This window comes from Telopea speciosissima, chromosome 6, assembly GCF_018873765.1.
Source record: "Telopea speciosissima isolate NSW1024214 ecotype Mountain lineage chromosome 6, Tspe_v1, whole genome shotgun sequence".
NCBI classification, from domain to species: Eukaryota; Viridiplantae; Streptophyta; class Magnoliopsida; order Proteales; family Proteaceae; genus Telopea; species Telopea speciosissima.
In genome coordinates, this window is record NC_057921.1 from 39,754,616 (window position 1) to 40,042,973 (window position 288,358).

Here is a 288,358-nt window from a genome sequence, read left to right on the forward strand (position 1 = left end):
CCATCTAAAGAGATGGGATCACACACCTCTAGGGTAGATGCAAAATGAAAAGAGAAAAAAGTGATAAAAACGGTTAAAACCAATAGAAAAAGGGGTCTTACCTAGTAGGAAGAGACTTAAACTCAAGAGGGGTGGAGGCTTCCCTTCGTGACTCGAAAGAAGAGTGTTCAGAGGTCATTACGTCGTTTGTAGAGATTAAGTAGAACGTTCCTTAGACAACACTTCGTCTTAGTAGTTAAAACTCTCTCAAAAGTGGTCCTATAGTGAAAACCAATTACTTGAACTCTAAGAACTTAGTTGAAGGCCAAATACTGAATTGGGGGGGACCTTTCTCAATGTGAGAGGATGTATTTATGGTTCTAGAGGGGTGTGTGCTCTCCCAATTTTGTGCATGAAATGATGTTTTGATCCGGATCATTGGTGAGGTATCAAGAGAGGTGTCTTACATCGACAACTGATGTTTGGTCAAAGTTATGGCCGATGGGATGCGGGCAAGTGGTTTGTTGCCAAAGTTGAAGTTTTTTGGGGTCTAAGGAAGACAAAACTTGGATCCAAGTTGCCAAACTGAGCTTGGTTGTGAATGAAAGTGAAATCAGAGCTAAATATGACAAGCTTGGGGTATGTTGAATGTTGGTAAGAAAGTTCTGAATGTCGAGTGTGGATAGACATTCAAAGGGCTCTGCTCGACATTCACTAGAGTAACGTCAATGTCGGTGGAGGGTAGGTTTAATGTCGACTCAGGTTTTTGAGTGTCAGTATCATATTTGAGTGTCGATAGTGGGATTTTGGCTTTTTGGGTTGATTCTATGCTGAATCAAGCTGGCTCCAAGGAGGATTGGGTCTAGTCTAGCCCTTACAGGGGTAGTTTAGAGAATCAAGGGGCTCACATTTTAGCTCTAGTGAAGGTTTACGGGGTTTTCATTCTTGTGGTATTTTAGGTGAACAATCTATGAATGAAATCAGAAAGTGCACACTTGTACTATATCTACAGATACATCGACTCTACACCTTGAAGGGAGCTCATCATTATCATGAGAAGCCTTTGGGGGGGAGAATGATAAAATGAGGTGTTTATAGATGCCCCTCTTTGACTAAGACTGTGGAGCAGTTGAAAGTCAAAAAGGTTATTCTTGAACACGTCACATCATCAAAGATTGAGAAAAATCTTACATGTGCTTTGCTCATGGCTACTAAAGCATGACGGGTGATGGAAACATACCTGCATGACTGCTCCATTTGGTGAATTAATGAGAGTGCAAGGGTGGTTGTTGTGTGGGTTGTGCTGGTTGGATGACGAACTTGATGATAGTTTGGACTCTTTCCTTAGGAGTATCATCATAATTGTCGTTGCATGGGTAGTTGATGTAGTATTATGTATAGTATCTATCATTGCATGGGTGTATTGGGATTTGGTAAATAATTGAGTAAGGCCTCTGCCATTGTCGGAGAATGTTGGGAAATTATTGTATATAACTTTTAACGTTGTCGAGGCATGCTAGGAAATAATTGTGTATAGCCTCTGCCGTTGTATGGGCACAATTGGTATTGGTCATCGGTGTACGGGCGTGATTTGGGATAGATTGCTTGTCAAAATTGATAATCGTTGTTGTTTGGACGTGATTGGTGTGACTGAATAAGCTCCGATTCACTGCTCGTGTGGGGCCATGGACCACTTAGAAAGTGCATATTGGCTTGCGAAAGGAACCAAATCATCATGTTGGGGGACCCACCGGCTCAGTATTAAATTTTGGTGCCAAATGAGTGGATCGACATTGAACATTGTCACTGTCGATAGTGGAAGCCTGAGTCGACATTGACTTTGGAAATCAACAACCTGTCGATGTCGACCTAGGGTCTGGTCGATGTTGATTCTGCACATTCCCGTCCTTATGAAATACTAATAGTCACTTTTCAATTTTCATTTCATTTCTTTCCCATTTCGAGTTCTTAGGGTTCCTAAGGAGATTTTGTACTATTTTAGGCCATGTGTGACTATTTGTGGTCCAAATCTTTTACTGTTGAGCTTATTTGATCATCTTCATCTTTTCTCATTTTTATCCATGTGTATTTTTTAGAAGACCCAGGGGGGTTTAGGTGTTTCACTCTTTTTCCTTTGTCTCCTTATTTTCTCATTTTCCATCATGATGTCTAGTCGAGATAAAGGCAAGAGGGTGATGTTCAAGTAGGACAACCCTTCTCCCAAGAGGCCACGAAGTTTGATTGTCAACCACGAGATGAGCGACCCTACTACCCGCCCTGCCCATCCGATAGACATAGATCTTGATGAGGGTCTCTTGAGTGACTATGAGGAATCGACCATGGCTCTCCTTGGTATGAGGGGCACCTTCTTTGAGATTCTCTCACACATTTCTACAGCAATGCATGGAATCTGCTCAAGGTAGATCAGTTTTCACTCTTTTACATATTTTGTTGCTTTTATGTCTTGGAATGTTTGATGTTGAACATCTTCAATTAGTATTATGTTTGATGCAATTGCCATGCTCCCTTCCCCAATGTAGTATGATGTTCTCGTGTTGCTGCTTGTTATTGGATGATGGCGTCCTTGTGGTTCTCTTGTTTCATATTCTACTAGGTATGAATGGGTTGTGATGGTCTCTGTATATTAATTGCATAGGATATTACAATCCCTTTCTATAACGTCCATGCCTTCCTTGAGATAGCATATAGTTGTCTGTGTTTTACCTACTTCTTTTGTATTCTGATGTCCATTAGTATTGTATGTATCCCTTTATCTTGCCATGTACTCCATGTATGCATGCATGTTTCGATGTTTGTTGATGATGATCTTGTATATTGCCTTTTGGATATAATTTAACTCATTGGGGTTAGTCATGTTATGTTGTATTTTCCTTGGAATCAATTTTGAATTTCCCTTCACTTGTATGCTTTGCTTCGGAGAACTCAAATTGGAACCCTGTTTGCTTTTCATGTTCCTGCATATCTGTGATATTTATATGTGTTAGAATATGTAATCCAGAATACCATGGGGGTATTCTGGTCTTTTTAGGATAATTTTATTCTTCTTATATTATTAAGTTTATGTCGGTTATGTGGGTTTTAGTCCCACATCGCCTAGTTTAGTTACTTTGTAATTTTTCCTCTATTTATAATATAGGGGCTTACCTATCAATTAAATAACTTAAGCATTACAATCAATTCTCCTTCTATCTTCTCTTCTCTCTCAAGTTACTGGTTACAGGTCCTAGGTTTTCTACATGGTATCAGAGTTGTTGTAATCAGTGACTGATTTTCTCTAAGATTTAAAATTTTGATAGTCGTTTCAAGGTTCTCCGATTTATGGAGAAACCCTAGTTCATAGAAAGAAAATAAGAACTAGGGTTTCCTGCTCATTTCATCCTTGTTTATTCGTTTATTTGGAAATCGTATGGTTATACATTGAAAGCTTGCGTTTCTAGTTTTGAAAAATTTCTGCAGTGTTAAGGGTTCTTGGCGTGCCACTGCTGCGATTATTTATCTTCGAAAGCTGAAATCGATGGTGCCTGCATCCCTTCGATTTCTATTTTTTTCTTCCATCGTTGTTTGTTAACCTTTCATGGTTCGAAGAATTGTTCAATGGAGTCGATGGCTGCTACTGATATGGATTTCTAGTTGAAAAATCCTGCTGCTGATTTCTGGTTATTGTAGAAATCGATTGCTATTGTTTATCTTTTCATTTTGAGATCGAAGGTTATTGCATCGATTCTGCCCAGTTTTTTGAATCAGTTCTATCTAGCATGATTGTAGATCAGAGATTTTGCACACTGGTTCTTTTTTTTTTTTTTAAGATCGATCAAGTCTCTTCTTGGTGGTATTGATTCTTGTTGTGGGAAATTTTATTTGGATCGATTCATCGACTGTCGCTGCTGCTGTCTACCTCGATTGCTATCGAAGGTTTACTTGTGGAATCAAATTCCGGTTTCTGTCGAGTTCTTACTTTGCTTGCTTGCGCCTATTTGAATCGATCACTGGTTCTCATTTTTCTCTTGTGGCTGGTTCTTGGAATTGGTTGAAGAGAGGTTGACGATGCATTTTTAGTTCTGCCTCCTCCTTTCCCTGGTTGATTCATAAATCAAATTTAAATCTAAGCTTTCTGCCAGATCTGTTTCAAACTTTTAGCCAATCCTTCTTGGAATATATTGGCTGTTTAGGTCTGATATTACTGGGAACATAAGGGTCTTGGATTATGTTTTATCGATTGAAATCTCAAGGTAAATTAGTAGTCAATCGAGTGAGTTCCTCCCTTAAAAATCAAATCTGGTTTTTTGTCTCTGGTTTGTGCTAGAGGTAGGAGACGATACTTTCTTTCCTCTTTTTCTCACGTTTCCTTTTTCTTTATTTTATTTACACATTTTCCATAAATGCCTCTCCTTTTATCCCTAATTCCAACATACCTTTTAGTTATTTCCCTTCCAAGTTTACCCTTTGGCTTGGATGGTGTTTAACAGTAGATTACAACCAAATTCCAGCTTTGCCTTTACCTTTTGAATTTATTTACTCCTTGCCCTACAACCTTCTTTGTTTCTTCAAAGGAATCCTATACTGTTCACCATATTTACCAGAATGCCATCCCCTTTTCAACTTTGTGTTATTTGCACTTCTGCCATTTTCCTATTTGACTACCCAATTGACCCTTGAAAATTTTGATTTATTACCAATTTGCCCTTTAGCTTGGATTGTATTTAAAAGTGGATTTCCACTAAATTACAGTCATGCCATCATTTTTTTCCAACACCGTTCCCTCAATAATTCTAATTCCCTTCATATCACACACCTTTGGTATTTACCCATAACACCATTGGAAACTTTTGGTAAATTACAATTTTACCATTCCTTCATTTTTAATTACCCTTAGCACCTCTTGGAGAATTCTGGAATATTATGTTTTTGCCCTGTCTCTTACATCATCTCTGTTATGTTCACGTGTACTACGCTTGAGGGGGGGATTATGTACAATACACCTGTAGACATTGCAGAACACAGAACTTGCAGGAACATTGGTGCAAAACATAGAAGATCAGTTTTCTCCACCACTGCCATTGGGTATCCTTCGTTATTGGGTTGAGTTTGCCCTAAGGGGGAGATTGAAGTATTGAAGAGTATTGAAGATATTTGGTTGTTGCCTATTTGAAGACTTTCAGTTGGGTTGATACTGTTTTTTTCCGTTGCTTGATTCAATTTGTTTTCACTACTTGCTACTCTAGTTATTTCACTTCAAGATTCTATGTCACTATAAAAATCTGAGATTCATCACTGGATAGCTATTGAAGATTGTTGAAAGCTGCCTTTTTTGAAGACATTCCAGTCCCGGTTTGCTGATCATGTCTGTCCAGGTTTTGAAGATTTATTTTTTTAAGTTCTTGAAGGTTTATTTGGGGGCTGCATTCATATGTCAAGCTGGATTCTGCTGCAACTTAGTTTTTTTCATTTTGTTCAAGTTGGGCATTAGTACCTTGTATGCGCCAACTTGAGGGCGAGTGTTGGAATATGTAATCCAAAATACCATGGGGGTATTCTGGTCTTTTTGGGATAATTTTATTCTTCTTATATTATTAAGTTTATATCGGCTATGTGGGTTTTAGTCCCACATCGCCTAGTTTAGTCACTTTATAATTTCCTCTCTATTATAATAAAGGGGCTTACCTATCAATTAAATAACTTAAGCATTACAATCAATTCTTCTTCTATCTTCTCTTCTCTCTCAAGTTACTAGTTACAGGTCCTAGGTTTTCAACAATATGACTGTGATCATGTTTAATCAATGTGTACCTTCAATTTTTTTATGATACTTGCTTCATCGAGAGTTGCTTGTAGGCTATATAAATTCATATATCTTGCTTGTTTACTTGGTCCATCATGCAGGAGCCTGTAACCTACCATAAGTATGGGTCACGTAATACTGTCCTCAGTTGGTACGGGACACTTTGCAGCGTGAGGAGGCGAGAGGCTACTGCGGGGTTCGAGGGCTTGGCTCTTCTACAGACCTAGTCCTTTGACACTTCATTGGTCCAGGCTTTAGTAAAGATGTGGTGGCTTACTGTAGACACCTCATTTTGTCTTTCCCCCCAGAGGTTTCCCAAGATGATGATGAGTACCCTCCAAGGCGTAGCGCTTTTATATCTGTGCGAGTATGTAGTTGGCTGATTACACATGCCCTAAGGAAAGGAAGGTCCCGATGTTCGAGGTCAGGGAGATGCTGAACCGGCTCTCCGCACAGGAGGTATGACTTTTACTTACATTGCTTCTATTTCTTCTTGATCTTCATACTAACCCAACATGGTTTTAACTTTGCCAGGTGAGGTGGCAGCCCTTTGCCACTCTCGAGTTGGGTGTCCAGGCTAGGCTAGAGGCTGCTAGGAGACGTGCCTCGAGGCATGGTCTTTGTCTATGTCTTTCTTTATCGTTCACGTTGCTACTCAAGCTCACCGCTTCTCTTTGTCTTTGTCTCTTTCTCTTTCTCTTTCTCTTTCTCTGTCATTCATGCAACTGCTTCTCTTTGTCTCTGTCGTTCAAGTCATTGCTCACGTCGCCGTTGCTGCTCATTGCTCCTTTTTATGAGCATTAAGGTCTACAACATCACACCAGGTAATAATGGAAACCCTCCAATTTATTTTTCTATTGTATTTGCCTCCATTCTTCTCTATCATCTAACCCTAGGAGTGTTTTGGGATTTTGGCACTTGAGACCCCAAAGTCTCAAAATACTCATCATGCAGATCTACGCGATTTGAAGCTTGTTTTTCATACTGTATTTGCCCACATTCGTCTCTATCATCTAACCTTAGGAGTATTTTGGGGGGTTTTTGTATTTGAGACCCCAAAGTCTCAAAATGCACATTTGCGGTAATCTCATTGACCGTGAAGATTGTATTTCTCTTGTAGCCATTTCTGTAAGTCATACTAGCTCCTGTTTTTTAAGTCACAGAATTATTTTTTTTCATGTTTTACTATACAAGTTTTGTTGGTTCAGAAGTATTCCAAATTAACTCAAACACAAAAAAAATACTTCAGCATCATAAATAAACAATTTTGATAACTTTTGGTCCATTAGGCCAAAATAAACAATTCTCTAGTGACTCGGTTTAATTCAGACCGAGTTTGGTCATGTTTTTTCTTCAAACCGAGTCTACGTGACTCTTACCAAATTTTCAATTGTTTTCCCTTGACTCGGGTAACTCGCCCTATGCAGAATATTGCTATTTTGGATTTTGGAACCCAAAATAATTTCCTTTGTATTTTATCAATAGGCCGCGTGATGGTTTCCACTTCCCAACATTTCCCTTCGTAAAGGGACTCCCATCTGTTGTGATACGAACGCTAAACACCGAACGTAGATCAAAATCAGTTGGGTTGAAAATGCCGGCAAACGATTGAAACCAAAATGGGGCATTAAGCCATTGACCCTTTTTTCGCTGTTCTTTCTTTCCCATCTGTGGTGTATCAATCAAAACTCCTGCAAATGAATCTGTCTTCAGAAATATAAAGCATGAAACCCACGACGGAGCAGATCACGGGAGTAAACTAGATCAAAGAGGACCAAGGCAGCTTTGCTTCTTCCTCATTTGTATTGAAGGAGGAAAGAAGCAATGGCCCGGATTTTCGAGTACTTCGTTGTTTGCGGGATTGGTCCAGAGATCCGAACCCTCGATGGGAACAGAGGATTCCATGGGACAGGTGTCATGTACTTGCCTTCTCTCCTCGACCAATATCCTCCCTCTAATCACTCCCTTTACCCTCCTCCGCCGCCTCAGCTCCCCACAGTAAGTTGAAATAAGCTAGTATCCTTTCGCTTCGCATTTGATTCGTGAATTAGTAATTTATGGTCTCTTGGATTTGTAGTATTTGCTTCTCTGGTTGATGTTTGCAATGGAGCTTTGTCATTTAAGCTTTTACTTAAATGCAACTTCTGCTGGTCCACTATCTTGAATTATATAAGAGTACTGGAATTTAGAATCCAGTACATGATTTACAAAACTGTATTCGGTCGATTTATCTGTAAAAATTGTGTTCAAGTAGAACGATAAAATTAAAAGAGGCTTAAGGATGACTTGGGTATAGGGAGCTTATAAATATTAGCACCACTATTAGCCCATGCATCAGCCATGATGTTTTCTATGTAAAAACGGATTGAATAAGATCATGGATAGGATACTTTTAAATTGCAAATGCTGATGTGAATTGGTGGCAACCCCTGCAATTGCAAAACTAATCAAACTAAATAATCATTTTCCACCTCCAGAGGGCTGGGAAAGAGATTCTAGGCATTACTAAGCATCGAAGTAAGGTTGCATGCCATTAATTTAGTTGGTATCTTAGGCCCACTGGACCAGTGGCATAGGATTTCAAAGGGAATAACTGCTTCGAGGTTGAGCCTTACGGCTCTCTCTGCTTTATGCCAGGACAGAATTGGTCTGGATTTCCGCAATCCCCCCACCCTAAAAACAAAGAGAAGAAATAAGGGAAGATGTATCCCAACTTCTGACAAAGTCCTCTTGTGTACTCATGAAGGAAAAAAATAAAACTTAATGCATAAGAACACCATTGTGCTGATTGATTCATTATGTTGATGGATTTTAACTTCCATGAAGAAATTCTACTAGCATACTCTACAGACTGCCTAATGGAGCCATAAGCGACTTATTTGGTAAAGAAACATGGGGTGGACTTGCATTGGATGGTATTCATCTAATCTGGGTTAATAGGGCCTTTGAGCTTGATGTTTGCTATGTGGAGATATAGTTGGTTTTTGGAGTATGTTGATTGTGGAAACCCAGTGAGCATCCAAGGTAAACCAGTGGAGACCTTGACACCACCAGGTTTAGCCACGAAAGTGGAGAAAAGAGAACTATTGTGATGAGAGTTTTTGAATTTTATTAACCAGAAGATTCTAATTGATCTGTCACTGAGTGGTGCTCAACATACATGTATAATTTTCTGGTGCATATATCAATGAGTAGCTTTGGGAATACTTTGAAGGCCAAATCCTGGCAAATTGTTGTCCTGCCTAGACCAACTTCTGATCTCCTTCCTTTGCTGCTCACTCTGCAAGGTCAAAGAAGTATGAGGATCTCTATGACCATCTGAACACAAAGGAAGGAGAAAAAGCTACCTATAGGATAGCTAAAATAAGGGAAAGGAAGAGTTGAGATTTCAACCATGTTTGATGTATAAAAAATGACGATGGTAGAGTGCTTGTAAGGGATGAAGACATTATGAAGAGATCGGAAGAGTATTTTTATGGCCTACTAAATGGAGCCATTTCAAGTAAGAGTGGCCCAGAACACTGCATTACTGACCAGGACACCACACACCATAGATAAAACATAAAGGTTAGGGTGTCTGAAGTTAAAGAAGCCCTAAGAAAGATGAAAGTAGGCAAGGCACTAGGCCTAGGTGGGGTTCCAATAGAAGCATGGTAGAGCTTAGGAGTATGTGGTTTATCTTGGTTAACCAAACTGTTTAACAAGATTATGAGCACAAGGAAAACGACAGATGAATTAAGGAGAAGTATTAGCCCTTCTATTTATAATAAAATCAATAAGAACAGAATTACAATTAAGCCCCCTCATAACCAACTCTAATGAATGAGTCAGCTATAGGGGGGAAATCCCAAAATACCCTTGCGGGTTACATAACTCAACACTCCCCCTCAAGTTGGTGTATAGATATCACACATGCCCAACTTGAACAAATTAGGATGAAACAATTTCCCACCCAATCCTTTAGTGAAGACATCAGCAAGCCGACCACCCGACTTCACAAAAGGCATACAAATCTGTCCACTTTCTAACTTGCCCTTGATGAAATGTCTGTCAATCTCCACGTGCTTGGTATGGTCATGTTGCACAGGATTGTAGGCAATGCTAATTGCTGCTTTGTTATCACAGTACAACATCATTGGACAATGAACAGGGACACTAAGGTCTTGAAATAAGCTTGGAAGCCATAGTAACTCAAAGATTCCCTGTGCCATAGCGCAGAACTCTGCTTCAGTACTAGATCTTGCCACAACAGTCTGCTTCTTACTACACCACGTGACAAGGTTACCTCCTACAAACATACAATAACCTAAACTAGATTTTCGATCAGGAGAAACATCCCAGTCAACATCATTGTAGGCCTCAATACGAAGATGATCATGCGAAGACAAAAGAATCCCTTTTCCTAGAGCTGACTTCAAGTAATGGAGAATGCGAAGAACAACAACCATATGAGTGGAGTAGGGATCATGCATGAATTGACTGACCAGACTTATTGCAAATACAAAGTCTGGTCTAGTATGGGAGAGGTAGATCAACTTTCCCACCAATCTCTGATAACATCCCTTATCAATAGGTTCACCATCTTTTTCCTTTAGACGAGTAGTAGCTTCCAAAGGAGTATCACAAGGATGACACCCTAACAAACCAGTCTCAGAGAGAAGATCCAGGACGTACTTCCTCTGGGAAAGAAAGATGCCTCTGGAAGAACAGGTAACTTCAATCCCAACAAAGTACCTTAGCTTTTTTAGATCCTTTATTTCAAATTCTCGTCGTAAGAAAACTTTCAGTTGAGAGATCTCATCAACATAATTGCTGGTCACAACTATGTCATCAACATAAACTATGAGAACAATAACTTTATCTCCACAACATTTGATGAACAAAGTGTGGTCAACATTACTCTGTTTGTATAGAAATCATGGCTTTATGAAACCTGCCAAACCAAGCCCGAGGAGACTGCTTCAGCCCATATAATGCTCGCTTCAGTTTGCAGACTTTGCCATGAGTCTTGTCACATGAAAAACCTGGAGAAATCTCTATATAAACTTCCTCTTCAAGCTCTCTATGAAGAAAGGTGTTCTTGATGTCCAAGTGTTGCAAATCCCAACCCAAATTGACAACATATGACAATAGAACTCGAACAGTGTTCAACGTTGCAATTGGGGCAAATGTCTCCTGGTAGTCGATCCCATAGGTTTGAGTAAACCCCTTAGCTACAAGTCTTGCCTTGTATCTATCTACTGACCCATCCATCTTTTGCTTGACTACAAACACCCATTTACAGCCAATTGGCCTCTTGCCTGGAGGAAGAACCACTATCTCCCATGTCTTATTTTTTGCTAAGGCTTTCATGTCTTCCATCATAGCTGCTTTCCACTTTGTATCTGCAAAAGCCTCTGCCACTTCTGTGGAATAGAAACAGAGGAAAGAGAAGATACAAAAGCACAATAGGAAGGAGAAAGGGAATTATGGAAAACAACACTGGATATGGGATGTTGGGTACATGTCCTAGTGTCTTTATGAACAACAATAGGTAACTCTAGAGAAGGATCCTTACCAGATGGAGTAGTAGGCTCTGGATCGAAGGATGGCAACTGGAGGAGTAGAGGTGCTGCAGTAGTGGTAGTCTCAACTTGCTCTTTTTGCTTAGGAGTTCGAGTATAGACTTTATCAAGAGGAATTTGACTCATAGGCCTTCGAACAGATTGCTCCCCCTGAATAGGAACCGGATTAGAAGATGGGTCAAGCTCTACTGGAACATCTTTCCCTTCAGAAGGAAAATCATGCATAGGTAGTGTCTTAGGAACATGTATTATAGCAAACACATCTTCAACACCCATAAAATCAATCTCCCCCTGAAGAGGTGGCTGGGAATAATAGGCCAGGGATTCATGGAAGACAATGTCCATAGTGGCCAAGGTGCGCCGGGTCGGAGGATGATAGCACTTGTATCCTTTTTGAGTGGCTGAGTAATCCCAAAAAATATATTGAACACCACAAGGGTCAAGCTTGCCATGAGGGTGATGGTTACGAGCATAGCAAACTCAACCAAAGATCCTCGGGGGAACAACAAAGGAGAAGGACCTGTGGAGAATGTCTGTAGGTGCACGATCATCAAGAACACGAGTAGGCATGCAGTTTATCAAATAGGCAAAAATGGATGCTTTAAAGGGGAATAACTAAAACAAGTTTGTTTGGCTAAAACACAAGCCTCACATAAAAACTCATCCTTATTACAATTTTTCACTAAGTGAGGAAATAAGGAAGCTAAAGTCCGAAGAGGAGATTGTCCTAGATGGCAGTGCCATTGATAGAGGTCAGTAGAAGAAGTTGAGTGTAACTGATGAGCTGGAGAAGAAACTGGTGTGAGAGAAGTCGAACCCGTGTCAAGCAAGTAGAGAGCACCATGTACCTTACGACTCCTAATCGTTGTCCCTGTCACCAGATCCTGTATGACACAGTGAGAGGGAAAAATGTTATTTTGCAATTCAAATCCTTAGTGAGACTACTAATTGAAAGAAGATTAGTAGTAAAAGAAGGAACAAGCAAGACAGAGGATAATGTAAGGCTAGGAGAGCAACGAATAGAACCCTTTCTAGAGATAGAAGAAAGGAAACCATTAGCTGCTCGAACAATGTCTTTACCGGCAGAGAGAGAATACTGATGAAAGAGTTGGGAGGAACCAGTCATGTGGTCAGTGGCACTGGAGTCTACAATCTAGGGACTGGAGACTGCCGATGCATAGTGACTGCCGACTGGAATACCTGAAGCAAATTGAGAACCAAAAGAGGCAGCATCTGTAGATGGCGTGGCAGGTGCAGCTGAAGAGCCTTTAACATTCGATGGAAAGCTTGAAGTTCATCCAAGTGAAGTCAATGTCTGTAGAAGGAGTTGCAGCGGCTTCAGTGTGATTAGCCTTAGGCTTGGACTTTTCACGACCATGTTTGGCTTCAAAATCAGCAGGTTTACCATGAAGTTTCCAGCAGGTGGCTTTGGTGTGATATGGCTTATGGCAGTGCTCACATTTAATAACCTCCTTAGAGGTATCGCCAGTGCGAGAAGACCCATTAGATATGGGAGTAGAACCTGAACCAGTTTGTAAGGCAGATCGATCAATAGTAGGAGCCTAGGAGGATGAAGCATGGCAGCCCATCTATTTTCTTCAGTATGAACCAAGGCATAAGACTGCTCCAATGTGGGAAAAGGTGATCTGCTAAGGACTTGAACATGTATCTGATAGTATTCGACATTTAAACCAGCCAAGAAATCATAAACTCTGATCTTGTCCACATGCTTGTGATAGGCAGCAATGTCTGTTGCATGGGTTGGTAGTCAATATAGTGATCCAGGTGTTGCCATAAGCTACGAAGGGCAGCATAATACTGGGAGATGGAAAGTTCTTTTTGGGTGGTTTCATGAACTTTCTTACAGAATTAATACACCTGAGCATCATTTCCCACCTGACTGTAGGTCTCCTTTGCAGCAATGCATATCTGAGTAGCAGTATCCAACAAGTATCCACTAGCGAGATCTGGTTGTATAGAATTAAGTAAAAAAAGGCATGACTAGAGAGTCATTGGAGATCCATTGGTCCTGAAGAGGACCTGCTGTAGATGGTTTCTCAGTAGTCCCAATGATGTGTCCCGTAAGCCCTCGAAGCAGTAGTCAAATATGTAAACCTGGACCACATCAGGTAGTTAGTACCATCAAGTTTGATCGAAGCAGCAAAGGGAAGGTACTCATTCTGCGGCTGCCCATCAGTCCCAGAGGTAGCAGTAGAAGTGTCAGACATTAGGACACAATTAAATCACCAGATCGAATCAGCAAGAAGACCCCAAAAAAAAAAAACCAAAATTTTGGGAAAATCAATCCTGAGATGGGGAATTTCAATATCTCCAAAAATACTTGGCAGAAATGGCTGAAATTTGGGTCGAGTGTTCTTTTGATGTAGGCCAAACTTTCCTCCAAAAATCAGCAATATCCTAATAAAATTGACCCCAAATCAGCAAAGTCGATTTTATCAGGGTTTTGAAGAAAACCCTGAAAGATTGAAATAGCAGGGTTCAAAAAACTTCAATTGTTGTTGATGATGATGATAACTGTTGCTCAAGAGGTGCAGGTCTGGATCTTCAATAAGTTAAAGACTCGATTCTCAACAAAGGAGCAGAAGATCTTCGAAGGTGAAGATTCCACAATTGCAGAAGGGAGCAGCAACCATCGATCCAAAAAGTAGATTATTTCATTCCTTGACCGAGGTGGTATATGGGGCGCAGCAGCTAGATCAATAGATCACCTCATTAGTGCTGCCCTTTGAGATAGGAGAGAACCAAGAAGAGAAGAGAAGTGACGGTGGGAAAAAAAATTCTGTAACCTAGATCAGATCTAGCTCTGTTACCATGTTAACAAAATGTTAATGACTGTAATGCTTGGATGATCAATGTGATCACCAAGCCCTTCTATTTATAATAAAATCAATAAGAACAGAGTTACAATTAAGTCCCCCTTGTAACCGACTCTAATGAATGAGTCGGCTATAGGGGGAAAAATCCCAAAATACCCTTGTGGGTTACATGATGATCAATGCGATCACCAAGCCCTTCTAATTATAATAAATCAATAAGAACAGAATTACAATTAAGTCCCCTCGTAACCGACTCTAATGAATGAGTCGGCTATAGGGGGAAAAATCCCAAAATACCCTTGCGGTTTACATAACTCAATACATATATATATATACATACACACACATGAATAAAGGTGATATCCAAAGCTGCAGTAACTATAGAAGCATTAAGCTTATGAGCCACACTATGAAACTTTGGAAGAAGGTTATTGAGCTCGTTTGAGAAGAGAGACCCATATCTTGGTGAACCAATTTGGCTTCATGCCACGTAGATCCACGACTGAAGCTATCTACTTATTGAGGAGGCTCATGAAAAGATATAGAGATAGCAAGAAGGACCTCCATATGGTCTTTATTGGTCTGGATCAAGCCTATGACCGAGTCCCTAGAGACTTGGTCTGCCAGGTTCTAGTAAAGAGAGGGGTATCGAGTAAATATGTGGATATAATAAAGGATATGTATGCAAACGTTGTGACTAGTGTGAGATTTGTGGGAGGTCAGGGCAAAGAAGTCCCAATTACGATTGGGCTTCATCAGGGATCAGCCTTAAGCCCTTATCTTTTTGCGCTTATCATAGACGACCCAACCAAGAGCATTCAAGATGAGGTCCCGTGGTGTATGCTCTTCGCCGCTAATATCGTTTTGGTGGATGAGACAAAAGCAGAGATTAACGCTAAGTTAGAGCTATGGAGATCAACCCTGGAAACAAGAGGTTTTAAGATTAGTAGAACGAAGACGGAGTATTTGATGTGTAATTTTAGTCACATTATAATGAATACTGACATGGTGTGAATCGAAGAAAGAGAGATACCACGAAGTGACTATTTTAGATATTTGGGGTCAATCATAAATAAGGAAGGTGACTTAGAAGATGATGTCTCACAGAGAATTAAAATAGTATGGGTGAAGTGGAGAGGTGCGTCCGGAGTGCTATGTGATCGACGTATTCCTTTAAAGCTTAAAGGGAAAGTTCTATAGGACCGTTGTTCACCCGGCTATGATGTATGGGGCAGAATTTTGGGCAGTTAAGTGTCATATTGAGAAACTTTGTGTGGTAGAGATGAGGATGTTAAGATGGATGTGTGGAAAAACAAGGATGGATAAAGTAAGGAATGATCGTATCAGAGCTGACTTGGGAGTTGCTCTGATCGATGACAAGCTCCGAGAGAGTCGTCTGGGGTGGTTTAGTCATGTTCAATGGAGGCCCAGGGACTCCCCAGTAAGGAGGAGTGATATGATTCCGATTGATGGAGCTAAAAGAGCGAGGGACAGGCCTAAAATGACCATAGGAGAAGTTGTGAGAAAGAACATGCATAGTCTAGGTCTCGTGCCGTGTATGACCTCAGATAGAGCCTATTGGAGGGCAAGGATCCATGTAGCAGACCCTATTTAGCTGAAATTATCCTGACTTGCTGGGCTGTGCCTCTTTCCTCTTTCACTTTTCTTGTATTTTCCTTTGTTCATTTTCATTTTTCACTTCTCATCTCATTTTCCCATTCTTCTCTTTCACTTCACAGTTTTTACCTACTTTGTTTGATTGGATCCATGTAGCCGACCCCATTAAGTTGGGATAAGGCTGAGTTTGTTGTTGTTGTTGTAGGCTTGGGTTAACATCTTGCTTGGGAAAAAGGATGCTTCGGTAATGTTAGTTTCTTGCTTATGTTTGCTAGTGCCCTTGAAAGGCATTCAAAGGTATCTAACTGGTTAGGCTTGGTCACTGGATCCCCATATATTCACTTGGTTGTTGCTTTCCTTTGAGATGCTTGGCTTTGATGGTGACAAAAGTACTTCTGCTTATCAGTCTTCTTGTGTGGTAGGCTAATTTTCCAAAGCGTTGGGATTGGTTGAGTTTTTTTGTTTGGCTGTAACTTGATTTGAGTCTAGCCATGTTGTTTACGTGGTGTAGTTTGTTGCGGAGCAGTGATATGTATTCAGTTGCATATGCATATTCTGAAGTTTTATAGACTAACTTGCAAATTTATGATTTCTGCTACAAAAAGAAAAATATAATGATTTACATCCTCTTTATCTTGGGTGGTGAATGATTTCACGTAGTATGCTGCTCAAAATAACGTTCTTCATCCTCATGGAAGCATAGTTGTCAAGGTGTGCCTAGGCCTCCAGGTGCCTTTTTTTGGATGGGCGCCTTAGTTTTGACCCCCGTCCAACAACTTGGGTCGCCTAGTGCTTTGACAACTATGCATGGAGAGGAGGGGATCTTTATGAAATTGGAACAACTAAGAGATCTTTTGTACATTTTCTCCTTCAGAAAATTTTATCCATTTCCACTTATTCCAATTTTGCTTTCCTATAATTTCTCCCCCATTCCTTTATGTGTTTATTAGGGGGTTAGTTAGAATCAGTGTTTTTGTTTAATTCTTTTTCTTTTTGGGGGGGGGGGGGTTCTTTATTCCTTGCTTTTCTCTCTCCCTCCCTACCTCTCCTTGGGGTGTGTGTGCAAGTATTGCTAATAGCTGCATGTTTAGGTGAAATGTTTCTGGAAATTAGTTCTGTTGCATTTATATTTGCATTTACTAACTTTTGTGGCTAGGTACTAATAGCTATTAATATTGTGCCTGCCCAAAATTTGCAGTGTGTTCTGCCCGCTGGTGTCGAGTTCTACTCATCAGGCTTTGATCCCAATGATGTCTCAACATTTCCACGGAGCTATCCAATAGTATTAACTGGTATTTCTTAGCACTGTTAATATATATATATCAATTTTATTTAGCTGAATTGTGTATGCCAAGTAAGTTTGCTAACTTCAGCTTTCTGCTTTGTTGTATGAGTAGAAAAACCCTTCCATGGTTTCTGGTCAAATAAAAGTAAAAAATCGATCCCAACCTATGATATCTGGAATCTGGATACTTGAATGTGCTTAGTTTACCTGTGTCTACAGGATTTGATAGCCATACTGACATCGGATACTGCATACTGCATGGATGCTTTTAGTGTATGAAATTCTCATTCCCAACCGTTACATGTATTATTTCCTTAATTCCTAGCAATTTCCTTGATTGTTTTTTCAACAAATTATAAAATGGCATATTCATTACGGGAATGGATTTGCTTGAAGGCTTTTTTCCTCAACAACCAACAATTTTGGTGAACTGGAAGAGAGAAAAATGATGTACTATTGAACAACAACAACAACAACAACTACTACTACAACAGCAACAACAGCAACAGCAACAACAACAACCAGGATAGTGCTCCAAATAGAATCCCCAAGAATGAATGGAACTTGTGCAAGTAGGAAAATGCCCTAGAAGAAGTGCTGTCTACACACCCCAGCTTTTGTGAGCTGTTCTGCTAAGAAATTGGCTGTCCTTGTCCTCTAACTAGAAGACATATCAGCAGCCAATGGAAGGAACCTGGCCCTTCAGATAAACTATGAGTGTCTCCAAGGACCACCGGAGGGAGAGGGAAGTCAATAACCAAGGTTGGAACCCCTTGGCCTCTTCCAATACTGGATTTGTCCAATTTTGGTACCTTGATATTTAAATCTTTGGTGCTGGCTTTCAATTGAGTAGTGATGGATTCAAGGTTCAGAATTTCGGATGAAATTCGAACTTTTTCTGTTGGCTATTTCGGTAGTCAAATGACACCATATTTTGGCCCGAAACTTCAGGGAAACCCTAATTAAGCATATCTACACATATTTGAACCTTTAGAATGTAAAACAACACTCCCAAAATGGTAGTTTGGCCTTGGACCCTAAGTTGCTGGTGCATAGTTGTCAAGGTGTCACTTAGGCGTCGCTTAGGTGCCTCGGCATTTAGGCAGATTTTGTGGTGTCTGGGCAGTTGTCGCCTAAGTGGTATTGAACGCCTTGGCCCTTATTTGTGTCAAATATCATTTAAATAAGATATTATCATAGTTGTCAAGGCGCCTAGGCGAACCGAGGTGATGGGGGGGGGTGTTTAAAAAACAAGGCGACACCAACAAGAAAATAAGGCGTCGTCTAGACGACCAAGGCGACACCAGAAAACAAGACGAGAGAAAGGCGCTTGGATGCCTAGCCGTCACCTTGACAATTATAGATATTATTCATAAATAAGAAAATAATCCCTCTATTTGAATCCAATAAAAGTAGTTAAAAAATAAAATTCCTAAAGGATAAAAGGTCAACCCCCCAGTTCAAGAACAAAAACTAGATTTTCGGCGGTAGGTGAAATTTGCAACTTTCTAATGCTGGGATTTTTCTCAAATCTAAAAATTCCATAAATTTCAAGATCGTAACATTGCTAAAAACCCAAAGTGTGATAAATATTCATTTGTTTTGATATCTAACAAAAATATTTTCATTCAGAGAGATTTTGACAACATTCGTGTACACCAAATAAGGTTTGACTGGAACATAACTCCTTTAATATAAATTAGATTTAAGTTATCTTGGATTTGTTGGAAAGCTGGTTTTGTGGTCTACCTGATACAAAAAGTCTCATGTAAAAATAAAATCATTTGACCAGTCAAACTTCTTAGAGAACAAGAACATTTCTCTAAATCAAGAGTAGTTTAATTACTTATAATAACTTAATATTTTCTAAAAACAATATAAACCAAATGTGAGACTAGGTATACCATGACAATGACCAATTCCAAGAACAGTAGAGACCAACTTTATGTTTTGATTGTTTCAAACTTCTAAATTCTAATAGCTTGCTTCTTCAGTTATGCTGTCTTCTAGTTCTATGTTGATTTTTGATGACTTGATGTGGCTTAGTATTGATTTTTGATGACTTGGTGTCACTTAATGTGAATTTTTGATGACTTGATGTGGCTTAATGTTGACTTTTGATGGCTTGATGTGGTTTAATGTTGATTTTTGATTATAAGGTATACATTGTAACATACTTGTTAGAAGTATCTTGTGGAGGGTAAAATGGGAATGTCCCATTCTCGAGAATAGTGTCAGCCATATGGCGCTGGGCTTGTCTCCTCTCTTTTTGGTTTCCTGTTTTACCCCTGTAAAGGTCTCTTTATATTAATGATAGTATCTGGCCTCTCACATTATTGAGAGTCCAGCTTTCCCATTTTCCTTTCTTCTTCTCTTCTCTTTCTTTCTTTCTCTCTTTCCCTTCCCCTATTTCTCTGTTATTTACATGGTATCAGAGAATTTCTGATCCATAAGGGCCTGCTTCCACTTCCTCTCTCAGTCCCTTTCTTATTTCTGTAACCGAAAGAAGAAGGTGGGCTCGATTCCATAAGGTTTTGAAGACACTTTAGGAGTCTGCTCTACTGTAGGGGTAGACCGGTAGTCTACCCCATTTCTGATGTCTTGAAGGTGTTTGAAGGATTGTGGCAATGGTTTAGAAGCTTCGATTCATCTCTGAATCAGGTTTGGTTTTCTTTGCAATGCTTTTAAGTTGAATGCAAAGCATTTCTGGACTGTTTTTGATATTTTTCCATTGCTGTAATCCATTTTTGGCATGGATATCGATTCTTGAATCGATTGTTTGGACTGTTTGTTGGTTGTTCTTTTCCTGTTGAGCTACTGTTATGATATCGGACTGCTTTTAGTGAGCTGCTGAGGTACTCTATTGCTCTGTGGGGGCTTTTATGTATGGATTACTGAGTTACTGTTTAGCTACTGTTTGAAGCCTATTATGGAGATATTGGTTTGCTGTTTGCTTGCTACTGTTTGAAGCTGATTGTGGTTTGGGCTGCTCTTATTTGCTGTCTACACTTGATCTGTGTTGGTTGGATGCTATTATTCTTGGTTGGTATTCCTCTTTGGTGGTCATTATGGGAGAGACATCGAAGGATATCAAGGTTGTGCCCGAGGTTGTATCCTCATCTCCAAATTTTCTGACCTCTAAGAAGCTAGAAGGGAGTCAGAATTTTCAGCAATGGCACAAGATTATGACCTTGGTTCTCAGAGGAAGGGGTGAGAAACATCACTTGACTGGCAAGAAACCTGCTACCATGAATGATGATGCTTGGGAGGTTGCCGATGCTCGTATCTTTGGTCAGATGTTAAACTCCATGGATAGTAATATTGTAGACCTTGTGACCCATATTGACAGTGTTAAGGATCTATGGGATTATCTTGTTGTTTTATACTCTAGACACAACAACCTCTCCCGGATTTATGAACTCTCCTAAGAATTTTATCGGGTTGATAGGAAGGGTCAACTCTTGACCCAACACTTAACTGATTTCGAGAGAATGTATGAGGAGTTGAATGCTCTGCTGTCCATTACCTCTGATGTTACCCAGCTGCAGCAACAACGGGAGCAACTAGCGGTTATGAGCTTCTTGGGCAGTTTGGGTCCTGACTTTGACTCCGTACGGTCTCAGATTCTTGGAGGTGTTACAGTTCCTTCTCTTGCAGACACTTTTTCTCGAGTTCTTCGTGTGTCTAGTGACAGTACTCGAGTCTCTTCTGGTGATAGTACTGCTCTTGTGAGTAGTGCTCGCAGTGGGGGTCGTCAGCCTACCAAGTTCCCCCCAGCTGCACCTTCTGCTAGTACTCTTGACTTATCTTAGAGATCTGAGAGATCTGGTCCTCCAGGGACTTGCCTCCATTGTGACAAATCTGGTCATATTCAACGTTATTGTTGCAAGCTACATGGCAAACCTCCATAGTCCAAAGTAGCTAATGCTGCCAGTGTTGACCCTGTAGCCCCACTTGTACCTTTTGAGGAACGCGGTGTGACTTTGACTATGACAGAGGAGGAATATGCTCTCAACAACCAGGGCAAGGCTGCTCAGGACATTTCTTCCACTGCTACTTTTGTCCAGAAAGGTACTGCCACTGTGTGTCTCTCCACTTCCAGGCCATGGATTATTGATTCAGGGGCCTCAGACCATATGTCTGACACCTCAGGTATCTTTTCCTCTGTACAACCTTCTCATTCGAGTGTCACTTTAGCTGATGGTTCCTGTGTTACAGTCAGAGGTACTGGTACTGTTCGGCCGACTTCTTCCTTGTCCCTATCTTCTATCTTGTATTTACCTAAATTTCCTTTTAATTTCCTGTCTGTTAGCCAATTTACCAATGCGGACAACTGTTCCATAACGTTTTTTCCTAATTCTTGTGTCTTTCAGGATTTGTGGATGAAGAGGACGATTGGTAGAGGCAGGGACTCGGGGGGGGGTTCTATCTTCTTGAGGACACATCTTCCATTGCTTGTTCGGGTACCGCTACCCCTCATCAGCTTCATTGTCGCCTTGGTCATCCGTCTTTACAGAGTTTGCAAAAACTGTTTCCTAGCTTGCGTTCCCTTTCAGTTTTAGATTGTGAATCGTGTTAGTTTAAGAAACTCCACCGTGTGAGTTATCCCCCTTGTGTCAACAAAAAGGTTTTACATTCCGTCTCTTTGGTTCACTCAGATGTATGGGATCCTTGTCATGTGTCTTCCAAGTTGGGTTTTACATATTCTGTTACTTTTGTTGATGACTATTCTCGTGTGACTTGGTTCTACTTAATGAAAAGTCGTTCTGAATTGTTCTCTATCGTTTCTTCATTTATTATTGAAACCAGGAATCAATTTGGCTCTTATATTAAGGTGTTGTGTAGTGATAATGCACAGGAGTATTTTTTCTGCCCCTTTTACTGACTTTATGACCATTCGTGGGATCATTCATCAATCTTCCTGTTATGACACCCCCAACAAAATGGTGTGGTTGAAAGGAAGAACCGTCACTTGATGGAAGTGACTCGGTCCCTTGTCTTTGATATGAAGGTCAACAAGACTTTTTGGGCTGATGCAGTGTTAATTGCTTATTATTATAGTTGTCACGGCGTCTAGGCTACCCAAGGCGCTGGAGAGGATCCAATCAAAGTGACACCAAGTAGCCGATCAAGGTGTCCAAGGCACTCGCCTAGGCGGCCAAGGCGCCTGGACGCCTAGGCGACGCCTTGACAACTATGCTTGTTATCTTATCAATCGGATGCCCTCCTCTATCCTAGGTGGGGGCATTCCTCATGTTTTGCTCTTTCCATCTGAATCTTTATTCCCCTTGCCCCCCCTGTGTCTTTGGGTGTGTCTGCTTTATTCATGACCATACTCCCGGGTTGTCGAAGTTAGACCCCAAAATTCTTAAATGCATTTTTGTGGGCTATTCTCGTGTTCAGAAGGGGTATCGTTGTTATTCTCCTGTTCTTCGTAAGTATTTTATTACTGTTGATGTTTCGTTCTTTGAGACTCTATTTTATGTGCATGAGCCTGTTGAAGATCCTTCCTTGAATGAGGATATTCCTCTTTGTGTTATTTTGCCTCCTGTGCAGTCTCGTGTTCGGCCTCCAATCATTCATGTTTGTCACAATGAATCTTGTCCACAGGAAGAAGTTGCCGATCCCTTTGATGCTCCGCCTGCTGCCACGTCTTTGTCGTTTGTGGATCCTACCCCTGATCCTCCTTTTTCTGATTTGGATCAGCCCATTGCTCATCAGAAAGGTATTTGTCAGTGTGTTACACACCCAATTTCTTTTCATGTTTCTTATTTCGGTTTATCTTATTGCTTTCAAACTTGTCTTTCCACTGTTGCATCTCATCCTATTCCTAAGAGCATTGCAGAGGCATTATCTGTTCCTGGCTAGAGGACAGCTATGGAGGAAGAGTTACAGGCTTTGGCACATAACCACACTTGGGACCTTATTCCCCTGCCCCCTGGGAAGTTTGCCATTGGTTGTCGATGGGTTTATGTGGTCAAGGTTAATGCTGATGGGTCTCTTGCTTGCTTGAAAGCTCGGTTAGTGGCCAAGGGCTATGCACGAGTGTATGATGTCGATTACTTGGATACCTTTTCTCCAGTTGCCAAACTCTCTTCTGTTCGTGTTTTGGTCTCTCTTGCCGCCTCTTACCGGTGGCCCTTACATCAACTTGATGTAAAAAATGCTTTCCTCTCCATGGCGATCTTCATGAGGAGGTGTATATGGAGCAACCTCTAGGGTTTATTGCTCAGGGGGAGTGTGGGTTAGTTTGTAGATTGAAGAAATCGTTGTATGGGCTGAAACAGTCCCCACAGACTTGGTTTGGCCGATTTACAGAAGTGGTTCTTGAGTTTGGTTTGTCACGATGCAATAGTGACTACTCTCTCTTTTATCGTTGAATCAGTGCTGGAAGAATATTTCTAATTGTATATATTGATGACACTGTGATTACTGGTGATGACTCTACAGGAATCGATAGTTTGAAAGCTCATCTTCAACGAAGATTTCAAACTAAAGATTTGGGAAAGTTGAATTATTTCTTAGGGGTTGAAATGGCTCAATCCAGGAAGGGCATTTCTCTCTCACAACGAAAGTATACTCTTGACTTGCTTATGGAGCTGGGATGCTAGGGTGCAAACCCATTGATAGCCCAATGGATCCCAATATCAAGCTTGTTGCAGATGAGGGAGATGCCCTTGATGATCCAGAAAGATACAAAAGGTTGGTTGGAAAGCTGAATTACTTGACATTCACTCGACTTGATATTTCATTTTCGGTGAGTGTTGTAAGTCAATTCATGTCAACTCCTAGGACACCTCATTGGGATGCTGTCATTTAGATTTTGAGGTATATCAAGAAGACTCCTGGACGAGAATTAGTATACTCTGATCATGGCCATATACGAGTTGAGGGATTTTGTGATGCAGATTGGGCTGGATCATTGAAGGATTGGAGGTCAACTACAAGCTTTTGTATACTTGTTGGAGGGAACCTTGTTTCATGGAAGAGTAAGAAACAGAGTGTAGTGGGTAGATCAAGTGCAGATCCGAGTACCAAGCCATGGCCCATGCTACTTGTGAGCTGGTTTGGTTGAAGATGTTGTTGACTGAGCTTGGGTTTGAGAGCTCTACACCAATGAAATTGTGGTGTGACAACTAGGCAACAATATATATTGCCTCAAACTTCATATTCCATGAAAGAACTAAACATATTGAGGTGGATTGTCACTTTGTAAGAGAAAAACTCCAACAGGGCGTAATCTCTACAAAGTATTTCAAGACTGGAGAACAACTTGCTGATACGCTTACTAAGTCTCTAGTAAGTGGGAGGGTTAACAATATTTGTAACAAGCTGGGCATGATTGATAAATATGCTCCAGTTTGAGGGGGAGTGTTAGAAGTATCTTGTGGAGGGTAAAATGGGAATGTCCCATTCTTGAGAATAGCGTCAGGCATATGGCGTTGGGCTTGTCTCCTATCTTTTTAGTTTCCTGTTTTACCCCTTTAAAGGTCTCTTTATATTAATGATAATATCTGGCCTCTCACATTATTGAGAGTCCAGCTTTCCCATTGTCCTTTCTTCTTCTCTTCTCTTTCTTTCTTTCTTTCCCTTCCACTATTTCTCTGTTATTTACAATACTAAATAATGGTAGCAAATAGTGGAAATAAAATATAACACTTGGGTGCCTTGTCGCCTAAGTGCTTAGGCACCCCTCCACCACCTTGGGTCCCCTTGACAACTATGTCCTAGTTTACATCGTACCCTGCTGTATACCTTCTCTAGTATAGCCTGTTCTACTTATAATGTAAACTAAAACACACAAAATTCAACTAAAACGACTAAATATGTATTAGGAATGAAAAAAACATAATATTGGAAAGTATTTCTTAATTGCCAATAATATTTCAGGGTGCATTTGACATACTTACATGATACGCGTTACATATTACATAAACACTTTCTTAAGTACAAGTTCTCGGTTTCAAGGCCTGTTTTGACATTGGTTGAAACCGAGTTATACCAGGTTTAGACCGAAACTTGGTATTTTTGTAGGCCATTCTTGAAACCTAGGTTTCGAGGCCTAAAAAACAGTTTGTTGTTGACCTGAATTTTTTTGTACTGCCTATTTTTAACATTTTACACCTACTTCTTGAATTAGTTTCACACACAAAAAAAAAAAAAACCCATCCAAAATGGTACTTTTGGTTTAGACCCAAGTTTGCTAGTGTATGGGCTGTATGCTAAATGCTGCTGTATACTAGCCATATTATAAACATTGTGTCTACATATAATTTAGCTATTGAAATGTAAATATGCAATTAAAACAATCAAAATATACATTAGGTTGGAGAAATACAAGCATACAACACTCACCATTCAATTTCACGTGGAGTTTCTTGGTGGGTCCATTCCATGAGCTGTGTATGATTGAATAAATTGTAGCCACTCCTCGGAATGCAACACATATGTATCCCATGACATGTTTTGGGCCCTTAAGTTCTGTTAATCCATTATTGCCCACCTATGAGCCCCATCATCAACATATTGGAGGTATCCCAACCTAGGGAATGGCTCATTGAGATTGAAACTGGGTGGAGCCAGCACAAAGGTTGGGCTGGATAACAGAAGATGTTGTCGGCAAAAGATGACCCAACACCTGATCCACCCCCAAACTCATTGTTGGGGAATGAACTAGAAGATCTACTATAGCCACCACCATAGCCACCATACGCTTCAAATGCCAAACCGGTGCTCTTGAAGGATGGTCCACCTCCATATCCACCATACCCAGCAGTTGAACCGATGCTCTCAAAGCCCCTATCACCATGATGTGCTGGATTGGAGAGGGTCCAAAATCAAGGCGACACCAACTAGGCGACCAAGGCACCTGGACGCGTAGGCTTCGCCTGACAACTATGTTTGGGGAAAAAAGGTTACCTTCAAGCTATAATGACGCAAATACACATTGTGGAATTGTTGAATGTGTATAAAAATGCAAAAGAGTGGTGATCAATGAAGTGATTTGAGCAAAAGATCGAAATCCACCTCCCCTGTGTCGAAACTGTTTAAATCTCCCCCTCGGTCGAAACTTGTAAAAATATGATAGGTATCGATGGAAACATGGAATTTTAAGTGGCTGGTTGGATCAAGTTTCGGTCAAAACTGGCCGAACCATGTCAAAACTACCATAACATGGGAAACCTGGTACAAATTAGTATCGACTCATGGTTTCATCTTAGTGAGATTAAGAAACATGGTTTACATGGTACACGATTATATGCTACATATTGGACCCCTCTGGCCATTCTAGTATCACGTAGAGTTCCGGGGAGGAGCAATACCACTAGCAGATTGTTGGTGCCAATGTAACCGTTCGACTGTGACACAAATGATGACCATGTCATACTATACTGGAAGAAATACTAGAAATCCTCCACATCATTCCTATAAGTGGTATCGCTGACAGATTGGAGGTAACCTAATATAGGGACTAAATCACCGTACCGTGAAGATTCATCCATGTAGGGACACACTGTAACTGGATTGTGGAGCCGGCATGTATGGTTGAGTCAAAACTGTCGAAACTCATGAAATGGGTTGAAATGTCGGCCCATTTCGATCGTGATGTGGAATTTATAACATGCTTGTACCAAAATTTCACAATGAGGACGAAATGCCAAATATTTGGTCAAAATCTGGTATGCCTATTGAGTCGACTCCTATTTCGTTTCGAGCATTCTTGAAGCCGAAATATTTCATTAAATTTCAGTCATTACGACCGAAATCTCAAACTATGGATGGAATTCCATCTCTCAATCCTCCCTAAGTTCACTCGATAATTTTCCCATCGAGGTCTCTAAATAATTGGATTGCAGTACTCCGCAATTTATGGATGGTACTCCTTGAGTTCTTGTTTGATTTCTTTCATCGTTTCCTCTTTCTTTACATATTTCCTATCCTTACTACTACTACACATAATATTTTGACCGTTCTTGTGAACTTGGCCAGCTTAGATGTCAGTTTTCGCAGTCCAAAGTGTTGTGCATCTTACTCTGAATATTGTACATCTCCAAATTGATCTCTAGAAGTTTTTCCTTTCGATAGATAGAGGTGTTTAACAAAGAGTTATCTTATGATGATGGGAATTTGTTAGGACTTTACGCTCACAAAAAGTAATGACACAATTAATAAGTATTATTTAGTATTGGAAACAGACTCTCTTGCAAAACAGGAGGTAAGACTGCATACATTTGCCCCTTCCAGACCTTGCAGTAGCAGGAGCCTCGTGCACTGGGTAGCTCTTTATTGTGGTGGTCTAAGCTTTCTGTTAATCTCTATTTGTTTCTAATTGCTTCCATGTCTGTACTTTACTTCTTTGGTGATTTTGTTTTCACTGCTTAATTGATGTCCGCTCAAGATTTTTCATGATTTTGGTTATAGGGAGACTGTTCTCTGTGCCGCAGCGCAGCCTGTGCCCAGGCACATGGGCAGCCTGTGCAGGGGGGCAGGGTGGTCATTCCGCCCACCCCCATGTGCTTGGGCGCAGGCTGCGCTCAGGCACAGAGGACAGCGCCCCTTGTTTATAATACTAGAGTCCTGACCTGGACCTCTTGTGCATCAATTTTTGACTGGAAAATTTTCTGCAGAGGGAGATGGGTCTAAAATTTATGTTAGCTGCATTGCTTTTCGAGACCCAGTCAGTGAGGATATTGCTGAAGCTTATCGTATAAACGCGAATTCATTTTCAGACAAATGTATTTGTCTTGTTTCACGCTCACCCAGCTTCCATGTCCTCCGGGATGCACTGGAGGAAATATTTTGTCTTTGCTTTTCTCCTACTGGAAGTAGGTATGTCTTTCTATTTATATTGTTTTGTTGGCAGTATTTATTTCTGTCAATTCATACATCGTTAAACAAACTTCCCTCAGATGTTGGTTTTGTATGTTTTTATGATGTGTTGTCTTACAAGGGCATGAAGAAACTAAATGTATGATGCCAATTGGATATTCTAGATTTAGATGAAGGTGGTTTCGTTTCATCTCTTTCTTTTACATATTAGTTTTCATGATGCAGACAGCTTTAAACAAATTTAGTCTTGCGAGAAAAAATTCAACAGGTAACGTTGCTAATATACTATTTTGTTAAGTCCGTGAAGATACTCAGGTTTGTAAACCCATCATTTCTACATATTTAATGCTGGTTTGCATAAGCTGATAAGCAAAATTGTGGCTTCCATGGAATTAGAATGAAGACAACTGCAGACTAAACCATAGAAAGTGAAATGAGAGCATTAACAGCCCAACACTTATATTAGCATCGGAAGAGCTGATGCAGTCAAGAGTGCCCAATTGGGCCATGGATGGGTTATATTGGTCTTGAGTCACTTTTTTTTTTTCTTCTAGCGTTGAGAGTGACAAGAAGTCCAATTGCGAGTCTATTTAGAAATTTCAAAAGGTCTTTTTGTATGCATACATCCCCCATTAATTAGACACTATTTGAGTAAAGAATTTTGAGTTTTCTTAAAAACTCTGGAGCTATTGAGCTGTGCATACGGGGCTGGTATTCAAGATCTGATCTATCTCCTTCTTCTGCTCAATTACTTCTCAGGTGTGATTGGTCCTCTTTCTTCTTCTAATTCTCTAACTCTGATATTTTCCTCTAATTTTTCTACTTCTCATTTCTTCCAATATTCTTCTTGTTGAGTTATGTAACCTGAAAGGGTGTTTTGGGCCTTTTCCCCCATAGCTAGTAGACTCGGCTATGTGGGGGGTTTATTTGTAGTTCTGTCCACTCTTTGAAAGTTATAAATAAAGTGCTTGATGATCACATTGATCATTAAAGCATTCCATTCTAAATTGTTGAGACTACCACCACTATTGTACCTCTTCTCCAATCGTCAGATCTTGATCCAGAACCTGCAACTCCATCTGGTAAGGATCCTTCTCTTGAATTACCTATTGTTGTTCGTAAAGGCATTAGGTCCTGTACCCAACATCCCATCTCTAATGTTGTTTCCTATGATTCTTTGTCTTCTTCCTATCATGCCTTTGTGTCTTCTCTTTCCTCTGTTTCTATTCCACAAAAGTGGCAGGAGGCAATTGTAGATCCAAAGTGGAAAGCAACCATAAATCCATGATGGAAGAGATGAAAGCCTTGTCCAAAAATGAGACGTGGGAGTTAGTGGTTCTTCCTCTGGGCAAGAAACCAGTCGGCTGTAAATGGGATTTGTTGTTAAGCAGAAGATGGATGGGTCAATAGATATATACAAGGCAAGACTTGTGGCCAAGGGGTTTACTCAAACTTGTGGGATCGACTACCAGGAGACTTTTGCCCCAGTTGCAAAGTTGAATATTGTTCAGGTTTTATTGTCATATGCATAGTTGGCCGCCTAGGCGATGCCTAGGCGTCCAGGCACCTTGGTTGCCTAAGCGGGCGCCTTGGTCGCCTTGTTTGCCTAGTTGGTGTCGCCTTGAACTTTAGCCCTCTCCACCGCCTTGGGTCGCCTAACCGCCGTGACAACTATGGTCATATGCTGTCAATCTGGGCTGGGATTTGCAACATTTGGATGTAAAAAATGCCTTTCTTCATAGAGAGCTGGAAGAGGAAGTTTATATGGAGATTCCTCCAGGTTTTTCTTGTGACAAGACTCATGGGAAAGTTTGCAGACTGAAGTGGGCATTATATGGGCTGAAACAGTCCCCTCAGGCTTGGTTTGGCAAGTTCTATAAAGCCATGATCTCTGTAGAGTACAAACAGAGTAATGCTGATCACACCTTGTTCATCAAGCGTCGTGGAGATCAGATTACCCTTCTTATAGTCTATGTTGATGACATAGGTGTGACCGGTAATGATGCTGATGAAGTTTCTCACCTGAAGATTTTCTTGGGACGAAGATTTGAAATAAAAGATCCAGGACAGCTTAGCTACATCCTTCGGATTGAAGTTTCCCATTCTTGAAAGGCATTTTTCTCTCTCAAAGGAAGTATGTTTTGGACCTTCTCTTAGAGATTGGTTTGTTAGGGTGTCATCCTTGTGATACTCCTTTGGAAGCTACTACTCGTTTGAAAGACAAAGATGATGATCCTGTTGATAAGGGACGTTATCAACGGTTGGTGGGAAAATTGATTTCTCTCTCCCACACTAGACCGGGCATTGCATTTGCAGTAAGTTTGGTCAGTTAGTTCATGCATGATACCTACTCCGCTCATATGACTGCTGTTCTTCATATTCTACATTACTTGAAGTCAGCTATCGGAAAAGGGATTCTCTTGTCTCCGCATGATCATCTTCGTATTGAGGCCTACATTGATGCTGACTGGGGTGGTATTCCTGATCGAAAATCTACTTTAGGTTATTGTGCGTTTGTAGGAGGTAATCTTGTCACATGGCGTCGTAAGAAACGATATGTGTTGGCAAGATCCAATGCTGAAGTAGAGTTTCGTACTATGGCCCAAGAAATTGTGAGTTATTGTGGCTTCAAAGTTTACTCCACCATCTTAGTAGTTCTTAATGTAGTCCTAGGTAGGAGTAGTCCCACTAGGAGCCAGGGTAATAGGATCACCAAACAAGGCTCGCCGATTGGGACAGCTTAGGCTAATTAGGGAAAAATTAGGGTGCGATTAGGTTTAGGTTAGGGTTGTTTTATATGGTAATGATAGGCAGGTGTAGGGAAGTCTAATGGTATAGGTTTTATGATGTTTGAGTGAATGGAAGTAGGTTAGATGAGTTGGAGAGCAAGATAAGGTTATTGGAGACAATTCCTAATGGAGGTAGGAGTAGGAGATTCTAGGGTTTAGGGTGGTGGGGGTTTGATGAAACTTGGATCAAGTGTCAATAATGATGTAAGGGATGTATGCTGAAAGTTTGGTTTGAAACTAATGGACAGATTTGAAGTTATGGAGGAATCCTAGTTAGGGTAGGAGTGAGAAGAAGAAGGTTTAAACAAACTTCAGATTCAAACTTACTGGATTTGAAGATATCTTCAATGGCAGCAGCTTTGAAGATGAACGATGGGGTCTCCCAATCTACAAGATGCAAGGAGATATGTAGCAGCCCTCCTGATCTTCACGATGTAAGGAGTCGATTGGCGATCCACCAATCCCTTCACCTTGATATTACTCACAAGGCACACTCACGATGGAGCAAAGGCAGCAAGCATAAATCTGAGTTTTTATTAATCAAAATTCGTGTTCAATACTTGGCCTCCTTAGAACCTTATATAAAAGACTCAAAATTAGACTTAGACACTAAAAAGGAATGGCCTAACCCAATCCTTAACCTATTAGCTAACTTAAACTGACTAGGAAACTGAAATAGACTCAAAATAGAGTCATAATGACTTAAAAACAACTTAAACTACTTAAAATAAAAGAAGATTCCCTACTAGCCAATAGGATATAAGAACCTCTTAGCCAATAGGATCACTGCACTTAAATTGAACCAATTGAACCAATTGGATGCAACCAATTTAAACCGGTTCAATTAAAAGCACAAAATAAAAACTAAGTATAGAACTAAAATAAACTAAACTAAGGCTCCTATTAAAACCCTAGGCTTAGGGTGGCTTCTTCAATTCGAGGAGGCTAAGATCTGCATCAACTCTCCCCGACTTAGAAACATTCATCTCTGATGAATGGGTGAAATCCATGCAACACTTTGGCAACTTGGGGCTGAGCTTGTGGACATCATGAGTGGGAGTCCAAGTACTATGCTTGTGTGAAGAAACTCGTCCACGAACCTTGTGATGAGGAGGGGGAAGCAACATGTGGGCAGTAGCTTCAACACTTCCCTAGCAGAATTCTATTGAGGTTAGAACAGTGGGAATATGGTCTTCAAGTCGTGGAGCCTTCTCTTCGAAGAACCAAGGGGGCATCACAAAATCAATGTGTTCAACCTCCATAGGGTCTTCAATACTGATAACCTTCTCATTCAGCCCCACCTCTTCAAGAACAGCAACTTGCTTGTCATTGTCTCCCTGTGAAATCACTTCTTCATTTCCTGTTGTATCAGCACAAGGACTTAGGCTCTCTTGAATGAAACCCTGTTGGAGCAACTCTCCGACTTGCTTCTTGAGCTCATCATGCTCTGTAGAACTCATTCTGTAGGCTTGTAGATTTGGTAAAATAGAACCAGGCACCAAATCAATTACATGCTGAATATTTCTCAGTGGGGGTAACTCATTTGGCAGCTCCTTTGACATTGCAACAAAAAAATCATGCAATAACTCCTTGATGGGCTGTGCTAACTTGACCTCAGGCTGGGCAGCAACTTATTATGTAACCACGTCTAGGATCGGACCTAAATCATGGCTGGTCTGCTCAAGTTCCTTCTGTGGTACAGCTAAGACTTTACTCTCACAATCTGTCCCCTTCTGGTTGGTGCGCATAAGTTGTCGTTTGCGCAGCTCGGAGGGTAGATTAAGAGGATTTAGAATGATCTGTTGTCCCTTGTGTTGAAACACACATTGATTTTTTCTTCCATAAATAGTAACATCGTTGTCATATAACCAGGGTCTTCCCAATAACACATCAGTCATTTGCATTGGGATGATGTCGCACCAAACCTCTTCAGCATAGTGTTGGAGTTGTAAAGGAACATAACACCTTTCATTTACCTCTAATTTGTTGCCATTCAGCAGAGCAACCTTGTAAGGTAGAGGATGTTTTTCACGCTTCAGATTGGCCTTCTGCACATATCTTTCAGCAACCACATTAACACAACTGCCACTATCAACAATAATTTGAGCAGTGCGTTCTCTAGCCTTCATATGAGTATAGAATATGCATCTACGTCGCCAATCTTCACCTTTAGTTTCAACCATCAATATACGTGCTACAACATGTACTCCTCGGGTATCTTCATAATCTTCACCCAAGTCTTCATAGTAATCAGCCCCATCATCACTATCATCTAAAGGTAGGGCAAATAAACCTTGTTCATTTGGTGGAGGTGGCAGAACTGGAATGCCATATACATCCATGGCTTTGATACCAATTTAATATAGTCTTAGGTAGGAGTAGTCCCACTAGGAGCCAGGGTAATAGGATCACCAAACAAGGCTGGCCGATTGGGACAGCTTAGGCTAATTAGGGCAAAATTAGGGTGCGGTTAGGTTTAGGTTAGGGTTGTCTTATATGGTAATGATAGGCAAGTGTAGGGAAGTCTAATGGTATAGGTTTTATGATGTTTGAGTGAATGGAAGTAGGTTAGATGAGTTGGACAGCAAGATAAGGTTATTGGAGACAATTCCTAATGGAGGTAGGAGTAGGGGATTCTAGGGTTTAGGGTGGTGGGGGATTGATGAAACTTGGATCGAGTGTCAATAATGATGTAAGGGATGCATGCTGAAAGTTTGGTTTGAAACTAATGGACAGATTTGAAGTTATGGAGGAATCCTAGTTAGGGTAGGAGTGAGAAGAAGGTTTAAACAAACTTCAGATTCAAACTTACTGGATTTGAAGAGATCTTCAATGGCAGTAGCTTTGAAGATGAACAATGGGGTCTCCCGATCTACAAGATGCAAGGAGATATGTAGCAGCACTCCTGATCTTCACGATGCAAGGAGTCGATTGGCGATCTACCAATCCCTTCACCTTGATATTACTCACAAGGCAACCTTGATATTACTCACAAGGCACACTCACGATGGAGCAAAGGCAGCAACAGAGGCAGCAAGCATAAATCTGAGTTTTTATTAATCAAAATTCGTGTTCAATACTTGGCCTCCTTAGAACCTTATATAAAAGACTCAAAATTAGACTTAGACACTAAAAAGGAATGGCCAAACTCAATCCTTAACCTATTAGCTAACTTAAACTGACTAAGAAACTGAATAGACTCAAAATAGAGTCCTACTGACTTAAAAACAACTTAAACTACTTAAAATAAAAGAAGATTCCCTACTAGCCAATAGGATATAAGAACCTCTTAGCCAATAGGATCACTTCACTTAAATTGAACCAATTGAACCAATTGGATGCAACCAATTTAAACCGGTTCAATTAAAAACACAAAATAAAAACTAAGTATAGAACTAAAATAAACTAAACTAAGGCTCCTATTAAAACCCTAGGCTTAGGGTGGCTTCTTCAATTCGAGGAGGCTAGGATCTGCATCAGTTCTATTCATCGTCCAATAAAGTTGTACTATGAGAACAAAGCAGCAATTAGCATCGCCCACAATCCAGTGTAGCATGACCGTACCAAGCACGTGGAGATTAAAGACACTTCATCAAGGAGAAGTTAGAAAGTGGACAGATTTGTATGCCATTTGTGAAGTCAGGTGATCAGCTTGCTGATGTCTTCATTAAAGTGCCGAGTGGAAAGATGTTTCATCCTAATTTGGTCAAGTTGGGCATGTGTGATATCTGTGCACCAACTTGAGGGGAGTGTTGAGTTATGTAACCCAAAAAGGTATTTTGGGCTTTTTCCCCCATAGCTAGTAGAGTCGGCTATGTGGGGGGTTTATTTGTAATTCTGTCCACTCTTTGAAAGTTATGAATAAAGGGTTTGATGATCACATCGATCATTAAAGCATTCCGTTCTAAATTGTTCTGTTAATACTTCTCTTCTATATTGGATATTGATTTCAGGATCCTAACTGTTTATTGCTGGATATTATATTTGAACTGCAAATCTGAAGTTCTGCAAATTATTAGATTGATCGCAGATCTGTAGCTTGAATTTTAGGCTATCTGGGTTTCATCTAGTTTTAGTTCTCTGATTTTCAAGAATTTTACATTGAACGATAGGTCTGGTTAAGCTCTACACTTGACCATAATTACATCCGATCTAATAGTTGGATATGAGATATTGAATTTCTCTTATTTTTAGTCAATTCTTTCCATAACCTGATTCTATCGACTTCTATAATGTTCCTGGTTGTAGTTCTTCTTCTAGATTCCTTTCTAGAATCTTACACTGCATTATGAACCCAATGGAACGCGATGACAGGTTTTCACTACCGTATGGAGAAGACTCTTGACTTTTATGTGTATAACAATAAGAAACACACGTAAAAAGAATAAGATAGAAGAGCCAAACTTCTCCCCTACCCCCACCCCAACCTTCAATAGATTTGTTATTCATCAAAAAGGAAAAATTTTCTGACTAAAGGACTGCTTAAATGCCCAGAATTAACCAACTGGACCAAGAAAAGAATTTTGTAGGTGTTAATATTATGTGAGTTATGAACTGGGTGTAAACATGAGCCACAATGTGGGTAAAAATTAGCCTGTTATTGAGTGCTTTTGGCCCACCTCGACTGTCCATGGACATTGTACGGTATAAATGAACTTCTTGTTATATGGGTTTTATGTGGAACCTATCTTCTTTCACCTTGGATCTTGGGGGAATATTGGATAAGATTTTTTTTTCTTTTGTGTTATTTTTTGGAATTAGGACATTATTTTTTCCTGGACAATAAGAAAGAGATATATTTGGATGAGTTATTCTCAATTTCTCTTCCTGTCTATCTTTGTGCGCATGTGTGCATGGCGTGGTGTTTGTGGAGGGGGGCAGCTGTAGGAAAATGTTAAGTGGGTGGTCAACCATCCAAGCTAGAGATTGGAAGGCTAATTATGTGTGCCTAAGATTGGATAAAGTTTCTTTGAATAAATGCATTTATAAAAGTCAAAACCATGTATGAGATAGCTATAGGATGATCAATCTTTTAGATGGACTCTACTCTATATAAGACTATTGGAATGTATTATTTTATCTTGATCATAATTTTATCATCATAGTATTGAACATTCCTTTATTAACTCCAAGTAAAACAGTTGCAAAATTGTGGAGATTGCAAGGGTCTATGGTCATAGGGTTCAAGTCATCACTTGGAGGTTAACTGATGACTTTGGGAATTGTGACTTGTGTGATTGTGTCTAGAGACAGCCCACCTTTATTTATAATAATTAGATATGAGTACAAAGACAATAAGGTCCTACGACAACACAAAATAAACCCTTGAACCCATATTACAACACTCCCGCTCAAGTTGGTGCATGGATGTTAGTTATCACACATGCCCAACTTGCACACAAGAGGACAAAGCAATTTACTACTTAATCCCTTGGTAAAAACATCAGGCAAGCTGGTCTCCGGACTTGACAATTGGAGTGCAAATCAGCCCTTGTTCCAGTTTCTCTTTGATAAAATGCGGGTCAATCTCTACATGCTTGGTGCGATCATGCTGGATCAGATTGTGGGCAATACTGATAGCATATTTGTTGTCAGAATAAAGCATCATAGGTAAAGATGTAGGAATAGCCAAGTCTTTCAATAGTCCTTGGAGCCGCATTAATTCACAAATGCCATGGGACATGGCGCGGAACTCAGCTTCAGCACTTGACCTTGTAACAACAGTTTGTTTCTTGCTCCACCAAGTAACTAGGTTACCTCCAACAAAAGTGCAATAATCGGATGTAGACCGTCGATCATCAGGAGAGCTCGCCTAGTCAGAGTTAGTAAAGGCTTCCACTCGCATGTGATCATGAGGGGAGAAAAGAATTCCCTTTCCTGGGGCAGACTTTAAGTATCGTAGTATACGTATATCAACTTCTCAATGTGTGGTGTAAGGGTCATGCATGTATTGGCTAACCATGCTGACAGCAAAGACGATGTTTGGCCAGGTATGAGAGAGATAGATCCGCTTTCCAACTAACAGCTGATACTGCCCTTCATCCACAGGGTCACCAATCTTGCTAGAGAGCCAAGCATTTGATTCAAGAGGAGTGTCTAAAGGTTTACACCCTAACATGCCAATTTCAGATAACAAAAGAGAGAAACACCCCTTTAGTAGAACGGGCAACCTCAATACCAAGAAAGTATCTCAATTGGCCAAGGTCCTTGATCTCAAATTCCTTCGCAAGATATGGTTTGAGACGAGAAATTTCCTCAGTGTCGCTGCCATTGACAACAATGTCGTCCACATAAGCTATAAGAAGGGCAATCTTGGATCTAGATCTCTTGATAAAGAGGGTGTGATCAACATTGCTTTGGGTGTAGCCAAAAGAGATCATTGCACCGTGAAATCTTCTAGACCAAGCTTGTGGGGACTGTTTTACTCCATACAAGGCACGTTTAAGCTTGGATACTTTCCCATGGGTCTTTGGAGTAGCAAAACCAGGAGGGATATCTAAATAGACCTCTTCTTCCAGTTCCCTATGGAGAAATGCATTTTTCACGTCTAACTGCTACAACTCCTAGCCAAGGTTAACTGCATAAGACAAGATCACACAAATACTGTTCATCTTCGCAACTGGAGCAAACGTCTCTTGGTAGTCAAGACCATAAGTCGGCGTGAATCCCCTAGCGACCAACCGGGCCTTGTATCGATCCACAGTGCCATCCATATTTTGTTTGGCCTCAAATACCCATTTGCAACTTACTGTCTTCTTATGAGGAGGGAGGAATACTAAGTCCCAAGTGCCATTTTTTTCTAGGGCCTGCATCTCTTCAATCATGGCTGCCTTCCATTATGGGTCTTGGAGAGCTTCTTGCCAGTTTTTAGGGAGAGAAATTGAGAAACAGAAGACAAAGAAGAAACAAAAGCATGGTATGAGGGGGAAAGAGACTCATATGAAACAACTTGAGAAACAGGGTGTTGCGTATAAACTCGAACCCCTTTATGGACAGAATTGGGAAGATCTAAAGAAGGGTCAGAAACAATGGGAGACTGTGGAGAGAGATTACCAGTCGGTGGTGGATCCAATATAGGAGGATCTGGTTGACTTGGAGCAGCTATGGTGGTGTCTATTTGCTTCCCACAAGCTTGACGAGTATATGTACGGATAATGAGAGAAATAACAACAATGGGTTGAGTTTCCCCCTAGATAGGAGACTCCCCTTGGATAGGAGTATTATCTTCACCAACAAGAGGAGGCATATTCGACATATCTTCACCAAACCATGGAGACTCACCCCATTAACGAGATGCCGGAGAAAAATAGGGTGCAGTTTCATTAAAAATAACGTCCATAGTCACATACATGCGGCGGGTTGATGGATAGTAACATCGGTAGCCCTTCTGGGTAGGAGAATAACCAACAAACACACTTTAAGCCACGTGGTTCCAACTTACTTGGATACTGATGGTTCCGGGTATAACAAACACATCCAAATACCTTTGGTGGAATAATGAAGTAAGTTGAATTGGTGAGCAAAAATCAAAAACCCGTGTAGGTATTTAGTTGATCAGATAGGTAGCAATTAGAACAACCTCACTCCAATATTGTGGTGGAACATGCATCTCAAACATAATTGCATATGCCACCTCCAATAAATGATGGTTCTTGCGTTCAACCACCCCATTCTGAGCCGGTGTGTCAACACAATTGATCTAATGGAGAATACCTTGAGATGCAAGATATGCCTGGAATGTACCATTCATATACTCCTTACCATCATCACTGTGGAGAACTTTAATGGTGGCATTAAACTGGGTGCGAACAAGGTTGTGAAATGGTTGAAAGCTGGCAAAAACCTCACTCTTGTGGTGCATCAAATAAAGCCAAGTGCAACAAGTATGACAATAAATAAAAGAAACATACCATTTATACCCACAAATAGAAATACTATGGGCAGGGCCCCACACATCCGAATGGATTAGCATAAATGGAGAAACATCTTTAATATTTAAACTGGAATAAGAAGAACGAGTTTGCTTGGCTAAAATGCAAGCATCACAAAAAGCATCCTTTGGGCTACAATTTGAAAATAAATTGGGACAACTTTTAATCAAGTCTCCACATGACAGTGACCTAAACGTCTATGCCAAAGAAGTAAATCAGGAGAAACTAACAGAGCGGAAGTAGAAATGGTCTGATGAGCACGACTAGGAGATGAAGAAGATTCGTCGAGCAAATAGAGACCACCATGAGCCCTACTAGAGCCAATCGTTTCCCCCGTTACTAGATCCTGAAAAAGATAGTGAGACGGAAAACGTCAGTTTACAATTAAGGTCGGAAGTGAAACGACTAATAGAAATAAGATTTGTAGTAAAGTTAGGAACATGTAAAATTGAATTTAAAGTCAGAGTGGGAGTACATGCGATGGACCCCGTCCTAGATACAGAGGAAAGAGAGCCATCAACAATGCGAACCTTGTCTTTTCCAGAACAAGGAGAATATTTAATGAAAAGACTAGTTGTACTTGTCATGTGGTCAGAGGCACCAGAGTCAATAATCAAGGGACAGGAAGCAGTTGATGCATAATGACCAGAAAAATAAATACCTAGGGAAGCAAAGTTCGAGGATACCAACATGGAAGAGGAAGCAGAAGCAGGGCTAGCAAAACCGGATGAGTCCAAATTGGTTACTGATTGACGAAGGGGCTTGGTAAGCTCATCCTGAGAGGAGGAAGGGGAAGCATCAAGTAAAGAATCAACTGCAGACGCCTCTGTATGATTTATTGAAGGTTTCTCACGACCACGACCTTTGTTAGAAGAGGTAGTGGGATGGCCATGTAGCTTCCAACAAAACTCCTTGGTGTGTCTTTCTTTCCCACAATATTCACACTTGATAGAGTCATAGTCAGAATGTTCGCTAGGACAAGAAGGTCTACTTTTGGGCTGTATGGAAGGATTAGAAAGGAGGGCCGATCGGTCCTGGGAAGAGGAAGGCAACATTGTAGCTTGACGGCTGTCCTCTAGTTGAATCAATGAGTACGCCTGTTCCAAAGTGGAGAAAGAATCCCTGCTAAGAACTTGAGCACGGATCTGGTCATACTCCACATTAAGTCCAGCAAGAAAGTCATACACCCTGAACTTATCTTTATGTTTCTTGAACTTGATAACATCGGCAGGAGTAGAGGCCTGGAACATATCATAGAAATCCAAATCCTGCCACAAATTGCGTAACTCAGAGTAATATTGTGATAGGCTGAGTTCCTTCTGCTTGGTTTCACGAAGTTTCTTGTGTAGTTCATAGACCTGTGCATTGTTCCCAACCTGCGAATAAGTTTCCTGAGCAGCCTTTCGAATTTTTGCAGCAGTGTCCAACAAGAGATATCCCCTAGCAAGTTGGGGTTGCATACTACTAAGAAGGTATGACATAACCAAGTAGTTAGCAGAACTCCACTTCTCCTGTTCTGCACCTTCAGTGGTAGGTTTTTCTTTTGTACTAGTGAGATATCCCAAATACCCACGGGATTCGATGGAGAGATAGCAGGATCGAGACCACATCAAGTAAATTGCTCCCATCCAAACAAACGGAGCATACATGGAATGTGGGGAAGCCGTTGTGGGAAACACGAACTTGCCCTTCAGTCCCAGATGTAGCGGAAGTCAGAAGAAAGATCTGAATTGTTTGGCATTGTATTCCACGGAAGAACAAAGCCATGAAGCTGAAGAAGAGATGCTAGAACATCAACCAATCACCAACAAAAAAATCCTCAAAGGGAACCTTTCAAATCATGAAAGAAGGTTGGAAAACCAAAAGGAGGGAACAAACAAGCCCTCAGTGGTGGAGAAAAGCACTACCAAGGGTGGCGGAAGGGTGGGAGGTAGTAACCCTGCCTTGGTGGCGCTAGAAAGGGGAGAGAGAGGTGCCGAGAGAAACTGAGAGGGAGGGAGGCGGTGGTGGTTAGATGTTAGCGCCGGCGGCTAGGTGGTAGAGGCGTTGGGAAAAAATCGAGAAGGAGAAAGAGGAGAGGAGAAGAGAGATTCGATTAGGGTTGGGGATCCCTAGGTTGATTCTGCTCTGATTCCATGATGACTTTGGGAACTATGACTTGTCTATGAGACACAACCCACCTTTATTCATAAAAATTAGATATAAGTACAAAGACAATAAAGCCCATAGGGCAACACAAAATAAACCCTAAGACCCTTGAACCCATATTACAACATTAACATCATAAAAATATTCAAAATTACAAGTATACCTAACCCTCCCCTCCCCCCAAAAAATAGGGTTTTTGGCTGATGAATTAATTTCTTTAGTGGATTGAGTGGAACAAGACCCTTTTTTTTAGGGGGGGGGGTTTATTTGGGCCAAGGGGTTTAGGTATATATCAACTTCAACAAAGACCATAGCGCAAGCATAGTTGTAACTTAAAAAAAAGAGTGTCCTAGTGCACGAGGCTCCCACTACTGCAGGATTTAGGAGGGGCAAATGTATGCAGCCTTACCCTCTGCTTCACAGGAGAGGCTGTTTCCAAGTTTTGAACCCGTAATCAACAGGTTGCAACAACACAACTTAACTGTTGTGCCAAGGCTGGCCCACTCATAGTTGTAAGTTGTAACTTATTAGTTATAACACTATATTAATATAGATAGAAGTCTAAATTAATACATGTATATAAAGGGTGTACCCAGTGCACGAGGCTCCCGCCACTGTGGGGTCTAGGGAGGGTCATAATGTACACAGCCTTAACCCCGTTTCATGGAGAGGCTTTTTCTTGACTTGAACCTGCGACCACTAAGTTGCAATGGAGCAACCTTACCAGTGTGCTAAGGCCCGCTTTGCCGCCCTCTTAAATTAATACATGTATATAATATTGTGGAGAATTGAGGATAATGGCTTGTGACTAATTGATCACAGCCGCTCTTTATTTATAATAGACAAGTGAACATTCTAGAATAGGTACAAGGACAATAATACCCCTAGGACAGAAATACCCTTGAACCCATTTTACAATACTCCCCCTCAAGTTGGTGCATAAATGTCAAACATGCCCAACTTACAAAAAATGGATACAAACTTTTTAGTATTGATACTCTCAGTAAGAATATCGGCTAACTGATCTCCGGACTGAACAACTGGAATGCATATTACTCCTTGCTCCAGCTTCTCCTTGATGAAATGACGATCAATCTCAATATGCTTGGTACGATGGTGTTGCACTGGGTTGTGAACAAAACTTATTGCAGATTTGCCATCACAGTATAGGCGCATGGGTAGCTCAACAGGAACACATAAATCACGACGAAGTGCTTGCAACCATAGGAGCTCACAAATACCATGGGCCATAGCCCAAAATTCAGCCTCAACATTGATTGAGCAACTACAGATTGCTTCTTGCTCCGCCAAGTCACTAAATTCCCACCAACAAGTGCAGTATCCCGAGGTAGGCCTCTGGTCATCTAGACATCCTGCCCAATCTGCATTAGCGTAAGCCTCAACTCGTAAGTGATCATGGGAAGGAAAGAGAACACCTTTCCCGGGAGCAGACTTCAAATATATCAAGATCCTGTATGCTCCCTCTAGGTGAGTGGAGTGAGGATCGTGCATATACTGGCTCACAACACTAACAATAAATGCTATATCAGGCCGTGTGTGCGACAAGTATATCTAGCGACCAACCAATCACTGATAGCTGCCCTTATCCACATGATCTCCATCTTTAACCTTTAGATGGGTATTTGGTTCCAAGGTGGTATCTGAAGGCTTACACCCCAACATTCCTGTTTCAGACAACAGATCAAGAATATACTTCTATTGTGAAAGGAAGATACCTTGAGCAAAATATGCGACCTCTATCTCGAGCAAATATCTAAGTTTTCCGAGATCCTTGAGCTCAAACTCTGTTCCCAAATAGGTCTTCAACTTACTTATCTCATCAACAGCACTTCCAATAATGATAATGTCATCTACATAAACAATCAACACTGTGATATGCTGATTTCTCTTCTTGATAAACAAAGTATGGTCAGCATAGTTATCAAGGCGGGAATGCAACCATGGCATTTTAGAGGGTAAAAAGACAAGGCGACACTGCCATGGCGGCAAAGCGCCCGCCATGGCGTCCAAGGTGACCAAGGAGTCTGGAGACGACATGGCGACGCCTTGATAACTATGATGGTCAGCATCACTTTGTTTGTAACCAATCGACACCATCGCTCTATGGAAACATCCAAACCAAGTTCTTGGTGACTGTTTTAGACCATATAGAGCTTTCTTGAGACAACATACTTTGCCTTGGGTTTTTTTAGCAGCAAAACTGGGAGGAATGCCCATGTATACCTCCTCTTCAAGCTCCCCGTGAAGAAAAGCATTCTTCACATCTAGTTGTTGAAGATCCTAGCCTTGGTTAGCTGCACACGAGATGATAACTTTGATAGTATTCATCTTTGCGACTGGAGCAAATATTTCTTGATAGTCGATCCCAGGTGTTTGAGTGAATCCTCTAGCAACCAGTCTAGCCTCATATCTTTCCAATGTCCCATCTGCCTTGTGTTTGATAGTGAAGACCCATTTACAACCAACCAATTTCTTTCCTGGAGGAAGACTCACCACATCCCACGTATCATTTTTTCTTAGCGACCTCATTTCTTCATTCATTGCATCTTTCCACCTTGAATTGACCATTGCTTCCTGGCAAGTGTTAGGGATGCAAAGTGGAAACAAAAGACAAAGATGAGACAAAGGCATGGAAAGATGGGGAAAAGTGAGTCATAAGAAACGACATTTGAAATGGGATACCGAGTACAAGTTCTGCAGGGTTTACAAATAGCAATGGCTAAATCTAGACTAGGATCCAAAGGAGACTTACCAGGAGAAGTGGGGGAAGGACTTGGATCAGAGAGCAACGACTGGTTAGGTGCAGTGGTGTTGGTGTTCTCAACTTGCTTATATTTTTGCCACATTCCTCTGGTAAAAACCTTCAAGGTATCTGCTCTCCTAGTCTCCCCCTGGACCATAGAGTGCTCCTGTTCTTGCCTCGTTATTCCATCCTCGAGTTCAATAAAACAGATAAAACGCCTGAGGGAGGATGGCCCAAACGACGATGCCACTGATGTAATTCAGCCAATGTAGAAGCAGACGAATTAGACTGGGAAATCATTGCTGATGGAGAACTGTCAAGCAAGTAAAGACCACCAGCCAACTTACCACAACCAATTGTATTTCCTATCACCGGGTCTTGAAAAAGACAATGATTAGGGACAAAGGTTACTTTGCGATTGAGGTCCCTTGTAAGACTACTGATAGAAAGTAAGTTAGTAGAAAACTTGGGAAGATGCAAAACAGAAGATATGGATGGTGATGGAGTGTATTTAATGGTACTATTCCCAAAAACAGAGGAAAGAGAACCATCAACCACACAAACTTTGGTGTTACCTGACAAAGGAGTGTATTGTTCAAATTGAAGGGGAGAACCAATCATGTGATCAGTAGCTCTTGAGTCAATTATCCAAGAATCGGATGTGATAGAGGAGCTATGGCCACAGAACACAATACCTGAAGGGGTAGAAGAGGTAGACGGTTCAGAATTCCTTGGCAGGAGGTGGCCGAAGCTGCAGATGGAGCCGGTGAAGATGAGTCCAACCGAGTTACCAGGTTACGTAGAGTATGGAGAACTTCCTGAGAAATAGATTGGTCAGCAGCAGCATTGTCTTCATATGAAGTATGATGAGCTCTGGTAGAAGGACAACTCTGTCTGCGACCTCGAGTATCTGCAGGTCACCCATGCAATTTCCAACACTTCTCACGGGTATACCGTTCCTTGCCACGATAGTCACACTTCACAGGAGCACGATCAGAAGTAGGACAATCACCAATACCACGAGAGAGTCCACCATGGGATGAATTTTGAGAACTGGTGGAAAGGGCTGATTGTTCCTAAGAAACTGGGTGAACCATGGCATTACGTCAATTATCTTCTGATTGTACCATGGCATAAGCCTAGTCAAGTGTTGGGAATGGTTCCTGATTCAAGACATGAACCCAAATCTGATCAAACTCAATATTAAGGCATGCGAGAAAATCGAAGACACGAAGACCATCTTCCCTTTTCTTAAAAGCAGTGGCATCAGTCTCACAGGTAGCGGAAAAAGACCCATAAAATCTAACTGTTGCCACATGCTACATAAAGTGAAATAATACTGAGAAAGAGATAACTCCCCTTGTTTTGTAGTATGGATCTTCTGGAGAAGTTCATAACATTGGGCAGCATTACCAACCTCAGAATATGTATCTTTGTAGTCTTCCAAATTTTGGCAGCGGTGTCAAGAAGCAAATAGCCCCCTGGCTATAGTAGGATCCATGGAGTTGATGAGGTAGGACATCACCAGAAAATTTGAAGTCATCCATTTCTCTTGAGCAGAACCAGCAGCAGTAGGCATAACAGCCACTCTAGTAAGAAATCCGGAAAGCCCACGAGCACCAACGGCATGGTAGCAAGATCGCGCCCACATCAAATTATTGCTCCCATTTAATTTAATGGAGCTAGCAGGGAATGTAAAAGGATCTGTTTGATTGACTCCTTGTACAGTAGATGCAGAGGAGATCTTGGAATCACCCATGGTTGCTGGTCAGAGACAAATCACAAACACATCAACACTTTGTGGATTTGAAGGAGAACATCACCTTCTGAAAAATCAAAGGATAATCAAACCATGGAAAAGGCAAAGAATCCCTTGGTGGGAGACAAAACTCACCACCAAGGGTGAAACTGAGAGAGAGGTGAGAGTGGTGGAGCTGCTAGAAGGCGGAGGCGGAGGTGGTAAAAGGTGGAAGTGGTGGAGGCGGTGGTTAGAACCGAGAAGAGAAGAGAGAGATGGCGGTGCCAGTGATTGATGCTTGTGGCACAAAAACCAAGAAGGAGAAAGAGAAAGAGAGACGATGGAGGGAGAGAGAGAGACTAGGGTTTCGTGATGAGAACCATTAGGGTTCGGATCCTGAAGTGAATTCCCGCTCTGATACCATGTGGAGAATTGAGAATAATGGCTTGAGACTAATTGATCACAACCCCGCTTTATTTATAATAGATTACAAGGACAATAATACCCCTAGGACAGAAATACCCTTGAACCCATTTTAATACAAATATATATAATAGGGAAAATCTCCTTAAATTAGCAAGGCTATTTGTCTGACACAAGGATATACATGAACTCCCATGGTCCCGTTTCACTGCCTTTCATCCATGCTTTATAACTGGATGAATTCCTTTTCACAATGATGTGAGATAAGCCTTCCTTGGTAGAAATATCTTATCCAAAGTAAATTGAGAGGAGCTCTTCCCTAGAAGAGTCAGTAGGCCTAGAAAAAACTTGATTGTCATCCCTGCAGCTGTCCTCACAATCCCCTGATCAGCGGCCATCACAGTTCAGCTTCACAATGCCTTCCAGGTTGGGAAGGCACCAGGGCATTGTTTGAGAACTCGTTTCGTTTCGGTATTTCGGGCTGACCGAAATATTCGAAATTTCGGATATTTCGGTAGAAATATTGTATTTTTTCTGGTATGTTTCGATAGGTCATTTCGGTGGGTTTTAGGCCAAGTTAAGGTCTGAAACTTCATGGAAACCCTATTTTAGGCTATATAAGCACATTTAAATGTTCAGATTGCAAAAATAGTCACCCAAAATGGTGTTTTGGATGTGCACCATTGATTGGCAACGTACGGTCGAACCCTAATGTATAACTTAGTTAATTACACATTTACACATACACATTGTACATTAAACAAGTAAATTGACTTGGAACCATAGTTGTCACGGCGTCACGGCGATCCAAGTCGGTGGAGGGGTGTCACGTCGATATATCGACATGTCGCCCGCCATGGCGTTGCCATGGCGAGCATGTCGACCATGTTTTATTTTTTATTTTCTCTATTTTTAATGTGTTAATAGATGTATACTCAAGCCATGTTTTATTTTTTCTCTACTGTTTCTCAAGTTTTAAGAAGACAATTCAGAAATCGAAGAAGAAATCGAAGAGGGAAAGAAGAAATCGAAAGAAATCGAAGAGGGAAAGAAGACAGGAAGAAGAAATCGAAAGAAATTGAAGAGGGAAAGAAGAAATCGAAGAGGGAAGAAGAAATCGAAGACAGGAAGAAGAAATCGAAGAGGGAAAGAGAGTCAGGAAGAAGAAATCAAAGAGGGTCGCCATGGCGTAGGTCGCCATGCAGCCCTCTCCAGCGCCAGGACGCCATGACAACTATGCTTGGAACTAAGTTGGAAACATAATGACTCATAAGTTAAGTCATAAATCATAATATTAAGTACATAAGACATCAAGTCAATAACAAGTTAACAAATAACAACTTAAGAGTTAAGATTTAAGAAGATGATATCAATTATCAAACATTCCAAATCACAATATGTCAATATCCCCAATTGTCCCGTACAAGGCTACAAGTCAAGTAGTCAACTAGTCATCATTCATCTCAAATGTTTACAAATTTGCTAATAATAACTACTCCGCCGTCCAGGATCAACCCCACTCATGGTCCGCTGGAGCCGACGTGTATTGCTCTCCGACTGTAGGACGAATGCATGCTACCTCATAGTCTGGGAGAAGAAGCGAGTGTAGTCATCCACAGTGGCCATGTAAACTGCATCATCAACATGCTGAAGGTAACCTATCCTAGGATATAGGTCACCAAATTGTGAAGAAGTGCTACCCACTGATCCACTATGATATGAGTCATATGACGGCTCTGGGAGCATGTACGGGTTGTAAGGCTACGGCTGGTGGGTTGGGTAGCCAGTGTAGGAAAAGAAGTCATCCACAAAAGACGATCCATTCTATCCTTGTGAGTGGGAGTCATACTCAAAACTGGGAATGGATGGAGAAGATATAGGCTGCTGCCCCCAAGGGTACTGCCCAGAATGCCCTTTGCCATATGGATGTGAATGAGATGAACCATGCTCTGATTGTGCTGGAGATGGACTGCTTGTCTACATGAAAAGATGGGGCACGGAAATGCCCACTCGATCTCTGTCTCTATCGCCAATACTCACCCACCAAGAGCCAGATAGGGCATCAATGTCCATAAGCTCAGCCTGCCTACTAGTACCACTACCACGACCACCAGGACGGGACTGGCCACGCTGCTTTCTCGAGCAGGTCGAGGTGGACGATGTGGGTCGTGTGGCTGGTGTGGGGCTGGTGGGGGCACGGATTGCCTCTTGCTGCTCTTGTACCACAAACGGGACTCGAGTTCCCTCATATGCTTGACCACCATCACCATCATCATCACGTCCATCATTACCTTCATCATCACCTCCATCAGCACCATCTCTACCAGGACCACCACCGCCATCTCCACCACCACCATCTCCACCAGATGACATAGACCAATCTTCATCCTCCTCATCAACACCATCAGTAGGCTAGAACGGTATGGGTGACGCGTCCCGTGCGTGTACCTTACCCTCTGCAGCCATGAAGTCATCCACATTAGCTTCTATGTGTTCAGCTATCATGGGGTTAGGTCTACCTCCAGGCTGATCTAACACTGGCTCACCTCTATCCCTCACCCAATCAACAATAGGATCTTCATCATCTGACTCCACCTGGAAAATGTCGGCGAGATCGATATTTTCCCTGATACCCTCTTGTCCCATACGTATGTGTTGCATCTTCAACCTCAAATTATAATGCACATACACTAAGTCAGAGAGACGTTCAGAACCCAATCTATTTTTCCTCTTGGAGTGGATGAGAGAAAATGTACTCCAATTCCGTTCACAGCCAGATGCTGAACATATCTGGGAGAGAACCTTGATTGCTATTTTTCTTAAATTGTCTGCCTAACCCCCATACAACACCCACCATTCGGCGGCATTACAACAAAAGAGACATGTCACCTTCATTTCAAAAGAACAAGATATTGAATTGAGTAATGACTAATGAGTACCGGCATCACCGCGTGTCCGGCCTTACTCTGCAGCATCGGTTCCAAAACTTTCCAATGCATCCCTAAAAGTCTTTAACTATAATCATTTGGAAAATATTTAAAATTAGTAATGACTCATTACTATTTAGTATTGAATTGAGTAATTCCAAATGAATTATAACTTATCAGACTCACCTCATTGTTGCATATCGCCTGTAATTTACTATTCGGCTCCTACTTGGCAACTACTTCGTTGACTGCGTCAATAAGACTACTATTCAACCCAAGCCTATGACTGTATTGGTACTTGGGGTTCAAATAATATGCTGAAATTGACATTACATATTGACTAGTTAGTAATATATCCTTCAAATTAACTTTAAAAGATGTAATTGCATAAAAAACAAAGAGTGTACACTCACCAGCCTTATGCAATGGATGCATAAGTTGATTTTCCCAACGCTCCTTGATAATTTTGAGAAAGTGTTTCCTACCTCGTGGATTTGCATTGTAAACACCTTCATTCATCAAGTCTATGGCAACATATAGATGTGGCATGGTTGGTCCCTTGAGAGCAGAATCAACTATATGCAAAACCTTGACCACTAGGTCCAGAAGTTGTACCACTTTATGCAACTTAGACCAAAAGTCATCTGATGAAATGGTAGCTTGTGCTTCCCTACCACCATGGGTATTGGACCCATTCCAGTTGAACCAGTCTTCAGAAGCAAACATTGATCTCAGTCCAGACTTCTTGGTCTCTATACTCTTGAGTGCAATGTAGTTGGTGGCGAATCTAGTTATGCCTGGCCTCACTAAGTCACCCCCACACTTCTCCCTCAAGATGTTTAGTGCAAACCCATGGTTGTAGACAAAGTTGGTCATTTGCCTTGCCTTTTCCACAACATGTTGTACCAATTTGATCTTTCCCATGTCCTTCAACATGAGGTCTATACAATGGGCAGCACATGGAGTCCAAAACAACCGGTACTTATTGTTTTGCATCAACCTCTCACCGGCACTCTTGTAGTTGCTTCCGTTGTCTGTTACAATTTGGACAACGTTCCTCACTCCTACAGCTTCTACCACTTCCTTCAGCAATTTGTAGATATACTTTGCATCCTTTTTCTCCTTGGATGCATCAACAGACTTCAGAAAGACTGTTCTCCCATCACAATACACCATAAAGTTGATGATGGACTTTCTTGTAGGACCAGTCCAACCATCACACATTATGGTCACCCCATAGTTCTCCCACAACCCCCTCATTTCATTGATGTAGTCTTCAAGCTCTCTCTTTTGCTGGGGCAAATACACCTTCATAATCTCATATGGGGTGGGCCCCTTATACCCTGGGCTAGCCTCAGCAATGGAATCTATCATAGTCTGATAAAAGGGGCCTTGTGCTGTGTTTGCTGGGATGGTATGGTTTAACATCCACTTAGCTATAGATTCTTTCACCATCCCCTTCAGATTTTTCCATGCTCCCTTGATTTTTGGTTGTTTGTTGCCTTTCTTTCTATAAACACCAGGTGCTTGGTGAAGTACTGGGTCATCTCGTGGTAGTGGAGGCGGAGGGGGAGCTGCCCTCGTACTCTGTGATCTCCTAAAGGGATTAGGCAACCCACCTCCTCCACTACCACTAGCACCAGCTCTAGAGGTACCAGCTCCTCCACTACCACCAACTCTCTGTCTCTCCTGATCCTCATGATAATTGGCTCTGCTCATCATCTGTGCTCGTCTCCAATCCCTAGCCTCTCGCTCAGTCTCTATATCATCAGAAACATAGACATCATCACTGTCATCATCATCATCATCACGATGGCCTGATTGGCCTCCCGCTGTACACCTCACTGCTTCCTCAAGATCTACTCTTGCCTTCTCCCTTTGAGCCTTCCTCTTACTCCCTCCCTTCATGTAATCAATGACAGCCCTAGATACCTCCACAGGGACCATATGACATGCGACCACTTCAGGAGAATTCCCAGCTAGATGTTGTTTGAGTCTAGTGGCACCACCTCCCAAAAATTGCATGTGACAATAGTTGCATTGGGGTTTTCTTTTATCCCCATCAATTGGAGTGTCATGCAACCATGCAATGTCACCCCTAGTTCGCCTGGGTGTGCTCCCCTCCCCCTGGGTCTTGGCCGGCTGCCTCTGCCCCTCTTGCCTCTGGCTCTATCGTTTACCACGGTCCGCCATAATCGGACTAGTTTACTGTTGCATGAAGAAAAGACAATTCATTAATCACTGAAGCACATCAATTCTTTTAGTTTAAATGTTTAAGAATTAAGATTTAAGAGCACTAACACAAGTATATAAGTATATAACTATTTAGTATTTTTTCCCTAACTCTCATATTTTTCTCATATTTAAAAACAATTTTTAAAAATATTTTTCAAATAAATATTGGCCTACCACAACAAAACCGAAATTTTATGCAAATGGGCAGCAATAAAACAACATGTAGAATTTACTTATAGCTATTTTGTATTTTTCCCCTAACCCTCATATTTTTCTCATATTTAAAAATAATTTTTAAAAATATTTTTCAAATAATTATTGGCCTAGCACAACAAAATCGAAAAGATATGTAAATGAGCAGCAATTAAGAAGTATGTACAATTTACTTTTATATTTGTCAGTAACTTTAAAACAAAAACCTCATAATTTTTCCTATTTTTTGCTATTTTTTTCAATTTTTTAAATAATTTTTATAATTTTTGAAAATTAAAATAATTATTATTGGCAGAAAAATATTTTTGACACCGTGAGGCCGTAGATCAGCCAATGGTGTCTAACATATATTTAATTCATCACCATACAATATACATAACCCCTATTATTTTTTGATTTTTGTTGTAAATAAATCCAATTTTTGAAGCAGAAAAATAAAAAAAGAATACATATACCAAAAAAAAATTTCGACACCGTGAAGTCATAGATCGGCTTCTGGTGTCTAACATATATTTATTTCATCACAAACAAACATGTTGATCATGCATTTCCCTAAAAAAAAATCAATTTTGAGAATATGGTTTTACCTGGAATAGTGGATAGGCTTCACAGATGTGCTAAGAAGTTTGTATCTTGTGTTCTCCAAGCTGTTCCGGCGTAGATGCGGCGAGGATTCCAGTGGGAAGTGGAAGAATGGAGAAGAAATGAGCAAAAGTGCCAAAAACCAAGCAAAAACAAGGAAACCAGAGCTGTTTCTCAGTCTCGGTCGAAATTTCGACCGAGACTGACGAAATATGCTCCTTTATTAAAAGCAGTTTGGACGAGAAATTCGAAATCTTGCGAGATTTTGAACATATCTCGAGATCTCAAAATTTTGAGAATTTCGCTCGAGTTTTTGTATTTTTTTGATTCGAGGTGGTATTTTGTTTTGAGAAGGTCGAAATATCCGAAATTTCTGAAATCTCGATCGAGATTTCGCGAGATTTTGAACAATGCACCAGGGTAGTTACAAATCCTCACAATTTGTGGAGAATAACAAATCATGGGCTCCAAAAAGCTGAAAAGATACAGTTCTGGAACCTCCTTAAATTTTGTCTGCTGATGCCTAATGAGCTGCACTAACTGTGACTTGTGTATAGCTTCCTAACCTGAAGAAAACGTGTCCTGAAATAGCCTAAAATATATGTTTACCTCTGCAAATAAGTAGCCTGTCTTCTTATTTTATTGCTTGGCATTAAATTGCTTTTCTCTTGCTCCCCCTTCTCTCTGATGAGTAATTTCTTCTATGCGAGTTGCTGCACTGTGCAACAATTTCAGCAAGCCATTATGGGATGTTATAGCATATATGGTATCAAGTGTACCTTTGCCTACACCTGGGAAAGATCGAGTACTTTTTGCTATTGAGAACTGTCTGCTTTCTGTTGAGGCTCCACCGAAGGATGGACTCCCTCATGCTGATGTATGCAAATCTCTTCTCTTCAATTGACCTTAAGCTTCTAGTTTTTGCTGATCATTCCATCATGTTATTTATATGAACAAAATTGAAGTTCAACCATGCCATTTGATAAACACTGTTTGTTTAACTGTACAGATATCCTTTCAGCCACTTGTTCAATGCTTGGATGTTGACAACTTAATTAGGCTTTTCACTGCTGTGTTGCTTGAAAGGAGAATTTTGCTCCGGTCAAACAAGTACCTCTCTGACTCTTCTAATAGTTGCTTGTGCTCTCTATGGTTCTTTGAATATAATTGTTTTTTGTTGCATTTTGCTGTATAATGTGTGCAAAATCTTTCCTCATGGACCTCATTCACCATCTTAAGGTATGGACATTATAAGTAGTTCAACTGAGGACATCTATGATGTACAGCAAACCAGCCATAGTCTCACTAAACCAATGGTTCCTGGAGAAGTTTACCTTTCAGAGCCTTTTACTGGCATATGGGAACAAACTTCAATAGATACCCAAGAAAAATGTGGTGACAATGTATATCATTTAAAAGGAAAGTTGGTCTGGAGAATCCAACTTCAATTCTGTAACTATGTACTTACATGCATGGAATCAATTCTTTTCTTAGTTTTTTGGCATTTTACAATTAACTGCTACTTTAAACAACTTCTTAAGATACAAATCCCCATACAAATCTATTGTTCAAAACCTGTTTAACTGAAAGAGCCAATATTTTATATAAAAAAGAACGAAAACTGAAAGGGAAAATAAAAAAATATACTTCTGCAGCTTTGAATCTTGTTGTGTCTCAACTCTCAACCCAAAATAATTTTCTAAATACATCTCACACCCAATAACACTTGTATAGGTTCCTAAATTGATTTCTAGTCTTTTAAGACTCATAGGCTCCAAAATATGGGAAGCCTGGAAAAAATAATTATATAGCCAACTTTTCGATAAAGCTTTCCACAAACTATTCTCATGCTTTAGATCTATGACAAATTTAACATTTACGGAAGAACGCACCATCCTAAATTTATCATTGATAATGACGACAAGTGACAACTATATCAATGCTCATGGTGGACATACCTGATGGTGGTGATAGCAGTCCAATACTTATTAAGCAATGTCACATAAACTCAAAGATAGAGCATTTTTATTATCTTACAGACTTGACTGCATCATCTATGTAGGCTATTTTGCAATCTTCAGCGTCATTAATGTTGGTGTTTCAGATAGGATAACCAACAAGAAAAATAAACAAGGTAGACAACAAAGAGCAGTAGTGTGGCAGTCCTCCTACTATAATATATAATATAGGCAGTCCTCTCCTATAATATATATTAGAGAGTAGCCATCGGCAGTCCTCTCCTATAGTATATATTATGGTAATCATATTACAAGCACAAGGAAGTATGCCCTTTTGCAACTTGTGGTAGAATAAAGAGAAACCAATAAACATAAAACTACCACAGGGAAGGACAAGAATATCCTTGTCCCCTGTGGTAGCACATAATACATCTCAACACTCCCTGTCAAGCCGGAGCTTATATATCACATATGCCCAACTTGGAATATCCTTCGAGAAAAGTAGGCCGAAACAGTGCCTTGGTGTAGAAATGCCCCAACTGGTTACCAGTTTAACAAACGGTGTAGCAATCAACCGCTTCATAATAACATTTCTAACAAAGTGACAACCAACTTTAATGTGTTTGGTCCGTTCATGGAACACCGGATTGCTTGCAATATAGATGGCTGCCTGGTTATCACAAAACATATCAATTGGCTTGGTAGTAGAAAACCCAAACTCCTGTAGAAGAGACTTCACCGACAACAATTCAGTAGCAGTGTGAGCCATAGCTCTGTATTCAGATTCAGCACTCGACCTACCAACCGTTGTCTATTTCTTACTCTGCCAAGTAATGAGATTTCCCCTGACAAAGGTACATCACCCACTAATAGAGCTATCACCTGAGCACCAGCCCAGTCAGCATCAGAATACCCAATAAGATCAACATTTTTATTAGGTCTGTATATCCCAAAGCACATTTGAGATAACATAAAATCCAACATGCTGCCTCCCGATGAGCCTGTTTGGGTGTCTTTATAAATTTGCTGATAATTCCCACAATAAAAGAAATATCTGGTCTAGTTACAGGAAGGTAAATAAGTTCCTCACAAGCTGTCTGTACTGATGTTTATCTACAAAGTCCTCACCATCATTAGTCCCAAATTTCTGATGTCGATCGATCGGTGTATTAGTAGGGTTAGAACCTAACATCCCAGTCAGACAAAAATCGAGCACATACTTTCTCTGAGGAAGGCTAATGCCTTTGCTTTATGCAGTTTGAACACCTTACCAGAACTCTCCCCCTGAGCAACATACCCAGGAGGTTGCGCCATATAAATTTCCTCTAGAAATCACCATAAAGGAAAGAATTTTTAATATCAAGCTGATACAATGGCCAATTAAGATTTAACGACAATAGATTTAAGTATCCAAACAGAGTTCAACCGAGTAACGGGGGAAAATGTCTCAAAATAGTCGACACCATATGTCTCTGTACCTTTTTGCAACTAACCGAGCCTTTAGCCGCTTGGCAGAGCCATCAGGATTATAATTGATAGTATACACCCAATGACACTGCATGACCTCCTCATCTAGAGGGAGGTCAACCAAAGTCCATGTGTTACGAGAAAGTAAAGCCTCCATCTCCACATCCATAGCAGGTTTCCACCCAGTATGAGAAAGTGCCTCAAGATGGGTTTAATGAACAGCATGAGTGGACAAGGATAAAGCAAAACTATGAAGAGAGGATGGAAGATGAGACACATAAAAGTCATCAATAGGATAGGCAACTACATGACACTGTGTATAAGAACGTTTGCCTTTGCGTAATGCAGTGGGAAGATCATCGGGTGAAGAGGAGGAACCAAGAACTTCATCCACAGGAGCTGACTGAGAAGAGGGCAAAGAAGAAGTAGAAACAGGAACAAGAGCAGATGGCTTAGGGCATAGTTGGTAGACTTGCAGTGGCACTAGTTGAGTGTGGGATGAAATATCCAAGAGAGGAACCATTGCAAGTATTGGTGGAGACTTAAAAATGTCAGTTGCTAGCTTGCGAATGTTGCCGATTAATGGGATCAAAACAGCAATAACCCTTCTGAGTATGTGAATACCCAAGAAAAACACATTGAATTGCACGGGGAGATATTTTGTCAAAACCCGGTCATAAAACATGAACAAAGGAAGTGCAGCCAAAAACATGAGGTGCTAAGGAAATAATTTGGATTGAGGAAAAGCAGATTTATTCTGAGGAACATAAGAAGGCATGCAATTAATCAAATAACAAGCGGTTAACATCATCCCCCCCCCCCCCCCCCCCCCCCCAAAAAAAAAAAAAAAAAAAAAAAAAACACTTTTGGGAACATTTATATGAAACAACAATGGACGAGCAATTTCTAAGGGGTATCAGAGCAATTAGTTTGATGTAAAATACCATGCTCAAAGCAAAAAGAAGATATGACAGTTTGTGCATTCCAATGCATTGTCAGAACGAAAATTTTTTAATAGATGCATCAAACTGAGTTTTTATTTCATTATAAAAAGCTTTAAATATAGATAAAAACTCAGAACGATTCTTCAACAAAATATAACCAAGTTAGGCAAGATTGATCGTTCACAAATGCAACAAAATACATAAACCCAGACCGACTCTGAACACAACACGGATCCCACACATCTGAATGGATTAAAGAAAACAAAGAAGAACTCGTAGAAACATCCCACGTGGGAAAGGAAGCGGGGTGATGTTTGCCAAATTTGTAAGCTTTACACTCTATTCTTGATGTAGACTTGCACTTAGGAATCATCTTCTAGTGCTTGGAGAGTGACGAATGACCTAATAGACGATGCCAATCAAACAAAGAAACAGAACCAGATGAAGCAGATGCATCAGTAGAAAAAGAATAGCTAGGAAGATAATATAGACCACCTTTCTCATGCCCTCCACTAATCGTCCTCCCGGTATGAAGATCCTGGAAGACACAATAAAGATAGAAAGAAACAGAGCAATTTAATGGCTTTAGTAATTTGATTACAGAAAACGAATTCAAAGGTAACTGTGGAACATGAAGAACCGAAGATAGTGATAAAGAAGAGGTGGGAGAAACAACACCATGACCGGAAACCTGAGTAGACGCACCATTAGCAAGAATAACCCAAGAGGGATGGCTAGTTTTATAAAGAGAAGAAAAGATATCAGACTTATCGGTCAAGTGATTGGATGCTCCAGAGTCAATCATCGAAGTGGTAGGAGAGGAGGAAGCAAGAAGCGCAGTAGTACGTGTGTAGGCAAGAATGGTAGAAGATGAAGGAGTGGTGGCCTCAAGTTGCTGAAGACATTTGAGAAGTTGGTTATAATCATTTTGAGATGTAGAGCTTGATGGACCAGCTCCAGGAGTAGAGGTAGTATTGATTTCATTAGATAAAACCACATCAGAAGACCCGTCTGTCACAACGACATTAGCTAACCACTGGGCCCACTCAAATACGATATTTCACTCAGCACTAGTCAATAGTATGATTGGGCTTTTACTACAATGAGAGCATTGACGGAAAGGATGAGTCAACTGCTGTCCTCCTCGACCACCAACACCATGTCCTCTCCCTCCTAAACCACGACCTCGACTAAGAAAGCCTGAACCTCAGCCATGACCACCACTATTAGAAACAAATGCAGAACTATCATAGGTTGAAGAGGCAGAATCAGACTTAGCAAGGGGAGGAGAGACAATACGCTGAATCCGACAAAGTGCTTCATTTACTGACGGTACCCTTTCTCCAGTGAGGAGCTGACTTCTCTGTTTTCAGACTGAAAATTTCGGATCCAAATCAGGGAGGAATTTAACAACTTGGAACTCTTCACGCTGGGACTTGAGCATTGCAATATCAGTAGATAAAGGTTGATAGACATTCAATTCTTCCCTCAGGCCTTTAAGAGTATTGTAGTATTTACTTAAAGACTTCCCACTCTGTTTGAAAGAGAATCTTTTCATATAAATCATAAATTCGAGACAAATTTCTATCATGGGAGATTGGGAGTTACTCTCTGAGGTCATCCCAGACACCTTTGACAGTGGTGTGGAACATCACATTAGCAGGCCACAGACAGGTCCATGCTGTTCCACAACCAGACAAAATTTGTATTGGTCTCACACATCATTATGTTTAGCATCTCAAGGAAAGGTGGGGAGGAAGTCAGATAGTATAATTTTCCCGTTTATAAGAACCATTGTCAGCAAACCAGTTATAAGGAAAGAAAAATAGATGCAAAACCTTCAAAATTTCAGAAAGGAGAAATTTGAGCCAAAATGACAATCTTTTCATTCAAAAAAAAATCCAGAATAGTTCATAACAAGGAGTGTGCATATTAGTCCAAATCAGAGGGGAAAAGGAAGAAGAAATAGCCAGGAAGATGATTTTAGTTGGTTTATGGGGCATACAAGTTGATCCATCAAACCGGCCATCAATGATCAAAGTGGTGGATATGTTAGAAGGAAACCTTGGATCTTTGCAAATTCCTCCTAAGCCTTTATTATCTTCTCCTCCAAGATAATTGGGTTGTTTTTTTTTACTAGATTAATATTTTAAATACGTTGCTTTTCCATATATTTATTGTAGATGACATTCTTAGTATCCAAAAAGAAAACTTGTATTTCTCATGGGGGATTTAGATGGGAACGTCCCCTACATTTACTGATTAGAAATCAACTGGGGTACAGAACACAGAGAAGGACTTCTGAGACAAAAGAAATACCACAATTAACAAGGACTAAGGCCACAAGACACAACCTACTGCAAGGGGAGAACCAACAACAATACCACACCAGATTTTCAGTTGATGTCAACAGTAAAAATATTTAGACCACAATACCAGTACCGTAGCCACAATAGGTCACACTAGCAGTACCTCTGTCACAATAGATCACACTATCAGTACAACAACAACAACAACAATTACTAAACCTTATCCCAACTAAATGGGGTCGACTACATTAATCCGTTCCACGACAAAGTATAAATAATAAAAGCAGAAAGAAAGGAACACAACAACCTAAACAACTCAGCAATAACGACAACAGAAACAACAACATACTCTTATCCCAACTAAATGGGGTCGGCCACGTGGATCCTTGCTCTCCAATCAGCTTTATTCCACGTCATACAAGATATGAGTCCTAATCTATGCACGTCTTTTCCCACCACTTCTCCTATGGTTAATCTAGGCCTGTCCTGGCTCTTTTAGTCCCTTCAATCTAAATCAAATCATTCTTTCGTACTGGTGCATCACAAGGCCTCTGTTGGACATGGCCATGCTACCTTAGACGACTCTCTCGTAGCTTATCATGATTCGTGGATACTCCCAACTCTGCTCTAATATGGTCTTTCCTTTCTCTATTCTTCCTAGTTTTGCCACACATCCATCTCAACATCCTCATCTCCGCTACACTTGGTTTTTCTAGCTGCCCAACATCTGCACCATACATCATAGTCAGATGAATGACAGTCCTATAAAATCTTCTCTTAAGATTTAAAGGAATATGCCAATCACATAGCACTCCGGATGCATCTCTTCATCCATCCTATTTTAATCCTCTTGGAAACATCATCCTCTACATCACCTTCTTTATTTACGATTTAGACCAAGTATTGAAAATAGAAACATTGTGGGATCTCCTTCTCAACAATATTCACCACCTCATTAACCGTCCTAGTGTGGCTAAAGTTACACACCACATACTCCGTCTTTGTTCTACTTATCTTAAGACCCTTTGATTCCAATGTTGATCTCCATAACTTCAATTTGATGTTAATCCCCCTCCTTTGTCTCATGTACCAGAACAATATCATCAGCAAAAAGTATACACCAAGGGATTTCATCTTGTATGCCTTTGGTTAAATCATCCATGATAAGCGCAAACAAATGAGGGCTTAAGGCTGATCCTTGGTGTAACCCAATTGTAATTAGGAATTCAATACCTTGACCCCCCACAATTCTTACGCTAGTCACTACACCATCATACATATCTTTAAAATATGTCCACATATATACATGACACCCCTCTCTTCTCCAGTATTTGCCAGATTAACTCTCTAGGGACTCACTTTGTTGTAGGCTTTTTTTTTAGGTCAATAAAGACCATATGGAGATCCTTCCTTCCCTCTCTATATCTTTCCATGAGTCTCCTAAGTAGGAAAATAGCTTCCATCGTGGATCTTCTTGGCATAAAACCAAATTGGTTCTCCGATATGGTAGTTTCCTTTCTTAGGTGGGTTTCAATAATCCTCTCCAATAACTTCATCGTATGACAACAGATCGCAATTGTAGTATTGTAGCAATAATATTTGTAACAAAACCAAAGAGAAAGCAAAACAGAATCTATGAAGAGAAGAGAGAGGAACGAAGAGATAGAGAGCGAACGATGGAAGAGAGGATGTGCTAAACCATGATAGATTTTTTTTTGGTGAATAAAAAATTCATTACTAAAGGAAAAAGAGGGGGGGGATATACAAGGGGGAAAAGGGGGGGAGGAGAGCAAGACAAGCCTCAAGCCCTAGGAAGAAGGGCTAGAAGGCCTAAAAAGAGAAACATCTGATCCCTAGCAGACAACAATGAGCCTGTTCCTTAGGGAATCAAAAAGGGGACAATGAGGAGCGAATGAAGCTTAGAGGAAACATAAAAAAGATGGCTTTCCAAATCAAGTCAAAAGAGCAAGTGTTGGAGGTCCATCTTCAAAGATTCCTCTCCATCCAAGTGTGAGATTAAACAGCCCTGAACACAAGCTTACCAATTGTATCATAGATAGAGCTACCAGAAAAGGTCATGTCAACCAAAGCCATTCCCGGGCGAAGGGAAGAGGCCTCCTACGACTGAGCCAGAGGGAGCTCAAGGCTTTTTCCTAGATAGTGGAAGTAAAAGGACAGGAGAAGAAAAGGTGGTCGTTATCCTCAAAGCCATTCCAACAAAAAATGTAGGAGGAGGAAATAGGGATGTTGTGGTGAAGGAGGAAAGCTTGGGTGGGGAGGCAAAGGCTAAGTCTTCTCCAGATTGTGAAGCTGTGGCGGGGGATGTGGCCTTTAAACCAAAACTAATTTGTGCCAAAGGATAGTTGGGGCTGGGGATCTGACAAAATTTCAGGCAGATCTGAAGCTAAAATGTCCATTAGGGGAGGGGAGCCAAAAAACCTTATCTGCACGAGAGGGGAGAGGAGGGGGAATGTGGGGGGGGGGGGATGGAGAGGACCAGACCTGGGAAAGACGGGGGGGAGAGAGAAGGGGGGGGGGACCAAGAACGATTAGAGATGATAGAGGAGAGAGGAGCTGATTTGGGGATCCCTGAAGAGTAAACCAACCGAGCCCCAATTAAGTTGTAAAGGACTCCAAGGGGGTGCCAGGGATCAAGCTAGAGGGAGATGGAGGACCCGCCGGCAATCACAGAGGAAGTTGCACTGAGGGCGGGGGGCAAAGGAGAAGGATTTAGACTTGTCTATTGTGGTGTTGCTCTATTCTATTTATTGGAGACTAGACAGGCTCTTATTGGGAATTCTACTAAGAGTCAAAGTACAATTGCAATAGGAGTAGGAAATAAAATATGACACAAACTAGACTTAACCTAAAACCATCTCCATCCAAAAGAAAACATCTCAATTTCGTGTAAAATCCCTCTCATTTTAACCCTTCAAATTTCCCTGAGGGAAGTTCAACTCTTAGATCTTTATGCTTTAGAACCTACTTGCAAAAGAGGTCATTCTCTAGCATCTGTTCGGTTGACCATTGATGAACCTGCTTTGACAAGCTTTTATGAGTGATGCATTGATTCCAAATAGACGAGGCACTCTAAACTGAAAACTAGGTGATTGACAGATTCGCAATGGACTCTGCAAGTAAATAGTGGTTAGGAATTGTTGTTGTGTGTTGACATATAATGTTGTAGGATTGTAGCCCTTTACAGCTCGAGCTCTTTGGGAAAAGCGGTTATAACATGTATCAGAACCAGCAGGCCGGGTGTTCGATCCTTGGTAAGTGTGAGGGGTTTGTGTTATGTGTTGTTGTGCCCCTTCGTGCCATGTGATGGTGTCACGTGCATAGCCATGTCTATGTATGAGCCTGCATGTGCGCGGGGGGGGGGGGGGAGGTGGTGTTGTGTGTTGATAATATACATTGTTGTAGCCCTTACTTAACAGCTTGACCTTTTGGGATAAGGGGTTGTAACAGGAATTATGTCAGAACATCCCAGCAAGGGTATTGGATCAACAAAAAATCATGTATTTGCCTTTGTGGAATAATCGTTGCCCTGCATATCAATTAAATTCAACTCTCCCCTGCATTTAGTTCCTTTATTTTGCTGGTAATCTTGATGACCATGCTCATATCTGCAAGAATTTTTTCAAACATGGTTTCACTTATGAGCTGGTTTGGAAGTAGTTCTTTATGATTATGAATGCTCTCTGACTTATCTAGTTGATGCTTTTTGCCTCTTAATATTCTACTACTATTTATAATACACAGTTTCCTTCTTATAGGTGTGAAACTTGTTTCAGTAGTTCATTACCTGGAAATTTTCAAAACTTGAATTATCATTTCCATGTTATGTGCCATCTTGACTATTCCTTTGAGAACCGTTTACCTTTAATTTTGAACAGGTATTCACTTTTAACGCTTGTATCAGAGGCAATTTGCCATTTAATATATCCCTTCAGATGGCAGGTAAGCTTTGAAGCTACAGCCCCTACAACTATTTAATTAGAAAAGAATTTCTTGTCTCTTAAATACATGCTGTATATGTTCATATTCCTATGGCAACATAATGTCTGAAATATGTTTTAGCTGCCACTTAGATTGGTTAGTATTTTAATTGATTCTGTGAATGGTTAATGCTTATGCAGTAATGAGTAGTGACACCTTCATTTAAATTTTTAGATAAGCTCGTCTAATCTTTGGATTTTTTTTTTCGTGCTGAAGCATGTCTACATTCCATTACTATTTTTCAGTGGAGTGGACTACATTGACGCTCCTACACCTTACATGATGGGTCTTCATTCAGGTGTTGACACAACTGGTCTGACTATGGATGGTGTAAGTTTCTTACCTCTAACTCTCTAAGATATCATGGATATCTCATATCCTTTTACTTGTAATGCATGATACTGTCTTTTTATTTGGGTTCAATGATGATAAATATATAGTTAATTAATGAAGATATTTAGAATTCATTCATGAAAGTACGGTATCCATTACTAGACAATGGAAAACATCAAGTAAACCAAATCAGCACAAAACGCCCGTCCATCCTATTTAGAAGCGACCTCTCTAATGAACTAGGTCAGCCTAAGGCTGAGCAATGTTCATGGAGCTGCCACCACGTCATTTCTTAACTGCACTTGTAAATTCAATGCCAGATAATTACAACTGGATCTGCATCCTCTGTCTGCCACTGCTCCCTTGATCTCCATCAGAGTCACATGATTTACCTTTATGGCCTTTCACCCTCTACTTTGACCTCTTGTGATATCTAGATTCCCTCTCCTGGGGGTGGGGCCAGTACCCCTCAGCTTCCACACCTTAGTCTTTCACATGTATATTTACAAGAAGTAAGTTTGTTATTTAATGGCTAATAATTGGTTCAGTCACCATTTGAATTATCTTTGTGTGTCTAGGGTAGGAGTATGCTCTGAGAGAGGACTTCAGAGAACGATGGGCCAAATGGTGATAAAGCAACATACTTGTCAAAGCAACTAGGTGACCCAAGGCATTTATGGGGCGCTTAAGATAACCGCGAGTTGCTCCCATTGGTTCTACATCTAAGACGCATCAAAACTAATAGGAAGTAGTGAATTCAACTCTTCATACACATGAAAAATCAAGAATGGCGGAATGATGCCTTCCTCCTCTCCACCAACTCCTCCACCTGGTTCTCCTATCGGCTCTGCCATCCCTCTCTCCCCTCTCTCTTCCGGCCAACCCAAATGGAACACTCTCTTCAATTCCTCCCACCAACCCTCCCTCTCATCCGCTGGTCTCCCCCTCCATTTTGTTGCTCCTTTTGTTGTTGGGACTACTAAGGTAGCCGTCTGCTCCTCTGGTACTCTCGATGTCGAAGCTCAGCTCTGGGAATCCTAACTTGTTGGCCACTTTTTGGGCTCCAGACCTCCTTTTCACATTGTCAAAGCGTCCCTTTCTAAACAATGGAGAATCAATGGCACTCTCGACACTCACCTCCTTGATAATGGCTTCTTCATCTTCAAGTTCTCGGATGATCTCGATAAGAACTGAGTGCTCGAGGGTGGCCCTTATTAAGTTGGGAAGAAACCCATTTTTCTCAGACAGTGGCACCGTCATCTGCAGCTTCGCAGGGTCGATCTCTCGACAATCCCCCTCTAGGTCTCTCTTCCAGGACTCCCTCTCCACTACTGGTGCGCTGATGGTCTCAGCACTGTGGGCTCTGTGTTGGGAAAGCCATTGTTCTCAGATGTGCGCACAATGCGGAAGTTACGTCTGGCTTTTGCTCGTATCTGCGTGGAAGTGCCTGCCGATGAACCTCTGCCTTCCTTCATCACTGTGAATGAAGGGGAAGATTTTTCTTTTGAACAGGAAATCCCACTACGAGTGGAAGCCTCCTCAATGGTTGATTTGCAAGAAATTTGGACACGATTCTGCCCTCTGCTCTCCTCCGGTGTCTATTCCTCTACCTGAGAACCACATCTCGACCTCTGAAGCTCCATCTAGGTTTGTTTCCCAATACAGAGGCAGAGCCAGGTCCAGAGTTCGCTGCCGGCCTCTTAGCCGTGCTCCGGCTGTTCCCCAAGACAGTATCTTGGGTAACCCTGCTTTATCCATTGGGCAAAATCCGTTTGCTGCTTTATCTGACGATGGACTTTTGGAGTCTGATCTTGGTACTTGCATCGAGAAGTCCCTTGACTCTACTGCTCCCCGTAGCAGATCGCGTATGGCATCGCTGATGGCTGAAGACCTGCCTGACACCATTGGTGACCAAGCCTTTGTCGCTCAGACGTTGTTGACGACTCCCACCTCCCTGCCTCTTGCTCTCCCGTTGGAACCTGCGTCAGTTTCATCGACTGTTCTCGCTGTTCCTTCTTCTACGAAAGACCTTGAGATTCCCTCTCTCACTGCTTCTCCCGATATTTACCCCCTGGCTGTTCCTTCTGTGGGGCCCTCTGCTACTTTGCTTTCTCCCTTATCTCTATCCCCTGTGACCCAAATCCCTAAAAAGCCCTCCACGAAAAAAACAAAAAACCATAAGAAAAAAAAATCCAAGAAGTCGTCATCTCCTGTGGTCACTGTTTTTGACCCATTAAGCCTTTCTTCTGAACCACCTGGGTCGGGTATTTTGGCTGGGGAAACTGGGGTATCCAAAAAGACTCCTTCATCCCCTTTACCCGATCCTTCCCCCCTATCCAACATCCCCTGTATCTAGGGGTGTAAATGAATAGCCGAAATCCGTTTCCATATCCGTGTCCGTATCCGTTTAGCACTATCCGAATCCGTCCGAAGCTAAACGGATGCGGATATGAATAGGCTATAGCTATCCGAAAAGCTATATTTACATGTAAACAGATAAAATATCCGATCCGTATCCGTGTTCGTATCCGTTTAGCACTATCTGAATCCATCCGAGATCTAATCGGATGCGGATGTGGATATAGCACTATCCGAGCCGAATCCGATCCGTTTACAGCCCTACCTGTATCTCCCCTGCTGCTGGTTACAATCGACGCCACCGGAGCTCCTCCTCGTCTCGAAGCGTTATGTCCCGGATTCTGGGAAGCCAGTTGCAACCTCCTTCCTTGCCCAAATGAATCACGGAGTAGTGTGGAACACTCGGGGTCTCAATTCCCTGAGCAAACAAGCTGCTGTTAGAGCCCGTATCCTGCTTCACCATTCCACCTTCTGTTGCTTGCTGGAAACCCATGTTAAAGAGTCCAATGCTGCAAAAATTTTGAGCTCGATTGCTCCGGGTTGGTCTTTTTTATCCAATTATATCCACCACCCTGATGGTCGCATCTGGATTTTATGGGATTCTTCTAAAATTAAGGTTTCCTTGATCTCCTCTTTGGCCTAGTATTTCCATTTAAGTTTCTCAGACTGCCTCAACCATTTCACTTTCTTTTTCACTGCTGTATATGCTTCTAATCATTGTTCGAGAACTCGTTTCGTTTCGGTATTTCGGGCTGACCGAAATATCCGAAATATTCGAAATTTCGGTCGAAATATTGTATTTTTCTGTTATGTTTCAGTAGGTCATTTCGGTGGGTTTTAGGCCAAGTTAAGGCCTGAAACTTCATGGAAACCCTATTTTAGGCTATATAAACACATTTAAATGTTCAAATTGCAAAAATAGTCACCCAAAATGGTGTTTTCGACACCGTGAAATTGTAGATCAGCTTCCGGTGTCTAACATATATTTATTTCATCACAAACAAATATATTGATCATGCATTTCCCTAACAAAAACCAATTTTGAGAATATGGTTTTACCTGGAATAGTGGAAAGGCTTCACAGATGTGCTAAGAAGTTTGAATCTTGTGTTCTCCAAGTGGTTCCGGTGTAGATGCGGCAAGGATTCAAATGGGAAGTGGAAGAATGGAGAAGAAATGAGCAAAAACCAAAAAACCAGAGCTATTTTGAAGTCTCGTTTCGACCGAGACTGACGAAATGTGGTCTTTTATATAAAGGGGTTTGACGAAAAATTCGAAATCTCGCAAGATATCACGAAATTTTGAGAATTTCGCTCGAGATATTGTATTTTTTCGATTCGAAGTAGCATTTCGTTTCGAGCAGCTCGAAATATCCGAAATTTCCGAAATCTCGATCGAGATTTTGCGAGATTTTGAACTATGCTTCTAATTGCCCTTTACAGAGGTTATCTTTATGGGACGATCTCCGCAGTATTGCTAGTCTTATTGGTTCTTCCCCTTGGGGATTGGTGGAGATTTTCAAAGTGATCAGATTCGGGAATGAAAAACAGGGAGGTGATTCTTTGGATCTCGATTCTATGGCTGCTTTCAATGACTGCATTGATGGCTTGGGCATGGATGATCTTTGATGGACTGGTCCTACATTCTCTTGGAGCAATAAAAGGTCTGGGAGCTACCGTATTGATTGCAAGCTTGATCGAGTTATTGTCAATGACAATTGGCTTGCCTCCTTTCGCTCTTCCTTTGCTACCTTCGATTCCCCCGGAATTTCTTACCATAGTCCTGTCTCCCTATCTATTCAGCCTTACAACTCCTTTGGTCCTAAACCTTTCAAGTACTTCGACATGTGGTCCTCTCACCCCACTTTTCTTGCAACAGTCAAGGATGCCTGGGACAAGCCTGTCCAAGCATTTTCTTCCCCACTTATTGCTTTTGCTAGGAAGCTCAAGAATGTGAAAGCTGATCTCAAAGGACTGGAACACCAACACTTTTGGCAATATATCCCAGCAGGTCCAGGATTGCAAGGATAAGCTCTGTACCATTCAGCTGCAAATTCAATCGGATATCCTGAATTGTCTACTTGCTGCCGATGAAAAGGTTGCCTCCCAAGAACTATCTGTTCTTCTCTCTCAAGAGGAAAGTTTCTTAAGGCAGAAGTCTAGGATTAAATGGCTGGAGCTAGGGGACTCTAACTCAGCCTACTTCCACAGATCTTTGAAGTCTAGAACAAACTTCAATTCCATTTTACAGCTGGCTGCCCCTGATGGTTCTCCTGTTACTACTGTGAAAGACATCAAAGACATGGCTGCCTCCTACTGTAAGGATCTTTTTAATGGCCCCCGGGGTGATGCTGATCCTATCCCCAATAACTTACTCAATAAATTTGGTCCTACTGAGCTAATTCAGTCCCTTGGTGCCATCCCTTTGGAGGAGAAAATCACTACTACTATTCACTCTTTCAAGCTGAACAGGGCTCTTGGGCCGGATGAATTCAGCATGGGATTCTTCTTAGCCTCTTGGAATATCATTAAGGATGATCTCATCAAAGCCATTAGAAGTTTCTTCTTCAATCCAAGCCAAATCAGAGGGGTGAACCACACTTTTCTCTGTCTCATCCCAAAGGAGGGAGCTTCAGCTATGTCGGATTTTAGGCCCATTGCTCTATGCAATCTGATTTACAAGTTCATTGCCAAAATCTTGGCTTTCAGGCTCAAGACTGTGGTGGATCTCCTTGTTAGTGAAAATCAGTCTGCCTTCATCCCCGGTAGGAACATCTCGGATAATATCCTTCTTTGCCATGAGATTGTTAGAGGCTTTGAAAGAAAGAACCATTCCCCAGCTGCTCTTATGAAGATTGACATCCATAAAGATTTCTACTCCGAGATTTTCAGTGCTTGTCAATGGCAGCCCGGCTGGTTGTTTTGCTTCTGCTGTGGCTGTTCGTCAAGGGTGCCCTCTCTCCCCTTATATCTTCACCCTGGCTATGGAAATCTTATCCCGGGAGATCCAATTATGTACTGACCAGCAGCTCATTACCCCCATTCCTAAGTGTAAAGCCCTCAAGCTGTCTCACCTAACGTTTGCGGATGACCTCATGATTTTCTCAAAGGCTTCCATCCGCTCCTTTGAGTCCATTATGCAATGCTTGCAGCACTTGCATGACCTTTCGGGCCTCCAGATCAACCCTTCTAAGTCCCTTGTCGTCTTGGCCGGGGTCTCTGAGCTGGACAAAGTCTCTTTGAAGGCTATTTGTGGCTCTCCTCTTGGCCAGCTTCCAGTCAGATATTTAGGCCTCCCTTTAATTCCAGCCAGATTATCGGCCCATCATTGTACTCCCATGTTGGATCTTATCAGGAAATGTCTTCAACTGTGGAAAGGCAAGCTTCTCTCTTATGCGGGTCACCTGGTTCTCATCAAGTCGGTGCTACAAGCTTCCTATATCTATTGGTCTGGAATATATGGGCTACCTTCCTCCATCATCAAATCCCTGGAATCTCTTATGTCTTCTTTCCTCTGGAAAGGCTCTGATTCCTCAAGATTTCTCCATCCAACTAGTTGGGCCTCAATTTGTCTTCCTCTTGCGGAGCAGCGGAAGGTGGTTTGGGTATTAGAAGGATCAAGGAGGTTAATTCAGCTGGCATCATTAAGTTGATTTGGAAGATTGCTTCTAGAAAGAAAAGTATTTTGGTGGACTGGATTTATTTGGGGCTGCTCCGATCGGATTCCATTTGGACTGTCTCTATCTCCTCGGATGCTTCTTGGGTTTGGCGCAATATTCTGGCTTCCCGCCCCCTTGTCCTCGGATCCATTCACTCTCACATTGGTGACGGAAACTCCACTTCCTTGTGGCTGGATCATTGGCATCCCTTGGGAATTCTCCTCCAACAAGTCACCTCAAGAACTATCTATGGCTCTGGGTTACCTAGAAATGCTTTGGTGGCTGATATCATTGATGCTAATGGCTGGGCCCCCCCTCCTTCCTCTAATCCTGAGCTTACCACTATCTGGAACCTTTTGCCCACTATTCAAAGAAGACCCTTGCTTAGGGGTGACCGTGTTATGTAGTTGCCAAATACTTCGGGTTCCTTCAGCTCCAAAGCTGCTTGGGATCTTTTTCGGATGCGTCATCCTCTTGCCCCCTGGAGGAAGCTTGTCTGGTTCAAGCATGATATTCCCCGGCACTGCTTCACGGTTTGGCAAGTCTTCTCTAACCGCCTTCCAACGCAGTCCTTCCTTCAGCATCGGCACATCTCTGTCCCCCCTTCGTGTGGTCTTTTTTGGAATGGGGTTGAGGATTCCAATCATCTCTTTTTTGATTGCCCCTCCTCTCAATCCATCTGGAAAGGTATTCTTGCTAAATGCTGGCCAAGGAATCGCCAGATTCTTCCTTTTGATAGAGAATGGCTTTGGGTTGATATGACTTTTGGAGGTTCCTCTCTTTGTGATGTGGTTGGTAGGATGGCTTTTTGCGTTGCGATCAATCATATTTGGATGGAGCGTAATTTACGGAAATGGACTACCAAATCCAGATCTCTTATCCAGATTTGGAACTCCATCTCCTTTGAAATTAAAACCAAACTCAGTTCGGTTGCTCCCTCCTCTTGTAAGGACACCCCAAGGAACAGGCTCATTGTTGTCTCCTGGGGTTTTTCCTTTATCTCCCTCCTAGCTGTGGGCTCTTCTGTTTGAGTCTTTTAGCTTTTGCTCCTTGTTTTGTTTCTTTTTTCCCTCCTATTTGAGGGCTGTAGTTCTTCTTTCCTTTGGTAATGAATTTATTATTCACCCACAAAAAAGGGGCGCTTAGGCAAAAAGGCGCCCGCCTAGGCACCCTAGGCCATGGAAAAAGAACTCGGTTTAAACCGATCGAAACCACCGAGATTTCTCGGTTTCGCAAGAAACCGAGACGAGTTAAGCAGGGAGTTTTAAAAGTTCATGGTTTCGGTGGGTTTCGACCATGTTTCAACCTGAATACCTATATAAGTGTCACTTATCCTCTTTGAAACTTGAGGAAACCTGGCTGGAGACCAGGCCAGACACTTATTCATGCCTAACATCATTTAAGTAAATGATCATTTACTTAAGATATGATTCATAAATAAGCAAATACCCCCTATTTGAATCCAATAAAATAGTTAAAAAATCAAATTCCAAAAGGATAAAAAGTCAACCCCCCAGTTCAAGAACAAAAATTGGATTTTCGATTGTAGGTGTAATTTTCAACTTTTAAATGCTAGGGTTTTCTCAAATCTAGAAATTCCATAAATCTTAATATGGTAATGCATTGCTAAAAACCAAAAGTGCGGTACAATATTCATTTGTTTTGATGTCTAAAAATTATTTTCAATCAGAGTCGTTTTGACAGCATTTGCGCACACCAAATTAACTTGGGTAAATTACATGTCACCCCTTGGTTTTCAAATGAAACTTAGATCACCCCTTGGTTTAGACCCCAATATGACAAATTAGTCCCTACCGTTAGTTTTATGCTGTTAAGTGATGATGTTAGTTAGTTAAATAAATTTAAATCCCTAAACTACCCTTAACCAATGTTGAAGATGAAGGAAGGGTAGTATTGTAAATTTAATTCTGATGTTTTAGTACAAGGGTAAAATAGTCCTTTCACACCAATAACTAACAGCAGACTAACACCATTACTGTAGAGGGGGTGATTTGAGTTTTTTCAAAAACCAGGGGGTGACGTGTAATTTACCCAATTAACTTTGACCGGAACATAACTCCTTCAATATAAATTAGATTTAAGCAATCTTGGATTTGTTGGAAAGCTATCGAACCAAAGCTTTCTATTCAAAGTAAATGAAATACAAATACACAAACATTTACTTAAATGATATTAGGCATAAATAAGTGTGTCTTCACAACTGTGATTTTCAATACACCGTGCGTACACTAGTAAACTTGGGTCAAAAACCACAAGTACCATTTTGAGTGTTTTTTTTTGGTGAAAATAGTTCATGCATTGTGTTTAAAATGTCCAAAATAGGCTATATACCAAAAATCAGACCTAAAAAACCATTTTTGGGCGTCGAAACCATTGTCTCGAGTTGGTTGGGAAAAAGTACCAGGTTTCGACCATATCTTGGTTTCAGCCTGGTCAATACCAGGTCGAAACCCGAGATCTTGAAACTTGCCCTAGGTTTGCTGTCACACCCCGGCCCGGTTATTAAGGGCCAAGTGTGGCGGGATGTCTCTGACATCCAACCAATCCCCAAGGATCACAAGTGCAGTACCCTATTCACAATCATTGCTCACAGATACAGTAATCAAAGGCAGCGGAAACAATTTAATTAATAGAGATAACATCATTAGTACGAGAAGTCTAAATGATATTTCATTTATCTAAATGATAAGGCTTGTGATACAACTATACAGTTCTCAAAGGTAGCACAGAGTGAAAGTATACAAGAAACTATTCTATAACTATATAAAGCATTTATAAAGCATAAAAGAGTGGGGAGGTAGCCTGGAGTATCAGGCCAAGATCAGGAGGTTGCCCAATCATCACATGCGCACGAAGTATCGTGCACTTCAAACTCCAGCGCCGCAAATCCAACATTGGAAGTAATTAAATCACCTGAAAAATAAGGATATCCACAGGGGTGAGCTCTCAACTGAGCCCAGTAAGGAAATTCATGCAAAACACAACACAATAATTCATGATGAATGTGCTAATCTAGCATGCTCCTAACATGGATACTAAGTCTCATGGGGTATAAGTACTACTACTAGTGGTAGATGCTAACCTCGGTCCCGGAACTAATCCTTCGGTCACTCGAGCAAAACCATTCTACCACGGTGAGGACCCGCCAGTTCCGGAACTAACACATCGGACCCCGACAGACCCCCAAATGACCAACCTTGCCTGTTTATTCCCACAGCGGAATTAGGGACCAGCTAACATGGGACGTAAGATGGCATCCCGGAACTAACACATCGTTCTCCGCCACGGGTTGTCCAACACCTTCTCCTCCTGTTGGTAAGGGGCGCAGATCTGGGTAATGAATATCAACCTAGCCATGATCTAAACATGATGAGGCAAGCATGATCTGAGTTATAAATTACCGAATTCCATCATCATAAATTCACATCATATAAATAATCAATGCAAATGCAATGCAGTATGTCTTTGTGCAACCTATTTTACATGCAGTCTAATGCCTTAAATAAAGGCTAGAAAACTACATGCTCCAGGTATAGAGGTAATGATGCATGAGCATGGCATTCAGCATAAAGTTGAAATTAATGTGATAAACACGCAGGAAATTAAGGTCGAATCCCCTTACCTGTAGTTGTAGTTAGCCTAGGTGAATAAACTCCAATAGGCAGGCAAGAACAGACCAAGACAGTCCTAAATATGAGACAAGAATATTATAGATTAGTTATAGAAGGAATTCTAGGTCAGTTACCCACCAACAATCCAACAAACCGACTAGTAGGAAACAGTAGAAACAGCCCTAAACAACATACCAAACACCATGCAATAGGTTCTGGGATGGTCCAAGGTCAAGTCCCAAGGGGTCTAGGTCATAAGGGCACAAAATGCGGGAGCCGGATGCAGACTTCCAGTGAGCCGGTCGACCGCCCCTAGGCCTGCAACAGCATCTGGGTCAGTGTCCGAATTTGGGGATTTTGCTTGAAATGGCCAGATCTTGACAAGCATGGGTCAAATTTGGTGTTTCAATACCATTTCAAGGTGGGTTAGTCTATTTTGGGTTCCAATTTCATATTTGGCTTCCTAATTTAGGGATTTCATAATTTAAACCTAAATTAGTTGACTTAGAATTTATGGTTTGCCATTAGAAACAGCAACTGGGCTGATTAGAGGTACAGCCATGAAGATTCAGGCATAGCTGAACCTAAACAGCACTAAACAGTAAGAAATTAGGTGGAACTTCCACTGTTTAAGCTTGGATTAAAAGCTTTATTGGCAGAAATCTATTTAGGCATAGTCTAGGCTGAAATTAGATCAAATTTAGAGGAGGAGGAGATGGAAACAGCAGGGATTCTCAGAGCTTACCTGAAATCAGCAGCAAGAAGGGACGATGGCAGCCTTGCCTTTATGCTCCAAGGTCTCTAATGGAGTTCTCTAAGCTTCCAACTCAAGTCTAGGATGAATTTCCAAGGTATGCTTCTCATTTCCCTTCTTCTTCTTCTCTTTTTCTTCTTTCCTTCTTATTCTCCAAGGGTGGAACGATCTTGGTTCCTCTTCTCTTTGTTGGTGAATAATGAATAGTGTAAAGAGGGTTATATATATAGAAACTTAAGCACTAAGGGGCAGAATGGTCATTTGGTTATAAATTATTTCTAAAATTGATTCTTTTGTATTTATTACCTTATTCCAGCTACAGAATGATGCCATGCGACATCAGGGATGATCTGGATACGGGTAACTGTCTGGAATTACATTCCCTACTGGGGAACTGGGTCCCACAGAGGCAATTTTACTAAAATACCCTTCTAACTCTATTTGGTTGTACAAAACGTTATATAAATATATTTTAAATTATACTTACATTGAGTTTAATTAAGGGGGAGGTCCTGCAGCCTGTCCAGCCAGCAGACCCGACACAGGTAGCTCTGGTGCGGGGTCCCATAAGGTAAAAATTACTATTCTGCTCCTAATACACTAATTAATTAAAAATACAACATACATACATATAAAATGGGATTCTTACCTGGGATTCGGCCTAAGACAGAGAGAGGCTTCGCAGGCCATCAATCCAGCATGCCAAGCTTATGTGTTGTCTTCCGCTAGACACCTCAGACTCATTTAAGGCCACGGTAGTTGGCTGATAGGAATGCCTTTACAGACGAGTCATGAGATAGGTCTGAATTTCTTAATCAAGATGGCACACAACTTAGAGGCTAGTATGGGCAAAGTTGAACCAGAACTTGAAATCACACAGATTCCAAAAGTTCAAATTTATTTGGAAATTTGACCGGGTTTCACACATGCATTAATCATATATGTAATATAGCAATGATAATCTTATATAATTATGTTTATATGCAATATAAATGCCATATCAATGCAATATGATATAATTATGTTAGTAATACCCTAATTTGAGAAAACCAACATATAATAAATAAAGTGTAGAATATAATATAAGCATATTCATCAAAAAACAAAGCAATAAATATAAATCAACATAAACTCATGAAGTGTCAACAAGTCGTGCCATCTCCTTGAACCCAAGAAAGAGTCTGGACGCCTTGGCGGTGCCTAGGTGATGCCTTGACAACTATGATAAGCAAAAGGTGGACCTCTATTCTCATAGTGTCACATTTTAGCACTAGGGTACAAACACGCAAGCTGCTGCTCTGGATTGGCCCAGTACTTCTCTTACATAAGCCATAAGGTGGGCCTGCAGCAAGTCCCATGACATGGCAAGAAATACTGCTACCCAATCTTGAAACCATCTTCTAAGGCCTGTTCTTTGGCCAAAATTAGAAAGGTGTCTTATGTACAAAGGGTCTAGACCGACCACTGGAAGTGTCTTTCTGTTGCTGGCATATTGATTGGTCCACTAGGGTATCACAAATGGATAGGGAGTAAAGAGTTGTGTGGAGTAGTCCATTTGCCACAGCTGAGAGCACCTCTAGAAACTTCATTACAGGATTCCGTGCTTCACATGCCAATGCAATTCTCAATTCATTGGATATGACCGTAGATGCTGATATATCCAGTTGTCCATCCAATATTTATCTCCCGCGGAATGAGCAGTTCTCCTGTGAAGCAAGATACATCTCAAGATATGAGAAAATCTCCAAGTACCCCTTTATTTTGTTTTTGATTGGCAACACTAAAAAAGTTTCATTGATTGAAGAAAAGCATAAGGATTTACAAGATATACATTCGATTGTACCAGTTGCAACACTGCCAACACATACACAAAGCAAGCAAAGAAGGTAGAAAGATGTATCTCAACAGAAAAATGTCAAAGATCCAGGATATAGCTTCACTCCGAGCCAAGATGTAGATTGTAGAGGTGTCAGACTATAAATTCTTTTTTTCTACATACCTACTCTACTGGCCTCTGGACAAATTCAAGTGATAGTATTTCTTGTCTTCAAATACCCTCCTTTATTAGATGAAACCAAAGCAATGATAGTCTCTGAATCTCCTCCAACAATGATATTGTGAAAAGCCCTCTCTCGGAGCATACTTCATCCGTAGACAGTGAACAAAGTTCCGCTCTAATGCAATTTCCCTCATCAATTGGAATGGAGTAAGGCCGCCCAAAACAGTGCCTGCACTTGATCTAATGAGACAATCCATATTGGAGGAACCCGGATTTCCTTTAGTGGTTCCATCAAATTTAGTTTCATTATGCCCTTTGGAGGTGAAGGCCAGACTACCTCTCATCTTCCCTTGGGAATATTAGACCTGATCTTGTCCTCCCAAGTCCAAACTTGTAAAGAAATAGGTAGAATGCAAATCTTTAAAGAGTGGGTCTGCCATTTCCCAATGAGCTACCCTCACCTTTATCTTCTCAATCACCACTAACTCTGAACAGAAGACATCCCTAAACAGCCAGGATGGGACCAAGAATGTTTCTCCCCGCAAAATTTTTCACTTAGGAGTTAGGATGCAATATTTAGTTTGGTTTATTTTATTTCATGGGTAGATTACGTAGCAGTATCTTAGATAGTTTCCTTTCTTTAGCTATGGTCTATTTTAGTAGTTTCCATTTTGGGTTGTTTCTATTTTAGTTAGGTTTCTATTCCTATGCAAGGCTATTCTCTATTTATTCATTGTAATCGTAGGAGAGCTACAGATTTGAAGATTTGATTACTGAAAGTTGTTTGTGAAGCTCTATGAGAGTGTGTGTGTGAACGTGAGTTCCCTCTTCCCTTTCCCCTCCTTTCTTCTAATTCTTCTACTGTTCTCTCTGTGAAGCCCACCATAGCAAACCACCCCCCCTGGTTCTGCATTATCTGGTATCAGAGCCCAAAGGATCCATTCCCTTCCTGTCCATCTCTCTTATCCCATTCTCCTTCTTCCTTGTATTTCTTATCTTCCCAGTTGTCCTACCGTCACACCAGTACCTTCATCCCCTTTTCATCTTCTGCAGCACCCCTACCCTTCTTTCTCTCCTTCAACTCCACTGAAACCCCTACTGCAACAACCCCTTTCTTCCTCACTGTAACAGCGACCCCAAAAAAAAAAATGTACCAAAAAACCCCATCCATTCATCCTTCTCCTGCAGAAATCCATTCTCCCCAACTCCATCGTTTCGATTCCACCCCCATAGGGTTCCGCCAGAAACCAGAAACAGGAAAGGAAAAAAAAAAATCCAGAAGAGAAGAAGTGAAACAGAAAATCGAAGCAGAAGAAGAAAGAAATTTACATACCTGGTTCAGAAGTTTGCTTCCTCATTGCAGTTGAACTCAGAGCAGACGAAGTAGAATCCCCCACCCGCCGGAGTAGTTGGCTTCATCGAATTTGCAGCCTCCTCCCCTGATTCTTCTCTCGGTCAAAGGTTGAAGACGCAGTGTCTTCTTCTCCTCTCGCAAATCGATAAGTTTCCTCATTTACTTTATTTCCTAATATATCCCCCACCCACAATTCTTTCTTTACCTTTTTTGTTTCCCTAAACTGCCCCTCTTTTTCCACTTACCCCTTCTATCCATATTCTAATTTGTTTCCATATTTAACCCTCTCCTATACGTTATACTTGTGCTTATCATTGAAATTTCCATTTTTACACTTCTGCCATCCACTTATAAACTTCCATGTATTTACTGTTTTGCCATTCAACCTTTGTCTTTTGAGTGTTCTCTTGCTTTAGCAGAACCATGGTAACCAACAGTGAACTTCACCAACAGTTAAATTCTTATAAGGCTGAAACAGATGCCAAATTGGACACTCTTACCACCACTGTTAATTCCATTCAAACAATGATGGAATCTATGCAAGCTTCGATTGATCGATTGGTGGCTTTTGAGAAAGGAAAGAGTCCCATGCTATCTGTGGATTCTTTGAATTACACCCCACCACCACCACTACCACCATATGGGGCTGGACAATATGAAGGAGTGGACAAAGCAGCAAAATTGGAAGTCCTTGATTTTTATGGGGACCACGACCTGGAGCAATATCTTGATTGGGTCCATAGCTTGGAAATTTTCTTTAGATGGTACAATTTGCCAGAGGCTAGGAAACTGATATTTGCAGAGGGTAAGTTGAAAGGCACGGCCTGGGTTTGGTGGATCAAACACCAACAATAAAACCGTACTAGAGGTCTTGGCCAAGTTACTACATGGGCTGAGATGTGCACTACAATGGACCAAAGATTCCAACCGGCTGATTACAAGCAACGCCTACACCTCAAATTTGTGTAGTTGAGGAGTACGTGGCCAAGTTCTATTACTTAGCCATCGATCTGAGTTTGAGTGGGACGAGGAAGTCTTTGTGGCGCAGTTCCGCAATGGCTTGCATCCACAAATTAGTGCCGCAGTTGCCGCCGGTAGACTACCTACTATGGAGGAAGCAGTTCAGGTGGTCTATCAAGTTGAGGAAAATTTGAGGAAACCTTATACTCGAAGAAATTTTACTGACAAATTCTAGAGGTGGTAGTTTTCGCCCATATCGGTCTTCTTTTCAGGAGAAGTCAGCTTTGGTTAGCAAACCATAGGCTAGTGTTTCTTCTGTGGCACCTACATGACCGGTTCGTCCTTACTCCCCACCTCGGCGAGGTTCAGTTACCTTATTCTCCACCTCGGCGTGGATATGACAGAAATTCGGTGATGCCGAAAGTAGCTATTCAGTGCTTCACGTGCAAGAGGTATGGCCATATGATTGTTCAGTGCCCCAACCGTTTGGTAGCCCACATTGATAAGGACAATTTTATACCATTTGATCCAAAGGAGCAACGCCCACAGGGACAGTCAATCTGGTGGCTGAACATGAGTGTGAGCCTAGTGAGATTGATGATGATAGTGATGGCGAGCGTCAGTATTGCTATGTTATTCGCTCCCTCTTAGCTACACAGAAAGTTTCCAATGAGGAAGATAAAGATTGGTGTTGTAACAGTATTTTTCAGACCAGGGTGCGATGCAATGACAAATTATGTGATATGGTGATTGATTCAGGCAGTTGCACCAACGTTGTCGCTGAAGATGTTGTTCGTAAGTTGGGTTTAAAGACGGAACCTCATCTGAACCCCTACAAGGTTGCTTGGGTGAACAACACAAACCTCAAGGTTAATAGAAGGTGTTTACTCAGTTATTCCGTTGGTAGACTGATTGATCAAGTGCAATGTGATGTCCTCCCTTTGAAAGTCTACCACATTCTTTTGGGACGCCCATGGTTGTATGACAAGAAAGCCAAGCACTGCGGTTATGAGAATACATATTTCTTTCAGCATGGTGAAGATGGGCTTCTTTTCGTGGCAGCTGCTGAATGGAAGGATACCTACAGATGACTCTTTGATGGCAATAGGTATTCCACTTGCCTCGAAATGTTGTTGCTGTGGTAGGCCTCAGAGGGAGACCACGGACCACTGTCTTATTTCCGGAGGCACGACGACTAGAGTGTGGGACCAATTCTCCAGTTTGTTTGACATCACCCTTCTTCCCACTCAGGATGCGAGGAGCAGGGTCTTACTCTGGCAGAGTTTAGCAGGTGGACATGGTCTTAGTGTTGTTATTACTGGGATTCTGCCATCCCTGATCATTTGGGAGCTATGGAGGGAGAGAAACTTCAGAAGACATGATGACAGGAGGCGGACAACCAACTCCATTATTGCTTGCATCAAAGCCTGGGTGAGGGAGTTGCCCTACCCGACCAAGGTAGGCACCCACGGATCTGCTAGGGAAACCTTGATCTTACAGTGTCTGGGTCTTGCAGCTCCCATCGTAAAGTGCAAACGGCCCATCCCCGTATACTGGTGCCCCCCCTTCTACTTGGTAAAGTTGAACGTTGACGGAGCTTGTTCTGGTAACCCTGGCCTGGGTAGAGGAGGTGGGATTATTAGAGACCGGAATGGGAAAGTGCTGGCAGCCTTCTCTAATTTTTATGGGCCGAGTACCAGCTCACTGGCGGAACTCAAGGCGCTGAGGGATGGCCTAAGGTTGTGTAAGGATTTGGGGTTCACGGATGTTGTGATTAACAGTGACTCAGAGGCAACGGTTAGAGCAGTCAATCAGAGGAGGGGTAGCTTATGGGAAGGGTGGTATCACTACAAGGAGATTCATGAATTATTAGCTTGTACTCGGGCCAACATCACTTTTGCCTACCGGGAGAGCAACAGAGCGGCTGATTGGTTGGCCAAGCACTCTTGTCTTGCGATGACTTCGATTGTTTATCAACCGGAGAGCTTGCCGGGTGGTCCCTTTCAGGCCATTCTCTGTGAGGACAAAGCTGGCCGTCCTGTCCTACGAAGCTAATGGCTTGGTTGTTTTTACTCTTGTATGGGGTGGCTGTTCATTGAGAGGTGTGATTTTGTCTTGGGAAGGGGTTAGGCGGAATGTCCCCCCCTGTATTCTTTATTATTTGCTCATTGATTTTAATAAAGGTTTAGGGGCCAACCCGGGTCCCAGTTAATATTCGGGTTTAAAAAAAAAAAAAAAAAAAAAAAAAAAAAAAAAGAAAGATCTTCTATCTATCAAACTCAAGAAGACAGCCAGTACATTTCTCCTACGACGAGCATTCTTGGACCCTATCCGACCTCGTTGGAGTCGAGTTCTTTTCAGAGGAGGAGAGCTGATGCAGTTGCCTTAGCCTGGCTGGACCAACATGACCCACTTTGGAAGCCCAAATCAAGGACTGGTCCTAAACCGGTTTTCTAGTCTGGCAAGGGCTGGTAGTTCACTTAGGAGTTAGGATGTAATATTTTATTTTATTATGGGTAGATTACGTAGGAGTATCTTAGATAGTTTCCTTTCTTTAGCTATGGTCTATTTTAGTAGTTTCCATTTTGGGTTGTTTCTATTTTAGTTAGGTTTCTATTCCTATGCTAAGCTATTCTCTATTTATTCATTGTAATCGTAGGAGGGCAACAGATTTGAAGATTTGATTAATGAAAGTTGTATGTGAAGCTCTGTGAGAGTGTGTGTGTATGAACGTGAGTTCCCTCTTTCCTTTCCCCTCATTTCTTCTAATTCTTCTACTACTCTCTCTGTGAAGCCCACCGTAGCAGACCACCCCCCCTGGTTCTGCATTATGTGTCAATGAGACACAGGCCAGCTTTATTTATAATGAAGAGAGGAATATTCTAGAATGAGTACAAGACCAAAATACCCCTATTGACAATTCTACCCTTGTACCCATATTACAACATGGACTTCCTTGAAGAAGAAACATCATTGCATGGAGGTGGGGATGCTTCTGGATTACCATCTTTTATTTTTGGATGAATAAGAAATTCGATATCAAGAAGAGAGAAAAAAACAACTTACAAGGCCCTGACTTTACAAAGAGGGGGAGTCAAGGGGCCAATACAATAGTAGGGGAAAGCCCCCATGCATAAAAAATCAATCTATTTCTAGGAGTGTTGGTACAACGGGAGGGGGATGAAGAAATCTTGGATCTGACATAAAATGGGATGGTGTCCCAAATCTGCTACAAGGATCTTGAAGACTTGACTTGGAAGTCCATCTTCTGAGGTTACGTTCCAGCCAAATGTGGTAGATAGCAGCTACAAGTGCAAGCTTTCCCACGATGTTGCAACTATTCTTCCCAGTGTAGGTCATGTCTAACCAAACCCATTTTCTGTCAAATGGAGGAATCTGTCTCCTATGAGGCCATCATTTGGACAGCAGGCCTTTCCAGATAGAGGCGGAGAATAGGCAATCGAAGAAGAGATGATCGGAGTCCTCTAATGCATTCCAACAGAGGCAACAAGCAGGAGAAACATGGATTTGGCACTGATGAACAAAAGCTTGGGTAGGAAGACATCGGGTGAACACCCTTCAAACTGTGAAGCTGTGATGGTATTACCGTCTTTTTCTTGTCAAATGTCAGAAAACTGGGGATGTGGAACTTGAAAGGGAATCCTCCCCTTGTTTTTTCCCCCTTTTGATATCCAATGACAAAAGGGAGAAATTTTTTTATCAAAAAAGGGAGAAAGAATTACAACCTCTTAGAAAAGGGTTGAACCAACAAGCAGGAAAGCGAAAGTACACAACAACAATCCTCCCACAGTTAAGGGTGTCAAACGATATGGTATCCGGTATTTGGTACAGTACACTGTACATTTACCTCATACCGCTACCGAACCGAATACTGATCAGTATTAGTATTTCATACCGATACCCATATGGTATCTATTCGGTACAGGTATTCAGTACGGTATGGTTCATTTTTACTTTTTTGCCAATACCGATACCCTACCAAATACCGACTCAGTACAGGTAACTCAGTACAGGTATCTCATACCGAATTTGTTCGGTATGGTTTTGGTGTCGGTATACGGTATGCGGTATGAGTTGACACCCTTACCCACAGTTAAAGAAGCTTTACTCAATTCCTTCCCCCATCACCTGTCAACTGATGCAAGAGGTTATGAAGCAGCCAGGTCTTAGTCTTACTTTTCTTAATTATCCAATAGGTATCAAGTATTCACTAGCATAGTTTCAGTGGGCCTGCTTTAGGTAATAGGCGAATAGATAATAGAGGGTCTGTGTTTGATTGTAATGCTGTCCAATATTGTAATTGTTGTGATTTTTTTTTCATTCTAAGCTCTATGAGAGCATTGTAAGGGGCTTGTAGCTCATGGGAGCAGACAAGCCCAACCCTAGCTTGGACAAGTCCAGCTACATTTTCTTTGTTCTTCAATATAATCACCAATTCCTCTGTTAATCTATGTTGATTACTTGTATCCCCTACAAGTACAATTGTTGCTTTCGTTTGCTGCTGACTGTGTTTTTTTGGGTACTTTGGGTAAGAAATCATCATGATTGCAATATCTGTGTTATTCCTAGTGTCATATTGATTTCCCTTATGCCCCTTGGCAGTTTTGTTTTGATTCGTTAGCCCTCTTCACATGCGAATGGGGATAGTGCAAGCCATTGAGCAAATCGAGTTGCAAGTTCATTTTAGGAAGGAAGATCCTTGAGCGATGATTCTTAAGGATGAAGGGCTATTTCAATTAGTTGGTGTTAGTGCAACTTCAATTGCGAGTTATCATCACCAAGCATCTTAGAGTTGCTATTGGTTGGATCATCATCTTTTCTGTTGCTTCATGGTTTTTTAGGCATCATAACTGTATTACTGTTTTTGTGAATGAAACATTGATGCAAATTGCAGTGTAAAAATAAAAAAAGGTACATGCGCACATATTCTTACGTGGTTATGCTACCTATTCTTGTGTTCACCTAATAATGGTATTTCTTGTTTCTTTTTTTTTTATTTTAAAGAAAAATCAACCATATTTTTGTAATGGTTGTATTTCTTTTAGCACGTACTTGATTTTATGAATTTCTGATGCTTGGTTATTTGATACTTTCTTGACTTATTAGGCAGTGTTTCTAATCTTTTATTGGCATTTACTTTTGTGAAACAAATGTCACCATACGGGAGTCTTTAATTATTAGATGACCTGTTCCCCCCCCCCCCCCTTTTGGTTCTAGCTTTTTTATTCTTATGCTTCTAATTCCTTCTCTCTGCTGTAGGTGGTTGTTGTGGACCTTGAGTATAATCGTATTACTACATCAGAAGAAATACCTCCTATGCCAGAGCCAGAACTAGGCTCTTTGCGTGGTGAGATTATGAAGTTAATGTATCCCAAAGTGGTTGGAATAGACCAGATGAAGGGTAGTTTTGGTAGTTCACCTGAACAGTATCCTAGAGGTGACAGTAAGCCCTGGGGAGAGCAGCACGACCTTCAACTTAGGTGATGCTTGGATTCCTGGAACTAGTTGATTTGATTGTAGTAGATGCTTATGGAGATTTAGTGACTGCTGTTATATTGAGCTTCTAGAAATATTTATGATCCATTTTTACAGAAAAGTGCTTGGCTATGAGCATGGTTCAAGTGATTGGAATCAGCACTGGAATCGGTCGCCACCTATTCCGATCCGAATCAGCTAGAATTGATCAGAATTGGCCAAGGATTGGCTATAAAACCCTAGAATCTCCAATCTGAATCTGCCAGAATCGGGATTGATCTCGGCCGATTCTGCTGATCCAATCCCGATTCCTCAGACCCTGGCTATAAGAGAATAATATTAGTCAATAATGTTCTATGTCGAACTGACAGAACAATAGTTGGTTAAATATTCTTCAGGAATTATATTGCACATGATCTTTTATTAGAAAATATGGGCGTGATATTGAATGAGTACATTGCACTGTGATGCAGTTCAAAAGAACAAGAAGGCCAGCAGTAAACCAAGCCATCAAATTGGACCAAGAATGGACTAGTATGTTTAATATTGATGTACAATGAGTTATATGGGCCGTGGGCCTAGTATTTTTGGGTTTTCTAATGTAATGAGTCAATTCTATAAGCCGAAATTTAAGGGGTTTGAGTCCTATATGAGATTAAGTAGTTAGTTTCTATTTTGTAATGCTCTAGAGTAACTTCTATTTTGAAGAGAGACTTAAATTGTAAGGCATTCCTCCTACCATACACGGGGTTTATTGTTATGTAAGTTATAAATAAAAGTGGGGCCATAAACCTCCTCTACAAATTGAGTTATTGAGAAATTGGGTTTTCCCCTCTTTGGATCAGTGGTGAAGCTGTCCTTGGACTGTGGTGATGCAGCTCCGGCCCTATTGCACTGAAGCAATAAGTTGGGATTGGAGGTGAAGTCATTCCCACAGGCCTTGGTGGTGATTCCAAGGTCATACCCCCCTATCCTTTCTCCCACAGGCCTTGTTAATTTATTATTTAGGGTTGGGTAGGGAAAGGTCTTCTTGTATCACAATTTTAAAAGCAGATCCACCCCATGATGTCCTGTGACTGAGAATAAATATTTTTCTGTCTATAATAAGAAGACAGGGATATTTATTTTCTAAGGGTAATACTTTGTTTTGGTTTTCCAATTCTCACAGGGATCCTCTTTGAATATGTTTTCAGTAAGCAGTTTAGAAATATGAGATCATTCTTTGAGGGAAATCAATTATGTATCATGTGAGAATTCTACACAAAAGATATTCCAACATATGATTTGCCTCAACAATCCGGTCAAACCCACAAGATAGAGCAAGCTATTATTTTATATAACCAGTTCACCATTAAAGTGTATGATAGTGAAGGATGGGAGAGGCAGAATAATGGAGAAGGTGAGGATGACTAGTCTGTTCCTAACAAGCTACAAAACTCAGCCCAAATCTCACCTGATAAATAGTACTACCCTGGTGTCCTTGACATTGTACTATTCGATTATATTCATCCAATGTGGGTCCAGCTGTCGTATCAAATGTTGCCATTATATAATCTGTCAGGGTAGCTTTACTTTTAAAAGAATTACATCGTTTATAGAATCCTTCATAAACCACCTGTGTCCTTTTCTTCACTATGGATTTACTGTGCAGGTTAATATTCCTGAAATTCTTTGCATCAGTTTTGAGTGGCTATCGTAATTTCATTGTAAGGAACTTCGTCTCTTATGTCTACTACTGTATGATTTTGGCTGCAATTGCTTGAACTCTAAATCTATTTTGAGTTTTGTTTGTGGAATCATTCTTCAGGAAAATGGTGCCAATCATGTCTTCAACACACAAGCATTTCTGAAGAAACGCTCTCGATCAACAAACCAACCACCAGAGTCCATGGTGATTTTACTTTATCCTACTCACTGCTTTCTGACATCTGCTGAATTATTTTATTCTGGTGCTAAAATTCTGGAAACTTTGGTAAATTTCCAAATTTTCATGGACATAATAAAAATCAACAAGAATTTAGATATTCACAAATTTGGGAACAAATTGGTATTGTGTTATTGGAGTTTCCTAAATATTGAAAATTTTTACACCATCTTGCATTCACTCTTCAAAAGAATCAAATTTCATTGATATTTTCCACCAAATTTCACAAATCGATCATGAAAAGCTCAACACTTCATATAGTAGATTTTTATTGATGGGAATCTACTTTCCTGATTAATGTAAGACTAGATTAGGGTTAACCTAGCCCCAAATAACCCACAATAATTCACAGCAGTCAACTAACAATCGATATTAACAGCAGGGTATAATTGAAACCCAAAAATCAGACTTAGGGTCTAAACTGGAACTCAAATTTACAGCCAAGAATAGGGGCTGTAATAGATATCAAATGCAGGTCTTGGGAAGCTTAGTCAAGCCTCCAAATATGGGCTGAAGAATGGACAGAGACACAAGTAGCAGCAGGCCTCAAAAGTAGAAAGTATAGGATGAGGTGTAGAAACCAACCAGCCCACAGAATGGGATCAAACTTGGATCAAGAAGAGCTTGCAGTGAGGGGATTCTTTGCTGAAAATCTCAGTCAATTCCAGTTGTTGGATTGAGAGATATGGAGGTAGCACCAAATTAGAAGGTTAGGCTCTGCAGGCCAAACCAGCCAGCAGACTGGGCTGGAATTGGGATCGAGTGGAGGCCCTGGCATATGTGTGATGTGCTCCAAAACTCAGCAGATTCTGATGGAGGGTTGAAGAGTTGTTCAAGCTTGGAGTTTCCTGGAGGCTGGAGAAACAAAGCAGGAACAGCAGATCCGTAGAGTCCTTCAGTCTCCTTTGATTGTTTTGCAACAACAGCAACCTCTGGAGGAATTGGTGAATGATTAGAGTCTTCAAGGAGTCTTCACAGCACTTGTAACAGTCTCGGAAAGCAGCAGGTTAAGGGGATTGAGTGAGATTGGGTTGAAGATAAGAGAAGGAGGAAGAGAGGGATAGTGGAATTCGGCTCTCTCAGCCAGGCTCTTAACAACCCTTCATTGTCACTCAGTTTGACAAAGAGAATCTTTCTTTGCTCAAAGCAATATTCATTCAACTTGATAAAATCGTGGGGAGCCTCTATGGGCTGTTACATATAAATAGAGTCAAAGGGGTGAGTCAAAATTAGAAAGAACTAAAATAGAAGTCTCTCATATGGCTGAGACTTGCTTTACAAGTATTAAACTGAATTAGAAACTAACTTTTTAAGACATAAAAATGGAAACTAATATTTAGAAACTAGGACTACATGAAAATAGAAACTAAATATTAAATCTTCAAATCTTCTAGAAGTGTGCAGCCGATTCTCTTTCTTGTCAGCTCTTGGAGTCTCATGTGGTCCCCACTCTTATAAGTGACTATCGGCCAGCAGCAACTCTTGAAGATGTCAACATAATATGTCCTAAATATCCCCACGATTCTGGGTTTGAAAGACCCAGCAACTCCCAGCCCTATTGGGATGGCCCGACTCAAGGTTGGTTGGCCCTATGGACCAATGGGTTGGTTCTCCAATTGACTAAGTGAACCAGCTCTCTTCTTGTGTTTGGTTCTAACAAATTGTTTACCAAACATCTTGTCTTCTGCATCATTGATGGCCTGAATTATCCAATAATGAAGTCATAGTCATATTTTGTGGCATTGCCTCTTGGAATAAATATTCCAGGGGACAGTACCATGGCCACCCTATCCATGATAGGGATGTCAACTACCAAGTTCTGAACTCCATGCGATATTGATGCAGAGATGCAACCTGGAAATAAGAATTAGTTTTTAATGTGTAGGTTCTATTCTTTTATTCTTACATGCAAGGGAAAAAAGGAAAAACACCAATCTAGAATTCTGAAGTCTTTTAAGTCCTAATTGTCTAATAATACTTATCTTTAACATTTGTTGAAGTTTAATTGAAGATTAAACTTTCTCCATCAATGTTCTCTTAGATTTTATAGATTGTCAATTAATTCAAACTATTTCAACAAACTCCTATGCAACTTAGAGAAAAATATTCATAGACTTCAAATTTGAACCTTTTTGTGGTCTCTGATTTTTTCTTTTCCTCTTTTGACTAGTAACTAGAAATAGTATTTTTATTGACCGGGGCTGTGGCTTAATCGATGGTACAAACTTGGGTTTGTCAGCATGAAGCTGCTGGTTCGAGTTCGAGGGCGGCCACTTGATGTGAAAAATGCTGGAGTTAAGGACCAATTCCATTCCATCCCTCCTAGGACCCTGTTATTCATTAATAGTATTTTCTTAATGATGATGGAAACTGCACATCATGCAATTTCATTCTCATGTACAAAATATGAATTGGTTTATGAAAGAAAACCAACTTGGAACCACCTTTCCTCAGTCGACATTGTATCGAAACTGGGACTTGAAACCAGTACCTGCAATTGTGAAGAAAGAGAGAGAGAACAATGGGAGAGAGGATGTGATGAACCATGATAGATTCAACTTGTGTGTTTATCGTGGCTATCATCCTTTATTTATAATAGCAAACCAAATAGACTCCTAGTAGGAGTATACACTTGACAAGACTAAAACTACCCAAGACTAATTACAAAGGAATAAGGAAACTAAAAGAGACATAAACATACCTAAACTGTACAACTCAACATAACTCTCGATAGGGACACTCCGCCTATTGTGAGTAACCTTTTAACACTCCCCTCAAGTTGGAGTATATATATCAAAGGCTCCAGCTTGAAATAACAATAATAGATATTAAAAGCAGCATCAGTCTTGAACGTAAATAGCAGCCGTAGACGCCAATGAGCACAGAGAACTTCATTCTAGTAGCAATATCAACTTAAGCACACCGATCATCATCAGCAGTAGTAGAGAATAAATCTCATGCCGAATAAAAAATCCAGCCGGCAACAAACAAAATAAGCGGTAGAGAACACCAACCACAATCCAAAAATAGCACAACAACAACATTATAAGCCCTTCTCAAGGAAGGCAGTAGTAAGTAGTATTCTTCACAAAGAAGACAGATAAAAGTTCAAATATCAATGCACTTATGAGCCCCAAATAGAGCTCATAGATAAAATTGCAACATAGGTTGCTGTGAACCACTGGTAAAAGTGCAGTATAGGTTACTGCAAACCAAGTAGCAGTATAAGGTTGCTGTGAACCAGACAACATAAGGTTGTTGTGAACCAGAAGTAACAGCATAAGGTTTCAGTGAACCAGAAGTAGCAGCATAAGGTTGCTGTGAACTTGACAACATAAGGGTGCTTGCTAGGGACCACTAATAAATTGCATTGTTGCTAAATACCACAAATAACTATCTTCATATATTTAATTGTTGCTAAGGACACTAGCAAATGACCCGAACAAAATAATAATAATCTTTAGTTGATGACTTGAGCAGATAATAACAATAATCTTCAATCTCCCCCTCACGTGTAGCATTACATGTGAACAATTAATGCAGAGGATGCAATAAAGAATAATCCACCATCATATGACATCAATAACCAGCATCATGAAGGATGAGCATCACATAAATCCCATAAGCAAGAGCAGCCGCTAATAAGTTCCCGAATAGATCATATTTAAACAAATCGTAGCAAATAATAGTTGAGTTTTATGTTATAGATGTAAGTGATAGAAAGAGAGGAAGTTGAAGGAGAAAGAGGGAAAAAGGAGAAGAACAAGAAGACAAGAGAGAAGGAGGGAGAAGAGTTCGGTTGTAATGCTTGTGTGTGAGATGATTCTCTCCACACCTATATTACTCAACTAAAACCCTAAACATATTACATCCAACCCCTCTAGGGAGGTAAAAGGTAAAAAGGTAAAAAAGGAAAAATTACAATATAAGGGAACTAGATAAAGTCTAGTTCCTAAAGTACCCCTAGAACATAAATTCTAATAACTCTAACACTCCTCCTCAAGTTGGAGAATAAATGTCATGCATTCTCAGCTTGCATAGGAGAGTATCAAACTGAAGAGAGGCAAGTGCCTTGCTGAAAATGTCTGCCAGTTGATCACCAGTCTTCACAAAAGGAGTGCAAATACAGCCAGAGTCTATCTTCTCCTTGATGAAGTGTTGGTCTACTTCAATGTGTTTTGTCCTGTCATGTTGCACTGGATTGTGAGCAATACTGATAGCTGCCTTGTTATCATAGTAGAGCCTCATAGGACCTTTAGTGCCAAACCCCAATTCTTGAATTAATCGTTTCAACCAAATGAGTTCACATACTCCATGAGCCATAGCTCTAAATTTTGCCTCTGCACTAGATCTAGCCACAACAGGTTGTTTTTTGCTCCTCCATGTGACTAAATTTCCTCCCACAAATGTACAATAACCAGAGGTAGATCTCCTGTCTGTGATGGATCCAGCCCAGTCAGCATCAGTGAACCTTCCACTCTCAAGTGATTGTGCTTGGCATACAACAGTCCTTTCCCAGGAGAAGACTTCAAATATCTGAGGATGCGATATAGCATCCAAGTGACCACTCTTGTGGGCATGCAGAAATTGGCTTACCACTCCCACTATATAAGAGATATCTGGACAAGTCATAGAGAGGTAGATAAGCTTCCCCACTAGTCTCTCGTACTTTCCCGCATCAACGAGAGAAGGACCACAATCTTCTTCTAGTTTGTGATTCTGCTCAATAGGAGAATTTACTGGTTTACATCCTAACATCCCTGTCTCTATCAACAAATCAAGAACAAACTTCTGTTGACATATGTTGATTCCTCTCTTGGTCCTGGATACTTCAATTCCTTAGAAGTACCTCAAGGGACCCAGATCTTTGATTTCAAACTGTTGAGCCAAGTAGTTTTTCAGTTTATCTATCTCAGTTGCATCATCTCCAGTGACCACAATATCATCAACATAGACAATGAGGGCTGTGATAGTACCCCGCTTGATAAAGAGGGTGCGGTTAGCTTGGCTCTGGGAATATCCATTCTTCAGAATAGCTTGCCGGAAGCGCTCAAACCATGCCTTTGGTCACTGTTTGAGGCCATATAATGCCTTCTTGAGGAGGCACACTTTCCCTTCAGCTGAAGGCAATTTGAAGCCTGGAGGGGTTTGCATGTACATTTCCTCTTCCAAGTCGCCATAAAGAAAGGCATTCTTCACATCCAACTGATATAAAGGCCAATCCTTATTGGCAGCCAATGATAAAAGAACTCTTATAGAGTTATGCTTAGCCACAAGAGTGAATGTCTCCTGATAGTCAATTCCATAGACTTGACTGTACCCCTTGGCCACAAACCTTGCTTTGTATATCTTTACAGTACCATCAGATTTATACTTGATTGTATAGACCCATCACCCAACTGGGACACGTCCCCTTGGAAGATCCACCAATTACCAAGTACCATTCTTCTCAAGTGCCATCATCTCCTCAGACATAGCTTGTCTCTACTTTGGGTCAGACATAGCATTGATAACATTCTTAGGAATAGAAGCAGTAGAGAGAGCAGCAATAAAGGCAAGACCTGTAGGAGAAAGAGCATCATAGGAAACAAATTGGGTTATAGGATTAGTACAAGCTCTTTTCCCTTTTCTAACAGCAATAGGAAGGTCTAAGTCAGATGGAGTAGAAGGAATGTCACCTGATGGGGAATGAATCTCAGGATGTGGATTTGGATCCAAAGAGGACTCTTGGTCGGTCTTCTTTCCTTCATTATGCAAGCCTTAACCTCTCTTGTATTTAATATGGTAATCCTTCTCCTTACCAGAACTATTGTCAGCAACCAAATCTGTATTCACATCCACATCCACAGCCCTGTGCTTTCCAATATCAAGCATAAAGGGAGAGATAGGTAGAGGATAATGAAGGAAATCAGCTGCCTGTTCACTTCCACAATTCTCCCCCTAAAGAGGATGCTGAGATGGTGCAAAGAAAGGAACAGACTCAAGGAAAGTGACATCTTTGGAGGTGAGGCACCTGCGAGAAGATGGGTGATTGCACTTGTAACCTTTGGTAGTAGAAGAGTACCCAAGAAAGAGACACTTAAGAGCTTTGGGATCAAGTTTAGTACGATGTGATTTGTTATCATGTACATAACAAACACAGTCAAAGGCTTTAGGAGGAAGAGAGAAAGCAGAAACTTGTGGAGATAGGATTTCTGAGGGAGATTAGAAATCAAGAAGTTTGGTAGGCATGCGATTAATGAGAAAGGAAGCCGTGAGAAAAGCGGCAGACCAGAAGGTCTTGGGAACATGCATGCCAAACAAGAGACTACGGGTGACCTCCAATAAATGGCGATTTTCCTCTCAGCAACCCCATTTTGTTGGGGTGTGTCAACACACGTGAGCTGATGGATAATGCCATTATTAGTAAAGAGGGCTTGGAGGCCACCAAACATGTATTCTCCTCCTTTATCAGACCGAACAATTTTGATTCGAGTATCAAACTGAGTAAGAATCATCTGATAAAAATTCTGAAATGCATCGTACATCACTTTTATGTTTCATAAGAACAGTCCAAGTAATAAGAGAAAAATCATCAACAAATGACACAAAGTAACGATAGCCAAATAGAGAGGTAGTAGGGGAAGGTCCCCAAACATCAGTATGCACAATATGGAAAGGAGCAGCAGTTCTATTTCCATGATATGGATAAGAAGAACGACAATGTTTGGCAAACATACATGGTTCACATTGAAAAACATGAGAAGAAGCAGTAGAAGAAAATAAGTGAGGCAACTGTTTCCTCATTACAACAAAAGATGGATGGCCAAGACGATGATGCCATAGCATAACAGACTCCACAGAACTACTATCATTACGTCCACACACATAAGACTGAGCTGTGGGCAAAAAAGGATAAAAAAGGTAAAGGCCTTGCTCCTCACGTCCACTACCAATAATCCTCTTCGCCACCAAATCCTGAAAAAGACAGTGAGAAGGAAAAAATGTGACACAACAGTTCAGAGATTTAGTCAAGTGACTCACAGATAAAAGATTAAGTGTAAGGTTAGGGACATGAAGAACGGAAGTAAGGGAAATAGATGATGTAACAAGGATACTGCCCTTACCAGATATGGAGGAAAGGGAGCCGTCAGCTACCCTAACCTTATCCTTACCAGAGCAAATGGTATAGGAATCATAATAATGGGACGTACCAGTCATGTGGTCAGTGGCACCAGAATTAATGACCCAAGACTGGGCTGCAGTAGAAGCTGAGGTGGAGATCTACAAGGCTGAGGATGAAGAAGAGCTGGCCACTGTAGGTGCAGCAAATGTGCTTAGTTGTGACATGACCTTGCGAAACACTGCATCTGCCAAAGTGGAGTCATCTTGTATAGCATCTGTCTCAGTCATCACAGAGTGTGCTCTAGCTCCCCCTCTATGGCCACCATGACCTCGTGTGCCAGGAGGACGACCATGGAGAGGCCAGCATCTTTCCTTGGTGTGCCCAGTCCTCACATAATGGTCACATTTAAACCTGTCTCTACCAACTCCATTGGCACCAACTGTCTCCACTGCTCTATCTGCCTCACGGTTAGGCCCTTGGCCTCTACCACCTCCACGGGTGTCTCGAAAAGAATTTGAATTGAGAGCTGACCTCTCAAGAGATGATACTGGTGTTGGCTCCATAGCAACACACCGAGTCTCCTCACTCTATAAGTGACTACAAACCTCACTAAGGGATGGAAAGTGGGACCGGCCTAAAATCTGGAGCCTAATTGGCTCATAGTCAGGTTCAGACCACCAAGTAAAGTGAAGACACGCTCCTTTTCAAGAGTCCGATACACCTTTGCTTCATCCTCTAGGTTGGTCAATTGAAGTTCCCTGTAGTGGCCATACTCCTCCAAAAGTCTAAGAAAAGCATTTTAGTACTCAGAAATAGTCCTGTCACCCTGCCTCATTGAGTTAATTTTTTGGTGAAGTTGATAGACTTTGGCAGAGTCACCCACTCTATCAAAGGTCTGGGAGACACTATCCCAGATAGTCTTGGCAGTGTCTTTCCTTATAAACCTTCTCCCAATCTCTGGCTTCATGGAGAAGATTAACCATGTCATAACTGTAGAATTTTCAGTCTCCCATTTTTCATAGGTAGGTGAACCAGGCTCTGGGGCTTTAATAGCACCTGTAATGTACCCACGTTTCCCTTTGCTCCTAAGGGAAAGCTTCACAGAGTGTGTTCAGTCCAAGTAATTAGTGCCATCAAGCTTCACAAAAGAAATTTGTAGATGTGTGCTCTCATAAACCAACTGAGGAGCTGCTAGAGTGGGCTGTGAATCAGCCGAACCAAGCCCGGAGACATCAGACTCACCCATAGTGTAAGGAAAATGGCACTTGACCATACAACTCAGGTATCAAAATAAGATGGGGAGTACACAATCAATCCAAATATGCAGTCCCACACAAAGAAAATATCCAGCAGGGAAGAAAAAACACCACAAACTAAGGTAAAATCCACCTTAGTTCTCTCCAAGAAACAATATCAACTCAAGCAAACTCAAAATATACTGCCAAGACTGTCCATAGTATGGTTTTAATCAAAAAGCCATATATTGCAGACCAAATGTAAGAGAAAAAGTGAAACAGGAATCAGCTTTACCCTGTTAGGTTTCACGAAACTGAGCTAAACTCAAGGAACTTCTTCAAGCAGCTAAAAAGGAACAGCAGGGGCATAACCAGCACCCTTGGGCGATTTTAATGGTCCATCCATAAGACCAAACACATGCCGAAGGAGAGAGAACTTAGACCTGCAACTGTTGACTGGCGGAAAAGCTAGGAGCAGCTTCAAGTCTTCAAAACAGCTTCATATCTTCAAGAGAGCTTCAATAGAGCTCAAAGGCTGACTTCAAACATCTAAATAGGTTATAAAGAACCTATTCCATACTCCTTCAACACCTAAATAGTTGTTTCACATAGAGGTCTCTTCTTTGGAATCTTAGGGCATAATGGATCCCAAAGTGAGAGAAAAAACAGAGCAGGAAAAGGGAAATACGACTCTCAAACCTGTATGCTCTGATACCAAGTTGATTTTTATGTTATAGATGTAAGTGATAGAAAGAGAGGAAGTTGAAGGAGAAGAACAGGAAGACAAGAGAGAAGGAGGGAGAAGAGTTCGGTTGTAATGCTTGTGTGTGAGATGATTCTCTCAGCACTTACATTACTCAACTAACAACTCTAAACATATTACATCCAACCCCTCTAGGGAGGTAAAAGGTAAAAAAGTAAAAAAAGAAAAATTACAATATAAGGGAACTAGATAAAGTCCAGTTCCTAAAGTACCCCTAGAACATAAATTCTAGTAACTCTAACAATAATCTCCATTAATAGCAATAGCAATTATCACACCATGGAAGTACCAATCTAACTAAAAATGCAACCCCAAACTGATGTGATCTAGGGGTCCCCAAGACATTAAAGTGGGTACTATGGGCCCATAAATTACAATAGATACTCAATCCTAATGAGGGAATGATAATTTGGTAATTAACCATAATGTTCAAGGGGCTCTTGGGTTGATAAAAGAGAAGGAATGGCAGAACTGCAAATATCTCAAAGTTAGAAAGGGAATGACATGGGTGTAATTTAGTTGAAATCATAGTTGTCACGGCGTCACGGCGATCCAAGTTGGTGGAGGGGTGTCACATTGATATATCGACATCGACCATGTTTTATTTTTTATTTTCTCTATTTTGAATGTTTTAATAGATGTATACTCAAGCCATGTTTTACTTTTTCTCTATTGTTTCTCAAGTTTTAAGGATGGCAATCTTGTAATTAAGCAGAATCTAAGAAAGGGCATAAAAGGGTTTTGATTTAATGACTAAGGGTAAACTTGGAGGGATGTGTAAAGTATGGGCAAAGGGGAATAAAAGAAGAGAATGGTACTTTAGGAAAAAGGCAAAAATAAGGGTTTGTAATAACCCACGATCGGATTATGGATTTATGGTTGTCTTCAACCTTACGACTTCAGCCTGGGACAGAAAACAGCGCAGTACGAAGGAGATAACTCCTTCAACTCTTCTCGGTCCAGTCTAAACCTTCAGGCAAAGCATCACCACATCATGTTCTATCAATTCCAGCAAGAACTCATCACCGAAATCAACTAAACAAGGAGTATTTAATTCTTGGAATCAGTTCTGGCGACTTCTTAGTTGCAAAATAGAGACAGAGAGACAGGAAGAAGAAATTGAAGAGGGAAAGAGAGACAGGAAGAAGAAATCGAAGAGGGAAAGAAGAAATAAAGAAGAAATCGAAGAGGGAAAGAGAGACAGGAAGAAGAAATCAAAGAGGGACGCCATGGCGTAGGTCGCCATGCATGCTTCTCCAGCACCAGGACGCCATGGCGCCACGCCATGACAACTATGGTTGAAATCCAATTATAAGCCCAAGACAAAGCCAAAGGGTAAACTTGGAATGGGAAGTAAAATAAAGACAAAGGAGGGTAATAGAAGATGGGAGGGGCATAAATGGAAACTCAAATAATAAAATAAAGGACAAGGAAAGAAGTACTTAATAAAAAGGTAACGTGACTGTCTTCTTCTCCTTGACAGTCATGCAACCAGCAAGCCCATCAATTACTTCAACCTTGCAACCTATAAACCAAACCAGGGAAAGGGGTCAAGACCACGGAAAGAAGAGGCGATAACCATGGAACCAAACCATGGAACCAGCAGAAACCTAACAAGAGGTCGAGGGGATAACCAGGCAACCAACAAAAAGAGAGAAAAGGCAGAAATCCGGTGAAAGCGAATCAGTGGAGACAGTTGCAACTTGCAAAGCCCTGACCTCACGGCCAGCCCTTACTGCTCCTCTATGAAGGATTCCATAGATTCAGCTGGAATAACCCTGTCTGCAGAGCTGTAGATATATATAATGATGGACATCATTGCTGTTCTGACGATAAAAGACCCAGCACATCAGAAAGGCTCTTGTTAACGCTAAAGAACCCTCAAATACATATTTTAAACAGAGATGCCTGCACAGGTTTTCCCGATGCTTGAATTGAGATTTTGAAGATGGTTTGCCATCAAATACACCATTGTTAGGGCTCTCGAGTGCTCAACAACTGGAACGACGCTGCTGCTTGGTGCAAGTTTTGCAGTGGAGCAGGATGCCACTCGAAGATCTGTACAGATTCAAACAACCGAAGAAGATTTGTTTCAAGCATCCTGTCTCTCTGTTAGCCTCATCTGAGACCTCCCTCCTCCCAGCAGCAAACCGATGGCATTCTGCAGTAGCAGTGAAGGGCATCATTAATAAACTTTGATCCCAGCTTAAGGGAGAGTATTAAGATATTGAGTAAATTACTCTAATCTCCCCTGACCTTTCTGACAATTCAGCGAACCTCCCCTGTGTTTCTGACAATTACTCAAACCTCCCCTACTTTTCAAACTTGGTTTCACTTAGCCCCAGTCTGTTAACGGTTTTAGTAAAAAACTTGCTGTGACCAAAATGCCCTTATGTATAAAGGACCAACATCAACGCACCCTTTCCCTTTTCTTCTTCTTCTTCCACCTGCAAACCCACCTGCCCCCACCCCTCTGCAACCCCCCTAAATGCCAAGAAAATCTAATTCTCAGAAAAACCCCACCTTCGATAAGCCTCCAATTTCTCCAAAGTCCCAACTAAACTCTTCCAGAAATGTTAAACCATGAAATTCCACCAGGTTGGAGCTACCAGAAATGTTAAACATTAAATGCGTGGATAATTCAAATGGTTGTTAGATGATTCAACATATAATTCCAACAACTCGGGATGATACTAAAATAGAAGAAGATTGTAACAATAAAAAAGGTTTCACAGGGGGTATTATGAGCTTTTCTAACTCCATAAAAGTGAAAGGGTGGACTGGAAAAACTGAATCAGTTTAGAGAAACCTAATCAATTACATAATACAATAAAAAGTAAATCAGACATTTGAATCTTCCAAATCAATTGAGATGCAGACCCTTTTATCTCTTTAATTTTATTCTTAAGGTGGGGTACTAAACTTTGAGACTTTGCAATCTGCCAATTCTAGAAATAACTATAACTTTGAGAGGCTGAATTCACAAATTTACTTCAAAATAAGGATACAATGAGCGAACATCATTTAATGTTTTAACATTTCTGGAAGAGTTTGAGAGCTACCAATTGCAGCAGTAGAAGGGATCAATCATGGAATACAACTCGTGTTTGCTTTGTGAAACAACATTTAATGTTTCTTTGTGAGCTTGAAGATTATAATGGGATTTGCAGGTTAAGGTTGAGTTGAGAGGTTTTGGGTGGTAGAAGGTGATGATGGGATTGGGATTTGACTTAGCTATTCATTAATGGCAATAGGGTAACTTCCTACAGGGAAAAATAGGTATAATTGTCAGGTTTACTTCGTTTTCCAAATTTAGCCGTTAACTAACCTTAAATACTAACGGACTGGGGCTACTTGAAACCAAGTTTGAAAAGTAGGGGAGGTTTGAGTAATTGTCAGAAATGCAGGGGAGGTTTGTTTAATTGTCAGAAAGGTCAGAGGAGGTCAGAGGTACTCTAAGATATTTACCGCGGTACATTATGGTTAGTGGCTGTCATGATAAGGGGGGTTGTGTTCTTCCTTAAGCACGAAAACCAGCAAAACTCTTTCGAGAAACAAAGATGCCAACAACCGAGAACCATGAAAACCAGAGCCATCGCTAGTAGCAGAGCATCAAGTTACGAAATAAAACAGCAAAGAAGCCGTAGCAACAGACGCCTTCGATCAGCAATAGTTTACGAAACAAAACACCAGTAGCGGCATTGATACAGCAGCAATCGAAACAAAAAATTCACAGGAAATATCTCCAATCGAAGCAACCATGTGAAGCAAATAAATCTTCAATCAGCAATAAAACACCATCAATAGTTTATCAGTTCTTTGATCGGCAGTAGTAGCGGTACGATTCATCATACACATATATCAATCTTCATTGAAACCCTGGTTCTTCTTCTCCTATCACCTAGGGCTTCCCAAATAGGAATGGACAGCCTTGGTGGCTGTACACCACAAGCTAGAAAACCTATACGAATCTCAAAACAATTTTTAAGGAGAAGGCAAGTACTGTTTACAGCTTTGATACCATGTAATGAAACCAGGACCTGAAACCAGTACCTACGCTTGTGAAGATAGAGGAGAGAAGAGAGAGGGAGAGAACAACGGGAGAGAGGATGTGCTGAACCACAATAGATTCAGCTTGTGTGACTATCGTGTCTATCATTCTTTACTTATAATAGCAAACCAGATAGACTCCTTGTAGGAGTATACACTGGACAAGACTAAGACTGCCTAAGAGTAATTACAAAGGAAACTAAAAGAGACATAAACATACCTAAACTCTACAATTCAACATAACTCACAATAGGGACACGTCCTCTATCATGAGTAACCTTTAACAGACATATTTGAAACAAGAAGTGCAATCTAAATGTGGGATGCAATGGCTGTGCAAATTCATTATGTCTTGGCTTTTGCCAGCAAAGTTCGTTCATCTGTTTCCTTCCAAATTCCTGTAAATATAAAATGGCGTTGTGTTTGAAAAGCATGTTCTTTTTCCTCTTGAAATCCTTGGGGTACTGAAGTAAGAATGCCAATAAATTGTCTGTAGGCATATGCAAGATACTTGATATAAGGTTAGACAATTTCCCAAAATACGTATTGTTACCCCCTGTATGAGGAAAAGACTATTGGATCCTCATGCACTTTTTTCACTGAGGGCATGTCTGTTAATACTAGTCTCCTCTTTAAGTTACCTGTAGTCTAGACTTTCTCAAGCACCAGAAAATTTATTAAGTCTGCCACTCCAGGGGGTTAATTGTTCCTTAGATCTTCTGAACTGAGCTGAATTTAAGGGTTTCTCTTTTGAAATGCTTCTTTCCCATTTTTCCATTGTTTTTAGCATAAAACATAACTGCAGTTGTTTTTTTTTTCGTACTTCTGATCTAGAGATCTCTTTGCCTTCTGTATTTTATGGTACTGGGACATTAACCGCAACCATACTTGGACTGAGAATACTTCTTATTTCATCTTCCAACAGATCACACAGTTCTTAGACTCTCATGGCTTCCTGGATTATTTGGAGAGAGGTATTGGTTCAGATGAAAGCAATAACAATCTTTTAGACAAGTTACAAGATGCATGTGGGAGAGGTCAAAATCCTATGTCGATTCTTCCATTTCCTTTGGCAGAACCTGAGATCGTAACCATATCAGATCCTGGTGTTGGAATAGCAGGTGTTATTACTGTATTTGTTTATTAGAACTGTTTGGTTCACATTCTTTATGTGTATTATGTCAATGCTCAAATTCTCATCTCCATCAGGTTCAGGTGCCAAGTACTGTTATGACAGATTTCCTTCAAACATTAGAACAGAAGAGCAAGAGGAAAAGAGGAAATCAATTCTTGCAGCAGCAAGTGGAGCTTTGGAATATGCTGGAAGATATAATCCTAGGTATGAATGAAAAAACATGTTGCTTGCACAATACATATGTTTTTCAATTAGAAATTATTGTGGTGTTTTATATCTGAAGACTGAAAATTATATCAACTGATTCTTCCCTTCTACTCTCTGTATACAAAGCTGTGCAAATGTTAATACACTTTCTTTCTGTCCCCTAAAATTTTGTTAACTCTCTCTAATTTTTCTAGCTCACCTTCTGTGGATCCTGGTAAAGACCCAAAGGCGGGAAGTCTTAGTCCAAGGTCGAGAGCGGTAAGTACAGCTTACTAGCATCATGGTGACTCGATAATCCCGTATATATATGATACTTTGAGTAGTCCTAAGCAAGTTGTTATAATTTACAGGCTGAACGAGAGAGGATGGTTCTGGACATTAAAGTGAAGTTGCAGGTGCGGCTCTTTTCACTGTAGTAATTGTTGAGTGTAAGAGGTTTTTTAGGCAAATGGGCATCTTCACCCTGCCCTCTCCTCCCTTCCCTATAAATTTGTTAGAAAGATGAATCAAAATGCAACCAGATATACAAAGACCAAAGCTCTACAAAAGGGGAATCAGAAGGAAGGAGGAAAAGAAATGAAGAAAACATAAGTAATCTCCCTGGGTTCAGAAATAAGTGGACTTGAAAACCCCAAGATCGCACCAAATGTGTATTAAATGGAGAATCACGGCAAGCTGCAACTTGATCGCCAAATCGATTCTGGACCTTGTTAGAAATTCTGTTTGATTGTTCGAGATCTATTCTGACACCTCATATTCCTCTCCATCCAATGTTATATATGGCATCACAGAACACCAGCTTACCCACTGAATCTGTAACGACATTCCCTTTAAAAGTGCATCTAGTCCAATTCCATTCTCCTTTGAATGATCTGATTCTTCTGCTTCTAGGACAGCATATCCTCACCGAACCTTCCCAAACAGATAAGGAAATGGACAAGAGAGGAATAAGTTGTCCACATCTCTGCTATTCCAACATAAGCAGCAACTGGAAGAGGTAATGATGCGCTTATCATCAAGAATGACTGTGTAGGCAATGTTTTGGTTAAGGCTTTCCAAGAATGAAACTATGTCAGAGTGTATTCCATTTAAAAACCAAACAATTCCATGCCACTGAACCTTGGGAGACCTGTGACAAACCAAATCCCAAGCTGTGGCTGAGGAGAAAGACCCTAAAGATGTAGCAGCCCAAACTACCTTGTCTCCACTGACCACTGCCCCTTGGTTTTCTACTATTGTCCTCCAAATCAGTCTGTGGCACTGTGCTCAATTAAACTACGAGAAATTGGTGGTCCTGGATGCCACACAACTCCATGAATAATATCTGCAACTTTTGTCATTCTATTCATACCAGTGTCGTGGTTGTTTCTGTGTGCAATTCTTTTGATCAAATTACAGAAGGTTCCAATTGTCAAGCCTCAACAACATAATTGCCCCATCATCTATCAAAATTCAAACATTTGACCGTGGGTTCAACTATTTGTTTCTACATTCCTCCAAACCTCTGAACAATCAGATATGTTACAATCCCAAGACTAGTGATCAGACCTAGGAAAGATGATGAAGAAATAAGACAGAAAAAGAGAAAGAAGAGAAGAAGTCACAGACCAAGAGAGGCGGCCCACGACCTGGAAAACTGAATAACCAGATCATGGGCAGAAACTATTATTATATAACCAATAAGTTACAAAGAATTGACAAAAGTACACCTGCATAGAAAATAATAAAACTAAACCCAAAAGACCGTACTACCCCTAGTTTCTCAACACCCCCTCAAGCTGGAGCCTATATCCATCACCCATGCTCAGCTTGTTACAACTCAACCAGAAACTAGGAGTAAACAAGGACTTCGTAAACATATCAGCCAGCTGATCTGAGTAGGAAACAAATGGAGTTTCGATCAGCTTCTTCATCACAGCATCTCGAACAAAATGACAATCAACCCCAATGTGTTTTATCCTCTCATGGAAAACTGGGTTACTAGCAATATAGGTAGCAGTTTGATTATCACAAAACATCTTCATAGGAGTAGGAACAGGAAAACCCGTTTCTAAGAGAGGACCGAAGCCACATCAACTCAGCAGCAACATAGTTATCAAGGCGGCAAGGCGACCACGGCGTGTGAGGGCCTTCCTAAGCGCCTTGGCGATAGGGCGACCGCAAGGCGGCGCCTTGGCGAACAAAGCGTTCTAGTGTTCTGTTTTATTATATAACCATTTTATTTGGCACAAATAGCATATTAAAAATTATATAATTCTACTTCTTTGCCAAATAAATACTAAAGAGTCAAACCAATGCAAGATATTCATCAAAAAATAAATTAACAAACTAAGTTCATCATATTATCATAGCAATAATGCAATATAGCATATGAAAATAATGAAATATAAATATCAAAGAATCAAACAACATTATAAATTATTAAATATAAAGAATAAAGGGTTGGTAAATTAGTACACTTACCTCTGTGATGCCATATTGAGTGCCTAGGCAGCAGGCCCTAAGGTCATCCACTATATTTCTACTTATGTGACCCTGTCAATCAATACTCAATAAAACAAAACATAACATAACCTAAAATAGTAAAATGCCAAAATTAAGTAATCATTAAAGCTTAAACATTCAAATACTTAGAGTGAAGAAAAGTCTAAAAAATAAAACCATCCAAAATCCAAAACAAATTGTTCAGTAAGTACCTCACAACTTCAAATTTCAATCCCAATTAAGCATATTTAAATCTTCTTGCTCCTGTTGTTTGTCCGCATCATTACTTTCTATACCAAAATCATCCTCAACATCTTCATCATCACGCATATCTTGTTCATCCAACTCCAACCCGAACTCCAGTTCTTCATTTGAAGACTCCTCAACCCTCCCCCTAGCACGCCGTGAATAAGAAGAGGGAAGGGGTGGAACTGAAGCGGTTGATGGTCCAAACCTCCTTGCTCTATTGGCGCCATAAAACGATGAAGATCATCCCCAAGGATGAACTAATTCATCATCTGAAGCCCCAGTCATCCACTCACTACTCCAATCTAGCTCATCAAGCTCCAGTGGATCATAATTTCTGCTTTGTTCCTTTCTTTCTTGGAACCTTACTTGAAGACGGCGATTATACTGGATGTAGACAAGATCATTTAAACGTTGATGCTCTAACCGATTCCTCTTCTTGGTGTGAATCTGAAAAACAAATAAACAATATGAAAATATTACTTTTTATTCTTTAAGTCATTCTTTCATAAAACATTAAAACCACACAAAAAACAAAAAATAAAAATAATATTAACTTAGTACTGAAATACTGAAGTACTTACAAACTCAAATATGCTCCAATTGCGCTCACAACCAGAAGATGAACAACAAAAACCAAGTAAGCGCCTTGCAAGCTTTGTAAGCTCAGGTGTAGAGCTTCCATGTTTTTCCCACCAAACGACTATAAATATATATAATATATATAAGAAAAAATATAGCTTAAATTAAAATCAACATACAATACAAAATACAAACAAGTAAAACAACTAAACAATATAAATTAAAAGAAAAAATACTTACGAGGACTCAACTTGTCCCTTTGTCTAATTGCCATATCCTTTGCAAAAGATCCTCTAGTTCCAGTATAAGCAACAGATTGTTCACTGATCTTGTCTTGCAAGGTTGTATCAGGCACCATCCTTACAAGAACATCATAAAAGGCATCATTTGCTTTATGCATTAAGGAGTTGGCTAAAGATTCATCTGATTCCATCTCAATTGCTTTAAAGTACTTGCTTGGATTAAGGAGAAATGCAGCCAAATATATTGGTCGCTCCATTTGACTTGTCCAACGCCTATCAATAATCTTTACAATCTTCTTCCATTTCCTTTCTATGCCCTTAAAATTTGATATTATGTGCTTCTCTGCCTCTTCCATTGCAACATATACTTCAGGCAATGCAGGCCTCTCATCTCCATCTACTATCCTCAATACTTGAAGAAGAGGCATTGATGCTCTCAAGCAATCCTGCACACCATTCCAGAAAGGTGTGGAAATAACTATTTCAACAATTTGCTTCCCCGCCTCTGTATGTGACAACTTAGATTGCTCCCAATGGTCAGAAAGAAATAATCTCCTCAAAGCATCCTTATGCTTCAATAAGCTCTGAAGTGTTAAAAATGAAGATGCAAATCTGGTTACTCCAGCCCTTACCAAGTCTGCTCCTTTTGTTTGTACCCTCATAGCTTCAAGAAGGCGAGCATGCCTATAGATAAAGGTAGTAATTTTTCTTCCCTTCAGTATCACAGACTTGTATATTTTTATATTGCCTATCTCCTCCATCATAAGGTCTAGGCAATGAGCTGCACATGGAGTCTAATACAACTTCTTTCTTTTCTCTATTAGTAACCTTCCAGTAGCAACATAATTGGAAGCATTATCAGTGACCACATGAACCACATTCTCCTCTCCAATCTCCTCAATCCTACTATCAAGGAGCTCAAATAACATTTTTGCATCTTGTATTTGACTTGATGCATCCACAGACCCCAAAAAAAAAAAAGTCCCTTCCGTACAATTGATAAGAAAATTAATTAAGTTCTTCCTTTCCTGTCGGTCCACCCATCAGACATGAGAGTGCACCCTTTCCTCCACGAGATTTTATGTTTATTTTTTATTTCATCAACTTTCTCCTTCTCAGACTTCAATAGAGGAACCTTATAATCGTGAAATGAAGGGGGCTTGAAACCTGGCCCATATTGTCCAATTGCCTCAACCAACTCCTCGAAGCTCCTTAGCTTCAATGCATTGAATGGAATGCCACTTTCAGAAGCCCACCTTGCAAAGTAAGAACGGAGTTTATCTCTTTCCTCCTCTGATCTCATACGGTTCTCCATTGTAGTCTGTTGGGGACCTTTACCGTGCCTCTCTGCAACAACCTCTTCAGGAGTCCGCCTCTTTACATGAGCATCCATGGGACCCCTTGTTGTTTGACTATCGTTTGAATGACAACTTTATTTTTTTTTGAAGCTGTTCCAGAGCTTGGAATAAGGCTCGAGTCCCCACCCCCTAAATCGGACTCTATATGCCTTTCTTCGGATCCTTCAACATGAAAATCTCCACCGCCAACATCCAAATCATCCAAATTTTCCATCCTCCTCTTCTTGTTTTTCAAGATCGCTTCTCTCATCTCTTTAGCAATTTTGGCAGTTGTCTTTGAGCACTTGGCTACATCTCCATAGCCACCAATCAAGTGTTGCTTCAATCTTTTTATTCCTCCCTTGGTATCCACCCCACAGAGGATACACTTGACACAATTTTTGTCTTCTAAATTAGGCCAGTATCCATACTTCCACCCCGGATCATTAGACTTGGCCTTTCTTTTCAGATCCTTGCTTGGATCAATCCCTGACCCCGCTGTACTTATATTTTTAGCCCCACTACTACCATCAACATTGGCCATTGTACTCCACTACTCCCTTTGTTTGATGTCTAGTTGTCTACAATGACAAAAAATAGAAAAAAATAAAAAATATAGAGAATTGAAGTGTATAAAAGCTTAAAAAGTAAAGAAAAAAACAACTATGTTATAGAAAGTGTAATCACTAATCAAACTATCACAGATTCACAATAGAATAAAATATTGAAGTGTTTGCTAGTCCAACCGAAGGCATATAGGAAGCAGGAATTTAGTAACACAGTAATACATTTCTGAAATTTGAAACTCTAAGCAAGTAAGCAGTGAAGCATAAAAAATGAAAAGATAATCAGGAAAAAATGAAATTTGGAACTTGGAAGGAAAAATACTGATTACAGATTTATAATTAGACTAATGAGGAAGAGAATAAGTGAAGCACTGAGACTGGAAAAAAAAAGAAAAAGACATTTACTGGCTGGAAATGCTGCTGGAATGGAAGACAATAGTGCTGGACGATGTATGAGGCTGCTGCTGCCAAAAGGAAGAAACACAGTCACAGAGAAGGTTAGAACTTAGAAGAACAGAGTTTAGAGTCTTCAGACTTTAGATTTTAGAAGAAGAAAAGAAAAAAACAAAATGGCACCTCTTACCGTGGAGGCGTGGAATTGGAGATGTCGACTCGCCGGTGGGGGTGGAGATTGAAGATGTCGCCGTTGGGGGCTGCCGGACTGGGGATGGAAGCTGGAGAAGAGGGACATGGAAGTGAATCAAGTGATGGAACAGCAGCAGCAATGCAGCATAAGAAAAAAAAAAAAAAAAAAAAAAACAAAAAATAGAAGAGAAGAAAAAGAAAAGCTGAATGACTCACGGACTTACCTTTAATGGAGTTGTTGTCGGACGCCGGTGGAAGATGGATATGTCACCGGTGGAGGTTGAGGCTTAGAAAGGGTTTAGGTTTTAGAAGGAAAAAAGAAGACAAGAAGAAGAAGAACAGTAGGGCCGCAGGGGTTAGAACTTAGAAAGGGTTTAGGTTTTAGAAGGAAAAAAGAAAAAAAGAAAAAAAAAAGAACAATACTTACCGCTGGAGATCCTCGCCGAGTCGCCGGACGCTGGTGGACGATGGGCAGTTGGGCACTAAGGAGTGAGGTTTGAGTGTTCGACGGAGTCGAAGTCGAAGAGAGTCGAAGTCGAAGAGATGAAGACTCGAAGTCGCCACTGCTTCTCTATTTTTCTTTCGCAGTCCTCAACTCTTCTTCTTTTTCGTGTTTTTCAACTTTTGGGGTCAATTGGTCAAATGGGTTTGGGGTTAAGTTGATTGGTGTTGAAATGTTGAATCGATTTAGGTGTTTTTGTTTTTTTTTTTTCTTTTTGTAACATATGATTCCATGCTTCTCAGAGCATGGAACCAAAAGCATCACACCAATCAGATTATATCAATTAGAATATCTTAAATTACATTAAAAAATTAAAAAACAAAAATCTTTTTTAAAAAAAATACATATGGCGACCGCCCAGAAGCATAGGCATCCTAAAGCGACCAAGGCGACGCCTTGCAGACCATGGCGCTCCATTTTTTGACAGACGAAATGGCGTCCTATCGCCATGGGCTTGGAAAACCGCCTGGTCGCCAAGGCGACGCCTTGATAACTATGAGCAGCAATATGGGCCATAGCTCTATACTCTGCTTCAGCAGTAGACCTTGCAATGGTAATCTGCTTCTTGCTCCGCTAGGTAATGAGATTATCACCAACAAAGGTACTGTTGTAATATGGGGTTCAATGGAATAATTGTCCATAGGGTTTTATCTTGTGTTGCCCTAGGGGTTTTAATGTCATTGTACTCCATATCTCATTATTATAAATAAAGAGTGGTCTATGTCTCTTTGACACAAGATACAACTTTCCGGCCATCATGGTATCAGAGCTCTAGGAGAAGAAATCGACCTAGGGATTCTCGCCGCCATGATCTTTTCTCTCTCTCTTTCTTCTTTCTCGATGTGAGCATTGCCACCACCTGTGCCTCTCTCTCTTTCTCTCGGGTTTCTTTCTAGCGCCACCGAGAGAGAGAGAGAGAGAGAGAGAGTTTCCGCCTCCTCTCTGTTCCGCCAACCTCAGTGGTGTTTTTCCACTGCCGCCGAGGGCCCTTTTTTTGCCCCGTTTATTTGATCTGCCTTTTCTCATGCATTAGAAAGGGCAAAAATTCTTTTTCGTGAAATTTATTTTTAGATCCTTGAAGTTCTGATTTTTCTCTGGATCTGTCAGTTGTTATTCCTCTTTTTGGGATGATGTTGGATTCTTCCTCAGCCACCTCTAGAAACGAAGGGCAAGTTCGCACTCCTGATGGCTTCCTCATATTCCCTGTTTGCGCCGTTCGCTTGGATGGTAGCAACTTACTTATGTGGTCAAGGTCTTGTTATCTCAACATTGATTCTCGTGGATATTTAGGTTATCTCACTGGTGCAAAAGAGAAACCCACCACTCCAGGTCCTGAACAAGATAAATGGAGTTCTTCTAACTCCCTAGTGATGTCTTATCTTCTCTCAAGCATGACACCTCAACTTGCTCGTGGCTATCTTCTGTTAGATACAGCTGCAAAAATTTCGAAGGTTGCTCAAGAGACTTATTCCCAGGTTGGGAACGATGCCCATGTCTTTGAATTTCATAAGTGGCTTAATGAGACAAAGCAAAAGGAACTCAGCTTGTCCTAGTACTACTCCGAGTTATGTAGCCTGTGGCAGGAATTGGATTTTTATGATACTTTCCAGGCCTCTACCCCTGAAGATGCAATCAAGTTCCAGAAACGTGAAGATAAATTCAGGGTGTATGATTTTCTTGCTGGTCTCAATGTGGAGTATGATCAACTTCGTGCATAGGTTCTTAGTAGAGATCCATCTCCCACTTTGGAGCAGGCTTATTCCTTGATCCAACTTGAGGATATTCTCCGTACTGCCATGCTGCCTCCTTCCCAGGATTGATCTGCACTTATATCTGCCCCTCCTGGGCAATCCAAAGGTGGTTCTTCTTGCCCCAATGATCATTCTGATCGTGAACCTCTTAAATGTGAATAATATGGGAAAGAGAGATACCAAGGAATTTTGTTGGAAGCTTCATGGGCACCCTTCTGCTTCTTCCACTAAGGGTTGTGGTCGTGGTCGTGGGAAACCTTCTGCAAATCATACTAAGATCACCACAGTTGATCATCCACCTGGTGCTGCACCTTCCACTTCTCAGGATGAACTTACCAAGCTTCTCCGTCATTTGGTAACCAAGCTGGACTCTACCAGCCCTGCTAGTTTTGCTTCCGCTTCCTCTTCCACCTTAGTTCCTTCGGATTCTGCCAATCCAGATATTTCTTTTGATGGTATTTGTGCATCCACTATTTTCCAATCATGGATTCTCGACTCTGGTGCTTCAGATTATATGACTGGTAAGGTCAATTTTTTCTCCAAATATTCCCCTTGTTCTGATAAGGATAAGGTCTGCATTGTTGATGGTTCTCTTTCATCAATTTCTTGGAAGGTATCCATCACATGCTCTCCTACTCTAACCCTAAATTCCGTTTTGCATGTTCTAAATTTTACTACTAATCTCCTTTCCATTAGTCGTCTCACTTTCGACCTAAATTGTAAAGTGATTTTTATCCTTTCTTATTGTCTTTTTCAGGATCTGGTAACGGAGGAAATGATTGGCTTTGGTAAAGCGTACAGCAGTCTCTATTTGCTTGATGTTGTTTTTTTTTTGGGTGAATAAAAATTTCAATATTAAAAGCAACCCTCAAAAAGGAGGGAAGAAACACGAGACAAGGACCAGCAGAAAAGGCTCAAATAGCGGAGCCCGCTGGCATAAGGGTGATAGAAGAAAGGCCCCAGGATACAACAATGAGTCTGTTCCTTGGGGTGTCAATACAAGTAGAGGGAGCAGCTAAACTATTTTTAGTTTTGATTTCAAAAGAGATGGAATCCCAAATTTGGTTGGTAGATCTCGATTTGGAGGTCCATTTCCTAAGATTTCTCTCCATCCAAATGTGGTTGATAGCCGCCGAGAAAGCCAATCTCCCAATCATATCACAGATAGTAGAGCCACCAAAAGTCATATCAACCCAAATCCACTCACGATCAAAAGGAAGAATCCTCCTGTTTGACGGCCAGCATTTGGAAAGGATGCCCTTCCAGATAGAGCGAGTAAAGGGGCAGCCAAATAAGAGGTCATTTGTATCTTCAGTCCCATTCCAACAAAGGCCACAGTTGGGGGAGACCATAATGTGCCGGTGTCTAAGGAAAGCTTGCTTTGGGAGGCAGTTGGATAAGACTCTCCAGACCGTGAAGCTGTGTCTTGGAATGTGGTGCTTGTACCAGACAAGTTTCCTCCAAGGGACAAGCGGAAGGCTAGTTCTGACAAGGTCCCAAGCTGATTTAGTGCTGAACTTTCCCGAAGTGCTAGGCATCCAAGAGACACAGTCTTCCCTGTTGAAAGGTCTTCTGGAAATTGTAGGAAGGAGAGCCCAAATAGAAGTAAGAGTAGGGGAAGTGGAGTCAGGGGGGTCCCATCCATCTTCATTTAGAATATCAGCCACCAAAGCATTTCTAGGAAGTCTCGAGTCATAAATCATTCTAGGGGTAACCTGGTGAAGCAGAATGCCCATAGGATGCCAGTGGTCCAGCCAGAGCAAGGTGGTATTCCCATTACCAATGTGAGAACATATAGATCCAAGAGTCAGAACTCTATTCTCAAGAATCTTGCGCCAGGTCCAAGAAGCATCTGAATGTATTTGGACCGACCAAATAGAGTCTGAGCAGAGAAGACCTGAATATATCCAATCCACCCAAAAACTTTTGGCCCTAGAAACAATCTTCCAAAGAAGTTTGATAATGCCAGCAGAATTCACATCTTTGATCCTTCTAATTCCCAAACCTCCTTCCTCTAAAGGATGACAAATCAAGTTCCAGCTGATAGGCCGGAGGAATCTAGTGGCATCAGTGCCTTTCCAAAGGAAAGAAGCCATGAGGGTATCCAAAGACTGAATGGTGGACTGAGGCAAGCCATAGATACCCGACCAGTAGATGTAGGAGGCTAGGAGAACAGACTGGACAAGAACCAATCGGCCTGCATAGGAGAGAAGCTTGCCCTTCCAGAGTTGTAGACGCTTCCTGATAAGATCCAGCATAGGAGTGCAGTGATGGGGCGAAAGTCTTGCTGGAATCATAGGCAGGCCCAAGTACTTCACTGGGAGTTGACCAATACTGAAGCCACAAATATCCTTCAAAGCAGCCTTGAAATCATCTGGGACACTAGCTACGAAGAGAAGGGACTTATGGGGGTTGATGTGGAGCCCTGATAAAGCTTTAAAGTGCTGCAAACAGTTCATGATGGACTTAAAAGAGGTGATGGAGGCCTTGGAGAATATCATGAGATCATCAGCAAATGCCAAATGTGAGAGTTTGAGGGTTTTGCATTTGGGAATGGGAGAGATGAGATTCTGGTCAGTGCAAAGCTGAATTTCCCTGGATAGAAATTCTAGGGCTAAGGTGAAGAAGTAGGGAGAAAGAGGACAGCCTTGTCGAATCCCTACAGTGGAGCCAAAATAGCCTGCTGGACTACCATTAATAAGAACTGAGAACTTTGGAGTGGAGATGCAGCAGTGGATCCAATGAATGAAGACTGCTGGAAATCTCATTTTGTTCATGACATTTGCTATAAAATCCCATCTCAGAGAGTCAAAGGCTTTGTGAATATCAATCTTCATAAGAGCAGCCGGGGAATGGTTTTTCCTGTTAAATCCTCTGACAATCTCATTGCAAAGAAGGATGTTATCACAAATACTTCTACCCGGGATGAAGGCTGACTGGTTCTCACTGACTAGCAGATCCACCACTTTCTTGAGCCTGGAAGCAAGGATCTTAGCTATAAATTTGTAGATCAGGTTGCAGAGGGCTATGGGCCTGAAATCAATCATCACTAAGGCTCCTTCCTTCTTAGGAATGAGGCAAAGAAAAGTGTGATTCACCTCGTTGATCTGGCTGGGGTTGAGGAAAAAACTAGTGATTGCTTTGATAAGATCATCCTTGAAGATATCCCAAGCAGCTAAGAAAAACCCCATGCTGAATCCATCTGGCCAGGGAGCTCGATTCAGCTTGGTGGAATGAATTGCAGCAATAATTTCCTCCTCATTTGGAATGGCATTAAAAGACTGAATGAGTTCATTTGGGATGAACTTGTTGAGCACATTATCAGGGACATGTTCAGTCTCATCCATAGTTGTCACGGCGTCACGGCGATCCAAGTTGGTGGAGGGGTGTCACGTCGATATATCGACATGTCGCCCGCCATGGCGTTGCCATGGCGAGCATGTCAACCATGTTTTATTTTTTATTTTCTCTATTTTTAATGTGTTAATAGATGTATACTCAAGCCATGTTTTATTTTTTCTCTATTGTTTCTCAAGTTTTAAGAAGAAAATTCAGAAATCGAAGAAGAAATCGAAGAGGGAAAGAGGAAATCGAAAGAAATCGAAGAGGGAAAGAAGACAGGAAGAAGAAATCGAAGAGGGAAAGAAGACAGGAAGAAGAAATCGAAGAAGAAATCGAAAGAAATTGAAGAGGGAAAGAAGAAATCGAAGAGGGAAGAAGAAATCGAAGACAGGAAGAAGAAATCGAAGAGGGAAAGAGAGTCAGGAAGAAGAAATCAAAGAGGGTCGCCATGGCGTAGGTCGCCATGCAGCCCTCTCTAGCGCCAGGACGCCATGGCGACGCCATGACAACTATGGTCTCATCCAAAGGACCCGAGAAGAGATTCTTGAAGTAATTCACAGCCATATCTTTGACACCATTCACAGTGGTAACTGGAGATCCATTAGGAGCAGCTAGCTGAATTATGGAGTTATGATTGGTTCTTGATTTCAGAGAACGATGAAAATAAGCTGAATTGGAATCCCCAAGTTCAAGCCACCTAATCCTGGATTTTTGCTTCAGGAAGCTTTCTTCTTGATTGAGGAGCAGAGATAATTCAAGGGTAGTAGCTTTCTCATCTGTAGCCAATTGATCATTGAAGTTGTCCATCTAAATTTGAATCTGAATATTTGCAAGCTTATCCTGGCAGTCCTTGACATTTTGGGAGACATTTCCAAAGGTGCTGAGGTTCCAGGATTTGAGAGTATTTTTTACATTCCTGAGCTTCCTAGCCAAGGCTAAAGAGGGGAGGAGAAAGCTTGCACAGGCTTGTCCCAAGCATCCTTGACTGTGGACAGGAAAGAGGGGTGTTTGGACCACATATCAAAGTATTTAAAAGGTTTTGGGCCAAAGGAGTTATAGGGCTGGATGGATAAAGCTATGGGGCTGTGATCAGATATACCAGGGGGGTCAAAATTTGCAGAGGAGGAAGGAAAGGAAGCCAGCAATGATTCATTTACTAAAATCCGATCCAACTTGCAGGCTATTCTTGCAGGACCAGCCCTTTTATTGCTCCAGGAGAAGGGGGGACCTGTCCATCTGAGATCATCCAAGCTCAAGTCCTCGATACAATCATTGAAAGCAGCCATTGATTCAAGATCCAAGTGGTCACCTCCCTGTTTTTCATAGCCATATCTGATGACATTAAAGTCACCACCAATACCCCAAGGGAGAGAATCTATGGAACCCGCAAGGTTACGGAGGTCTGTCTAAAGATCTTGTCTTAGCATAGGGCAGTTGAAGGCATAGGTAATAGTGAAGAAAAAGGAGAATTGGTTTAAGCTATCAGAGAAGCTTAGATGGAGGAATTGGGCTGAAGAGGAGATCGGAGAAATTTTGATTTTAGAGGGATCCCAGATGATCCAAATACGGCCATCAGGATGGTTGATGTTGTTACCCCGTCTCTCTGCCATGCTCTTCCTAATGTTGTTGATCCTGCTATTCCTTCTAACTTACTACTTTGGCACATAGTTATCAAGGCGTCGCCATGGCGTCTAGACTCCTTGGTCACCTTGGACGCCTTGGGCGCAATGGCGAGCGCTTTGCCGCCATGGCGGTGTCGCCTTGTTTTTTAACCCTCTAAAACGCCATGGTCACCTTCCCGCCTTGATAACTATGCTTTGGCATAGATGTTTAGGACACCCTCCTATGGTCACCTTAGTTAAAGCTTTTCCTAATTTATTTTCTAAATGTACTCCTAAGGATTTTTTTGTGATGCTTGCATTTTAGCCAAGCAAACACGTTCTTATTCTAGTTCAAATTCTCAAAGTGATTCTCCTGTTATGTTAATTCATTATGATGTGTGGGGCCCTTCCCGATGTTCTTCAATTTCTGGTTTTAAGTAGTTTGTCTCTTTTATTGATTGTCATACTCAGTACACTTGGATTTATTTATTACACCATGAAAGTGATTTTTTCCATTGTTTTCAGTCATTTCATAATTTTGTGCATACTTAGTTTAATGCCCAAATTAAAATTCTCCGTAGTGACAATGGTAAAGAGTACACCGATGGGGCATTTCATGCTTATCCTGCATCTCATGATGTCCTCCATCAGACCAGCTGTGTTGACACACCGACGTAGAATGGAGTGGCTGAATGTAAGAACAAGCATTTACTCAAAGTGGCTCATGCACTTATGTTTGAAATGAATGTTCCTCCTCATTTTTGGAGTGAGGCTGTTTTAACCGCTGCATACTTGATCAACCGCATGCCTACCCGTTTGCTCAACTTTAACTCGCTCGTGAAGGTTCTCCAAGGAAACAATTCCTTCACCGTTCCACCGAAGGTATTTGGTTGTGTATGTTATGCTCGAAATCACCAACATCCTGGTAACTTGGTACCTCGAGGATTGAAGTGCATTTTTGTTGGTTATTCTCATACCCAGAAAAGGGTTTCGATGCTACCATCCTCCCACTCGTTGGATGTTGGTTACTATGGATGTGGTGTTTAATGAAGCTGTCCCATATTTTCCTCCGGCCTCTCGTCATGGGGGTGATTTCGTTGGTGCCAAGATGCTTGATATGCTTGATATGCCTATTCCTATACCACATCCTAGTGATGACCCTGCCCTTCAGTCCAGGGGGAGGCAACATCACCAGTTGTTATTCTTTCACCACCTAAACCTCCTATTGTTCATACATATAATCGTCAAGGTCAAAGAGACACCACTGTAGCTGCTCTAGAGCCACCGGCTCCTCCTATATTGGATCTAGGTATTTCTTCTTCACCTTTACCTATTGTGTCTGACCTTCCTTTGGGTTTACCTATTGCTCATCGTAAAGGGGTTAGAACTTGTACACAACATCCTATCTCCTAGGTTGTTTCGTATGAGTCTCTTTGTCCTTCATACCGTGCCTTTGTTTCCTCTTTGTCCTTTGTTTCTCTTCCCAAAATTTGGTAGGAAGCTCTTCGCGATCCAAAGTGGAAGGCAGCCATGTTGGAAGAAATGCATGCTCTGGAGAAAAATGGCACTTGGGATCTGGTCCTCCTTCCCGAGAAGAAAACAGTTAGCTGCAAGTGGGTGTTTGCTGTTAAACAGAATTCAGATGGAACTATTGATAGGTTCAAGGCCCAGCTGGGTTCTAGAGGGTTCACACAAACCTATGGTTTTGACTACCAAGAAACATTTACCCCTGTTGCAAAAATGAACACAATACGTGTTATCTTGTCTTGTGTAGTTAACCTTGGTTGGGAGTTGTAGCAAACAACAACCATAACCTTATCCGGAACTAAATGGGGTCGGCTACATGGATCCGAAGAGGCCATGACAGAAAAGGAAATAAGAGAAGTAGAAAAAAAGTAAAAAGTAAACAAGAGCAAAAGGAAGTAAAAAAATTTTTAAATTACTAAAGGAAAAAGTCTAAGCAGTAGTCAAAGCAGCATCCCCTTACAAGGGGTCGGCTACACGGGTCCTTGTCCTTCAAACAACTCTATCTGTAGTCATACTAGGATCGAGCCCTACCATATGCATATCCTTTCTTACCACTTCTCCAATAGTCATTTTAGGTCTGCCCCTACCTCTTTTGGCTCCTACAAGCTGAATCTGGTCACTCTTCGTTACTGGTGCATCCTTGGGTCTCTGTTGGACATGACCAAACCACCTCAAGCGGCTCTCACGGAGCTTTTCCTGGATTGGTGCAACTCCCAATTCGGTTCTAATACAAACATTCCTTACTCTATCTCTCTTGGTCTTGCCGCACATCATCCTCAACATCCTCATCCCCGCTACTTTCATCTTATCTATATTACTCTTCTTAACTGCCCAACATTTTGCCCCATATGTCATTGCTGGTCTTATTACTGTCATGTAGAATTTCCCCTTAAGCTTAAGGGGAGTTGTAACAATTAGATGTAAAAAATGCTTTTTTACATGGGGAATCAGAGGAAGAAGTTTATCTTGATATTCCTCCAAGTTTTGCCACTCAGGAACCTTGGCTGGGAGTTGTAACAATGAGATGTAAAAAATGCTTTTTTACATGGGAATTAGAGGAAGACGTTTATCTTGATATTCCTCCAAGTTTTGCCATTCAGGAGACCCATGGGAAGGTATGCAAGCTGAAGCATGCCTTATACAGTTTAAAACAGTCCCCATGGGCTTGGTTCTGCAGATTTCATTGTTCAATGGTCTCATTTAGCTACACTCAAAGCAATGCTGACCATACTCTTTTTATCAAGAGAACTGGAACCAAGATTGCTATTCTTATCGTCTATGTAGACTATATTGTGGTTATGGACAGCGACAAGGAGCAGATCTCTCACCTAAAGGATTATCTTGGGAAGGAATTTGAAATCAAGGACCTTGGCCTATTATAATACTTTCTTGGAATTGAGGTTGCCCGCTCTACCAAGGGTGTATTTCTTTCTTAGAGAAAATACACCTTGGATTTATTATCTGAGACAGGCATGTTGGGCTGCAAACCATAAGATACCCCTCTTGAGGCCAATGTTCATCTTTCCAACAAAGTTGGTGATCCTGCTGATAAAGAGTAGTACCCAAGGTTAGTGGGCAAGCTAATCTATCTTTCTCATACACGACCGGATATAGCTTTTGCAGTTAGCTTGGTCAGCCAGTATATGCATGACCCTTATTCTTCCCATTGGGATGATATTATCCAGATTTTGCGATACTTGAAAGCTGCCCTAGGCAAAGGTGTTTTATTTTCTCCTCATGATCATATGCGAGTCGAAGCCTTTATAGATTCTGACTGGGCCAGTTCTCTTGACGATCAATGATCTACTTCTGGTTACTGTACGTTTGTTGGAGGTAAGCTGGTCACCTGGCGAAGCAAGAAGCAATCGGTTGTTGTCCGATCAAGTGCTGAAGCTGAGTTTCGTGCCATGTCCCATGGCATCTGTGATTAATGTGGCTAAAAGGGTTGTTGAGGGACTTAGGTCTACCTACATCTTTACCTATGATGCTTTACTGTGACAACAAGTCTGTGATCAGTATTACCCACAATCCAGTGCAGTACAACAGAACCAAGCATGTGAAAATTGATCAACATTTCATTAAATAAAAGCTCGAATAGGCTCTAATTTGTACTCCTTTTGTCAAGTCTAGAGATCAGTTGGCTGATTTTTCACCAAGAGTCTTAGTAGTTAATATTTTGGTCCTCTTGTATGCAAGTTGGGCATGTGTGATATTCATGCGCCAACTTGAGGGGGAGTGTTGTAATATGGGGTTCAAGGGTATAATTGTCCATACGGTTTTATCTTGTGTTGCCCTAGGGGCTTTAATGTCATACAAGACACAATTTTCCAGCCATCAGGTACAATAACCAGTAGTGGAACGCCTGTCACTAGCTGAACCAGCCCAATCCACATCAGAAAAACCAACCACATCTATATGTCTGTTAGGCCGATAAATGAGACCTTTAGTAGGAGCACCTTTGAGATACCTCAACACTCGAACAACAGCTTCCCAATGAGATTTCCAAGGAGAATGCATAAACTGACTGAGCACACCCACTGCAAAGGAAATATCAGGCCTGGTAACCGTCAGAGAAATAAGCTTCCCAATCAGGCTTCTATACTGGTGCACATCCTTGAGAGCTTCTCCATCATAAACAAAGTCATCAATAGTATAAGAAAGAATGTCATGATGTTCTCTTCTACAGTTATCTTCTAGCAAGTAAACAGTTTTGTTTCAACTTTCAATTCTTTACTTTAGGTATCTCTTGATTATATAATAAATGCTGAGATTTATGAATTTCTAATTAGTGTGTTCAATTGTTCTGCTATTAGGAAGAATTCCAATGTTTCACCTCCTTAAAGTATGCGAGAAAAAAAAATAGTCTGATTCTGGCCAAGCTGTCTAAGATGATTATATTCATTTCATGTTGCCAATTTCCTGCTTTGTGGTTGATCAAGTTATATTGCTGAGTTCTTACTATGATTTTGGTTTCTAATAGCTGTTCTGTTCAATTTTCTTTGTTAAACAGGGGTTGTGGTTGCGCCTTTTGAAATTGGGTGCAACAGATGATCCTCTTTCATCTTTCGAATATGGGACAATCCTTGGTATGCTTCTATGAGATGCCATCTCCTTGATTTGTTGATGTTAATTTTTTGCATTTCATCGCACTGAAATGCAAATTATACAGATCATTATTCTCTTTTATCATTCAGGAAAGAAGGTGCAACTTTTTGTTGTATCAGTTAATTTTCAAATTATCATTCAAAAAAGAGGATGCAACTATTTATCTGTTGGAGCTGCGTAAATCGTTTTGGTGTATTAGTGAACTTTTATTGGTTTGCAGCTTTAATTGAGTCTGATGCAGAGGGCATTGGAGGTAGTGGGTTTGTTGAATGTATAAGAGAACACATTCATTCGGTAAGTAACTCCAGATAGAATATTTTGTTTGAATGTTTTCTATGCATGAAAATCTTTTACTTATAGCTCGTACGTTCTCAGGGATGGCTTGGTCAGTTAACGGAGGAGCAGTTTGTTGCCGTGAAAGAACTGGTATGTTGTGATGTTGTCAAAAGAGGCTCTAATTTACAATAGGAGCGTGCATAACTGAATAAGTATCTTCTGGTTGTAAAGGAATTATTTTTTTTGGTTTGATTAAAATCAGAGCTACTAGAGGGTGGGCCTTGGTGCAACGGTAAGGTTGCTCCATTGTGACCAAGTGGTAACAGGTTCAAGTCTGGAAACAGCCTCTTTGCGAAAACAAGGGTGAGGTTGCGTACATTATGACCCTCCCCAGACCCTGCAGTGCCAGGAGCCTCGTGCACTGGGTACACCCTTTTTGTTTTTAAATCAGAGCTACTCCCTTCAATGAAAATTGTTTGTCACAGTTTCCTGGGGGAATAAATTAAGCTCTCATAAATCGATTAAATTTTCTTTAGCATGAGAAGTTGAACTAATTAAGTGATAGTTGGGTCGAAGGATTCCTTAAATATGAGTTTCTTTATATGAGACACCATCTTTGTACAATTTTACTTGACTTTTCTTCATTTGTTGTCAAAAGAGACTCTAATTTACAATAGGAACATGCATAACTGGATAAGTATCTTTCGGAAGTGAATGAGTTTTTTTTTTTTTTTTGGTTTGATTAAAATCAGAGCTACTCCCATCAATGAAAATTGTTTGTCACAGTTTCCTGTGGGAATAAATTAAGTTCTCACATATCGATTAAATTTTCTTTAGCATGAGAAGTTGAACTAATTAAATGATAGTTGGGTCGAAGGATCCCTAAATATGAGTTTCTTTTTCCACCAAAAAAAAATATGAGTTTCTGTATATGAGACACCATCTTTGTACAATTTTACTTGGCTTTTCTTCATTTTTATTGTCCTACGTGTCCTCGCTTAGTTTCATTGGTGTATCTTTGAAGTCTTACCATATCCATTAATGTTAACCTGTCTTATTGGACCTTATTGTGAAACTTCAGCTAAAAACAGCAATTAGTCGTGCCACCTCTCGGAATGACATGGCAACTGTGAGAGATGCTCTTGAAGTATCTGCTGAAATGTTCAAGAAGGACTCTAATAATGTTCCAGACTATGTTCAACGTCATCTCCTTTCTCTTTCAATTTGGGAGGAATTACGGTGTGTATCATATAGGAATTTTTATCACTCGTACTGTGTCATTAATTCTTTTTCTTTCTTCTTTTTGTGATAATTCAAAAAGAAAGTTTCATTTAAGATATGAAAAACGATAGTACACGATAAGAAAGGTGAACCAGGAAGTTCATCCGAGAAAGAATAGTAGATGGCTGGCTATAGGATGTCCAGACAAGGATATAAGGGAGGATGTAAAACTTCATAATCCCTAAGCTGATTCTCCCAAGTCTGGTTGAGTGTTACATCTCTGAACGTTTACTGCAAAAACTGTAGTTTGATTTTTCGTTTTTCTGTTCTTTGATGAACAATTTTTTCCCATTCATTGTTGATGTTCTTAACAGCTTCTGGGAAGGATACTTTGAGTATTTAATGGACCAGTCTTCAAGCAAGTATGTGCGCTACTTACCTGGAGGCTTTGTTATATGCATCAGCTTTATTCTTGTTCCATTATAGTCTTATTGCTCTAACTACGTTGCTTTTCCTTCGTCTGATTTTCCAATGTTCTGTGGATAAACTTTTCACTTGGTCAACTGAATTTCCTTTTGGCATGATAAATCCCTGTGGAACCTTTATAAAAGGATTTCCTTCATGTGCATAACTCTTGTGGATTCAAGCAGGGTAGATGCTCTGCTTTAGCACCAAGGGCCTAGATTTTTCTGATCCAACTTAATATTTGAAATAGGGAGATGGTTCCCTCTGATGCCCATGTGCAGTTTCAGGCGTTGGAGGGGGGGATCATTACAGGAAACCCTTAAATAGGGGGTGTTTTGGGGATTTCAAAGCGGGGCCACTACAGTAAAATGGGTGGGGGCGTGCAAAAGGAATTGGGACACTTGCATCTTGGGGATCTTTTCCCTTTTGAAATATCTCAATATATATGATCATATGTTTTACATATGTTTCTGTTTTCCTCCTTTTTTTTACCCCCTATTTATAACAAATGATAATATGACCAGAAGACCATCCTTACATAAGATGTCTTATTGCTTAAATAGCGAAAACTACAAAGTCCATGGAATGTCTATTATTAAGACCAAAATATCAGTCCGAGACGTAGCAAGGCAATGTAAAGAGATCACAGAAAGCAATTCCTACACCCTAACCAACCATGCTTCTTCTCCTGATCACTAATCACCCTAGGAGTGCTAGATTTAATATCAATTATCCTCCAATTCACTCTTTGTGCATGAACTAATTGTAAAATGGAATACTTTGAATTGATAGATATACGGGGGAAGAGATGTTCTGAATCAATTTTCATATTTCAAAAAAATCATCAGAAAAAAGGAATGGAGTGATAAGGTGACAGTGGCTGGCTGTCAAGTGTGCCCATTAAATAGCGCCCTCTTAGTAAGCAGCTTGCAGTGCTTCCCACTATGATTGATTGATGTCTTTCCTTCTTCAAACAAATTTGACTTTTGAACTTAGACCCTTCTGTCTCCAATGTGCCATCTGATGTAGCACACTTTTTGGGCTTATCAAATCAACTTACAATAAAAATAACACACAGCCGAACTGACTGACCACACAACATAGTAGGCTTTGAAACTAAAACAATTCTTAGGAAATTCTTCTAAACTACTCTTCAATGCCCCTGCCAGGCCTTAAGGGAGATAATCTTTGTTCAGAAGTTTGAACTCTAGCTTAGGAGCTCCTCCACCACTCCTTCCTGTCATCTGTAGAACTACATGTTCATATGTTTTGGGAATTGGTTTGTCATAGTTTTAATTAGCTCTGTAGAAATCTTCATCCAAGTTCATAATGATAATGTTTGCATATGATTATTTGTTACCTCAGAGAAGCCAATTACGTGACACTGGTGACAGCACAACTAATTATTGTGGCATCACACACGGTATGTTCTTTTATCATATTTACCAATCTATGTCTGCCATGGAAGTAGTGAATCTCACCAAGTTCACCATGCTGTGGTGAATGTAAAGAACAGCTAAAAGTCACTAGGGGAAGCGGCTCAAATCTGTCTGAAAGTCTCATTGGTTACAAAAAGGCCATTTTTCTATGAATGTAGTGGTATTTTTATAATTTGTTGTCTTACGCTCACTATTTAGCCACTTCCCCTACTTATCTTTGGCTAAATCTTGCCCACTGAGACGGGTGCAGTGTGGTCACTCACAAAGGTACGCCCACATCTGTCCCTATGGCAGGTCCTATACTTAATAAATAGGTGTCCCCTAGGTGTTCAGGTGCCTTGGGCGCCTTGGTTGCCTTGTGATTTTGCCTTGCTTCCAATCCCTCGCCAATGCCTTGGGTTGCCTAGACACCATGACATTATGCTTTTGTTACATTTGGGTTAAAAAAATATCTTGCCCCACAGAAAAACTGAAGCCCACTTTTTAAGATATTTTGGCTATCAGACTGTTGAAAAGACAAGGGGGAAAGAGTCAAAGACATAGTGGGGCCCCATGATTGAGGTGGGGCTGAAATTTGACCCATTGCCAATGTAGAGGGTTTTCCATTTGTCCAACAGTTATAGTAGCCAAGCCAACATAACAAGTTCTTCAAATCAAGCTGCCCACCTGCAGAGCTTATCATAATTGTCATGCAAACAACTTTTTTCCAAATTTGTATATACAGTGATTTCTGATACAAAATCCCCCACCCCCTTTTTTCCATGTCAGGCTGGGTTAGGACTTCCTGATAATGATGCTTGGTACATAATTGAGACAATTGCTGAGAAAAACAATATTGGCTACAAGCAGTTTGTAAGTTGTCATTTTGTTTCTTCCCCTTTTCCTTTTTCTTCTCCTTACTCTTATTCTTTTGTTATGGTTTCTTTGACTATGGCTTGATGAGGATTTCCCTATATAGTTATAGCAAGTGAACTATATTCATCCCAGCTAACACTTCATTGACAAGTGGAATTGCCTACGTTAAGCAAAACCTTGGAGAGTTTTTTAGAGAAATTTCTGACTTTTGAGATCAAGCTTTAGGGTTGTAACAGCCCCCTTTTTTTTTTACCCTGGATATGCAACAAGAAAGATTTTATTGAATTGCAAAAATTGCGTACACAAGATTACAAGGCCACAACAAACAATAAAGATGAATGCAAGGTTTTAGGACTCTGTTTCACCAGGCCTTGAAACCGAGTTCTGCCAAGATGGTGTATTTTTTCTCGTCTCTACTCGGTGGTGGGTTTTAGTGGCCATGTGGCCAAGATAAGTCCTGAAACTTGACTTCCACCCTATTTTAGGCCTTCTAAACACAATGGAAATATTAGTTTTTACAAATTCAAACCCAAAATGATACTTTGACTTCGGACCCTATGTTGGTGTCTACAGCGTACGTGAAGTCTACCCTAGGCTATTCCACACAATAGTTAGAACACATATAATTAAAGTAGATGTGTAAACAACTTAAATAAGCATGAGGAATTAAAAAACATCAAACCATTAGGCATCATATTCTATTTCATAATCATACATGGTGATGGTTCAACAGTTTGTTAATAATGGTTAGAAACTTGGAAAGAGACAGATTAAACAAATACAAGTGTAAGTGTGTAACAAGAACTACCATATGAGAGTAGCCTAGTACTGAAATGAGAGTCGGGCCGGACCATCAAAATTACCATGTTGTTGTTGTTGTCGAATCAAGCTCTACTCTGATTGAATCACAAGGGTGGCCATGACATATTATGCTGGAAGTAACACTCGAAGTTGTCCACAACAGCCCTATAAACCAAATCATCATTGGAGGAACCCTAACCTAGGGTATATATCGCTGAAACGTAAGGAACTTGATCGAAAGCCACCGCTACTAGATGGTACCCGTGGAATCCAAATCGGCACCGACATTTATGGCGGGGGGCCGGGACCCCAAAGATGCTTTCCACAAAACCTGACCCTCATACTCATAGGCAGAGGGTAATGATGATGAAGAGCTGGCCTTCCCAAAAGCCCAAAACTGACCATACCCAGTATAGTGACTATACTCAGAATAGATGCTCCTCGTGCCATATATGGATGATGGTGCATGCCACAGCTCCCAATGATGAATACCACTCTCCATACTCATGCCTCCAATATTGTCATCCATGCTATCTTGTTGCTCCCCAGCTAATGGTGTGAATCGGCAACATGAGCCTCTCCTGTAGGCAAGTCCACCATGGTCCTCATCCTGTGTGGCATGAGTGTACTGAGTCACTCCTATGAAGCGCACTGGCTCTGGCTCCTGGTAGTGATACCTCTCGTGCATACCCCCATCATCCCCATCACCATCATCACTATCATCACCATCACCACCATCATCATCACCACTACCGGTGCCTGAACCTGGCAACTCAAGGTTCTCCTCATCAACCCCACTAGCCTGAGACTCGAAAGGTCGGGGTGTCTGTCAATGCACACGGCCCTCATGAGACAACATATACTCATCCATGTCAGTACCCATCTGAGTAGTTATCTCCGGGTTGGGCCTACCCCCAGCCTGATCCATAATTGGCTCACCTCAATCCCTTACCTACTGGTATAGGTGATCCTTATCATAGTTGTCAAGGCGGCAAGGCGGTGGAGGGGTGTCTAAGCCATAGTTATCATGGCATCCAAACTCCTTGGTCGCCTTGGACACCTTGAGTGCCATGGCGTTGTCGCCTTGATTTTTGGCTCTCTAAAACGCCATGGTCGCCTTCCCGCCTTGAAAACTATGGCCTAAGTGTTTAGGCAACAAGGCGCCCGCCTAGGCGACCAAGGTGCCCCCAAGTGTTATTTTTTACCTCCCCCCTTTTCTAACATTTTTTACTATGCTACAATATTTTAGTATACTACAATATATACCTTATGTCATAAAAAATCAACATTAAGCCACCTCAAGTCATCAAACATTAAGTCACATCAAGCCATCAAAAATCAATATTAAGCCACATCAAGTCCTCAAAAATCCACATAGAACTAGAAGATAGCAGAACTGAAGAAGGAAGTTATTGGAAGCTTGAAACAATCAAACATACATTTGGTTTATACTGTTCTTAGAATATATGATCTTATCTATAAGTAATTAAATTGCTCTCGATTTAGAGAAATGTTCTTGTTCTCTAAGAAGTTTGACTAGTCAAATGATTTTATTTTTACATGAGACTTTTAGTATTAGGTAGAGCACAAACCTAGCTTTCCAACAAATCTAAAATTGCTTAAATCTGATTTATATTGAAGAAGTTATGTTCCGGTCAAACCTTATTTGGTACGCGCAAATGCAGTCAAAATCGCTCTGAATGAAAATATTTTTAGATATCAAAACAAATTAAATATTTGATCGCACTTTTGGTTTTTAGCAATGGTTTACCATATTAAGATTTATAGAATTTTTAAATATGAGAAAAAACCCCTACATTAGAAAGTTGAAAATTTCACCTACTGTCGAAAATCCAAATTTTGTTCTTGAACTGGGGGGGGTTGACTTTTTGTCCTTTTGGAATTTTATTTTTTTAACTATTTTATTAGATTCAAATAGGGGGTATTTGCTTATTTATGAATAATATATTAAGTAAATGAAATACCAAACATAAAAACATTTACTTAAATGATATTTGGCATAAATAAGTGTCAGAACCGGGTCCAATACCAATAAAACCATTGCAAGGTGCCTTGCAATAAGGCGCCTGTCGCCTAGACCCCTACAAAACCACCTTGGTGCCGCCTTGACAACTATGATTCTCATCATTTGAGTCGATCTGGAAAACATCGGCAGGCTCGATTGGCATGTTATCACCCTCTATGGCTTGGTGTAAGTGATACATCTTCAATCTCATGTTGTAATGCACAAACACCAACTGCTCCAATTGTTTGTGACCGTGTCGGTTCCGCCTCCTACTATAGATGAATGACAATGTACTCCAGTTGCGCTTGCATCCAGAGGCGGAACAAGTTTGAGATAGCACCTTAATTGCTACCGTTCTTAAGTACGGTGCATCTTTTCCATAGAGGACCCACCATTCGCCTGCATTAGAAGTTTAAAATATTAGGATTATTTATAGGTACATGATTTAAATGGAGACAAGATGACATAATGACAAATAATGCAGAGACATATCAGGGTCTACGGTTTGTCTACTATTCACTGTGGCTTCACGACTGATACTACTAACTGCATCCCTAAAGACCTTTATCTATGTTCATTTCAAGCATGCCTTGGATTAGTACACCATATAGTAAATTACTATTAATAAGTACCAAGTACCAACTCTCGCCTCATTGTTGCATTTTGACTGCTCCTTAGCTTTAGGGACCAACTCTTCCACCACTAACTCCACTGCTCTATTAGTGTATCATCCAACCCAAGGTTATGAATATGTAAAATTGTTAATCAAATGTAAATTAAATATCTTGTACTAAACATATAAAAGTATAAAACTCAGTAGCTTTATGTAGTGGATGGGACAAGTGCTTTTCCCATTGGTCTTCAATGATTTTGATATACCCCTTCCCACCTTTAGGGAATGCTGCTCTCACTCTTTCTTTCATTAGTTGCATGGTAGCATACACATGTGGCAAGGTCGGATTCTTCTCTATGTCTACGATATTCAGAACCCTTACCACTAGATCCAATATAAGAATGACTCTCTTCAAATCATGCCAGAATTGGTCACTAGAGATGGTAGTATGTGCTGCCCTACCCCTTGGTGAACTTGACTCTCTCCAACCAAACCACTTCTCACTAGCAAACATAAATCTCAGGCCAACCATCTTATCCTGAAAGCTCTGCAATGCAATGTAATTGGTGGCAAATTGAGTAATGTTAGGCCTCACCAAATTCCCTCCGCATTTATCCCTTAATAATTGTAAAGATTATCCATGGTTATATGCAAATGTGGTCACTTGTCTTGCTCACTTGACCACACCCACTACCAAAGATTTCTTTCCCTTATCTTTAAGCATGAGGTCAACGCAATGGGCTTCACATGGAGTCCAGAAAAGATGCACCTTCTTTCTTTTTCTATTCATCAATTTCTCTCCTGTCCTCTTAAAATTACTCCCGTTGTCCATCACTAGTTGGACAATGTTTTGTGGCTCTACTTCTTCCACAGGACCACTACTTCTTTCAACAACTAGTATATGTACATTGCATCATTTTTCTCCTTTGATGCATCCACTGACTTTAAGAAGACGGTCTTGCCATCACAATAGACCATGAAGTTGATGATGGACTGTCTAGTGTGTCCAGTCCAACCACCACACATAATAGTAACTCCATAATTAGCAAACCTTATTTGGTGTGCGCGAATGCTGTCAAAGTCGCTCTGAATGAAAATAATTTTTTACACATCAGAACAAATGAATATTTTAGTGCACTTTTGGTTTCTAGCAATGTTTAACCATATTAAGATTTATGGAATTTTTATATTTGAGAAAAAACCTCAATCTTTAAAAGTTGAATGCACCTACTACCGAAAATCTAGTTTTTGTTCTTGAACTGGGAGGTTTGACTTTTTATCTTTTGGAATTTGATTTTTTAACTATTTTTATTGGATTCAAATAAGGGGGTATTAGCTATTTATGAATAATATCTTAAGTAAATATAAAAACATTTACTTAAATGATACAACAACAACAACCATAACCTTATCCCAAATAAATGGGGTCGGCTACATGGATCCAAAGAGGCTATGACAGTAAAAGAAAAAAGAGAAGTAAAAAGAAGTACAAGAAGTAAAAGAGAGAAGAATAGAGAATAAGTAAAGGAAAAAAAAAAAGGGTCAAAACAGCATCCCAGGAACATTCCCCTACGAGGGGTCGGCTACACGGGTCCTAGTCCTCCAAACAACTATATCTGCAGTCATACTAGGATTGAGCCCTACCGCACGCATATCTTTTCTTACCACTTCTCCAATAGTCATCTTAAGCCTGCCCCTACCTCTTTTAGCTCCGTCAAACTGAATCTGGTCACTCTTCCTTATCGGTGCATCCATAGGTCTCCTTTAGACATGACCATACCAACTCAAGGGGCTCACGAAGCTTGTCCTGGGTTGTTGCAATTCCCAATTTGTTTCTAATACAATCATTCCTTACTCTATCTCTCCTGGTCTTGCCACACATCCTCCTCAACATCCTCATCTCCGCTACACTCATCTTAACAATATTACTCTTCCTAACTGCCCAACATTCCACTCCATAAGGCATGGCTGGTCTAATAATTATCCTATAGAATTTTCCTTTAAGCTTAATAGGCATGCGTTTGTCACATAACACTCTCAATGCACCTCTCCACTTCATCCATCCTACTTTAATTCTGTGGGAAACATCATCCTCTATATCATCCTCTTTGTTAATGGTTGACCCTAAGTATCTAAAGCATTCACTTTGTGGTAGCTCTCGCTGCTCAAGTTTCACCACTTCATCACGTCTCCTGGTTTGACTAAAGTTACACATCAAACTGTCTTTGTTCTGCTTAACTTAAAGCCTCGTGATTCCAAACTTGATCTCCATAACTCCAACTTTGCATTAATCCCTTCCCTGTCTCATCTATCAAAACAATGTCATCAGCAAAAAGCATACACCAAGGGACCTCATCTTGAATGTGCCTGGTTAAATCATCCATTATGAGTGCAAACAAATAGGGGCTTAGAGCTGATCCTTGATGTAACCCAATTGTTATAGGGAATTCACTACTTTCGCCCTCTGCAGTTTTGACACTCGTCACCATGCCCTTAGAAATGTCCTTTATTATATCCACATAGTTACTTGAGCTCCTTCTCTTCTCTAGGACATGCCAAATGAGCTCTCTAGGGACTCTATCATAGGCCTTTTCTATGTCAATAAAGATCATATGGAGGTTTCTTAGCTCTAAATATTTCCATAAGTCTCCTTAAAAGGTAAATAGCTTCTGTCGTGGATCTCCCTGGCATAAAACCAAATTGGTTCTCCGATATAACAGTTTCTCTTCTTAAGTGAACTTCAATGATTTTTTCCCAAAGTTTTATGGTATGACCCATTAGTTTATGCCCCTCTAGTTATTGCAGTTCTGGATATCACTTTTATTCTTATAAATTGAGACTACAATGCTTCTCCTCCACTCATCTGGTATTTTCTTTGTACTCAAAATCTTGTTAAACAGCTTGATTAGCCAAGATATCCCCCGTGCTCCTAAGCTCTTCCACACTTCAATTATGATCTCAACCGGTCCCTGTGATTTCCCAACCTTCATCTTTCGCAGGGCCTCTTTAACTTCGGCCTCACCAACTCGTTGTAGATGTCCATGACGTGTGTTGGCTTCAAGACTATTCCTCTCCACTTCTAAATCCATCCTATCGGTCAAGATAGCTCCATTAAGTAGGTTGTAAAAATATTCACCCTATCTCTCCATAATGTCCTCATCTCGTATTAATACTCGACCTTCCTCACTCTTAATGCATCTAACATGATCCAAATCTCTACTCTTCCTTTATTCTTATAAATTGGGACTACAATGCTTCTCCTCCACTCATCTGGTATTTTCTTTGTACTCAAAATCTTGTTAAACAGCTTGGTTAGCCAAGATATCCCCCATGCTCCTAAGCTCTTCCACACTACAATTGGGATCTCATCCGGTCCCAGTGATTTCCCAACCTTCATCTTTCGTAGGGCCTCTTTAACTTCAGCCTCACCAACTTGTTGTAGATGTCCATGACGTGTGTTGGCTTCAAGACTATTCCTCTCCACTTCTAAATCCATCCTATCGGTCAAGATAGCTCCATTAAGTAGGTTGTAAAAATATTCATCCCATCTCTCCATAATGTCCTCATCTCGTATTAATACTCGACCTTCCTCACTCTTAATGCATCTAACACGATCCAAATCTCTGCTTTTACTTAAATGATGTTAGGCATAAATAAGTGTCTGTCCTGGTTTCTGGCATAAATAAATGTCTGTCCTAGTTTCCCACCAAGTCAAACTTCTATTTGGACTTTGATTCTGATAGTGCCATTGTGTTTAAGTAGCCCAAAATAGGCTGTATACCAAGTTTCATGATCAAACTAGGTAAAACACCCACTGCAACCATCAAATGAGTTTAAAAAAAATGCATCAACTTGCCAAGATCTCAGCCCAACTCGGTTTTTTGGCTGGGCGAAACCAGTACCGAAACCGAGTTCTCGAACCATGCTCTAAGATCCAAGGGCAAGTTCCTATTGCCACCACCACCTTGGACATGCAAATGGTGGCTGTTTAGACTTGGTCAAACAAAGTGGTTGACCCTTGATTACACCTCACGCTTATGCCATGTGGCTACGAATTATGCCACAACCTCATCCTCTCCATGCACCATGTGGCAGCCCTTAAATAGGACATATGATCCAATCATGCTAAGCCATCTATAATCCCTCATTAATCCTCCTAATAAATAGGATTAACTTAATTAATCATATTAATCAAATAATAATCAATATTTAATCACTAAGATTAATGTCTCGTATTGCTAAGTAATTCTGGTTATGTTTCCACTATATCATTTTATTTTGAATTTGTGCTTCCTAGTGCTAAGGCCTTTGTTGGAAAAACCAAGTGTATTTATCTTGTTTATTTTATTTAGTGTAAAAAAGCAATTTTCTGTTAGTTGTTGACATTGCACAGTTCAATATTGCTTCATATTAACAATAGTCACTCAGAAAATTGGAAGCCAGTTTAATTTAAATTGGTGCCACTACCCATGTAAATAATAATTCCTTAGCTGCTTGTTAATCGAACCTTTTTTTTTCTTCTTTTAAAGGATTTATGACAGTTACTTGTTATAGCATTCCCCTTTTTGCTCATTACCTTATGCAGCCAATGAAAATACTGATGATCTGTGATGCTATTATACCTTGATTTGTTTCAGATAAAACTTAGGGGGTTATTGTCACATATCCAACAACTACGCATTGGTTATTGGGGAATCTCTTCTGTGAAGGTTCAGTCTGTGTCATCATATGGCTTGCAATCCCCACACTCTCAAGATGCAGTGGGTGAGAGTCAGCAGCCAGCTGAGGCTTCGGGTGTTGGAAGGAGCTGGGTTCAGAGCATGTTTAGCAGGGATACAACAGCAAGAACTAACTCCTTTAGTCGTGTTCGTAGATGGACCTCTGATAATGGAACTTTAGGTATATCCTTTTTTTTCTTTATGAATATGATATATATATATATATATATATATATATATATATATATATATATATTCAATCAAAGAGTAAACTGCCAAAATGAAGCTAAATACAAGATAGTATATGACACCAACATGAGCAAAACAATAAAAATATTGAACATAATAGACCATAAACTGCATAGAAGTTAACAACTTACTTCCTTCCTGCTCTCCCTTCACCCTTCAAAGTGAAGTGATAGGTCCTACAACAGAGTTAGCTGACACAAGGTTCAAGATTTCAACCAAAACCGAAATTTTGGTCGAAATGTATACAATTTTGGCTGAAAGTTTTGGTGAAGGATTTCGAGGCACAAATAGCCAAATTAGGTCCCGAAACTTCTAGGAAACCCTATTTTCCGTGCTCTGAACATAGTGGAACCCTTAGATTATAAGAATCATACCCAAAATGGTAGTTTGATTTCAGATCCTAGTTTGGTAGTGATAGTACAAGGTTTTGGTGAAATTTCGAGAAACCTACCGAAATATTTTGGTTTTGCAAAGGGTCGAAATGAAACCCAATGCGATACTGAGAAATTCACAAGTTTCGACCAGAATTTTGAGTTTCCGGCAAAATTTCGGTCCAAAGTTTCATTTCGCCAAAACTTTTTGGCCGAAACATTACTTAAGTTTGAATACCACATTTCGAAAGAAATGGGTTGAAATTTTGACCCCTTTCATTCATTTCACCTGGTTCCAACTTAGAAGCTTGGAAAACCCAATTTTGGCGCTTTCTTGGCCAAATCAATGCTATACAAGGTTGGAACAAGTACTTGGGCAGTAAAGGAATGCAGTGGATGCGATGATTTTCTGTGGTGTTAGAAGATTTAGGCAAGATTCAAAGTTGGAGGTATATCACTTTTCCCAAAAATTAATTTTTGAATAAGTGCATGGCCAGCTTTTGTGACACAGTCGGAGGATAACTTGGTTCGGCAGCAGCAGTAACAATCTGGTCGTTTTGATCCTCTCCAGAACTCAATGTGGTACCAGGAGTGTAGGACTGTAGGTTGGTTATTCCATTTCCACACAAATTTTAGTACTAAAACACATGTAATTCAGTTAAAACAACTTAAATAAGCATTAAGAATGACATAAAATTATAAACCATTTCATATCATACATGGTTCATTACAAAGAGTCAAAGATATGGGAGTCAAGAATATAAGCAAGTCACCCTATGCCCATCCTAGAATCCTAGTACCACATCGAGTTCTGGGCAGGATCAAAACCACTAGAATGTTGTTGCTGCTGCGGAATCAAGTTATCCACTTATCCTCAAACTGTATCACAAATGCTTGCCATGTCATAATATGGCAGAAGAACGCTTGAAGTCCTCCACAACAGCCCTATAAATGGAATCGTCAACATACTGGAGGTCCCTAACCTAGGGTATAGATCTCTGAACCGTGAGGAACTCAATCGAGAGCCACTGCTACTAGATGGTACCTGTGGAACCGGTACCGGCTTGTTGGAACTCGATCGAGAGCCACTGCTACTAGATGGTGCCTGTGGAACTGGTACCGGCTTGTTGGAGGGCCAGGAACGAGAAGATGCTGTCCACAAATGATGACATAGTGTGTGACTGACCCTCATACTCAGAGGCTAATGATGATGAAGAGCTAATTTGCTCACAGCCACCATACCTAGCATAGTCAGAATCAGTGCTCCTTGTGGCATATGATGGTGCACGCCATTGCCCCCATGCATACTACTCTCCTCCAGACTCAGCCCTCTGAGAGTGTCAGTCAAGCTCGTAACATCAATGTCCATGACCTCCATGCTATCATTCTCCTCAGGTGGTGGTATGAATCAGCGATGCAGGCCTCTTAAGTAGCCTACATGTGTGGGGGCACGTGCACACCATGGTTAGCATCCTTTTAGGCATGATTGAAGTGACTCTCTCCTATGAATAAGGTTTGAAATCTTGGTTTCAAGGCCAGGTTTGACCCTGACTGAAACCGAGATTTCACAGGTTTCAACCAAAACTAGGTTGAAGGCTGGTATTTTTTTCTGCCAAACCCAACCAAGGTTTTAAGGCCCAGAATTTTAATTTTAACCTTTTGTTGTGCTAACTATTTCTAACATTCTACACCTATTCCATGAATTAGTTTTACCAAAAAAAAAACACACAAAATGGTATTTGTGGTTTCGACCCAAGTTTGCTAGGTTACATTGAATGTTGTTGTACACTAGCCCTATTATAAGCATTGAGTCTACATATAATTTAGCTATTGGAAATGCAAATTAGCTATTTAAACAATCAAAACATGGGATTGTTCATCAGTTTTGCCCTTGACTTCTTAAGGTTTTCCCATTGTCAGTGACAACCTTTACCACATTCTCTACCCCCACCTCCTTCAGTAGCTTGTATTATAAACTTTGCATCCTTCTTCTCCTTTGATGCATCCACAAACTTCAAAAAGATGGTCCTACTATCACAATAGACCATAAAGTTGATGATGGACTATCTAGTGAATCCAATCCTTTTTTTTTTTTTTTTTGCTAAAGGTCAGCAATGTATGTATTGATATGAATAAAAATGTGATGTTACATAAAGGACTGGAAAAGTACCAAAAAACCTTCTCCGAAGATCGACCATTCACCTTCGGCAATGCCATCAGCAATTGGTCTAACCCAGGAGAACAAAAACAAAAACATTGAAAGGGAGAGACCCCCAATGCTCAAAAGAGCGAATTAAGTAAATCTGTAATAAGGCCGGCCTAGCGCATCCCATGAGACAGCTTGAGAAATGAAGATAGGAGTAGCTTGCCAAATGTTTGAAATTTTTCCTTTGGCTGCATGATTTGCTAAAGCATCCGCTACCACATTAGCTTCCCTGTAGCAATGTGTGATTCTCCACTGAATAGAATCAAGGAAAGGAGAAATTGACCATCAACATTGCATTAAACACCAATGGATCTTGTGGGAGAGAATAGCAGTAACTATAGCTGCAGAGTCGCTTTCAATCCAGAGCTTGGAGATGCATAACTCCCGAGATTTCTTTATTCCCACCATGAAAGCTGCCATCTCTGGCATGAAATTAGTTCCAACCCCTTGAAAGGAAGCGAAACATCTAATTGGAGTGCCAAAGTGGTTCCTAAAAATCCCACCAGCTCCTACAGATCCTGGATTTCCCAATAAGGAACCGTCGATGTTTAATTTCCACCAACCTGGAGGAGGATGTTTCCACTTGACCTCAATAATATTTTTTGCTGGCGATTTGGTGATAGCAACTCGCAACTTTCTAGCATGGATCAGATCATGGACTGAGTTGACCTTCACCCCTTCAATACTGGCACAATCCGAGACCTCTCTGAAGCACAAATTAACCACTTGGGAATGGGTTCTTTGCAGATTGTCATAACGCCGCCTGTTACGCTCCAACCATATCTGATGACAGATAATAATGATGAGAGGCCCCCAAACTTTGGGCAAGGGAATGACCTTTAATTTTCTTCTCCACCAAGAAAAGAAAAGTTTAATAGAAGGAAATCTGCACCAGCTCTCATTGAAGTAATAAAGAACGTCCCTCCAAATATTGCTCGAAAAAGCACAGTCCATAAAAATATGATTTCTAGATTCACAATCATTACCACAAAGCTCACACCTGGACACCAGTGCTACTGCCCTGTGACGCACTTTGTCATCACACATCATAGTCACTCCATAGTACTCCCACATCAGCTCCAACCCCTCAATATACTCTTGCAACTCTTTCTTGTGGTGGGGCAAGTAAACATTGTACATCTTATATGCCATGGGCCCCTTCACTCATGAGCAAACCCTACATATCTCATCTAACATGTGCTGATAGTATGGCCCTGTAGTGGCATGGGCTGGAATGCTGAGATAGAAATCCCACTTGAAGAAAGCAATCCCTACTTTCTCCTTCAGATTAATACATAACTATTTCAGCTTCTTTTGTTTCCGGTCCTGTTTTGTAAAGAAGGCAGAATCGGACTCAAGGATCTCAATGGCAAGTTTAAGGATCTCAACGGCTGGGTCATGAACTGGGGGTGGGAATGGGGCTGGGGCCCTCACATTCTGGCTCCTCCTAAATGGGAGCTATGGCTCTTTCCGTCTCAGCCTCCTCCTCCCCCCTCTAGCTCTATTGGAGCCTGTCTAGATGAACCAACTCCCATGGCCATTTGTAACAATCTCTTCTGCTCCGTCACAAAGGTAGCTTTGCTGACTACGTTTTCCGTCCTCAGTTGTGCAGACTCTACTGCTGTTTCTGCATCAGCCCAATTTAGCGCCTCACTATCATAATAATCCTCCTTTAACTCAGACATCCTCTCTAAACATGCATCGTTAAAGTCTTACCTGTCTACCCTCTTGTTATGCCTTTTTGGTTTCCCGCCCCTCAAATGCTTTGCCATGGCCATCTTTATCTCACTTGGAACACTAGGGCAGTCCGTGACATTTTTGTCACCACCAGAAAGACGCCACTTCAGTCGAGTGGCCCCACCTCCCCCAAAATATTTTGTTATAATAATTGCATTGGGACTTCTTGTCACCCGAATGTGGTATCCCATGCTTCCATGCAATATCCCCGCCTTTCCCAGCCATTATGTACTGGTTGGTATACTATTGCAACAAAAACACAGATAATTAACATGTTGACATCAAATAACAATGCTTATTCTAAATTTTCCCTTCAGTCTTAGATATATATATATTTTTTTGCCTATTAATATTTTTTTAAATATTTTTTTAATAATAATGAAAGAACATCACATTGTTAATCAGTTTCAGCTAAAAACAAATTTCCAATACTTTAATTATTTTTCTTGATTTTTCAAACTAAAACAAAATATTTTTCTTATTTATTTTCAATTTTGTTTAATTTCATCAATTAATTATGAAAAATACAAAATTAAAAAAAAAAAAAAAAAAAATTCCAACTTTGTCAGGCCGTAGATCAGCCAATAATGTCTAACATATATTAATTTGAAGTCCATCCATCACATATTACCCCTATTTTTCTCAAAAAATTGTTGTGGGAAAACCATTTTTTAAAACAGAAAATTTAATAAATAATTCAAAAACCTAAAAAATCTATCATGTCTATTAATATATTCTTTAAAAAAATCGTTTTTGGGGAAAAAAGGCATTTCTTCAAGCGCCAATCAACAAATCCACGCATATGAGAATAAAAGAAAGAGGTGATAAATGAAGTATTTTGGGCAATACATCAAAGTTTTTGGCCAAAAACTCATCTTTGTCAAAACCAGTGAAACCTATTGAAAATTACTGTTGAAACAGACAGGTATTGTTCGAAAAATGGCTTTTTAATATATGTGGTTCAACCAGTTTCTGTCGAAACCAATCGAAACCCATCGAACTTGGTACGATCCCATTTCGAGCCCAGGTTTTGTCTCAGGTTGTAGTTTTGACCAAGATTTAGAACCATGCATATGCACCTATTGCTTCAACCATGCATGACCTAATCGGTTCCACCTCTTGGAGTGAATGAGAATTTACTCCAGCTGTGCTCGCATCTGAAGGCGGAACATGTCTGGGAGAGCACCTTTATTGCTATTTTTCTCAATTTAGGTGCATCACTCCCATAGAGCACCCACCATTCATTTGTGTTGGTTGAACCGTGGGTTAGAGAGAGGGGATAAAATAATGGAATGGCTTGTATTAATGATAGAAAGGCCCCTGTATTTATAATAGAGGGGAAGTTACAAATAATAGAAGTTAGGCGATGTGGGACTAAAACCCACATAGCCGACATAAGCTAATAACACTTAATGACATAAAAATACCCCCAAAAGGACCAGAATACCCCCACGGTATTCTGGAATTCATTATTCTAACACTCCCCCTCAAGCTGGATTATACAAATATTAAAGAAGGAAGATCCAGCTGGGACTAAAGAAAAAACTCTCTCCATAACAATGCTAACACTCCCCCTCAAGTTGGCGCTTACAAGGTACTAATGCCCAACTTGAATAAAATGGGAAAAATAAGTTGTAGCAGAATCCAACTCCAAAATGAATGCAGCTCCTAAATAGACCTTCAAAATTTTGGAAAAATAGACCTTCAAACTTGGACAGACTTGATCAGCAAAAAGGCATCTCTCACCAATCTTTGTCCAATACTGAGTCTTTGAAGTATAATCTTGAAGATAAGTAACTAGGGTAGCCGTCAGATGAATCAAGCAGCGGTAAAAAACAAGCAGCGGAAAAATCAACCCAATTTGTAGAACTTCATATAGGCAAGTAATAACCAAACATCTTCAAAACTTTTAACGCCAGCCTCCCCCTTACGGCAAACTTAACCCAATAACCATGTAGATACCCTTTGGCAATGGTGAAACCTCTGACCTTCTATGTTTTGCACCAAGTGTCCCTGCATGTTCTGCTCTCCGCAATGGCTACAGGTATACTGTATATAATCCCCCCCTCACGTGTAGTGCACGTGGACATAAGAGAGATGATTGTAGATTTAGGGCAAAACATAACATTCCAGAGTTTGTCAATGGCTGCCAAGTGTAATGGAAAAAGAAGAAAAGGCAAACAAGAGAATACCATGATCTTCCAAAGTGTTTATGGGGTATGTCAAGGTATGTTTCGGGAGGTGGTGTATGAAAAATAGCAGTGGGATAATGAAGGAGGAGTAAATTATGCAACATAAAGTTCCAACCATCTTCCATCGATCAAACAAACACTTGATGGAAACCCCTGCAGGGGAGAAACTCCTAACTCCAATGCTCAAATCTGAGAAGTATACAGATCTGATTTGAAGTAAGGAAATGCTCCATCTTTCAAGGCTTGATCAATCTTCAAACAGGGAGGAGCAATTGTGCGAAAAACTCCAAGGTAGAAACTCCCACATGCTAAACAGTACTAACGAAGATTTCCGAACAGCAGTTGAATGAATTAGCTTCAACAAACACTGGATCAGATCTGAATCAGTAACAATGCTAGGATTCAAACTCCAAAGTATGCTGGATTTGAACCAGAAAAGCTCCACATAACTGAATAGGTTCGTAGGAGCAGCCAATAACCGTAGAACACACTGTTGTAGTCCCAAAGAAGCTGATCTCCAGGGTAGGAGATTCGAGTCTTCCATAACGAAAGAAATTCGATCTCCAATAAGAGGAAACTCAGTCATATTCATAAGGCAGCAGTAACACATCAACCAGTCATGCTTAATGAAGCCAATTAATAACACCAGCCAGATAGGTAGTGAAGTTCAAAATAACCAGCAAAGACAAGATAAATAACCAGACAAATCCATAGGCAGTTGAAGCAGCCCGCCATAGAGGAATAAGTAAGTGAAATAGGGTATAAATTGAAGAAACCAAGCCAACAGAATGAACTTTAATTTTTAGTAAAAAAAACCTGATGAATGATGCTGAATAATGGGCTGAATACTCCTCTGATGTTATAAAACTCTCCTAAAAAAATCAGCAATAGTGGACTGCCCTAACCCTTAGATCGATTATAGCCAGGGTTTTGTAAAAAACCCTGAAAGTGAATATCGATTGTAGGAAAGGGGGCTTCAACAAAAGTGAGGATGACTTGTCAAAGGTGCAGGCTTATTGTAATACAGGTTGACCTCAACTGCTGGAATGGATCTCTAGTTCGAATAACCAATCTCCTTGGTAATGGAGACTTAATCTTCATGTGGGAGAAACACCAAAAATCGCAGAAAAAGAGGGCAGCAGCTATCTTGTGCAGTAGACCTTCTTCAAGCCATAAATAGTTGAAGTAGAATGTCTTTCTTGATGGTAGAAACACCAACAAAAACTCCAATAGCAGCAAACAACCCTAACCCTAAAATCGATATGGATCAGGGTTTTAAGAAAAACCCTGAAAAGGAGGATTGATTGGGGTTAGGGGTCTTCAAACACTTGGAAAGAGGCATATACTGAGGTCAAGTGGTCTCTGTAGGTGGAGTAATCATCCCTCAAAAAGGCAGCAAGAACTCAAACCTGTAGCCCTAATGTCGATTTGAGTTAGGGTTTTAATAGGGAACCATAAAAGGCAGGATGAGAAGATTTTGCTGTAGGGATAGATCCAGCCATCAGATTGTGTTCAAACTGAGGTCGATTAGGTCTTGGATTAGTTGGGAATTATCCTTGAAAAATTGGCTACATCTGACAAGGGAAACCCCAAAATCAATTGGAGTCAGGGTTTTGAAAAACCCTGACCAGGTGAAATCGATTTGGGGATTTAGGCTGGAAAAAACAACAATTGATGGAGATAAAGATAAAGGGAAGTTAGGTTTAGGAATAGGGTAGAATAGGGCTGGAAAAAGGCTGCATAGGGTGTTCCTAAATTAGAGGATCAGGTTTATAGAGATCTGATCTCAAAGAAGGGGAACTCCAAATCGTAGATGAGGCTTCCAGCAGGGTTTTTTAATAAAAAACGATAGAAGAGAAAGGGGGGCAGCACTAAATCATCGATATTATGTTTACCTCATTAGTGCTACCCCTATTTTTGGGCTGAAAGGGAGAAGAACAGGAGCAGGAGAAAACCGAGAAAAGGGAGAAGAGGAGGAGAGATCGATTGGAGGAAAAGAGGGGAGAAAATAGGGTTTTTCTCTCTAACCTAGATCAGACCAGCTCTAATACCATGTTGGTTGAACCATGGGTTAGAGAGAGGGGATAAAATAATGGAATGGCTTGTATTAATGATAGAAAGGCCCCTCTATTTATAATAGAGGGGAAGTTACAAATAATAGAAGCTAGGCGATGTGAAACTAAAACCCTCATAGCCGACATAAGCTAATAACACTTAATAACATAAAAATACCCCCAAAGGGACCAGAATACCATGGTACCCCCACGGTATTCTAGAGTACATTATTCTAACAATTTGCATTAGAGTATAAACATTATTCATGTTAAGTGATTGTATTTGGTAGATATGTATATGGATTGAATCGAGACAATGACAAATAATACAGTGGACTTATCAGGAGCTGTGGTTTCTTGACTAGACTTTGCGGCTGCACGACCGAAAGTCCCAAGAACATCCCTGAAGGTCTTTATCTATATTCATTTCAAACTTTGGTGATGTTCACATTAATACAAAATCAAGTAATTACATTCCTTATGAATGCTTAACAAACTATCAAATCTTACCTTATTATTGCACCTCAACTATATAGTTGGATTTGGCTCCAACTTGATCACCACATCTTCCATTGCATCTATCAGTGATTGATCCATCGTTTTGGTACTTGGGATTGAGATAATTTGTTGGGAATGATATAAAGAACTTGTCAATGCTTATGAAGATGTAAATGAAAAGTAAATTAACTTAAGTACCTTAAAATAAAAATATAAAACTCATCAGCCCTATGGACCGGATGCATCAAGTTCTTCTCCCATCGATCCTCAATAATCTTCAGATAGCCCTCCCACCATGTGGTAGTGCTGCTCTCACGCGTTCCTTCATTATCTCTATGGCTGCTTACAGGTGTGGCAAGGTAGGCTTCTTTTCAGAGTCGACCATCCTCAATACCTTAACCACTGGGTCTAGTATAAGAACAATTTTCAATTGGTCCTACTAGAACTGGTCACTAGATATGGTCTCTTGTGCTGCCCTACCCTATGGTGAACCCGACTCCCTCCAACTATGGCAACTAAACCATTCCTCTGAAGCCAACATGGACCTCAGACCAACCACCTTAAACGCAGTGAACTGCACATGGTTTCCAAAAGGCTGGTACCTACTGTTGTGCATCAATCTCTCGATAGCCTTATTAAAGTTGCTCCTGTTGTCCGTTACCACTTGGACAATGTACTATACCCCACCTCTTGTACAACATCTTTTAACAACTTATAAATATACTTTGCATCCTTCATCCCCTTGGATGCATCCACAGACTTTAGGAATTACAATCACAATAGACCATGAAGTTGATGGACTGTCTAGTGGGTTTAGTCCACAACCATCACACATCAGTCACTCTAGAGCTCTCCTATGTCCCCTTCAATCTGTTTTCGATGGCCCCAAAATCTGGCAGGGTCTCTCAGATGGCTGATGTAAGAGGTGGATGTAGATAGCTCTGGAATCTTTTTACTGAGGAACTGCCTTGCTTTTTTCCAATTTCAAAATATCAATTGATGGCATTCATTACAAGTGGAGAATGCTAAACCCTTTTGGTCCTGACTTTGATGCTGGGTGACTGCACAGAATATGAATGATCTATCTAGGGAACATTTTTCCCTATTTTTTGTTTTAGTTTATCACATTGATGCTTCATTTATGTTGGCAGAGAATGTGAAAAGTACTGGCTCTCCCCGCAAATCAGATTTTCCTGCTGCTGGGCCAAAGAAAGCTCAATCCGTTGTGCGGACACTTAGGGGTCACAGTGGTGCCGTCACTGCTTTACACTGTGTAACAAGAAGGGAAGTGTGGGATCTGGTTGGTGACCGTGAAGATGCAGGCTTCTTCATAAGTGGAAGTACAGATTGCACGGTAATGTCATTTTCCATTACCGTACTTATTTCTGTTTATTTGTCTAGTGGTTGTTGGTGTTATTAGCTGGGGAAGTATTGTGACAAGCAACTATAGCTTTGGACAAGAACTTTATTGCCTTTATTTTGTTTCCCGTTACTGAGTGTATGCTTTTGTTTTACTAGTACCTTATTCAAGTCTTTTGAGGGGCTGCTTTTGATGTGAAATGTATCCTCTCTTGCTATCACTATCAAACAGCTTAACTTTCATTATCTTAGACAAAAAGGTTGGTTATTAAACAATCTACTTTCGCTTATTAAAAACTTTCAAGTAACTTATGACTGTTGCCTTTACTAAGGTGGCACTTGGCATTTGGGCAAGTTCTATTGTCTTCAGATGCTTAGAATAATAAAGATTGGGATGTACAAGAAAACCTGAATATTTAATGGTTATAGCAAAATTTTTCTTTTGAAATGACTTTACAGAGACTTTGGAGTTGCTTCCCATAAAAAATGAGTAAAGATGCTCCTTTCCTGCGAGGTGACTAGCCTAAAAATATTATCCTTCCCCTTTATTACTTTTTGCTTAAGAGTATAATTTAACCAGTTCAAATGAAATTCATTCACAATAAAGTATTATTTATTCAATTGGTCATGATGCCCCAAGAATCCAAGATCCATGAATTACTGGTAGATGTCTCTTAAATATCATTTAAGTTATTGAATATTACAGATTCTTCTTAAAGATATTTGAACCATTTTGTAGACAATCTTCAGGTCAGCCCAGAGGGAGGATTATGCCAGCCGTATTTTCAGGCTGGGCTGGCATTAGTCGCCCATGCAACCCCTAGTTTTTGTCCCTTTTGCTCTGTGAAGAAAAACTTGATTTTACATTGAAGATGCAGCCAATCATTTTTTTTTTTCCAAATGGTTAACTGGTACAGCAAGCTAAAACTCTAGTAGTGCATACACGGTCCAAGTCACTAATATAACAAGCTTCAGCCCCTCAAAGCAAGAAGAGAATATAGGAAAGACGAATAATGGGAGAAGATAGAAAGGGATGTGATTATTGCTACAATGCCACACCAGTTGAAGAACATTAAAGAAGATGAGACATGTAAGAAGCTCTTGTGGGGTTTTTCCCTTCTATTGCTGCTAAATATCCAGAAAAAAAAAAAACTGGTCTAATTGGGGCTCAAGTTATGGTTTTATAAAGAGAAAATCACCCCAATAAAAAATTTTACTTTTGAACTCCATTTGGCGAATGCTAACCTGTGGCTCTCTGTTTTAAACAAAGCTCCTGCATCAATTACTATTGGAGACTTGCCTAATGTGTGATTGAGTAATCAAGTAATTGTTTTCCATGGAAACCTAACTTTTATGTTGTTTCATCTACTGTATTACTATGCTTGTGCTAAATATCATTTATTCATTTAGGTTTTTATGTTCATGACTCTGAGTCTTTCATAAATGAGTACTGTATGACTTGAAAACAGCGTTAATATGTTCATTTACTAAATTTCCAAATTAGTGGCATTACTCTTCCTTTATAATTTTACAGGTTAAGATATGGGATCCTAGCATGCGTGGATCTGAGCTTAGGGCAACTTTGAAAGGGCATTCAAGGTGTGCAAACCCTGGATTAATTTTCTTTTCTTCAGTGCTTTTTCTTAGAACTTGGTCACTATTTGTTTTAGAGGCTGGAATTGATCATTAAATGTGACTTGGGGATACCCACCTGGTTCTTTCTTTTCTGAATGACTGAAATTGGTTTTTATCATTTGAGTCTCCCCGGGGGGGAGGGGGGGGGGGGGAGAGAACGCTTCCTTTCTGAAGTGCTTCAGTAATACAGTTTTATTGATGATTCCAGCTTCTCGCGATTTTACCTTCTGAAATTTTTTTTCATTGTTCTTAGTATTAATGCTTTTTCTTTCCTCCAGGTCAGTCCGTGCAATTAGTTCTGACCGAGGAAAGGTGGTATCTGGATCCGATGATCAGTCTGTTATTGTTTGGGATAAACAAACGGCTCAACTTCTAGAAGAGCTGAAAGGACATGATGGACAGGTTTGATTAGTCAGACCCTTTTCGTTTGGGATATACAAACAGTTTAACTTCTTAGTTCTTTTTTTTGGATAGGTTATCTTAAATTTATGCAGTGTTGAGAAAGTGAAAATGTGAAATGAAACCTGACAGTAATCAAAGGGAAATTCAATCTTGAATCATAATACTTTCAGAGAAGTGAAATTAATCCTAATATTTTCGGAGAAGTGGTGAAATTTAATTTGGGAATGTTATAGAGACTTATGTTTGGTGGTTATGATCATTTATTGCTGGATCTTGATGCTGAGTGTATTGTAGAAGTACATTAAGTTATTAATTCTGGATCTCTTGTATACTCGATAAAATTAGGGATTTTTAACAAAAGTGGATTTAAGGTTCAATGTGGTAGGATTAGTCAATGGCTTGATTTATAGGTCAGGTTTACTGATTCAGTTAAGACTGTTGGCTAGGTCACGCTTAAGGTATGAGAAACTGCTGTAAAAGAATTGGGTTATAGAAACTGATGTAACAAAGAATTGGACATACTGTGGGCCAAGAGGGAATATTTATTGGTGGGTTTTAGAGCGACCAATTGGTTAAAGATAGGTTACTGCTGGATAATGCAGGTGTTAGATATGGGCCAGAATACCGTGGGGGGTATTCTGGGCTTTTTCCCTCTTTATTTATTTGTTTATTTGTATGTGGTTTAGTCCCACATTGCTCATGTACGTATGTTTATTCTTTTATTAGTCTTATAAATAAAGAGGTGCTTGGGGTCACTAAGATCATCCAAGCCTTACCCTAATTTAAGTCTCTCTACATGGTATCAGAGTTGACTTCGAATTAGGGACCCCCCCCCCCCCCCCCTCAATTTCTTTTCCCTTTTTTCTCTTCCATCGTTTTTTCTCTTTGTTTCTCCTTTTTTTCTCCTTGGTTCTCCCTCTTCCATAAGGGCAGCACTACAAGGAGCTTCTTCAGCACCCTTTCCAGCATCTGTCCAGCCTTTTCTCATTGATTGAAGACCCCCACTCCCCACTCGTTAGGGTTTTTTTCAAAACCCTGATAATTGTCGACTTTGGGTGTGGGGCTGCTTGTTGCTGCCGTTTGGTTCTGATTTTTTGCAGGGTGTTTCTTCTATCATAGAGGATCCCTTGACCTCAGTTACAGCCACTTCTCTGCAGATTTTTGACACCTTATTCCCTTCATCGATTTCAGCATTACAGGGTTTTTTTTTCAAAACCCTAACAATATCGATATAGGGTTTCTATCATATAGGGTTTTGGACCTGAATTTCTGCAGAATATTTTCTCCATTATAAAGTGTTATTCAACTTCAGTTACAGCCAATCATCTACAAGTTCTATCCCTCACTTGTCCCTTTATCGATTTCCACAATTCAGGGTTTTTTCAAAACCCTGACACTATCGATATAGGGGTCTTCTTGTGCTGCTGGTTCTGATTTTTTTGAGAGGTGATTCAGCCTTTACTTTGAAGTTATTATTGGACTTCTTTGCTGTCAGTATGGGTGATTCGACCAATTCTTCAGCTACTTCAGATCAAGCACTTAATGATGGTCACAGCAAGACAGAGTACCACAGCTTCCCCCACCAAATCCTATTAAACTGGATGGCTCGAATTATCTTCTCTGGTCCAGATCTGCCTCTTTTGCCATTGTAGGCCGTGGTCTCACCAATCATATTAATGGCACTTGTGTTATGCCTACTGAACAAGGGCCTGCTCAGGAAAAGTGGCTTGCCAATAGTGGTGTTATGATGTCTTATCTGATAAGCTCTATGACTTCAGATTTACAGCATAACTTTCTTTTTCTGGACACTGCCTCTCAGATTTGGGCTGCATGCAAGGAAACATATGGGCAGCTTGGCAATGATGCCCAAGTATATGAAATCCGGAAGAAGGTCCTTCACACCACTCAGGAAGAACTTTCAGTGTCCAAATACTATGCTACTCTTCGCAGTCTATGGCAACAGTTGGACCATTTCTCAGACTTTCACCCTACTACAGTGGCTGATATTGCTTCCTATAAGAAGCACGTGGATAAGATCAGAGTATATGATTTTTTGGCTGGTTTGAATGTGGAGTATGATCAGATCCGTGTTCAGGTGTTGGGCCATAAGCTTTTTCCCACACTTGAACAATCATATGCATTGGTGTCTTCTGAGGAGAACCGTAGGGCTGCTATGTTGCACCCTCCTATTACAGACAAATCAGTTCTCAAGGCTGCTGCCCCTGCCCCTCCTGCTCCCAGTGGCACTGCTTCTCTTGGTGATTCTGCTACAGGGAATGTTGTTTGTGACCACTGTCACAAACCCTATCACACCAAAGAGAAATGCTGGAAACTTCATGGGAAACCAGCTGATTTTGAAGCTAAACAGGCTGCCAAGACAAAGAATAAGATAAAGACCAAGGCCCATCAGACTGAGACTGTTACTGCAGCCCCTGCTACTAAACCTGGTCCATCCCAGGATGATCTATAGGCACTCCTACGTATGCTAAGGTCTTCCGTTGCTGCGGCCTCTACTACATCAGCTCCTGCCAATTCATCTACTCCTTTAGGTTCACACTTTGCCCGGTCAGGTATTCCATTTAGAGGTCATTGTGCCTCTGTAGCTTCTCATCCTTGGATCATAGATTCTGGAGCTACAAATCATATGACTGGTTCTTCTAGTTTGTTTCATAGATACTCTCCCACCTCTGGGAAAGACAAGGTCAAAGTGGCTGATGGTTCTCTTTCCTCCATATCTGGAAAGGGAATCATCAACTGCACTTCCTCTCTTCTCTTTTCTTCTGTTTTGCACATTCCTAATTTTACTACTAATCTTCTTTCCATTAGTAGTATTACTCGTGATCTTAACTGCAAAGTCACTTTTTTTCCTTCTCATTGTGTGTTTCAGGATCTGGTGTCTGGGAAGACGATTGGATTGGGTAAAGTGCACGGTGGGCTGTATCTGCTTGATGACAGTCGCTTCTCTCCACCACCATTACATTCTCTGCCCACCAGAACTCCATGGTCTCTTCTGAACTCTACCAGTGGCACTCTAGGTTAGGTCACCCCCCTTTAGGAATCTTAGTTCATTTATTTCCTAGTCTGGTCACCCTTCGTACTAAGGATGACTTTTTTTGTGAGGTTTGTGTTCTGGCCAAACAGACACGTTCCAATTATCCCATTTCTAATAAAAGGAGTTTTTTTTTGTTTTAATTTGGTGCATTCTGATGTTTGGGGCCCTAGTCGTAAACCTTCTATTTCTGGCCATCGTTGGTTTATCTCTTTCATTGATTGTCATTCTAGGAATACATGGGTGTATCTTTTGCACACAAAAAATCAAGTTTTTTCATGTTTTCAGCATTTTCATAAAATGATTCAAACTCAGTTCCAGGCTACTCTTAAAGTATTGAGAAGTGATAATGGAACGGAGTATACAGAATCACAATTTCAAAAATATTTGGCTGACCATGGCATCGTTCATCAAACTAGTTGTGTTGATACCCCTGCCCAGAATGGTATGGCAGAACGAAAGAATCGCCACTTGTTAGAGATGGCCAGGGCTTTGATGTTTGCGAGGAATGTCCCATCTCAATATTGGGGGGATGCGGTCCTCATTGCAGCCTATCTCATCAATAGGCTGCCTTCTAGGGTTCTTAACTCTTGTAGCCCCTCTGATGTTTTAATGGGAAATTCCTCCTTTATTGTGCCCCCCAAGGTGTTTGGTTGTGTGTGTTATGTTAGGGATACTCGATCTCCTGGAAAACTTGAACCTCGGGGGCTTCGTTGTATTTTCTTGGGTTATTCTCCAACCCAGAAAGGTTACAAGTGTTACCATCCCCCTTCCCGCCATACCATGGTTAGTATGGATGTTATTTTCCATGAGTCCCTTTCTTACTATTCTTCGCCACCTCTTCAAGGGGAGAGTTCTAGTAAAGATGTGCTTTTTGAGATTCCTCTACCAGAGATTCTGTAGAGATTTAAAATTAGGGAAAGGCTTGGATAATTTATTCACCCCAAGCACATCTTTATTTATAAGAGTAATAAAAGAATAAAATTATGTACATGAGCAATGTGGGACTAAACCACTTAATAAAATAACAAAGAAAAGAGGTCCAGAATACCCCCACGGTATTCTGGCCATATATCTAACACTCCCCCTCAGGTTGGAGCATATATATCATGCATGCCCAACTTGACTAAGATAGGATGAAACAGCTTGCTACTCAGTCCCTTAGTGAACACATCAGCCAGTTGATCAGTAGACTTCACAAAAGGAACACAAATGAGGCCGGCCTCAAGTTTCTCCTTGATGAAATGTCGGTCAACCTCCACGTGTTTAGTACGATCATGCTGGACAGGGTTATGAGCAATGCTAATGGCTGCTTTATTGTCACAATAAAGCATCATGGGAAGATGGACAGCAACACCGATATCCTGTAATAATCCTTTAAGCCACAGAAGTTCACAAATTCCTTGGGCCATCGCACGAAACTCGGCTTCAGCACTGGACCTGGCCACAACATTCTGCTTCTTGCTACGCCAGGTGACAAGGTTCCCACCAACAAAGGAACAGTAACCAGAGATAGATTTCCTGTCAGGAGAACCAGCCCAATCGGCATCAGTATAGGCTTCAATCTTAAGGTGACCCGTGGGAGATAGAAGGATTCCCTTTCCTGGAGCAGACTTCAAATACCTCAAAATACGACGGACTGCATCCATATGAGAGGAATAGGGATCATGCATGAACTGGCTCACCAAACTCACAGCAACTGCAATGTCAGGTCGTGTGTGAGAAAGGTAGATTAGCTTGCCCACTAACCGCTGATAAACACCCTTGTCAACAGGCTCACCCTCTTTCTCCCTAAGTTTTGTAGTAGCTTCCATAGGAGTATCTGAAGGATGACAGCCTAGCAGCCCTGTTTCAGTCAATAGATCAAGAACATATTTCCTTTGAGAAAGAAAGATGCCCTTTGAAGAGCGAGCAACTTCTATCCCTAGAAAATATTTCAGAGGACCAAGATCTTTGACCTCAAACTCACGGCCAAGGAGGAGCTTCAAATCCCTGATAGCATCACCATCATTACCAGTGACCACAATATCATCCACATAGACTATGAGAAGAGTTACCTTGTCACCAACTCGTCTGATAAACAAAGTGTGATCAGCATTACTCTGCCTATAACCTGCTGAAATCATAGCCTTGTGAAATCTGCCAAACCATGCCCTAGGTGACTGTTTCAGCCCATAAAGTGCACGCTTCAGTCTACAGACCTTGCCCTTGGTCCTGTCATCAGAGAAGCCTGGTGGAATGTCCATATATACCTCCTCCTCAAGCTCCCCATGGAGGAAGGCATTCTTTACATCTAACTGTTGAAGATCCCACCCAAGATTTACAGCACAGGGGATAATAGCACCCGGACAGTGTTGAGCTTCGCCACTGGTGCAAAGGTCTCCTGATAGTCAACTCCATAAGTTTGAGTGAACCCCTTTGCAACCAGACGTGCCTTATATCGATCCACAGAACCATCAGCCTTCTGTTTGACCACGAAGACCCATCTACATCCAACTGGTTTCTTTCCCGGAGGAAGAGTCACAAGCTCCCATGTATTATTTTTATGTAGTGCTCTCATTTCTTCCAACATTGCTGCCTTCCACTTTCCATCTGTAGATGCTTCCTGCCAAGTTTTAGGAATCGAAACAGAAGAAAGAGAAGATACAAAAGCACGAAAAGATGGAGAAAGAGAACTATAAGAAACAACACGAGATATGGGATGTAAAGTACAAGTCCTAGTACCTTTGCGGTGAGCAATAGGTAGGTCGGAAGAAGAGGGATTACCAGGAGATGGAGGATCTGGATCTGGAGCCGGCAATTGGATGGGTATTGGTGCTAAAGTGGATTGCAACTGCCCTCTGTTGGTTCTGCCCCTTGTGTAGGTGAGTATGTTGGAATTGTCAATTCTCTTCTGAAATTCACCAATAGTTCTCTGGACTGGAGTCAGCTCCCCCTGAATAGGAACATTAACAACACTATTTTCTATGGTCTCCCCCTGTAAAGGATTCCCATTAGGTGAGGGAGGAACAGCCGGAGGAGGTTGGACATCATCCAAAGGAGGTTGGGCATCAGTCAAAGGAGCCTGGGCAGTAGCCGTGGGTGCCATCAAAGGAGGCTGGACAGCAACCAGAGGAACCTCTAGTGGAGGAATCTCAAAGGGCACATCTTCACTAGAACTCTCCCCTTGAAGAGGTGGTGAAGAATAATAAGAAAGGGTCTCATGGAAAACAACATCCATACTCACCAAGGTACGACGGGAAGGAGGATGGTAACACTTATAACCTTTCTGGGTTGGAGAATAACCCAAGAAAATACAACGGAGCCCACGAGGCTCAAGCTTGCCTGGAGATCTGGTATCCCTAGCATAACACACACACCCAAATACTTTGGGAGGGACAATAAAGGAGGAATGGCCCAGTAAAATATCAGAGGGGGTACGGGAATTAAGAACCCGAGAAGGGAGCCTATTAATGAGATAGGCGGCAGTGAGAACCGCATCCCCCCAATATTGAGAAGGAACATTCCTCGCAAACATCAAAGCCCGGGCCATTTCCAACAAATGGCGATTTTTTCTCTCTGCCACACCATTCTGGGCAGGGGTATCAACACAACTAGTTTGGTGAATAATGCCATGATCAGCCAAATATTTTTGAAATTGGGATTCAGTAAATTCGGTTCCATTATCACTTCTCAATATTTGGAGAGTAGCCTGGAACTGAGTTTGAATCATCTTATGAAAATGCTGAAAACATGAGAAAACCTGATTTTTAGTGTGCAAAAGATATACCCAAGTGTTCCGAGAATGACAATCAATAAAAGAGACAAACCAGCGATGACCAGAAATAGAGGGCTTGCGACTAGGGCCCCAAACATCAGAATGTACCAAATTAAAACAAGAAGAACTCCTTTTATTTGAAATAGGATATGTTGAACGTGTCTGTTTGGCCAGAACACAAGCCTCACAAAAAAAGTCATCCTTAGTATGTAGGGTGACCAAACTAGGAAATAAATGAGCTAAAATTCCTAAAGGGGGGTGACCTAACCGAGAGTGCCACTGGTAAAGTTCAGAAGAGACCAAGGAGGTCTGATGCAGCGGAGAAGGCAATGGTGGTGGAGAGAAGCGACCGTCATCAAGAAGGTACAAGCCACCATGCACTCTACCCAATCCAATCGTCTTCCCAGAGTCCAGATCCTGAAACACACAATGAGATGGAAAAAAAATGACTTTGCAGTTAAGATCACGAGTAATACTACTAATGGAAAGAAGGTTAGTAGTAAAATTAGGAATATGTAAAACAGAAGATAAGGGAAGAGAGGAAGTGCAGTTGATGAGTCCTTTTCCAGATATTGAAGAAAGGGACCCATCAGCCACTTTGACCTTATCTTTCCCAGAAGTGGGAGAATATCTGTGAAACAGACTAGAGGAACCGGTCATATGATCTGTGGCCCCAGAATCTATGATCCAAGGATGGGAAGCCACAGAAGCACAATGACCTACAAATGGAATACCTGACCGGGCAAAGTGTGAACCTGAAGGAGCTGAGGAATTGGCAGTAGCTGATGTAGTAGAGGCAGCCGCAGCGGAAGTCCTGAGCATACGTAGGAGGGCCTGTAGATCATCCTGGGATAGACCAGTGTCAGTAGTAGGGGCTGTAGTAACAGTCTCAGTCTGATGGGCCTTGGTCTTTGTCTTTATCTTTGTCTTGGCAGCCCGTTTAGCTTCAAAATCAGCCGGTTTTCCATGAAGTTTCCAGCACTTCTCTTTGGTGTGATAGGGTTTGTGACAGTGCTCACAAACAACAGTCCCCGTAGTAGAATCACCAAGAGAAGCAGTGCCACTAGGTGCGAAGGGTCGGGGCAGCAGCCTTGAGAGCTGATCTATCAGTAATAGGCGGGTGCAACATGGCAGCCCTACGGTGCTCCTCAGATGAAACCAATGCATAAGATTGTTCGAGTGTGGGAAAAGGCTTATGGCCCAACACTTGAACACGAATTGGATCATACTGCACATTCAAGCCAGCCAAAAAATCATAGACCCTGATCTTGTCCACATGCTTCTTATAGGAAGCAATATCAGCAACTGTAGACGGGTGGAAGTCAGAAAAGTGGTCTAATTGCTGCCACAGACTGCGTAGAGTAGCATAGTACTTCGAAACTGAAAGTTCACCTTGAGTGGTATGGAGGACCTTCTGCCTAAGTTCATATACCTGGGCATCATTGCCAAGCTGCCCGTAGGTTTCCTTGAAGCAGCCCAAATCGTGCGTGTGTGTCTAGAAGAAGAAAGTTATTTGCAAATCTGTAGTCATTGAACCAATTAAGTAGGACATGAGAACACCATTATTAGCAAGCCACCTGTCCCGAGCGGGGCCTGGGCGAAGGGTTGAACATTAGTGCCATTAATATGGCTGGTGAGACCACGGCCAGCAATGGCAAAAGAGGCGACTGGACCATAAAAGGTAATTCGAGCCATCAAGTTTAATAGGATTTGGTGTGAAGTCGTGGTAGTCGGTCTTGTGGTGACCATCGGTAGGTGGCTGATCCGAAGTAGTCGAAGAATCGTGAGAGTCACCCATACTGCCAGTAAAGAAGTCCAATAATGTCTTCAAGTGAAGGCTGAACTAACCCCAAAAAATCAGAGACAGCAGCAGTGAAGAACCCTATATCGAAATTGACGGGTTTTGGAAAAAACCCTGAATTGTGGAGATCGATAAAGGGACAAGAGAGGGATAAAACTGCAGGTAAATAGCAAGAATCAAGTCGATTGACCTCGTATAATGGAGAAAATAACTGCAGAAATATAGGTCCAATAGGCAGCAGAGCCCCAAGATCGATGGATGTCGGGTTTTGGAACAAACACCTATGATGATATATCGATCTTAGAGAGGTCTTCAAAACTGAACTGTGAAGGCCCAAATTGCATGAGTGTGTCCTTGAAAGTGTAGAACCAGCCCTGAAGTAGAGCCAAAGTGTAGCAGCAACAAGCAGCCCCACACCCAAAGTCGACAATTGTCGTGGTTTTGGAAAACCCGAAGATGGAGATTGATTGGGAGTGGAGGTCTTCAATGAAGGAGAATATATATGCTGAATAGATGTTGAAAGGGTGTCAAGAAGCTCCAATAAGGGAAGAACAGCTGCAATAATGGTAGGGGCTGATCTTCTAAAAAACTTGAAGACTTCAAAACCGCAGGTAGAGTCCAGCAGCTATCGAACAGGGATTGATCATGGAAAAAACATAAAAGAGGTTGGGAGGGGCAGCACCTAAGTCATACGACCACCTCTTGTAGTGCTGCCCTTAGGAAAAAAAGGAGAACAAAGGAGAAACAAGGAGGGAGAAGGAGGAAAAACGATGGAGGAGAGAGAAGGGGAAAAAAAAAATTCGATGGGGTTGGTCCCTAATTCGAAATCAGCTCTGATACCATGTAGAGAGATTTAAAATTAGGGAAAGGCTTGGATAATTTATTCACCCCAAGCACATCTTTATTTATAAGAGTAATAAAAGAATAAAATTATGTACATGAGCAATGTGGGACTAAACCACTTAATAAAATAACAAAGAAAAGAGGTCCAGAATACCCCCACGGTATTCTGGCCATATATCTAACAGATTCCTCTACCAGAGGTTCCTCAGGCTGCTGTCCAGCCTACTTTACCACCACCCACGGCTGCTGCCCAGCCTACTTTGGATGTCCAACTTCCTCTGGTTGTTCCTCCCTCACCTGATGGGAATCCTTTACAAGGGGAGACCATAGAAAATAATGTTGTTAATGTTCTTATCCAGGGGGAGCTGACTCCAGTCCAGAGGAGGACTATTGGTGAATTTCATAAGAGAATCGACAACTCCAACATCATCACCTATACAAGGGGCAGATCCAACAGAGGGCAGTTGCAAACCACTGTAGCACCAGTACCCATCCAATTGCCGGCTCCAGACCCGGATCCTTCATCTCCTGGTAATCCCTCTCCTGCCGACCTACCTATTGCTCATCGCAAAGGTACTAGGACTTGCACTTTGCATCCCATATCTCGCTTTGTTTCGTATAGTTCTCTTTCTCCTTCTTTCCGTGCTTTTGTATCCTCTCTTTCTTTTGTCTCTATTCCTAAAAATTGGCAGGAAGCATATACAGATGGAAAGTGTGGAAGGCTGCAATGTTGGAAGAAATGAAAGCACTACACAAAAATAACACGTGGGATCTTGTAGCTCTTCCTCCAGGGAAAAAACTAGTGGGATATAAATGGGTCTTCATGGTAAAACAGAAGGTTGATGGTTCAGTGGATCAGCATAAGGCACGTCTGGTTGCAAAGGGGTTCACTCAGATTTATGGAGTTAACTACCAGGAGACCTTTGCACCAGTGGCAAAGCTCAACACTATCAGGGTGTTATTATCTTGTGCTGTAAATCTTGGGTGGGATCTTCAGCAGTTAGATGTAAAGAATGCCCTCCTCCATAGGGAGCTTGAGGAGGAGGTATATATGGACATTCCACCAGGCTTCTCTAATGATGGGACTAAGGGCAGGGTCTGTAAGCTGAAACGTGCTTTCTATGGGCTGAAGCAGTCACCTAGAGCCTGGTTTGGCAAATTTCATAGGGCTATGATTTCAGCAGGTTATAAGCAGAGCAATGCTGATCACACTTTGTTCATCAGACGAGTTGGTGACAAGGTTACTCTTCTCATAGTCTATGTAGATGATATCCTGGTGATTGGTAATGATGGTGCTGCTATCAGGGATTTAAAGCTTCTCCTTGGCCGTGAGTTTGAGGTCAAAGATCTAGGCCCTCTCAAATATTTTCTAGGGATAGAAGTTACTCGTTCTTTAAAGGGCATCTTTCTTTCTCAAAGAAAATATGTCCTTGATCTATTGACTGAAACAGGGCGGCTTGGTTGTCATCCTTCAGACACTCGTATGGATGCTACTACAAAACTTAAGGAGAAAGAGGGTGAACCTGTTGACAAGGGTGGTTATCAGCGGTTAGTGGGCAAACTAATCTATCTTTCACACCAGACCTGACATAGCAGTTGCTGTAAGTATGGTAAGCCAGTTCATGCATGATCCCTATTCCTCTCATATGGATGCAGTCCGTCATATTTTGAGGTATTTGAAGTCTGCTCCAGGAAAGGGAATTCTCTTAGCTCCCAATGGTCACCTCAAGGTTGAGGCTTATACTGATGCCGATTGGGCTGGTTCTACTGACAGGAAATCTATCTCTGGCTATTGTTCCTTTGTGGGTGGGAACCTTGTCACATGGAGTAGCAAAAAGCAAAATGTAGTGGCAAGGTCTAGTGCTGAAGCCGAGTTTCGTGCGATGGCCCAAGGCATTTGTGAACTTCTATGGCTTCAAGGATTATTGCAGGATATTGGTGTTGTTGTCCATCTTCCCATGATGCTTTATTGTGACAATAAAGCTGCCATCAGCATTGCTCATAATCCTGTCCAGCATGATCGCACTAAGCATGTAGAGGTTGACCGACATTTCATCAAAGAAAAACTTGAAGCCGGTCTCATTTGTGTTCCCTTTGTGAAGACTATTGATCAACTTGCTGATGTTCACTGAAGGACTGAGTAGCAAGCTGTTTCATCCTATCTTAGGCAAGTTGGGCATGCATGATATATATGCTCTAACTTGAGGGGGAGTGTTAGATATGGGCCAGAATACCATGGGGGGTATTCTGGACTTTTTTCCTCTTTATTTATTTGTTTGTTTGTATGTGGTTTAGTCCCACATTGCTCATGTACATATGTTTATTCTTTTATTAGTCTTATAAATAAAGAGGTGCTTGGGGTCACTAAGATCATCCAAACCTTACCCTAATTTAAGTCTCTCTACAGCAGGGTTCTTGAACGTTTTATTGATGATTATCCTTGTTTGGCTGTTGGAGGAAGCGATACTTTTTTTTATCATTATTATTATTCTGGCATAAGATTGTTGGAGATAATTATGGTCTGCAAATAAAAACTAAGCCGCTATCCCAATCCAAAAGAAAAATATATTGATAATAACGGAATGGAAACCAGAAGATACCGAGCAATAAAAAAAATCTATAATTGATGATTGTAGCTTCAGTTATTCCCTGTTATCATTCTTTGTAGGTCAACTGTGTGCGGATGCTATCAGGTGAGCGTGTCCTTACTTCTTCCCATGATGGCACTATAAAGATGTGGGATGTGAGGACAGATACTTGCGTAGCAACTGTTGGTCGTTGCTCAAGTGCAATTCTATGCATGGAATATGATGATTCAACGGGAATCTTAGCTGCTGCCGGCAGAGATGCGTATGTAAATTGAAATTCCTTGTTATGGTTATGTAAAACATGATCTCTAGCTGAATTCTTTCCATTTTCAGTGGCTTGAAACTGTGACCTACACTTTCTTTTTTTCCAGGGTTGCAAATATTTGGGACATCCGTGCTGGCAGGCAGATGCACAAGCTTTTAGGGCACACAAGATGGATTCGGTGAGATAAAGGGGCATAGTATCTTTTTCTCCTGTTCCTGTAATATTTTTTTTTCTGTGATGGCCATAGGCTAGCATCTCTTTCTGTGTTCATTGCAGGTCAATTAGGATGGTTGGAGATACTGTAGTTACTGGTAGTGATGATTGGACTGCTAGAATCTGGTCTGTTTCTCGAGGAACATGTGATGCTGTCCTAGCATGCCATGCTGGTCCAATTTTATGTGTTGAATACTCTACTCCAGACAAAGGAATAATCACTGGTTAGGCACCATACCTCCTTATATATGTAATTCTGTTTCATTATAAGCATATATGATTCTTTGCTATTGTCACTGCTTGTGCACTTACTAAAATAGAGATCTCACTAGACGTAATTATGTAGGTAATTTGTCATCATTGTCACCAAAAATTTGGATTCAAATTTCAGTGAAATGGGATTCCTACATAGTCTTGTGAAACTCAAGAACTCTTCCCATGCTCGTTTCACGCTGAAATCTGACCTGTGAGATGGGTGTGGGAGTCCCAATCTCATGGGACCACTCTCGTACATTCACGTTTACCATGTGGCATGGGAGCATCAATTGGTGATGATGATGAAACATTACTGGCCCTTCTTATGTTTGGTGTTTCTCATTTAAATAAATTTTGGCATTGCTTATAATACTAGAAAATGTGTCTACAAGAAGAGAAGTAGCTCACTGTGTTTTGAACTCTAATGTGTCTCCTCAGGTTCATCTGATGGCTTGCTCCGCTTTTGGGAAAATGAGGAGGGTAAGGAAAACAATACTTTTGGCAACTCAATTTAATTTCACCTGGCTCGTTTCTTGTCATTTGGAGATTTATTGAGGCAGTCATTTGGAGAATGGTAATGCTGTTATCCAAGTTACCAAACTAATCTTAGGTGGAGATACTAGATGCTATTCCTCAATACTTCCAATTGCAACATGCGCTTGTGAATGAGGATGGAAGATGCAAACTGGAGACAGAAACTATGGTCGGATAATGGTTACATCAATCAGTTTCTTTATCAAAACTAAAATCATTATTTTGAGCATGCCGGCATTGAATGGCAATAAAGTACATAAAAGAGTGGGTATGAAATGTGGGAAGGATTTTTGTTGTGGGGAGGTTGATTGGGAGTGTGTTTGGGGGGTTTGAGGAAGAAACTAGGCCATAAAAATTCTGAACCTAGAGCACATTTTTGTGTTAAACTTTTATGGATATTTTTATGGAGGCAAAGACTTGGTTAAACTTTTATGGATATTTTTTCTCTGATGTTGGCTGACTTTCTTGATATTTCATGCAGGAGGAATAAGGTGTGTGAAGAATGTAACGATTCACTCTGCTTCCATTTTATCTGTCAATGCTGGAGAACATTGGTTGGGGATTGGTGCAGCTGATAATTCCATGTCTCTTTTTCAACGGCCCCAAGAAAGGATGGGTGGCTTCTCTTCTAACACAGGATCAAAAATGGCTGGATGGCAACTCTATCGAACACCTCAGAGAAATGTTGCTGTGGTATCTATCTCTCATTCTGCAACCCCCCCTCCCCACACCCAACCCTGCCCTTTTGAATCGTTGACAACTTATTGTTGCCTGACCCTAGTGCACCATCATTTTATAGTCGTTTCTGACTTGTGTGTCTTTTGGACAAAGATTTTTCCTCTTTTGTCACTTCATGGTGGTGTCTTCAGAGGTATACAGGGCACAAGCTGGACAAATTGAAGTATATTAGTTCGTTGCCACTGTAGTGTTTTTTCTGTCTTTTTTTTCCTTCCCCATGTTAGGATCGTGTACCAATTCTAGGACGCCCCTAAATATATGAACTGATGAACTGAAAAGTTGTAACATTCCTCTTATTCCCCTTGTCTTATTTCTAATAGTTATTTAAGGCAGGGGTAAAAAAAGGTACAATTTGAAAGTGACTTATATGACCTGTAATCATCTTGTATGAAATGACAGAATTTACCCCCATTTAAAAAAAAAATAAGATTACATTTGGTTACAAGTAGATTTTCCTATAAATGAAATTGAGTTGCGTTCAGTGCCTATTGGCACAACGATCTTAGCATTTGATCGTTGCATTATGCTTTGATTTGATTTCTTGGACTTCCATTGGGTTTAATATTGAGTGTGTATGTTTCTGGCATTAGGTACGCTGTGTGGCTTCGGACCTTGAAAGGAAGAGGATATGCAGCGGTGGTCGTAATGGACTCCTTCGGCTGTGGGAGGCCACCATCAATATCTAGTGTTGTAACAAAGGGTTTTGTAATGTTGCTATTTACAATTTCTATTGGTAGTTTAGTTGATCTCCTTACCACAAGATAAGCATGTCCAGGTACTGTTCCCTGCAATCAAGCTGATTTACCGCATGAAGCCATTTGGTGAAGAGTTGTCCATTGTATTGTTTGTTCGAGTAGAATCATACGTACTGTAATGTTGTTACTTTTGAGTTGATTTAATAGTTCAAGTTTCATAGTTCTCTTTCACATTTGATAGCACAATTTTCACCTTTGAGAGGCAAAAAAAAGTCATTACCTTAGCCATCCAAAGGTTTTTGACATCGATAACATACAGAAAATTTGAGTATTTTTTGCAGATTCCATCCAACACGTTAGCATTGAAGTAGCTAAGTTACAGTTGGAATTTAGATTTAAAATCTGAAGTAACTGATGAAACAAAACTACAGGGGCTTTGTCTGTTATGTGCTGGGCTAATTCTTATCACTCCTCTATACTTTCAGCTGTAATCAGTTTGAATCAAACCAGGTTATTTCTGTGACCTAGGGAATTAAACAATAAAAAGAATATGTTGAATGTTCACGGATTACCCATGAAACGGACCTAGATCCAGACATGGATACAATGTGTCCAGGTTCATTATGCACATGTTGCACATGTGATTTGGCCTTAATTGGTGGGATTTTCATATCCTCCCTTAGTTTGTGAGTGTAAAGATCACGTTGCCCTACTCTTGTAGATGTCAATAGATAATGTTTCAATAGTTTAATAGGACAATGTACATTCATCTCCTATGTGATATGTAAAGGATATGGTCAGTGAGAAATGCACTGAGATAATGGGCATAAAACCTACGAGGCCATAATTAACTCCGAGAGAAAGGGTATGTAGTTGACTCGAGTGTGTATTAGTTGATAGGAATGGATATGACACTCAGTTGACCGAAAATCACTGGAAGTCTACGTGATAAACATAATAGTCCACTAATTAATGGGTATGTGATGAATTCCGATAGACTAAGTCATGTGCATATTGTTGATTTGTTCCAATGCATACCTCAAAGCTTGGAGGAAATCTTAAGATGCGAGTGACTTGATATCGGATGTGCCCTTTCTTTTCAATGGTTTTAGATCGTACTAATTTATTGTTTTGTGCATCACGTAGATTTGCTAAATGTTTTCCCAAATCAACAATGCTAACATTATCAAAAATCATATTTTAACTAATTAAAACTATGTTGACCAGAGGAACATTAAGTTGTTTCTGATCACATAATGTTTGATGTTTGTACTTGAGCAAGATGAACCTAAATTCTCTAAAGACAAGCTAGAACCCTAAACTTATAAAGGTCTATGAGTTGTTTGATAGAATAACTCTAAGGCCAAGCTTCTCACTTTGAGTTATGTTGATTGGACAATTGTTGATTTTGTCAAGGATCTTGCCTTGACAAAGGATACGAGGGAGGAACTAATAGAGTTGTATGGTAGGCAGAATAGACATGCCCACTATCAGCTAGTCACGCTTTTCCACAACACAAAATTGATTTCGGGGACTCTAGTGATTGATCATGTCATAAAGAAGACGAATTTATTTTAAGAACTGAAGACCCTAGGGACAACCTTCAAGTTGAATTATAAGACTGATGTGAGAGAGAATCTTTGACATAGGCAAGTCAATCTCTCTCTCTCTCTCTCTCTCCTATTTTGTAGACAAATAACTTACCAAATGGTGAAGCGCTAGATTTTTATATAGTAAATTCCACCAAGATAAAGGAGTTTTTATAATTTTGTATGTATATAACATGTTAATTATGGGGACAAGATTAGACATAGTAACACAGACAGAAAATCTATTTATCAAAGACATGGGAGAGGTTGTTGTTATTCTTGGAATCAAAATCATTAGAAAATAAAAGGAGATAATACTGTCTCAGGCCCACGATGTAGAGAATCTACTTTAAAAATATGGTTATGATGATCGAATGTCTATTAAAACACATTTTTGAAATGGTGTCATTTACAAAAAAAAAATTGGGTGAACCAATATCTCAAAAGAGATATTCCCAAATTATTGGAACATTTTCATATTTAATGAATAGTACCAGACTAGATATAGCCTTAGATGTTGGCAAGTTAAGTCAACATACCCGTAACCCAAGTAAGGAACATTGGTGTGCTATTGAAAGATTAACATATCAGAAGGATACAATGAATTATGGTCTTCACTATAGTGGAACTCTAGTTGTTTTAGAAGGTTATTATAATGCTAATTGGATCTCAGATACGAATAAGTCATTAGCAATTAGTCGACATATGTTTACACTAGGGGGTGGAGCAATTTCATGGAAATTAGTAAAACAATCTCATGGGACAAGATCCACCATGGTAATAACATTTATTGCTTTGGAAAAGATAGTGGTTGAAGTTGAATAGCTCAAGAACCTGATGGCAGATATTACATTGTGGCAAAAACTGGTTCTGTCTAAATCACTTCACTATGATAACCAGATGGCAATAAGCCAAAAGTAGGGTATACAATGGGAAAAGAAGACATCCGTTTAAGACATAATCTTACCAAGTAGTATATAAATGAAGGAACGATAGTTATCTATTTTGTGAAGTCAAAAAGCAACCTTGCTAATATGTTCACAAAACTCGTGCCTACAATGATGTCTAATGGATCATTTAAAGGAATGAGCTTAAAGCTTGTTTCATAGATCATGTGATGGATACCCAACCTATGTGAAGAGATTTAATCCTGAATTAGGTTCAAAGGGTAAAAATGAAGCCGCCGGATGATCAGCTTAGCAGCTCGCTTATTCTAGTTAGATGAGAAAGTAGTACCATCACAATGTAAGAGGGTAAGTCATAGATTCTTAGTCAAGCTTAATCTCATGAAATATGGGGGTGTGTTAACTGTGATGCGCATTATAGGTTGACTTAAGTGGATGTAGGAGGTGAGGCCGCCTATCGATGAAAATTTAAAGGGGATTTCTCTAAACATCCATGAGAGCAATATAGGGGACAAAGCCGGTTAAAAATATCCAAATTTTTCATGAAAGGGATGTCATGATAAGTCGACTGGTAGGATATAGATAGTGAGCTTGTCGGCTATACAAATGAGGAAAGATTCAATAAGTTTGACTTCACCCGTACTCTGTAGCAAAGTTCACTAGGCCTAGTGTAGGTTCAAGTCCACAAGACACCTGCAACAATGTGTCCTATCATGTTTCATGTACCTAGTACATCTGTTCTTAGTTATCTCGATGTCTTAAATCTTGTGGGTAGGGATTATTGGTGTTTTTAAAGTTTCAAAACATATCTTTCCTTTTGAGTTAATTTCTTGTGTCTTTAGTTCAAGTATGTGTTTTTGAATAGTCCGACATTAGAAACTTGAAAAAACTTAATGGGGTTATATAAGTAGGAATTGATCTTAAATGGACATAGGGTTCTAGTGGGAAGGCTTTCTCCTCTCATGTGTTGGGTTAGGACCCGAGGCGCTTTTTCAATCATGCACGTGCACGCCAAGCTGATCCGGACTGGACCGCGACCAAGGTCAGGTTTGGGTATGTGTACGGGTATGGGTGTGAGTTATGCTTCATTTTTTGGATAAAAGTTTTGGCTCTAATCCGTAGTCATATTTGAATTTGAATTTGGCTCCAAAACCAAATTCTTTGATTTAAGGGACGTAAATATACGTATATAATTCATGCCTATTTAAATATATACTTATACCCATACAAACAAGGACATACATATATGTACAGTCAGCACCCACTGGGAAGGAGGGACAAACCTATATGCATATAGGTGTTTGTAGACGTACAAACACACCTATATGGGTATAGTATTTGTCTATAAATACCCAGTACCTATAAAGGAACAATGTTAAGAAAATTCTCAGCACTAAGAGTAATTCCAGAGAGAGAAATTCTGTTGTTGCCCTACTTTATGTGAGGCTGTTGATATGTGTTTAAGAAATTGTTCTATATCATGTATGTTCTTCAAAGAGTCCTGGTTGGTTCTTGTCGAACATTACTCTGGTTTCTGTTACTGCTCTATTGTTTGTTCGAATACTGAGTATAGCTTTTCAGAATCTCTATTGTAAGCACATTTATGAAGTGCATCCTCTGTGATTTGGGTTGATTTTATCTTGGAGGTATAAGCATAGATCAACTCTGCACAAATAGGGGCGCTTAAACCTTAAGGAAAATATCCAATACAATTTCACACATTGTATATGAATTGTCAACTTCAACAAGGAACACTTGCATCATTGGATTTACTACTTCAACAGTTGTTGGTTTGCGTAAGGAACTATTCGAAGGAATTTTTTACTACCATTTCAGTTTTGTATTGCTTTTATTTAACATTGTCCCCTATTACATTCTATTGTTATTATTTCATTTTTTTTTTTTTTTGGTAAGGAACGACTATTCATTAAAGCGTGTGAAACGCATGAACTCAGAATTACAAGACTCCTGAATCCACGGAGTGGATAAGGGCCAGGCTATCTTACACGCATCGGACAGGCCCTTCCGAGCCAGAGAATCAGCAAGGCTATTACCTTCTCTGGAAATATGGGTGAATGAACACTCCAAAAACATAGACGACATGTGGATGATATCATTTAAGATTGGGAGGACTGAGAGAGGACTTCTCTGTTGTATAAAATCTGTAATGTAAGACACAAGGTCTTTATTGTCCGATTCAATCACAATTCTGTCAATGCATGAAACATTCCATTCCGAATTGCCATGCCTTCACCAAGAAGAACATTATCGAAAGTAGCAGGCTTTGAGATTGCTGCATTGGGCTTCCCTTGGTGGTTTCTAATAATGATTCCCAAGCCTCCAGTAGCCTTGTCCTTGTACATTGATGCATCACCATTCAACTTGAAATAGTTAATTGGTGGTGGAATCCTAAGAAAATTCCCTTTAACGGCAACCACCAATTAGAAGATCCCCATATCTATTCAGATTTCTCACAAATAGTATGGTTTCCTAAAATCAAATGGGGAGTGAGGGCAAGACAGCTGATACAACCTTTTGCAAAGTGTAATATATTAAGAACCGAAGAAAAGAAATTATGTGCAATGTTCATTAATCCTGGCCTGTTTGTTCCTCCCCTTCCATCATTTATGTCTCCTTGGACCATCGTTGTTGTCTTAGTAATCCTTGGAGGACTATGGTCTTTAACAGCCATCTCCGGGATGCTTTCAGAGCGAAGCAGCAGGATGATCACCAATTACCGTCGGGTCCTCAAGGGTTGCCAATTCTAGGCAATCTTCTCATGTTGGGTGTTCTTCCTCATCATACTCCACCAGTTGGCCAAGATTTATGGATCCATCATGTACATCTGGCTTGGCCTTGTGCCGACCGTGGTGGTTTCATCTCCTCAGGCAATCAAGTTGTTCCTCAACACTCATGATCTTGTCTTTGCCAGTTGACCATACAGCATGGCCGCTCAATACATCTCATACGGGAACAAGGGCATTGCCTTTTCTCGATACGGTCCATATTGACGCAATGCCCGCAAATCGTGCACCATAGAGCTACTTAGCGCTACCAAAGTTGATTCATTCAAGCATATGAGGAGAGAAGAAGTCGGTCTCTTTGTTCAGTCCCTCAAAAATGAATCTGGGACAATAATTGATGTGAGTACCAAGGTGGGTTCCCTGATAGAGGACGTGGTTTACCGGATGTTGATAGGCAGCAAAGACGACAGATTCCACCTCAAACCAGTTGTACATGAAACATTTAAGCTTTTTGGAGCTTTCAACTTGGCCGATCACATTCCCTGCCTTGGTCCATTGGACCTCCAAGCAAGTCTCTAATCTCCATAAAACTAATTTGTTTTTTTATAATTTTTATTAAAACTAGTAAAATTGCACATGCAAATGCAAGTGTTTGTTTTTTTTTCATGTATGAATCACCGAAATGAACACCCAACATTTTAGATGTTTTATTTAAACAATAAAATTGTTTATATAAACAAACATTACCGTAATCCATTTTTTCTTATATTTCTTTAAAACTTCTTTTCATTTTATACATTGTATAAGGAACAATGGATAATATTGTAAATTTTTTTTTGAATAAGATAAGATGGGATTATTTTATACATTAGAAAGTGGGGTTTTATAGATTGTTCAACGAAAAATGGGATTATTTTACTCTCTCTTTGTGATTTCTAATTTCTAAATAATAATTCATAATAATTATCTCTTAGTGAATTTATCTGAAAAAACGTAAGAAAACTGAGTAGGGAAACGATTGGTCTATTAATTTTTATAAAAGAATAATTAATGTAACATTGAGGGGGATTTATTAATGGAGGAAGAATTTAATTTAGCTGAAAATTATAATAATTAATAATTAATAATTAATGAAGGATTTTTTTTGGGCTTATTGATATTGTTGAAGGGTATTTTTGGTATGAAAAGATTGGCCATGACTTTTGAGTTTCTATATTTATAATAGGGTTTTTGTCAAATGCCCCCCTGAAAATGCCCATTTGTCCTAATGCCTTTTTACAATTTTTCTAATTGCAAATGTCCCCTTAATTTCAAAATATTGTAGCATTTTAGTCTAGTCCGTTAATTTAAGACTTAGACGTTAGTTTTAGGAAATCTAATGACCCAAATGCCCCTCTGATAAAAACCCATCAAAATTAAAAACTAAAATGACCAATTGTTTAGGGTTTGAAACTGAAATTTTTTTCCCCAAATCGATTAGGGTTTGAACCCATCTGGAAAGCAAGAGATGCGGCCTCCAATTTCTAGGAGTGATAGTTCAATAGAAGAGACTGCTCACCTGATGAGGTCAGCGACAAAAGACATTTGTTTGCAGTACTCCTTCGCTCCATCTCTAAGTCCAGATGCCCATCGAGTATGGTTCTCACCTCCCCTCGGCTTTATTTATCAAATTGAATCTTGATGCTGCGCTTCATCTGGAGGTCTTGGTGTTGTTATGAAGGCATCAGTTGGGAATCACTCACAAGCTTTCTCAGAACCAACCCCATTTTCAGACATTCTAAGGGGCGAAGTTATTTCTGTGCGTTCAGGACTTACCCATTGGAATCGAATAATTCTGCAATTATCAGTTTTATTAATCTTCCTGCTAGAACCCTTCCAATTCACATCTCTTCTATTGACCAGGATATTCAGCATTTAGCCTCAACCTTCACAGAATGTTCTTTTACCTCCTCCCTCAGAGCGGTGTTGCCACTGGCAGCGATGCGGCCTCCAACGTCTCTGCTCGGTTGGGTAGTTGCGGTGCAAAGGCTGTGGGTGTCAACACTACTGTGGACTTTATTCATTATTCATTTTATGACCCAAAAGCATAGAGAAACAAACACAGAAAAAGAAATCATTGAATCATTGTTTGAGAGTGGGGTTTTATCTAACTGATTTTTACCGCCATCTTCTTCCATATCAAATGTTCCACTATTTATTGTTCAATAATAATCTGATTTTTTGGTTGTTCAAATCCTATGGGCAAACTTTTATTGAATTCCTTACTGGATTTCTGGTTGAATCAAAGTAAGAAGATGGGGTTAGGAGCTGCTGGAAATTTCTCCTTTAATCTGATCTCTTGTTTTCAGATGGTTCAAACCCTGAAAAAATTTTCAGTTTCAAACCCTAAATAATTGGGGAAGATGAGGGTAATTTGGTCATTTTAATTTTTAATTTTGATGGGTTTTTATCAGAGGGGCATTTAAGTCATTAAAATCCCTAAAACTAATGTCTAACGTCTTAAATGAACGTACTGGATCAAAATGCTATAATGTTTTGAAATTAAGGAGACATTTGCAATTAAAAAAGTTGTAAGAGGGCATTTGAACAAATGAAAATTTTCAAGGAGGCTTTTGACAAAAACCCTTTATAATATAGTATGATAGTACGTATGATTAAAGCTTGTAATTTTAGAGCCCATCATCAGCAAGGAAAGGCCTTAGCTCTCATGAGTTTGACACATCAGATCGTTTTTTGAAATTTAAATCATGAAGAGCTATAAAGATATATACAACATGGTCACAAAGTTTAGGCCCCACAAAACACTTCCACATGGTAAAAGAAATGGTAAATCTAACAAATTGGTGTAGGAAACCTTCCCTATAAAAGTTATCTTTTTTTTTTTGTTTTTGGTGATATTATTGAGGATATAGCATATCAACCTTCTCTAGTGCAGCCTGATCAACCTAATCTCATTACTCTTTTGGGTAGAACCTAATTCCATTGCTTGTAGTCGTAACTGTTAAGGTTGTAATATTCCATAGTATATTTGATATGCCCAATTGGAGTATATAAAGAGATTACTCAGAGTGAGAGAGCTCATTGGATTTACAAGGAAATATTACATGAGATATTGGATTACCATATTCTATGGATTCTGAATATTTTTTGCAATATTTGGTAGAGATCCATGTCACATGTGACAATATTCAATTGCACATGTGAAAATTGTGAGAGGGGAGAATATACAATCAATAAGAACTAACCTTTTGTCACACTAAATTTTCATTGTTTCAGGGATTAGTTCGTCGCATGAAGATAGTAAGTAAAGTTTTTGATGAATTCTTAGACAAGATCATTGATGAACACATACAAGATACTAAAGATCACCAACACAACCACAAGGAAGACTTCATTGATGTAATGTTATCATTAATGATGGAATCGAAAAACATTGCAGATGAACGTACAAGGCTATATGATCGATCGAACCAATATTAAAGCAATCATTTTAGACATACTTATGGCTGCAATGGACACATCACCTATCATAGTTGAATGGGCCCTTTCTGAACTATTAAGGCATCCAAAGGTGTTGGAAAAGTTCCTAGAAGAATTGAGGGATAAAGTAGGCATGGATCGGGTAGTTGAAGAAGAGGATTTAGTGCAGCTGAATTACTAGGACATGGTAGTGAAGGAAGTCATGAGGCTTCACCCTGTTGCTCCATTGCTTGTGCATCATGAGTCCATGGAAGATATAACAATCAATAGATACCATATACTCAAGAAATCTCGTGTCATTATAAATTCATGGGCAATTCAACGAGACTCGATTGTGTGGTTAGATAATGCTGAAGAATTCTTGCCTGAATGATTCATTGGCAATAATATTGACATTCGTGGACGTGATTTCCAATTTATCCCATTTGGATCAGGTCGTAGAGGGTGTCCGGGCATTCATTTGGGTCTTGTTGTAATTAAATTGGTACTTGCACAAATGGCACATTGCTTTGATTGGGAGCTACCTAGTGGCATGTCACCTGGTGACTAGGACATGACTGAGAAGTTTGGCCTGTCAATTGCAAGAGCCAATCATTTACTTGCCATTTTGACTTATCGACTTTGAGTGGCACCGATTAATTGTAAGGAGACTCTTATGTTTCGATCCCTATTCAAGCCATATTCCATTGTCAATCCAGTTTCTTCCCTCCCAAGTGATTCCCTTATTAGTTGTTAGTGAGGAAATTGATCCCGAGTGCAGATCCCATGGATGGTGTGAGATAGATTTGTTCATTAATTTATGAGGGGATGCCGATGGAATGTAGGTTTGGTGTTCTCTTTATTTCTTGATGCTATTGCCAAATCAAATTGTAAAAATCTTGCTAGTGATGATCAATATATTAATATTTGTTATTATCCTCTCTCTAAATTAAGAAATCTGTCTTATCATTTGGAGGTAATATCGGTAATCTAACTTACATTGTGTATTAGTTTTAGCTACTATAATAATGTATGCCTTTTGGTTATAGCATAACAAAAGTGTATTCCAAGGAATTTCAGCGTTCGCCGCCCAACCTGGCTTCTGTGCATCCAGGCAGCCGGGCTGCATGTGCAGTGCCAAACTCAAGGCAGTGCGCTTTGACCGTCTTACCCCTGCCCAAGCGCCTTGCCTGAGTAGGGGTAAGGCAATCAAAGCGTGCCGACTTGAGCCTGGCGCTGCACATGCAGCCCCGCTGCCCGGATGCACAAGATCTTTTTCGTCACCTTACACCACTGTTACATTTGATTACAAATGGTTTTTGGGTTTATCTCTTTTCTCTGCTCCCCCTATCATTGATTCTAAAACTTTGTTATCTATGTTCCCCGCATTCACCCACCAGAATGCCTCCCTGGTTCGGGATGAAGCCAAACCTCGTTGAATATCAAAGGCCTTCTGGGGATCGGATCATCCTATTCTAATATGTGATGGTTATTTTGGCCCAGTTTCCTCTCGCAATGGTGGGCATTTGTTGTTCTTTTTAACTCCAGAATTGCATCTTATTATTTATTTTGGCGTATGATTAATTGTTTAATGTAATTAAGCATATTTTTAGGATTTTTAATTATTTTATATTTTTATTTGGTTGATGGGTCAACCTAAGCCATGAATAATTTATATAAGCCCATAGTAAAGTAGGTTTAGGATTTTTATGGTTGCTTTTAATCTCAACCATAGAAATTTAATTAGATGGGTTGTTGAGATTGATTAGGGTTTTATTATTATTATTATGTTTTAATTTTCCTTTAACTATGCAAGGGCTATTCCCATTTTAAGGAGTTGAATATTGAATTGAATTTTAGAGTTTTTCTTTTTGAAGTCTTGAAGAACTTTTTTTTCCTTTCAAGCCTTGAAGAGTTTGAAGACAAGCCTAGAAGAGCTTGTATCGTGCCAGTTGAGCACTCCCCGCCCTCTATCGTTCTTTGGAGTGTACGGTAGTTGGATTTACATTTTCGAGTCCGCATTATCTAGTATATGAGCCAATTGGAGATCTGTCATGGCACCTATACTTAGAGTCAGAACTTGTCACAACACCACTGACAGCTTCTATCACATAAACAAGAAAGACACTAATAAGAAAGAAGAAAACCCGCAGTCATGGAAAATAAAGGCTTGCTTAGAAGTGACGCATAGAGAATTTTGGCACTGCAGAGAAGATGGGTTGGTAAGGAGGAGGAAGAACCACGAGATAGAGAGAGGGTAAAAAGAAGGACGATCAGAGGGCGCAGCAATTGGCCGGCAGCCTTGTGCCAACATGGCAATTCGGAGACAATGGATACATGCTAGTCGAGGTTGTTGCGGCCGTCAATCCGTTTGTCTAATGGGTTTTTTCATTTGAAAAGCAGTGCAGGCTTTTTTGACCGTTGGAATTTTGTTTAACACCGTCGAACCGTCCAATTATGTATTTTAAAGAAAAAATTATAAGATTAGACATAATTGGGTTTATTCTTATAAAACTATCCACTCATTGTTTTAGTTAACAAAAATACATAGTTTTGAGTGAGTTTACAAAACTAACCAAAACTGTGATTTTCCTTCAATCATATATTATTTTTATCATTTTACCTTTAATTCCTTCAACCATCCCCACCAACATTGCCGCCACTACCACCATTACCACCTCTCCCTCTCTGATTCCCTCTCTCCAAACCCCGCACACCTCACCACCCCACCTCCTCCGCCTGACCTCCACGACTACAAACCCTCTCTGCAACCCGAGACCTCACCTAAGCCCTTTCTCCTCCTGACCGTCTAGCTCACTAAAAACTATCGCCACTGCACCCCTTGCGAATCATCCTACGAGCATCACCCCTGCTAGTGGTCACTTCTCTTGCAACCACTGGAAAACACCTTGAAAACATCAAAATCCGTTTCCCATTTTTACTGGTGGAGTGGTAAAATCTGAAATTTTTTCCAATTTTTCTTCGTTGCTCTTTTCTTCTCTATCCACCACCGTCTCAGAGAGAGAGAGAGAGAGAGAGAGAGATGATAATCGCATATAGGACGTATTTCTAGTGGATGCTCGAGGCTTGGAGGTAACCAATTTCTTGGGTACATCATCTCTGCACGGCTGCACCTTCCCCCAAACCCTCCCTTTTTTTTCTCTCATTGTTGAAGAAGATTATATAAAATCAAATGTTTTCTTTTTTATAGTTTTCCTTTGCCGCCCTTTTGTTGGGTTGCTGCGAATGTGAGAGAGAGGTGCTTAATACAAAGTTTCTGCTTCAAGACGAACACATGTGGGATAATGGACACGCCTCTCCGCAATTCGCATCGAGCGTTAGATTGAACAAAAAATACCTCCCAATGCCTTTTAAATAGAAATTGTATGATGGATGCTAGAGTACTAGACACAGGTTGTCTCTATATACCCAGAATTTAGAATCGGATTCAACAGGAAATCTCTAGGGAAAAAATAAAAACAAAAGTAGAAAGAGAATTGGGTTTGGAAAAGCTGTTAAGAAAATTTGGGAACGATTTGCATCCTGAAACACCGCCCAACACTCCCTTGCGCATACGATTTGCAGCGGCTGGTAATGATTTGTAAGATGGATTTTGAGTAATCTGGAAAAGGAAAAATCGTTAGGAGGACCCACAAGGCGATTGCAAGATTGGGGGCTGAAGGGTTTCAGGCGGGATTTCAAGGAAGGATAGGGCTACGGTAACTGGGAGGGTCAGTTGGGTGGGGTTGCAGGGGTAGGAAAATTGGAGCAGAAAGGGTACCAAGGTTGGGGTTTCTCACAGGGGTGGGGTTTGGGTGGTTGCAAGGGAGGTCGACATGGTGATTGGAAAGGTACGGTAAATGAAGTCAGAGGTAAAATGGTCAAACAATATGGATTGTTGAAGGATAATTATTGTTTGGGTATATTTCATGGACAGTTCCTGTAAGTATTCAATATATCACGGATATATCATATTTTGAAAAAAATATCATAGACAATTTTATTTTATGAGTATATTTCAACTTAGTCCACTCTGTTAGACTTGTGCAATTAAATTGTTGTTAGTTTATTTTTATAATAATCAATTTATCCCTTAAAAGTGGATGAATTTATCATAATACCCTTAAGGGTAAAACCCAAATGCAAACACCATTCTCTCGTCATCGTTTTCGCTGGACTGAAGGAGGAAGAAGCGAGAACAGAGAACTCAATAGACACCATTATTCACCGATTTCCATGAACTGAAGGCGGAAGAAGGAAGAACATCCACACCGATATGTTTTCCTCTATCAATCTGCCACCACCTCCCCTATTATCACCACCACCATGCCCTCCATCAGCTTCCCTATTCTACCGAGTATCGCCGTCAAGAAGCGTGAGTGACCCATTGGAGCGAGTGGAGAGACTTGCCTCAGAGAACGCTGTTGTGATCTTCAGCATCAGTAGTTGGTGTATGTGTCATGCCATCAAGAGGCTCTTCTGTGGGATGGGTGTGAACCCTGCTGTGCACGAGCTTGACGTGGACCCATAGGGAAGGAGATGGAGAAAGCTCTCATGAGGCTGCTCGGTACTTCTTCTGCTGTACTCGTCGTCTTTATTGGTGGGAGACTCGTTGGGTCCATGGACAGAGTTATAGTTTCTCACATTAATGGAACTTTGGTCCCGCTCCTCAAGGAGGCTGGAGCTCTCTGGCTCTGAAGTCTGAACTCTGAAGGCTTCATTTCCACCCAAAAGGCAACATAGAAGAAGATTTGATGATGATAGGACCTGAAAAAGGAGGGGATCGAGTGGGTTTGTTTGATTCCCATCCATTTTGGCATTTGGATAAATTAGTGATGAGTACTACTGCTTTTCTCTTTTCTTTTCTTTTCTATTCTTAGGAATTTTTCCTAATTCTCTTCCTATGGGTAATGGGATCTTTTTTTCTTGAGTATCTTCTTGTAATGGATGTTGCAGATTGCAGAGAGAACTGTAATTGATCCCTCCTCTGTATAGAAAGACTATATTCTCTGAGTCTTCCTTCGCTCTCTGTGTCTCTCTCACTTTTTCCAAAATCCACGATGTTGTCTCTCATAATTTCTATGTATTTTAATCTCAACAAGCAGACTAATTTAAACATTAATCCGCAGAGAATGGGGAGAGAACCCATCCACCGACACTCTGATCTCTGTGCCTTAATGGCTACTAACCTTCTTTCTCTGTCTCTGCTTCCTCTCTTTTCCCCTAATCCATGGTTCCTTCCTTCTACAGTAAGATTCTTGGTGCCAAGATATCTGAAGTAAAACTTTAAAGACAATTGTACTGGCTCTCCTTCTTAATTACCTCCAGCCAGGGGCTATTATAGACTAAGTTCAGAATGATGCTGACCAGATCCAGGATCCAAACAAATGTTGCCTGAGAATTTTAAGGAACACCAGGTAGCACTGCTGGTTAAAGTGCAGTCATGCTGGTGTGGCAAGCATTCCAAGACCAAGTCAAGCTTTTTCTCTTTCCTTCTTCTATATTGCATCTGCTCCTTCAACTGATAATCTTATTAGTTTGTACACAAGGCAATTTTTTTATTTTGGTTTACACCTTTTTAACAAAACCCCTTTTTAGTTTTCTGGTTGGGTTCACAAATCCAGAGTTGGTACTGATTGAAGTATTTTTACTAATGTCTACATGATGATGCAATGCCTTAGAACCATCTGGAGGCGGTAACCTGGTTCTGCTCCAGATGTAAGAACTTCTTCATCAGAAGTCCGATTGAAGTGAGCTTTCAGGGCATGAATCCTAACACAATACCCTTTTGAATCTCTTTTTTCTTTCACTTCCATCATCGGAGAAGATAACGGGTAAAATGGGGATTTTTAAAAAATACTAAGAGGGTAAAATGGATATTTTAACTTTGGATGGTAACTCTGTTTAAAGTTAAGGGGCAGATTGATATTTTGACCAAGTATGGTATGTCTGTGATATATTGAATACTTAGAGAGGGTGTCCGTGAAATTTACCCTTATTGTTTTGATTGTTTTGGTTAGTTTTGTAAATCAAAACCCAAGATTGTGTGTTTTTGTTAACTGAAACAAATAGTGATTAGTTTTGTAAATGAAAACTCAAAAGTGTTAGAATCTTGTAATTTTTCCTATTTTAATCCAAATGCATAGGTTGCATCTTACAAATGGGATGGGGTAGGACAGTCATTTGTCATTCAGGGGCGGACAATCATTTCATCGAATCGTTATCCTTTCTTATTACAGCACGGTGTTGTACTGCATCGTGCAACGCTGCAGAGATCATGTGGCACAACAATCCCCACATGATACACATGGCTTCTACAGCCACCACACGATGCATTATAGCACCCTGCTATAACATGTCATATTTGTCCGCACGCAAGGAAAAAAACAACGTGAGATGACATGAATACGGGATGAGACGGGCAGAGACTGACTTTCTATCGTCGTGGAGTCCACATGATTATGATTATTTGAAAATTAACAAAATTTCCTTTTAACGGCAACCACAAATTAGAAGATCCCCATTTCTATTCGGATTTCTGACTTGAGACTTTGGAGAGCTTTATCCCAATTCCCCACCCTCTGAGCAAGCAAGTGGCAGGAGCTAAATAGTATGGTTTCCTAAAATCAAATGGGGAGTGGGGACAGGAAAAGTCTGCCAACAGCTCATACAACCTTTTTCTCTATTTTATCTTCAGCGCCACTAGTTGCAAAGTGTAATATATTAAGAACCGAAGAGAAATTATGTGCAATGTTCATTAATCTTGCCCTGTTAGTTCCTCCCCTTCCATCTTAATGTCACCTTGGACCATCGCTGTTCTCTTAGTAGTCGTTGGAGGGCTCTGGTCTTTAACAGCCCATCTCCGGGATGCTTTCAGAGCGACGCAGCAGGATGATCACCGATTACCACCGGGTCCTCGAGGGTTGCCAATTTTAGGCAATCTTCTCATGTTGGGTGTTCTTCTCCATCATACTCTCCATCAGTTGGCCAAGATTTATGGATCCATCATGTACATCCGGCTTGGCCTAGTGCCAACCGTGGTGGTTTCATCTCCTCAGGCAGCCGAGTTGTTCCTCAACACTCATGATCTTATCTTTGCCAGTCGACCTTACAGCATGGCTGCTCAATATATTTCATATGGGAACAAGGGCATTGCATTTTCTCGATACGGTCCATATTGGCGCAATGTCCGCAAATTGTGCACCATAGAGCTACTTAGCGCTGTCAAAGTTGATTCATTCAAGCATATGAGGAAAGAAGAAGTCGGTCTCTTTGTTCAGTCCCTCAAAAATGAGTCGGGGACAATAATTGATGTGAGTACCAAGGTGGGTTCCCTGATAGAGGACATGACTTACCGGATGTTGATAGGGAGCAAAGACAACAGATTCCACCTCAAACCAGTTGTACATGAAACATTTAAGCTTGTTGGAGCTTTCAACCTGGCCGATTACATTCCCTGCCTTGGTCCATTGGACCTCTAGGCAAGTCTCTAACCTCCATAAAACTAATTTTTATTAAAATTAAAGCTTGTAATTTTAGAGCCCATCATCAGCAAGGAAAGGCCTTAGCTCTCATGAGTTTGACACATCAGATCGGTTTTTGAAATTTAAATCATGAGGAGCCGAGCTATAAAGATATATACAACATGGTCACAAAGCTTAGGCCCCACGAGACACTTCCACATGGTAAAAGAAATGGTAAATCTAACAAATTGGTGTAGGAAACCTTCCCCAAAAAAGTTAATCTATTTTTTGTTTTTTGGTGATATTGTTGAGGATATAGCATATCAACCTTCTCTAGTGCAGCCTGATCAACCCAATCTCATTACACTTTTGGGTAGAACCTAATTCCATTACTTGTCAGAACTGTTAAGGTTGTAATATTATACAGTATATTTGATTTCTCTAATTGGAGTATATAAAGAGATTACATAGAGTGAGAGAGCTCACTGGGTTTATAAGGAAAGATTAAATGAGATATTGGGTTACCATATTCTATGGATTCTCAATATTTCTTGCAATAATTGGTAGAGATCCATATTACATGTGACAATATTCAATTACACATGTGAAAAATGTGAGAGGGGAGAATATACACTCAATAAGAACTAACCTTTTGTCACACAAAATTTTCACTGTTTCAGGGATTAGCTCGTCGCATGAAGGCAGTAAGTAAAGTTTTTGATGAGTTATTGGAGAAGATCATTGATCAACACATACAAGATGCTAAAGATCGCCAACACAACCACAAGGAAAACTTCATTGATGTAATGCTATCATTAATGATGGAATCGAAAAACACTGCAGATGAACAAGGCTATATGATCGATCGAACCAATATTAAAGCAATCATTTTAGATATTCTTGCGGCTGCAATGGACACATCGACTGTCATAGTTGAATGGGGCCTTTCCGAACTGTTGAGGCATCCAAAGGTATTGGAAAGGCTCCAAGAAGAATTGAGGGATAAAGTAGGCATGGATCGGCTAGTTGAAGAAGACGATTTAGTAAAGCTGAATTACTTCGACATGGTAGCTAAGGAAGTCATGAGGCTTCACCCTGTTGCTCCATTGCTTGTGCCTCATGAGTCCATGGAAGATATAACAATCAACGGATACCATATACCTAAGAAATCTCGTGTCATTATAAATTCATGGGCAATTCAACGAGACCCAATTGTGTGGTTAGATAATGCTGAAGAATTCTTGCCTGAAAGATTCATTGGCAATAATATTGACATTCGTGGACGTGACTTCCAGTTTATCCCATTTGGATCAGGTCGTAGAGGGTGTCCGGGCATTCATTTGGGCCTTGTTTAGTTAAATTGGTACTTGCACAAATGGTACATTGCTTTGATTGGGAGCTACCTAGTGGCATGTCACCTAGTGACTTGGACATGACTGAGAAGTTTGGCCTATCAGTTTCAAGAGCCAATCATTTACTTGGCATTCCGACTTATCGACTTTGAGTGGCATCGATTAATTGTCAGGAGACTCTTATGTTTCGACACCTACTCAAGCCATATTCCATTGTTAAGCAAGTTTCTTCCCTCCAAAGTGATTTCCTCCCAAGTGAGGAAATCGATCCGAGTCTAGATCCCATGGATGGTGTGAGATCGATGGGTTTGTTCATTAATTTATGAGGGGATGCCGATGGAATGTAGGTTTGGTGTTCTCTTTATTTCCTGATGCTATTGCCAAATCAAATTGTAACAGTCCTACTAGTGATGATCAATATATTAATATTTGTTATTCTCTTCTCTCTAAATTTTGAAATCTGTCAAATCATTTGGAGGTAATAGCGGTAATCTGACTTACATTGTGTATTAGTTGTAGCTACTATAATTATGTATGCCCTTTGGTTACAGTGTAATAGATGTGTATTCCAAGAAATTTAGGCGTTCGCCTGACGTCACTGTTACATTTTATTACAAATGGTTTTTGGGTTTATCTCTTCTCTCTACTTCTCCTATCATTGATTCTGAAACTTTGGTATCTATGTTCTCCGCACGGGCCCGTCAGAATGTCTCCCTTGTTCGAAACGAAGCCAAACCTTGCTAAATATCAAACTTTGCCTTCTAGAGATCATCCTATTCTCATATGTGATGGTTTTTTGGCCCAGTTTCCTTTCACAATGGTGGGCATTTGTTATTCATTTTAATTCTAGAATTGCATCTTATTATTTATTTTGGCGTATGATTAATTGTTTAATGTAATTAAGCATAGTTTTAGGATTGATAATTATTTTATAGGGTTTTTGTCAAATGCCCCTGAAAATGCCCGTTTGTCCAAAATGCCCCCTTGAAACTTTTCTAATCCTAAACTCTCCCCTATTTTCAATAAATCGTAGCATTTTGGTCCTGTCCGTTAATTTGGGACGTTAAACGTTAGTTTTAGGATATGTAATGACCAAAATACCCTTGTGACAAAAACCAACAAAAATTAAAATATAAAGTGATCAAATTGCCCTCATCTTCCCCAAATGGTTTAGGGTTTGAAATTGAAAATCAAACCCTAAACCATTTGAGGAAGATGAACCTTAAAATCAAACCTCCAAAATTGAAGTTGCAGCCGAAGAAACGATAGGTCTCTACTGCCCTTCACTGATTAATCAATAGTTCTCTGATCGATTAGCCATCATTCGGCAGATTACATCTTCTAATTTTTCTGGTTTTGGAGGATGCTTACCACGTGGGGTTCTTAAAGGTACAACTCAAATAAAATCCTAAAATCAAAACAGGGGTAGGCATTTTTCCCTCAAAACTGCAAAGTATAGAAAAGGGTAGAGATTTGAGAGAAGGGAATGGGTTTCAATTGGGGCTTATAGGAGAAGATATCAACGGGGAAGAGAGGGTTCGGTCATGGTAAAATTCTGGGTTTCGGTTGGGAGAAAATTAGAGAGGAGGTTTGAGATTTGAGAGATGGGAATGGGTTTTCAATTGGGCTTTTAGGAGAAATAATAAAAGGGGAAGAGAGGGTTTGGTCATGGCAAAATTCTGGGTTTCGGTTGGGAGAAAATTAGAGAGGAAGTTAGAGATTTGAGAGATGGGAATAGGTTTTCAATTGGGCTTTTAGGACAAGATAATCAAGGGGAAGAGATGGTTTGGTCATGGCAAAAAGAAGATAGAAGAAAGAACGGAGAAGTGGTTTAGATGGTTTCGGATGGGTAGAAGAAGAAGAATTGGTTGGGGCTTACCGGAGAAGAGGGTTCTTCGAGGAATGTTGTCTTCAACTCCTCCAACTGCATTTTCTTCCTTCACATCCACATTCAGGGCTGTATCAGATTCGGTTGAGGGAGATTGAGACTCGATTGGTGGGATCTCTGAGACTGAAGGAAAAACAAATACAACAACAAGAAGAAGATGTCACATTGCCCAACAAAGGCCCACGGGCCTAACTTGCAAGCCCATGGACTTAGACATTGGGCTACAGACCTAGTCCATGGCCTAGAACTCTCTACCTAGAAGAGACCAGAATGCTCTATACCTCTAAAGCAAAGATGGTCAAGGAAGTTTTAGAGAAGCTTAGAAAGCTTGTAAATATCTACAGGGAAGGAGGACAATTACTAGAGTTCTCCAAAGAGCTAAGAATCCTCCACAAAGGAGGTGGGAAAATTCTAGTTCCTTAGGCTGTGAAAGTTCTCCACCATTGGATGGAGAACACTTGTACAAATCCTAACCATACATTGTAAGTTGAGGTGCCTATAAATGTAGGTGGCCTGCTTTATTCACAAGACGACTAATCCAATACAACCAACCACCCATCTCAGCAAGCCAAGCTATCAAGTCTTGTCTAAAGCTTTCAGAAAGCATTCAAGTGCATTCTTTCAAAGTCTCTCTAGTGTTCTCTAGAAGTTCTCTTCCCAAGTCCCTTGCTAGAGTTGGTGAAAGGCCTGACTTAGTGCTAGAGTGAGAGGTGCTAAGTCTTTGACGGCACCCCTTTAGTAAGATCTAGGGCCGTGACAAGTGTGGTATCGCAGCTTGATTTGCATAGGAAGATACTTGTAGATTCGACATCATGGCTAACGAATCGGAAGTGCTAGACATGATGGTGAGTGAGCAAGCCCGTGGAGGGAGGCCATTCCCATCAAGGAGAGGCGAAGAGGCAAGGACAAGTCTCAGGACGTTAGTGGAGCTATGGAGCCACGCCTAGCTCGGTGGAGCTAGCAACGGCCGAGGTGAAGGAGCGCCTCGATGTTGTGGAGCAAAGTGGGGAGGAGCTCAAGGCCACATGATGGAGCTTAAGGAGGAGCTAGTGGGCCAAATGGGGAGCTCAAGGAGTCCCTACAAACCACTCTCAACACCATAATGCACGCCCAACAGAAGAGTTTGCCACTTCAAGGCTCAAGTATGGGAAGCATTGGCCAAGATGGACGCCGCATCGATGAGGTACAAGCGGATTGGGCAATGTGTGTAGGAGGGCGGGCCGGGGAGCCACTACCTCGCGTGAGGTACCTAGGGTGGAGGTACCAAAGCCAAGCCATTCGATGGGAAGAGAGATGCGCGGAAGTCGACAACTTTGTGTGGCACATGGAGAGGTACTTTGAGGCAATGGCACTCGAGGATGAACCTACTAAGGTACGAATGGTTACACTCTACCTCACCGACACAACAACTCTATGGTGGCGGAAGACATGCGTATATTGAAAAAGGTATGTGCACCATAGACACTGGATGAGTTTAAGAAGGAGTTAAAGAAGAAATTTATCCAACAATGCTACCTTCTTGGCAAGAAGGAACATCAAAAGGCTCAAGCATACGGGTCTATTCGGGACTATGTCAAAGAGTTCACCACTCTTGCGCTCGATGTCCCGAGTATGACCGACGAGGAGTTATTGTTCAACTTCATGGATGGTCTCCAAAACTGGGCTACACAAGAGCTGCAACGCCGTGGTGTGCAAGACCTTGCTTCAGCCATAGCAGCAGCGAGAATCATTGATGGAGTTCCAAAGAGAAGACAGGCCAAGAAAGAGCAATGGGGAGAATGGTGGGGAGACCAAGGTTCGATGCTCATCACCCCAAGGAAGGTAGTAGCAAACCCTCTTTAGGCAAGGGGGTAAGCCTCGTCTTGACAAGAAGGATAAGTTCAAGCCCAAGGACAAGTGCTTCTTGTGTGATGGGCCACATTGGGCTAGGGACTGCCCAAAGAGGAAGGCCTTAGTTCTACCCAGGAGAAGAGTCAAGAAGAAGAGCCGATTCGTATGGGTTCCCTAATGCAGCTTGGTGCTATCAAGGCCAAGACGGAGGTCAAGGTCACTACTCCACGAAGGGGTTGATGTACGTGGAGCGCAGATGAACGGGAAGCCTACACGTGTCATGGTCGACACAGTGCTACCCACAACTTTGTCTCAACGGAGGAGGCAAAGAGGCTTGGACTAAAGGTCTCCAAGGAGGGAGGATGGCTTAAGGCGGTTAACTCCCAAGCTCGTCCCATACAAGGCATAGCTCGAGGGGTCGAGATGCGGATGGGGACGTGGAGCGGCACCTTGGATCGCTTCGGTGGTGCCCATGGACGACTATCTAGTGGTGCTTGGCATGGATTTTCTTAGAAGGGTTAAGGCTATACCCATGCCATTCATCAACACGGTGTGCATCATGGAGGAAGGTGCTCCATGCATGGTCCCCACGGTGTCGGGACTAAGGAGGGTGCCAAGCTCTTGACCGCGATTCGACTCGAGAAAGAGGGAAAGAAGCTCCAAGACTCCACTCTCGACGTATCGGTTGGAGCTAAGGAAGGCGGCCTTGTAAATGCGAAGCAAGGCCTACTAAGAAGACTCTGATGGATGTAAGGACATCAGGCCATCGAGATCCACAAACAATCACCACCTAAGGGGAAGGTGGATGTGGCCCGGTCTTGCAAAGATAAGACCAAGAAGAAGAGAAAGAGGAGGGCTAGCAAAAGAAGGCGACCGACAAGCTTCAAAGACGGGGAGTTAGTGCTCGACAAGTCCCTAAAGGAGGTGTCTAAGGAGAAGGCTCGCCAACACACTGCCCATACGAGGAGAGACATGGAAGACTCAAGTTGTGGCACAATGGACGTTGTTACTTCACACGGGAGGAGGCTATACAGCGCTCATGCAGGCCATATAGTAAGTTCTCCAAGAAGGTTGCGACGAGGGCGTCGCCAACTTGGGCGGGGAGAGTGTCACGGCCCGCCCAACAAAGGCCCACGGGCCTAACTTGCAAGCCCATGGACTTAGACATTGGGCTAAGACCTAGTCCATGGCCTAGAACTCTCTACACTAGAAGAGAATCTAGATATGTTCTAGAACCTCTAGAAACAAAGATGGTCAAGGAAGTTTCTAGAGAAGCTTCTAGAAAAGCTTTGTAAATATCTAAGGAAGGAGGACAATTCTAGAGTTCTCCAAAGAGCTAGAATCCTCCACAAAGGAGGTGGGAAAATTCTAGTTCCTTAGCTAGAAAGTTCTCCACCATTGGATGGAGAACACTTGTACAAATCCTAACCATACATTGTAAGTTGAGGTGCCTATAAATAGAGGTGGCCTCATTTGGCTAAGAGACAACCAATCAACCAACCAACCACCCAATCTAGCAAGCAAGCTATCAAGTCTTGTACTAAAAGCTTTCAAGCAATTCAAGTGCATTCTTTCAAAGTCTCTCTAGTGTTCTCTAAGTTCTCTTCCCAAGTCCCTTGCTAGAGTTGGTGAAAGGCTGACTTAGTGCTAGAGTGAGTGCTAATTTGTGGCTGCTGCTTAGTAAGATCTAGGGCGTGACAAGCGGAAGCGAGCTTTAACTTTCTCGAGAGCGATTGATGGGTTTTTGAGCTTCGAGAGATATATTTGCAGAGATTTCTGAAATTAGGATGGTTACATCATCTCTACAAACGATCTCAGCAATAAATTCCCTCATCCCTTGTCTTGATTAATGGGTGATTTTAGGGTTCATCTTCCCCAAATGGTTTAGGGTTTGATTTTCAGTTTCAAACCCTAAATCATCTGGGGAAGACGAGGGCAATTTGGTCATTTTATAGTTCAATATTTGTTGATTTTTGTTAAAGGGCATTTTGGTCATTACATACCCTAAAACTAACGTTTAACGTCCCAAATTAACAAACAGGACTAAAATGCTACAATTTATTAAAAATAAGGAGAGTTTAGGACTAGAAAAGTTTAAGGGGGCATTTGGACAAATAGGCATTTTCAGGGGGGCATTTGATAAAAACCTTATTTTATATTATTATTTGATTGATGGGTCAACAAAGACACTCACTCATAATATAACTCTCGCAAACTCCTCAAAGGAATCATGCATAGAAAGTAATACCCAAACTTAAGAACACACTCAAAGCTCTATGAAAATCCCATTCTTGCTTCTTTGTTCTATTTCTCAACTTTTCTCCCTTCCTCCATATTTATAGGCAATTCCAAAGGTTTTTCACCACGTTTGCACCGTGCACTACAGCACCAAGGATCATAATTAATTATTATTTTTTCTTCATGACTTGTAGATACCGTCGTCATGTATGCTGGTGACCTGTTCCTGATGATGGTCAAACCCACCTACAAAATTATTGACCATGATACAAGTTTACCTGTAGAGGAAACTATTCGGGGTTATGGGTGACGCACCATGGCAATGGAGAAGTAAGTTTTAGCCCTTAATGTATTTATTTATCCTTCCCTTCGATGTCCTCGAAGTACGGGTCAAGGTTTGGACCACCTGGGCTATTTTAATTGTGCAGGGAATATTTTGTTTGTGGGTCTCACTTGCCCTGGGAAGCGTGTGAAGGATTTATGACTCCATATTATGTGGACCCCACCCCTTTAGTAAGCTTCTTTCCTATTTAGAACTAGTGGATCGATCCATTTAGCTCTCATAACCCATATGGTTTAATGACCCATTTAATTTGGACCGACCCATTTAACCTGCTTGATCTATTTGATTAGTTGAACCTAAAAATGGGTTTTTATTCTATTAGTACCAAACCAAATGAACCCTAAAGCATCACTTGCCTTAAATAGAATTAAGGGCTTTTATTTCTCATTACTTCTCCACCAAGCTTAAAACGTAGAAGAGAGAAAGAGGAAGGAGAGAAAGGAGAAGAGGTTTGGAGGAGCTTGAAAGAGGGCTTGAGGATCTTGCTTCTTGGAGCCTCAACGTGGAGTATCACTTCCTTGAGGTAGGTAAGCCATTATGGCCCTCTCCCTTATTTTATTTTGGGTTTTGGGGTTGGGAGATGGGAGAGAATCGATCTAAGGTTTACTTTGGAACCCAAAAATCGATGGGAATTCATGGCCTTGATTTTTGTGGAGCTATTTAACTCCATTGGCTAACCTCAAAGCTCCCAATTCCATCCCCATCGATAGACATAGGGTTTCTATCCTATTATGCTCTAAATGAAGTTCTCTTGCTTTCCCCCTCTTGAATCCTTGGAATACATAGACCTAATGAGGTCTTAGGATCTTAATGGACCAAGTAGGAAGCTCCCTTGGTGTTCTCTTTCCTCCAATCTACTTGGAAATGGAAGCCTTGGTGAAGAATCCTTTAATTTTGGGGTTTGGAGACACGTGGTTTTACCTACGGTTTCGAGACCTACGTGAAACCACCCATGCAACTACCCTAAGACCATCATCTTAAGAAGCTCTCTGTTGAAGTCGGTTTTACCTGTGGTTTCATATCTGAGGTAAAATCGCACGTAAAACTGCACCCAGCAGAACCTTTCCTAAGCCCCTGCTAAGGTTGGTTTTACATGTGATTTTAGGTTTGGGCATGAAACCACCCATAAAACCACCATACCTTTAAAATCTACACCTTAGGTAATTTGTGGGGGGACCTTTTGGGAACCCTCCCCTTTGACATAATTAATCATATTCTCACTCTTTCATTAGGGTAAATCTCCCATTCTTGCAACGTGCTACTTAACCCCGGCGGCAACTCATAACTATGGAACATAACACATAAAGTGAGTGGGTTTGGTCTTGTTTGGGCTTGCTATCATTAAATATACATGTATCATGCTAGTAGAATAATTATTAAGCATGCTTGTGCATTTTGCATATTTATAATGATGATGATATGATGATATTGTGGTTGCTTTCTTTTTTCTTATTGGGTTATGGTGTCGGTGAATGCCGGTGCTGGAACCCCAGACTATATATAATATTTTGATTAAATGCCATATTGAACTGTATGTGCCGTACCGTGCTGGTAACCGGGCACTAAACCTGATGAAAAGTTGATGCGCTCGGATTACCTCTCGGGACGATAGGAATTGCATGTAGTATATCTGTGTCTAGGACTTGCACCCTTATGCTACGACCCTTACCAATAGGGGTTTAGGTGTTGGGTAATCAGTACACCGGATTCTGTGGAGGTGGGAGAGGCCAGTCATGGTAGTATTGGTTATCGGGGTCTGCCCCTGGGTGGTTTTGATGGCTTCGAACGGCATAGGCCCCCTGGTGACAATTGAGGTTCATTGTGGCGATAAGTTAAGTGACCCACAGTGTTTCCCGAGTAGTCACAGTAGCATATACATTTGACTTAGTTTTTATGTTAGGTGGAAAATTTATTTAACATATGCATGCATCATTGGATTATATGAATTGTGTGTTTGTGCATCCTCATCCCCTCACTGGCTCAGTGGAGCTAACCCCCTCGTGTACACACTATTTAGATCGTGGTGCAGGTACGGAGGAGCCAGAAATTGTGTTTGAGGAACATGGCGATAGGTATCCTTGTGACGATTATGCCTACGGGCCGTGAGAATACTTGGGACTTGTTCCCCTTTTGTTATTTTAGGGCTTAAAGTCTATGTATAAACATTTACTGTTATACCATTGTTAATAGTTATTATATGGTCTTGAAAAATGTATTAATTACAGTATTTATCATTTAGCCTTTGAACATCTTGTAACTATTTGATTTTATACGCTTCCACAAAACTATTGATCTTTTGAAATGTAATATTTCTCTTTTCGCACTCTGATATTATATTGTTTTAATATTGATTATGACTGTGCATTGGGACACTGTGTCAGTGATCCTGGCAACTTAGTAGGATGACACGCGTCGTCATAGTCACCCCCTATAATGTATTATATCCCTTGTCTAGGATGGGGGCGTGACAGAATGGTATCAGAGAAATGATGCTTTGCATCGATCACAGTCTCGCGGACTCTTGATTTACTCTCCACAATTAGGTTCTAAATTAAAAACCTTCAAGAGCATAAATGATGGTGTGCAGACATAGGAGAAGACTGATTGTGGTGAAACAAAGACTTAGAAGACAATAGGTAACATGGAACTTAGGATTTGAATCATAGGCTGTTAAGTTACAACTGTATAATTGCTTGGTTGAGTCTTAAGTAGGTCATAAATGGACAATTATATGTTATAATTCATAAACAATAATGAATCAATTATAACCAAGGACAATTATCAACAATGATTTAAACAAGAGAGAATTAAGCAAATACATAGAGATATATATAAGATTAATTACAAATATCCAGTTGTTCTAAATCTTCCTGGAAGACAACCATATCCTTCTTATTTCAACATTCATGATTTCATCCATTCTTAAAAAAAACATATGATTCAATCCTGCTCAATCAAAAGATACCAATCTAAACATCATAATTGTTCCAGATTCTTTGTTTGGGCATAACTATGCCTTTTCCAATTCAGAATGTAAGATCCCATTTGTTCTAAATCAAAACATTTGATTCTGTTTATCTCAGATTAAATATACAAGTCCACCATTTCCAAAAGAGAAAAGAAAAAATAATAATAATAATAATAAAAAAATGAAAGAGAATAGGAAAAAACTAAAGGAAAAGTAAAAGAGCTCTACAAATATCTATCCTGAGACAAGAAGCTAGAAGAACTGATCCGAGATAACTTCAATTTGTTGAGAGAAAGCTGGGCTAGTCGTTTGCACCACCGCCACCACCGCGATCAAGAAAGGTGTTGATGTCATCTACCTCTCTCTCGATACCCTCTAGGCGCTGAGTTTGGTCAGAGAGTTGCTTCGTGACCTCATCGAAGCCATCCACCACTCGCAGGTTTAGCCGGCTGATAGCCGTCAGAATATCAATACCTCCCTCTTAATGAAGGTATATAGGTTCTTTTTCGGTGAGCAATAGGTCTTTGCTTCCCCAATAGACACATTAAGAATCTCCGCTAACTGTGCTGCTGTGAAGGGTATAGGAACCCCCTTGACATATGAGACAACCCGATAATTTTGTGTGTCCGGGTTTTCGGTATCCAGATTTGTATAGAAATGGCGAATGAGTTTCAGGTAGTATGGTTCAGGAAGGTTGAGAATGTTGGTCCACCCCAATGCCTCGAATCTCTGCCCCACCATGTAAGCCTTGAGATCATCCAATACTACATCCCGCCCTTCCACTATATTTCTGAAGCGGAAGTAGTCTTGGTAAAGCTCTTGGTCCTCTATCTTTTGAAATCATAGTGGATCTAGGACAGTTGATGCAACTTGTTCAACACATGCATGTCGTGTTCTTGGAGCCATTGATTGTCTTAACCTACAGCCAAAAAGCCAAGATTTATAACAAATTAGTACCTTGAATGCAAAGGCCTAAGTAGATGATCAATGTGAATCTATGAAGTTTAAAACCTAACCTTTGATTCTTTTCATAAGGCAATTAAGTTATAGTAGGATTCTTAGGTTAAAAAATTCTGATTTTTATCAAATTGTGATCTAAGAAGTTGGGGAAAAAGGAAAGACATGGCCATTATGTGAAGGACAAGATATGTCATACAAAACAGTGGGTTCAAGCAAGAAATGGGTTTATTCAATCATAGAGCATGCCTTGAACTTCAAAGAAATTTTTCAAATTTTGCGATTGAAAGTTTGAATCTTAAGAAACAAGTATATATGGTTTGTGACAACTCAAAATAGTGTAGACTAAGCCTACATAGAAAAATAGAATCAAATATGGCAAAAGAGAAGAGAAAAATTTGATTAGGTTTTGGTTTTTCCAAAATCCAACCCAAATCCTTGGATTAGATGCCATAGTTGTGTGCAAGCCCTTGTATAGGTTGCTTATGGTGAGAAAATGATTAAGATTAGGTTACAAACAACCTATTAGGCAAAAAGGAAGCAAAAACCCCAAGTTTTCAAAACTTGAATCGTGTTTTAGGGTTTCTCCAAGAGAAAGAAATCGATGGGAGAGAGAGAGAGATCTTACCTGAATGCGATTGGATGTTGTTGAGGAGTAATTTGGAGCACTAAAATCCACCAAGAAGTGAGGAGAGAGAAAGTACGATCGCAGTTGGGGTTTCTCCAAAACTTTAGAGTTATGTTTTGAAAGGAGGAAAATGAGCCTTTAAATAGCAGGCTTTAAATTTACAGAAAAGGCCCGACGGCTTTACACACGGTTTTAGCCCGGGTACAAACCACTTCTAAATCCGTGATTAACCGAGATTGTTTATTATGGTTTCAGTCTCAGGCGGATTTACCTGTGGTTTCATATTTAAGTAAAACCAGGCATAAAACCGCCTAAGCCAGAAAGGGTTTTCTTGCCCTGTCTTGATGAACCAACCTATGTTAGGCTTTTATTTCCTTCGTCTATTATTTCCCTCGGCCCCCTTGTGACCTATTTTACCCCGATAATTTAAGCTTTATGCTTGACAAATAAAAGTATAGAAGTGAAATGTCTACAAGATGTGGAAATTGTATTGTAACAAGAGCATATAAGGGAAATGAGACATGATAACCATAGGAAGATGTTTAGAGTGAAGAGAAATGAATAAGATCAATGCACATGTAAAATCCATGTGAGATCCCTAATGCATGGATGTGAATAATGAGATCAATGTGAACAACATGTACTTTTGGCTACTTTACATTCCAAGTAATGGCAATGAAGCAAGTTACTGGATGAAAATACCTCAACAAGAGACAAGAACTATTTATATGAGAAAAAGAGGAAAAGAGGAAAAGAGGAAAGATTCTAAGGATTTTATCAATAATCATACATACAAGGAAATATGCTTGAAGATAAGACAATGTGATAATTTTCTATGAGATTTTATGGCATGCAAAAGAATTAAACTTAAACTTGAAGAGTTTTCCCATAATATTGTGAATTGATGACTTTACTACAATCAAAACCTGGACATAATCCAAGAAAAATTCAACTAGACATGACAAACATAGCAACAATCTCTAAAATACTTGTAAAGACTTGGAAATTTATAAAAGATGCAATAATCAGACAAGGATCCAACAACTTATGGCCATCGATCAACTAGGGTTTGATTTACACCCAAAAACCCTAGTTCCGGCCAATCGATTTTGGCATGGACTTGGTGTACATGGCTATGAGATTACAAGCAAAATCAAGACATGATCACAACTTAAGATGATTCATCCCAAATCTAAGAAAAGAGAAAGTAGAAATGGGAAGAAAGCCATACCTTGAACATGTGAGAGTTGAACCTTGAGGCTTAAGATTACAAAAAAATCACCCAAGGGAAGCTTGAAAGGAAGTCCCTGTAGAGCTTTTTCTCCCTGCGGTTATGTCCCTTTCTTTGGAGCCAAAAGTGAATTTTAAAACTCGTGGCTCTGTTTTGTTAAAATTCTACGAACAGACGAACAAACGGATCCACTTGTCGTGAATCCGCTCTGCACAAAACATGAAATTATCATTTTAAAACTGTGCGGATCAATGAACGGATCCACACTCATGCGTCCGTTCATAGATCCGTTCGACTTAAACCCTCTCGGCCATTGAGACTGCTGAGATCGGACGAACGAACGGATTCACATTCCACATTCGTCCGTTAGTCCGTTCTCCCTATTTTCGCGGAGGAGCCACGAACGGACCTAGAGTGCTGACACCGCTTGTGAGTCCGCCCAATTTCTTTTAAGATTTTGAGCCTGTTTTGGAGACCTTTTGACCGCACTTATATGTAATGATTATATGCCTATACCCTAGATACAAAGCTCATTTGGTCGCCAAAGGTTACACACAATAGGAGGACCTAGATTATACCGATACATTTACCCCGATTGCTAAATTGGTCATTGTTCGCAGCCTTCTTGTTGTTGTTACGGTTCGTGGTTGGCATCTTCATTAGTTGGATATCTACAATGCTTTCCTTCATGGCGACCTCCATGAAGAAGTCTACATGCGTCTTCCCCCTGGATATGCCAAGCAGGGTGAGACTCGGTTTTGCAGGCTACAAAAATCTTTGTATGGTCTTAAACAAGCTTCCTGAAATTGGTTTGCGACCTTGACTCGTGCTCTCCTTGATGCAGGCTACAGACTGTCTAAGGTTGATTACTCTTTATTTGTTTGGTCCTCCGGATCTTCCTACACCGACGTTCTTGTCTATGTTGACGATATCATTGTCGCTGGGTCCGACACTCAGGCTATTCAGGATCTCATCACCTTCTTACATGATCGATTTTGCTTGAAAGACCTTGGCCGCCTCAAATATTTTCTTGGCATCGAGGTTATGCATAGTCCTACATGAATTTTTCTTAGCCAGCGAAAATACACATTGGACATCTTATCTGACTCGCATTTGCTTGGTGCAAAGCCTGTCAGTTTTCCCATGGAACTAAACATTCGGTTGGCTGCTGACTCGGGTGATGTTTTGGTCTACCCTTCTCCTTATCGACGTCTTATCGGCTGCCTCATTAATTTGACTATCACCTGCCTAGATATTTCTTATGCGGTTAACACCCTCAGTTAGTTCATGCATGCCCCACGCCAGCCTCACCTAGATTCCTTGCTTCACATACTTGGTATCTCAAGTCTTCTCCTGACACTGGTATTTTACTGCCCACTTCGAGTCCTCTTGAGCTGGTTGCTTATTGTGACTGTGATTGGGCGGCATGCCCTACAACTCATCGCTCTGTGACGGGTTATATCACTTTTTTGGGGAACAACCTCCTCTCTTGGAAGTCCAAAAAGCAATCCACAGTTTCGTGTTCCTCTGCCAAGGCCGAACATCGCTCCATGGCTGCCGCGACTTGTGAGTTGGTTTGGTTACGTGCTCTGTTACTTGATCTTGGTGTTTGTCACAGCTCTCCCATGTGTCTCTTTTGTGACAGTCAGGCGGCCCTACACATTGTTGCCAATCCAGTCTTTCAGGAGCGCACCAAGCATATTGATATCGACTGTCATGTCATTCGCGAACGGATCTAGTCTGGTTGCATCACCATAGGTCATGTCCCATCTCGCATGCAACTCGCTGACGTTCTTACAAAACCTCTTAGCTGTGACACTTTCCATTTTCTTGTTTCCAAGTTGGGCATTCATGACATTCACGCTCCAAGTTGAGGGGGAGTATTACGGGTTCAATGGGAGGATCCCAATTAGTACACGACTCCCATATATTGCATGATATTTCTTTCTCTTTTATCTTTTTAGTTTCCCAATTCATGTAAATCGCTTCTTTCCTTTTCCTTGTAAATCTCTTCTTCTTGTGATCCCTGTTAGAATTTAGGGTTTAAGCACAAGGTTGCTTAAAGCAATACACCCTGCATATTAAGTTTGGAATAAACAGGTTGCTGCCTTCAGCTAATATTTATAGGAAAGACTAGGGTTTTAGGTTAGATGGGTTCTATTCAGTATTCAAGTAGACTTATATTAGAACATATATTAGGGTTATAGAATATATCCAATAATCTCTTCTTATGTTCTACATATAGTCAGCACCAAGAATAGATAAACATTGTTCAAACGAAATATTGAATCAAATAAACAGAATGTTTAAAACTTTAACGGATCATAAAGTATACTTCAAGAAATAAAACCTTTGAGTTTTAAATCGAATCTAAATCCAAACAAAAAGAAGTTTCACATGCAAATGAAAAATTAAAAAGAAAAAGATCCTTGCAATCCTTAATGACTTTACTCATCAAGTAAGTCATCATCATCGAGATCCAGATTTAAACGTTCTCCTCCATCTTTGCCATCCTTTGTAATTTATCAAATATAAAATTCATAATAAAAATGAATTCAATCATTTGCAAAAAGATATAAGAGTATCTAGTTCAACAAGAAGAACTTAGTACAATTCATATAATGGTTGAAAATGAATCAAAATTCAACAATAAGTATTATCGTCAAGTTTTTATACAAGAACAAGACCCTATATTGTCTTTTTCATAAGGACCATATATTTTCTTTTAGAATATTATAATCATCATAGTAATCACAAATGTTGTGTCATCAAGTTTGGAATGACACATCATACTATAAAGGATTGAAAGACAAGCACAATATCACGAAACATATCAAAATAATTTTCATATTTTTTTGTGGAATAACAAATTAAGGAAACGTCATACAGAAATTTATTATATCATCAAATTTGAAATGGTTTCACAAACCTCCATACTTAGTAATCTTACCAAATTATCTGAAATATGCAAATTGTCACAAATGCTTATTATGGCTAGATGAGATTCGAATAATTCAAAATAACATAGGATTAGATTAAGACCTGCCTAAAAGGTCTTTAATCCCATTTCCACCGTAGTTTTGAATGTTCGATCTTTGTTCAATCCCTTTGTAAGAGCATCTGTCATATTATCCTCCAATCGCACATCGATCAAAGTGATGATTCCGTGTTTTGTCAGATAATTCAGCATGGCCTGTTTCAACCTGATATACCTTCTCTTTCCATTAAAGAGTGAGTTATTAATTATCATTTTCGTAGCTTGATTATCACAGAATATAGATAGAGAGTTTAACTTCAAACTTCTCAATGGAATATCCATAATTAGATCTTTGATCCATTCTGCTTCATCTCTTGCAGAAGCTAGAGCAACAAGTTTCGATTTTATAGATGACAGAGCAATACAAGTCCGTCTCTTGGATTTCTATGCAACAACTGCTCCACCCAGTGTAAATGCATAGCCACTAGTGGATTTACTGTCTCCCAAATCTGAGCACCAAGATGCATCAGAATATCCTTCCAAAATTGGAGGATGTCCAGTACAGTGTAAGGCATACCTTAGAGTACCCTTAAGGTATCTCATGAGCCTCGTCAGAGCATCCCAATGCTCTTTGCCAGAATTATTAGTGAATCGACTCAGCATGCCTACCGTAAAGGCTATGTCTGGTCCAGTACAACTCATTACATACAAGAGACTACCAATTAGTTTAGAATAATCCAATTGATTCACAGTTTCACCTGTATTAGGTTTCAGCTGTTGTTTATAGTCATAAGGTGTCTCAATCGGTTTGCAATTACTGTATCCCCATTTAGAAAGTAGTTTCTCAATGTAATGAATTTGGCTAAGAGTGATCCCTTGCTTGTCAAAAAATTTACTTTCATACTAAGAATGGTGTCTACTGCACTAAGATCTTAGTGTCGAATTCTTTAGACAAAGTTGCTTTAATGTCACTCACTAAAGAATGATCAGAACCAAGAATCAACATGTTGTCTACATACAAGCAAATAATCTTAACCTTATTTGACACAAATCGAAAGTAAAGGCATTTATCCAAGTTACTGGTATGAAAACCAAAGCTCTTTACTATTCTCTCAAACTTTTTATGCCACAATTTAGGTGTTTATTTAAGACCATATAGAGATTTGTTCAACTTACAAACTCTCTTTTTAAAACTTTCTATAACAAACCTTTCAGGTTGGGATTTTTTCCATTAGGTCTCCATTAAGGAAGGCCATTTTCACATCCATTTGATATAATGCACAACATAGTGCTCAATAGATGCCAAAGGAAGAAGAATCCTTATCGTAGCCAAGTGACAGACCGGTGAATAGACATCAAAATAATCTATCCCATTAACTTGAGTATAGCCTTTAGCTACTAAGCATGCTATAGATCTGTCAAGATTAAGTTTCTTCTTCAAAATCCATTTATAGCCTATCATTTTAGCCTCTTTGGAAAAATCAATAAGCTGCTAGGTCTTATTATGCATTAAAGAGCTCATTTCTTCATCAATGACTTCTTTCCATAATAGTGAGTCCCTAGATCTCATCGCTTCCTTAAAGTTGGATGGATCAGCCTCTAAATGGTAAGTCACAAAATCCTCACCAAAATTCTTGGGTACTCGATCCCTAGTAAAAACATGTCTAGACTTTGATTCAGGGAGCATTATGGGATGAGTATCAGAAACAATTGGTTTAGATTCTAAAGGTGATTCTGTAACAATTCCTGTTAGACCTGGTAAGGTCATGCCTTTATCTTTGAGAAATTTATCCTCAAAAAACACAGCATCTCTATATTCTATCACCATATTGGTTGAGAGATCCAAAAATTAGTCTGCAACGCTGTCTTCTGCACATCCTAGATACACATAAGTGTTGGTTCTAGTTCCTACCTTAGGTCTCCAAGGGTCTTGTATCCTTATATAAACTATACAACCCCAAGTTTTAAGAGTGTCAAATCTACAAGGATGGTTATGCCAAATTTCATAAGGAGTAGAAGTCAACTTAGAATGTAATAACCTATTCAGAATGTGATTGGCAGTCAGATGTTATAACCCATCTAACCTATTCAACTTAGAATGTGGTGACCTATCTAACCATGTTAGCAGCTGACTGCTTTTCCCCAATAACAAGCAAGCATGTCATCTGTCAATAACATGGAGTTTAATCTGTTAACATCCTATTCTTACATTCAACTATGTCGTTGATTAAAGCGAGTAAGGAGTAGTAGTTTCAAGTATTATGTCATGAGAGACACAAAATTCCTTGAACTCTGACAATTTATATTCTCCTCCTTTATCACTTCTAAGTCTTTTAATCTTTAAGTTCAACTGATTTTCTACTCGATTCTTGAAATTTTTAAATTTTCAAAAAGCTTCATCTTTCGATTTTAACAGATAAATATGACAATACCTAGATAAATTTTCTATAAAAGTGATGAAATACTTCTAACTACCTCTGGTAGTGAAACTTTTAAAATCACAAAGGTGAGAATGTATTAAATCAAGAAGTTGTGTGTTCCTAAAAATCGAATGGAAAGGTTTTCTAGTAATTTTGGTTTGATCATACAATTCACATCTGTTAAATTTAATCGAAGTATCTAATGGTAAATTATGAGTTTTAGCTAGTTTGAACAATTTCCTATAATTCACATGTCCTAATCTGCAATGTAATGTTTTAGGATCAAACAAATTTAAACTAACTTGATCAATTGCCTCATTTGTTAAACTTAATATATACATGCCATTGATTAAATAAACACGACCAAAATAATGAGACTTAACAGATAAAGTTACTCTACCACCATGAAAAGAAACACACATACTAGCATCACATAATAGGTTAAGTGAAATTAAATTCTTTTCAAAATCAGAAACTACTTTAACACCTTTCGAAATTAAAGTCTTACCTGAAGACAATATTAGATTTACAGTTCCTTTCTGAGTCACCTCCACTGATGCTCCATTGACAACTGTAACCGTCTCTGCTACTTTGGCTTTCTCAATCAGCAAGTTTCGGTTGTTGCACACATGATAGGTTCCTCCAGAATCCAACTACCAATCTGAAGAAGATTTGGCCTCACCCTTTCCAACCATGGCAACAAAATTGGTAGGCTAAGTCATATCTACCATCATGTGGACTTCCTTCTTTGATGTGTCAGAATCCCTCTCTTTAGGGTGTCTACTCTCAGATGCATTGTGACCCCACCTACCACAGTTGTGGCACTTACCTTTCATTTTGAAAGTAGTTTTTTTGGCCTCCAACTGTTTTGGTTCATTTTTACATGACTTGAATTTCTTAGAAATTTTCTTGAGATGTGTAACCGTGTTAGGAGCTGACTGTTGTTGTTTAACCAACTCCAAGTTATTCTTAGTCCTGTTCTCATTTTTTATTTGAATGAATCACTTGAGATCATCCAACCCCTCTTGTACTTTCTTTCTATACATCTCAGTTTTAAAAGAATACCAAGTCGAAAGTAATTTAAAAATAATAGCACCAACTAGGAATGTATCTCAAACATGTATTTTTTCTAGGTTTAATTGAGACCATAAATTCTCAAGATCAGTTATTTGAAGGAGGATTGCCTTGTCTTTCTGAAATTTAAAGTCCATAAATTTATCCACCAGGTGAGTTTTGAATAGTTCCTCCTCCTTTTTAAATTGAGCGTCTAAATTATCCCAGATATCTTTTGCAGTTTCAAATTTACTGTAGGTCTCTGCAAGTCTATCTGACAAGAAATTCAACAAATAATCTTTGTAAAAGTCTTCATCACTAACCCATTGAGATTCATCAATATCAATACAATCGTTGAAAGTGTTCGTTACGATATAGAAAACATTCAGATATTTTAAACCAAACTGAGTCTCCCATCTCCATGCACTGAACCCAGATCCATTAAAAATTTCTAATTTGATCATCTTAAACGAAACAACATGTTTCTCCATCTCAACGATTGTTATATATTTTTATATTTAAAAAAAATTTAAAACAAAACAATCGCACTTGATGAGAGAAGAGACAAAGAATATGATGGATCAAACACAACGAACGGGAACTCGAAAGATGTACGGTGCTGGCTCTGGTCGCTGGTTGCTGGTTGGGGGTGGTGACTGAACCCAAAACAAAAAGGGTTTTTCTCACCTCCTTTCTGTTTTTTATTGAATCAACCAAGGAATAGCTTTTGACAAGAACTTTTTGAAAAGCAATTGACCAGAAGCTTCTTTTTTGTTTCTATTTAATCAAACAAAAACTTGAAGAGAGCTTTTTGACAACATTTTGTCTTCTTACCCTTTTGTATTTTGAAAGCCAGAAGCAATCAATGCTTTCAATTGCTTTGACAAACAGCTTCGGACAAAGGTAGGTCTTCAACTTACCCTTTCGTTTTCCTTTGAATAAAAAACCAAACAAAACGTTGAATGTTTGAGAACAAATACCAAAGCCAAACTCTTCAAAAACAGAACCGTGATGCACGATCGAAAGCTTCCGTTTTGTCTTTTGTGAATCAATCAATCAAAAACTTTTGAAGATAAACAGCAAAACCGATCATACGAGAGGCCAGATCCGTGATTCAGAGCATCGAAAAATAGATCGCATAAGAAATCAGAACGGTGAAAGAAGACGAACACCGAAGCCGATTGTTCTTCTCCAAAATCTATTATGCAAACCAGAACCGTGACGTATGATCGTGGAAAAAAAAAAAAACTATTTCTTTAAGATTGTTAGGATTTAAGATTTAAGCATAAGGTTACTTAAAGCAATACATCCTGCATATCAAGTTTGGAATACATAGGTTGCTGCTTTCAGCTAGTATTTATAGGAAAGACTAAGGTTCTAGGCTAGATGGGTTCTATCCAGTGGGATCCACCACAGCCTCATTCCTTATTCAAGTAGATTTATATTAGAACATATATTAGAGTCATAAAATATATCCAACAATCCCTTCATTCATGGGATTCACCGATTGTAATTTCTATATATTTCTTTGACTTCATTCAATGAAAAATATACACGATTATTCAGTCCGATCTCAATTTTACATTTTTAAATCAAAGTTTGGTCCAAAAAATTTGACTTTTTCTTTTTGCAAATGTAAAATCAAATTAACCCTGAATGTTCTGCATTTTGAATTAATCCTGAATCTAAGTTTACTAATTATGTTCCTTCCATGGCATTAAGATGGCCAGGCAACCCATATCATTTGAGAAATGCAGTGATTTTAACCATTTTTTTTGAAAAAGAAAAATAAAATTGACTAAGAAGACAGATAATGTAGTTTACTGAATCATATGAAAGAAGACCCTTCCTGATCCCACTTGTTCGTTGGGCGAGCATATTAAATAGATTACAAGTCACGAAACATAATTGTTTGCAAGTAAAGATCCAACTGAGAAAAGATATAAATAGTGTCAATGCCTTGATGATGATTCGAAAGCTTTCTTGATCATGTCCTGCAATTCCTGAGACACATGCCACACTTGAATATTAGTCCATCCTAGACTATATATTAACAATTCTTAAACCTTTGATAAGCCCACGAACTTCGGCTTCCAGAAAGCTGTTTGTCAAAATACTGTCCAATTCAACCAATACAAAAGAAGTTTGATAAATGCAATCCATTGTCACCTCATTCTCTCTCGGTTTGCTTTATTTCCATTTATTCCCTGAATCAATCAATCCAAGGGTTACAACTCAAAGAGGTCCATCTATTGTGTTCGTGAAAAGGAAACTCATAGTTGTTGCAGCTCAAGCAACCCCGTTGGTGCCGCTGCAACTCCAATGTCGTCTTCTTCTTTTTTTCTTTGTTTAATTTTATTTGTTCATATCGGTTTGTAATAAACTTCCCTATTAACTTGGTTGATTTGTTCATCGAGCTTCCAGAACTCATTGCTCAGCTGCTGATCACACGATGCCTCATCCCCATTCATTTAAATCTCCATTTATGTCTCTGTTTGTTGTGTGAACATAATCCCCATCTCTTGCGTAATAATGATTATTTTAATTCTATTGCTGATGTAATATGGTTATTTCCCTTCCCATTCCATGTATAGTATGCGCTCCGGTTGGGTTCTCTCACAACACCATGAGGATAACAGAGTTAGGCTTACCCGAATATCAGTTCCTCTATTTTTGGCTTTACACCTTGATCAACCAAGGGTTGGGATTGACTTTAGATAGATGGGGTCTGAATAGTAATTTGGACATGGGTCCATGTGTATAGGCCAATTTGGCTTTATTCGGTCAATCAAACATTGGGCTGTTAGAATTTGTTTTAGCCCTAGTTGGCTTCAATTTGATTTGGGTATAGGCCCACTGATTAAGATTAGATCGTGTGTAGAGAGGACAACCAATCTTTTGGGCTTGTGAGTGCACTTTACCGGCAAATTGGGATCCCGGGGTTACACCTTTCAGATCCATGTAGACTCAACTGGGGGTCATGGGATTTCAAATGAATTTCCAAAAATAGTTTTTGGGTAGAACATAGGATTTCATATGATCCTGACATCAATTCTTAAAACCAATGAGGCTTTGGCTTGTTTCGGGATTTCTAATTCCGATACTGTTGAAATAGTTCTCATGTTGATCCCATTTCCCAATTCGGATCATTTGAAACCCTATTTAGGAAATCGATTATATTTTGGGTGCTCAAGCATTGGCCCATTGATCGACCTTAGAATTAAGATGTGTGAGAAGGAGATTGTCCACCAGTGGCCCGAGCTAAAACACATTACATATTGTGGATCCCTTGAGACATAGATGCATGGTTTTTAAGATGAGATTTGAGCTAGCCCGTCATCTAGCCCGTCAGCTACTTCGTGGATGTTTAGAATATTTTATCCTCATTTGACATGTGTTTAGCTAATTTGATTTTATATAATGTTGCATGCTCCATGCCCCATGCCCGTACAACCTTTTTCTCTATTTTTAAATTCACCACCACTAGTTCTAAAGTGTATATATATGTCTCACCTAAAAAGAGGAACGAAGAGAGATTATGTGCGATGAACATTACCTGGCCTGTTTGTTCCTTCCCTCCCATCTCTAATGTCGCCTTGGACCATCACTGTTCTCTTGGTAGTCCTTGGCGGGCTCTGGTCTTTAGCAGCCCATCTCCAGGATGCTTCGAGAGCAAGACAAGGTGATCATCACCGACTACCGCCAGGTCCTCGGGGGCTGCCGATTCTAGGGAATCTTCTCATGTTGGGTGATTTTCCTCATCATACCTTCCGTCAGTTGGCCAAGAAGTATGGACCCATCATGTACATTCGGCTCGGCCTTGTGCGGACCATGGTAGTTTCATCTCCTCAGGTAGCCAAGTTGTTCCTCAACACTCATGATCTTGTCTTTGCCAGTCGACCTTACAACATGGTCATGCATATCATCGCATATGGGAACAAGGGCATTGCCTTTTCTCCATACGGTCCATATTGGCGTAACGTCCGCAAATTGTGCACCATACAGCTACTTAGCGCTGCCAAAGTTGATTCACTCAAGCATATGAGGAAAGAGGAAGTTGGTCTTTTTGTTCGGTTGCTCAAAGATCACTCTGGTGTAGTGGTTGATGTGAGTGCCAAGGTGGGTTCCCTGATAGAAGATATGACTTACTGGTTGTTGATAGGAAGCAAGGTCGACAGATTCAACCTCAAACCAGTTGTACAGGAAGCATTTATCCTTATTGGAGCTTTCAACCTGGCCGATTACATTCCCTGCCTTGGCTCATTCGACCTCCAGGTAAGTCTCTCTAATCTCTTTGAATCACCTACCTTTTTATTTTTTTTTGTTTCAATTAAAAGATTATAATTTTAAAGCCCATCATCAACAAGGAGATGCGTAGCTGCTATTAGGGGTGCCAACTGGGGACATTTATGAACCCAAAGAGGAAGTGAATTATTCTATTTCCTTGGCTGCTAGTCTTGTAGCAGGAACATCACCAAAAAAATTTTCGCCAATCGGTTGGTCTCGGTTGGAACATCAAATTGATAGATGATTTGGTCATTCTAATTATTGGATAAATGGAGAATGCCTTGGGCAAATCATATATCAAATTGGTGGTTAATCTCACTTGTATGGTACAATGATTTTTTCCAATAGTCCTTGTCACCCATAACATCTTTATCCAAGTAGTTTGCTGGCCCTAGTCCCTAGAGCCTATTCAATAGGCATCAGCTTGAGGCCTTGTATTTTTTTTTTTATTTCCTTCTTGAATAAAAGTTCTTTACCTATAAAAAAAATTACATTAATTATCATTGTTCCAGGGATTGACTCGTCGCATGAAGGCAATAGGCAAAGTGTTTGATGAGTTCCTCGAGAAGATCATTGATGAACACATACAAGATGCTAAAAATCGCCAAAACAACCACAAGGATGACTTCATCGATGTAATGTTACTATTAATGAAGGAATCTCAAAATGCAACAGATGAACAAGGCTATATGATCGATCGAACCAATATTAAAGCAATCATTTTAGACATACTTGTGGCTGCAATGGACACATCAATTGTCACAGTTGAATGGGCCCTTTCCGAACTGTTAAGGCATCCAAAGGTGTTGGAAAAGCTCCAAGAAGAATTGAGGGATAAAGTAGGCATGGATCGGGTAGTTGAAGAAGAGGATTTAGTGAAGCTGAATTACTTGGACATGGTAGTGAAGGAAGTTATGAGGCTTCACCCTGTTGCTCCATTGCTTGCGCCTCGTGAGTCCATGGAAGATATAACAATCAACGGATACCATATACCCAAGAAATCTCGTGTCATTATAAATGCATGGGCAATTCAACGAGACCCGATTGTGTGGTCAGATAATGCTGAGGAATTCTTGCCTGAAAGATTCATTGACAATAATAATATTGACATTCGGAGACGTGATTACCAGTTTATACCATTTGGATCAGGTCGTAGAGGGTGTCCGGGCATTCATTTGGGCCTTGTTGTAGTTAAATTGGTACTTGCACAAATGGTACATTGCTTTGATTGGGAGCTACCCAATGGCATGTCACCTGATGACTTGGACATGACTGAGAAGTTCGGCCTCACAGTTGCCAGGGCCAGTCATTTACTTGCTATTCCGACTTATCGACTATGAGTGGCACCAATTAATTGTAAGGAGACTCTAATGTATCATTCCCTACTTTAGCCATATTCCATTTAAGACATTTTCCTTACTCTACCTTATTAGATCATTGGATGTTATCTAAGAAAGGTTCTCTCATCAGCGATGGTATTTGTTATGTTCATCCACTTTTAAAATAGATGATTTGTTGTACAGTTACATAGTATTATGGTTTGTAATTCTGTGTATTTTCCATTTATCATTCATAATAGATATATACAAGAGAGAGGGTATGAAAAACCCTAGAGGATATGGCCGAAGCCTTACGTGTGATGCACATGTGATAATAGTCCTAATAGGAAACAAATCCTATAGAGCTTCACATGTGATATAGATAATTTAGGAAAGAGATCCTATATGAAATCAATTACAAAACTGTATATAGAATAGATAATTGAGAGAGAAACCCTATATACGCTAATACACCCCCTCAAGATGGACAGTCGTGACAACGAATCTTCAGCTTGTCGTGTAAGAACTGGAAACGCGCAGTTGGAAGTGGTTTGGTAAGAGCATCAGCAAGTTGATCAGTGGTAGAGATGAACTGAATAGATAGTTGACGCTTGGCAACACAATCGCAAACAAAATGGAAATCAATCTCCACATGCTTGGTGCGAGCATGGAAGACTGGATTTGCAGATAAATAGGTCGCGCCAATGTTGTCACACCATCAAATGGGGGGGGGGGGGCAGGTGGAGTGAGACCCAACTCAGTAAATAGGGACTCAAGCCAAACAAGTTCTGTAGCCGCATCGGCTAATGCCTTATACTCAGATTCTGTAGACAATCGAGCCACTGTGTGTTGTTTACGAGAGTTCCATGATATAAGATTTGGGCCAAGAAAAATAGCATAGGAACCCATAGACTTGCGGTCCTCACTACTACTAGCCCAATCGACATCAGAATAGGACTGCAAAGTGCAATCAGGAGACTAACTAATGAGAAGACCATGTGTGCGAGTAGCTTACAAGTAACATAGAATGCACTTGACAAGAGACCAATGTTCCTCATTAGGGGCATGCATGAATTGATAAACACGATTGACAACAGTTAAAGCATAAGGCCGGGAAGGGCCATGGAGTGATAGGGGAGGTTGGGGGAAGGGATGGGATTAGTGGTGGTGTAAAGCTACTGAAGGGAGCGGGTACGGGGGGCAAAAATTGGTGGAGGGTGGAGGTGGTAGGGAAGGAATAGGCAAGGATGGTGGAAGGAGGGGGGTAGGTAATGATACAGCTGGGGGAAGGTGGTGATGGTAAAACCGGGGGAGGTGTAGATGGTATAGCTGGGGTGATGGAAGTTGGTGATGGTATGAGAGATACAACCGGATTGGGGGGAATGATGCAAGGAGTGGAACCCCAAGGGGAGGGGGAAGAAGGAGAAGATGAGATAAACGGAAAAGAGTGTTTGTCAAAGCAAACATGATGAGCAATCCACAGTTTCTTGGAGTGAAGATCGAGACATTGATAACCAGTGTGAGAAGGGCTGTAACCAAGAAAACGCAGGGGGAGGAACGAAAATCCATTTTGTGATTATTGTAGGGATGAAGAAATGGGTAGCAGAGGCACCCAAAAACTCGCAAAAAAGAATCGTCTGGGGCTTTATGGTGGACTAATTGAAAGGGAGAAATTTTGTCAGACACCCGTGAGGGCATACAGATTGATTAGAAAAACAACAATTTCAAATGCAAAATTTCAATATTGCGTAGGACCATTATTGTGACCTAGAAGAGACAAGCCAGTCTCAACTATATGGCGGTGACGCCTCTCATCAGCCCCTTATTGCTCATGGGTGTGGGGGGCAAGATAGATGATATGAAATTCCTAGGGTAGAGGAAAAGGCAGGGAGGGTGCGATACTCAACCCCCAATTAGTTTGTAGGGCAAGTCTTGTACAGTCAAAGAGAAGTTCCACAAGTAATTGAAAAGTGCTAAAAGTGGTAAAAACATCGGATTTGCGCATAAGAGGGAAGAACCAAATAAATTTCGTGCAATCATCCATGAAAATTACAAAGTATCGGTGACTATTAACAGAAGTAGTGGAGGATGGTCCCCAAACATCACTATAAATTAAATCATGGGGAAATAAACTACGCGAAGGAGAAGAGCCTAAAGACAAACGACTTGCCTTGCCAAGTTGACAAGCATTACATAAAGTGGAAACGCAAGGTAAATTGTTCTCACGAAGCATAAAGCGAAGAAGCCGCTCATGCAGATGACCAAGACGTTGATGCCAGCCATCAAGAGATGTTCATTCGGCAACATTTGCAGTTGGGCGTGAGTGGTAGCAGTGCTACCCCTTAAAACGTTAAACGCACACCTTAAACACACTACAGCAGTTAGTAAGGTCGCGTATTAATTGCCGTATTAATTGTCGCATCCGACCGTATAATAAAAAATTCGACTCTTATCGTATTCTATCCAATACTATAACTTTATCTAAAGAAACACCGTATTAATTGCCGTATTGGTAAGTACGGGTATGACAATAATACAGGAACAGATACACATGACGACAATAATACAGGAACAGATACGCATGATAATTAATCGGCTCATATGGCATATTACGTGTTTAATTTTTTTTAGCGTGGCGACTCTTACCTCCCAAAAAAAATATGTTGAAATTCAAAAAACAAAAATCCATAAATACAGGTTGGATTTAAAATCTACCAAAAAAAAAAAAAGAAGGTTAGATTGAAAGAAAAACAAATAATCATTCTTTAATTTTTTGAAAAATAACTTTACATCAGAGACCTTCTACTCGAACCAATATGTAAAGAACAATATAATATAAAAAAAATCTAAATAAATACCAACAACTGCCTAGTGCAGTTGCTGAGTTGTGGTGTGCTTCATGCCCATGCTCACTAGGAGGTCTCAAGTTTGAGTCTCCTGGCTGGTACCTTTCCTCCTCCCTATTCCCCCCCCTCTAAAGAGTAAAATATACATAGAACGCTCCCAAATCCAAAAAAAAAAATCTAAATAAAAAAAAAAGAATTTATGTTCAAGTAAATCTAAGAAGAAAGGAACAACAACTGTAACACAATAAAACAAGTAGCAACTGTCTGAAAAAAAAAATAAGATTTTATGTTCAAGTAAATCTGAGAAGAAAGGAACAACAACTGCAACACAATAAAACAAGTAGCAACTGTCTGTTTGCCACATGATGGAACAGGCGTTGGGGTTATCATCGCCGAAGGCGGAGAGGTGTTTCGGATTTGAAACTCTCGGTCACATCTACTTGCTTGTTCTTCTTCGGATCCACATCTACTTGAGTAGCTGAAGGCGGAGGCGTTTTGGATCTTAAACTCTTAGTCACATCCTTAGTTAGTAAGTTCGGGAACGACAATTGAACGGGAACAGATACTTTTCAAAAATTCGGCTTAATAAAACACATACGGCAATAATATGGTACGTGTTTAATATGGCTGCTCTATAAGCAAAAATACGGGCATATATTCACTATGTAATAGACATGCACCACCTAATAAACAAAATAATAGCATATAGACAATGATTTTATCAAAAAGAAACTTCACAACTAAAATAAACACAATATAATATCTCCTATTACATCTCATAAGATTATCATTTAACAAATCAAAATATCAATAAAAGTATCTCATCATACGTAAAATAAAATAAAAAAAAGACATCTAGAACTCATCTCTAAGATGAGCTCACATCAATGAACTCTTCTCTAAGATGAACTAACATCAACAATGGAAGTTCATGTACCTTAGTAGCAGGCTAAAAATTTATATAGTCATATGTAGAGCTCAGATGACCCACAAAACTTGTGCTTAATGGTCTACTACTTCACAAGGCATTAGAATTATAGTCAATGATCAATTGCATCAAATAGTAGTTTTGTCAACTCATGTTACTCGAATCATATTTGTTTATGAAAATTTTGTTCCGTGAATTAAACCATATAAAGACGAAGCAGAAAAAAAAAAAAAAAAAACAAACAGAAAAACAGAAGAGGAACGACTTACAGAGATGAAGAAGAGAGTCTCAAATTGAGTGTTCCCACCAGGCCACCACTGCAATCACCGCTGCAGCCGTTTGGTGAACGGAGACGGAGAACAAGAAGAGGGACAGAACTTATTTGCCTCCGCAATCACCGATTTACCCAGCTGCAATTAACCAACCACCAAAACTAAAATGGGAACCGATAATGGGAAGGGAGCAGGGGTATTCAGCCTCAAAGGAAGTCTCGCAGGCCACTTGAACTGAAATGAGAATGGAGATGAAGAAGATGAATGGAATGGGGGCAGTCAGCGGCTAGGGTTCGAAGAGAAGAAGACCGAAATTGTATTATGTGAGGGTTTTGTTTTGTGTTTTTTCTTCTTTAAGTTTTGAGTTTTTTTTTTAACAAAACTAAAATTAAGTTAAAAAGTATTAAACGCGTTTAATTTGTGTTTAATACGTGTGTAATACGAGTGCACTTAAAAAATGAGTATTTTACCATATATATGAAAATATACAGTAAAATATGTTTTTTTGAATTAGTTCAGATACGCATATAATACGCAAACTTATTAACTACAGTCACATCTACTTGCTTGTTCTTCTTTGGATCCACATCTACGTGCATCACTCCCTTCATGATGGAACCTGTTATATTATTATTTTAAAAAGAGCACTTTTTGAGTCAAGTATTAGTTCAAAAAAGCACTTTTTATCAAAGTTTCAAATTTGTGACTTTTGTTATTTCCCTCCCTAAACGTGGAGGTATACATACAGTCACACCTCCCTTGTAAGAGTTACACCCCTATATGTATATCACCTGTATTCATACAGATGTATCCCTTCATGAAAGGGTACTCCAGCATTATATATACACCATGTCATGCCTGCATTTCATATACACAACAGAAACGTATTGTCTCTTCAACAGTCCGTTCCAGAGACAAGTACTTACTGTATTTTCGTTTAAGTAATAAGAGGGCTAGTATAGCCGTTTGGTATCCACAATACTCGTATCAGGTTCTGCAACCTATATGTTTAGGAGTTGTATTTATCTTGGAGGGTAAGGTGCAAGGTCAACCCCGTTGCAGAAGAGGGGGCATCTAAATCCTTAAGGAAAGTATTTTTTAGATACGATTCAACTCGGTTTGTTCGTGCTTCTTCCTATCTGGTTTGTTTCTCTCTACAACTGTTGTGCGATAACAAGTATTTTTCTATTTCTGTATACCTGATTAGTCTTATAGTATATGCCTTGTATAACAATCTTAAGGATTTAGAATTTATTTGGCTTTTTTCTTGTGTAAGACTATGGCTGGGAATAATATTGTGGATCCTACTGCTACTGTAGACCTTCCACCTACTACTGTCGCTGCCCAAAGTACTGCTACTACCATACAATTGAGTATGGAGAAACTGAGAATAGTCTCAGAGTTTGATAAGATAGCACAGTTAACCGGGCAAAATTTTAAACGGTGGAATCAGATGAAACTATTTGTATTAACGTAAATAGGGGTGGCATTTGCATTGACTGATCCTAACCCTCTAGATAGTGAGGATATTGATCTCAATATGAAGAGGGTTGCTTGGATTGAAGCAAACTTTCAATGCAAAAACAGGATTTTGAATGCTCTGTCGAATGAATTGTACAATGTTTACAATTCCTTTGATCATGCCTACATGATTTGGAATGCTCTTGTCAACAAATATACTCTGGAAGATGCTGGTTTAAAGAAGTATGTGGTGCCAAATTTTTTGAACTTCCAGATGACTGAAGGTGAAACCATTTCTTCTCAAGTAGACAAATTCCAAGTTATGGTTGGGAATTTGGCTAAAGAGAACATGATTTTACCGGATCTGTTTGTCACAAGTTCTTTGATTGATAAACTACTTGACTCTTGGAAGGATTTCAAAACTACTATGAAACACAAGAGGAAGGACTGGTCTTTTGATTAAGTGGTAGTTCGCATAAAAATAGAGGAACAGAACCACATCAAAGACAAAGGTGAAAAGCCCATTGGATACATTCGATCCAATGCTAATCTGGTGGAAACAGAGAAGAAACCAAATCTCAAGAAGAAAGGCAATCCTGTCCAGAAGAGTTCAAACTCAAAGAGGAAGAGAGAAAATTGCTTCATATACGGCAAGCCAGGTCACTTTAAGAAAGACTGCAGAAACAAGGAGAAGGTTTTGCCAGATAAGGCAAAAGTCAATCTTGCTGAAGAGGAAGTCTTTGCAGCGATGATAACCGAAGTATTTTTGGTGGAAAAACTAAATGACTGGATAATAGACACAGGTGCTACGAGGCACATCTGTGGGGACCGAAACTCTTTTTTGAGTTATTCTATTCTAGATGATAAGGTCTATATGGGCAACTCCAAGTCATCCAAGGTTATCGGCAAAGAAAAAGTCACATTGAAGCTCTCCTCGGGAAAGATACTTGTCTTGAAAAATGTGTTGCATGTGCTAGAAATTAGACGCAATCTTATTTCAGGGCCACTTCTCAACAAGGCAGGAATGAGGTTGCTTTTTGAGTCTGACAAGCTTGTTGTTCTGAAAAATGATGTATTTGTGGGCAAGGGGTATCTTAGTAATGGTTTATTTGTATTGAGTGTTTCTGAAGTAATAAAAGATAAGCCAAGTGCTTCTTCTGCTTACCTTATTGATTATTATGATTTATGGCATGGTAGATTAGGTCACTGCAATGCATCTTACATTTCTTATATGTATAAGAAAGGCTTAATAGACAATCATATTAAGCAACCATTGACAAAGTGTCCCATATGTGTGGCTGCAAAATTCACTAAAAGACCACATAGGTCAATGGAACGACAAAGCGACCTTCTTGATTTGGTGCATAGTGATCTTTGTGATTATAAATCACTTGAATCTAGAGGGGGCAAAAAATATGTTGTTACATTTATAGATGACCACTCTAGATTTACCATGGTTTACCTTCTTAAGTCTAAGGATGAAGCAAGTAATGCTTTTATGTCCTATAAGACAGAGGTGGAAAATCAATTAGGGAGGAAAGTGAAAAGGCTTAGAACTGATAGAGGTACTGAATACTCCAATCTTGCTCAGTTTTGTGAGGAACATAGTGTTATTCATGAGACCACCGCCCCTTATCAACCTGAGTCTAATGGGGTGGCAGAAAGGGAAAAAATTGAACATTGAAGGAAATGATGAATTCAATGCTCATAAGCTCAGGGTTACCCCTAGACATGTGGGGGGATGCCATTTTATCGACATGTTACATTTTAAATAGAGTTTCGCACAAGAAAACGAGACTGTTACCCTTTGAATTATGGTATGGAAGAAAACCTATCATAAAGCATTTAAGGGTATGGGGTTATCTAGCCAAAGTGGCTATACCAAAACCAAAGAAAAGGAAATTAGGACCAAAGACATGTGATTGTGTTTTTGTTGGATATGCAACGCACAGTACTGCATAACGATTTATGATTATTAAAATTATAGATGATGTGTTAGAAGAAAATGACATCATTGAGTCAAGGGATGTAAAATTCTTTGAGAATGTATTTCCTCTTAAGTCTAACCTACTAGAAAGTAAGGTTGATAGTAGTATATCATCTTTTGGACAAGAAGTATCAAAGGAAATTGAGCCTATATCTAGTGATTCAAGTCGATTATGGAAAAGTAAGAGGCAAAGGAAAGCTACTTTTTCGGATGGTGATTGGGTTGTCTACCTTCTAGACAAGGATCCTTTATTGTATAAAGAAGCGGTTACATCTTTAGATCCCGTATTTTGGAAAGAAGCCATTAAAAGTGAACTAGATTCCATTCTGGCCAATCACACATGGATATTAGTTGACTTACCTAAATGTTCCAAAGTATTAGACACTAAGTGGATATTTCGAAAGAAATTGAAACCAAATGGATCACTGGATAAGTTTAAAGCCCGTTTTGTAGTAAAAGGCTTTAAACAAAAGAAGAATATAGATTACTTTGACACATTTGCTCTGGTAGCAAGAATAACTACTATACGAGTAATGATAGCTATTGCGTCTATGTATAATTTGGTTATACACCAAATGGACATGAAAACAACGTTTCTAAATGGCGATTTGGTAGAAGAAATATACATCAAGCAACCGGAAGGTTATGTTGTGCCTGGACAAGAACACAAGGTGTGTAAGTTGGTTAGATCACTTTATAGACTAAAACAAGCTCCAAAATAGTGGCATGAAAAACTTGATTTGGTACTTGTATCGAATGGTTTTCTCATAAATGATGCTGATAGGTGTTTGTATTGCAAGTTCTATAAAGGCAAAGGTGTGTTCATCGTACTTTATGTAGATGACATGTTGATAATGGGAACAAGTTTAGACATTGTAAAGCAAACTAAAGGTTTCTTAATGTCTAAGTTTGATACAAAGGACATGGGGGAGGCTGTTGTAATTCTTGGAATTAAGATCATCAGAAAAGAAAAGGAGATTATATTATCCCAATCCCATTATGTCGAAAACATACTAAAGAAGTATGATTATTATGATTTATCATCGGTTAAAACACCTTTGAACATTAATTATTTTTTACAAAAGAATTTGGGAGAACCTGTTTCCCAAAAGAAATATTCACAAATTGTTGGTTCAGTTACATATCTAATGAACTGCACCAGTGTAGTGGTTGAAAAATTGAGTCAATATACTCATAAATCCAAATATAGAGCATTGGCATGCCATGACAAGACTATTGCGATAGACTATGGTCTACACTATAGCGGAAAATCAGCCGTGTTAGAGGGCTATTGTGATGCTAACTAAATTTCGGATACTAAAGAAATGTTAGCAACTAGTGGATATGTATTCACACTAGGAGGTGGAGCGATTTCATGGAAATCGGTAAAGCAATCCTATGGAACAGGATCCACCATGGAAGCTGAGTTTATAGCTTTGAAAAAGACAAGAACTGAAGCAAAGTGGCTCAGAACTTTGATGGCAGATATTCCATTGTGACCAAAACCGTTGCCTTCGATATCACTTCATTGTGATAATCAAGCGGCAATAGCTAAAGCTAAGAATAAAATGTTCAACGGAAAGAAGTACCACATCCGCCTATGGTATAATTTTGTAAGACAGTATATTAATGAAGGAACAATAGCTATTGACTTTGTGAAATCTGAAAGTAATTTAGCTGACGTTTTCACAAAACCGTTGCCTACAAAATTAATTCCTGATTTATCTAAGGGAATGAGCTTAAGGCTTGTGACATAGGTCATGTGATGGAAATCCAACCTATTTGAAGAGGTAAATTCCTGAATTAGGTTCAAAGGGTACAAACGAAGTCACTAGATGACCTGTCTAGTACTACTACATTTTAGCTCATTTTAGGTAAATAGGAAAAGTACTACTACCACAAAGAAAGGAGGATGAGTTTTATAGACTCTTAATCAAGTCGGATCTCATGTAATGTGGAGGTGTGTTAACTGTGGTGCATACTATGGACTGACCTAAATAGATGTAGAAGGTGAGGCCGCCTACCGATGAGAGTTTTATAGGCGAATTCTCTAAACATCTATGAGACCAAGATAGGGGACAAGGCCGGTTATATAATGTCCATCTTCATAAAAGGGATATCACAAACGGTCGACTGGTAGGATGTGCCTGGTGAACTAGTCGACTACACAGATGAGAAAAGGTTCAAGAAGTCTAACTTCACCCGTACTCTGTAGCGTAGTTCATCAAACCTAGTGTAGGTTCAAGTCCTGAAGACACCTACAACTATGTGTCCTATTATGTCTAATATACTTATCACTCGTTATGTATCACTATTTTAAAACTTGTGGGGGAATTATTGTATTATTATTTTAAAAAGAGCACTTTTTGAGTCAAGCATTAGTTCAAAAAAGAACTTTTTATCAAAGTTTCAAATTTGTGACTTTGTTATTTCCCTCCCTGTACGTGGAGGTATACATACGGTCACACCTCCCTTGTAAGAGTTACACCCCTGTGCATATATCACCTGTATTCATATGAATGTATCTCGTCATGAAAGGGTACTCCAGCGTTATATATACACCATGTCATGCCTGCATTTCATATACACAACAGAAACGTATTGTCTCTGCAATAGTCCGTTCCAGAGACAAGTACTTACTGTATTTTTGTTTAAGTAATAAGAGGGCTAGTATAGCCATTTTGTATCCATAGTACTCGTATCAGGTTCTGCAACCTATATGTTTAGGAGTTGTATTTATCTTGGAGGGTAAGGTGCAAGGTCAACCCCGTTGCAAAAGAGGAGGCATCTAAATCCTTAAGGAAAGTATCTTTCAGATACAACTCAACTCGATTTGTTCGTGCTTCTTCCTTTCTGGTTTGTTTCTCTCTGCAACTGTTGTGCGATAACAGGTATTTTTCTATTTCTGTATACCTGATTAGTCTTATAGTATATGTCTTGTATAACAGAACCCAATTCAAAGAAGAATGAACGATTAGCTACATGGTTTTACACCATCAACGGTTAGGATTAAAACTAAAATGTTCAATGGATGAGATTTAGGTGATAAGTTTAATGGTGTACTTAAGGTAGCACTGCCACATTTTTCCAATAAATAAATACCAAGAGATAATGACGGACAACTGCCAGAATTTATTTGTCTTGACTGCATAGAGAGGAAACAAATGTGAGATGAAGACGACACGAGGTAGGACGGGTAAGAGATATTCTATCGTGGTGGAACGACGTCCACATGATTATGATTATGTGAATATTGAATTTTATTTCTATTAATGGTCTACTAGGAGTTGGGAGGGATTGAGCTCCTCTACAGCGTGTGCACATCGTGCAGCTAGGAAGCTCTGATCCACACCACCGCATACATCCCAGTGCAATGGCATGTGGATTAAGGCCTCCCTAGCCACACGATGTGCGTTGCATACCATGCCGTGCGGGAGAGGAGCTCAATCCAATTAGGATAGCCCTATCCCAATTCTCAACTCTATCGATTTGGCTCCTCTCCAGTACACCTCAAGCTGGACGACGTCCAATGCGACATGAGATGTCGGTACGTCTTGGTTTGGCTTTTTTTCATCGCATGTGCACCATGTTCAAATGTGATTCATCTGTCCTTGCTATTCAATGTGGTGCTTCATCTGTCTTCGCTATTCGATGTCATGCTTGTTGAAGTGTTGGCATCTTTTGTTGTGCTTGAGGGTGCATGCTAGAGAGGAGCCAATTCCCAACTCTATGTGCAAGTGGCATCTGCAAATTGCAAATACATCAAACACCAACCGTTTCATAAAACTGAGGGAAAGCACATGAAATTTATCCTTTCTAGTGCAGTGCACTGCCCAGTGCGTCCACCCAACATATAAGAGGATAATAAGATGCTACTGCCTATGTTTTTACGGTTTGATTCTTAGGTTGGATTCTTAAGTGTGGTTCACTAGACCATACTGCTCATTTATTAAGAACTGAAGAAGAGAGATTCTGTACAATGAGCATTAATTCTGGCCTGTTTTCTCCTCTCCAATCTCTAATGTCGTCATGGAACATACAGTTCTCTTAGTGGTGCTTGGAGGCCGGGCTCTGGTCTTTAGCAGCCCATCTCCGTCATGCTTCGAGAGCAAAACAAGGAGATCATCACTGACTACCGCCAGGTCCTCAGGGGCTGTTGATTCTAGGCAATCTTCTTATGCTGGGTGATCTTCCTCAGCATACCCTCCATCAATTGGCTACGAAGTATGGATCCATCATGTACATCTGGCTCGGCATTGAACCCACTGTGATGGTGTCATCTCCTCAGGAAGCCGAGTTGTTCCTCAACACCCACGACCTTGTCTTTGCCAGTCGACCTTACAGCATGGGCACTCAATAGATGTCATATGGGAACAACACCATTGCCTTTTCTCCATACGGTCCATATTGGCGCAATGTTCGCAAATTATGCACCATAGAGCTCCTTAGAGCAGCCAAAGTTGATTCATTCAAGCATATGAGGAAAGAGGAAGTTGGTCTCTTTGATCAGTCACCTCAAAAATAACTCTGGTGCAGTGGTTGATGTGAGTGCCAAGGTGGGTTCCCTGATAGAAGGTATGACTTACCGGATGTTGATAGGCAGTAAGGACGACAAATTCCATCTCAATCCAGTTGTACAGGAAGCATTTAACCTTGTTGGACCTTTCAACCTGGCCGATTACATTCCCTGCCTCGGCTCATTCGACCTCTAAGTAAGTAAGTCTCTCTAATCTCTATGGATCACCTTTTTCTTTTTCTTTTTTTAATTAAAAAATTATAATTTCTATGTTATGTGGTGTTGTAGGAGCATGTGATCTGATTGTTTTAAAATGCGTTTACCTATAGAATATGTTATAAACAAAACTGGAATTCAAAAAAATACCAGAGGAGGAGAATTAGCATGAATTTGATCAACTTTAGCTCAAGTTTATTGAACTCAGACCAATTTCAAGATCATAAACCTCAAAATTTGATAGGTGGACTGTAAAGAGGGTTCCGTTGTTGGGGGTATCAATATTTTGTATTCTGTTGCTTGCATAAGTGGGTTGATTCCAAAGGGTGGTTAACAGGCCATATGGCCTACAGTCATCAGCCTGCCTTGCATGTTAATCTACATTATTAGCGGGGTTTTGACAAACTAGCAGGACCGTATGCATTGAGGTTCGAGGGGCATAATTGACCCCAGAGAAATATAAATTTCCTATATAGGGTTTCACTAAATATGTGTAGCAAGGTTTCTTTTTTTGTATGGAAAGAGGTGTAAGGACGAGCAGCTGTAACCCTATTCTCCATTGAGAGTGAAACAAATCTCATATCATCGTGGACATAGGCAATCTCGCCTAATTACATAAATCTTTGTGTGCGACTGTGTGGTTGTTGTTTGCGATTTCCATTATTTTCTTCATCGTTTTAGGTTCTCGCTTTTCTACACCCTTATAATCAGCCTTCAATAGTCTACACGATAGGAAAAAGGTAATGGAAAGATTTCTAAGTTTTGATGGAATATTTTTTCGTATGTATTTTAATTTTCTATTATAAAAATATTAAGAGATTGGCTTCATATATGGTCATGTATGAAACATAGTCAACACTTAATCATAAGAAATAGGTGAATAAGTATCGACTATTACTATACAACTAGAGAAATGTTGAATGCGAGCACATGATCATGTATAAAATCTTTCATCAAAGATTAATTTTTTTTGGGTGGATCATTAGAGATTAATTTTAAATCTCTTGAAACTTGAACTATAATTTCTTAGAATAATGTAAGAAGATAACAAAGTGTCATTTTCACAAGCATAACACTATATTAAAAAAGGGACCGAGTTTTCCTCCAGCCACAGTGAATAGGTATCATGTTATGTGCCTAATGGGGCTTCATCTACTGTCTAGATTGGACCAACCTAGTATGGGATAAGTAATGTGTTCCATCCGCTATGGAGCTTTTGGCATATCGTTCAAGTATCTAACATTTGGTGTTAGAGTCGGACACCACGTCATGACTTCAACTCATGAAAAGGGTTACCTTGGAGAGGGCTACCTGAATTAGAGTGAAAGCTGTCAAGAAAGGGCTACCAATTGCTAGAGTGAGAGCTGCTAGAGTAAGAGCCGCCAAGGAAGCCAGTCTAGTATGGGGTAGGTTGAAGGGCTTGATTTAATGCATTCCATCAACTTTGGAGCTTTTGGCATATAGGTCAAATGCCTAACAAATCCCTTCACTGAAGTTGATTTAGATGCACTTGGGGGTTTCAGGAGGATATTTTGGAGAACATACTAAAACCTTATAGAGGTTTGTAAACCCTAAAATAGTGGTTGAACGTTCACTAGTCGGTGGAGAAAAACTTTGTCCATAAAACAAAAAAGAAAAAGCTTCACATGAACAATGTTGGAATATTGTCATGGATACCGAGCTCCTTGCCCTGGAACAAAATCAGACTTGGTCTCTCCAACCTCTCCCAGCAGGGAAGAAACCCATCGGGTGCAAGTAGGTGTATAAGATTAAGCGACACACTGACGGTAGTATTGAACGTTACAAAGCTCGTCTAGTCACCAAAGGTTACACACAACAAGAGGACCTGGATTATACCGATACATTTACCCTAGTTGCTCAATTGGTCATTTTTCGCAACCTTCTTGTTGTTATTGCGGTACATAGTTGGCAACTCCATCAGTTGGATGTCAACAATGCTTTCCTTCATGGTGACCTTCATGAAGAAGTCTACATGTGTCTTCTCCCTGGATATGCCAAGTAGGGTGAGACTCGGTTCTACAGGCTACAGAAATCTTTGTATGGTCTCAAACAGGCTTTCTGAAATTGGCTTGCGAACTTGGCCTGTTCTCTCCTTGATGTGGGCTATAAGCAGTCTAAGGCTGATTACTCTTTATTTGTTCAGTCCTCTGGATCTTTCTACACTGCCGTTCTTGTCTATGTTGACGATATTATTCACTGGGTCCGACACTCAGGCCATTCAGGATCTCATCACCTTCTTATATGATCGATTTCGCCTGAAAGACCTTGGCCGCCTCAAGTATTTTCTTGGCATCGAGGTTGCATGCAGCCCTATAGGCATTTTCTCAGCCAGTGGAAATACACAGTGGACATCTTATCTGACTCGGGTTTGCTTAGTGCAAAGCCTGTCAGTTTTCCCATGGAACAAAACATTCGGTTGGCTGCTGACTCGGGTGATGTTTTGGTTGATCCTTCTCCTTATCGACGTCTTATTGGCCGCCTCATTTATTTGATTATCACCCGCCTGGATATTTCTTATGCGGTTAACACCCTCAGTCAGTTCATGCATGCCCCACGCCAGCCTCACCTAGATGCTGCGCTTCACATACTTCGGTATCTCAAGTCTACTCCTGACACTGGTATTTTACTTCTCACTTCGAGTCCACTTGAGCTGGCTGCTTATTGTGACTCTAATTGGGTGACATGCCCTACAACTTGTCGCTCTGTGACCGGTTATATCACTTTTTTGGGGAACAACCCCCTCTCCTGGAAGGCCAAAAATCAATCCATGGTTTGGCGTTCCTCTGTCGAGGCCGAATATCGCTCCATGGCTGTCGCGACTTGTGAGTTGGTTTGGTTAAGTGCTTTGTTACTTGATCTTGGTGTTTCTCACAACTCTCCCATGCGTCTCTTTTGTGACAGTCAAGCGGCCCTACACATCGCCGTCCATCCGGTCTTTCACGAGCGCACCAAGCATATTGATATTGACTGCCATGGCGTACATGAATGGATCCAGTCTAGTTGACATCGCCACAGCTCGTGTCACATGTCGCATGCAACTTGTTGGCATTCTTACAAAACCTCTTGGCTGTGACACTTTCCATTTTCTTGTTTCCAAGCAAGTTGGGTGTTCATGACATTCACGCTCTAATTTGAGGGGGAGTATTACGGGTTCAATGGGAGGATCCCGATCAGTACACTACTCCCATATATTGCATGATATTTCTTTCTCTTTTTTTCCTCTTAGTTTCCCAATTCATGTAAATCTCTTCTTTCTTTTTCCTTGTAAATCTTTTCTTCTTGTGATCTCTTCATTCACGGGATTCACCGATTGTAATTTGTATATATTTCTTTGCCTTCATTTAATGAAAAGTACACACGACTATTCAGTCTGATCCCAATTTTACATTTTTTAATCAAAGTTTGATCCCAAAATTTTGACCTTTCTTTTTCAAATGTAAAATCAAATTAACCTTGAATGTTTTGCATTCTGAATAACGGGGCTAGTTATTCCTAGCCCTATTCTCATCTTCGATTCGAATGAATCACTTGAGATTATCCACCCCACTTACATTTTCTTTTTATACATCTCAGTTTTAAAAGAATGCCAAATCGAAGGTAATTTAAAAATAATAGCACCAACTAGGAATGCATCACAAATAGGTATTTTTTCTAGGTTTAATTTATATCGTAAATTCTTAAGATCAGTTACTTGAGGGAGGATTGCCTTGTCTTCCTGAAATTTGAAGTCCATGAACTTATCTACCAGATTAGTTTTGGATAGTTCCTCCTCCTCCTTAAATTGAGCATATAAATTATCTCAGATCTTTTTGCAGTTTCAAATTTACTGTAGGTCTCTGCAAGTCTATCTGACAGGCAATTCAACAAATAATCTTTGCAAAAGTCTTCATCACTAACCCATTGAGATTCATCAATATCAATATAATCGTTGAATATACTCGTTACGGTATAGAAAACATTCAGATATTTTAAACTAAACTGAGTCTTCCGTTTTCATGCACTGAACCCAGATCTACTAAAAGTTTCCAATTTAATCACCTCAAATGTAACAACATGTTTCTCTATCTCAACGATTGCAATATATTTTTTTATTTAAAAAAATTTTAAAATGGCACAATCGCACCTAATGAGAGGAGAGGCGGAGGATACGGTGGATCAAACACAACGGATGAGAACTCGAGAGGTGTTTTTTGCTCACCACCTTTTTTTTTTTTTTTATTGAATTAATCAATGAATACCTTTTGACAAACTTTCTGACAAGCAATTGACCAAAAGCATTTATTTATTTATTTAATCAACCAAAAGCTTGAAGAGAGCTTTCTGACAACGTTTTATCTCCTTTCCCCTTTTTTTTTTTTTTCTTAAAGACAAACAATCAATGCTTTCAATTGCTTTGACAAAAAGCTTCCGACAAAGGTGTCTTCAACTTGCCCTTTTCTTTTCCTTTGAATAAAAAACAAACAAAACATTGACTGTTTGAAAACAAATACCAAAATACCCGAAGAGATACATTGGGACCTCGACGATTCTACCAGGTATTCGTAAGGTCTGGGCTTTTGTACAAGATGCAGAACGCTGGGTGGTAGACAACGGCAACACGATCAGATTCTGGTATGATAAATGGGTAGGCAGTCAAAGCATTGATAAGTTGTTGAGCCCTGCCACTATTCCTCTTGATCTCTCAGCCACGGTTTCGGATTTTTGGGAGGCGAATGATTGGATTTTTCTGAAGGCGAAAAGCCCTTCCCTGCAAGCAGTTTTCAACATGATTCAAGGCATGAAGATCTCAGTCACTGATTGACAGGACAAATGCTTTTGGCCCCACACGAAGCCAGGTTTCTTCACGGTTAAGTCCGCATGGGGATGTGTTAAGAAAGAAGGCAAACACCCCTGAATGGGGCTGGGCGATTTGGCATAAACACATGTTGCCACGCACATCACTGTTTGGATGGCGCGTGATGTATTGCGCTCTCCCCACTGATGATAAGGTGAGGCGCAAAACAGTACCGCTGGTGTCAAGATGCGAACTATGTCGAGCGACCTGTGAATCAGATACGCATCTCTTTCTGGAATGTACATTCTAGGGCCAAGTTTGGATGGAGTGTCTCTATTACTTCAATGTGAGCTGGGGAGAGTTCCCATCTATGGAACTCCTTTTTTCATGGTGGAGGAGAAAAGCCAAGGTCGTTTGCTTACCCGTGACTTGGGAAGTAATGCTGGTTATCATATGTTATAATATATGGCTGGAACGCAACAGGAGAAGGTATGAAAACTCAGCCAAAAACCCTAAGCAAGTGGTTAGGTTGTACTTTAATGAAGTCACGAATAGCAGCACAATACATGGGGTGCAGGTAAACTCAATACAAGCACTGGTTTTGGCAAGAAACCTTCGGCTCTCAATCAATAGACCAGCGACAAGGAATATCATTGAGGTCCTTTGGAAGCAACCTCCCACAGGCTGGTGGAAACTCAACATTGATGGATCCTCAAGGGGTAATCCAGGTTCAGCAGGTGCAGGTGGAATCTTCCACGACCACAGAGGTGCTATAGCAAGATGTTTTGCGGCTTTCCAAGGGGTGGGTACCAACTATATGGCAGAAATGGAAGCTTTCTTTGTTGGAGTGAAGCAAGCTCAAGAGCTGAATATTGAAAGAATTTGGATCGAGAGCGATTCGCCTGCGCTGGTAACATGTATTCTTTCACGCAAAATTCCTTGGTGCTTGCTGCAAAAATGGTGGTCTATTTCAACATTCCTTGGCTCTATCCAATGACGCATGACTCACTGCTTCAAGGAAGCAAATGTGGTTGCGGATAAGCTAGCGAACTACACAGGAAAAGAGCAAACAACCAACTTCTGGAGCTCTCCTCCAAGGTTCCTTGCTCATGCTATCTCCTGGGAAGCATCCGGGCGTCCTTATTACAGATTCTCTTAGAATTTTACTGCACTGCTTTAAATAGCAAGGACGACTCATTCTTGTTGGCGAGGTTGAGAGCCCTTAGCTCTCACCTAAGCTTCAGTTTTGTTTGTTTTCATTTATCTATCCTTGGAACTTGATTCTTTTACATTTCACATAATCAATACATTGCTGATCTTTAGCAAAAAAAAAATACCAAAGTCAAACTTTTCAAAAACAGAACTGTGATGCACGATCGAAAGCTGCCATTTTGTCTTTTGTGAATCAATCGACCAAAAACTTTTGAAGACAAACAGCAAAATCGATCATACAAGAGGTCAGATCCATGATTCGGAGCACCAAAAAATAGATCACACAAGAGATCAAAACGGTGAATGAGGACCAACACCAAAGCCGATTGTTCTTCTCCAAAGCCGGTTACACAAACCAGAACTACGACATACGATCAAGGAGAAAAAAAAAATAGAACTATTGCTTTAAGATTGTTAGGGTTTAGGGTTTAAGCACAAGGTTGCTTAAAGCAATAGATCCTGTATATCAAGTTTGGAATAAACAGGTTGCTGCCTCCAGTTAGTATTTATAAGAAAGATTAAGGTTTTAGGTTAGACGGGTGCTATTTAATGGGGCCCACCACAACCTAATTCCTTATTCAAGTAGACTTATATTAGAACATATATTAGGGTTGTAGAATATATATATACCCAACAATCCCTTCATTCATGGGATTCACCGATTGTAATTTGTATATATTTCTTTGCCTTCATTCAATGAAAAATACAAACGACTATTCAGTCCGATCTCAATTTTACATTTTTTAATCAAAGTTTGGTCCAAAAAATTTGACCTTTTCTTTTTCAAATGTAAAATCAAATTAACCCTGAATGTTTTGCATTCTGAATTAATCCGAAATCTAAGTTTACTAATTATGTTCCATGGCATTAAGAAGGCCAGGCAACCCATATCATTTGAGAAATGCAGTGATTTTAACCATTTTTTATGAAAAAGAAAACCAAAATTAACTAAGAAGAGAGATAATGTTGTTTACAGAACCATAAGAAAGAAGACCCTTCCTGATCCCACTTGCTCGTTGGGCGACGGATATTAAATAGATTACAAACACGAAACATAATTGTTTGTGAGTAAAGATCCAACTGAGAAAAGATATAAATAGTGTCAACGCCTTGATGATTCGAAAACCTTGAATATTAGTCCATCCTAGACTATATATTAACAACTCTTAAACCTTTGAGAAGCCCACGAACTATGGCATCCAGAAAACTATTTGTCAAAATACTGTCCAATTCAACCAATACAATAGAAGTTTGATAAATGCAATCCATTTTCACCTCATCCTCTGTTGGTTTGCCTTATTTCCATTTATTCCCTGAATCAATCAATCCAAGGGATACAACTCAAAGAGGTCCATCTATTGTATTCGTGAAGAGGAAAGTGGAGCTGGTCGTGAAAAGGAAACTCATAGTTGTTGCAGCTCAAGCAACCCCGCTGACGCCGCTGTAACTCCAATGTCGTGTTCCTTTTCTTTTTTTTTTGTTTAATATTATTTGTTCATATCGGTTTGTAATAAACTTCCCTATTATTAACTTGGTTGATTTGTTCATCGAGCTGCCGGAACTCATTGCTCAGCTGCTGATCACACGAAGCCTCATCCCATTCATTTAAATCTCCATTTATGTCTCTGTTTGTTGTATGAACATGATCCCCATCTCTTGCTTAATAATGGTTATTTTATTCTATTGCTGATGTAATATGGTTATTTCCCTGCCCATTCCATGTATAGTATGCGCTCCGGTTGGGTTCTGTGACAACACCATGAGAGTTTCAATTACTCTCTTAGTGTCGGTGAGGGTAATATGGTAGGTAATATGGAGGATAAGATGTTGGATTTATGACTACAACATGAGGATAAGAGAGTTAGCCTTACCCAAATTTCAATTCCTCTATTTTTGGCTTTACACCTTGATCAACCAAGGGTTGGGATTGACTTTAGACAGATGGAGTCTGAATAGTAATTTGGACATGGGTCCATGGGTTTGGCCAATTTGGCTTTAGGCTTCTGAATAGGTTTTAGATTTTAAAATTGAAAGGTATTTGGTCAAGTAGTTTTAATGTGGGTTGGGCTTCCATTCTTCGGTCAATCAAATATTGGGCTGTCAGTTGGTTTCAATTTGATTTGGGTATAGGCCCATTGATCAAGATTAGATCGTGTGTACAGAGGACAGCCAACCTTTTGGGCTTGTGAGTGCACTTTATCAGCAAATTGGGATCCCGGGGTTACGCCTTTCAGATCCATGTAGACTCAATTGGGGGTCATGGGATTTCAAAATGAATTTCCAAAAATAGTTTTTGGGTAGAACTTTTTACACCCAGTTTGCACTCACCCCATCATGGTCGAGGAGGGCCTTGGTCGAAGGGCAGCTCGGTCAGGAGAGTGACCGATTGTGTTCTGTTATCTTCAGTCAAGGATCGTTTCATCGGTCAGGATGGAAGGCGGTTATCATTGCAGGCAGTTTCTTTGCAATTTACGCTGGGAAGGAGTGGTGGCCTGAACGTGGCCGGACTATGGCCGATAATCAAGGGAACCGTCCCCGACTGTTACACTCACTATAAATAAGCAGGAGGCGTGGAGAGATACATCAATCAAACTCACAACAAACCTGCAATTTATCTATCTTTCCTTTTCCTGCATTTTTTGCTTTCCTTTACTTTTAAGATGGTGTGAACCTATGGTTTTTCGTTTGCTTTATGCGCCCTTTTGATTTGCACCGTAGATTGTTCACATCAAGTAATTCAATTGTAATTCTCTCCCAGTATTTGGGTCACTTGTTTGTTCTGCTATCCCTGAGAAGTCCTCGGATTACCGGGGAGCGAATAGAGCCCTAAATAGCCACGCTCGGTCAGTGTCTCGATATAGATTCGACCATACTGCACCATTTGCAGGAAATTCAGCATAACATTTTTGGCGCGCCTAGTGGGACACTCGATAAGTGATGGTAATGGAAACCAGAACGAGTCTACGTAACAGGAATGGCAATTCAGATGAGTCTGACGACAAAAATGCCGGTCAAGTGGTTGCGCAGGGCGAGCAATAGCTGGATGCTGTTGTGCCTCCTTATGTGGTTGCATTGTTGCAAGGGCCGGCCCGCATAGCCGCAGAGACACTGCAATAAGGAATTGAGGACATAAAGGCTATCATGGCTTCCATGGCCCAGGCTTATAACAGGACCCAGGCCCGTTTTGAAGAATTAGTCACGACGTTCTTGGCCCAACAGCGGCCTCAGGTTGTCCAGCTTCGTATCGGCCAAACTCTAGCCGGTCAAGTTGGTAGCATGGTTGGGCTAGGAATCGGAATGCCGGCAGCCCAGGGATCTTATCCTGGGGTTTTCGGTCAAGCGGGAAGTTCGTCCAGTCAACCGGCATGGCCAAATAGTGCAGCGGTCAGGACTTCACTTCCCCATAATGGAGCTTCAGCGGCGCAAGTTGGGAACCCAGCCGTGCCAGCCACCACAACCTGCCCAACGGTAGGACTTCAGATCGGAGGGGAGCGTGCTGGACGTACGAGTACAAGCTTTTATCAGAGGCCGGCGGTGCTTCGGATGAACCTACCAGAGCCAGAGTGGTCGTACACCGATCATTTTCCTCCACCGCCCAATGAGGACCAGGCAGAGGTCCGGCCGAGACCGATAGTAGCGGAGCCGACCAATCAGGTACTTGTTAACTAGGAGGATTTGACACGGTTGATCCAAGAGTAGATCAATACCTTGTTCCGGCCTATCACCCGACCGGTGTACGAGAAACCCTACCTAGAGTATTACGACCAGCTAGACCTTGGGTACACCTAGAAAATCCTGTAGTTTGCTAAGTTCTCGGGAGAAGATAATACGTCTACTGTCGAACACATAGCGAGGTTTGTCGCCCAGTGTGGGACCTTAGGAGTTAACGAGATCATGAAACTAAGGCTGTTCCCAAATTCCTTGATTGGTTCAGTGTTTACATGGTATATTAATTTGTCAGTTGACTCGATTCAGACTTGGTGTGAAATGGAGGATAAATTCCATGCCCAGTTCTATAGGATTGACCCCCTCGTCTCCATAGCACTCTTGGCACGTATGTGTCAGTTTCCTGACGAGTCAGCTGCAAAATTTGTTAATAGATTTAAGCTGGCACGATATAAGTGTCCAAATGTCTTGCAAGAGCCAGAGTATGCTAAGATGGCCTTGGGCGGGCTATCTTTCGAGCTACGAAAGCGCTTTGCCTGTTAGGAGTTCCCAGACCTCGGTCAACTTGTTGCCCAGGCGACCAGTTATGAGTTGGTCCTCAACGAGGAAGAAAATCGAAAGGGTTCATCCTCAGGGACTTATTATAAGCAACCAGCCTTGGCAATCATGGGGACCTCAACACCTAGTGCAAACCCTGTTAATTTCTCAAACTTCGAGGTCGATGAAGAGTGTGAAGTTAGCATCGCTGAGATAGTCTCGGGAAAGCCTTATGTGTGTAGGGCCCTATCTCCCATGGCCGAGCGCGCCAGGATAAGCCTGAAGCCAAAGCTGCCTTCGTCTAGGAACCTTGACAGTAGGGCTCGGTATTCCTATGATATATCCAAGGCCGAGTCAATTTTTGACCACCTTCTGAAGGACAAATAGATTAAGTTGTCGGAGGGGCATCAGATACCTTTGGCCAAGGAGATTAAAGGGAAAAGGTATTGTAAGTGGCACAACTCCCTCACTCATAATACTAATGGTTGTATTGTTTTGCGCATGGCATTGCAGAAAGCTATTAATGATGGGCATTTGAAGTTCCCTGACAAAGGAAAAGGCATTATGTTGGTTGACAAGAATCCGTTCCCACCAGTCAATACGGTAGACACTGACTTGTCAAAGTTGTGCTTGCTCAAGAGGAAAGAGCCATTAGTCACGTTGAAGCACCTCCAGCATCTATCTGAGGAGAAGAAAAAAGGTGTCAACCCAGAAGCTATTGAGCCACTACCCGGCCAGCGTTTCCAGTGGAGGGTTTGTGTGTATTGTAAGAAATTGTATGAGAACAAGCCCCAGGGGGAATCGAGTGCTCCACTGTGGGACAACCAACCTGAAGACAGGGAGACGAAGGTTGCACGGCCCACGAGAGCTAGTGGAGAGGTCAGGTCAAGACTCCCAGCCACTGCCTACGATCATGGACGGTCAAGTGACTACTAAGACAACTAGAGCCAACGGCAGGAAGATGGTTTGAGGAGAATTTTGGTCGACAAACGGCCGGTAGACCAGAAAGAAGGCTGCGGCGGAGACCATTGGCAAAAGATCGGCTTACAAGGCCTTCAGCACTGGCACCGACTCTGCTGTAGTCAGTCGTCTCCATACCAGAGCGGGGAGTACAGGACGAGCTATCGGGAAGCTACTCCGTGCCTTATCCACCCAGGATGGTGATTCCCCGGTCGAAGGCCGAGAGGGATTATCAGTGGAATGTGGCAAGGCATCCAAAATTCCCTTTCGACCAGGAGAGGAGAATGACCAAAACCCAGAAATGCAGGCGGTAGAGGCGGGAAACCGCAGTGCATCGTCAACTTGATCCACTTCAAGGCTGCGAGAATACGCCCCTGGTCAGCAGGGAACGTAGGCAACAGGTATGCAGGCTCCCAAGGGAGAGGGGTGACCAAGGTGACGTCTCCCTTTCCGTAAGTCAGCCGGAGGCTTGCAGAGAAAGTAGCCAACAGACGGTCAAGCCTCTGTCAAAGGGGAAGGAGAAGGTACTGACCGAGACAGAGCCTACAGCTGGTGGTAAAGAATCTGAAGTGAGCTTCGAAGTGGATCAGCAGCCGGCCCTAGGGTATCTTGCCTCAGCAAGAGAAGAAGAAGGCTTGGATGAGTCTGAGCCATCTTCCTCTGAGAAAGGAACCTCCAATTATTTGGAGCAGGAGTACACTGATGATTCTGAGCTCCAACGGTATATCCAGACCATGATGGTTGGCACGATCCCGATGCCGGTAAAGCCGCCAGTTCCATTTAGGGCCTTAGCCAACATGGTCTATGTGTTGCCACAAGTATACCAGTCGAACTACGAGTTCGTGGACGTGGTAGATGAAGAATTCAAGGAGGAAGACGGCAGCCCTATGATCATAGGTGATGACCCTGAAAGCATGGCTAAGGACCCTGTCCCTCATGGCTAGTTGTCGATTGAAGTGACCGATGCAGGAGTAGCATCTAGAGTGCAGCAGCCTTCCCAGTCGAGCATGAGTTTTGAGAAGCCTAGCAAGGAGATGACACAGCATCTGAAGCCTTTGTACATCAACGTCCAGTTGGATGGGAAATCTGTGCCTCGAGTTTTGGTTGACAACGGAGCTACGGTCAACATTCTCCCCTCGAGAAGGATGAAGCGCCTGGGCTACAATGAGGTCGAGCTCCTGTCAGCAGACGTCTCGATCACCAACTTCCTCGGCGGGGCTTCCAAACCCAAAGGGATAACCCCGATCGATGTCAGGATTGGGGGCAAGGAGTCATTGACCACCTTCTTCGTGATGGATGCCGATGCCAATTATAACGCTCTACTGGGACGAGATTGGATCCACGCCAACAGTTGTATCCCATCGTCTCTCCACCAGTTGTTGGTTTTCTGGAACGACAAAGGAAAGATCGAGTGGGTTAGTGTTGACAACAGGCCTTTCCTGGTCAATGCAAATCATGCGGAGGCAAGGCTCTACGATGGAGAAATCACCCCTATCATGTTCGTTGCATAGGATGAGGATGGGAGGCCAACAACGATGGCTACAGCCTCCACGGTGGCTAAGGATGCTGAGCAGCTGAGTCTCGCTCTCTCTGGACTCTTTAGGCTGTCAGGTGTGGACGGGCCTACACTGAGCAAGGCTAGGATTGATGGATAGAAGGCCTAAGAAGGAAGGCGTTGTGGCCGATATAATAAAGAAGTTGGGCCGTTATAGCCTGGAACAACGGTTGGAGTTAGCGCGGGCCCACATGACCGAGCCCTTTGTCCACAGCGAAGAGTCAGGCCGAGGGTTGGAGCTGAAGCATCTCCAATCGGCGCCCCCCAAGATGGAAGAAATATTGGCCAAGGTTCAAGACCCACTCGAAGAGATCGATCTGGGCTCTGGGGGCATCAAAAGGCCAATATTTATTAGCGGCTTACTTTCCCCGAGGTTTCGGGCATCTATTGTAAACTTGTTGATGGAATATAAAGATTGTTTTGTTTGGGACTATACTGAATTGCCTGGTTTAGACCGGAAGATTGTTGAGCACCATTTACCTATCCTGGAAGGATGTAAACTGGTCAAACAACTCCCAAGGCGCATGGCGCCTGAGGTTATGGCAAAGATTAAGGATGAAATTGAGAGACTTCTTAAGGCAGGGTTCATCCGACCAACCCGCTATGTTCAGTGGTTGGCAAATGTCGTACCCATCCTTAAGAAGAACGAAAAGTTGAGAGTTTGTATCGACTTTCGAGACCTGAATGCCGCGACCCCAAAGGACGAGTACCCAATGCCAATGGCCGATATACTTATTGATTAGGCCGTAAAACACCAGATCTTGTCCTTCATGGACGGGCACTTAGGGTACAATCAGATATTTATTGCCAAGGAGGATGTATCCAAAATGGCTTTTAGGTGCCCGGGGGCCATTGGGACATTTGAGTGGGTTGTGATGCCTTTCGGCCTGAAGAATGCTGGGGCCACATATCACAGGGGAATGAACCTCATATTTCATGACATGATTGGCCACTTTCTGGAGGTGTATATCGATGACGTTGTGGTCAAGCCCATGAGCCAGGAGGAGCACCTTGAGCATCTTCGGAGATCCTTTGAGCCGATGAGGCGCCACGGTCTCAAGATGAACCCCCTTAAGTGTGCCTTCGGGGTATCAACAGGAAACTTCCTTGGGTTCTTGGTGCATCATAAGGGGATTGAGGTCGATAAGAACAAGACCAAGGCGATCCTGCAGGCACCGGCCCCTAGGAATAAGAAAGAGCTACAGAAGTTTTTAGGACAAGTCAACTTCCTTAGGAGGTTTATCTCCAACTCCGCTGGCCGAGTGAGGGCCTTTTCTCTATTACTTCGGCTTCGATCAATTGATGAATTTCGTTGGGGAATTGAGTAGCAACAGGCCTTTGAGGAGTTAAAGTGCTATCTGATCGAACCCCCAGTGCTGATGCCACCACGGAAGGGAGTGCCACTTAAACTGTATGTTTCACCTTTAGAGGAATCGATCGACAGCCTCCTTGCCAGGACATTGTGCTTGGCTTTGAGCAGGTTGTTTATTATTTAAGTCATGCCTTGACCGAGGTGGAAAGAAAGTATGTGCCTAATGAGAAGCTTTATTTGGCATTGTACGTCGCTTGTACCAAACTCAGGTATTACTTGCTGCCCACAACGGTGCTTGTTCTTTGCCAAAAAGATGTCATCAAGTATATGCTCTCCAAGCCAATTATTAGAGGCCGGATTGGAAAGTGGATGATTTCCTTGACCGAGTTCTTGCTCTAGTATGTGCCGCAGAAGTTGGTCAAAGGCCAGGCGTTAGCTGACTTTTTGGCTATGCATCCTCCTTTGGAGTTGGGAGAACCAGACGCGAGTGAGGAGGTAAATGCCGTTGCACTGACAGCCTGGAAATTGGTTTTTGATGGGTCCAAGACTTGTGCCTTAGTAGGTACAGGAATAGTGTTGGTGTCCTCGATCGACGTCGAAACCCACCTTGCTTTCCAGTTGTGCTTCCCATGCATAAACAACCAAGCTGAGTACGAGAGGCCTTGATAATCGGTCTAAAAACCCTCAGTGCACTTGGGGCCAGGAATGTGGAAGTCGTAGGTGATTCTCAATTGGTCATCAAGCATCTGGCCAAGGAATACCGCTGTGAGAGCCAGGCCTTGCTCCCATTTCTGACGCTCACCCAGCACTGCTTGGGTAAGTTTGATGACAGCTCGATCAAGCATGTTCCCCGGTCAGAAAATAGTGTGGCAAATGGTCTTGCCCAAGCTACATCGAGCGCCTCGTTCTCAAAGGGACAGGTTGAGAGGTTATTTTTTATTCAGAAGAAAGCCTTGTCATCCATCCTGGAAGAGGGAGCGTTTGAGGGGGGAACCTGGACGAAGTCCGGCCTGATTAGAGGTCCCCGATCATCTATTATCTTCAAAACCCAAATGTCAGAGTTGACTGGGAGACAAGGTATCGTGCGTTGAACTATCTTCTACTGGGTGATGAGTTGTATAACCATGGATAGGATGATCTCATGATGGAGTGGTTGGGATTGAATGAGTCAATGATTGTGATGGCTGAGGTCCATGAAAGGATTTGTGGGTCTCATCAGGCCGACATCAAGATGAGATGGTTGCCAAGGCGCCATGGCTATTACTAGCCAACCATTTTGCAGGACTGCATCAAGTATGCAAAGGGGTGCCAGGCGTGCCAAAGGCATGCACCCATGCAGCATATTTTGGCAACTCAGCTGCATCCCATCGTCAACCCGTGGCTGTTCAGGGGATGGGCCCTTGATTTGATTGGGAAGGTAACTCCCCCATCGAGCCAAGGGCATATGTTTTTTATCGTGGCCATCGATTACTTCACCAAATGGGTGGAAGCTATGCCGATGTAGTCGGTCAGCCAGATCGATGTGATTAAGTTTGTAAAGCGTGAATTAATACATCATTTTGGCCTTCCTGAGACCCTCACCTATGACAATGGGTCAGTTTTCTCTAGAGGCGAGGTGTCTCAGTTCGCACGGGAGTATGGCATAACAGTTATCTTCTCAACACCCTACTATGCACAGGGTAACGGTCAAGCAGAGGCAAGTAACAAGGTCATTAAGGTAAATTTATCCAAGGTTATTGATGATAACCCAAGATCTTGGGTGGAGTTACTGTCAGAGGTGCTATGGGCTTTCAGGTCTTCAAAGAGGACGGCGATAAGGATGACCCCTTATGCACTGACCTTCGATCATGATGCAATTTTGCCTATGGAAGTGACTGTGAAGTCTCTACAGGTGGCAAAGCATTACAAGATGTCCCCAAGTCAGTACAAGGATTCCATGATGGCCGAACTCGATGATCTGGACGAAGAACGCCTCTTGGCCCTTGACCGAGTACAGGCCCAGAAGGCAAAGGTGGCTAAGGCCTATAATAAAATGGTCAGGTCTAAAAAGTTTGCTGAGTCTGACCTAGTATTAAAAGCGGTGTTACCGATTGGGAACAAGGACCCAAAGTTTGGGAAATGGTTACCCACCGGGAGGGACCGTTCGTAGTGCATCAGGTCCTAAAAGGTGGCCCTTATTGCCTTATAACAGTTGACGGACAGGTGCAGTTAAGGCCATTGAACGACAAGTACTTAAAAGAGTTCCACCCAACAATGTGGGAGGTTACAAAATGACAAAGGCCGTTCGTCGGCCACACAGAGAAAAAAAGAGATTATCAAGGCCGACACACCTCGGCCATTACAAAATACCACGTAACAAGGGCCAGATCACCAGGGATCGGCCAGGAAAGTGAGAGAGTGTCCAACGACATCAGACAGATTGGGCTTTGCCCTCTAATTCTTCACGATCTTACGCCAGCAGACTTTTAACCCTTTTGATCTCCGACCGTGAAATTACAACCTGGCGGGAAAGTTTCTCCTCTGTTGACAAGATAATACGATACGCTTCTATTTCAGTGGTCATAGAGGAAACCCCAACGGTTAAAGCAATTTTGACTTTCTCCAGCCTCTCAGAAACGGCTTTCATATGGCGCTCCAGCTTGGCTAGCTCATCCTTAAGTTTGATTTCTTCCTGTTGGTACCCTCGCAGCTTGGTCGAGAGGGTCATAAGCAGAACTTTCTTCTCGGCCTTCAGCACTGAATTATCTCGTTCATTCTATAGCGACTAAAACGTTGGGGGCTAGCTGTGAGCTATCAGGCGGAGGAGCTCTGTGTAACTAAGGGCTGTCGTAGACTGTTCATGGGTAGAGCTGGGACTGGCAATGATTGTTTGCAGTGCGATAATCATGGGTTTGGCCTTGTTGCAAGTAAGAATCTGTTCCACGGTCAGAAGGCTATTCTCACCCATAGTCTGCCAAGCCGCAGCCACCTCAGGGGTCCCCGGTGGTGTTAGTTTGACCTCTTCGATGACTGGAACAAAGGGAGAGCCAGTGGCAAGAGTCATCCAAGGAGTCCAGTAGTAGAACGACAAGATCTTCTTTTTCTTCTCCCTGTAAGGAAGTTTATAGGTCAGCAAGGTCCCCATTCACGCTGCTGAGTAGAAGGGAAGGACAATCGACATACCTGCGGGGCGAGCCCCGAGGACGGCGTGGCCTGGCCTTCTGTTTCCCCTTCTTAGATGGGGGGGCAAGGCGATTGATTGCTTCTCAGGAGTTGGGGCTATTTGCAGAACCACAGGTGCTTCTTCAATGTGCTTGCTTGGGCTTGGCGCTGCTATGGCCAAGGGAGTAACGGCCTCAGGGGCAACAACAGTCGTGCTTGATGGCTGTAGGTCCAATTTCAGAGGGCTTTCTTCCTTAACATTCCCTGAAAAAAAAGGGAAACACAAGAATCTACCTTGGCTGGAGATGCATAGGAAGTGGCTGGAAATGAGAGTTCTCGCGATGCGAGCTGGCCTTTCTCCGAGATTGATTTTACGAGGGATGCGAAGCTTGAATCTAGCTTTGATGGAGTGGAAAGAGGAATAACTGGTACGGTAGGATCCTTGGGGGTGCTAGACTTAAGAGTGGAGGAGGTGGATTTGCTCGAGCCTGACCGAGAGACCCTAGACGATGAGGCTTTGCCGGTCCCTTCGCTGTGTTTCTTCTTCACACTTGATTGGCTCGGCCAGGGGGCAGGCCTGAGCTGTGATCAACGAGTCATCACGATCTTTAAAGGGGCACGATCTTCACTATCGCTGGTGCCTTCACTCTCAGCCTTCTTATTTTGGGCCTTTTCTTGGTGTACCTGTATGGAGATTTACGGCTTCTTTCCTTTCATTTTTTCTGTTTCCTTTCTTGCTTCTTCTTCTTCACTCGCGGAGTCAACTATCATTACATCTATAGGAGGCCGGTCAGAGTTAGCAAGGTCAAAGAGAAAGCAATCAAACTGAAATTTAACTATCAGATGCATTACCTTCACTGGTTGCCGCTCATTTCTTTGACGACAGCGGCAATTTCAAACCCTTTGAGCCAAGCTGGCTAGACGTGGAAGATTGCCTATCCTCCCAGGTGTCAGCTTCATCCTCACTTAACCGATGATAGTCAAAGCTCTCAATGGTTGCGGGTAAAGGAGAGAAGTAACGCAGTTGGAAGGCTGAAAGAGCTAAGCTACTCAACATAGATACTTCAGCAATCTCATTGTACGTCTTTAAGAGTTCTCGTTTAGGACCACCAGTCAAGACAGAGAAAAAGAAAGGGACTGGAATGGCCTGCATAAGGCCGAACTGGCGGGCTAGGAATTGTGGATTGTAGGGCTCTGAGCTGCACATGTTGTACTTGGTGTGCTCGAGAAACATCCCGTAATGGAGGTCTCGGCAGGTCAGATAAGAGCCCCAAAGCTCTCCATAGGTGGCTGGGTTAGCAATTGCATCATTGAGCTAGTCGGGTAAACTATTCAAAGAATGAAATGGAGTAAAAGCGGCCGAGGGCCGGACATCCTGGAGACGAAAAAAGAAATCAAAACACTCAGCAGTTGAGTGTAGCGGCAGTGGCCGAAGTAACTTGAAGCCCATGGCCGGGAATTTAGAAGCAAAGAGGGGAGAACTGGATTCAGGAAGGTAGGCACTCAGCCACAGTTGTAAGACCCAGAAAGGGCCCCTGCCATAGGCGAAGCTGGATTCAACCAGGTCGTTACAACCCCTATACAATGAGGAGAGGACAAATGCTGCAAGATTGACAGGACGGCCAGCAGCCAAAGCATTGGCAAGGCCGAGATACGCTTTTGTGATCTTGTCAACCCGAATATAGATTAGGCAGTGACAGATCCAGGACAACAGAAAAGTAACGTATTCTTGTTTGCTCACCGGACCACTTTGCTTTTGGTAATAAGACAAGTAGGAGGTGTAGCTGGCATTCCTTGTAAGATTCAGGTCCCAACCAATCCAGGAACAATCGAAGCTACCATTGATCTCTTTGCCAGTTGATTTCATGCCTAGGAGTGCTCCAATGTCAAGAAGGGTTGGTCCCATCATCTCAACGCTGAAATGAAAATAGTTTGTCGAGCGAGACCAAAAATGAAGGGCAGCATGGAGAAAATCAACATCGCAAGGATAGGATATGATGGACATCTGGATGACATCGTAGATGCCCAGCCTCTTCCATTCTCCCGCCTTGGCAGTGGACATCCTCCTTACCCACTCGTCCCACTCGGGGTAATGGCCAGCCCAATGCCGCTTTATGGCCCCAGGCTTGTACTTAAAGTTTGGAATGTCTTTGCGAAATAGAAGGTGTTCGGCGGGATGGGCAGGCAAGTCCTTAAGGGACTGGGTGGCAGAAGGGTCTTCGAAGGTGGGACCAAGCGCAAAGTGACCTAATTGGGGGATGAGCACCTTAAGATTCATGGCAGGGTGTAAGTGGGCATGCTTGTCTTCGAGCTTCTCGGTGGCGGTCCAGGTGTCGACGTCTTCTTCTTTGTCAGTAGCCATTTTGCCTGGAGTTGCAGAGCAAACGGGTTGGAAGGTATTGTGGAGAAGGGGAAGTGGAGATGAAAGGTTGTCACATAATCAGGTAGAGTTGGGGGTTTAAGAAGGACTCTCGCCCTTTTTGAAACTCAAAGAGGAATTATGGCAACCTTGGGAAACGGAGAGGATAACCCAAAAGGCACGAGCGCCGGAATGGTATTGGACCACGTGTCCATAGTGGGTGACTCTTCAGCAGCTGCAATCACGTCACATTACGGCAAGTCAGAAGATATTTTGAGCAAAACTAGGACAGGCACGAGTTCCAAGGGCTCCCTTAATCAACCTCCCAACTCGTGGGGGGCATTGTTTACACCCAGTTTGCACTCACCCCATCATGGTCGAGGAAGTCCTTGGTAGAAGGGTAGCTCGGCCAGGAGAGTGACCGATCGTGTTCTGTTATCTTTGGTCAAGGATCATTTCATCGGTCAGGATGGAAGGCAGTTATCATTGCAGGAAGTTTCTTTGCAGTTTACGATGGGAAGGAGTGGTGGTCTGAACGTGGCCAGACTATGGCCGATAATCAAAGGAACCGTCCCCGATGGTTACACTCACTATAAATAAACAGGAGGCGTAGAGAGATGCATCGATCAAACTCACAACAAACCTGAAAATTATCTATCTTTCCTTTTCCTGTATTTTTTGCTTTCCTTTACTTTTAAGATGGTGTGAACCTAAGGTTTTTTCTTTTGTTTTATGCACCCTTTTGAATTGCACTATAGATTGTTCACGTTAAGTAATTCAAGTGCAATTCTCTCCCAGTATTTGGGTCACCTGTTTGTTCTGCTATCCCTGAGAAGTCCTCGGATTACCGGGGCACGAGTAGAGCCCTAAATAGCCACGCTCGGTCAGTGTCTTGATATAGATTCGACCATACTGCACCGTTTGTAGGAAATTCAGCATAACAAGAACATAGGATTTCATATGATCCTGACATCAATTCTTAAAACCGATGAGGCTTTGGCTTGTTTCAGGATTTTTCATTTCGATACTGATAAAACAGTTCTCATGTTGATCCCCTTCCCTAATTTGGATCATTTGAAACCCTATTTAGGAAATTATCGATTATGGGTGTTCAAGCATTGGCCCATTGATCGACATTAAAATTAAGATGTGTGAGAAGGAGATTGTCCACCAGTGACCCGAGTTGAAACGCATTACACATTGTGGATCCCTTGGGACGCAGACGCATGGTCTTTAGGACGAGATTTGAGCTAGCCCATCATCTAGCCCGTGGATGTTTAGAATATTTTATCCTCATTTGACGTGTGTTTAGCTAAATTGTTTTTATATAATGTTGCATGCTCCACGCCCCATGCCCGTACAACCTTTTTCTCTATTTTTATATTCACCGCCACTAGTTCTAAAGTGTAATATATTATGAAGTGAAGAAGAGAGATCATATGTCTCACCAAAAAAAAAGAACAGAGATTATGTGCGATGAACATTAATCCTGGCCTATTTGTTCCTTCCCGCCCATCTCTAATGTCGCCTTGGACCATCGCTGTTCTCTTGGTAGTCATTGGCGGGGGCTGCCGATTCTAGGGAATCTTCTCATGCTGGGTGATCTTCCTCATCATACCTTCCGTCAATTGGCCAAGAAGTATGGACCCATCATGTATATCCGGCCCGACCTTGAGCGGACCATGGTAGTTTCATCTCCTCAGGTAGCCAAGTTGTTCCTCAACACTCATGATCTTGTCTTTGCCAGTCGACCTTACAACATGGTCATGCATATCATTGCATACGGGAACAAGGGCATTGCCTTTTCTCCATACGGTCCATATTGGCGTAACATCCACAAATTGTGCACCATACAGCTACTTAGGGCTGCCAAAAGTTGATTCACTCAAGCATATGAGGAAAGAGGAAGTTGGTCTCTTTGTTCTGTCGCTCAAAGATCACTCTGGTGCAGTGGTTGATGTGAGTGCCAAGGTGGGTTCCCTGATAGAAGATTTGACTTACCGGTTGTTGATAGGCAGCAAGGTCAATAGATTCAACCTCAAACCAGTTGTACAAGAAGCATTTATCCTTATTGGAGCTTTCAACCTGGCCGATTACATTCCCTACCTCGGCTCATTCGACCTCCAGGTAAGTCTCCCTAATCTCTATGAATCACTTACTTTTTTTTTTTGGTTTCGATTAAAAGATTATAATTTTAAAGCCCATCATCAGCAAGATGATGCATAGCTACTATTAGGGGCGCCAACTGGGGACATTTATGAACCCAAAGGGGAAATGAATTATTCTATTTCCTTGGCTGCCAGTCTTGTAGCAGGAACATCACCAAATATTTTTTTACCTATCGGTTGGTCTTGGTTGGAACATCAAATTGATAGATGATTTGGTCATTCAAATTATTTGATAAATGGAAAATGCCTTGGGCAAATCATATATCAAATTGGTGGTTAATCTCACTTGTATGGCCACAACAATACAATGATTTTTTCCAATAGTCCTCGTCACCCATAACATATTTATCTAAGTAGTTTCCTAGCCCTAGAGCCTATTCAATAGGTGTTAACTTGGGATCGTGATCCTCTACTGTCGAGCTGCCCGGCAGGACCGTGCAGCCTAGATACAGTGAGGCATGCAATGACCACCTCACCCCCACTCGGCCAAGGCGTTTGGGCAGAGGCAAGGCGGTCACTGCACACCTCATTGTGTTTGGGCTGCACAGTCCTGCCGGGCAGCTTGGTAGTAGAGGATCTGGATTGGTCAACTTGAGGCCTTGTTTCCTCTTCTTTCATTGTTTTTTTTATTTATTTTATTTCCTTCTTGAATAAAAGTTCTTTACCTATAAACAAATTACATTAATTATCATTGTTCCAGGGATTGGTTCATCACATGAAGGCAATAAGCAAAGTTTTTTATGAGTTCTTCAAGAAAATCATTGATGAACACATACACGATGCTAAAAATCGCCAAAATAACCACAAGGGTGACTACATCGATGTAATGTTACAATTAATGAAGGAATCTCAAAACGCAACAGATGAACAAGGCTATATGATCGAACGAACCAATATTAAAGCAATTATTTTAGACATACTTGTGGCTACAATGGACACATCAACTGTCACAGTTGAATGGGCCCTTTCTGAACTGTTAAGGAATCCAAAGGTGTTGGAAAAGCTACAAGTAGAATTGAGGGATAAAGTAGGCAGGGATCGGGTAGTTGAAGAAGAGGATTTAGTGAAGCTGAATTACTTGGACATGGTAGTGAAGGAAGTCATGAGGCTTCACCCTGTTGCTCCATTGCTGGTGCCTCGTGAGTCCATTGAAGATATAACAATCAACGGATACCATATACCCAAGAAATCTCATGTCATTATAAATGCATGGGCAATTCAACGAGACCCGATTGTATGGTCAGATAATGCTGAGGAATTCTTGCCTGAAAGATTCATTGACAATAATATTGACATTCGGGGACATGATTTCCAATTTATCCCATTTGGATCAGGTCGTAGAGGGTGTTCGGCCATTCCTTTGGGCCTTGTTGTAGTTAAATTGGTACTTGCACAAATGGTACATTGCTTTGATTGGGAGCTACCCAGTGGCATGTCACCTAATGACTTGGACATGACTGAGAAGTTTGGCTTAACAGTTGCAAGGACCAGTCATTTACTTGCTATTCCTGATAGAAATATTATTCGGAACACTCATGGAGATCAATGAGCATACAATAAATCCAGGGGTGTGCTTGGAGTACCTGGATCCGTGGTTGTGGCAGCCGAATTCTTGACGATCCCTGTCGCACACGAACTGTTGGTCTGGTCTACCCTCTTCCACACAACTTTAGGTTTTCTTAGGTTAGTCACTTAATGGGCCAATGACAACTATTTATAGTGGTGAGGGCAGGGACCAACCCTGCATAAAAACTAGGGTTTCCTTCCCATTAAGGAAACAATACTTTAAGTCCACACATAGTAACTGGACTCATACCATTAAGGTAGCTCTCAGGAACACAACTAAACTGGTTTTAATAAAATAAAAGTGGGACTATGCCAGCCCACCTTATGAAATTCTTACAATCTCCCACTTGGGCTGCAAATGTCACAAGTTTTGATTTTGAAAACTTTTAAAACGACTCTCCGATTTAGACAAACTGATTGTGGCCACAAAAGATAGTGTTGAATGGAGTATGCCTTAAAACTGATGCCTTGGTCCGAATGAAACTACAAATACCCAACAGTGCAAATCATCACATCTAAAGAGACATGGGACCTAACAACGTCAAAGTGCTTATGGCCTCACTGACTTGGGCTGTGCAGTATGAGAGTGTGGTATGAAAAGTGCATGATACAATGATCAACATGCCAATTTCCAAATTGGTCCAGGCTCGGAAGCCGAATGAGCCACATGAGACAAATACTGGAGGTCTCATTTACCATAAGCGTCGCCCAAACGCAAACACTTCACATAAGGAAGCTCGTTGGGACTGGGTCCGAATATCCCAACATACTAGTACATGTCCTCGAGATTGAATGAGGCTCTTTTAGTGAACAAAATGTGCGTGTATTTACTGAAGGCCTCATATACCATAGGAGACAAATACACCACATAGCCTCAAATATCTGAAAGAGGCAAAAAATAAGTGTACACAATAGAATCTGCATGCATTTACTTAATAACTGGATGTGCGTGTATTGACTGGAACCTCGTATACCAAATATGATAAATACACCACATATGACCTCAATTAATTCTCTATGAGGTAATTAATCAAGTGTATACACATAAACAAATGGCCATAACAAAGATGCATGTATATTCTCAAGAATAAAATGTCACAAAAGACAAGGATGTGAAACCAGTTGCAACAGTATACATAAGCAAGACTCCCGCTAATAAAAAGCATTAAAAAAACTAACAAGTTCCATATTACTGACATATTCTTAAGAAATTCTGGAGTCAAGTCCTTAGTGAGAAGGTCAACAATCATACGGTCTGCAGTAATGTACCCTACTGAGTTTTGTGACTCACATACTTTCTCCCTAGCAAGGAAGCATAAATATCAAATTTCCTGAGTTAAAAAAAACTTCCTCAACCATAAAGTCTGAACAGTGGCATCACAATAAGCCACAAATCCTTTGTTTGTATGTTGAAAAGCAGTCAGTGTCTGTTAAACATTTTCCTAACATATAGCACCATCTGTCATCACAAAACAGATATCCACAAATGATCTTTTAAGTCATCTTGGCAGTTACCTAATGTGCTACTCCAAGATTATAAAATAAGTAATATCAATCCATATGTATTCTTGAGGTTACATTAAACCACCAACATTAGATGCACAAAGACAAGGAACATATAGTTCTATTACGGTGAATCTTAATGCCTAAATATAAGAGGCTTCACCAAGATCTTCTTATCAAAATGATTACTACTGTTTTGTCTCAAGTAAAATGGTAATTTTATTACTTGCAACAAGAATATCATCACTATAAAATACAAGAAATGATTATCTAACTCCCACTGATCTTTAGATAAATGTTGTCAAATTAAGACAAGAATAACTGAATAATATACCATACAAGAAAACTTATCAAGTATTTTATCTCCATTTAACTCAACTTGTATGACATAATTTATACTATCTATTCATAAACACACTCATATAAGAACTGGGTGTAAACAACATAAAATTCATGTAAGTGTTTTTAAAGCTCATCATGAACAATGAATCTTCTGTTTATAGTTGTAATAAGTTTCTGTTCCTTAGCACTCTCAATCAAAATGATACTTTTCTTGATGGTCATGTCTATAATGTATATTATGACTATTAGACATAATCGATTTGACTCCTCCTACTTTTCATAAACACATTTATCTTCAATGGAGCTGTCAGCCAATGGCTTGAGAGGTTTGTCAACTCTAAAATGGCAAAATCCATTCTCATTATAGCCACAGAAAACATTAAAGAATTCGTTCCATTCCCTAAATTGGAATCATTCAAGATTTTGATGGAAGATAATTGGAAAGTTAAAGCTGGTAAGCATGATCACACAGAATTTACCAAAACATACAATATGCAATAACTGAAGGCATATCTATATCCCAATAATATGACTGAAACTGATTAATTTGGGCTATTTAATCAGATTTATACCAATTTTATTTTCAGTAACTGTAGAAAAACATAAACTGGGGAAAGATCCGACGTCATTAGGGTCACACCTGTGGTGGCAAGATCGCCCAACACGTAGTGGAATTTCTCACATGCAAGGCGAGACGCTTGCAACAACACCACTCTAAAGATTCTGTCACCTGTGGTGGCAAGACAAGAACCTCTAGAGTTGCAAAGCCCAAAACGTCACCCTAACACCATCAAGCGAAATCGAAAATTGATGACTCACCTGTGGTGGCAAGAGCACATTATTCGCCATATGGTTTCCTTGACTGCAATCCATTCGAATAGTCAATGATGATCTCACAATCCAAGTAACTAGCCCACTAAGTGGAAGCATAATCACTTAAATCATGAATCCCATAGACTTGGATTGCTACTGAATGCCCATTTTATTTCATATAATTTCCATCAATATTGTTTTTATCATAAAACACACATAGCCAATATATTTATACAAATGTCACCTAAATTAATCTTTTTGTGACATTTAGAACTATCACAGGATGCCAACATCATGAATAAGCTACATACAATCCCTCGTGATGAAACCAAATGTCACAGACTGTATAACACTGATGAGCAAGTCAAAATACATCAAAATTGGCTAAAAATTCATGAAAAACCAGTATAATGCGTATAAACCAATGTGTAATGCATCCATCACCCATAGTAGGACATAGTAGAATAGAATTATATCTTCCCATGATGACACCATAATAAAACTTCATATAAGATCTAGAACTTATTCACTTTTGAACTAATCAACCTTGTTCGAATCTCTGTCTTAAATCAAAAGGTCAAAACCGATCAAAATCAAAATACCACACTGACAACGAGTCTACTGGCCCAAAACAAGTCGACGGGCCAAATTATTGAGTCGACTCAACCTAGTGGAATACGATGACAGACATACCAGTGCACAATAATAGGACTAACAAGTCAATAGATTTATAATTATGACATCGTAGAGGTTCCAAAATAATGACTGTAAGCACAGAAAGTAATCCACAAATGTTTCTTGACAAATGATTTTCAAGATCAAAAAAGATATATAGAACCAATCTACAAAAACGATTTCTAGAAATGAAGCCAAACACAATGATCATAAGGTCATATCTGGAATTCAAAAATTATTTCAATAGATCAAACTTAAACCGTATGATTTTTGATTCACTTCCATAAACAATTTATGATCAATCCATTTACAAGACTTTTCAAGTAGGTTTCATTAAAACTATGATGAAAGTATTTAATCTGTAACTTTATAAGCCCAAGATTACTACTTTAATGATCCAAAACCTCAATTATACGTGGACATAATCAAGTTCATCTTGTACAGAAGTTACAAAAAACAAAATTTCAATGTCTTCACATATTTATAAGATTGCCTAAAATAACTTTATGGGATATAAAATGATGAAACATGTGGCAATAATATCCCCTCAATGGCAAACTGTAAATATCAGATATTAAAAATATGTGTTTTTCTAAATGTCACAAATAACCAAAAACGTACATCACTGATCAAAATACCTCTTGACCATACAAAATGTCAAGAGTTCCTTATGTATTATAATACACATGTGGTTTTGCTTACCGCCTTGTGACTTACTTAGATGTCACAACCTTATGGCACTTAAAGCCACACTTAGAATAATCCAAAATGTGATGTTGTAAATCGTATATGTATGTGACATAGCATGAGGGAAAACAAAGCATAAATGATTGGCCAATTAAACAACCAATATGCACTAAAATTTATTTTCTGTATCCAAACAACACCTTAAAAGATCAAAATGATACTTAATGCAGCCAAATAGACCCTTATGTGGGAGTTTAATCTAATGTCTCTCAAATTGAGAGTATACTTTAACACGTTCCTGAAACTGTATGGAACATTAAATTACCCTTGACTCAAATTTTATACTCCTATCGGTCCAAGGTACTCTTAGGATTCAGGATCACAACGGTTCAAAAATGGCTTTTAAATGGCCTTCAATTGATTTAGAAAACAATCAAAACAGAAATGCTTCTATGGAACATGAATAGTATTCTGAAGTAAAAATATTTCTCTGAAACGTTTTCATGAATTATCTCAACCAGAAATTACTTATGTAAATAAAATCATCAAAAAAACAATTTCTATGAATATTTCATAGAACAGGTTTGGCCGAATACTCTTTGGTTTTCCCAGCCTGTTTTGGAAGCCACAAACAACAATTAAAAAAAAAAAGGGGTTGATGGTGGGTCGCGGCCATGGTCAAAACCATGGCTGCAGCGCCCACCTGAGGCAAATCAGTGGCTGCACGAATTTTGGATCACTGCTGGAGTTTCACCAGAGATCTGTGATTGTTCGTCGGCATTTTTGATACCGTGAACTACTGTTTTGGCCGTCGGTGGGGTGGAAATGGTAAATTTTTGGGTTTTGAAACCCTTACTGGACTTTCACCTATTTCATGGTGACCGTTGTGTTTTTCGGCCATGTGAGGCCGGGGTTTTGGTTGCCGGAAGACGGCGGTCCCTCGTCGGTGTTTCTTTATTGGCCGAGGCTCCTTGGTTTGGCCGCCGGTAAGGGCGGTAGTGGGTGTTGTTTTAAAAAAAAACCTGTTTTTTTTGTTTCTGGTTTTGTGTGGGGAAGAAGATGGGGGAATATTCCCCTGTCAGATTCCCCCACCTTTTTTTATTATTATAAATAAATAAAAAAAGGAAAAAAAAAAAAGTCAAAAAAAAAAAGAAAAAAAAAAAAAGAAGGTAAAACGGTAAAGTTAAAGTAAATGGGAGTTTTGCTATTGTGCACATAAAGAATCCTGCTAACGTGCGCCCGGGTTGGGTCAACCTGACAACCCGATCCGGTAACCCTGTTGGTTGACCCACTTTTTGGCCCAACCCGACCCAGTTGACTGGTCAACACTTGATCGTTGACCACCGATTTGTTTGGTTCCATTCGGTTCGGGTCTGGTCCATGGTTTGACCGGTTCGATTCTGATTCATAAAATAGAATCTTAAAAATACAAAAAAAAGAAAAGGAGGAAAACAGAAACAGTTACAGAAATCAGTTTGGTTTTGTTTTTGTTTTATAAACAGAAATAGAAATAAGAGAAACAGAAATGGATTTGGTTTGATTTTTACCAGAAATAGAAATAAAAAGGTTTTTAGTTTATTTTCTGTTTTTTGGTTAATTCTGTTTATACTTTGTGCTATTCTGATCTGTCACGATAGGGAACACATAACTTCTAACACTTAGAAAAATTCTTATGTGTTTTCAATTTTTCACATAATGAGATTTTGTAATTGCCATTATGGTAGTAAATTATTTACTTGTTGGATCTAGTAATGGCATGATGGAACACCTTGTACAAATATTTTTTTTCATACTCTTGTATTCCATATTACAGTACGAATCTTTGATGGTATACATTGTAACAATAGGACATATGTGATGTATATCTCGTGACTGTTTGTTATTGCCACTATGGGACAATGCCTGTACATTGTGGTGTTCCAATAGGAACACGTTTAGTGTTTGTTTTGTACCTCGTTATGTTTCAAATTGGCACGATAGGAAAGTTTTATGCATGGTAACACTTAGTTTTATTTCAGTTGTATTTGTTACATGCCTAAAGAGGACTTTTGAATGAAATAAAATGAGCCCATTCGGATTTTTGGTGACTTATTATTATTATTATAAAGTCCATTAAATTTGAAAATGTGTAATATGGATATAAGCATGTATTAATTTTCTTTGTTAAAGGCTTATCATCGTTTTATGCCATGTTTATCGTATTGTCATATTGACTGGTCGAATTGGTGGGAGGATGAAATTATGTACTCCGAACCAGTTATATGGTTTGACCAGTGAGACATATAATTATGAACCTTGTTCAGATTTTGGCTCAATTTTGTCTGGTTTGGTTCAATTCAGGCTATGAAATATTCATAGAAATTTTTTTTTTGTTGATTCTATTTATAGAAGTAATTTCTGATTGAGATAATTCATGGAAACGTTTCAGAGAAATATTTTTGCTTCAGAATACTATTCATGATTCCATAGAAGCACTTCTGTTTTGATTGTTTTCTAAATCAATTGAAGGCTATTTAAAAACCATTTTTGAACCATTTTGACCCTGAATCTTAAGAGTATCTTGGACCGGTGGGAGTATAAAATTTGAGTCAAGGATAATTTAATGTTCCATACAGTGTCAGAAACGTGTTAAAGTATACTCTCAATTTGAGAGACATTAGATTAAACTCCCACATAAGGGTCTGTTTGGCTACATTAAGTATCATTTTGGCCTTTTAAGGTGTTGTTTGGATACATAAAGTAAATTTTGGTGCATATTGGTTGTTTAATTGGCCAATCATTTATGCTTTGTTTTCCCTCATGCCATGTCACATACATGTACGATTTGCAATATCATATTTTGGATTATTCTAAGTGTAGTTTTTAGTACCATAAGGTTGTCACATCTAAGTAAGTCACAAGGCTGTAAGTAAAACCACATGTGTATTATAATACATAAGGAACTCATGACATTTTATATTATCATGAGGTATTATGATCAGTAATGTACCCTACTGAGTTTTGTGACTCACATAATTCCGACTTATCGACTGTAAGTTGCACCAATTAATTGTAAGGAGACTCTAATGTATTGTTACCTACTTTATCCATATTATATTTAAGACATTTTCCTTACTCTACCTTATTAGTTCATAGGGTGTTGTCTAAGAAAGGTTCTCTCATCAACTTTGGTATTTGTTATGTTATTCCATTTTTAAAACAGATGATTTATTGTAAAGTTACATAGGCTCTCTTTGTTTCAGCATAAAATTTTACCTGGAAAAATTTATTTGAAAATTTTCACTTAAAAATTTGATATGTAAAATTTGACATGTTTAAAAGTGTTCCAATGTTTGTTTTTTGATGGAAAAAAACATTGAAAAAATTTTCAACATATAGAATTATACATTTACAAAGTAAAATTTACTAAGGAAAATTTTATGTCGAAACAAACGGAGCCATAGCATTCTCTACTTTCTATTTGATATTAGGCTTGGGTTTCTTGGCTTTAGAGATTACAAGGTTCCACGAGTGTATCAGATGGCCAATCGATGCCTCTTTGTTCATTAATTTATGAGGTGAGTCGATAGAATGTAGGTTTGATGTTATCTTTGTTTCTTGCTGCTGTTGCCAAATCAATTTGTAACTCTCCTATTTGCCAAATCAATCTTTTTTTATCTTTAGCAAAAAAAAAAAATGTGAATATTTATTATTCTTTCCTCTAAATTTAGAAATCTGTCTAATCATTTGGAGGTAATGTCTTTAATTAAACAAAATTTGGGAGCATATATATTGTGAAAAATGAAGCTATGGTATCTCGTGTGGCAATTGAGGATTTACCCTTGATTTAAGGAATTCTTTGGAGGGTTTAATTGATGGTCTTGCCACATATAATAAACTTGTTAAATTTGTTTAGACTGACACTATATGTGCTCTATGGAGATTTTTTTTTTTTTAATCCCGAATATTATCTGGACCCTGGGAAGTCCCTAGAATTTTATTAATTGAAATGGAAGCATACAAAAACAAGTACAAGGGGGGGGCATTGCCGCCTTACCCCAACCCAAAGGAGAAACATCTCTCAAAAACACTCAAAAACTCCAAGCCTTATAGCAGAGAATTCAAACAAAAAGAAAACCTACTTTCTAAGAACCGGAAGACCGGTTTTGTCCTCCCAAAAGATTTGACGAAGCTCCCTTGGTGTCCCTTCCCCAAAGTGGATAGTCTTATTAGCAGATGTTTCACAAGCTAACTTTGCAAGCCAGTCTGCCGCCCGATTACTTTCCCTGAATACAAACGTAACGCAAGCTCAAGAAGAGTTACACAATTTCATGTGCTCTTTGTAGATTGAGTGAACCCTTTTCCCAAACATATTTGGGTGACTGAGCCATTGGAGTTCCTCCAATCTTCTTCGATTTGTGACTTATTTGTTTCCTTGGTTCGATCTTCAGTTTTATCTTCCTCTAACTTACATCATGTGTTAGTTGTGGCTACAATAATTATGTAAGCTCTTTGGTTACAACGTAAAAGATATGTGTTTCAAGGCATTCAGCCTTCGCCTTATGCTACTGTTTATTTGTTTACAAATGGGTTGTGGATTTTTATCTTTTCTCTGCTCCCCCTAGCATTGATTGTGAAACTTTGTTGTCTATGTCCCTTGTTGAATATCAAACTTTTCTCTCTGGAGATCATCCTATTCTAATATGTGATGGTTGTTTTGACCCAGTCACCTTTCGTAGTGGTTGGGCATTTGTGTTTCTTTTTAACTCCAAATTTCACTGTGTTGCTTTGAGTTCTGGTATTAATTTCAGGGCAAATGTTGGGACCAAAGGTCAGAGGGATCTTGCAAGGATTGCAACAAGCTATGGCAAAAGGATATTGGGAAGTAGAGGGAGTTGGGCTCTCGGTCACATACGAGAACGACTCCTAGCTGTTCAGATGGAATCCACTACATGTGGGTGCCACAGAGTGGATTCCATCTGAACAATTGGGAGCTGTTCTTGTTGTACGTGAACATGAGCTGGACAGAAGTAGAGGGGATAAATAGCTCTAACATTTGCACTTGGTTGATGTAGGGCACACAAGCTAGATGGCCTCTAGAATTATTTAGTACGTATTCTACTGACCATTTCATTGCTTAGGAAGTATCTTAAAATTTGAACCACAAAGAAAATTCTTCATGAAAATGTTGGCTAGAAAAAATTCAGAATCATTACAAAACTTCAAATGTTCTGAAGAGGGTAGTTTTTTTGTCCAAAAATTTTGATAGGTAGACATTTAACATCTAAATTAATCCTTTTTTAAAATTTTTGCCATGTTCTTTTTTTATAACAAATTTTCAACCCAAAATTTTGATTTTTTCTTTTTCAAACGTAAATCAAATAAACTCCGAATGTTTTGTGTTCTGAATTAATCCCAAATCTGGGTTTACTAATTGTGCTCCATGGTATTAAGAAGGCAACCCATATCATTTGAGAACTGTAGTGATTTTAACCATTTTCGTTTTTTTTTTTGGCCCATCTTCGCCAATCTCAAAGTCAGCTACTGCAAGAGAAATCTAATAAACATTAGGGAGCAATTTTCCTGGATGGCATCTTCACTATCGGAATTTGTAGATAGCACCATTAGATCTTCCACGTGATAGGCCAAGTAATGCTGATTTTTTGTAGAAGACAAGTAGACCCCAAGTCCCTAAATGGGGGTGAAAAAGCTGAAGAGGATAGTTGGAAAACTAAGTTTTGACTTGGAAGAGTCATCTGAGCCAAGTCAAAAAATCATAAACTTGGATCGGAATTGGGCCAAACCATTGAACAAGTCACCGATATAACCCTCCTTGTCAGAGAGTCAGTCAAGTTGTTAATCTCTCTTGGAATAAAATAAAAATTAGATGAATCAAAAAAAGAGGAAACATGAATAATGTCCTCCAATATGCTTCTCAAGCTCAGTGGAGATGATGTGATTCCATTTTACAGATAGGAAATCACATCTTTGTTATCCGATTCCAAAATCACGCTTCCAAAGCCTTCTGAAACAACTTCACATCTTTGTTATCTGATTCCAAAACCATGCTTCCAAAGCCTTCTAAAACAGCCTCAAGTAGCGACGATCGAAAATGGACAACACTACTTTTGGAAAGAGATCACAGCAGCCCTTCCCCTTAGACGATTTTTATTGCCACCTAGCCTCAAGTAGGCTTGAGACATTAAGGTTTTATTTTCTTTTAAATATGTAAGAGCTATGCTCATTAAGCCATATGACTTTGTACTTTATTTTTCGTTCTTATGTTTTTTAATAAAGTTTCTCCGCTAATCTTTAGCCCAAAAAAAAGCTCATTGAGAGGGTGAAGTTGAATAAAAAATGAAGGATAAATTACACGTCACCCCCTGATTTTCAATCGAAACTCAGATCACCTTTTGGTTTTTGAAAAAACTCAAATCACCTCTTCTATAGTAACGGTGTTAGCCTGCTGTTAGTTATTGGTGTGAAAGGATTATTTTACCCTTGTACTAAAACACTAAAATTAAATTTACGATACTATCCTTCCTTCATCTTCAGCCTACACCCCTTTCCTGAAACTCCACTCGCAGCACCGCCATCACCGCCGTCACCGCACTTCGTGGGGAAAGGTGAAGATTCAATGAATCAGCTTGAAGGGAAAAACTTGTACAGCCAAATCTCTTTTTTTATCTCGTTTTTTCCCTTCTTCTTTCAGGAGGATGGAGTTGAGCTGTACGAACCAGCTTGTCTCACCGGTATAACCGTGGACGACGGCGACTATACCCAAGATGTCGTTGGTTGGGAGAGGGATCCAGGATTGGGTGAAGAGCTTCATGCCTCTGGCGTTGACTGAGAGGAGTGAGAGACGGAGTTTGATATGGAAGAAGGGAAAAAAATCAGTTTGATTAAACCCCTCTCAAACAATGATCTCTCTCTCTCTCTTTGCTTGTATGGTATTGCGTCATACAATGGAATAAAGAATCAAGTCCATATTCATATTGTTGATGCCCACAGCCTTCGCACCGCAACTACTCAACAGAGCAGAGATGTTGGAGGCCGCATCACTGCCGGTGGCGCCACCGCTCTGAGGGAGGAGGTTGTGGTTGTCGTTAGGGTTGGAAGGAGGGTGGCAGTACATTTTTGCCGTCTGAGGACAGTGAGAGTGGAAGCGAGCAACGATCCTCACCCCTATATCCAGTATGTCTACATACTTCTCCATCTCTACTCTCCCTTTCCTCTGTCTCTGATGCTTCAATTTCTCCTCTCTCTTCTGAAAAATTAAAATATGTGGAGAAGATTGAAGAAGGGAAGAGAAGGAAAAAGGAACAAAAATCAAAGAAAGATGCTACAACTTAGAGCAGATCCCATATATCAGAGTCCATGAGAGTTCAGGTGGAGAAAATAAACCTCTTAAGTCTCTCCGGTGAACTTTGCTTGAGATTGAGTTGCAGGTGTGAGGAAGTGGATGAATTTGGGGTTTTTTAGTTATAAGGGTAAAATAGTAAATCAACACTGGTTAAGGGTAGTTTAGGAATTTATATTTATTTAACTAGCTGACATCATCATTTAACAGCATAAAACTAATGTTAGGAATTAATTTGTCATATTGGGGTCTAAATCAGGGGGTGATTTGATTTTTTTCAAAAATCATGGGGTGATCTGAGTTTCAATTGAAAATCAGGGGGTGATGTATAATTTATCCAAAAATAAAACTTTTAGTCTTTGGACCTCAAGAGAGTATCCCCAGAGAAAAGAAAATTCTCTTCAATTCTCTAAAAGTGTAGTGTGGTGCAGTTCGAGGTGGAGAGGTCGATACCTGGCAGGCACAAAAAGCTCAGATCGTTGGATATCGCACTTGCTAGGTGTTGACCTCTCCACCTCGAACTGTACGATACTGCACCATTGGGGAATTAAAGAGAACTTAAATCTGTCCTGCAATTGATTTGTTTTTATTCGATTCGATTGATCAACTCCGTGACGTAATTGAGCGTTTTCGATTCTCCCGATTCATAGCTTCTGCCATGCTGCTCTATTACCCGATAGAACTGCCTATCTTAGAAAAATTTCCCCCAGTAGTACGGCCCTAGCTACCCATATTTGGAAACACAATATTTTTTTCTCTTGTAATACAACCGTATCACATGTGATATAGGTGCAGCTCTTCAATCTCCATTTTCCTATTTCATGTGATTCTCTAAGATCACATTATTGTGATGTATTTAAATTCCACTTATGGAGATCAATGAATCAAGGATGAAAATATTATTCAATAAGTTTGGACGTAGCGCTTCATCCTATCTAAAAATTATATATATGGCAAAAAATTATTGAAAAAGTTATTTGAACTGACTGCTTAAAAACTAGAATCTCCCGCACCCATTCACAACAGCACTTTAATGATCGTTGGATGTAGAAAAAAGATCCCAGACATTCAATGCGGACGCCCCTGCATTTCTCTTTCTCAACCGCTGCAGCACTCTCTCTCTCTCTCTCTCCCCTACTCCCTTAATCGCTACATCCACCGCTCTACTCTCTATCTTTCTCTCTCCCCGCCACGGTGCCCCCAAGCGCCACACATCGCCCACACATCGCCCATACCCAATTAAGAGGGACTAGACAGCTTCGTGGCCGGACAGTCAATTATTACTCAATCATATTCACCACATCCGGGACCCTGATCTTCTACGGCGCCACGGGCAGAGTGGCCTGAGCGGCGCACATACAGGTTGCCCTGTCCGAGCACCTTGCCCAAGCAGGGGTAAGGCGGTCATTGCAGGACACCCTGTTTGTGCACCGCTCTGGGCAGGGCGCCGTAGACGATCTGAATACCCACATCCTTTCCGAGAGTCCAATGACAAAATTATATTATCCCACCTCGTAATTCACGAGAGCCCATACCTTCCATATACATATTTTTCTATTTTTCAGTTACTGTGTTTCCAAAGAGGAGAAACTAAGAAGAGATTATAATGCCCGACAATAGCTGACAGCTTCCTTCATTTCCTCCCCTAATGTCTTCTTGGATCATTGCAGTTCTCTTAGCAGTGCTTGGAGGTGTCTGGTCTTTATCCATCCATCTCTGGCATGCATAAAAAAGTGGTGATCCTTGACTACCGCCGGGTCCCCGGGGGCTTCTAATTCTCGGTAATCTTCTCATGTTGGGTGATCTCGTTCTCCGTAACCTTCATCAAATGGCCCAGAAGTATGGACCCATTATGTACATCAGGCTACGCCTTGTGCAAACTGTGGTGGTGTCATCAGCTCAAGCAGCGGAGTTGTTCCTCAAGACCGTAGAGCTGCTAATTAAGTGCAGCAAAGGTTGATTCATTCAAGTAGATAAGAAGGGCGGAGGTTGTCCTCTGCCAAAACTGGTGTTGTGGTTAATATTAGTGCCAAAGTGGGATTGATGATTGAGGATATGACCTTCCGGATGCTGATTGGTAACAAGCTTAACGATATGACCTGCCACCTAAAATTAGTTGTTGAGGAATATCACAAGCTTATTGGGGCTTTTAACTTGGCTGATTTCATTCCCTATATCGGAATACTTGATCTTCAGGTAATTAGTCTCTTTAACACTTCAGATAACATATATACGATCATATATTTTATTGGGCGCATTTTTTTTAATGCAATTATTGGGTGCATCTTGTTGTCACCAAATAGGTGAACTAAGGTGTAACTTTATTTTATTGTACACTCAATTATATAATTTTTGGGGCGATGTTCCAAGTTCGGGAGCGCACGAGGGCGCAGGCTGCGCCCAGACTCCCAATTATATTCATGTAATTCAGGTACAAAATTATATTTGACAAAATTATATTGTACCATGTACCTGGCAATTCACGAGAGTCCATATCCATATATATAATTATTGGGGGGATGTTCTCTGTTTGGGAGCTCATGAGGGCATAGGCTGCGCACAGACACATGGGGTATGATGCGGTGGTTATTGCAGCCTTTCAGGGTGTGGGGCGGTCATTTGCCCCCCCCCCCCATGTTTCTAGACGCATCCTATGCCCCTACTGCAGAGAACATTTCTCTATTTTTTTTTTCACTTTAAAAGAAAAGAAAGAAGATAAATGATAAATCATTTGAAATACAGATACTATTATTTGGTAAACAAATACTATGACTTTTGGACTCTAGCGGATTTGCCATAGTCTGAGCAATATCCATAAATATTTATTTTTTCTATGATAAAAGGAGGCTGGGTATGCTAGCTGTATACCCTAAGCTAGCACCCTATTTGTCTATCTCTCTTGCTCACTTCGAGGGATTAGAGAGTCATTTCAAAGGTGGAAGAGAGAGATAGACGAATAGGGTGCTAGCTTAAGATATACCGCTAGTATACCCATTTCTTTCTCTTTCATTTTTTCAATACTACTTCCAAAGAGTAGAGAACGTAAGAAAAGATTCAACGATATAATTTTTGCAAGTTCGGTTCCTCTGCGCATACCAACAGGTGAATGTACATGTGAGAGCCAACCACCTATCCTATTTTTGCCATTTACAAGGGGAGGAGGGGTTTTTATTGAAACAAAATTAAAATATGATTAGCTCTGAGATGTACGTTCACCTATTGGTACATGCAACAGCGGAACCGAACTCAATTTTTGCCGACGGCTCCTCTCTTGCGAACACCCCTCCTAAAGATTGGATGTCTCACTGGGCACTCACTGGGCGGGGTGCTCGCTAGAGAGGTGTGCCCAATCCAAAGAAACAATTATCTTCAGCACCGTCCGTACATCACAGCCTGTATCCTTTAAAGTTAGCAAAAGTATTCAAGGACCGACACTGAATGTCATAATGCATACTTATTTTCTATATCGTGCGAACCATGACAAAATTGTACTGAAGTACATGTTGGACACGTGAAGTCCCGTGTACTTGTTGGAAACATGGGTGGCCACTAAATTATATTTTACCACCTTGCAATTCACGGGAGTCCATATCCATCCATATAAATATATCCCATATACATATTTCTATTCTTCACTAATACTTCCAAAGAGAAGAGAACCTAAAGAAAGATTCTGTCCAACAATAATTGAGAGCTTCCTTCACATTATCCCCTAATGTCTTCTTGGACCATTGCAGTTCTCTTAGTAGTGCTTGGAGGGCTCTGGTCTTTATTGAACCATTTCTGGCATGATCGCCGACTACCGCCGGGACCTTGGGGGTTTCCGGTGCTGGGCAATCTTCTCATGTTGGGTGATCTCCCTCACCGTACCATCCATCGAATGGCCCAGAAATATGGATCCATTATGTATATCAGGCTAGGCCTTGTGCCAACTGTGGTGGTATCATTGGCTCAGGTAGCAGAATTGTTCCTCAAGACCCATGACATCAACTTTGCTAGTCGACCTTACACTATGGGTGCCCAGTATATGTCTTATGGGAACAAAGGCATGGCTTTCTCAAAATACGGTACATATTGGCGCAACATGCGAAAGCTGTGCACCATAGAGCTGCTAAGTGCAGCAAAAGTTGATTCATTCAAGCAGATGAGAAGGGAAGAGGTGCGCCTCCTTGTTGGATCTCTTAGGGAGGCTGCCGAAGCTGGTGCAGTGGTTGATGTGAGTGCCAAGGTGGGATCCCTGATTGAAGATATGACCTTCCGGATGCTGATCGGTAGCAAGGTCGATAATTTTCGCCTAAAGTCAGTTGTTGAGGAATTCTTCAAGCTTCTTGGGGCTTTCAACCTGGCCGATTTCATTCCCTATATCGGTGCACTTGACCTTCAGGTAAGTCTCTTTAATTAACACTACAATACACATAAGAGCTCATTTTTCATATTAAAGTAATGAAAATTTTCCTAGGCTTGTAGGGTCGATCTGTGATTTTATTTAGGGTCGGTGTTCTCTGTGTGGGAGCATGGCTCTTACGTGCGTGGGAGCCAATGAGAGTGCATATGTTGGCATCATGGGGGATGAGATTTTTACCTTTCATGGGGCGGGGTGGTCATTTTGCCCCCTTCTGTGTCTAGGTGGATTGTTGGGTTTTGGGCTCAATTATTATGACTTATTGGGCCCATATTAATCACTTAAAGGGGATTTAATCCAGATCGTCCATTGTGGGGATAGATTAAGTCTGGGGTTTTTTTATAGCAACTCTAGATCCCTGTCGTTGTCCATCGTATTCTTGTAACTCGACTCACAAAAGTTATAGAGGGAAAAATACTTGGGATGAGACGGTAGAAGGCTTAGGGCATATTAGAGCGTGTGGCTGCTAACTACAAGGTGTAGATCTTTGGAGATCTTGTTGTGAAAGCTAGGATCTTCTACAAACGGGAGGAACAGGTATGAAATACAGTACCATCTCCTTTATTATTCTATTGGTTGTATTCTAGTATATGTGAAGTGAAGATCCTTTTAGTGGGTTGATTAGTAAACCTGACATGGACACCTCTCCTCCAACGGACGGATAAATTTCTTCCTTTGTTAGTTGCTGATTATTTTGAAATGTCTTTTCTGTTGTTAAAGTAGAGTGGTTTGGGGTTATTACCAAAAACAAAAAAGTGGTTTGGGGTTAGTATGGGTGTGGTCCTTTGTCATGTCCTCTCAGTTGACTAGGTTCTCTCGTGTAGGCCCTAGTGTATAACTATTTTGGGATTGCTATGTCCTTGTATCCTCTTCGGATTTCCCTCCTACCTTGATTCGGCTGTAAGGATAGGTCGATGTTGTTTGTCGTGGAGTTCTCTTCATATGTATATTTTTTTTGGGATAAAGAACACTAACCGGCTGTGTCCAAGGTGTGGACACTGCACCTAGACACAGCTAGGTGTGGAATGACCACCCAGCCCCCATTCCAAGGCAGAAATTCTAGGTGCCATGATGGGAGTTGGGTGGTCATTTCATGCCTAGCTGTATCTAGGCACAGTGTCCACCCCTTGAACATGACCTATTAGTGTTCTTTAACCCATTTTTTAAATTTATTTTCTTCCATTTTAGGGTTGGGGGAGGGGAGGGGAAGATTTCTGGGGTTTGTTGAATATATTTTAATCACACCAAAAACAAAATCATGTTGATGGATGTAGGATGGATTCTATTATAGACACTGTCTTCCACCTATCCCTTTGGTAAAATTCCAACTCGTAACAAGGACGGGAGGTTGTTAAAATCTTAAGGGAAAAAGAATGTTGCCTAGTTGTGTGGATCTGCACTAGGCATAGGAGTGAGCAAAAATTACCACCCGTTGACATAAAAATCTCATCGATGTTGATGCCCCTACGTTCACTCTAATTGGCTCCCATGCTGCTACAGGGGCTACGTGACCAGGCAGCAATCTCTTGCCTAAAACTTAGTTTTAAACTTTGGGAAATGGTTCTCAGTTCGAGAGCATGGCCTACGCCAGTGCTCCATTTCTCTCTCTCTCTCTCTCTCTCTCTCTCTCTCTCTCTCTCTCTCTCTCTCTCTCTCTCTCTCTCTCTCTCTCTCTCTATTTCCTTCCCAAAACAAGGAGTGGAGATGTCTTTTCACATGGGGAGAAGAGAGGACACATGGGAGCGTTGGCATAGGCCATGCTCCCAGATAGAGTTCTTTTTCACTAAAAACTTTTTATGAAGCTACAAGAAAGCCATTTAACTGGGATCTTTATCCCCTTAGGTTCCCTGCCCAGTACAATTCGTTTGGTTCCTCTCGTAGGGGGCAGAAATGACCACCTTACCCCCTACCCAAACACATTGCCTGGGTGGGGTCCACTCCCCTCTTATTAGAGGCACTAGGGAACTGTACTGAGCAGAGAACCTGAGAGGATAATTTTTCCATTTAACTGTCTTGAAGTAATCTAATAGCATTGGTGTGTTTACTTCATTGTGTTTTAGGTTCCCATCTCAATATTGCCATGGAATTTGAAGGAAAAAAAAAAAGGCAACCTAACACAGTATTGTTAATCATTGTATATATTAATTAGGGATTGGGTCGACGCATGAAGAAAGTTAGCAAAGTCTTGGATGAGTTTTTGGAGAAGATCATTGATGATCACATAAACAATCCTAAAGACAGTGAAGACAACAAGGACTTCATTGATGTGATGCTGCTTCTGATGATGGAATCAAAACATATGCATATTGGAGAAGAAGAACAGAGCTACATGATCGATCGGACTAATATAAAAGCAATCATTTTAGACATGATTGTGGCTGGAATAGACACATCATCTGTCACAATTGGATGGGCCCTCTCAGAACTCTTTAGGCATCCTAAGGTGATGGAAAAGCTCCAGGAAGAGTTGAGGAGTAAAGTTGGCATAGATCAGCTAGTGGAGGAAGATGACTTAGTTAAGTTTGACTATTTGGATATGGTGGTGAAGGAAGCCATGAGGCTTCACCCTGTTGCTCCGTTTCTATTGGCCCATGAATCCTTGGAAGACATAACAATCAATGGATACCATATACCCAAGAATTCTCGTGTGATTATAAATGCTTGGGCAATTCATAGGGACCCAAATGTATGGTCGACTTGTGATGATGCTGAAAATTTTTTGCCTGAAAGATTTATAGGAAGTAATATTGACATCTGTGGACATGACTTCCAACTTATCCCATTTGGATCAGGTCGTAGAGGATGTCCTGGTATGTATCTAGGCCTAACAACTGTGAAACTAGTACTTGGACAATTGGTACATGTTTTTGATTGGAGGTTTCCCAATAGCATGTTACCTGAGGACTTGGACATGACTGAGAAGTTTGGCATAACTGTCCCAAGAGCCAACCATCTACTTGCTGTTCCGAGTTATTGTCTTCACTACAACAATTTGTAGGGAGAGTTATGTTATGTGTAGATGGGAGTGGGTGGTTAAATATTATGTTGTGGATAGTTATGGTAGTAGGGTAAGTTATTTGTGGGTAGTTACATATGGGAGGATTAGTTATTGGAAGTGGGGTAAGTTATTAGGAGAAATGATTAGTTATTGTAATTTTTAGGTAATTTGTATGAATGTGAGTTTAGAATACTGTGAGTTGGTTATGTAGGTGATTATGTAACTCCTATTGTACTTCCTATTTAAAGACAAAGACAACAAATGGAAAGTAAGAAGATTTTTTTTTTAGGTAAAATACACGTACCTCCTAAAATGCACTCAATATTTCTCATGCCCCCTAAGGTTCTGACAAGTCTACACGCACCCTTTAAAAATTTCACGTACCACCCCTACTTTTCAACCTAAAGCCATTTAAGTGCATGCCGTTAATTTCAGGTTTTAAATGATAACGGATATGAAATTGCAGAATATAATGTACAGTTATACCCTTGCTAGAGCATAATTATCAAAATGCCCTTATCTTCCCCAAATCTCATTTTCCTCAAATTGTTTCCCCAAAATGCGAAAGTGGCCGTGCCCATCGTAGACACCAAAGAAATAGATATTTGGGTTACCTTGGACTTGGGTTTTGATGCAGAAATGGTGCCCGCTTGATAACCTTATGGGTGTTTCTGTTCTGGTTATGTGCTGAGAAACAACAAAACAGTTTTTTTCATTTTCTATGCTGAGAAATCGTTTTTGACCCGCTTGGTAAACTTGTTCTTGGAAACAAGCAAAACACTTTTTTTCTTTCTTTAAATTAACAAAAGGATATGTTTGACACACTTTTCCAATTTTACAAAAGAGCATAGTGAACGAATATAGGAGTTTTTATTGGGCACACTTTTCCAATTTTCAGCCAAAAAACGACATGTTCTGTCAAAAGTCTTTCAGGGAACATAAATTTTGATTTATGTTTCCAAAAACAGTCACAAAAAATATTTTGTTATCAAACGATTTTTAAGTGTTTTTTCGTTTCTCAGAACGGTAAAACACTAGAAACTATTTCTCGTAAGATTATCAAGCGGGCTCTCTTGGCAGTGGTCTCGTTGCGTGAGGGCCGAATACTCTAATTGGAAATTGTGGGAAGGCACAGGAGCAAGCTCCAATGTTCTCTCTGTGAGTGTGTGTCAATAATTCCCGAGGACATGGACGCCGTTGCTACTGCATGGACCTGAGTCACGAAAATCTCGGATATCACCAATCGGATGATGATGGATTGCGGCCACAGCACTTCTCATGGACACAACCCATGTTTGAAGAAGAGGTAGAATATATGAGATCAAAGTTCCGAAATAATCCCTTAAGTGAAGCAAAGGTCAAGGACAGCACTAAACCCAATAATGATATAATGATTTCAAGTTATGGTGAGAACGGTGAAACCGGTTCTCCTCAAATGGCAAGGTAGCGTTTAAACTTCAAAGAACGTTCTTTTTCTTCTTACGAAGAACTCAAGTGATGGAAGAAGAGAAAAGAAATTGGAGACTCGGAGATAATTTCGGCTTCAGAAGACGACTGTGGTCTGGGCTTTAATTGAGACTTGGGAGGAGGAAGCTATTTCGTAGAAATTCATAAAAAATTACCAGTTGGATCTGTTAGATCACACAAGGGTTTTGTTAAACCCAAATCCGTCCCCATACAGTTCTCTAGAACACGAGTGAATCAAAATAAACAGGGAAAGCAAAGTGTACCTGACACCCACGTATGTTGATAAAGAACAGATAAGAACGCCTCCATAAGCAGCATCGATCTGTCAGAGAATGAATGCAATCCGCGATGGGGATCTTCTGCCGTCTCCTAAACTCTTCCATAGCTCCCTTTCTTGTGGAGAAAAGAGAAATAGTGACTGCAGGGACCCCTCATCAGTAGTATTTATAATACTCCCTACACCCTAACCCACTTCCACAATGGGTCAGGTTGGTCCGGTCCATCTCAATAAAATAGTAGCATTTCACGTTAGCCCTTATAGTTCTTGATCCCCATCAATGATCGACCCGATAATTAATTAAGCCCACACTCGTCGCATTTCGGGAAAATCCTAACATGATCTTCTTTTATAGTTTTAGGGTTTTTTTTTATTCTTCTTACTTATTCCCTTCCCAGACGTCTTGAGGGTTGAAATTTTTTTATGCTGTTAGTCATTCTGGAAATATATGCTTTGGTATTTAATCTGCAAATGCGTCTGTTTTTTTCCGTGTTGACGCGGTTTGTTTGCACACAGTGGAGCTTTCTATTTCAACCTGTTTCCCTTCAATTACAAATAGATTCTGGTAATGGGCTTCAATCTTGTTCCCAATCTGAACTAGTCTGTCTTTGATTTTATCAATTACAGTATGGATCTCATGTCGACGAAGCATTTGGTTTTCATACAAAGAGAAATCCAAATAGTAACGCACCTGTCTCATTGCTCTGTTTTGATTTCTTTCATCTCCGAGCCTCAGTCGATGAGCTTCGTAGATAAAATCGTCGAACATGATGTCGGCATAGAAAGACACCTCCCTCAGATCTCCTAGGTAAATTTTCAACAGATGTTTCTTTATTTGGCTCTCCTCTACAAGACAGAGCATTGAAGAGATCCATTTAAGAGAGTTGGAAAGATCGCTCAACTGTACTTCAACACGCCATGAAGAACCAAAATTACTTAGCTCAGGGGAAGCCAATTCCTCAAGCATTGAGTGCACAAGTGGAGATACGATTATCTCTACAAGTCTAGCTGCCATCGCCTTCGCTGGTTTAAGCCACAAGGATTTTGAGGAAGATGAGGGCATTTTGATAATTATGCCCTAACAAGGTTATAATTGTACATTAAATTCTTCAATTTCAGATCCGTTAGCATTTAACGCCTGAAATTAACCTCGTGGATATAAATAGCTTTAGGTTGAAAAGGGTGGTACGTGGAATTTCCAGGGGTGCGTGTGGACTTGACAAAACCTTAGGGGCTTTTGGAATTTCATAGTTATCTCTTTGGATATCTATTTTGAGAAGAGGTTAGGCTTCGTCAGTTTCCTTTAAAATTTTTCTCCAATTCATTATCTTAATCCATATATCCCCAAGTACGTATCATCTTTGGTTTATTTTCAATCTTAAAAGGAGTTTCTCGACTACCAACAAAAAAAAAAGCTCAATGGAAATGCTAGCTTATTAGATATTTGGGCAAGTACATGTCACCCCCTAGTTTAGATCCCAATATAATAAATTAGTCCCTATCGTTAATTTTATGTTGTTAAGTGATGATGTCAGCCAATTAAATAAATTTAAATCCCGAAACTACCCTTGACTAATGTTGAAGATGAAGGAAGGGTAGTATTGTAAATTTAATTCTAATGTTTTAGTACAAGGGTAAAATAGTCATTTCACACCAATAACTAACAGCAGACTAACACCGTTATTGTAGATGGGGTGATTTGAGTTTTTTCAAAAACCAGGAGGTGATCTGAGTTTCGCTTGAAAACCAGGGGATGACGTGTAATTTACCCTAGATATTTTTAGCAGCAGTTGTTTTTCCTAATAAAATGGGATCTTCAGAGGTGGTAAGAAAATCAGATGCTATCGTTAATTACATGGGTGTACCATGTTCCGTAGCGGTAAAAAACCAAATGCCTCTAAAGATAGACTTTTAGCAACGAGAAAAATTAACCACCACTATAATTAAACGTTTACTAGCGGTTTACATATTAAGCCCATGGAGAGATCAATGCCGGCTAGTCTGCCAAGTATTTCTAAGAAGGATCTAGGAAACTCTCACTTGGAGTAACTAAGGGAAATCTATGTCGGCTGGTCTGCCAAGTATTTCTACTGCCACAACATGCCGTTGCTTCACTGTTAGAAGAATTTCCCAGCGGACCCTTATACCTTGATGCTTTAGAAATCTTTCTCTGCCTGCGAAGAGGAGAAGGATAGGAGGTTGGGCCCTAAGGAGAGACCACAAGGCTAGAAGGAAGGAAATTGCCCAAACTAGTGAGCACTAGAAGAGGTGAGATGAGAGGAGATTAAAACTGGAGGTTATCATCACTACATGACTCCTCGATGAGCCTGTGATAGCAAGAATCATGCATAGGGGAGGGAGGATCGGAACACCCAGGTTCCTCTACCGCAATACCTTGGTCAATAAAACTTGCAGCTGAGCCTAGCTCCACAACTAAATTGATGCCACCATTAAGGCATGGATGGTTCAGCCCATGAAGAGTCCTGTCCTAACTAGGTTGCCCAATTGAAAATCAGAATCAGGTCCATCCCCACAAGAATTGGAGAGGTGGACCACACTTGCATATGCACCTCTGAAGGAGTGACGTGGCTTTTAAATTCGACCAGGGCTAAGTTGGGCTGCTCAAGCAATGCAAAATAATTTACATGCACCACTTGACATAGAAGGACCGACAATCCAGAAATGTTAGGTAGACTAAGGCAAGACAAGAATGAGAAGGCTGCAGACCCACAACCTATCTCGAATCTGATGTTTCATGACTAAGGAAAGCACTGGGGTCCCCACCTTGCAGCGTCACAGACCGGCTAATGCCTGTAGAATCACTAGTAAGCATAGCGGCAAGATACCATCACTCCGAGAGCCTTCAATGGCGGAATGACCAAAAACACCCATGCCCCCTTTGGGATAGGCTCAATGGGAATCTCCCATGTAGGAGTCTTGTCCCCTTAAAAAGAACAGGGCAATAGAACACTAAGGCTACGTTTGGTAAATGTCTGAACAAAGAAAGCCCATTCTTGACTAGAAACATTCTTTGGCGTTCTTTGTTTAGAACAGCATTCTGAGACCAAAAATGACTGTTTGGTAACGGTCTCAAGAACGCCGTTCAGAACGAAAATGATGTTTGGTAAAACCTGTTCTTCCCTATTTGATATTAATTACAATAATGTCATTTCTTTGTCAATTATGCCAAAAAAAGACTTGTAAAATCCTTTTCTCTTATCAACCTTAGCATAAAATTAAAATATCTCGTTAACATAACCAAAGTAAGTATAAAAATATGTCAAATTTCAAAGAAGCCATTAAAATTGGGTTCTTGTGTGGATTAGTGGCATAACTGACTATGCTATGAACAGTTGAATAAAGAGGGCCATGGTGGACTCGAACCACCATCCTCTTGGAACATGCTCATGTTCCAAGTGCTCTACCAATTTGAGCTAAAGACCCATCAAGTAGTATTCAATCAGTGGAGACAAAAGGGTATTTCTCCCTATTGAAGCAATACAATCAAGGAAAAACAACAGCAAGTAAACTCATTTCCACCTTTAACACAATTTCCTCACCCGCCAAACATCACACAACAGGTTTGTAATTCATAACTGAACTTTGTACTGCCTCAATCTCAATGAAAACCAATGGAATTGGGGAAGATAAATAGGAGGAAGGGAACCTCATGCTATTCTGTCATTATACCCACAGTGGTACACCAATCCTTCCCCTCCAACATCCAGGCATCGTTGCATCCATGGCTTGAGAGTGGTACACCAAACCTCATCCATTCTGGACAGTTTATTAACTCAGTGAAAAAAAACACACTAGACCAGAGGTTTACTGACATCCCTTACAAGCAAAACCACATACCTAACCTCCCAATCACCAAAAAATTTGCATAGCAGTGCCACAAATAAACGTCGGACTATTATTAGATTATACAGTCCTGGGATACTGATGACATTACTCATCCAGTGGCAAGCATTAAAATGATATTGCAATTATGTTAGCTCAACACTACAGTTAGCGATTTATAAACACAAAGATGATATACAGAAGACAATAAACACAAAACTGAATCCAGTTCGCTGAAGCTCTTATATGCATGTAACAAATGATAGAGATGCACCACAATTATGTCAAAATAAGGGCCATTCCATTAATGTAGTACAAGTAAATGGGCCATTCCATTAACCTGCTCCCATCACATAAGCTTTATACAATTCTAACATCTGTTATTTTATAGCAAAAAAGAAAGAAGAGGTACAAGTAATAATTGAAAAGGGTCCACCCACAGACACCACACTAGTACACCACCACACCCATCTCTATTCTCTCTATACCTTACTTGTTGCATCAGACTCGTCAAGAACTAGCTACAAACCTTTACACGGCTAGTCTGCCATCACCATGTGGCCGGCTTCAAAGCAAAACTGTTGACAGCTAAAGACCCCATTAAAATGGGATATATATGAAACTAACAAACACCCTAACACCACCCCTCACTCACCATTACAAACATTAATGCATTTACTTTTCTTATCCTTTTCTTTCGGGGGTTGGTAGTTGGTACACAAATCTGGTCAAATTATTTGTGAATAAACACCTAAAAGAGTAATAATCAAATCCGTTATGTACAAGGCATGTGTGTTGTTTATTGATCCTAAACTTTTCTACAGGGTTGATTATCCCTTTCTCTTTCCTTTTACCAGCAAATATGAACGGAACACCCCAGTGGAAGAAGTCAGAGCACTCCAACCAAGCCCTTTTCCTTTTCTGTCTCCACCTCTCCAACCTATTCCCTGTTTCATTGGTTTCCCTCTCCAACCAAAAGAAAAAGAATTCAACAGTTTTGAATTTTGAAGGTCGTGAGGTGGGAGGGTTGGCCCTCCTTTGTCTCCTCACTATCTTCTTCTTCAATCAACCAACAACCAAACCAACTATAACAACTAATGTATCACCAACTTTTCCTCCTTTTTTCTTTCACTGTTCCCTTCTTATGTGCAAAAACCCAAAACTCAAGTAAGGTATATGCTACACATTGCCAAGAACCCCCCAAATCTTTCTCCTATTTATTTAATTATTGAAATAGAGGATGTGTTCAATTTCCAGGTTGAATGAATAGGAGATGCAGGGATTATTAATATAAATGGGACAAATTACAGTCTAAAACAATGTCATTGGCATTCACCTTCTGAGCACACCTTCAATGGCTCAGGGTTTGCAAACTTCCACAATCTATCTAAATTGAAACACCTACAAATAAAATGCAAATCACAGAAGAAACGATCTGCAGATATAATCTACAAAAATATTTCCATTCTTCCTTGAAATAAATAATGCTAAAAATGAAAAATAAAAACACCGTTCCAGGGCATAAATCCATAAAGACATTAGCTTCAGCCCAGCAAAAAGAAAGCAAAAAAAAAAAAATGGTTTTGGAAATCCAGAAATCCAAAGATCGCAGGTTTGAAGCTTTACAGGTTGGGGAAAAAATAGAATAAGGGAGGAATAAACCAGAAATCCAAAGATCACAGGTTTTGGAAACCCTAAACTCCTTGAAATCTCAGGGTTTTAGAGCTTCTGCTTAAGAGAGAGAGAGAGTCACCTTCGTTGTTGTCAAGTTCAATTGCAGAGGGGGTCGTGCTAGAGAGGACCACTGATGTAGCAGAAACCTTCAAACGGTAGGGATGTTGCTCCAAATCCTGAGACACAAGGGAGAAAAATCGATAGAGCTCTAGTCAGATCTTCATCCCAACAAACGACCGAGAGAGAGAGAAACAGAGAGAGTGAGTGAGAGAGAGAGAACGAGAGGTAGAGAGAGCAGAGAGAGGAAGCGAGAGAAAGAGGGATAGAGAGAGAGAGAGAGAGAGAGAGAGAAGATCGACCTGCTACTGCTCTCCCTTCCCCAATCTGTCTTTGCGTTCTTCGTCATGGGTTTTACTTGTGAATCGCGCGATCGATCGCTCTTGTTCTTTACATCAAATATTCCTCCAGCAACCCAAGGGGTTAGCACAGCTGGCTTGGAGGGGACATGAGACTCCGCCTCAGGAAGCGAGGTCTCGTGATCAAATCTTCACCGCTGCATAATTTCTTGGGGTCACCTGCCTGAGCCTCACTAGGGTTTTTAGTGAGGTCTCCAAAAAACAAAAAAAAAAAAAAAAAAAAAATTCCTCCGGTTCGTTCTAAAAGAACAAAAAAGCGAACCGTCAAGCCAGACACAAAATCACGTTTTTTTGTTCTTAAAGAACTAAAAAACAGTTCTGAACACTATTCAGACATTTACCAAATGTAGCCTAACTGGTCATGTAGCCCTGCACCAATGCAGTAGCCAATGAAAATGCGCATAAAGGCATTTATTTGAATATGATTTTTGACTTCACTAGGAGTTGAATGGTCTATTCACACACAAAGGCATTGGTTTCTATCTAGGCGCAGGAACCATGGTAACCACGCGACCGGTTAGCGTTCTTTTCCCTTATAAAGTAAGTTAGTGAACAACCTTTAGTGGTGGTAGCAAGTACTGCCGCTAGAGGTAATGTATACTGGAATTTTATTTACATCGTTTGATATCTTAGCGGCGGTGACAATTACCAATTGATATACCAAAAAGTAACTCCATCATTGTATGATTGACACGTGGTGAGGATAAAGAAAGCGGTGGTATTTACCAGATATTTACTAACTCTGTTCGGCGATTATCAGCTACCTCATCAATATGGGGCTATTGCTCTAACGGGTATTGATAAATCAAAATATTACCCACCAGCCGGAATGAGACACGTAGTAGGAAAGGGTTATTCCGAACCTATAGGAGAACAACTGATCCGGGCTGACCAAGAGAGACCATCACACAAGATTCCCAATGGGAACATACCGACTTAACATATCAGGCCAGGGTCGTATTTTGAAGGAGATCATGCGATCGTGAGACAAACCCACTCCATTGAAGGCCAGACAGGCTAACCATGTTGGCTGACCCGCGAATCAATTACTAGACAAGGATTGCTAAAATTATCTAAAACCAACCTCGTTGATCAATGCAAACGCTCGAGGAGAACATCATGAGCAAGAGGTTCCGACCATAAAGGATTACCCCGAAGAGCAAAGCAAGGGCGATCTCAGGGGTCGGTTCATATGTGTAAAGCCGAACTGGTCACCGGTTCGCTGTCAGATGTAACCAGACTGAGATACCAGCTCAGCTAATTAGATCGCTTGGCCGACAAGTTAGTGGCCCAGCACCTAACCAAGGAAGGACTCTTCCCAAATAAGAAACCTTCTTCTAAAAGGAACCAACACTCCTCCCATATCTAGAATACATTCTAAAGTGGGACTCTCCCCAGTTGTCTTGACCTCTACTTCAGGCTATAAATAACAAGGTATGACCCAGGTAAGGGGATTCATCTATTGGGAAGAAGCCTGACTTAGGCATCGGAGAGTCCCCCCCACCCCGTAGAAGACCGGCTCTCCCTTTCTTATTTGTTTCTCTATGTAGGTACCCTTAGAGGAGCGACCTGACGATTTCTTGCCGCAACAGGCATAGACTCATACCTATAAATAAAGCAAAGATATGGGATGTGGAAGCATTTATGGTGAAAGATAGATTGTACCCCTCGTTCTCTTCTGTTCCCCTTTTCCTTCTTGACAAGTTTAGGTTTTTGGGGTCAACAATCAAAGCTGTGTTGCAAATTCCCAAGAAAAAAGCCTACTTAGATGATTTCTGGATTATTGTTTTATGTAAATGAGATTCTCGAGACATGGAAGAATGAACCTTAGTCTCATTTAAATTTAATTGTTGGTCCAACTAGTGGTCCAGTGACTCCAGTCCAGTTTAATCCAGTGCTAGGGTTGAGCTGAGCACACAGGATTTGAACAGCTTACCACTAACAAAGTCCTTTAAGACAACCATTGGATTGAAGTTCCTGCCTCAATCAGTTTCACACACCAAACACACGATTGAAGATAATCCAAACATAAGAATGAGAAGAACAAAGAACAAAGAACAGGACATGATAGATGGATAACCAAGAGATGGAAGTCTTAATTTCATTACTCCTGGACCTGAAGATTTAAATTTACAATCTTCTCATAATAAAACTCAAACCACAACCACTGTACATATTCAGCAAAAGCTGATCACAATCATCCATTCTCTTTCCCAAAATGACTACCCCACCAAAATAGAATAGAAACAAGTAAAAGTATGCATACTTAGTGGCGGGTGGCCGGTAATGTTTCACCTCAGTCTACTGAGCCATAATACCCCTCTCTCTCTGCTTTCTCTTTGTCTTCTCTTCTCACACCCAACAATTACATGGGCCTCAAAAACTAAGGGGCCCCTCTTACAGGTCACATCAGCATTTATTACAGACATCCCCTTAGATAGATTGTCTTAACATTTAATTCTAATCTTGAGGGTTGTCACCCATATGTCAAGATATTCCGGATCCTTCATCATCACGTTAAGTCAGATCTTTCTCATAAGTTCTCCTATAAATACAGACTTTGGATTCTAGGTAAAGGAATTGGAAAATCAAAACTCTTTCATCTCTTCTTTCCCACAAACCCCTAGCCTTATCTCCCTTGATTGATTGCTTTGAGAACTAACTTAGGCGTCGGAGGACACACCGATTTCTTCTCTGGCACCCTCTTAAGCTTTTCTTGGTGTATGCAACTTCACTCACCCTGTAGGCCAAACTACGGTCTAGGGATCAAGCCATGGTTCCCTAGGGAAACCAATATACTACAAAATTAGGGTTTTGCATGCCCTGGGTTATCCCATGGTGTCCCATGGGTGCCCCATGAAATTTTAGGGTTTCCCATGGTCGCCCATGGAAACCCTGGTGCATCCCTATTAGGGTTTCTCCTTCCCTATTGCATCCCATAATATTAATTATCACAATATAGACGAAGAAATTCATCTCTAGTCCATCACATGGCAAGAGGAATCCATCCCATACTCGAATGCGTAGCGGAATTAAATCGATTCGAGTTTCTTTCACATCTCATAAATATTAATAATCAATAAACTGAAGGAATTAATAAAGAACTGCTAACCTGGTGAGCCTCAAGCGTTGCTCCTCCAATAGACAGTGGTTCTTCCTCCAGTGAGCGCTCCAAGCAAACAGATCTGAACCTCCAATGTTGCTACCAAGGTTCTTCAAGCCAATCCCAGATGCTCTCAAATTCTTCAGCACAGATCTAAGGTTTCACAAACCTTAATTCTCAAATACAGATGAGAGAAACTAGAAGAAGAAGAAGAGATCTCAAAGAGGGAGAGAGAGACCAAAACGCAGAAGAGGGGGCCAGGCAAAAACGTGGAGCACTGCACCCCTCCTGCGTTTTCTTATCCTTTTATAGATCTAGGGTTTTAATTAAACCCTGGATGGATTACTTTAATCCCAGTGAGAGTCTGTCTCTCTCTCTCTCTCAGTTTGACAGTTCTGTTTAAACTCAAAGTGCTTCTAAAAGGGGAACAAGCAGAATCTAATAGGAAAAGTATTAATTGGCTACTTTATTTAATTATTAATGGATAATTACAATTAGCACCAATTCCATTAATTAAATAAAGAGTCAATCAAATTAGCAAATTCCAAATAACTCCCTATATGATAACTATTATCATATACAACCCCCCACTAATCAACACCATCATTATGGAATCTAGGGCACGTACACATGTACTGCCAAACCCCAATCCATAGTACAAGTCCATATACGAGCGTCTGTGCATCTGATCGGGTCCCGCAAAACTCGATAAAATACTTTGTTCAAATAATTATAAATAATGTATCTTTTTATGTAAAATAGATTTTTGCAAAACCATTTCCAAAACGGCACTGGATCCAGATTCTGATCCGACCATGCACAAACAGTCTCTATCTTGGTGTTCCCCAATCGGACAGTGGTGACCGTGTTGGATAACTCCTTTACTCACAAAGTGTTCACACATTTGCAGAACACCGGCGTTGACTCGCTTGAGTCTCAGTCATTGATGAACCAAAGAATGCGATCACACTTTGTAGTGACAGGGTTCCCTCAGGTACAGGGTGTCGGTGACACATGTCTATCCCTTCCTATATCTGGTAGTAATACATGAGGGAATCGACAAAGTAGATTCTTCGCCAATGCACACATCAAACATGTGAGCACTCGCATTCGTACCCTGACATCACATGTCTAGGCATACCCAATGCGACGACCATATGATATGGGTGCTCAGACCAAACCCTAGTCGCGACTACCATTTTAAGTATAACTTACGGACACATAATGCTCAAAAAGTTCATATCGCATGTGACAATATTAAACTAAAATGTATAAATGTTCAATTCAAAGGTGAACCGGGTTGAACAGGATCCAACCGGGTTTGATGGACACACACTTGTCCAACACACCCAACGGCCGAGATCTTTACAGAAGTCAGAACCATAAGAAAGAAGACCCTTCCTGATCCCACTTGCTCGTTGGGCGAGCATATTAAATAGATTACAAACCGAGTATCCTCGTTGTCACGAAACATAATTGTTTGTGAGTAAAGATCCAACTGAGAGAAGATATAAATAGTGTCAACGCCTTGATGATGATTCGAAAGCTTTCTTGATCATGTCCTGCAATTCCTGAGACACATGCCACACTAAAATATTAGTCCACCCTAGACTATTTACAACTCTTAAACCTTTGAGAAGCCCACGAACTTCGGCTTCCAGAAAACTGTTTGTCAAAATACTGTTCAATTCAATCAATACAAAAGAAGTTTGATAAATGCAATCCATTGTCACCTCATTCTCTCTCGGTTTGCTTTATTTCCATTTATTCACTGAATCAATCAATCCAAGGGTTACAACTCAAAGAGGTCCATCTATTGTGTTCGTGAAGAGGAAATTAAGTGGAGTTGTTCGTGAAAAGGAAACTCATAGTTGCTGCAGCTCAAGCAACCCCGCTGGCGCCGCTGCAACTCCAATGTCGTCTTCCTGTTTTTTTCTTTCTTTGTTTAATTTTATTTGTTCGTATCGGTTTGTAATAAACTTTCCTATTAACTTGGTTGATTTGTTCATCGAGCTGCTGGAACTCATTGCTCAGCTGCTGATCACACGAAGCCTCATCCCCATTCATTTAAATCTCCATTTATGTCTTTATTTGTTTGTTGTGTGAACATGATCCCCATCCCTTGCTTAATAATGATTATTTTATTCTATTGCTGATGTAATATGGTTATTTCCCTTCCCATTGCATGTATAGTATGCGCTCTGGTTGGGTTCTCTGACAGCACCATGAGAGTTTCGGTTACTCTCTTGGTGTCGATGAGGGTAAGAGAGTTAGGTTTACCCGTATTTCAATTCCTCCATTTTTGGCTTTACACCTTGATCAACCAAGGGTTGGGATTGACTTTAGACAGATGGGATCTGAATAGTAATTTGGACATGGGTCCGTTGGTGAGGCAAATTTGGCTTTAGGCTTCTGAATAGTTTTTAGATTTTAAAATTGAAAGGTAATTTGTCAAGTAGTTTTAATGTGGGTTGGGTTTCCATTATTCGGTCAATCAAATATTGGGCCATTAGAATTTGTTTTAGGCTCAGTTGGTTTCAATTTGATTTGGGTATTGGCTCATTGATCAATATTAGATCGTGTGTAGAGAGGACAACCAATCTTTTGGGCTTGTGAGTGCACTTTACCGGCAAATTAGGATCCCGGGATTACACCTTCAAATCCATGTAGACTCAATTGGTGGTCATGGGATTTCAAATGAATTTCCAAAAATAGTTTTTGGGTAGAACATAGGATTTCATATGATCCTGACATCAATTCTTAAATCCAATGAGGCTTTGGGCTTTGGCTTGTTTTGGGATTTCTAAATCCGATACTGACGAAATAGCATGTTGATCCCCTTCCCTAATTCGGATCATTTGAAACCCTATTTAGGAAATCGAGTAGATTATGGGTGCTCAAGCATTGGCCCATTGGTCGGCCCTAGAATTAGGATGTGTGAGAGGGTGATTACCCACCAGTGGCCCAAGCTGAAACACATTACATATTGGGGATCCCTTGGGACATAAATGCATGGTCTTTAGGATGGGATTTGAGCTCGTCATCTAACCCGTCATCTAGCCCGTGGATGTTTAGAATATTTTATCCTCATTTGACATGTGTTTAGCTAATTTGTTTTTATATAATGTTATATGCTCCATACCCCATGCCCGTATAACCTTTTTCTCAATTTTTATATTCACCGCCACTAGTTCTAAAGTGAATATATTATGAAGTGAAGAAGAGAGATTATATGTCTCACCCAAAAAAAGAACAGAGATTATGTGCGATGAACATTAATCCTGGCTGTTCTCTTGGTAGTCCTTGGAGGGCTCTGGTCTTTAGTAGCCCATCTCCAGCATGCTTCGAGAGCAAAACAAGGTGATCATCACCGACTACCGCCGGGTCTCGGGGGCTGCCGATTTTAGGGAATCTTTTCATGCTGGGTGATCTTCCTCATCATACCTTCCGTCAATTGGCCAAGAAGATCATTGATGAACACATACAAGATACTAAAAATCGCCAAAATAACCACAAGGGTCACTTAATCGATGTAATGTTACAATTAATGAAGGAATCTCAAAACGCAACAGATGAACAATGCTAAATGATCGATCGAACCAATATTAAAGCAATCATTTTAGATACACTTGTGGCTGCAATAGACACATCAACTGTCACAGTTGAATGGGCCGGGCCCTTTCCGAACTGTGAAGCTGAATTACCTGGACATGGTAGTGAAGGAAGTCATGAGGCTTCACCCTGTTGCTCCATTTCTTGTGCCTTGTGAGTCCATGGAAGATATAACAATCAACGGATACCATATACCCAAGAAATCTCGTGTCATTATAAATGCATGGGCAATTCAACGAGATCCGATTGTGTGGTCAGATAATGCTGAGGAATTCTTGCCTGAAAGATTCATTGACAATAATATTGACATTCGGGGATGTGATTTCCAATTTATCCCATTTGGATCAGGTCGTAGAGGGTGTCCGGGCATTCATTTGGGCCTTGCTGTAGTTAAATTGGTACTTGCACAAATGGAACATTGCTTTGATTGGGAGCTACCCAATGGCATGTCACTTAATGACTTGGACATGACTGAGAAGTTCGGCCTAACAGTTCCAAGGGCCAGTCATTTATTTGCTATTCTGACTTATCGACTGTGAGTGGCACCAATTAATTGTAAGGAGACTCTAATGTATCGTTCCCTTCTTTAGCCATATTCCATGTAAGACATTTTCCTTACTCTACCTTATTAGATCTTAGGATGTTGGCAAAGAAAGGTTCTCTCATCAGCGATGGTAATTGTTATGTTATTCCACTTTTAAAACAGATGATTTGTTGTAGGGTTACATAGGCTCTCTTTGTTTCAGCATAAAATTTAACCTAGAAAATTTAACTTGAAAATTTTCACTTCAAAAAATTTGACATGTAAAATTTTACATGTTGAAAAGTGTTCCAATGTTTGTTTTTTGATGGAAAAAAACATTGAAAAAATTTTCAACATATAAAATTATACATTTAGAAAGTAAAATTTACCAAGGAATATTTTACGCCGAAACAAACAGAGCCATTCTCTACTTTCTATTTGATATTAGGCTTGGGTTTCTTGGTTTTGGAGATTACAAGGTTCCATGAGTGTATCAGATGGCCAATCGATTCCGATTTGTTCATTAATTTATGAGGTGAGTCGATAGAATGCAGGTTTGATGTTATCTTTGTTTCTTGCTGCTGTTGCCAAATCAATTTGTAACATTTCTATTTGCCAAATCAATCTTTTTTGATCTTTAGCAAAAAAAAAAAAATATGAATATTTATTATTCTTCCCTCTAAATTTAGAAATCTGTCTAATCATTTGAAGTAAGTGTATTTAATTAAACACAATTTGGGAGCATATGTATTGTGAAAAATGAAGCTATGGTATCTCCTGTGGAAATTGAGGATTTACCCTTGATTTAAGGAATTCTTTGGAGGGTTTAATTGATGGTCTTGCCACATATAATAAACTTGTTAAATTTATGGAGATTTTTTTTTTTAATCCCGAATATTATCTGGGACCTGGGGAAGTCCCTAGAATTTTATTAATTGAAATGGAAGCATACCAAAACAAGTACAAGGGGGGGGGGGACATTGCCGCCTTACCCTAACCCAAAAGAGAAACGTCTCTCAAAAACACTCGAAAACCCCAACCCTTACAGCAGAGAATTCAGACAAAAAGAAAACCTACTTTCTAAGAACTGGAAGACCAGTTTTGTCCTCCCAAAGGATTTGGCGAAGCTCCCTTGGTGTCTCTTCACCAAAGTGGATAGTCTTATTAGCAGATGTTTCACAAGCTAACTTTGCAAGCCATTCTGCCGCCCGATTACTTTCCCTAAATGCAAATGTGACGCAAGCCCGAGAAGAGTTATACAATTCCATGTGCTCTCTTGTAGATTGATTGAACCCTTTTCCCAAACATATTTGGGTGACTGGGCCATTGGAGTTCCTCAAATCTTCTTCAATTTGTGAATTATTTGATTCCTTGGTTCGATCTTCAGTTTTATCTTCTTGTAACTTACATCATATGTTAGTTGTGGCTACAATAATTATGTATACTCTTTGGTTACAACGTAAAAGATATGTGTTTCAAGGCATTCAGCCTTCGCCTTATGCCGCTGTTTATTTGTTTACAAATGGGTTGTGGATTTATATTTTTTCTCTGCTCCCCCTAGCATTGATTGTGAAATTTTGTTGTCTATGTCCCTCGTTGAATATCAAACTTTGCTCTCTGGGGATCATCCTATTCTAATATGTGTTGGTTGTTTTTTTACCCAGTCACCTTTCACAGTGGTTAGGCATTTGTGTTTCTTTTTAACTCCAAATTTCACTGTGTTGCTTTGAGTTCTGGTATTAATTACAGGGAAATGTTGGGATCAAAGGTCAGAGGGATCTTGCAGGGACTGCAACAAGCTATGGCAAAAGGAAATTGGGAAGTAGAGGGAGTTGGGCTCACGCTCACATACGAGAACGGCTCCCAGCTGTTCAGATGGAATCTACTTTATGTGGATCCCACAGAGTGGATTCCATCTGAACAGCTGGGAGCCCTTCTCGTTGTACATTATTGAAGTTGGTAAAAATAATATCATTCTATGACAGTCTCTCACAATTAGAGAATTTATATAAGAGTACAATGCTTGAGATCCACTATGGATTTACAAGGAAAGAAGATTTACATAAAAATGGAAAGTTGGATGTGTAGCCGAGTTGCCATTCTCATTAGAATTCCATATCACATGTGGAGAACTAGTTGCCATTCTTACAAGGATTCCATATCGCATGTGGAGATTGTGTAGCACATGAAGATCTCTAAGCAAATCCTCAATTGTCACATGTGACACATGTGACGTTAAAGGAAGAAAGACATATTTATCCTCAATACACCCCCTCAAGGTGGAGATTCCGGTATGTGAATCTTCAACTTGTCGCGTAGGAACTGAAAACGGGCGGTTCCAAAGGCCTTTGTAAAAGTGTCAGCTAGTTGATCCTTGGTGGAAATAAATTGGACTTGGAGTTGCTTTTTAGCCACACGATCTCGAACAAAGTGGAAGTCGATTTCTACATGCTTCGTGCGGGCATGAAACACAGGGTTTATAGAAAGATAAGTGGCGCATATATTGTCACATCATAGGATAGGAGGGCCAGATAACGGGAACCCTAACTCATCGAACAAAGATTCTAGCCAGATTAATTCAGCAGAAGCATCGGCCAGAGATTTATATTCAGCTTCAGTGGAGGACCGAGCAACAGTCTGTTGCTTCCGGGATGTCCAGGAGATGAGATTTGGCCCAAGAAAAATAGTAAACCAACCAGTTGATTTGTGATCTAGGTTATCACCTGCCCAATCAGCATCTGAGGGCCTGTAAGGAGCGAGATGGTGAGCGCTTAAAGAGGAGACCATGAGTGCGGGTGCTCTTCAGGTAACGTAGAATGCGTTTCACAAGCTGCCAGTGTTCAACAGTTGGGGAGTGCATAAACTGGCATGCTGATTGATGGCAAAAGAGATATCAGGCCCCGTAAGAGTGACATACTGTAGGGCCCCAACAATAGACCGATATTCGGTTGGGTTTGACATGGCAGCACCCCCTGAATCAGAACACTTGAAAGTAGTGGACATAGGGGTGGTAACGGTCTTGCAGTCACTCATACCAGCACGGTTTAGTAAGTCGGAAATATACCGAGACTGAGACAAGAGGATACCCTTCGAGTGGGGTAGTGCTTCAATGCCTAGAAAAAAGTGAAGATCCCCGAGGTCTTTGATGGAGCCCACAGGAGAGTTGTGTGAGAATGTGGGACACCTCATTGGAGTCACTTCTGGTGACCAAAATATCATCAACATAAATCAGAATATAGCATATATGTGTACCCTACCGCCTAATAAAGAGAGATGTATCGATCTTGGAACCATGGAAGCCAAGTTGAATAAGAAATTCCGAAAGACGTTGAAACCATGCACGAGGGGCCTGTTTGAGGCAATAAAGAGAATGGTGAAGCTTGCACACATGGTGAGGGTGGGCTGGATCCATAAAACCAGGTGGTTGGGACATATAAACCTCCTCCTGGAGCCGGGCATGAAGGAAGGCATTGTGCACATCCAATTGCCGAATAGACCAGCCTTGAGACACTGCGATGGAGATAACACTGTGAATGGTGGTGGGTTTAACCACTGGACTAAATGTCTCACCATAGTCCAACCCATGTTGTTGATGGAAACCCTTAGCAACTAACCGTGCCTTGTAACACTCAAGGCTATCATCGGCCTTCCGTTTAATACGGAACACCCACTTGCACCCTATAAGATTCTGATTTGGAAGAGGGGAAACCAATGATCAAGTCCCGTTGCGAAGTAAGGCATTGAATTCCTCAGACATGGCAGTGCGCCATTCAGCAACCTTGGAAGCCTATGAAAAACAAGTAGGCTCAATAGAAGAATTAGTACCATTAGCGTACCACCAAAGTTTGTCAGAGTATTGGCTACCTTGGTTAGTGGCATATGCAGTTGTTGTGTCAAATAGCTAAGCATATTTTTACCGAAACCAACCACAACCAACTTCTCACAAACCTCATTTGCTGCAACAAAGCAACCATGAAATTAGTAAAAATAAAGAAGAAGTAGAAGAAGAAGAAGTTAATAATAATGGGAAGAGTTTGGATACTCACAGAAGATGAAAGGCATTGTTCTCATCCCTCCCTTCCTGTAACCACCATGGCTTTCTTTCTTCTCCATTTTATTCTCTTCTTTCTTCTCTGTCATTTGATGCTTTAAGATGTAATCCAAACTTTCCTTCTCTACTCCAGTATTTAAAGGCTAGTGGGTAATGTTAGAAATGTGTCCAGAGAGCATACATTGCTACCAGTTCAGTGTCCACACAATGAGAATTTATGGATTACATTTTGCCTTTTTTTGATAAATGCAAGCAAAGTTTCTAACAACAACACAGTACGTAAGCTTTTTCTTGGCTAATTTGGATTATTGTGATGCCCGTGGTGGAAGCTTGGCCGGTCCAATCATTGAACCTAAACCGCAAAAATGGATTGGAATTTCATTCATAAATGTTGGATATTAATGTGGGTACGTGTGAATGTAGCCCAACTAGCTCTCCTTTCAAGGTGATATCTCTACTATGTCATTGTTTCCCCCAAATTTCTTCGGTCTAGAGACCGTTGTTGGATGAGGAAACTATTCCATAAAGTGAATTGAATCAAAGAGTGGGTTTTACAAATGCCTTGGTAATCCAAGGACTTTTCAAAATGCATAGACTACAGTGCCAAGAAGAAGAAGATGAAATCAAATTACTTACTTCATAGAACACATTTGTTGAAGTCTTTACAACTCTGCCAAATTTGAAACTGACGAGGCTTACAACTTGGTATTTACACTACCACTACTGTACGACCAAATTGTGAACAACATAGAAACAAATTTGTTGAAGTCTTCACAACTCTCCCACCCATGAACTGTTGAAACTTGCAACTTGATGATAATGGATGTTTTTTGAAGCAAGCCAAAAGACATGTTGATGGGTGGAAATCTACATTACACTACTCCTAAGATAAATTCCTGATCGTTTTCGATCATTGACCATTTTTCTGATCGTTTTCGGCCATTGACCGTTTCTGACCATTTTCGGTCATTGACCATTTTTCGGTCTAACTGCTTCTGACTGTTTTCAGTCACTGACCGTTTTTCGGTCACTTACTAACAAGTCAGTCTTGACATAAATAGATTTTGGTCTATTTGTCTATTGACCACAATAGACCAAAAATAGGGTGCAAACAATGCCTCCTGCAACCACTGTGGACGATGCTATATAGTCCATATGTGGTTGCGTAAGACTCTCTGTCCCTATGTGCTCGGTATCCTTTTGATGATTCCGGCTTCAAACAACATCACCATTCATTCACTCATTATCACCATTACTGGCAAGGCTTGTACATAAGATGTGCCCCCTGGCGATGGATTCCAGCTTCATGGTGCTCATTTACAATAGGATTTGCTCCCAGTTGAGCACCTTTTAGTGCCTGATTCAGAGTTGGATCCCCTTCATCGGCAATTCTTCTTCTTGGCAATAAGATTCAACTCTGGCTGGTGTCCCACCGGGTATGCCAAATTGTTTCTACCAAATTTCTTCAGTCTGGAGACTGTTGTTTGATGAGGGAACTATTCCATAAAGTGAATTGAATTAAAGAGTGGGTTCTACCAGTGCCTTGGTAATCCAAGGACTTTTCAAAATGCATAGATTGTGTTTACACCCAGATTTCGCTCCACTCTTTCACGGTCAGGTGAAGGTACCCGGCCACAGGGCACCCCGACCAAGTGGACTGACCGAGACATCATGGCGCTTTTCGATCAAAGGAGGTTTCATCAGCCAAGACAGTGGACGGTTATTGCCATTGGCGATTTTTAGCAGTTTGGGCTGGGAAGGTGTGTTAGCCTGAACATGGCGCAGTTATGTCCGATAATCAAGGAAACCATTTCTTACGGTTATCCTTACCATATAAATTAGCGGGAAGAGCAAGGAAGAGGCATCAGTCAATCACACAATAAACCTGCATTTTTACTTATCTTTATTTTCTTTGTACTATCTTCTTTTTCCTTTCATGATGGTGTGAACTTAAGGTTTTTCTTGTTTTCGCTTTATGCACCCTTATAATTTGCACTATAGATCGTTCACGACAAGTAATTCAAAGTGCAATTCCAGTCCATTGTCAAGGTCATTTGTCTGTCTGCTATCTTTGAGAAGTCCTCGGAGTACTGGGGCACGAGTAGAACCCCAGACCTCCGTGACTAAGCAGGGTGTCTTGCTCCATTCCAGCCACATCACGCTAGTTAAAGGATTTTTGGCACAACATTTTTGGCACGCCCAGTGGGGCACTCGATAGCGATGGTGGTTGAGACAAGAGTGAGTCAACATAATAAGGATAGCAGTACTGATGAGTCTGATGGTGGAAATGTTGATCAGCTGCTCGCGCAGGGTGAGCAACAGTTGGATGCTGCTGTACCCCCTTTCGTGGCTACACTGTTGCAGGGGCAGGCCCGCACGGCCGTCGAGACACAAGGGTGCCTGCAAACGGGGATAGTGGACATGAAAGCCATCATGGCTTCCATGGCCCAGGCCTATAATGGCACCCAGGCCCGGTTCGAATAGTTGGTTATGATGTTTCTGGCCCAACAGCGGCCACCCCAGGTTACCCAACTCTGTATCTGTCAGACCCCGGGCGTTCAAGTTGGCAGTGCGATAGGGATCGGAATCAGTCTAGCAACCGCCTAGGGAGTTTACCCTGGCGTTTTCAGTCAGGCAGGTAGTTTGTCCAGCCAACCAGCACATCTAAGCGCCGCGGCGGTTAGGACCTCACTCCCTCAAAATGGGGTTACTGCTCCAGCATTACAGATCAGGAACCCGACTGTGCGATCACCATGAATGGTCCAACAGTAGGTCCCCAGGTCGATGAAGGAGAATGTGTTGGGTGCGTGAGTACGAGTTTTTATCAAAGGCCGGCGGTGCCCAGGATGAATCTGCCAGAGCCAGAATGGTCGTATGTTGGTCACTTTCCCCTGCCTCCTAACAAGGGGTAGGCAGAGGTCCGACCGAGGCAGCTGTTGGTTGTGGATCAAGCCAATCAGGTACTTGTTAATCAGGTAGATTTGACCCGGTTGATCCAGGAGCAAATTAATCCCTTGTTTCGGCCTATTGCCCGGCCGGTGTATAGAAAACTTTACCCAGAGCATTACGACCAGCTGGATTTTGGGTATAATTAGAAAATTCTAGAGTTTGCTAAGTTCTCATGGGAGGACAATATGTCTACTGTTGAGCACATAACAAGGTTTGTTGGCCAGTGTGGGAACTTTGGGGCTAACGAGGTCATGAAACTTAGGTTGTTCCCAAACTCCCTGACCGGTTCAGCATTTACTTGGTATATTAACCTACCGGCTGATTCGATTCAAACTTGGCATGAGATGGAGGATCAATTTCATGCTCAATTTTACCGGATTGACCCCCTCGTCTCCATAGTGGATTTGGCACACATGTGCCAATTGCCCTATGAGTCAGTCGTTAAGTTTGTTAATAGATTCAAGTTGGCGCAGTACAAATGCCCAACTATTTTACAAGAGCTAGAATATGCTAAGATGGCCTTGGGCGGGCTTTCCTTCGAACTACAGAAGCATTTTGCTGGTCAGGAATTCTCGGACCTCGGTCAACTTGTAGCCCAAGCAACCAGCTACGAGTTGCTCCTCGAGGAGGAAGATCGAAAGGCCTTGTCCTCTGGGACTTACTATAAGCAATCAGCTTTGGCGATTATGGGGGCTGCCATTCCCAGTTCAGTTAACTTTTCAGATTTTGAGGCCGATGAGGAATGTGAGGTTAGCATTGCCAAGATCGTCTCAGGGAAGCCCTAAGTGTGCAAGGCTCTGTCTCCCATGGGCAAGCGTACAGGGGCAAGCCCAACGCCAAAGCAGTGTCCGACCAGGAATTTGGATAGTAGGACCCGATATTTTTACGATATATCCAAGGTCGTGTCGATTTTTGACCACCTCCTTAAGGACAAGCAGATCAAGCTGTCAGAAGGACATTAGATACCTTCGACCGAGGAGGTCAAGGGTCAAAGGTATTGTAAGTGGCACAATTCGTTCACTCATAACACTAATGGCTATATTGTTTTGCACATGGCATTGTAGAAAGCTATTAATGATGGGCATCTGAAGTTCCCAGACAAGGGGAAAGGTGTCATGTTGGTGGACAAAAACCCTTTCCTGCCAGTCAACATGGTAGATGCTGACCTATCAAAGTTGTGCCTGCTCAAGAGGCAGGAGCCATTAGTCACATTGAAGCATCTCTAGCATTTGTCCAAGGAGAAAAAGAATGGAGTCAACCCAGAGGCCATTGACTCGCTGCTAGACCAACAGTTCCAATGGGGGGGGTTTTGTGTACATTGCAAGAACCTGTATGAGAATAAGCCTCAGGTAGAGTCGAGCGCTCCTTCAGTGGACGATCAGCCAAGCGGTAGAGAGGCAAAGCTTGCACGGGTTGCAGGGCCTACCGGACAAGTCAGGCTAGGACATCTTACCGCTGGGTCTTACCACAGACAGTCAGGCGAGCCTCTATGGCAACCAGGGGCAAGGTCTGAAAGACGTTTTATTGAAGAAGGTCCGGACCGTCAGCTGACCAGCAGGTTGGAAAGAAGGCCACGGCAGCGGCTATCAGCCAAGGACCGTGTGGCAAGGCCATCGGCATTGGCGCCAATGCGTTTGCAATCTGCTATCACCATTCCAGAGTAGGAAGTGTGAGAGGGCTCACAGAGAAGGTTTTCCACTCCCTATCCACCTAGGATGGTGATTCCCCGATCAAGAACCGAGGGAGATTATCATTGGAATGTGGTGAGACTTCCAAAGTTCCTTTTCGACCAAGGGAGGAGGATGACCAGAACCCAGAAACGCAGATGGCAAAGGCAACAAGCAGCGGCACATCACCAGTTTAAGGAAGTGCACGATCGATTGGACACCTTCCCATCCAGGGAGGAGCGGAGGCGACAGGTATGCAAGACTCTGAGAGAGAGGGATGACCGTGGAGGGACTTCTCTTTCCATGGACCAGCCTGAGGAGGGCAAAGGGAGCAGCTAACAGACAGTCAGGCCCCCTTCAAAGGGGAAGGAGAAGGTGTTGGCCGAGACGAAGCCTGCGGCCCCAGAACGAGGCAGAGAATCTGAAGCAAGTTTTGAAGTAGATCAACAGTTGGCTTTAGGTTATCTTACCTCGACAGGAGAAGAAAAGGGGTTGACCGAGTCTGGGTCCTCTTCCCCCGAGAAAGAGACATCCAATTATTCAGAGTAGGAGTACATCGATGATTCTGAGCTTCAATGGTACATCCAGACCATGATGATCGGTATGGTTCCGATGAAGACTCCAGTCCCGTTCAAGGCCCCGGCCAACATGGTTTATGTTCTACCACAAATCTACCAGTCAAGTTATGAGGTGGTGGATGTCGTTGATGAGGATTTTGAGGAGGAGGACGATGGTCCTCTGATTATGGGTGTTGATCTTGAAAGCGTGGTCGAAAGCCCCATTTCTCATGGTTTGTTGATGATCGGCGTGATCGACCCAGGGCCTTTGGCCAAGGGGCAGCAGTCCACCCAGTTGAGCGTGAGTTTCGAGAAGCTTAGCAAAGAGATCACATAGAATTTGAAGCCTTTGTACATCAACATCCAGATGAACGGTAAGTCTGTTTCACGAGTTCTGGTTGATAATGGAGCCGTGGTCAACATACTCCCCTCAAGGATGATGAAGCGTTTAGGCCATGACGAGGCCGAACTCTTGTCGGTAGTCGTCTCAGTTAGCAACTTTCTGGGTGGAGCCTCCAAACCAAAAGGCATACTCCCAATTGATCTCAGGATTGGGGGTAAAGAATCCTTGACCACTTTCTTTGTCATGGTTGCCGATGCTAACTATAATGCTTTGCTGGGGCAAGATTGGATCCACGCCAATAGCTGCATCTCGTCGTCCCTCCATCAGGTGTTTGTCTTCTGGAATGACAAAGGGAAGATCGAGTGGGTGAGTGCTGACAGCAGGCCTTTCCTCATCCATGCGAATCATACGAAAGCCAGGCTCTATGGTGGAGACATTACTCCCATTATATTCGTTGGTCAAGATGAGGACGGAAGGCCGACAACAATGGCGACAGTCTTAACAGTGGCCGAGGATGCTGAGCAGTTGAGCTACACCCTTTCTGAGCTCTTTAAGTTGTTAGGCATCGATGGGTTACACTGAGCAAAGTGAAGTTTGATGGATAAGAGATCTAAGAGAGAAGGCGTAGCAGTAGATATAATAAAAAGGCTGAGCCTCTACAGTCTGGAACAACGTTTGGTTCCGGCTCAGGCCTATATGACCGAGTGCTTTGTAAATGGTGAGGGCTGAAGTTGAGGTTTGGAATTGAAGCACCTCCGGCCAGCGCCACCCAAGATGGAGGGGAAGCTGGTCGAAGTCCAAGATCTACTCAAAGAGATTGATTTAGGCTCTGGGGATGCCAAGAGGCCTACATTTGTTAATGGCCTACTCGATCCGGGTTTCCTAATGTCAATTGTAAACCTTTTAATGGAATATAAAGACTGTTTTACTTGGGATTATACCAAATTGCTTGGATTAGACTGGAATCTTGTAGAACATCACTTACCCATCCTGGAAGGATGTAAACCGGTCAAACAACTCCCCAGGCGCATGGGGCCTGAGGTGGTAGCAAAAATTAAGCACGAGATTGAGAGGCTTCTTAAGGTAGGGTTTATTCGGCCAACTCGCTATGTCTAGTGGCTAGCGAACGTCGTACCCGTCCTCAAGAAGAATGGGAGGTTGAGGGTCTGTATAGACTTCCGAGACCTAAATACTGTGACACCTAAGGACGAGTATCCAATGCCAATGGTAGATATATTGGTCGATTCGGCCGCAAAACACCAGATTCTATCATTTATGGCTGGTCACTCAGGTTATAATCAAATTTTCATTGCCGAAGAGGATGTGTCCAAAATGGCCTTTAGATGTCCCGAGGCCCTTGGGACGTTTGAGTGGGTTGTGATGCCCTTCGGTTTGAAGAACGCTGGGGCTACCTACCAAAGGGAAATGAACCTCATTTTCTATGACATGATTGGCCATTTCCTGGAAGTATATATTGATGATGATGTGGTCTAGTCTATGAGTCAGGAGGAGCACCTCGAGCACCTCCGGAGGTCCTTTGAGTGGATGAGACGCCACGGCCTCAAAATGAATCCCCTTAAGTGTGCTTTTGGGGTGTCAGCAAGGAATTTTCTAGGTTTCCTCGTCCACCAGAAAGGAATTGAAGTCGATAAGAATAAGACTAAGGCAATCATGCAGACGCTAGCTCCTAGGAACAAGAAAGAGCTTCAGAAGTTCTTAGGGCAGATCAACTTTCTCAGGAGGTTTATCTCCCACTCCGTTGGTTGGGTTAGGACTTTCTCTCCGTTGTTACGATTTTGGTCAAATGACAAATTCCGCTGGGGGGCTGAGAACCAGTAGGCTTTTGAGGAGCTTAAATGCTATTTAACTAAACCCCCTGTGTTGATACCACCACGGAAAGGAGTGCCGCTCAAGTTGTATATCTCGGTCTCAACTGAATCGATCGACAGTCTGCTCGCTCAAGACAATGAGATCAGTTTTGAGCAGGCTGTTTATTATTTAAGTTGTGCTCTGATCGATGTGGAAAAGAAATATGTGCCCATTGAGAAGCTTTGCCTAGCGCTGTACGTCGCTTGTACCAAACTCAGGTATTATGGATTACCCACGACGGTGTTAGTTCTTTGTCAAACAGATGTCATCAAGTATACGCTTTCTAGGCCGATTATACGAGGGCGAATAGGAAAATGGATGATGGCCTTAACGAAGTTTTCACTTCAGTATGTGCACTAGAAATCGGTCAAAGGCCAGGCCTTAGCCGACTTCCTCGCAGTACATCCTCCACTAGAGTTAGGGGAGGCAAGTGTAGGCGAGGGGGTGAACGCCATCGCACAGACACCTTGGAAATTATTCTTTAATGGATCCAGGACTTGCGCCTCAGCAAGGGCAAGGATAGTGTTGGTATCCCCCATCGGTGTTGAGACCCACCTCACCTTCCAACTTTGTTTTCCATACACAAATAATCAGGCTGAGTATGAAGCCTTGATAATCGGCCTCAAGACCCTCAATGTAATGAGTCCAGAATGTCAAAATCATTGGTGATTCCCAATTAGTCATTAGGCATCTGGCCAAAGAATACCGTTGTGAAAGCCAGACTTTACTCCCATATTTGTCTCTGGCTCAGCAGTGTTTGAGTAAGTTTGATGACGCCACGGTCAAGCATGTCCCACAAGCAGAGAACAGTGTTACAAACAGCCTGGTCCAAGCTGCTTCAAGCATTTCGTTCTCAAAAGGTGAAGTGGAAAAAGTGTTCATCATCCAGAGAAAGACTTTCTTGTCCATCCTGGAGGAGGAAGCGTTTGAGGTAGGGAACTTGGATGAAGGTTGGCCAGATTGGAGGTCTCCGGTCATTCACTTCCTCCAGAACCCTAATGCCAAAGTAGACCGGAAGATGAGGTATCGTGCATTGAATTATCTACTACTGGGAGAGGAGTTGTTTAAATGGGGCTAGGACGATCTCCTTCTCAAATGCCTAGGTCTAAATGAGTCTCTGCTTGTCATGGCCAAAGCACACGAGGGGATTTGCGGCTCCCACCAGGCCAGAATTAAGATGAGATGGCTGCTCAGGCCCCACGGTTATTATTGGCCAACCATTTTGTAGGATTGCATCAGGTATGCGAAGGGGTACCAAGCTTGTCAATGGCATGCGCCCATGCAAGGAGTGCCTGCAACACAGCTTCATCCCATCATTAAGCCTTGGCCATTCAGAGGATGGGCTCGTGATCTGATTGGAAAGGTTACTCCCCTATCGGTTCAGGGGCACATGTTCGTTATCGTGGCAACCGACTACTTTACCAAATGGGTAGAGGCTATGCCAATGAAGTCAATCAGCCAGGTCAACGTGATAAGATTTGTGAAGCGCGAGATAATACACCATTTCAGTTTGCCTGAGACCCTCACCTGCGATATCGGGTTAGTCTTCTAGGGGGGGAGGTGTCTCAGTTTACACAAGAGTATGGTATGACCGTCACCTTTTTGACGCCTTACTATGTGCAAGGCAACGGTCAGGCAGAGGCAAGCAACAAGGTTATTAAGGCAAATTTGTCTAAGGTCATTAATGACAACCCAAGGTCTTGGGCAGAGATGTTGTCAAAGGTTCTCTGGGATTTTAGGACCTCAAAGAGGACAGCAACAGGGACTACCCCCTATGTGCTAACCTTTGGTCATGATGCCATTTTGCCTATGGAGGTGATTGTAAAGTCCCAATCAATATGAGGATTCCATGATGGCTGAACTTGATGATTTAAAAGAAGAGCTTTTGTTGGCCCTTGACCGGGTTCAGGCTCAAAAGGTCAAAGTGGCTAAGGCCTATAACAAAACGGTCAGGCCTAAGGTATTTGCTGAGTCAGATCTGCTGTTGAAAGCTATGTTACCAATTGGGTGAAAGGACCCCAAATTTGGGAAATGGTTGTCCACCTGGGAAGGACCGTTTGTTGTGCATCAGGTCTTGAAGGGTGGGGCGTATCGTTTGAGAATAGTGGATGGCTAAGTGCAATTAAGGCTGTTAAATGGAAAGTACTTGAAAAGGTACCACCCAACAATGTGGGAGGCCACAAAATGAGCTAAGGCCGAGAGCCGGCCATAAAAAAAATAAACAAAAAAAAAAAAAAAAAAGAGATTGTTCAAGCCGAGATAAAATCAGCCACCTTAAGATAACAAGTACCAAGGGCCAGATCATCGTAGATCGGGTAAGAAAGAGTGAGTCTCCAATGTTATCATGCAGTCCCAAGTTTACCTTCCAGATCTCCTCGGACTTGCTCCAGTAGCTTCTCGACCCTAATAATCTTCGATCGAGCAAAGGCTACCTGGCGCGAGAGTTTCTCTTCTGTTGCCAAGATGGTGTGGTATACTTTCTTTTCGGCAGTGGCCAAGGAGATTCTTGTGGCTAGAGCATCCTTGACCCACTCCAGTTTTTCTAACACAGCCTTTCTCTGGCACTCTAGATCAACCAGCTCATCCTCAAGCTCTGTCACCTCTTGATGGTATCCACGCAGCTTGGTCGAGAGGGTTGTAAGTTATACCTTTTTCTCAGCCTTCAGCCTGGAGTTTTCCCCTTTGTCCTTTAATGCTTGAAACACAGGGGGCAGGCTATTGGCTATCAGGCGCAAGAGTTCTGTAAAGCTTTGAGCCACGATGCACTATTCAAGGCTAGAGCTTGGACTACCTATGATGGTTTGGAGAGCATCGATCATGGGCTCGACCTTATTCTGGGCAAGGATTTGTTCCACTAAGATGAGGCTGCTTTCACCCATGGTTCTCCAAGCCGCCGCAACCTTAGGCGTGCTCGGTGGTGTAAGTTTAGTTTCTTCAGCAGTAAGGGCGGCAGGAGAATCCACAGTAAGGAGGTCATCCAGGGAATCAAACAATAGCGTTACCGGATCATCTTCTTTCTCTTCCTCAACAAACTCTGAAGGTTAGGAGGGCTCCAATCCTGATGCCAAATTGAGGACAAGGATAAAAGAGGTACCTATGAGACGGGCCCCATTGGAAGCGTGGCTTCGCCTTCTTCTTCTGCTTCCTGGATTAGAGGTAACTGGGGTGACTGTTTCTTTAAGGGTTGGGCTATCTGCGGAATTGCAGTCTCTATTTCATTGGAGGAGGATGGCTTGACAAGGTCGGGCACAACCACAACAAGTGGGGTGATAGATTCAGGGACAACGACAGTCGGCCCCGATGCTGGTAGAGCTAGCTTCATTGGGTTTTCCTCCCCAACACTTTTCACAGGGGAGGCCGCACTAAGATCTATCCTGATTGGAGAAGAGAGAGAAGCAGCTAGCAAAGAAAGCTCTCTAGGGGCAAGAGGACTTTTTTCCCCAACAGACTTGGCAGGAGAGGCAGTGCTGGAGCTTTGCTTGACTGGAGGTGAGAGTGGGGTAACTGGCACAGGAGCATCCTTTTGCTCTCCAGACTTAAGGGTTGAGGATGTAGACTTACTTGAACTTGATCGAGAAAGCTTGGATAGGATTGCTTTGTCGGCCTCTTCGTCTTGTTGTTTTTTCACCTTCGTCTGACTCGGCCAAGGGTCAGGCCTGAGTAGCGAGTGGCGTGTCATCACAGTCTTTAGTGGAACTTGGTCTTCACTGTCAACGGCTTCTTCACTGTCGGCCTTCTTGGTTCTGGCCATTTCCTGGCAAAGCTGTTTGGGGGCCTGTTGTTTCTTTTCATTCACTTTTCCTTTTCCATTTTCATCCCTCTCTTCTTTACTTTCAGAGTCCACGGTCATGGTCATTACATCTGCAATAAGAGACCAATCGATAGAGGTTTAGATGGTGAGAAAAGGAAAGGATTCATATTGAAATAGCTTGAGGCGCTGCCTTCACTTGTTGTTGGCCATTTCTTTAACTTCGGCGGCAGTCCTGAACTCTTGGAGTCAACTTGGCCAGAGGTGGAAGATTGGCGGTCCTCCTAGGCATCGGCCTCATCATCGCTAGATCAGAAGTAGTACTGGGTCCACTAGGCATTAAAACTTTTGGTAGTAGTAGGCAAGGGAGAGAAATAGCATGGCTAAAAAGCGGAGAGGGCCATGCCGCTTAGAAGGGTAACATCCAGGTGCTGGTCAGGGCCACCTTCAGAAACTGAAAAATAACAGGGGACTGGAATGGCTTGCATAAGACCGAATTGACGCGCCTGAAACTGAGGATTTTACGGCTCCGTGCTACACATATTATTCTTGTTATACTCGAGGAACACCCCGTAATGGAGGTCTCGGCATGTCAAATAGGAGCCCCAAAGATCCCCGTACGGCCAGATCAGTAATGGCTTCACTAAGCCAGTCAGGCAAACTCTTGGATGAGTGAAATGGGGTAAAAGAGACTGAACGGCGAGTCTCCTTGAGACAAAAGAAGAGATGAAAGCATTCTGTGGGAGAATGCAACAATGGCGGACGGAGCAACTTAAAACCAATGGCCGGGAACTTATCGGCCAACGGGGTAAGACTAAACTCTAGGAAATAGGTGCTCAGCCACAACTGCAGGACCCAAAAAGGGCCACCGCCATGGGTGAAGCCAGACTCAACAAGGTTATTACATCCTCTGTACAGAGAGGAAAGAACAAACACAGCAAGATTTACAGGTCGGCCAGCGGTCAGGGTATTTGCAAGGCCGAGGTAAGCCTTGGTGGTCTTATCGACCCGAGTATAAGTAAGGCAGCGACAGATCTAGGAAAGCAGAAAGGTAACGTACTCTTATTTGTTCATAGGGCCGCTTTGCTTTTGGAACGGAGTGAGATAGGATGTGTAGCTGGCATTCTTCGTGAGGTTCAAATCCCAATCTAACCTGGAGCAATTTGAACTGCCATTAATTTCTTCTCTGGCAGGCCCAGGAGTGCCCCCATTTCCAGAAGAGTTGGGCCCATCATCCCAAAGCTAAAATGGAAGCAATTGGCCGAACGGGACCAAAAGTGGAGAGCAGCATGAAGAAAGTCAGCGTCGCAGGGATAATGAACGGTTGACATAAGAATGGCATCGTAGATGCCAACCTCTTTCCAGACTTTCTCTTTTGTAGTAAACATTCTTTTCACCCAGTCGTTCCATTTGGTGTACCTGCCAGCCCAATGTCGCTTCACGATGGCCGGTTTGTATTTTAGGGTGGTTAGGATACCCTGACGAAATAGAAAGCGTTCACCTGGGTGAGCAGGGAAATTCTTGAGGAACTGAGTGGCTGAGGGGTCTTCGAAGATTGGGCCTAACACAAAGTGGTCAGAACGTAGATTAAGCTGTTCCAGGTTCACGACAGGGTGTAGGCCGGCGCATTTTGCTTGAAGCTTGTCAGCGGCCGTTTGAGCGTCGCCAATATCTTCCTCTGTAGATGCCATCTTCCCGAAAGCTGCAGAGGATCAGGCAGGAAAGAGAAAGAAGAGAGGATGAGAGGGAAGATGAAGGCTTGTTGCTTAACTAGGAATGCCGAGGGGTTTAAGAAGGGTTTCGTTTCTTTTTGAAACTCAAAGGAGGAATAATGATCGTCTTGGGAAACAGTGAGGATAACCCAAAAGGTGCGAGCCCCAAAATACGATTGGGCCATGTGTCCGCACTAGCGATTTTTTAGCAGTTACAGTCACGTCAGACTGCGGCTCAGCAGAAGATATTTTGAGCAAAACTGGGATAGGCACAAGTCCCGAGGGCTCCTTAAATCGACCTCCCAACTCATGAGGGGCATTGTTTATACCCAGATTTTGCTCCACTCTTTCACAGTCAGGTGAAGGTACCCGACCACAGGGCACCCCGACCAAGTGGATTTACCGAGACATCATGGCACTTTTCGGTCAGAGGAGGTTTTATCGGCCAAGACAGTGGACAGTTATTGCCACTAGCAATTTTTAGCAGTTTGGGCTGGGAAGGTGTGTTAGCCCAAAACATGGAGCAGTTATGGCCGATAATCAAGGAAACCGTTTCTTATGGTTATCCTTACCATATAAATAAGCTGGAAGAGCAAGGAAGAGGCATCAATCAATCACACAACAAACCTGTATTTTGACTTATCTTTATTTTCCTTGTACTGTCTTCTTTTTTCGTTCATGATGGCGTGAACTTAAGGTTTTTCTTGTTTTTGCTTTATGCACCCTTATGATTTGCACTGTAGATCGTTCACAACAAGTAATTCAAAGTGCAATTCCAGTCCATTGTCAAGGTCATTTGTCTGTCTGCTATCTTTGAGAAGTCCTCGGAGTACCGAGGCACAAGTAGAACCCCAGACTACTGCGACTGAGAAGGTGTCTTGCCCCATTCTAGCCACATCACGCTGGTTAAAGGATTTTTGGCACAACAGATTGCAATGCCAAGAAGAAGAAGATGAAATCAAATTACTTACTTCATAGGACACATTTTTTGAAGTCATTACAACTCTGCCAAATCTGAAACTGATGAGGCTTACAACTTGGTATTTACACTACCACTACTCTACGACCAAATTGTGAACAACATAGAAAAAAATTTGTTGAAGACTTCATACCTCTCCCATCCATGAACTGTTGAAGCTTGCAACTTGATGATAATAGATGTCTTTTGAAGCAAGCCAAAAGATATGTTGATGGGTGGAAATCTATATTACACTACTCCTAAGATAAAAGAAAATAATAGATAAAAGATAAAAGACTTGTTTGATTTGATTTGTGGATCCCTTCCTTTTGTTTTGAATTTTTCCTTTTATAGGCATCCTCAGGTGGTTTCTGCAGTCACCAGGTAGTTTCATAACTACCCACTTCTTTGAGAGGTATTTTCACAACTATCCACTTCTTTGAGAGCTTGTTGTAACAACCTTGCTGATCGTTCGTCGGTCACTGACCGTTCGTCAATCACTGACCGTTTATCGATCATTGACCATTTTCTGATCGTTTTTGGTCATTGACCATTTTTTGTCGAACTGACCATTTTTCTGGTCATTTTTGGTCATTGACCGTTTCTGACCATTTTCAGTCATTGATCATTTTCGGTCTAACTGCTTCTGGTGTTTTCAGTCACTAACCATTTTTCGGTCACTTACTAACAAGTCAGTCTTGACATAAATAGATTTTGGTGTATTTGTCTATTGACCGAAATAAACCAAAAATAGGGTGTAAACAATGCCCCCTGCAAGCACTGTGGACGATGCTATAAAGTCCATATGTGGTTGCATAAGACTCTCTGTCCCTATGTGCTCGGTATCCTTTTGATGATTCCGACTTCAAACAACATCACCACTCATTCATGCACTATCACCATTACCGACAAGGTTGGTACATAAGACGTGCCCCCTGCCGATGGATTCCAGCTTCATGGTGCTCATTTACAATGGGATTTGCCCCTAGTGAGTACCTTTCAGTGCCTGATTCGGGATTGGATCCCCTTCATCAGCAATTCTTCTTCTTGGCAATAAGATTCAATTCTGACTGGTGTCCCACCGGGTATGCCAAATTGTTTCCCCCAAATTTCTTCGGCCTGGAGACCGTTATTGGATGAGGGAACTATTCCATAAAGTGAATTGAATCAAAGAGTGGGTTCTACCAGTGCTTTGGTAATCCAAGGACTATTCATAATGCATAGATTGCAATGCCAAGAAGAAGAAGATGAAATCAAATAACTTACTTCATAGAACACATTTGTTGAAGTCATTACAACTTTGCCAAATCTAAAACTGATGAGGCTTAGGTATTTACACTACCACTACTCTACAACCAAATTGTGAACAACATAGAAACAAATTTGTTGAAGTCTTCACAACTCACCTAGCCATGAACTGTTAAAGCTAGCAACTTGATGATAATGGATGTCTTTTGAAGCAAGCCAAAAGACATGTTGATGGGTGAAAATCTACATTACACTACTCCTAAGATAAAAGATAAAAGACTTGTTTGATTTGATTTGTGGATCCCTTCCTTTGTTTTGAATTGTTCCTTTTATAGGCATCCTCATGTGGTCTCTGTAGTTACCAGGTAGTTTCATAACTACCCACTTCTTTGAGAGGTAGTTGCACAACTACCCACTTCTTTGAGAGCTTGTTGTAACCACCTTGCTGACCGTTCGTCGGTCACTGATCGTTCGTCAATCGCTGACCGTTTATCAATCATTGACCATTTTCTGACCATTTTCGGTCATTGACCATTTTCAGTCATTGACCATTTTTTTGATCATTTTTGGTCATTGACCGTTTCTGATAGTTTTCGGTCATTGACCATTTTCGGTCTTACTACTTCTGACTGTTTTTAGTTACTGACCATTTTTCGATCACTTACTAACAAGTCAGTCTTAATGTAAATAGATTTTGGTCTATTTGTCTATTGACTGAAATAGACCGAAAATAGGATGTAAACAGTCATTAGCCATGTGGAAGGATTATGTGGCCTCTCTAGACTGTTATAAGATAAGGTACCATCTGATTGGACACGTGTCCAAATCCCATTGTCCATGTCAGCAGTTGAGATTCTAGAATCTCAACCAAATAAGATCCCGGAAGAAAAAGAATACAAAAAAAAAAACAATGTAAATCTTGTTGGGATGTTTACTTACTTACTCTTAAGGCCCAAAAAAAAAAAAACTAGTCCTACATAACAGGTAATGTGGCGGTTTATACCTAGGATTTGGGCACCCTGCCCTAAGCCTAAACAGGGCCTGGGCTGGATTTTTCAATCATGAGGGTAGGTTAGGGTTGAAATTTTCAGGCCCTGAGTCAGGGTTGGACTAAGCCAGGGTTGAGGCCTTGGGCTAAGCCCAGCCCGGCTCGGCCCTGTGATAGGTAATGCTTTACAATTTATTGTTTACATTTTGCAATTTTTGTTTAGTATCTAATTATCTATTGAACGGAAATATTTACAATTTTAAGATTGGACTAAGTTTTTTAACCCAAAGAGAAGTCTAATAGTCAATTGAGTATAAAATAAACCAGTACCAATTACATGTGTCTCATTTTTTTTTAATGCATTTAAAACCCTAGCCCAACCCATCCCTGTTTCATCCCTACTATCTAAGTCTCATATA

At 40.9% G+C, this 288,358-nt stretch overlaps 5 protein-coding genes, 2 long non-coding RNA genes and 3 pseudogenes across 8 annotated transcripts; 9 read left to right on the forward strand and 1 right to left on the reverse strand.

The window, feature by feature from the left end:
- Nucleotides 1–7,391: 7,391 nt before the first annotated feature.
- Nucleotides 7,392–157,260, forward strand: LOC122664099 (DENN domain and WD repeat-containing protein SCD1). Of its 2 annotated transcripts, none has more exons than XM_043859789.1 (31): nt 7,392–7,777; nt 16,996–17,089; nt 27,711–27,912; nt 52,398–52,539; nt 52,672–52,772; nt 62,237–62,300; nt 62,556–62,669; nt 82,668–82,888; nt 84,535–84,589; nt 84,691–84,774; nt 98,886–99,081; nt 99,170–99,299; nt 99,497–99,560; nt 99,653–99,697; nt 117,078–117,153; nt 117,393–117,466; nt 117,548–117,598; nt 118,530–118,687; nt 119,044–119,091; nt 120,500–120,557; nt 121,342–121,425; nt 129,506–129,758; nt 140,045–140,247; nt 141,787–141,851; nt 142,166–142,289; nt 154,408–154,589; nt 154,699–154,770; nt 154,869–155,029; nt 155,499–155,540; nt 156,076–156,287; nt 156,923–157,260. In XM_043859789.1, the coding sequence occupies exons 1-31, from the start codon at nt 7,604–7,606 to the stop codon at nt 157,016–157,018; spliced, it is 3,645 nt and encodes a 1,214-aa protein (XP_043715724.1). In that variant the 5' UTR covers nt 7,392–7,603; the 3' UTR covers nt 157,019–157,260. The 2 variants fall into 2 exon arrangements, with proteins under 2 accessions (XP_043715724.1, XP_043715723.1); XM_043859788.1 differs by having other exon boundaries at nt 7,393–7,777; nt 129,506–129,767.
- LOC122664101 lies at nt 102,292–124,291 on the reverse strand. The gene is made up of 3 exons (XR_006333285.1): nt 124,280–124,291; nt 116,752–116,760; nt 102,292–102,514 (listed from the first exon to the last, which is right to left on the reverse strand). It is a non-coding gene; the product is annotated as an uncharacterized LOC122664101 (long non-coding RNA).
- A 4,935-nt stretch (nt 157,261–162,195) lies between the features above and the next one.
- LOC122665723 lies at nt 162,196–166,467 on the forward strand (annotated as a pseudogene).
- A 3,533-nt stretch (nt 166,468–170,000) lies between these two features.
- On the forward strand, nt 170,001–170,449 carry LOC122665724 (annotated as a pseudogene).
- A 523-nt stretch (nt 170,450–170,972) lies between these two features.
- LOC122666218 lies at nt 170,973–182,719 on the forward strand. The gene is made up of 3 exons (XR_006333512.1): nt 170,973–171,175; nt 177,286–177,288; nt 182,706–182,719. It is a non-coding gene; the product is annotated as an uncharacterized LOC122666218 (long non-coding RNA).
- Nucleotides 172,463–174,706, forward strand: LOC122666217 (cytochrome P450 CYP736A12-like). Its single transcript, XM_043862366.1, is given in 3 exon segments — nt 172,463–173,199; nt 173,862–174,537; nt 174,540–174,706. Coding segments are annotated over 3 exon segments (1,509 nt in total). The 5' UTR covers nt 172,463–172,518; the 3' UTR covers nt 174,692–174,706.
- Nucleotides 182,720–196,637: 13,918 nt separating the features above from the next.
- LOC122666215 (cytochrome P450 CYP736A12-like) lies at nt 196,638–198,731 on the forward strand. Its single transcript, XM_043862365.1, has 2 exons — nt 196,638–197,347; nt 197,872–198,731. The coding sequence occupies exons 1-2, from the start codon at nt 196,661–196,663 to the stop codon at nt 198,697–198,699; spliced, it is 1,515 nt and encodes a 504-aa protein (XP_043718300.1). The 5' UTR covers nt 196,638–196,660; the 3' UTR covers nt 198,700–198,731.
- A 33,581-nt stretch (nt 198,732–232,312) lies between these two features.
- LOC122665725 (cytochrome P450 CYP736A12-like) lies at nt 232,313–234,158 on the forward strand. Its single transcript, XM_043861873.1, has 2 exons — nt 232,313–232,568; nt 233,310–234,158. The coding sequence occupies exons 1-2, from the start codon at nt 232,335–232,337 to the stop codon at nt 234,156–234,158; spliced, it is 1,083 nt and encodes a 360-aa protein (XP_043717808.1). The 5' UTR covers nt 232,313–232,334.
- A 15,045-nt stretch (nt 234,159–249,203) lies between these two features.
- On the forward strand, nt 249,204–252,934 carry LOC122665726 (cytochrome P450 71AU50-like). Its single transcript, XM_043861876.1, has 2 exons — nt 249,204–249,918; nt 252,086–252,934. The coding sequence occupies exons 1-2, from the start codon at nt 249,250–249,252 to the stop codon at nt 252,932–252,934; spliced, it is 1,518 nt and encodes a 505-aa protein (XP_043717811.1). The 5' UTR covers nt 249,204–249,249.
- Nucleotides 252,935–267,132: 14,198 nt separating this feature from the next.
- LOC122665727 lies at nt 267,133–269,803 on the forward strand (annotated as a pseudogene).
- Nucleotides 269,804–288,358: the final 18,555 nt, after the last annotated feature.

Coding starts and splice junctions, on each gene's coding strand:
- LOC122666215 (XM_043862365.1), top strand. CDS start 196,661: ATGTCGCCTTGGACCATCACTGTTCTCTTGGTAGTCCTTGGCGGGCTC. Junction 197,348..197,871: donor TTGGCTCATTCGACCTCCAG/GTAAGTCTCTCT, acceptor TCATTGTTCCAG/GGATTGACTCGTCGCATGAA.
- LOC122665726 (XM_043861876.1), top strand. CDS start 249,250: ATGTCTTCTTGGACCATTGCAGTTCTCTTAGTAGTGCTTGGAGGGCTC. Junction 249,919..252,085: donor TCGGTGCACTTGACCTTCAG/GTAAGTCTCTTT, acceptor TATATTAATTAG/GGATTGGGTCGACGCATGAA.
- LOC122664099 (XM_043859788.1), top strand. CDS start 7,604: ATGGCCCGGATTTTCGAGTACTTCGTTGTTTGCGGGATTGGTCCAGAG. Junction 52,540..52,671: donor ATGGACTCCCTCATGCTGAT/GTATGCAAATCT, acceptor TTAACTGTACAG/ATATCCTTTCAGCCACTTGT. Junction 120,558..121,341: donor TTATTGTGGCATCACACACG/GTATGTTCTTTT, acceptor TTTCCATGTCAG/GCTGGGTTAGGACTTCCTGA.
- LOC122665725 (XM_043861873.1), top strand. CDS start 232,335: ATGAGGAAAGAGGAAGTTGGTCTCTTTGTTCTGTCGCTCAAAGATCAC. Junction 232,569..233,309: donor TCGGCTCATTCGACCTCCAG/GTAAGTCTCCCT, acceptor TCATTGTTCCAG/GGATTGGTTCATCACATGAA.